The sequence below is a fragment of the Psittacula echo genome (assembly GCF_963264785.1).
Source record: "Psittacula echo genome assembly, chromosome: 11".
NCBI classification, from domain to species: domain Eukaryota; kingdom Metazoa; phylum Chordata; class Aves; order Psittaciformes; family Psittacidae; genus Psittacula; species Psittacula echo.
The window spans coordinates 13,616,004-13,903,554 of NC_137746.1; the positions used below are offsets into that span (position 1 = coordinate 13,616,004).

Below are 287,551 nucleotides of genomic sequence, written 5' to 3' on the forward strand. Positions count from 1 at the left end.
AAATTCAGATCCTTTCACCTAGCTTCATATGTTACAGAAGAAAGCCGAGGAGAGTCAAACTTTTAGGGAGAGAAGTGCATGTGCAAAAACTACAAAGGCCAGCACGAGATCTTAAAACTACGCCAGACTCCTCTTTGAGAGAGTCCAAACACCCACATGGACAGTGACCCTTCAGTTACACAAACCGAGCTGTAACAAAGAGCAGGCAGCCAGTGAAGAAGGATAGTAAGAAAATAAAAGAGAAGTTTGGGTAAGCCTGACAAAAAGCAAAGGGAAGAGGGGGGAAGAGAAAAACAAAAGAAGAAAAAAAGGTGCAAATCAGTATTTTAAATTTGTGACTGAAAATAAACCCATTCTTGACAGAGTCGATTTAGCAGAGAAACTGCAGTGGTTTAGGAAGAGCCCTGCCTCCCAGCAAGCAATCCCAGCCAGCAAGAAGCAGTAGGTTTCTGAATGAGCAAACTGCACACTTAGGGAAGAACTTGCTCTCTCTGCCTGCTTTCCAACACACCTATGAGAGACTCACTTCCTACCTGCTGGACCAGCAAAACCCAGGAAACTGGTTGGTCCTAGTTACACTTTGAGATTTCTTGTTTCACAAGAGCCCCCTCCAAATGTAAACCTGTTTTAGCATTCTTGTACATTAATGTCATGATTCTCCAGTTGTAGCTCCCACAACTTCTGCCACAGACAAGTCAATCAGATTTGGTATATGCCCTGGAAGGGGAAATGGGAGGTCTGGGTTTAAAGCAAACAAAAAAGAATCGTGCCAGTGCTCTGCAAGGTGTTGGATCCAACCTTGGTGGATCTGCTGAAGTCTTCAACCCAAAACACTTGGTGATTTAAATTAAGGTGAAAAAGAACAGTTTAACCTATTGAACTTAGAGAAAAGAAGGAAGTGGCAGACCTTTTAGGAAGAGGGATAACGTGTACAGGTGCAAAAATGTGACGTGCTGTAGTTCGCCACCTTAGGAGTAATCAAGAGTTTTGCTTGGTTTGGGTTTGGTTTTCTTAAGCACTTCCCAAAGGGTGGCTTGAGAGTTTATGGGTACCAAGGTGGAAGCATGAAGTGAAGACATGCCAAAAACATCAGGTTTTCATAACCCCTTCTTGAAACAGTGCACCGTGGTTCTGGTAAAAATGCATATCTACCAAATCTCCACTGACCGCGGGCCACTCGCCTACACAACATCAATTTACAGCCTCAAAGCTGATGTTTTTTGCCTTCTTCCACCCACCTCCCCAATTTTTTGTTCCTTGGGAGACATACAGCGCCACTGCATTAGAACGTACAAGAAATGAAAACAGTGAGTACGACTGATATAGATCCATTGACTTTTTATTACAAACGTAGTTGATCACTTGGCTTCAAAAAAGTTTAAATCAACCCCTGTTTTCTGTACGCCAGTACAAAGTAAAATCTATTTTACAAATTAAATACCTAAAAATTTGACAAAAATATTAAAGTTTGATGGAAAAAACAGTTATAAAAATCTTAAATCCCCCTTTAAGAAGGTAAGAGATAACATCCCCTCCCAACCCCCACAGTCCTGTTATACAATATTAATAATCATTTTTCTTTTTAGAATAGGTAGGTATGTTATATCTTGCTGTTAGCATACAAGTCACTCTAATAGCTTTATCTGTATATACTCCAGTTAGTGCATGAATGTCATCTGATTGAATATAATCAACTATCTTTAACTGATCCCTAATTTACATTTCATAGCTTGCATAGTTTGAAGGGACAAAGGTTATACTACAGCTAATCATAAAAAAAGGTGGTTACAGTGCTATTTGTAAAGGCAACAAAGTAATTGCTCCCCCCCAAACAAAAGAAGATACCAGTCGGCTCTGGGCAGGGGTTCAAGTCACCGGCCGCTCTCTCCCTGCTGCATGGGACCACCTCTGCCTTGTACCCTGCCCAAAAGGGCAGCCCCTCTGCACCTCACCACGGTCCCGTGGCAGGCTGCGAACCGCATTCCCACTGAGCACATTTCAACCCCTGCGAGGGATACGCAAGAAAGTGACACTGTCAAGTATTTATTTTGCTTTTTTTTTTTTTCTCTTTTTCTCATTTTCCTGTTTTTATCAATTAGAATTTTCCAAAGAAGCTCTCCTCTGCATTAGGGATACACCGTGCTGGAAGCTGAGCATCCTGCCTGTTACCCCACTGCTGAGCTGCTGACCATGGGCATGGGAACCCTGGCCCCAGCACCCGGATGGGTCTCAAGAGGGAGCATGATGAAAAAGCAGGAACCAACAGCAGCTCATTTTGGTTCTTTATTATTTCACTTCTCAGAGACAGAGCAATTTTCCTCTTTTTTTTTTTTTTTTTAATTTTTTTTTAACAACAACCACAAAAATACTTTAAATTCGGAGGACATTTCTCCATTAGCACAGAACCACTTAAAGGGTGGTTGTATTTCAACTGTAAATTACTTGACAGTGTCCTTTTAACTTAAAAAAAATAAAATAAAATAATGTCAGTATTGCAATGAATTTCAAGTTTTCTTGCACGTAGTCATTATAAAGTAGTTTTTATCATGCTCTTGGACCTATTCTACAAGACATTTAAAAGCATATCAGCAAGGAAAATATAAGGCATACTTCTCAGGAATTAGGTATCTTGGCACATTTGAGCATACTGTCTTATTTTAAAACAACACATATGGTCAAATATACCTTTCTTCTTCTAACATTAAACAGGGTTTTCTGTACTTTGTTTTAAATACTGATATATCAGAGCCTTGGTAAAGTACCGAGCACCTCTGGGAAAAACAAATAAAAATAAGCAAAAAAAAGGAGAAAAAAAAAAATCAAACCAAAAAGAAAACCAGGAGCGAAATCCCACGAACCTTTACAGTCATTTTGTCTTTCAATTAGCATCATTCATCAAGTCCTAGAACATACATAACGTGCATTGAAAGAAGTAACACAAAAACCCCTATGAAACACGCAGAAGAAACCCAAAACGAGACAAAAACTGACCACAAGTTCTCAGACACTGTTCACAGAACTGCCAGGGGGCTGTACTGGTGGGACTGGTTGGGCTGGAACCACGCGGCCCCTGCGCTGCTCGAGTCAGCCGGATCCCAGGCAGGATCCGGGCGGCGCGGGTCAGAAGACCCCTTGCTGGCCATAGGAAGCTATGGGAGGACACTTGCTGCGCTCTCATCGCCTCCCGCTACTCATTGCTGGGCACACACCACGGCAGCATGGAACTACGAGCACCGGCCCGTGTCCGTCAGCAGCGCGACAACTTTAGGGAGGGCAGTGAACAGCAGGACCGAGACAATCAATCAGTCAAGTAGCAAAACCGAAGCAATTCATGTCCTAACTACGTCTAGCAGCATGGAGAATGCAGTCCTGCACACATCACAGTTGAAGTACAATAACCGATGGAACTGCCCATCTAGAGCCTCCGATTCAAAAGCAGGTTATCAGACAAATGTTTACATGTAATTGAGAACCATGTCAAATGTCACATTACGCACTCTGAAAGCTTATTTTACTACTGGGAAAGAGGAAAGTGCACATTAAAGCAATTTTAAACATTTCCAGTGATTGTTTAAAAGAAACAGAAACACCTCGCTACCGGCAGCTTATAGTTAACTTTCTGTGAACACCAACAGCAAAACTTCTGTCAAGGGAAATAATGCAGGGTACAATGGAGACAGCTTGTTTGGACACTTACAGTACATCTCAAAAGGAAAAAGAGAAAGGGAATTATAAATTCAAATGGGAATAAAAAGACAGCAGGAAATAAAATTCCTTATAACAAACTTCTTTCTTTTTGTTTTTCTCCCCACCCTTCCAACACTCCATCCTTGACCATCAGTAAAGCAGCGCAGCCGCCAGGTCTACCAACTTCCAAAACCATTAACAAAAACGATTGCATCCCAAAAAAACTTTTGAGTGGACCAAGATCCTAGTTTCTCTGAAACGCTGTCTATTGCATTCCAGCCAAGAAAAGGAAAGAAAAGGAAAGGAAAAAGAAAGAAAGAAAAAAAAGTTTTGTTTTCACTGTTTAAGGCATCTTTTCATAACATTTTTTTCTTCACTCATAACGATGATAGTCATGCAGCACTTTAATGATAAAAATATATTACTATTTTACTTTACAGCAGCAAGTTAGTCAAAAGCACACCGACTTTTTTAAAAGAAAAAAAAAAAAGAAACAAAACCAACAAAAAAGAACAACCTGTAGAAGTCTATTATTATTATCATCATCATCATTATTATTACAAACAATTTCAATTTGGAGAACACACCTGGACAGCTCAGTGTTCTGACAAATCTGCCTTTCCCTACCCTAGGCTTCGAGCAGAGCCCGCAAGCGCGCATGTTGCTGCTGGGACAGGGAGGGGAGGGCACAGTCAAGGCTCGCCAGGTATGTAGCCAGTAATAACTAGCACCAGAGCTACATGGAAATCCGTTACAGACACACACCGGCTTGGCTCCCACTTTCAAAACCCCGTGGCTCAGTGGGGTTACTCTGCGATGGCACCGCTCTGATTTCTACCAGCCTGCAGAAGTTAACGGCACTGGCAGGGGGGTCCCAGCACGGGTTCGGACCTCACACCACATTAGGAGATAAGAGACAGTGCTCGTGCCAGTGGCGACACAGAAAGACTTGCTACCTGCTGCCCAAAGACAGGTCGACTGGAAACCGCTGCACATCAGATTAAGTACTTTTAAGTACACAGAATAAAAAAAATATATATTATGAACAATACAAGTACATCTCATATACACAGCAATGACAATAGGCCTACTCAGCTGTAAACCAAACAGGTGCAGAAAAAAATTATTACGGGAGGAAATCCTTTCCTTTTTTTTTCTCTCTCTCTCTTTTTTGCCTTTTTTTTTCTTTTCCTTTTTTTTTTTTTTTTTTTTTTACTATTTGAATAACTTTGGTTCAAACGTAAAAATCACAAGTTAGCAAATTTCATTTAAATGCCTTTTTTAATAATTTTTCTTCATGTTCACAGAAGTTTCACTGACCATTTTTATATGTTTAAGGTCCAGATGCAATGCATATTGTATAAAAGAGAGCACTTATTGTTTACCTTGCATGAATTAAACCTACGTACCTTTTAACTCTACAAACTTCTGCATAACATTTAGACAAAGCTCAGACACACAGCATGCCTAGCCCTCATATATATATACACATCTCTAATCACAGGTATATAGGGTGTCAAATATACTATAGTAACCTCCATGTAAGGTTCGAAATTTGGTAACAAAATGAGAAGAAAAAACTAAAAATATTATTTTACGTGTTCTAAAATATCTCTTTTTTTTTTTTTGTGCTAAAGTCAAATGTTAGCTCAACATGAAAAGGACTTTTTTTTTTTTATATAATTCAGCAATATTATAATCTTGACCATTTTTGCAAACACTTTTAATAATAATAGCTTAAACGTGTACAAAAGTTCTCGGTTAATTAGGGAAATAAACACTCAGTTCTTTATATTTTTAATCAAGTAGGAAACACAGTTCATATATAATGTTATTACTTTTTTTTTGACTCTTTTTTTTTGTGTGTGTTTTGTTTTGTAATTTTTTTTGTTTTTGTTTTGTTTTAGCAGCTGCTTACTGTTTGATACGGTGGGTAAAGTGGAGGAACATCCAGCGATGGGTGGCGGGTCGGAGGCGCTGCTGCCGGGCGGCGGGCGGGGGGCACCGGGCGGGCGGCGCTGCCGGGGGGGGCTCCGGGCCGAGGGGAGGGCTTCTCGCCGCCGCCCCCCCCCCGCCCTCCCGCCGCCCCCCGCCCGCCCTCCCGCCGGCGGCGGGGCCAGTCCTCGTCCCGGGGGGCGGGCGGTCAGTCCTCCTCGGGCTCCTCGGCCTGCAGCAGGGCGCCGGGCGGCCCGGCAGCGGCGGCGGCGGCCTCGGCCTCGGGGGGCGGCTCGGCCCCGGCGCCCGCGGGGGGGGCGGCGGCGGCGGCGGCTCGCTTGTCCCGCTGCTTCTCCTGGATCTTCTTCATCTCGTCCGAGTACTTGCAAAAGGTGTGGCCGAACTTGGCCCAGACCTTGTAGGGGACGGTGATGGAGTTGCGGTAGGTGGGCTTCACCTCGCTCACCCGCATGAAGACACCGTACTTGTTGGAACCCACGTCGAAGAAGAAGCGCTTGTTGTCCACAGTCAAGGAGGTGCCCTCGGGCAGCTCGGCCGGCTCCTCCTCCACCCCGTAGTCGTCGATGAGCTTGGCCAGGGCGTCGCGGAACTCGATGAGGCCCTGGGCCGGCAGGGCGATGGTCTGGCCCTGCGTGGAGCCCAGCCCCGGGCCGCGGTTGACGGTCTGACGGACGCGGAGGAAGCGCCCGCGCTGGTTCTCCTTCAGATCCATGTAGTACTTGCGGTTCTCCCGCACCAGGAACTCGCTCTTGAGCGCCCGCCGGGGCTCGTCGGCCGCCTGCGCCAGCTCGGGGGGCTGGCTGGGCCCCAGCTGGGCGTAGTGCTCGATGAAGTCGCCCAGGTAGTCGCGGAACTCGACGGCCACCGACATGGAGAGGGTCAGGCGGCTCTTGTTGCCACCCGCCCCCACCTCGGCGATCTTGAGGAAGCGGCCCTTGGCGTTCTGCTTCACGTCCAGGTAGAAGCGCTTGTTCTGGATGTCCACCCGCTTGGAGGCCAGCTCCTGCGTCTCATGCTGCAGGCCGCCGCCCGGGCCCCCGCCGCCGCCGCCGCCGCCCGAGCCCGGCCCCCCGGCGCCCGCCGCGCCCCCGCCGCCGCCGCCGCCCTGCTCGCTGCCGCTGTCTCTGTCCGCCATGATGCCGCCGCCCGCCGCCGCCGCCGCCGCCGCTCGGCCTCGGCCGCCGCCGCTTCTCTCCCGGCGCCCCCCCCGCGCCGCCGCCCGCGCCGCCGCCTCCGCCGCCGCCGCCTCCTCCTCCTCCTCCTCCTCCTCGGCCGCCCCCGGCCGCCGCCCGCCGCCGCCGCCGCTCCGCCCGCCGCCGCCGCCGCTGCTGCAACAGCCCCCGCGGCCACCAGCCGGCCGCTCTCGCGAGATCTGCGGGAGCGAGGAGAGGGCGCGGGAAGGCGGCAGAGAGCGGCCCCCGCCGCCGGCCGCCCCGCCGAGCCGGGCAGCAGCGCCGCGCTCCGCCACCGCCACTGACACCGCCGCTGTCACCGGCGCCCGTGCCAGCGGCGGCGGCTCGCCGCGCCTCCCGCCTCCCGAGCTCCTTCGGGAGGGATGCTCCCGGGAGGAAACCGCGCGGGAGACCGGGAGCAGCGGGGTCCGCCAGCCCGCCCCTCCCGGTGCAGCGATACCTGTGCCGGGGCAGCGTTCAGCATCGGGGTACCGGGCGGAAGGGCTTCCCGGGTGGGAGCGCGGAGTGGGATGTGTATTTATTGGGGGGCTGATAATTGAATACATCAGTACATCCACGGCGGGGGCCGAGAGCGCCGGACCTGCCGGAGCGGAGCGGGGATGGGGATCGGGGTTGAAGGGGCAGGTGCCGACGGGCAGTGTACCACCAGCGTCACCTCGCAGGGTCCCCCCAGTATTCCCTCGCAGCGACCAGTTGGCTTTTTATCCAAATGCTGCTCTCCGGGGCGGTTTGGAGAAGATCTCTGAGCTTCCAGTCCCTATTGCCAAACCCCAGATCCCAAAACCTGGATCCCAAGCCAGCTCCACCCCAAATGAGGATGCTTCCTCCCTGTGTTGCAGGCCACCGAGCAAACTGGGTTTGGCTGAAAGTCCGTTCCCCGGCCTGCTTTCCTGCCTGCTGCTCCCAGAACACCGGGTGCAGACTTGTGTGAAAGGCACTGATTTACCTCGAGCATCCCAAACCCCTGCAGGCGGTACACAAAGCAGTCCTGCTGCCGGGCAGGTTTAGTGGTGGCCCGTGGAGGGTTCTGCACATTCATCCAGGAGAAAGAGAGTCAGACACGTCTTAGTGCCTTAGGTGTTGCTTAGGTATCATAGGAGGGACCCCCAGTCTGCCCCATCATTATGATTAAACCCTTGGTTATTACTGACTCCATGGGTAATAAAAAAAGAAGGAAAGCAGCTTTCTTTCCACCCAGAAGCGATGTTTCGGAGCTCCAGTGGGTTGCAGCTTGCAAGCTGTCAGCAGCTGTATGTTGTCTGATAGAAATGCCCCAAACACCTGGGACACACTCTGCTCTTTTGCCTTTCATCCCACCCGGACACAAGACCTCTCCTGGTGGGTCCCTGGTGTGGGAAAGGTGCAGCCAGGCCAGGGCTGAGGGCTGGTGCTCTTGCAGTCCCTCACTCTTGATTTCATGCTAAAGACAAATGACAGCAGCCTCTTAATTGCAGCCTCTTGCTGACGCCAGCAGGTATCCTTATGGAGCCCAGACCACTGCCTTATTTATACAGTAGAGCTGGGAAATATGTAACTGCCAAGGAAGTGCATTTGAGAAAAACCTGGCACTTAGGAAGCACTGACTGGTCTGGCTCTGACTGCAGTGGGGTGAGAATTGCTGGTGGTGATGATGCTGGTCATGTGCAGCCAGCAGCAGAGGTTATTTCCCCCCTCAACAGCAATAACACAGGCCAGTGTTGCTGATTTCAGAAGGGGTGCACACCAGGTGGATGCTGGTGATTCCAAAAACAGACCTGCCAACGTATCTCCTTTGGTAGAATGGTGCTGGTGGGACCCTGCTTGTCCAGCATAATGCTGTGTTGCCAGTTCACAGCAGCTACCCAGTACTCTGGGTTTGAGTCTGACTTTGGCTTGAATACTTGCATTTACTTATTTAGGTAAACAGAATGAAGCAAAAAATTTATTTTTTTATCTTTTTTTTCTTCCCAATAGGTAATCTTCTTCAATAGGTGTATCCTGGATGTCTGGGCATGACTGTGCTGCAGCATTGGTCTCCTCAGTGCTAAAATTAGCTCATGTGGCCAAGGGAAGCCTGCTGTCTGGGATGACTGCTTCAATGAGGCAAGGGGCAAAACAGGACGGACGAAGGCAATGGACAAATGCAGGAGCCATAGGAATCTTTTCATACCTTGTACAGGTATAGCCAAAGGCTGGATGGGGATCTTGCAGGGACCTCCTGGCTCACACACTGCCCTCCCTTGCTTTTGCAGTCATGTCAATACATCCCATATGTTTAGCAGTCTTCATACTAGGCTTCTTCTGTGGGTTCTGCTGAAATCCAACCCAGACCTCTTTGCTCCAAAAATCAGGAAACTTTTCATCCCTAGCCTACATCTATCAATGTCTTCTTTATAGCTCCACAACTTTCAGCTTGGAGCTTTCACAAAGTTTTCTCATGCTTTCTCCCCTTCCACGTGTCTCTCAGTAGCAATTATGTCCCCTTCAGCCCTTGTTCTGGTAGTCTAAGTTTATCATAAGATAAATCCTCCTTTCTTTGACTGTTGTAGTCATCCTTTATCACACTGGTCTCAGTTCCTCTGAAAGACAAGAGAGAAGGTTTTCAGGGTAATGGCTGGGATTTCAGGCTTAGGATCAATGGGACTTTTGTTTGGGAATCCAGTTTGGAGGGCTTTTAAGAACATTTCTGATCGTCGCAGTGAGCATCTCAAAGTTTGGAGCCCAAGCCTGTTATTCAGCTACAAAACAACAACTGCTGACTCCAGGAACTTGTATGAACATTTATAATCACAGGAGGGAATCTAAGAGCCATTCAAACAACAGATACAATTAGTAACGAAAGTGACTGAGATGCAATTGTTATTGTGCAAGTCAAAGACAAGGCTGTCACACATGGAGGATGCTGCCAAGAAAGATGCATTGAAGTCGCAGAGCCATTCTTCTCCCATCTGCTGTCCGAATTCTCCTGCAGTCTCTCCGAATCTATTCAGGCTAGTTGGGTGATCTGAGTTTAGACTTGCCATGAGACACAGCTTTTTGCCAGGATGTGTTAGATCTTTGCCTTGGTCCAGTTCTTGTTCAGTGCTCCCACCATGGAAAAGGGATTATATTCTGGTTCAGGGTGTTTCCTGAGCCATGATGGAGGTTAGAGCGACAAAGCAAAGCAAAGTTGTCATTACCATCTCTTGGAGCCAGAGAAATTAGAAAGCAGTTACAGCAGTGTGGGGATGTCTGGAGCTGCACAAAGGCTTAGACCAGCCCCCAAACTGGAGCGTGTAATTGGATGGTGAAGTCTTCCTTTTCTTTCCATCTGGGTCCTCTTCAGAGCGTGCCGCTGGAGAGGGGAGTCCAGCATGGATTGTGCACTGTCTGTGGGGCACCGGTTGCCCTGTGAACAAGCTCCATCGTGTGCAGTGAACAAGAAACTAGCACATCACATCTGTAAGTCATTTACGAAGATGGGAACGATGAGCTGTGCACACAATAGAGTTGCTATTAGGCCTGTCGATCCTAATTAAAAAAATACTTCTCAATGAAAATTATTTATAAAAAGAAATCACAATGACCCTAAATCAAATTATTTGTGAATGGTTTTTAGTCTCCCAGATCAGTTAAAACTCCTCTGTTAGTCACTGGACGTCATCCAAACTACATGCTGAATGAACAACATGTCTGCCAAATTCCATTTTTTTTTCACCCTCGCCCAGTTTGGCACAGGACAGTTAAAGTCATTTTTCTGAATATCTTTCAGAACATCAAGCAACTGTGAAATAACAATGGAAGAGCTTGGCCGCGGTTAACTACAGCCCTCCAGTTGTAACTGCTTCTCTCCAAAGAAGTCCCTTCGGTTCCTTTGATGCTCCAGTTGAGCACTGAGGCTCCCTGCAGGGAGCCTGGCTTCCAGGTCTTCAGCAGTGGGGCACAGCTGGATCTAGGCTGACCTTGAGTACAGCCTAGATCCAAGGGTTTGTGTCTTTCTAGCCACCTGCTACAGACTGATATCCTGAGGATATACCAGCCATTCCTTGTCCACAACAGCAGTTCCCATGGTGAGCTGTACAGATGCCTCTTCTGCTTGCTCCTCAGCAAAAAAAAAAAAAGAGGAAAAAAGGGAATCAGTGACTGCACAATGGCAGAACAAGTTCTTGCTTCTTGTGTCTGCAAAGATAAAGTGCTAATTCTTGTAAGCAACCCATAAAATCTCGTCCAAGTGAAATAAGTTTGAGACTGTTTTCATGATGGCTTGTTCCAATTATGCAGTGTTTTCTCTTTTCCCTTGACTGCCCTGCAATTCTCCCTGCTACCCTTTTCTCAGCAAGCTGGCTTCCCCTTCATCAGTTCTTTCTCTTTTTGGCCATGGAAAACTCTGCAGTGTCATCACCTTCAGGGAGTGAGGATCCTGGCCAGTTCTTGGTTCTCCAGCTCCCCACATAATCCAGTAGTGCTGGCTGCTGTTTTGTTGAAAACTAGCAACAAATGGCCACCAAATTCTAATCTCGCTGGTGTTCAGTGACAAAGATTTACAAAACCAGGGCTCTCTGCTCCTTGCCTCCGAAGGAGGAGTAAGGAGTAGAGCAAAACATCATGTACAGTAGTTAGCAAAGGTTATGCAACCCCTAAAAGTTGCAGTGCCCTGGTCTAACACCAGCAGACCTATCCCCAGATGGACTGAGCTATGCTCACTCTGCTTTATAGCAGCTCACCTCCCAGATCCAGCTGGCTTGCTGTTCTCTAGTTGAAGCACTGAAATGCCTGTTGCTGCCCTTCCCTCTTCCCATGCCCAGGGCATTGGCTGGGAAGGTGCTCCTTCCCCAGGGGTGTCCAGGAGGATAGGCATAGCTGGCTTGGTGGGAGAGCTGGCTCTGGCTCCTGGTGCACTACTTGGCCTTTTATTAGGATGAGGACACTCCTGTATTTTTGCTGTACGATTCCCATTGTCCTCATGCTGCCTTTCTGGTTTCTCCAGAGCTGTGCCCAGATGGTCTTGGGATGCTGTTCCTACAGCCATGACTCCAGGTCCTTGACTTGTATAGCTGTGCAGCAAACCAGCTGAGAGTCTTGCTCTTCTTTCCAGGCTTATGGAGATGCTGGGGTCTGTGGGCTGTGAATCCATTCTCATCCATCCAGCTTCTTGCAGGCTGGTGATTCTTTCCCACTACTTTAAACCACATTTTCTTAAGAAGCATGGAAGGATGTTGGCAATTCCCAAATCATGGACTAGATATTTTACCATCCTTTGAAATGATTTTGTGTGTGTGGGGTCCAGATAGCCTTCTGCAGCATTCAGACACCCTGCTGAGAGACATGCAAACCCATCATCTCACCCATCATTTCTCACCACTTTAATCTCAGGATGGTACCCATGTGCCAGCCCAAAACTACTGATCACATAGGGTTTCTTTCCTCCAGTTTTTCTCTCTGCAGTGTTCTCTCAGTGGGAGCATTAACTTGTCACATGTGACAGAAGTTTCCTGTATCAGTTCATGTCCCCACATCCTTGCTCTGCTGTGTCCAGAGCAGGTAGGGACGCCAAGGTGGAACAATTTATTTTGTAAGAAGACTGGTGGTTGAGCTTGTTTTTCAGCTTTCTGCCTGTGTGAGTGGAATTAGACAGGTGGCTGCCCTGTGGAGACCTCTCCCTCCTGGACCATGGTCTGCTGCTGGTAAAGCTGTCTCTTCAGGCTCTTTATTGCTGAGCCTGTTGGATGCTTTGAGACAACTGGCACTAGAGGACTGGTGAAGCTCTGCCACAGCTCCTGGTCAAAGCTGCCATGATTCATCACGACCAGGGAGGTGTGTGGAAAGGACCTTTGTGCCCTGTGGCTTACAGCGGCCAAACTCCCCATGGGGCTACCTCATCCACCAGGAACATTGAAAAATAGATTTGTCCTGTTGGCGCTCTGTGACTCTAATGAATGTTCCAGGCACCATCCCTGCCAGTTCCTTGCTAGGCCTTTCCAGCCCTTATTACCTTGTCCCAAGCAGTGGGATGTTTCCAGTTTAGGAGTCAGTCTTTCTCATGAAGACTGCTGTCTCGACACACTGTTTCCTATTGCCCCAATGAGAAACTGCCTCTCCCAGCTCCTAGCGGCATGTTTCCAATGTGATGCTGCACTTGAGCAGGTGGAGAAGTAGAGGTTACAACCTTGGGGGTCCAAAGCTGAGGCAGGGCTGCCTCCCCACTTCCATCCCTCATTGCTTTTCAGCAGTGTGCTTGTACACACAAAAAATGCAGAAGCAAGCTGTCAATAAAGACCATCATCTGGGGTCTCAATGTTGGTGCCATTGTCCAGATCGTGCTGCTGTCCCACCAGCAGCCCATTTATCCCTCACCCAACGTCTTCTCAAAGTAGCAGCCAAAACACTCCCTTGGGGCAGCTGGGATTTATGAGAGTACAGCAGGAGCAGAGCAGGGCAGTCACTCTGTCTGCCCTGGCCTCCTCAAGTCCTTTACTGCATGCAGCCCTGTTCACAGGGAGCAAGGTTGCTCATGGGGCTGGAGCAAACAGTTTTGAACTGAGATTTATTTTTGCAGTTTTCAGGAAAAGAATGCTTTGAATTTTATTATTTTATTTTATTTTATTTTATTTTTTTGTATTCCAAACCAGCACTTTAGCAGTTCTTCCTCCACGTTCAACCAGAAGGAATGTTTCACAACTGTACACCAGCATTGGAATCCACAGCATCACAACCCTCCCTACAGAGGCCATGCAAAGGATGCTGTGAAACAGGATGCCAGACCCAAAGGCTTTCTTTTTCCTTTTAAAACTATGACTTTTAATACAACTTCTTCTTTCGTGTGTAGCTTAGGGGTGTGCCCCTTGTGACATGCTCCACCAAGGAGACTTTGGCTCTGTTGCCTCTGTACCTTCGCTCCGGGTAGTTTGTGGCCACCATTAATTCACCCTTAGCATCCTCTCAGCCAGAATAAACAAGACCACCTCCATTATCCCCCCTCTTAGCCCCTGTGTCCCCAGCCCAGCGAGCATGTCTTCCTTTATTCCCAGCATTCCATGACAGGACAGAGTAGGCAATGACAGCATCACCTGGCCAGGTAAGCGGTGCTGATGCTTGCACACCATCACTCCTGCAGCAAGCAGAGACTCCCATGGAAGCAACTCTCTTGGCAGAGCTGGCTGGGCAGCTTTCCCAGGTGATGAATTTTGAATGAGGAAACACAAATTGTTGTCCTTGACTTTGCAGGGTTAATCTCTGTGTGGTGCTGCTGCCTGTGTCCTCATCCTCGGCTCCAGCCAGGATGTGCACAGCAAAGGGCTGAGGAGGGAGCTACAGACCGGGAAAGAGCCCGTGGCCGTCGCTCCATGGATATGTTGGGGAATGTCGTGAAGTGCCTGTGGAGGGAGGCTCTGGCACATGCACGTGTGTGCCCACGGATCATAGCAGATGAGCTGCTCTATTTGTAACCTCCCACTGCTGTTGAACAGACTTTGCAGGGAGGAGAGGGAGCTGAAAACTGAAACTTGAGGCTCAGATGCTTGGAGGGGCTTAGGAGCCTGATTCAACCCATCACTCCCCAGCACACCAGCAGCTCATGTGCCTCTTGGGCCGTATTTTGCTTTCAAGCTCAGCACAGAGTGAGGCTTCCATGCTCCACCTTGGAGCCGAAATAATTTTCATTAACTCATTGAGAAAAGGAGACATAAGGACACAATTAAACTGCAGAGCTCAGGATTACACTGTGATATGAAGCAATGAAAGAGAGGTAGGAGAAGGAAAAGCAACTTGGTCTTTGTTTTTTAATTTGCATCCCTTTACCTCTGAGGACAGTGGCAGTGTCATAGTGTGCCCTGTGGGTAGGATCCAACTACCTGGGCATCACAGCAAGGAAGGTGCATTCAGGACCTTACTACCTAAAAGCCTGATGTCCTGGCTGGATAGTCCAAGGACTCCAGTGGACTCCAATGGCTCCAGCATGCCCTGGGAGGTGCGGGATGAGAGGCTGGTGTGCCAGGAACAATCCAATCTCGTCTCCAGGTTTTCCTGCCCCTTACATGCAGCAGCCTGGCACAACCCACCTCTTTCCCAGTCCCAGCTCTTCTTCCAAATGGCAAGATGGCAAGGTGAAGGATGAGTCTCCATCACCCCTTCAGTTCTTCTGGCTTCCTGCCCAAACTGCTAATAAAAAAGCCAGTTTCATCAAGTTTCCTAATGTGAAAACTTTTCCATAAGGAACTGGTCCTGAATCCACCAACTGGTGGTATACACTGGTGTAAATGTGGTAGTTATTTTATACACAGGGTGGGTGTAAGGAGGTTATGCAGACAGAAGGGAAAAGAGGGAGAAAAATCAGAGGCTGGCAGAAAAATCCAGTCCTGGGGGAGAGTCATTGGTGGCCTGGAGGCTGGGGACTGCAGTGCCCAGGAGCTGAAGATGCACCCTCATGCATCCCTGGTGGTGTTCAAGACCAGGTTGGACACAGGGGCTTGGAGCAAGCTGCTCTAGTGGAAGGTGTCCCTGCCTGTGGCAGGGGGTTGGAGCTGGATGAGCTTTAAGGTCCCTTCCAACCCAAACCAATCTGGGGTTCTTTGCAGGGAGCACAGACAAGAAGTGTTGTCTTCTGTCCGTCAGCTTTCTGCTGGTGTCTGTATCTGCCTGTCTCACAAGAGGAGTCCCCTGGCCTGGACCGGGTGGGCAGTGATGGCATGGCAATTGCTCTTCAGAGGCACGCTCCCCTCTGTCTCCTCCATCCTGAGTGGTGTGAAACCCTCCCAAAACCGGAGCTGCTGATAAATGTACTACGAGCAGATATATGTATCTAAGAAACATAGTGTGTGAGAGGCACAGTGAGCCCAGAGTGTATAGGCATGCCATCAGGATGATCAAGAGGCCAAATGAGGGTGCTAAGGTATGGACTGAAACATCTGATCGGAAGGTTGGGAGGAGAAAGACAAGGCTGAATTGTTTATATTTTGTTTTCATTCATCATTCCTGCTGGTGTGGGTGGACAAGGAGTGAATGAGTTTCTTGGGGAGGGCAGCAAATAAGAAACATGTAATTCCTCGACAGATAAGTGGGGTTTTAATTCCTTGCACCTAAGTTAATATGGCATAAAGAGGCTTCAGGGAACCCTAATAGCTTCTCTGCCATGGGAAACCATGTGATCTTGACTTTTCTTCCCCTGGATTGCCATGTGCCAAGGGAGAGCAGGTTTCTTGGGATAGGTTTCATCCCTCTAGTGAAGCACTGGGTTGTCTTCCAACAGCAAAGGTGCCCAACTTTTCTTTGGACTCCTGAGCATCTCACAGCAAGCCAGTAAGACAATATTCTCAGAGCTCAGGACAGGAGGGGTAACTTCAACGCGCCTCCATGCCATCACGGTCTCTTTCTGGGAGAGGCAACACTGGTGACTACAGCTACATCCCTTGGTCCTGCCTTCCCCAGCTGGCACTGATCCAGGAGGTGACATTTATAGGCAAGAGATATGGGAGCAGAGCAGGGAAGGGGTAAACTGAGGAAACCACTGAGACCATGGCAGCACTGCTGATGGAGGACTCCTGGAATAGGTCTTGGTTTCCTTTTCTGCTTGTTGGAGCCTTTGACAGGCCAGTGGAATAGATTTCAGAGGTCTCCGTCCTAGTCCTTATCTACCTGGAAGGACTGCCAGATATAGTTTATTTTGATCATGGTCCTGCTTAGTCAGTCTGCAGATGCCATTTTAGAAGAGCTTCAGGGTTCCCTGTGGTGGGGAGGGACACTGGGATCCTTAGTGGCATCTCCTGGGACACTGCCTTTTGTGACATCTGTCACCAGGCAGGGCTCTGTGCCAGGAACTCCTTTGGCAGGGAGAAAGAGACCTGAGAAGTGATTTGTCTTGCAAAGCAACCCTGTGAAATTGGAGGAGCAAAACTAAAGGAGGTGAATGAAAAACCAGCCCCTGCAGCAGTCGTCTGAGGGGTATAAACCTCTTGGGGTCCTCCAGGCAGGGTGGAATCTGGGCTGAGCTCAGATGCTCCATCTTCCTTTCATGGTCCAAATATGATGGGTTTTCACAGCAGGGAGGTAGGGGAGAAACAGGCTTTGGAGAAATTAAAGCAGCCAGGGGATGAAACAGTTGTTTTCTGTAATAATGGCTCTTCATGAAGGATCCCAGCTGGTGCCTGAATGCAGAATGAGCTGACTTTGCTGGTTGACAAAGGGAAAACGTGGAAGATGAAGAAATAAAATCCCAGAAGGGAAGGAGTATGGATGGGCCAAAGACACAAATATTCAAGAACTTCATTGAGATGGTTTGGTGCAGAAAGGTCTGTCTTCTGGTTGATGACAGACACAAAGCCTCTTTACTGAAAGGCGCAGTGGATTTTGCAGAATAGGGAAGAAGCTGGGAAGTGTTTAAATTTGCCACAGTTTTGACCATCCTTACACAGGGTGAAAATTTGAAAACATGTCAGCCTTGAGCCTAAGCAAGGATGATGTCAGATAACAATCATGGTGATGGGGCTGGAGAAGACTCTGAGACCAAATGCATAGCAGAAGAGGTACAAAGATGTGCGAGCTGGTGATGCAGTCACAGTGAAATAGGGATAAGGGTCTCTACTCTGATGAGCAGATATGAGAGCTGCAGGAAATGTATCTAGAAGCAAAGGGTGAGATTTAAGAAGTTCTATTTGGCAAACTGGTTGTGGAACCCAAAGGTTTTTGTTCATCTGCCCATGCAGATAGAATCAGTGCAACTCCCTGATCTGCAACAAGGCACAATGCTTGAGAGCCAACACTGTTGCTCATCTGAGATCTTTCTAGAAAGCTTTGAAAAGAGAGGCAGTGGATGTGCCGTCCCTGGAGACATTCCAGGCCAGGCTGGACATGGTCCTGAGCAACCTAATCTAGTTGAAGATGTTCCTGCTCATTGCAGGAGGGTTGGACTAGATGAGCTTTGAAGGTCTCTTCCAACCTGAACTATGATTCTTTGGTGATGCATGGTACAGCCCAGAGGCAAAGGAAGACCCTGTCCTCATCACTGCCTATGCCACCAGGCAATGCTAAGCCTTGGAGGGTGATGTTAAGGAAGGATGTGACTTAGTGTCACCTGCCCATGGGCATGCTAAATGTAAGCCATCACTCTTCCCTGTACACTTTCCTATCAACAAAACCACACCACCTCCTGCCTGGCTTTGCTGCCCTCACTGGATAATGGTCAGCCTTGTCCCTGCACACTTTGGGCTCTCTCCCTGTGCATCCCCAGCATCCCCCAGGAAACACAGCCTCCAGCCCTGGAGGATGAATTAGGACCTTCTCCCTCTAGCTGTCTCTTTGGGACTGGTAGAGAACTCAAGTATGACTTGTAGGTGAGCATAAACCACCTGAAAGCAGCACATTGAGGAAGTTCTCTGGCCCCTTGCTGGTCTTCACCCTAATAAAAAGAACATCTCCTAGAGCCCACAAAACCTGGTGTATGGCCAGGGCACGACAGGCAGTGTGAGGGGAGGGATCCCTATGTGGCATTTGGAAATTCCAGCTGGAGGTTGGGTTGAGTTGGGACTTTCCAGCTAGAAGGACATTGATGGACTAGAATGAGAACTGCAGAGGTCGGGATGGAGGTTAAGAGATCTGGGAAAAGCCTCATTGAGCTGGCTTTGTTCAGCTTGGAGAGGAGGAGGTCTTGGAGCTGCTGGTGGGCACCTCAGAGAGGTGATAGAGGGGCAGAGCCTCTCAGATGGAGGTGGGAAAGACATGACAGGCACAAGCTAGAGCACAGGGAATTTCCATTAGAGATAAGGAGAAACATTTTTCACCATGAAGGTGATCAAAACTGGACGAGGTTCACCAGGGAGGTTCAAGCCTGTGTTAGGCATGACCCTGAGTGACCTACCCCAGCTGGCCCTGATATGAGCAGGGGCTTGGACCACACACCTCCTGAGGTTCCTTGCCAACCTCAGCCCGTTACTCTGTGAACAGGGTCAAGACTTTGCAAGGCAATTGAAGAGTATGTTATTTAGGCTTCATTCTCTCAAACCAGTGTTCAGATTGGGCTGGTAACTGCACCCAGGGCTTTACCTTATTCATTTCATATGCCAAAATACCCAAGGACCTACAGAAAAGAATGATTTTCCATTTATATAGGAGAAGCAGCAGGGAATGGTAAAATAAATGCAAGCATCTCTGGTGATGAAGACTAGTTGTCTTCACAAGAGCTAGGCTGAACAGAAGGAAAAATACTGCTACAAGGAGATGTGGCCAGTGCCCTTTTATGAGGCCAAAGTGACTCCAAAATGACCCAGAGACAAAGAAATTCCTCACTTTTGAGAATTGCCCCATAGGCTTCACAGATGTCTTGTGCTGAATTTCTCTCAGTGATTGAACCACTGTGGTCCCACTGGGATTTCAACCTGCAAGCAGGGAGAGGCCAAGGACTGGCAACTCAAATGCCTGGGCATTAAACCATCTTTTCTGGTGAGGGGCAGGGTAGAGTAGGAAAGCTCCAGATCCAGTCATGCTGTCCAGTATCTCCTTCCCTCTAAGGCAGAACCTGTATTGCTGTCTGAGCAGTGTTAGGGATAGGGGAATTTCCACAAGGATTTGTGTCAAAAGCAGAGGGAGGTCAGGTGGTTTCCCTATTCCTTCAAGCAGCTTCCTGAATCCAAAAGACTGTCCTTCCATCTGCCACTGGAAACACTTCTGGTCCCTTCTGCCTCCACCTCTGTTCCTCTGCAGTTCTGCACTGTCACCAAATAGGGCAAGAGAGAAACCTTTCAAAAACATTTGAAAACAGCCACAGAGAATCACAGTCAGCAAGAGAAAAAGCACACAAGAAATGCTCCCCAAGCCTTGCCATTAACACACTGTGCTGCTTCTGAAGCATCATGGTGCTGCAATGGCAGAGCTGCTCAGAGAGCTGTTATCCCCCTTGGAGAGGAGGAAAAGCAGCTGGCTGGCAGTGCCTGTGCTGGGCACAGAGCTCTGCTCCCTTCCATTTTTTCCTGATGATTCTGACTGCACTATGTTAAATGGAGAGCAAACCCTGATCCTGCCTTCTGTGTTCCTCTGCTCTCCCTGGTGCACTCCAAGAGCTGGTGCTTTTGGGGTGTGCTGAGGGATTCTCTTGAGGCTGTAAAGCCACTGGGGCAGGAGCTGTGTCCCTGCTCCAGGCTGTGCCCCAGCCCTCTGCCTCAGGCCGAGCTCGGCCTTCTGCCTCCAGGTCACCTCCACCGCGGTGGGACTATGGCTGCTCCCTGCCAATGCAAATCCTATGCAACAACAACTGTGAAGTCCTCTGCTGCTAATTTAGCATCTCAGATCCTTTCCACACCGTAGCATCAGGGCGGCGAGGCTTTGTGAGTACAGATGCTTCAGGATCAGCTTGGAAAATAAATTGAAATAAGCCACTTTTCAGAGATTAAACTGACTCCTCCTGGAAACCACTGCAGGGGAAGAGCACTTGTTTATTAAAAAGAGACAGCAGGCATTAGGGCATGAAAGGAGGCTTTGTCTCCTCAGCTATTACCTTACTCCATTTGTCTCTGTGTTAATGTCTTCTCTTCAGGTGCACAGGGAATCTCAGGCACAAATCTCCCAGCTCCATAAAAACATCGGGAAAATAGGACCCCCCCGCCCGGCTCCTGGGCCCTGCAAATCACGCACCTGCAGCCTCCCCCAAAAGCGTGCATCTTTGATGGCATCTTGGGCAGGCAACTGGGGGCTTGGCAAGGGGCTGGCTCCGCGGCTGAGATCGAGACAGCACGATCCGCCTCCATCCCTGGGACCCCCAACCCTGCAGGAGGCGGGATGTAGGGATGCAGGGATCCCCTCTGCTGCAGCGGGCATCCCCGAGGCGTGGGGAGTCCCGGGCGGGGAATCACCGTTTTAGGGGGCGGGTGGGGGTCAGCATCCCGGAGGAAGGGGCGGCGGTGAGCGCATCCCACCTCCCTCGCTCGGAGGAGGATCCACGCCGCGCCGTGCCGTGCCGCTCCGCGTCGTGCCGCTCCGCTCCGCCCCGCCGCGCCCGCCGCGCCGCAGCCCCGCAGCCCGGCCGCCGCAGGGCCGGCGGGGAGCGAGCGGTAGCCGGCGGCATGAGGCGCGACCCGGGGCCCGGCTTCTCCATGCTGCTCTTCGGCGTTTCCCTCGCCTGCTACTCGCCCAGCCTCAAGTCGGTGCAGGACCAGGCGTACACGGCGGCGGTGGTGCTGGAGGGCAAGGTGCAGTCCGTGGGCCCCCCCGCCGGCGGCGGCAATGACAGCCGCGGAGCCGCCGGTCCTGCCGGGGGGGTTTTGGTCAAGGTGCTCGACCTGTGGCCCCTCAACAGCGGCGGGCTGCAGCGGGAGCAGCTCATCAGCGTGGGCTCCAAGGCGCCCTGCTTCAAAGTGAAGCGCAACCACCGCTACATCTTCTTCCTGGAGCCCACCGAGGAGCCGCTCGTTTTCCGCACCGCCTTCGCCCCGCTCGACACCAGCGGCAAGAACCTCAAGCGGGACGTGGCGCGGATCCTCTGCGCCGACTGCGGTACGGGCAGCGCCGCGGCAGCGGGGGGCGGCGGCCGGGGGACGCGCGGGAGCGGCGGCGGAGAGCGGCCTCGGGGCGACGGGTCCGTACCCCCGGGGCCGAAGGGGGGTGCCCGGTGATCACTCCCGCCTCACCGCTGGCAGGCACCGGGAGCCGAGCCTGCACCGGGGAGCGATGCGCTCCGCCGGGCACGGCTGCCACGGCCGCGCTCCTTCCCCTGGGCTCCCGGCTCAAGGTCCTGCCCCGGTCCCCCGGCGCCGTGCCAGTAGCGCAGCCCCGAGCCCCGAGGACGGGCCCGCAGCCTCGCTGCCTCTGAGCCCGGGGCCGCCAGCTGCCCTTCGGGCTGTAGCGCGCTGGAGCCCTCGTTCTCGGCGCTTTTCCAGCGCCCCCCGCTCCGGGTGCCGTTTTCCCCGGTTCGCCCGGATGAGGGCAGGCGGCTCCCGGTCGGGAGAGCCGGTACCGGCGTGCCCTGGTGGCTCCGTTCGCTCTGCGCGCGTCGGTCCTGCCTGATGCTCTCCCCGCTCAGGGGCATGTTTACTGATGAGGAGAGGGGCCGTTTTACGGGGTTGCAGGGCCTGGGGCTGATGCTGGCTCTCGAGGTGTGCCCTAACTGCCGGGAAGTTTTGCCTCCTTCAAAATAACGGCCTCGCGGTGTGAAGTTGGGTTTCTTTTGTTCGGTCAGGGCGTTTAGATGTCTCCTGACAACGCACTGGCGCTGCTCTCCTGTTGTGTGCATGCTATGTTCTGATCCTCCACCACCTCCGTGAACGCGGTTATGAAATGACTCCCACCGGGAAGCGTTACTCCTTTTGTGCCTGGATTTCCCGTGCTGTCCTCCGTCAGGGCGAATACCTGCGATGGGCTGGGCTGTGGGGGACCGGGCAAAGACAATGACTGCATTTTCCCAGGGTTAGGATCTGAGCTGACAGAAATGCCAGGCTGGCCCTTGGTCCAGCTTGAACGCTCAGATACTGTGTCACAGAATCCGGAGAAGGCCGGTGTTAACCCGGGGAGTTCCAAGTGCTGCGCCATGCCATCAGAAATGGATCTGAATTTCTCGGTTTTGGTGGATTATGAGGATATGCCCCATCCCTGGCAGTGTTCAAGGCCAGGTTGGACAGGGCTTGGAGCAACCTGCTCTAGTGGAAGGTGTCCCTGTCCGTTGCAGGGGATTATAACTAGATGAGTTCTAAGTCCTTTCCAACCCAAACCAGTCTGGAATTCTGTGATTCTATGATATACAGGGCATATCTCCAGGGAATCCAGGTCCCCCACTCAATGACAGCACGCTGTACTTCTTCATCAGGTTAATTGGCCTTTTGCCTCATTAAAAGCAAAGGGCCTCATCAAGTTATACTTAGCTCTGTAATGAACACACGTGTGTTGTGGTTGTTGTGTTAGTAACTAGGTGTTTCTGGGATGAATACTTTGCCATTGAGACTGCTGACCCCAGATTTTGAAAGCCAGACCTGTCTCTTCTTCTAGTTATCCAAAAGATAAATTTAGAAGATGTGTTTCCTGGGAGAAAGGTGGAACCTTGCATATGATAATATGTTGTTGAGGAAAATGGGCTCGGACTGCATAAGAGAAAACTAATTTGGGAGAAACTAATTTCATGTGCATCTGTATGTGGGCCATCGTGGACATAAGAGAATTTAGTGAAGTAGCTGTTGCAGAGTTACAAGAAGGGAAAATGGGGGAATTTCTTGGTTCTGTGGTCTCATCATCTGATGAAACCACAGCAAAAGGCACGTGGCTTTTATTGTTTGAGTTTTTTTAAGCAAGAAGGATTCCGAACTTGCACATCTCTGAGCAGCAGGGTACGACTTTAAGAGGAACAGAGGCTGCTCCATTGCTTCCTGGATCAGACCCAAGGTGCTAACATGTAGGCTGATGTAACAACAAGTTAAGGGATGTTGTTATGCCTGTGACACCCTCTTGGAGCTGATGCTTTTGTCTCTGTATTTTTGATGGTCTCAGGAGGGTTCTGGGCTGAGGAGCTCTTGCAGGTTGTTGGGAGTGTTGTCTCAGCAGGGCTCTGTGGCAGATTGCAGTAGGAAAATAAAAGCTGGTGGTTGGGAACTGTCATAACTGTGGTTTGGTTCAGGTGATGAAGATGAAACAGGAGCCTCAGCCTGCTGAACTTGTGGTTCCCCGAGCACTCCATGCCCTCGGTTCAGCTGGGAGGTTACTGCTGAAGGTGACATTCCTGGCAGGAAGTTCTGATTCATAGCACCCAAGCTGATGGAAAGGTAGATTGGGAAACCAGGCCATGGTTGCCCTCTTGCTCCCTTGTTTCTGCTGGGAGGGGAGATCTGGAGGGGTGCAGGTGACTGAGTACAACTCCAGAGTTGGGAGGGGGTGAAGTGTGCAGGCATGATGTGCACTCTGAGGCACAGGCAGGCTGCAGCCTTGTAAGGGATATTATGAAGCCAGGGGGCCAGATCCTGGGTGGACTTCTGGGTGGGTGGAGAGGGACCTCATAACTCTGATCAATCCGATCCCCCCACTCCCAAAGATGGAGGCCGCGCAGGACCATCTTCTCTCTACTCTGGCTCCGTGCCTGGGTCTGTTTTCAGTGATTCATCCCCTTCTCACAGGCTAAGATGCTGTGTGTCCTCTGCTCTCACTGCTTGTCGAGTCCTGGATGCGTTGCAGGATTAGGTCTGTGGTCAGAGCATCTCTGTGTCTGTCTTTCCAAGGAACAGTTTCTACTGCTTGCACAGCTTGTTTAGAGGAGAGAAAGAGGGTGGTGATGCTCTGCATGGGATCCAGACCCTCGCTGGGCAGAGTCTGGAAGGCTGGATGAGAGGGAAGGGCAGCATGGGAAGTGGGATGCAGAACAGGAAAACCGGTCTGTGCAGCTGGCCTATGCTGGTACCACCTGGGCCACTTTGTGTCTGCCCCCTGTGCTGAGATCCAGGCAGGAAGATCCCACTTTGGCCAGCCCCCTGCTGCTGCGGAGGCTCGGGAGCCTGGAACTTCCCTACCTGCCACCTCTCCAGGCACCTCTGCCCAGCCATGGCATCCTGCTGGCACACAGGGAGCATCTGGGCCCTGGGACTAGGATCCTGTGGGTCTCACCTCCCACTTGCCCATCTTAAAACCTCTTCTGCACTGGGAGTATTACTGTTTTTTTTTCTTGCTGTTATATAATGATGCCTGTTATTGCTTCTCCTCCTGTCTCTTTTCTTTACATCTTTTAGCTCCCTAATTTTGGATTGTCTTTTATCTCTTTTGTGCCTACATGCACAGATCAAGGTGGAAAAAACAAGTGCAAGACATGGTGCTGGCTCTCACTGGTGAGGTGGCTGTGTGATACCTGGTTTCCCTGCTGGGGCTTCTCCTGATTTGAGTCCAGAAAGGGAGTTATGGTCCTGACCCTCCTGGTCTTTAAAAGTGCTTGTGTCATCATCTGCTTTCCGTGCGTGCATGCTTCCTGTGTGGAACATACACTTGCACATGTTTTGTATACAGGAGGGGCTCTCACTGGTGTGGATTTAACCTCTTTGGGCTTTGATTTCTGCTTTCACAGAGGAGCAAATACCTTCTTGCCTCCATATGCAGGAAGTTGCAAAGTAGCTTTAATTAGAGCTTGTGCATCTCCTGGAGCACCTCACCGTAAATGCTGTGCAGTTCCAGGATGAAGCATACGACCTGCCTGTAGGATTAGCTAAGCTTAGTCTGGGCATGTAATCTGCTGGTGGCAGATCCCCGGGAGGATTTGCAGGCAGAGGACTTGTTGTTGCAGCAGGTACTTCTTGGGAGATGAGGCATTGGGGTTTGTTTCAGTCAGAAGGTGCCATGATCTTGGTGGGATCTAAGAACATGCTGAGGCTGTGGCATTGGACCCAGTGGCCATGAGATATTGGGGCTTGTTTATCTGTTGATTCTGGGAGGGAGGTTGCTTACAGCTGGCCTGTGAGGGGAGGAGAGAGGCCTGATTTGAAGTGCCCACTGGAAAACACAGCCCTCTGGAAGACAGTGTAGGTGTTGCTGCCTGAAATAGCGCTGGAAACTTTGGACCAGCAGCTCATGCAGAAATATCCCTCTCCATTGCCCTACACATCACTAGGCTTGCTCCAAGCCAGGCAGGCACAGGGGAAGGGTGTGTGTGGGCTCCAGCCACCCATGCTGGTGCTCTCCCTTCATCCCAGGACAGCTGTGGAGCAGGTAGCAGCAAAGCTGGGTTTTCTCACGTGCCACCCTGCTAATTGGAGATGTCTGAAGCTATTTCTCACCACCTTCAGAAAATCACACTTCCTTAGGTTCACAGAAGAGTGAAAACTGGCTTCCTTCTTGCCTTGAGTTTCTGCAGATGGGGAGCGAGCGGTCACTTTGCTGCAGAAAGCTTTTACCCCTTGCAGGGATGGCACACATCTGTACCTGAAACAACAGAGGTTGTCCACTCCCAGGCACGTCCTGTGCATGGAGCAAAGCCTGGCTAATTTCTCAGTTCCCCCTTTCAGCAATGTTTGACTAAATAAAGCATCTCCCCAAGGATCTCTATGAGTAAGAGGAGACGAAAAAGGCTTCTGTGTGATCCCAGCAGTGCTGATTTTTATATATAGGGCCTCCCCATGCACAGCCTCTGGACAGCAGCTGCCGCTCGGTTGCTGTCTTTGTGCTCTGCTAACTAACAACCCTTAGATATGGGGCCTGAAGCATAATGCGCTTTCCAAATTAGAGGCAATGCCTTGGCTTGGATTTAGATCTGGATCAGAAATTGGCACATGCTTGGGATCACAGAGGCACTAAACATCATCAGGCAAAAAGGGAGCCATGTTCTCCCACTGCTGAGCTCCCCACTTAGTTTGGGCTGTGTTAAGGCAGCATGCACAATGGTCACCAGGGCCTTAAACCTTAAAGCAGGCTCAGAGGAGACCTTATAACAGTCTTCCAATGCCTAAAGGGGACTGTCAAGAAATCCAGAAAGAGACTTTTTAGAAGGGCCTATAGGAACAGGACAATGGAGAATATCTTTACACTGACAGAGGGGAGATTGAGATGAGATATTAGGAAGAAGTTCTTTACTATAAGGGTATAGTGAGGCCCTGGCACAGGTCACCCAGAGAAGCTGTGGTTGCCCCCATCTACTGCAAAGTCCTGAAAGGGATCACCTGTAAGTTGGGCTGAGGATGCCTCTCCCAGCAGGATCTGATGGGTTTGCTGATTCCCATAGGCAGTGTGGCATTCCATGAGGAGCAGCTGCTGCTTTGGCAGGTTTCAGGCACTGGATGCTGGAGTTGCCCTGTCTCCGTTTCCCCTCCTGAGTTATGGTGTGACATTGCTGAGAGTCGATGAGAGCTGTACTGCTTGGGAGCAGCGTGTAGGCTTACCCGTGTGACAGCCTTTGGCAGGCAAGAGTGTGGATGCAAGGAGCAGGGCAGAGGTCAGTGGTGTGTGCTTGGCTAGGAGGAGCTGTAGGAGATTGGTCCTTGGTGGGCAGCATGTCTGCAAAGCTGAGAGCCTGTGGTCATCTGAGAAATCCTAACTGCAGAGGAGCCCGAGTGATGAAGTGCTGGGAAGCGATAAAGAGCCTCTGAGCCAGGAGGTGCTGGGGATGTCCGGTAGCTTCTGTTAGCCCTCCTGCGCCCGCTGGGTGCAGCAGCACGGTTAGTGCTGGTGGGAAGCTAGGCTGTGGGTAGCGAAGATGTCAGTAGATCCTGTCTGACCCAAGGAGGCTGCTGGCATGAGAGCACAACCCCTCTCAAACTGCTGCACCCCTCTTTGATGTCCATGACTGCAGAGGCCCTGCCCTGCTCCCGGGGGGGTTGCTCTCCGCTCTGTGCCGTGCTCTGTCCGGTGCAGATGGTGGAGGAGCTCGGGCGGGCGCATGCGGCGCGGGGAGCCCTGGAGGAAGCTCATCTCCCTGGCAACTTTGGCAGCCAGGCATCTGCTCGCCTACTGAACGGGGTGTGCAGCAGCCGAGCCCCTAAAGGGTGCCAGCACCTCTCAGCACTTGTCTTCTCAGGTCTGGGGGGGTGTGTGTGGACAGGTCTGCCAACTGCCAGAGGTTGTGGGGACAGAGCGTTGAGTCTGCAAGGGTAGGCTAAAAATCAAAAGGAAGATGAATCACTGCTGCTCCTTCTCTGCCGAATGACCATGCTCCCAGGGCTGACCTGCTGCAGCTCAGTGCTGGTTGTGTGCTGCAAAGCCAGACAAGTCAGTGAAAATGGCTTTCCTTTAATCCCTACAGTCCAGCTCCATCCTGGACAGGAGGGTGACGGGTGTGGAGGAGGAAAAGGTTCCACAGAGCATGAGGTACTAGAGGGGAGTAGATGATTTGCTGCTTAAATGAAAATGATTTGTGTAACTCCAGGCAGGGAAGCCTGGGATGTAGTCAGGTAGGGGGGATCACCTCTGTGCTCAGAGGACCTGGGGAGAAGTTTTGTATGGAAGCTGCAGCAGACAGCACTGAAGCTGTTCAGGGGAGGAGGAGAGTTCATGTTAGGGAATTAAAAGGAAATGAGAAAATAAGAGATCTGGTGTGTCAGAGAGGGACAGGAGATGCTGCCTTGGAGACCCAGGGCACTGGTGGTCAGCTGAGCAGAATTTTCTTGTCTCTGTTTGTGTTAGGGTCAGCCAGCTCTTGACATTGCTGGCTGATTGCCTGTGCCAGGGAATCCTCTATGATCTTCTTGTCTTGGGGTCTTTACCCCAAGCAATTGCTTCCTTAAGGTATCTCTGCAGTCCAAACCATGACCAAAGGGTGACCTCCTAGAAGGGATCCCCAGCATGAATCAAGGACTGGAACTGGTCTGGGCCTCATAGTGGTGGCATGGGCTGAGCATGGTGCTGGTGAGGCACCTTGAATGGGCTGATGGGAAGAAGTTGTGTGCAGAAAAGAGGCCAGAAGATGGCAATAGTCCTGTCAAAGAATAGCAAACCAGAGGTATCTGCCTTCTGCAAAGGATTTATCCCCTTGTCCCTTGTAGCCTGATCTGAAGCTGACTGAGAGCTATCAGTAGAGAGTGTTTTGACAGAGGTTGGGCAGACACCTATCAGGAGTGACCCTGGTATGAGTGACCTCCAGACATGCAGCAAGGTAGCCTGCTCAGAGGATCTGAGACTAGCAACTAGATAGGTACTCAAGTCTGTTCCCACTCTGTTGTCTGATATTGTAGCCCAGAGGCCAGGAGCTTCTGCTCACAGCATCTCTTCTGGTCAGGGCAGTGCTTCAAGGTCTCTGGGCTGTGGTTGGTGGCCGCAGTGGTTCTCACTGGTCCCTCCACCTGCCCCATGCCCCATCTGCAGCAGGAGAGTGCCATCCTTTCCTGTATTCCTGTCACTTACTGTTTGCTGGCCCATGGAGGGCAACTGAGTTCAACCTTCCAGGCTGGAGTGTGTGTCCTGGTTTTGCAGGAGCACTTCATAATTGGTGGCCTCCTGGAGGAGAGCTGGCTGCTCTTTCTGGGCACAACATCTCTGTGGGTTGGGACACACATGCTCAGTGAGTAGGGACGTGTCATGCTCTTGACAGTGCCCAGCTCCCGCCATGCTGACCCCCACTCTCACCCTGTCCTCGTGTGAGGGTATTGTCCTTTGTCCTCTTGAGGAAGTTGAGGATTCTGGGAAAGCCTTCCCAATGACATCAGGTGTTGGAAATGAGCCTGTGGGATCTATGGGTGGGAGCTAGGCCCTGGGGCTGACGGAGAGCGGATCTTGGATGTGATGGTTTTCTAGGGCAGGTCTGGATGGTCAGTGCAGTGTCTGGTGGCTTGAGAAAATGCTGGGACGGATGGGAAGGCTTTGCAGAGCCTGTGGAAGGACATGCTGTACTACTTAGTGGGAGAGCTAGTCAAGTCCTGCCAATTTGGGGTCAGAAGGCAGGTATTTGCATTCATTGTAATCAATCACTGCTCATCCACTTTTCATAATGACTCACTAGTGCTGAAGGGCTGTTCAGGATCCTCTCGGTGGTCTCAGGACAGGCAGATGGCTTGGCAGGAGGGTGGGCACTGGAATTAGGTCTTCGTTCTGGGCTGTCTCAAAGTTGGCAGCAATGCACCAGCCCTGGCTGCTGCGCTTGCTGGAGCCTGTCCCCATCAGACCCTGGCTTCCTGCTGCGGCACCGCTTTAGCTGTATAGGGTGGGCTGCACTGATGAGATCAGGATCAGGCATGGCCTCTGTTAATGTAATGTGGCCTTTCCCAGCATGCAGAGGTGTGTGTATGTGAACACATTCATTAGCCCTGGGAGTATGACATGAAGTATGAGAGGGCTGTCAGGACGCCTTGCTTGAGGGCTGGATCTTCCTGATGTGACATTACCTAGTATCTGCAATGATGGGAACTGGTGCCTCTGGCCCCTGTCTGGACCCGCTGCTCTGGGTGTTCCTATCTTCCCATTTCCACTCCTTTGGTCTTCCTCAGCTTCCCTTCTGCATGGCTTGGTACAGAAGAGAGGAGGAGCGGGGACTTCTAGGCTCCTCTAGGCTGCTGTCAGCCTCAAGCCAGGCTGCTGGTTGCTGCTGGTAGTCCAGTCATCAGCAAGTGGAGCCCAAGTCATCAGCCTCTCTGAGATGATCCACTGCCATGTGGGGCCTCATCCGCCTTCTCCCTGTATCCCTGCTGAGAGAAGGGGCTGTCTGCTCATCCTGGGTGCTGGGCTGTCTCTTGTACTGCTGGCCATGTGCTCAGATGGGAGCTGCCTGGTGAGGCTGGTACAATCTTGGGCAGTTGTACATGTATGTCCTGTGCTGGAATGAAGTGGATATTCCTGTCCTGGCAGGATCTGGTGTGGTGGGGTGTTACCTGCTGGCTTTAGAGAGACCTGGAAACCCTTTCTTAGAGTGCCGGAGAGCCTGAGTCCCACAGACACGTCCTCAAATCTGCAGAGCTGAGGCATCAAGAAGGAGCTGGAGGAGTTTCCCTGCCAGGTCCTTCCTGTGGCTCCTGGCTTGACTTGGCACACTCTATGTACATGGCAGGAGGAGGCAGTGCACATTCCAGTCCTGCTCCTTCAGCCTCTGGCAGTGCTTCTGGGCCCCAGGCAGATGGGGCAGACATCAAATGGGTGTCCCACCACCCCAGTGCTGCCCTGATCTTGAACACTCCCAGAGAGATGCCTTGATGCCAGGAAATGGGGATGCAGCTGGTGTAGAGGTCTGTGGTACCAAGGGGTCTCTCTTTTCTGTCACGCTTTCTTCCTAGGTTGGTGATTTAAGCTGGTCTTCCTGGCGTAGGGGACACAGAGGCTGTGTCTGTAGGGTCTATAGGATGACTGCTGTTTCTTGGATGCTTAGCCACAGCAGCAACTGCAGGCCATCGCAAAAGCTGTAGGAGCCCCAGACCTGATGATGCCCTAGAGCCCAAATGGCCTCACAGGCAAGGAAGGGAAAACCTAGAGGAGATGAGATGTTCTGGTGGGTTTGGGGGATCAGGTGCAGCTGAGATACTGGGAAAGACCTGAGGTTTTGGGGCACTGGGTAGCATATAGCAGTAGATATAGGATGATTTGGATGGAAACTAGGAATTCTTTTATACCTACAAGCACTAAGGTGATGTGAAGCAGCAGGAATGAGGTTACCCAAGGAGGTCCATTTTTACACAGTGCCTTACTGCAGGGTCTGATGGAGCCACAGAGAAGGATTCCAGAAGATCCCAGAGGCCATGCCTGTGTGTACAGTGTAGTTGAGGTGCACTTGCTGGTTCTACATTTCCCCAGATGCCTCATTGCCAGAAAGAGTGGGGAGAGGCACCGTATGAAGCTGAGGCAGTGCTGTGGTTATAGCCCCAAGAGGGTGTTGCTCTGCAGGGAGGCAATGACGTTTCCTTATCTATCGATCCTTAATTCCTCTGCGGAGCCTGATCTCCATCTCCTGGAACATGCTCCAGAGAAGGAGTTTTGGGGAGTATCTAAGCCCACTTCTATCATCCAGGCATCCAGCACACAAAGCCAGCTACATGGGTTGGTTTGAGCCCTGTCTCTGTGCTGCTGTGCTGAGTGCATGCACTGTAGAGAGGTGTGTGTGTGGCTTCGTGCTCTGGAGGGAACCGATGCAGGCAAGGGGGCTGTGCTTGGAGATTTGGTTCAGTTCCCATCTGTGCCACTGACTGTAGGAAAGCTGCTTAGCATCCCCACACTGTGATTCCCTGCCTGGCAAGCAGGAAGGATGCTGCTTTGCATGCTTTGCTGGGGAGCAGGTAGTGTGCTGGGTTCGTATCAGTGTATGAGTGTCTGTAATCAGCAGAAATGGTGACAAAACCCTTCTTCCCTCCAGCGCCTTCCACTGATGGACCTCAATGGCAAGGGACCTGCCTGGTACTGGGCAGCAGCATGTGGACTCTCCTTTGGTGGCCATCTAACTCTGAACATTTCCCAGCCAAGCTCCACTCACAACAAAGGTGTTAGATCCAGAGACATAAACCTGTGGGCCCCAAACCTGCCTCTGATCTGCAGCACCACGCTTCATCTGTGCTGGGGAGCTGTGACATGTGAAGAGATGATTTCTGTCAGTTCATTGACATGCAGGCTTGTGGCACCCAGGCTGTTTTTCTCATGCTCACAGCTAGCTGGCTGTGCTGGGGGCAAGCACAGATCCCCAAGGGCACTCGATGCTGCATGCTGGTGTGGAGAGAGGGTTTCCCAAGCTGTTAGAAGGCTGAGCAGCTTTGTGGTTCACGCTGTGATGGAGGGATGCTCGGGTAAGACTAAGCAGCTGGTCTGATGCTTACAAACTTCTTCAAATCTACAGCTGCTGCATGGAGCTGAGAGATCAGGGTTGTGTTTCATGGCTTGAAATGACCCTGAGAGTGGCCATCAGGGCCCATTCCCCAGCTCTTGGGGATGCTGCGTGTCAGTAAATGTGACTGGAGGTGATGCAAACCCAGGCAGGCAGGATCTGTATGCATGTTTACTTCTGCAGACTCTTCCTGGTGAGAGGAAAGACAACTGCACTCTCTGCCTGTGCTGAGACAGCTAATCTGGGAGCCCTCCCGCCTCGGGTTGCAGACGGTTGCAGGCCTCTCCTTCCTTCCCAAGCACTGCAGCCTGAATTGCCTTCTGCTCCGTGACATCAGAGCAAAAGCACAGAGACCAGAGCTGTCACATCAGGGCAGTGCAGGTGCAAGGAACCGGAGGAAGTCCTGTTGATACACCTATAGAAAAGCCAACTTAATTTGCCAAGAAAGCACATGCTGTCACTGTAATCAGACTGGGAACTGTGGATAAAGTTATGGCCATTGCAGGAAGGAGGCTCCGCATGGTTCTTTGAGCAATTAGAGAAAATACCTTTCCGTGGTGAACTTTGAAACTGGCTGATGGCTGATAGCTGACGGGATGAGCAAACCTAGCATTTAGATACTAAAGCATCCAGGAGAGGAGCTGGTAACTGCCAAATCATAAAGATGTGAAGAAGCTTGTTCAGCCTGGAGAAGAGAAGGCTCAGGAAAGACATTATAACAGTTTTCCAATACCTAAAAGGGTGTCGTGGTTTAGAAAGCTATAGAAGGGGGTTTTGACAAGTGCCTGTAGGGCCAGGACAAGAAGGAATGGCTTTCCCCCTTTCTGTGATTCTAAGGTTCTGACTTCAGAATGGCAGATAGGCATGGAAGGTGCCATTAGACCTTTTTAAACCTTCGTGCTGGGAGAATGGCTGTGGTTTTCCTGCAGTGGCTGGCGCCAAGGCAGCCCTGAGCGGCTGCAGGACTGCAGCTGCCTATTGCTGTTTTGGGTATTGTGGTTGGCTGCATGGGATGTGATTGTGAGATGCTGGTGCTGAGCGCTGGGCCGCCTTTGCCTGCAGGAGCTCCTGTGGCTGGAGGTGGCTCCTCAAGTTATGGTGCTGGGCAGCTCTGCAGCTTAAGAGAGGTCTTGTTCTGTCCTTTGCTCCTGACGCACAGGAACATGTATGGCTGTGTGTGCTGTCATGTGGGTCGGGGACTGAGAGAGGTCACTCAGCCCCTGTCCCTGCACAGATCTCTTCAGGGCTTGTGTCTGGGAGTAGGGATGCTGAGGCTTTGTGGATAGGGCTGATCTCCATCTGTGATGTTCCCTTATGTTGCACAAGATTTACCGACAGCTTCATGTGAACCTGCTGGGAAGGGATGCAGCATTTCCTTTCCCATCATCTCTTGTAATTCAGTGCCCTTTCCCATCACTCTGCCTTCAGGGAGTTTCCCACCCCTTGCACTTGCATGGGGATTGGGCTGTGTCCCAGAGCCAAGAGAATAGCACTAGCTCTTTCCTTCTCTGGGCAGGCAATAAAGTTCTTGGCACTTCCCTTCCCATGGGGTGCCAGGTTAAACCTGACCTGGAGCACAGCACAGATGAGCTCTGCCGAGCCTCTGATTCTGGCCCAAAGAAGCTGCAGAGCGCTTTAACTCAAGTATTTATTAAGCAGTCTGGTCCTGGGGCCTTTCTGGAGGTCTCAACAGAGCTGCTCTCTGTCTCCTTTGGGCTGAGGGTGTGAGGAGCAGGGTCAGTGATGCCCCATCAGGCAGCAGCTCCTGCAGCTCTGCTGCCTGTTGTTTCCAAAAGTTCAGGTCCCCGGACACTGCACCCTGGCAGCCAGATTTGAGGAGGGAAGAATGGTCCTGGTGATGGGCAGTGCGTGCATGGCAGAGCCAAGCCCTGGGCTCCTCCTATTAAAAACTAAGCTTAGCAACCTGCCAGGCAAATGGTGTTCCCAGGAGAGTTGTCAGATGGGTGGGAAGGGGGTGAGTGTGGAGCCTGTGGGAAACGCACCCATGTCCCTGCAGCAGAAACCTGCCCAGCAGTGGGGACTGGAGCTTCGGAGATCTTTGCTGTAACAGAAACACACGTTCCAGCAAGTGAGGCTAAGAACAGGATTATACATGGAGCAGCTTTATGCTGGGCTAAACTCATCTTTTGTTGGAGAGTAGGGGAATGACATACATGGGGGAAATCTCCTGGCTGCAGTATGTCAGGGAATCCCCCCTCCTTGGATTCCTACTTTCCTGGCAGATATTCTTCAAAATAATGGGATTTTTTCCCTCCTTCTCTGTGTAATGGATGACACGGGAAACCCTTCTGCAAGGAAATAATTCTGCCTGTCACAGTGGCTTTCACTTGGCAGTGTTGAATTTCCTTCCATGCTGCTGTTGTCTTTCTCTTTTCCCCTTCTCCTCTCCTTCCTCCCACATACACTCTTCTCTATTGTACATCCTCAGCTTTTAGAGCAATAATTGCAGCTGAGCTAAGAAAACGCGAACATGTTTTTAATGATGGCTTTGTCTCCTTTTTCTGCAGTGTTCTCTGAGACTGCACCCTGTTTAAAAACTTGAAGGTGTTTCAATGACCTTTTTTTTCCATTTAGACCAATTTTTAAAGGAAATTTCCTGAAATTCAGTATTCAGATGAGAAGTGGGAATATGCAATTGTCTGGTGACATGAAACATACAGCATGTGCAGGCTGGACCTACCTGCTGGGAAGGACTCACAGCATCCCTTCTGCTGCTGCAGAGGGGGATGTACTTACTGGAAAAAATAACTTGGGGACAACCCGGGGAACAGAGAAGCCACCACCAGTCACAACTCAACAGTGCTGCACAACTGCTATTCTGCTTCGCGCAGTCTTGCTCAGGGGGAAGTGGAGGACCCTTGTTCAGCCTGGAGAAGAGAAAGCTATGGGGAGACCTTAGAGCAGCTCCCAGTGCCTAAAGGGGCTACAGGAAACCTGGAGAGGGGCTTTGGACAAGGGCCTGTAGGGACAGGCCAAGGGGAATGGCTTTAACCTGCCAGAGGGGAGATTGAGATGAGCTCTTAGGCAGAAGCTCTTCCCTGTGAGGGTGCTGAGGCGCTGGCACAGGGTGCCCAGAGAAGCTGTGGCTGCCCCATCCCTGGCAGTGTTCAAGGCCAGGTTGCTCTAGTGGAAGGTGTCCCTGCCTGTGGCAGGGGGTTGGAACTGGATGAGCTTTAAGGTCCCTTCAACCCAAACCATTCTATAGGTCTGTGATTCTACATTGAGTACTGCACTGAGACACTCAGCAGCATGTGTGCTGTGTGCCAGAAGCTGCATGCTGCATGCACAGTTGTTTATGACAGACACAGGGCAGCTTTGCCACTACCTGTTCGTAAACCGTTTGTAGTTCTACCTGGCTGCTTACCCAGCCTGCAGTGAGGCAGGAACCGTGCCTCCTGCCTGTGGATGCTGGGATATTTCCCTCCCCTCCCCCTGCAATCAGATGCTTGCAAAGCAAAGCTTGCAGCAAGCCAAGCATCACTTGCACTCCATCAGACGTGGGTGTCTATAAAAAGCCTCTCTGGGGTTGCGATTGGGTGGGCTGGCTGAGCCACGTGGTCTCTCGTAAGGCCTGTGTTGCTGAGCAAGTGGCATCCCACTTATTTTTGGCACTAATAGTCTTTAGTTAATACATAAATTCAGCTTAAATTCTGGATGGAAGATAAATCCCAAGTGGAGGCTCTGCTAATAAGACGACAGACGCTTTGGGGAGCCTGGGACACCTGGCAGCGGAGCGGTCGTGGCTGCTGAGATGTGAGAGCAGCAACGTGCGCAGGCACAAGGTCCTTAAAACTTACCATGAGTTGTGCGACCAAATTACAGAGGCATTAGACAGATGGCAAGGTCAGCTCTAGCTGGAACTGCTGGAGCTGAAATCATTGCAGCCAATGCCACAGTGAAATCACCAGTCCCATGCTGGCATGGTGAGAAAAGGGAGTTGAAGCATCAGTTTAGGTCTAACCACTGCAAGCCACTCTCTCCTCTGACAGCCTGCCTAAAGGTAAGGCTGGTCTGAGGTCCTCTGTTCTGCTTCTTTCTTGCTGACTCACTGCCAGTCACCCCATAGTGCTTCCCCACATCCTGTTTCATTCCAGAGAACTCCAGATTTGGGTGTGCTGAGGGCTGCATCTGAATGCCTACACCTTTTCACTGCGTATGTGCCTGTGAGCCTGGCTGGGGAAACCCATCCATGGTGGCCAAGCCATGGAGAGTGCAAGATGCTGGAGCTCTGACCTCAGGCTTTGCTCCAAGGGTTGGTGCTGTTACCTGAAGGAGGGTCTGGCTGGGAGAGAAGATCGCAGCAGCCTCTCAGAAGGTTTTGTGGCACCATGCTCTCCAGTGCTGTGCCATGGGAAGGTGTTCTGGTGACCAGGCTACAAATCCTATGGCTAACGGATGGATGAGGTGCTGCTTGCCACCTCCTGGCAGGGTCTTCTTTGGGTTCCCAAGAATTTCAACTCTTCCCAGAGCTGGTAAGGGATTGGAGGTTAGCCAGGGTTTAGAAGAACACCAGTTCATCCCAGTCTGTCCTCTGGCCTGCCTCACCTTATGCACAAGGTTTGCCCCTGCATGCTCAACATATTAACCCTTGTCAGGCAGCAGGCAGAATTTTAAAGTCATTTAGGTTTTAGATCTTCCTGAGGAGGTTCAGGTCTCTCAGTCATAGTCAGAACCAGTGGTACAGCACCAGCCTCATAAAGCAGGGACAGTCTGAGGTAATTTCTTTCCCCAAGTTCCTTGCTGTGGATTTCCATTAGACCCTGCTTCTTTTCTCTGCAGTTCCCACCCAAAAGAATGTCAAGGAAAGGCTCAATTGTTTTGCTTTTGTGGGCAGTGTTTTGCAGTCATGTTGTTTTCCTGTGTTCTTGGTACAGGGAAGGGGGGACTCATTCTGGAGCCCCTTGGGGCTCTATTTGTTGCTGTAGCGAAAGCTCTGGCTAGCATTATCAGTGGGTATCCCTGACTCACAACACAAGGTAGCGAAGTCTCAGCTGCAGCCTGTGGGTAAGCTGTAACAACCCTGAGGCTCTGTCTCGGAGCTGTAGGTGGATGCAGCTACTCTTCTCCTCTCCGATCCCCCACGTCTGTGTATCTGTGTTCTCATCTGGGACCTGCCTTGGAGACACATCATGCTGCAGTGGAAGCTGCAGCACGAGATGAGGTGGGTGCGGCCATGCGATGCTGCTCTCTTGGAGCAGGGGCCTTGGGGCAGGAACTGTGTGTATGTCCGTGTGTTTGTGCCAGAGGCTTTCCTTTGGAGACAGCAATGATCAGTGCAGGAAATTGGTAGGGAGGAGAAATCCCAGCGCCTTCCTACCCAGTATCCCGCAAATAACCTCTTGGGATTGGTCGTTGCTAAGTGCGGGGCTGTCCAATGAGTGAAGAGCGGTCCAGGCATGGGCCGGGACATCCCGACTGGGACTTGCAGTCGGGCTGTGGCTGTGTCCAGAGTGGATAAGCCATGGCAAAAGACAGCAATACACTGGAATGAGCATTTCACATGCAGTGGTGAGTCCCAGCTGCCTGAGGCTGCAGAGATTCAGCCCTGCTCAGGGGCTGTGTCCCAGTCCTCTCCCTCAGCTGCTTCTTCCCCCAACCCTTAACTTCTCTGCTGTCCTTCTAGCCTCTTTGTACTTCAGGTACCTCCTGAAGGCCCCTGAACACAGGCCTCGTATGCCTTGATTCATTGTCCTGCATGATGCCTGTGCTCATCAGGAAAGCTCCCTGCCTCTGTTCTGCACCAGGCAGGGGGGGAGCTGAAAGTGAGTCAGTGCTCAACAGCACAAGCCCAACAACGATTGTCTCAACGAAACAGCAGTTTTAATAAGACAGAATAAGTAGTGTGTATATATATAGAGTATATATATACATATATATACTATATATATACACATATATATATGTATATGGTGGGTAAATCTTAAGTCCCTTCAGATGCTGGGTGCCCTGTGTTTGCGCAGCAGCATCGGACAGACCCTGGACAGATTTATCCCATGGCTCAGAGCAGATTGCATCCATGGAGAGAAGCTCTCCCCTTTGGTCATTAGAGACATTCTGTGATTTTCTTAAAGGAAAACAGCTGTATTCCTAGAGGACGTTCCCACGGGAAGTCCTTGCTGTGGTTGGGAAAGTCAGGGCTCCTTTGCTGCCATGAGCTGGTGGAGCTTTCTTTGTGGCCCAGGGATTTGTGCAACCTGGCCCAGCCTGAAGAACACTCTGCACCCAGCACAGTGCAGGTATGAGGGTACTTGGGTTGCAGATGGATCACCAGCTCCTCGATGCACAGCTGTCTCCTGGTCAGGGTCAATCCACTCCTGCTGCTGAAGCACTCCTGAAATGTGGGGTGCCTTCCTCCAAGTGCCCCTGGTCGCCCTGTTGGTGCAGCTGGGTGCTGCAGGCTCCAGCCCAGTGTGATCCTGTGTTTGCCCATCACCAAACTTGGGGCTTGCCACATAGCTTGGGCTTATCCTGGCCTCAGCCTCAGCACCACAGTTGTGTAATGCAGAGGCAGAAGCCATGGGGTCTGTGTTCCATGTCCCAGCTGCTGAGCTGTGGAGCACTGGCATCCTTCCCTCATGCACAATAAGTGACGGAGTGGGGAAGGCTAAAAACCTGCTGTTGGGTGGAAAACCTTTCCTTGCTGCTATCCCCAGGGGTGTTTGCCAGAGCTCTGCCTGGAGGTGGTCCTGTGCTCTGCTCTGAGCACTGAGAATGTCTCTGCTCTGCTTCCTGCTGCTTTTCAGGCAGGATCTTTGGGAGGAGATCACAAGACAGTAGGGGAGAGGACGGCACCTGTGAGGAAGTAGCAGAAAGAGAGGTGTAGGAGAGCTGGTGGAGACATTGGGGGGGGGAAAGACATGTGAACCCTTTGATTATCTATCTTATTTATGCAAATGATTCCCCCTGATCCTACAGAAAGGTCAGCCAGGCACTGCCTCCCCTCAAGGTCATGAAGCAAAGGCTCCCTTGGAGGAAGGGCTGAAGCCACTGCTGTCCTAGTGTGCTTCTGGGCATCTTTGGCCAAGCGCAGTGCAAAAGGTCCTTTGCTTCTCCATGCAGGCTCTGCTGAAGACTTGTGTCCAGCAGAGACTCTGACAAAGCTCCAAGGTGACAGAGCAATTTGTCAGTTGCCTTGTCAGATGCTGAGGCGTTGTTCCACTGAGTAAGGATTTTAGGCTGCGATGTACATTCAGATACACATTTAAGTGCCAGCTCCAGCTGGCTGTTGTTTTCCTGCTGTTGCAAGGGATGGGCTGACCTGCGTTTTAGTTGATCTACTGATTTTTTTAAAGCTTTATTTGCTGGAGATAAAACAGAGGCAAGAATTGGGCTGCCCAGTTCCTTGTTTCTCTTGTCTGCAGCGCATGTGGTTCACAGCACTGTGGGAAGATGGGGAAAACTTGGCTCTCCTTTCCCACTGGGTGCTGGACATCTCTTGCCATGGCTCATCTCTAAATCCCTTGGCTGCATTGCTGTGAAATTGTTCTGTGTCACAGATACCAACATGCAGCCTGTGTCCATGCTATTGAACACAACCACTGAAAAAAGGTTACTTATAGGGAAGCTCTTGAACTGTGACCAGGCATTGTTTTATCCCAGATAAAACAGTGTCAAGTAGTCTGCATCAGCACGAAATTGCAGATGCTCATGTTATCCTCATGCAGTTTAATATACTGATACTGCTATATTTTAGTGTCTGGTTTTCAAGAGATCACAGCTAATAGCAGCAGCAAGACTCCATGGTGCTCAGTGATGTAACACCTTAGTCTTAGGACTTGGGTAAACATTGTTTAATGGTCAACCTTTGCTGTCCTATTGTGCTTGTAATCCAGCAGAACTCCCAGGATCCAGACGTATTCTTTTGGGAAGGCAGGCGCAGCCCACAGTGGGATGGCTGTCTCAGAAGGAGCGTTTATCTAACTCTGCTCTTCTAGTCCTGTCATAGGACATGATGGGTGCTGGGAAGGAGCAACGGCCTCTACCACCACCACTCTTCTGAGCTTCCTGGGAGAGTTGGGGGGAGGCTGCAGAAACTTCAGACTGGGTCTGCTCACTGCTCTTCATGTCACAGGGCTGCAGGAGGTTGGGACACTGTGGCAGGTCAAGGTGCATGGAAAGATTTTCATAAGATGACTTCTTTATGGTGAAGGCCTTCAGAGTCCTTCCCTTCAGCAGAAGCATCCCTGGGAGGGACCAAGCTCTGCCAGTGGGCTCTGCAGAAGGAACGGTTTGCTGTGGCCAAGACAAAGCAGGAGCCTAAACTTGCATTTGGTGGTGCTACAAACTGCCCCCGGGCAGGAGCTGGTTCTCCATTGCTTTCAACAAGCTCTTTGGAGCTCACAACTGGAACATGCTGTCCTAGAAAACTGTGTGTGTTAGTCCCAGAGTCTCAAAGGCTCTCACTACCATACAGTGACATCCAGTCACAGGAAAGTGGGACAGGAGAGACCTGGTGACAGCTCTGACGTGGTGCCAGCTTGGCTTAGGAGGAAGTGACGAAGTCAGCCAAATCCCATGGAGTTGCTGGTCTGAGCCTGGTGTGGCTTTTCCCCATGGGCTTGGAAAAACATGGAGGGGAAACCAAGATACAGAGGATGTTAGGTATCTTCTAACAAAGTAACTCTAAACATAGTCCTTTCCTCTGCAGCAATCGGGTGTTGCATGAAATTTTTGTTGTGTAATGAGGTACTTAGAAACCTTTTACATTTAGATGAGCTCTTAGGCAGAAGCTCTTCCCTGGGAGGGTGCTGAGGCACTGGCACAGGGTGCCCAGAGAAGCTGTGGCTGCCCCATCCCTGGCAGTGTTCAAGGCCAGGTTGGACGGGACTCGGAGCAAGCTGCTCTAGTGGAAGGTGTCCCTGCCCGTGGCAGGGGTTGGAGCTGGATGAGCTTTAAGGTCCCTTCCAACATGAACCATTCTGTGATTCTATACCTAAAATTTTTACAGATCCTAATTAAGGACCTATTAAGTGAAAGCATCACCTGTGTCTTAATGAAGGTTAGTAGGCAGCAACCATTACTAGTAGTGGGCCATGATGGTCTTATGAAATGGTCCACATCAGCTCTAACCTCCTTAGGGTGCAGCCTGTTCTTGCCACAGCATTGTGGAGAAATCTCCCTGTGTTGAGATATTCAGCTGCAACACAGCTACCACTTTGCATTGAAAAGGACTCTTAGATTAAAATATAATTAGAAATAATAATGCGTTCCCTTGCGTTCGTTTCTAATGGCACAGCTGATGAGTTGAAGTCAGGCAATGTTTAGAAATCAAGTGCACTTGTCCTTGTTTTCATTCCAGCCTCTGGTACTCCCTCATCTTCCAGTTCGGAGGAGGTGAGAGAAGCTGTCAGCTTTGGTGCTGTCCTGTTAGTTCCCTGCTGGTTCCTGGCTTCTGCAGAGCTGGCTGGGCATGCTGATGTGGGATCTCCCGAGGCCCCAGTTGCATCTAAAGAAACCAGACTGGGATGTAGGAGCAGCCTGGGAACAAGTCTGGGGCCATCTACAAGTCCTGTTCTTACTCTGCATGCTGAAACAACCAGGATACATTTAGGTTGTTATGTACATCCCTAACTCCTCTGATTATTAAAGGATTATTTAAGTTTTACAAATAAAAGCAGCCCTTCAGCAATTTGGATGGTGTATTTATGCACAATGCTGTTCATTCCATCACTTTTAGCCCAGCTCTACTTTGGCAGAGCTGACACCAGGAAACCAAGGCTTTTTGGATCGCCGGAGAAAATGTCTGGACATGCAGATCTCTGTTTTGTGGTCATGCCTGGGTACACACTCATGTGCAGACCCCGGAAATATATATATTTTAATAATCATAAGCTATGTCTCCAGGAAAAGCTGCTGACACTTTCCTTCTAAAACTGTGGTTTTTGTTCCTTGTGTGATTCTAAAGAAATTCCCATGGGATTGTTTTCCAGGGTCAGCGAAGCCAATGACAGGCAGCTGTCACTGTGCAGCACCAGCAAGAGCTTGCTGCAACTTCCAGTTGATTTCTTGCATACCTGTCATACAAACTGGTCTTTTCTGTCTTCATCTCCAGGGTGCAGAGATATCCATGCAGTGTTGCTAATGAGTGGCTTGGTAAAATACAGTGCTCAGATAAGTTGTGACAGCAGTGTGTCTGGGCACTTCTGACAAGGCTGTAGTGACAGGGAATGGCTTTAACTTGCCAAAGGGGAGATTGAGACGAGCTCTTAGGCAGAAGCTCTTCCCTGTGAGGGTGCTGAGGCACTGGCACAGGGTGCCCAGAGAAGCTGTGGCTGCCCCATCCCTGGCAGTGTTCAAGGCCAGGTTGGACACAGGGACTCGGAGCAAGCTGCTCCAGTGGAAGGTGGCCCTGCCCATGGCAGGGGTTGGAACTGGATGAGCTTTAAGGTCCCTTCCAACACAAACTATTCTATGATTCTGTGATCTGCTGAATCTTTCACAGAGGCCTTGAAGGAGGGCCATCAAAAGGTCTCAGCTAACTGGAACTGTTTTGCCTGATCCTGGTGCTCTGTTCCAGACTCGTCCCAGGGAATGGGCTCCATCCTCTTTTCCCATCCCTGCTGGCAGTCCCTCTCAGTCAGAGTTCCCCTGCTCTGGCTGCTCAACATAGTCAGGAATTGCCTGGGTTTCAGGCAGCAGGACATGGCAGCCTTCCCTGCCCTTTTCCTGCCCGGAGTTGCCAGACATGGAGCAGATGGTTTTATCCACACCCAGACAAGGCTCTGTCTACTGGGCTAACATGGGACGCAGAAGAGATGTGTGAACAGTCACACATTCCCTCTGTCGTTGCCCCCTTTCCCACTGCTGTACTGTGGCTAGTTGAGACTTCTGAGGAATGAAGAGAGGGGTCAACCTGTGGGATGGCCGAGCACATGGAGCCCCTTGGTCCTAGTCCAGGTCTGTGGAGGCCAAGTGCCATCAGAGGAAGAAGAGGGCTCAGCTGTTGTATATGGGGACTCTTTATGCAGGGGTTGCCAGTTACACACTGACTGTGGTGTTCGCCAGCTTCCAAGGGAGGAAGCAATCTGTGTCATCTCACAGCGGGCTTCTTTAAATCTCGGCCTGATTAAGCGGTGGCAATATGGGCTGCCTGATATGAAAGAGCCTCCCCTGAAAAGGGCCGATTGTTAGTGCAGAAATAGCCTGTTTGTTTGCGTTGCCCTGCAGTTGGAGGCTGGTGGCACATGAAATCACCAGGTTCTGACTCCAGCTGAGTGGGAATCTGGAGATGAATAGTGTCCATCAGCTACTGGCATTGGTTTTGGTACAGATTGTCTGTTTGCCATACACCTGGGAAAGCTGTGTTTGGATACTCAGGATCCCTCAAGATGTCTGAGGGACTTTGGGAATAGCCACTGAGCTTTTGACCTCTTGTCTGTCCTTGAAAAAACAACATTTTTGCTTTCCATGGTGAGGCTATGGGCTAAAATACCCACGGAGTGCACGGAGAGATGCTGAGGCTTGCAGGGTGGCATTGCTATAGAAAGAGGAGGTGGTGTGGTAGGTCCTTGGAACAGTTTCTCCTGGATTCATGTGCTAGATTTTAGACACATTTGTGAATGCAGCCAGTGGTTTTCCATCAGCACAGTTGCCAAGAGCTGTATCAGGGTAGGTCTAGAAAGGGAGTTTGATACTCAGACATCTCATGAAAAATTGCTGTGTGTGGTTACGTCAGTTATTTATTCACTGCATAGAGATAAAAGCTTTTTTGATACAGTGCAGTCATCTTAGCTTGTGGCTGTTGTTTTTCTTAGTTTTTTGTGTATTTTGGGGATCTAATTAATTACAGGGAGTGACTGATGCTGAGAAAAAAAAAAACAGTTCAAGCTGAGCTGCAGTTTTCTTCATGTTTCTTTGCCTTCATGCCCAGGAAGCAGTGAGCTGGGGCATGCCAGGATAGCAGGTCCTCAGTATTTAACAGGCAAGAACAAAATATGGTGAAGTGCAAGCTGTCCAAGGCAGCGTGTTTGTGCTAATATACAGGCAAACATTGGTGCTTCTCTGATTCATGGAGCAGAGAGCTATTAAGGAGGTGTAAAGGCCAGATACCCTGCTGCCCATCTGGAGGTGGTCTACTCTTCATTTGAGGGTTCCCAGGACTGCGGAAAGGTGAGACAGGCTGGCACCCTGCTTGATGCTGGTTAAAAGTAATGTTAAACTTGGAGGTATTTCTATGCAACTTCTCTTCAAAAAGCTTTGGAGGAGGTACGGAGGGAGTGCTCACTCCCTGTTGAAAGGCAGGAGTCAGAATGTGTCCTCTTGAGCAGTGCTGTTGAACATCACAATCTTTCATCACAAGCTCAGGTGGGCTGAGGGGCAGTGTGCAGGCAGCTGGAAGGGCACTGTCAGGGGTAGGGTCACTCGATACTCACCTCATTTCTTGCAGCCTTTGCCACACTGCCTGTCACTGCTGGGGAAGAGCACTAGTCTTGGCAGGATGTTGCTCTGGCCCTGCACAGATGGGTCCCTGTGTATGGGGCAGGTACAGATGTGTTCTGGATTGGCTGGGATAGGGTTGCTGCTCTTTCTAGTAGCTGCTGCTGTGTTTTGAATTTAGTATGAGAATAGTACTGGTAACACACCGGTGTTTTAGTTGTGCTCAGTGGTGCTTACCCTGATCAAGGACTTTTCAGTCTCATTCTCTGCCAGTGAGGAGGGGCACAAGAAACCTGGAAGGAGCAGAGACAGGACACCTGACCCAAACTAGCCACAAGGGCATTCCATACCACAGCACGGCATGCTCAATATATATACCAGGGGGAGTCACCCAGAAGGGCAGGCTGCTGCTAGGTTGGGCTGGGCATCATTCAGCGAGTGGTGAGCGATCGTATTGTGCATCACTTGTGCTTCATGGGTTTTCTTATTCCCTCTCTTTTTCCTCATTGTTTTTATATTTTCTATTATCTCAGTTATTGAACTGTTCTTATCTCAACTCGTGCATTTTACCTTTTTCTGATTCTCCTCCCCATCACATGGGGTGGGCAGGGAGTGAGTGACCTGCTGCCTGGTACTTAGTTGTTGGTTGGGTTAAACCACAAGAAGGTGCCTGAGCTTCCTCCAGTGGTAGGAACACAGCTTCAGCATCTACTACCAAGGGATTTTGTTCTACAAACAACGCCTGACTCCCATTCCACATGATGAAGAGTGGCTAAGGTCCATAGTGCTTGCAGATAACCACTTCCTCTCTATCCCAGCTATTTGTCTTGCCTCCATGATAAGCATTGCCCTGGACTGCTAGGGCAAATCCGAGAAGACTGAGAAGACCTCAGTTTCCATGGAGGGGTCAAGTTTGAGACCCAGACTTATTCTGATGTAGGGTCTAGGGTCTAGGATCTAGAGCCACTGTTTGGCAGGTGAGAAGCTCCTTGTGCTCTCTAGTCACGTTGGGGTTACCTGCTTCATTCCTCAAGACCCTTAAAGCCTCTCTAGAGTCAGCTGGCAATGTTAATACCTTTCTTGGGATTTAGATAATGATGTATCTTGCTGAGGGACCCTTTCCTAATGCAGATGCCAACTGTCACATGCTGATGGAAGCAGGGCTTACCTGAGTGTTCAGAAGGTTTACCTGGCTTGGAGGTAGTGCAAAGCCACTCTGGCCTCATGTATTTATCGTCATTCTCTCTGACATGGGGACAGGCTCTGCCTCAGCAGGGGTTTGATTGTTATGATCATTTGGGCTGTGCAGAATCCAACAGGTCTGATTATCCCTGGGTTCTTCTAGGATCTGATAATCCCACCTGCAAACACACTTCTCCACAGTCTTCTCCTCTCTCCTGGTAACAGTGTTGGCCCTGCTAAGTTCATGTCTCTGTCTCCTCATTCCGTCCCCACACTGTGCTGACCATCCTCTGCTGTGCTGAGCGTGGCTGACCTTACTGCCTGCCCAGATCCCCGCAGCTTATCACCACGAGCATGTTCTGACAGGTTGGCAACATCTGCAAAACAGAAACATCCTCTACCATGTGTTTCAGTTTTGCCACCAAATTTTGACAGAGCCAAGAGCCTGGAACTGCTTCTGCTGTCCTGCAAGTGCTCAGTGACCCAGAGGGGACCAAGCCAAGTCTCCTTAGCAGTTCTTAAGCTATTCTGTCTCTCATGTAAGTGCTCTTTAAATAATGATCTGGTCCTAAGCAGCTAGAGCAGCTCAAACTGAGAGTGATGCTTGCCCCCATCTTTTTCCTTTCTTTCAGGCTGTGCTGCTCTGGGAGGAAAGGGCAGCTTTTGGAGGACACTAGTCATATGGAAGCCTTTTGGACCACCACAGCTCACTTGACTACTCTGATCCCAGATTCTGCTGGTTTTAAAATAGGCAACAGTCAGACGTGTGAGAGCAGAGGAGGTGAGTCCATGGGAAGAGGACAGCCTTCAGTTTATGTGCTTGGGGACCAGCAAAGGTTTCACTGGGATCCTTGCAGTGGTTTTGCTGTAGGTGCGAAGGGAACGTCCTGGGGAGCAGGGGCTCAGGAGGGTGGGACCTTTCTGGACATGCCTGAGCTGCTCAGCTGATGTCCTGACTTTGTATTGTGTTCATGTTTGGAGAGATGTGCCCAGCCCTTTATCTTGGCTAGGGCTTGGATTGTACCAATGGCCTTCTTAATGACAGGACTTTGTTAGTTCCTTCCCTCCTGTTGCCTTGTACAATGTGGCCATCTCTTTCTGAATGTATTTCCTCTCTTCCCATTTGTCTCATGGCAGAAGTGTTTGGGATCCAGCCTAGCTGAGATCCTCACCCTGATGGGCCTGATTTTCTAGTGTCAGCCTTTGCCTTGATTTCAGGGTGGATCATGAGGATAATACAGCATCTTGCAGCTGATTGAATTTTTTGCAGGGATTTGAGTTGCCTGGAAAACTCCCTGGAGAGATGCTCAGCTTAATCATGATTAAGGCCAACAAAAATCTGGTAGCTGATCCTCTGAGCGAAGAGGGGCTGTGTTTGATCCGTAGGTGAACCTGGGGCATCTACTGGAAACCAATAGGTTTTTTGGGCCTTACTTGGTCTGTTTTCACTGTTTGGGCTGTACTACACTGGGCAGACCTACTGGGTGACACATCAGTGTTTAAGAGGGTGCCTTTATCTGGGGAAGGCTCCATCTGTTCCACAAAGTGTCACGGTTTTCTCTTTAATGCCCTAGGGACTGTTTTCAGGCTGAGGATGTGTGAGGCAGGAAGAGGCTGAGGATGCAGATGGAATGGAGGAAAATGCCGAGTGATTAAACGGCTGTAGATGAGTGGAGATACGGCTTAAGAGATTGAAGGTCGCCTGCTGGGTGGAGAGATGGAAGGAGAGATTGTGTTCACGTGCACCAGGATTGCAAATCCACTCCCTCCCCCCCACGTTACATTGCACTTGTTACTCATTTTTAGCATTCTCATATGTGAATTTTCACATAGCTCTGTACTGCACCTTTATGGTCCTGTCTGCTCTTTCCATCCCTCAGAACCTTTGCTCTGTTTTTGGGGAGAAAGCCTATAAAGTAAAACCCTTGCAGTCACACAAGCTGTTTGCTGTGCCTGTGTTTTGTTTGGCTGAGGTGTGTGTGATGTGTTGTTGTACATGCATGACTGTGTCAGAGTTAATGTGCACAGATGAGGGATAATTCACAAGTAGCTGCGCAGATAAAAGGAAAGGCATCTAGCATCAGTGTGTACCTCAGAAGATGTAATACTTTTGGGGGGCTTTCTTGAAACAACTTCTTACAAGAGTGGCTCTGATGCTTTCTGGACGCTACAGCTCATGGGCAAAAGTTCTGGATCTCTGACCAGGTTTCTCTGTGCTCACCCCGTGCGGGATGGACACTGCAGTCAATTCCTCTGTCCCTCCCATGGCAGTGCTTTAAACAACCTCCAGGACCCAGGATGAGGAATGGTGGGAGCGGAGCTGGCAGGACATGATGCTGTGTGAGGTCCCAAGCATGAGACTGTGGTGGCTGCTGGAAGCAGGCAGGTCTGTCCTGGCTGGGAAAGGTCTGCTGCCACCCAGGTCCCGGGGATGGGTGGCCCCTGAGCCTTCCCTGTCCCCCACTAGGTGGCACTGGGAGCCCTGCTACGGTGTCCCTATCGCCCCAGCCACACAGCCGGGGCAGCCCCTGCACCCCTCCGGTGCCAGCGCAGCACCCATGGCTCTTCTGGACCTGGAGCAGTTGCACACCATCTCTTTTCCACGGGGAGCTGGCTTATCATTTAAGAGCTAGTGTCTCTCACACAGTGCCTGTTGTCCTAGGAGCTAGTGGTTTACACAGTAGACGACGAGTCTATGCCTCACACAGTGACCTGGCCACACTGGGAGTCGTTGAGTTGCATGCATCTCACCGGGAACTGGTGCACTGAGTGTCCTGCATCGTCAGGAGTCACTGCATCACAATGCCCTGCTGGGACCTGGTGCATCACCAGCAGGCTTCTCCCTGCTGGGAGTTAGTGCATTACATGTGTCCTGATGGGAGCCGGTGCAGCACACATACTCTGGTGAGACTGTCACAAATTGGCTCTGTCTTGCTGGGATTTGGTGTGTTTTGCATGTATTCTGCTGGTAGCTGGTACCTTGCACATTGGCACTGCACTGTGAGGGGTAGTTGTGTTGCCTGTGTCCTGCTGGGAGTTTGTGTGCCACTGAGAGTCTTGGGACTGCACATTCCCTGCTGGGAATCAGACTCACTTGTGCCCAGCTGGAGCTGGTGCATATTACGGGGCTAAGTCGCACTCAGTGCTGCTGGGGGTCAGTTCACATGCATCCCGCTGGCAGTCAGGGCATCAGTGGGGAGCTGGTGCATCTCACATTAGCCCTGGCTGGCTGGAGTCAGTGTGTCACGTGTGTCCTGCTGGGAGCTAATGGGTCCCACGTGTCCCTCCAGAAGTGTGTGCATGCCCTGCAGCCGTGTCCTGCTAGGAGCCAGAGCAGTGTATGCTGACCTTTCCTCATTAGAAGTCAGCAAGTCTCACATGTCCTGCTGAGAGCTCGTGCATCACTGGTGTTCGAGGACTCTGTTTCTTGCTCTCCCACTCTGCCTTGCTAGGACTCAGCATATCACATGCTGGCCCTGTCACTATAGCAGCCAGCACATGGCACACAGTGTCCCCTCCTCATTTGGCCTCCTCTCACCTAGTCCAGTAGATGTGATCTCCTGATCCCATGATGAATATCAAGTACACCTGGCTACACCTTGCTCTGCTCAAGACTTCCTATCTGCAGTGGGCACAGGGATGCTATAGCACTGTGATGGATTTAATTAATTCATTTTAAACATCTGTTGTAGTGAGAATTGAATGGCATTAAATAAGCCCACCTAGCATCCCACTATTCTTTGCTGCAGTTCCCAGGAGTGGTTGTGGGCAACGGGACTCTCTCCATTCCTGTCTCTGTGCTCATGTCTGCCTCTCTGGCCTGCCGTGCAAGCCTTGCTGCCCCAGCCTTTGAGGTCCTCTTCACCTCCACTGGTGGGCCCAGCACCTTGGCATGCAGAAGCTGTGGTGGGAATGGCTGTTGGTGGCACAGAGGTGCTGGTCTCTGCCTTGTCCACTCAGCATGCAAAGTGAGGTCCTGGCTATGCAGTAAGGAGGGATATGGTCAGTGGGACAGACTGCTCAATCCAGGGTTGCTCGCAGTGCTTGGTGGGGTTTTGTGGTGCTGTTACCCCCCTATGTGTGCAGTGTTCCAACTCAAAGCTTGCAGGTGTCCTGCCCTTCCCTTACAGCTTCCCAGGCTCCATGTCCTTCCCTCAGGGCTGTGGGACCTTCCCACAGATTCCTCCTCTTCAGCTATCTATTTGTTTCTTATTTATTGGAAAGCAGGTCTGAAGGACTTGTGCAGAGCTGTTCTGCTGCCTGCATCAGGGCCTATAGAAGTGAGAAGGTTGCAGTCTCTGTGTACATGCTTCTCCTGTTCAGCTGGAGCCTTAGGTCTTCATCTGTGCTAACTGATGGTCTAGAATTAGTAGAAAAGCAATGGTTATAACTATATCTTCCCTTCATTTGTTTCCTTTGCCCAGCTCAGTTTGCTTTATCCATGAAGGTGTCATATCTGGTTTTATTTCTAGTTCACTGTGACTGAACTTGGGTTTATCAACCTTCTCCTGTCCCTGGAACGAGTGCAGGGGCTGGAATCTGGCTTAAGCTGTGGCTGTTCTGTTGCGTAGCTGCTTCTAGTTCTAGAACTTGCCTTTATTTGATCAGTGGCTGCCAATGGCAGCATGCACATGGGATGACCCTGCCCGGGTGACTGCGGCACCCAGTGCTTTTACCTTGAGGTCACACTCAGTTCAGACTAGACTTTAACTGAGGACTGATGAAGCTCTGCAGATCCTGTTAGCAGCCTCTTGAGCTTGCAGAGACCTGTGCTGCAGAGCAGTGGCCTCGGAGAGAGCAACTAAGGTAGGTCCAGCTATGCCAAAGCCATGAGAGATACACTATAAGCGGCAGACAGTTGGTCCTGTGTGAAAATGTTGCCTGTTGTGCCCAAGCCCAAGTATTGAAGTAGTGCCCAGGCTGCTTAAATGTGCCCAGGTTGTCACTAGAGGGAGCAGAGCGTGGTTTTTTTCCTTAATCTTCTAAAAATGACACGATGCAGAGACGCAGCTGCTGGAGCGGTTTGGCAGGAGGGATGTAGGAAAGAAGCTGCAGTCTCTTTGGCTACATAAACATAGGTGTTTAACTGCAAGGGAATCTCTTGTCCCGTTCAGCCAGTGAGGTCTGGGGGGAAAGGGAGGAGCTGAATGCCTTAAAGAGATCAGTTTGCTAAGCAGGAATTATGTTCTTGACTCTCCTTTTGGCTCTTGGTAGTGCAAAGTTTTGAAGAGGGACAGGGCTCTGCCTTGTGCAGGCACTGTATGCTCTGCAGGGGAGAGGGAGATGGCTGGAATATGAGAGATATTGGACTTGGTTGGCTTTGCTGCTACTGAAATTAACTGGGCTTTCTCTGTCTATAATGGGCCTGGTTTGAGGCACGCAGCTGCTGGAGAGCTCATTCAAAAGCTCTGTTATCCAGACTCTGGTACCATTACCACTTGCATGGCTGGACTGAGTAGTGCTAAGTTGCATCTCTGTTCCATGCTGTGCTGCAGTGGACACGCTCAGAGGTACCCCTCCAGGCCTAGAATCTAAACACAAGATGAGGAGCAAGGGAATAGAGACAATGCAAGGAAACAAAGAGACCATAATGGTATCCTGCCTTGCCTTGAATTGGATAATTCCCCTATGACTAGTTGGTGGGCAGTGGATTACTCAGTGGGAGGAAAGGGGTCTGGAGTCAGTCCTGTGAACTTCGTTCCCTCATTTGTAAAATGATGTTGTGAACATCTGGCTCACACATGGAGTGTGACACTTGGCTCACAGAGGCATATAAATGTTTTCAGATCCTTGAATGGCTGTTGATGAAATGCGAAGGATCATCATTAATGAAGTCTGCAATAACACTGACGGAGCATTTGTGTTTGCTGCAATTTGTAACTATGTTCTAACACTTGTTAACGAATGCTATTGTGGGTTGCAATGTGACCAAGAACACTTGAGGATAAACATGACCAAGTGGTTGTTCCTGGTTTGTGCCATTTATCACTGCAGGTGTTGAAACATATCATGTTGTGCAGCAAGGCTTTAAATGGGTGAATAGGGTAAGAGGGGAGACTTAGCTACCACTACTTCCTTTGTGGTTTTTCCATCTGCTCCACTTACATAGCAAACATAGGCAAATGCCACAGTTGACTCGGATAAGAAGATATGTCATGATGCGGAGCTGAATATCCATGTGACATCAGAAAAAATTATCTGATGGGGTGGAGGTTGGTTTTAGACAACATGGCTTAGAGTAACAAAGCCATACCCCATTAAGAGACCTAGGTGAGGACTTGAAGTAGTAAATGTTCATACATAAACCAAAGATGGAGAGAGACGACTGAGAATAATTAAGCAAAGGCCCACACAGATGAGCAAGGAGCTCTTAACTGAACTCAGACATATAAAGGAGGTATACAAGAAGTGGAAGCAGAGGCAAGTGACCTAGGAGGTGTGTAGTATCGCTGTCTGTCTGGTCTTGCAGGGATAGAATGACCTGGAGTTGAATATGGTGAGGACTCTGAAGGGTGACAAGAAAGGATTTTGCAAATATACTAAACAGCAAAAAGAAAGCTAGGGGAAATATGGACCTGTCCTGAATGGTGCTGAGGACCTGGTAACAAAAGGTATGCAGAAGGTTGAGATACTTGGAGCCTTCTTTGCTTTGGTGTGAACAAAGCCCCCTTTTCTACTGTAAAAGCGATCAAACACTGGCACAAGTTGTCAAAAGGGGATGTGGAGTCATCTTTTATGGAGATATTTAAAACCCATGGGACCCATGCCCCCCACCCCCCCCACCATGCCTATCAGTGGGCATGGGCTCCTGTGCAGGCTGTGACCCACAATACCTTCTAGATCCTTCTCTGCCCCTTCTGTGCCTGTGGGGCTGACTGCCCTGCTGAGCTCTGGCATGGTGTATTCACACTGACTCAGTTGTTTATTTCTTTTCTGACAGCATCTCCCAAGTTCTCCAGATTGGTTTGAATCCAAAGCCTGTCCTGTGATATACTGGCAACCTTTTCTGTGCTGGCATCATCTGCATGATGGATAAACCTGTTTCTTTATTTGTTATCTGGCTCTAAGTAAAAAAGCTAATTAGGATTGACCCAAACGCCGTGTCTGTGAATCCTCACTAGATGCATCTTCCATCAGACAATAAGCCATTTATGACTACTCTTTGAATATGCTTTTTCTAGATGTTCTCCCAACATTGTGTCATTTGAAGCTCTCTTAACTTGCTTAGGAGGCTATTGGCAGGCAAATATCAAAAGTCTAACATCAAGAAGTGATCTCTCTTTTCCTGTATCTACTACATCTAGTGTCTTTTGCCTGGCTGTTTAGCAAAGCTGGGTTGGGCTGAAGAGGTTGTGTTAGTTTCTGCACCTTTCCTTGCTTGCCTCCAGTACGTAATGGTAATGAAAACTAAGCTACTGGGTCTGTAATTGCCTGTATTTTATTTTCCCCCATTTGTAAAACATCACTTCTTTTGCCCTCTCTACAGCGTTCTAAGGCTACTTGATTATATCTGGAGACCAGAACCCAGCAACCTACCTTGAGAGAAGGCTTAACAGGCACATCTCTTTGGAAACCCTTCATATAGAAAAGTACTCCTTAACTCTGCTCTTGTCTTACCTGAGGGTTAAATCTTGTCCTTTCGTAGTTGATAATAGCTGTGCTGCATCAGCTGCTGCTTTTCTCTCACATTGGCCTTTGTGACCTTCAGCATGTAGCCAAGACAGCTGATAGCTTTCAGTCTCTGAGTGGTGGACATGCCATGTCTCCCTCTTAGAACTGATGGCTTAGAACAGTTTCTTGTCCTTACTGTTCCTGCAAAAGCTACTGTCCTGGCTTTTCAGCTTTGTCCTTCTGTGCCTGTGAGATTGCTTTTACCTGCTGCCAGTGATAATCCAATCTAATCTCAGTTCCTCCTTCTGAACTCCACAAGGATATCATGATTCAGCTGTGCTGGTCCCTTGCAGTTCTTCCAGCCCTTTCCCTGGCAGCAAGAGGGATTGCTCAAAGCCAGCTTCAGGAAACTAGCAGATCTGTTGCTGCTCTTTGTTTCTGTAGTTCAGCCTTCCAAGATATTCTTCCCAAAGCTCAGACTTTATGGTGCTTTGCCTTTCTGAAATCAGCATTTCAACCTTTCTGAAGACTTCCCAACGCTTTTGGGGCAGTCACCCTCACTCATGTTGCCTTCCCTGTTCTCCCCAGTTGTTCACACTGAGTCACTCCTGAGAGTAAAACTATCACTTGCCTGCGCTGTTCTTGTCCTCAATATGTTATAGTTTGCCCTTTTGTCCCCAGAGTTGCTTCTCTGCACTGCTGGGACTTTCTGTAGCTCTGAGTTTTCCCTTCTCCTTGCACCCTGTGTCCTTGAAACACACATTGTTTGCCTTCTGGAACAGGCTGCTACTTTCCTGCATTCAGTTTCAGTTCTCCCAGACAATCTGTTGCACCTAGTAAATCAAAATTCTGGTGGTTTATGAAGCCTTCCTGTTTATTTTAAGCTAGCATCTCCAGGGCATTTGGCAAATGGATGCAAGGTTCTTTGTGCTCCTCATATGGCAACTGTGACTTAGCTCTATTAGCCTCTTCCTGGATACTGTTGCCTTGACCTGTTGTACTTCTGCTGTAGCCACCCCTGCAAAATTACCAGGCTCTTTTAGAAAGAAGGTTCTTAATTTCTTTTTTCTCCCATTTGAATGTGGGATGCTGAAAGCTTTCTCCTTCCTGGTTTACCCTCTGGCATGTAGTGGCTAGCTATATAGTTGGAACACATCGCAGAACAAAGATGACCTTGAAAGTGTTCATTCTTATAGTATTGCTAGATCTTCCAGAAGCATGGTCAAACTCAACAAAACTATGGTCCTTTCCCTGTGTTGATGAGACGACCTGCAGGGTACTTTGGGTTCTTTGTATGCATCTTTTTACCACCCAAGAGGCTGTTGACATCTAGTTTGTGTCAATGAAGGCTTCTCAAGGGCCTAACTGAGCTGGAGATTGCAGAGCGCTTGACATGGAGATGTCTGGATCATGTAGCACAAGTACCTATTACCCCTGGCTGGCATGGAAGGGCTGTAGTGAAACCCTTTAGTCAGGAAATCTTTCTAAAGCCTTTTTCCTGCACTGGTGATCTTGTTTTCCATTCAGAGTAATGGATATCATGCTGGAAGGAAATGATGTGCAGCTCTGTAGGATAAACAAAGACACTAGCTATTCTGCTGGTGTTAGTGGATCAGAAGGACTGCTTTATTATATGGGGAATGAGTAGAGACAATCTTCTGTTGAAGGGCTGGACAAAATCTTTCTCTTTTTCCTGCCTGTATAGTTTTCTTTGAACACCTGCTGGTGCTCAGCTGGGCCAGGCCAGGATACACTGTGAGAGGATATCCAGGCCAATATTCTAGATGCAGTAGTGATTATAGGGCACCTGGTAATTTGCATCGTGAATACAGTGGAGACTGAAATAGTGGTGGGGACCCTTGTGCTGCCAGGATGCTACTACATGCAGTTCTTGTGCGCCAGCAACTCATCTTGGAAGTCCAATATCCATTACCATAGGAAAAAACACACAGGAGCTGAGGCTGACTGTCCCAAGGATGTCCATCTTCCTGCTACTACCTTGCTTTTGCCAGAAGGCTTTCCTTCCCTTGAAGCTCTTCTGCAGACCTTGTCTACTTGCTGTTGAGTTTCCTCTTATTTCATGATCACTCAATACCATTCTTCCTTCTAGTATGCCAAGCAAGTTTCAAAGTATGCCCATTTTGCTTGCTATGATAACTCAATCCGGTATATTTTCTTATTCCGTTAGAGTATTTTCCCCTTTGACTTTTTCCTTCATTGAAAGCTTCTGCACTCCTCTTGCAGTTTTTAGTCCTCCACTTGCTTTGTCTCTGTGTTGCATCCTGCTCACTGTGAAGGTGCTAAGTGCTAGGAAATACAGTCCTTTAGATCCATACACCATGGGCTGGTGGGTCTGACCTTGATATAAACCTAGCATAAAGAGAATTTCTGCCATGTTATAGCCTGCTCTTCCTCTGGAGCAGCCAGTTGCTTCAAGTGCCACTTTGGCTGCATGCAGTCACTAGCTTCATGGGTATGAGATCATGTAATGATGACAAGGAATGTGTAAAAAAAGGACTAGTATTTTAGTGTTGGTGTAAGCAATGAGCAATTGTTTGGCTCTCAAGACTGTTAGGAGATGTAAAGTGCTGTTCTACAAGCAGTAGAAGTCTACATAGAAAAAAACTGCCCAAGGCCAGAGAGGAGACTATATCTGATGGAAAGAGACCACTGGCCTGTAATGCCCAGGCTGGAATACAATAGAACAGGCACTCCCCAGCGTGTCTGCTGCTCTTCACACTGTGTACTTGAGAGCAGATGTTCTTTGCGGCACATCTTGAGCCTGAGGGGTTAATGCGTTAATGTGAGCTACCTTAAAGCAGTATGCATGGCAATACAGTCAGCTCTGCTCCTGACGTACATAACCATAGACCTGAGATCAGGGCACCTTCCCTTCAGTCAGACACAGGGATTGCTGGTACCAGTTACAAGTTATAAACTAATCTTGGCAGTTGGCCATAAAACTGCTTCTTTCAGGGAGACACAGAGGCGTCTGGTGTCAGCCTGACACAAACCATTTGACCAGGGAAAGGCTTCTCTCCTGGTGGGATTGCAAAAGGGCTGATGCTGTTAGCGAAGGTAGAAGTACAGAGAGGGGCTCATAACCCTGCTCTAATAAATATTAAATGCCTGTTATCAGGCCTGGCATTTGCTTTGTGGCCCCAGCTTTTTAGCCTGCTTTGGTGGTTATCCACTGAAGGCAACAGGTTTATCAGCAAGTTCAAGCATGTTTGGACTGCAAGGTCTCTCCTGGTGTCTGGCGTGTGAAATTATCCTAATCTGCCTTTAATATCCCACTCTGTACTCAGGGTGCCATGACATGCAATCTCTGCCCTGCACCTCTGGTTTGGGTTATGAGCTGCTCACAAAGGGCTTTAATCCTCTTTCCATCTCTGTAAACACTGCAGCATTCTTATTTTACTCCATCGATGCAAAAGCTTGGCAGGGTGCCGGAGCCTGTGGCAGAAGAGAGTGGAGCAGCTTTCCTGGGAAGCAGGGCAGGCTATGCTTGTGTGGTGACCAGCGGTCCAGCAGCAAGCATGGTGGTTGTTCATCCCTGTGCTGCCCAGACTGCCATACAGTGCTGGTGGCAGATATATGTGGAGCTGTGTCCTTTCAGCCTGAAGGCTCTGTATGCCTTTGTCTTTTTCTGCAGGAGGGTGGGTCCCCAAGGATGTGGGGGATCTCCATCATCGGAGATACCTGAGTGATTGGTGCAGGAGGTGCAAAAAAACCATTGCAATGGTGAGGAATTAGAATTAAGTGAGCAGTTCATAGAATCACAGACTTATAGAATGGTTTGTACTGGTAGGAACTTTAAAGCTCATCCATTTCCAGCCCCCTGCAACGGGCAGGGACACCTTCCATAGAGCAGGTTGCTCCAAGCCCCATCCAACCTGGCCTTAAACACCGCCAGGAATGTTGTAACAATCTTCTCTCAAATGGGTGCTTCATCCTTGAATCACTATGTGTTTGTGGATGATAGCAGCTTTGCCAGGGGAGAAAATGGAGGATCAACCTTCTGATCTCTCAGCTTTCAAAAGATGAGCGCACACTCTGCTCAGGCGGTTAATTTAACTGTGTGCTCCCAGGGAGTTCAGTTTCACTTCCCATATCCGAACCAGGAATTAAGAACAGGGTGGTAACTGTTGCTGGTACACCTCATTTCAGCAGCCTTAGAAAAGGAAGCCAGGGAAAAACATCATCTGTTTGATAAGACCTTTTTTTTTCCCCTGGCTTGCTGGCACAGGAAGCCAAAACAAACCAGTCTCGAAAGAGGCAATGTGTCGTCTTAAAGAATCAAATCACAGAACCCCACCAAAGCTAACAGGTTGATAATAAAGCTTCCTGTCTGAACGTGATTGTTCTTGCCTGTAGTAGGACACCTGGAAAGTATTTTCATTGTTTTCCCTTTTAACCTCTCTTAAGTACATTTGTTTCTCTCCATCTCAGGGTGTGAAGCTCTAGGAATGCTTGGGAGAGCTCTCCCCCTGCTGTGAATGCAGTAGTGGCCATTTCCATCTTGGAGCTGCAGCTGGACTTGCTCTGTTGAGGGGATCAGTGGCTCCTAGGACACTTCATCAGAAGCAAATGCTTCCAGATAGGGTCAGTGGCCCACTAGGATCAGACTAAGCCAGTTTAAGAAATGATGCTGTTCAGTTTGGATAACTGCAGCAGGTCATTAGAGAACAATAGGAGTGAAAAGCACAGATTAAGCCACTGCTGTTTCTACTTTATATACCTGATGTAAGGGGGGAATATAACAGTGCCACAGGGACTTGGGTGGAAAAGACATTTGAGACTGGCTGTGGGCAGCAGAAAACTTGGGCATAACTTCTCAGATCCTGATTGGCCTGAGCCCAACAAAGGGTTATTTGGAGCTGGTAAGATTCTCTTCTCCCAAGACTGTCAGACTTTACCATTGCTGTTTATTCCAGGAGTCAAACTTGAGCTGTATGAAGGATTACAGATACAGTTATGTGGTTGTTTAGCTGTACATCCATTCCCAGTCTGGTAAAACAGTGTCATATGCCTACAAAGCTGGTTGTCACTGTGCTCTGAGTATTTGCTTTAGTCTCCTCTTGTGACCTTCTCTGATGCTCTGGATTGTCATTATGTGTTTGGGGATGAGAGAAGGGGCTTTGGGTCCTGTGACTCTCCCTGGGGTAAAACCTCTACTGTGTGGACTAAAGAAGGGTGTGGTTGTCTTGAACTGAAAACTGCAGGACCAGCATTAAGCACTTCATAGCCCTCCAGGAAGCCTTTTTTCAAGGAAGCTCAGATTTATCCCAAGCTAAAATATAGCTCAGCCATTAAATTATATATGAGAAACACAGCCAAGGGCCTGAGGAACATGTTTATATATGCTTTGATTGATGATATTGATGCTTAGGTAAAAAACTTGGGTATGTAGGCTGCCGTGTGCTTCAACCCTACCAGCTCACACTTATGCAAGACCCATGTACCTGCAGTGGTGTAAACCACTATGATGTCCTTAGTCCCTGTTTCCAAACCTGTCTTTCATTTCTGGCTCCTGGATCCAAGATCTTGGAGGACAGCACCTATCTGTTTGCCTGATGTGTTGATGTGCTGCTTCCAGGAGACCCAGAATCATAGGCAGAATCAGACATATGGAATGGTTTGTATTGGAAGGGACTTTAAGGCTTACCCAGTTCCAACCCCTTGCCACATGCAGGGGCACCTTCCACTAGAGCAGCTTGCTCCAAGCCCCTGTGTCCAACCTGACTTTGAACACTGCCAGGGATGGGGCAGCCACAGCTTCTCTGGGCACCCTGTGCCAGTGCCTCAGCACCCTCACAGGGAAGAGCTTCTGCCTAAGAGCTCATCTCAATCTCCCCTCTGGCAGGTTAAAGCCATTCCCCTTGGCCTGTCCCTACAGGCCCTTGTCCAAAGCCCTTCTCTAGATTTCTTGTTGGCCTCTTTAGGCACTGGCAGCTGCTTTAAGGTCTCCCTGGAGCCTTCTCTGAGTAGTAGGGTTTCTGCCTACTTGTTAGACCTTCTGTCTCTGAAGTTGTCAGTCCCAGTCATCATCATCTCAATGCCTGTTAAGCCTTGTTTGCTGTCTGGGACTTTCTGAGCTCGTGGTGACACCTCCTGAGGCCAGAGCTGGCAGCCCATAGTGTCCAAGTTGCTCTTCTATTGGACTTCCCGGGCAGTCTGCAGGGGAGCTGTGCAGAGAACGAGTGTCAGTGCATTGGCAGAAATGTAAGTAGAAAGAAAACCATGTGCATGTTCTTCTGAGCTGGGAGATGTCTTGGGGGTGGGTCTGTTGTCTCAGATGCTGCTGCTCAGTGAGATGTGTCAATTTACACAAGAATACACAGTTTGAAGGAGGACAGTGATAAAGCAGCACTATAAGATTTGTGCCTGTGGGCTAGCACAAAGGGCACAATTAGTTCCAGAAACTCCCAAGGCATTACAGTAAGGGGAATCTGTACTCCTCAGAGCTGGATAAATAAGTTCTACATTATCTCCTTTTGGGAATCTTTTGCTCAGACCAAAAGAAGGCATTGCTTCCCGTACAAGTAAAGACCTTGGTCAGTCTTTTATTCCAAAGCAAATCATAGGTTAGCTGAGAGGAGGCCATGTCTGTTGATTTGGAGTTTGGTACAAAAGGGTAAACTGAGGCTTGGTTTGCCAGAAGAGGAAGCACAGGGAGAACTTGCATTAGTTTTCTATGAGCAACTTCAATGCCAGTGAGAAGGTGACGAGAAAAAGGACAGAGACTCACTCCTACTGACTCCTTGGTCCATTTGGTCCTGAGATTGAGTTACTTTCAGTTGCCTAAGAGCATAAAAATGATGTCATGGAAAAGGAATTGCAAAGCCAGAACTGCTGCCTCATGTGAAATTATTTAAGTGTATCTCATGATATATTTTTATGTGTTGGTAATTATTATCTGAACTCAGATGCCACTACTTCTGCTTCCCTCTTGTGTTGTTACTTGTTCATGCAGGAGTGTTTTCCCTGGAGGGTGTCATCAAATACATGATAAAAGCAGGAGACACTGAAGAATGTCATATATAACCTTTTAGATTCTTCTTAATAACTGTCTTGTACGCAATTAGCATAAAATACTTTAGCATCAGAAGCTTCCTAGGGGAAGAGATCAAGTAGATTTGAACAGGCTCTGAGTCCCACTGTTCCAGGTAGAAGTTTCACCAGGGGAGCTCACAGCTGCAGTGCAAGCAAGGCTGAGCAAACAAATGGAGGAGGGCAAGCAAGGGAATGTTGTAGCTGCAGAGTGAATTAGACAGGTCCTTGCATATTGGTCAAGAGATCACAATCATAGAATGGTTTATGTTGGAAGGGACCTTAAATATTATCCAGTTCCAACCCCCTGCCACAGGCAGGGCCACCTTCCATTAGAGCAGGTTGCTCCAAGCCCCTGTGTCCAACTTGGCCTTGAACACCGCCAGGGATGGGGCTGCCACAGCTTCTCTGGGCACCCTGTGCCAGCACCTCAGCACCCTCACAGGGGAGAACTTCTTCCTTTATATCTAACCTAAGTCTTTCCTGTTTTGGTTTGAAGCCATGACCCCTTGTCTTATCACTGCAATCGCTGATGAAGAGTCCCTCTCTGGCATCCTTATAGGCCCTCTTCAGATACTGGAAGCTGCTCTGAGGTCTCCAAGCAGCTTCTCTTCTTCAGGCTGACCAGCCCCAAGTTTCTCAGCCTGTCTTTATATGGGAGACAGTAAGAGGCTGGTCAGTAGCCTTCTTTCTCAGCAGTGCTGTTGATTTCTTTCTGTTTTCTCAGAAATTGCCAGGTCCAAACAGTCCCCTTCTGCACAAGCCTGGCTGTCTAGCAAGTGTATGCACACAGGTGCCTGGCTCTAAAATGTTACCCAAGCTGGCTAGAAAATGCAGACATCAAAAGAGATGTTCCCATTGAGTCTAGAACCAGAAAGAAGCAGATGACTATCTCCTTTGGGGATAGCAGGTATTCCCAGGTCTTTTAAGATGGTGTAGATGCTGTTACCTGTTCTGCAGCCCCTGCGAAGGCTCTCAGAAAGCAGACATGAAGAGATGCTGTAATTGTGTAGGTTTCTACTGTCTGGATGCAGATCTGGCCACCAGTTCCCGAAGCGATCAGCTTATCTGGGAAGAGCAATGGAGCTTGTGCGGGCTCTGCAGAGGCCACATAGACACTGGGTTAGTACTGAAGCAGGCAGCACAGTTGTGAGCTGCTCTGTGGAGTGGCAGGGTGGACTGTCTCATTTTGTTGCAGCTTCGGGCTGATAGGTTTGCACTGACCATGCTAATTTCTTTGTCATTCCGGCTGTGAGCCCAAAACAACATCTAAATGACATCTCCCTTCCTTGCCTCAGCATCCCTCTCCCTGTGCCTGCAGATCTGTCTTGTTGGCGCGTTTTCCAGCTGGCTGCACAGGGTTGCAGTGGTTACACCAGCAGATGAGATTGCTCTGTAGGGCTGGGCACGAGTCCCTTCTCCTGTTGCTCTGACTTCGGTGTGTTGTGTAGCTGGTGGTGTGGGAAGAAAGTTACCCAGACATTTGTCCAAGAAAAAAACTGTTCATGAGTGTCCTGTGGGCTCTGTAGATGATGGATCACCTCTATAAGCTACTTCTGCAGCAGTGAATACCATGGTTTGGGTGTAGGGTGCTGGCTGAATTTGGGGTGAGGAAGCTAGGGATGAATAGAGGTAGGTGCATCATCTCCAGGGAAAGCTCATAATTAACAGCAGATCCTACTGGTTTGACAAAATACAGCCTTTGCCTTCAGACCCTCCAGTAGATACCATGCCATGGTATGATCTGCAAAAACTCTGATTTTTCTTTTCTTAGTCCCCTTAAGGTATTAAATAACATCATAATGACTCTATGCAAACTTCCAGAAATGGGAGGAATGTTTACTGCTGGCTTTCTTGTAATGGTACCTGATCCATGTTGTGAGTTCTCACCTGTAGGATGTACAGAGAAAACACCACTCCTTTGGCATCCTACACTATCTTAGAAGGTAAAAGATGGCAGGAAGGCTTTTGCCTGTGTTGCTGATTGCCTCCCAAGAGGTGAGCCTGGGTACCCCCCTTGTTTTGCTGTGTGAAGTGTCCCGAGTTATCACTCAAGTGGTCCTTGCCCAAGTGGGCTAGTGATGCTCCAGCTCACTTCCCAGGTTTGCTCCTCAGGATGTGGGCTTTGTGGAGAACATGTGGAAGAGCTGCAGTGGATGATGGAACCACAAGGTGGTTATCTGAATTTGGCCAGTGGAGCCATTTGTTAGAATTCCCTATGGGTGACCTCTGGGGGCTGTTAGAGGAAGACATAAGTAGGAAAAGATAGGAGGCATGTTGGAAAGTACTCTGAAGTAAGCTGGTGTGCAGGGAAAAAGACCTCAACTGAACAATGGAAAGCTCATGCTGTGTAGAAAGTGATGTGCCTGCAGTTTTCTCTGGTTTCTGGGCAGTAAATGGAGTGAACTGAAGGGGGCAAGCTTAGAGCTTGACTTCACAGTAGGAAGAGAAAGAGAAGTCCTGGGTAGAGAAGGGCCTGGGAAAGAGCCTTCTAGGAAGAAGGGGAAAACCTTGCTGTGGTGAGTTGTGCTATAGAAGACAGCCAAGGTTTTGAGAAGATCTTTTGGGAAGAGATGCTAAGCAGAACTCATTTCCCATTTGATAATTCCGAATGTCTATTTCTTTTTTCCAATTTTAATTTTAAGCTGTCCATATTTAAGTATCCAGGCTCTGGATAATCTCTTGCCTTAGTTTTGGCAGACACCAAGGTCTGTGCTGCTTTCATCAAATCTTCCTTTTATATCACTGTGGATACTTTGCTTCACAGATCTCTAGACTTGTCTAGAGTCTAGAACATATCCAGAGTTCTAGAGCATCTAGAGTCTTAGAATATCTTCATGCCATGTCCCTAGTGACCTGAAATCTGACACAGGTGCTGCATGGAAGACCTCTATTCACATCAGGGAGTCACTAGCACTCTTGGGGTAACACTGAGATGGATTTTACTGCCATGCCTAATAATTTCAGTGATAGTCATTAATAGAGATTTCTCTTTGGGATGACCCATTTTATACAGGGTTATGTTTTGCTGCTGTAGCTGACATGAGTTCCCTGCCTGGGCTGCAGAGGTTGTGGCTGTCATGCTTCTGATCACTGCCAACCCAGTGATGTGAAGTTCAGCAGTGCCAAGGTACCTTGTTCCATCAGAGCAAGTGGCTGAAGCACTCTTAGAAGTCTAACTGTGGGTTAGAACTGTGGTTCTCCCCAGGATGGACCCACAGCTGTGGAGGGTCTGGGACCTGAGCAGAGATGCTGAGCAGATTTTTGGGCCTACATCACAGGATGCTGGTGTACCAAGCAGAGCTGAGATCTGATGCAGAGCTGACTCATTATGTGCCCAGGGCATCACGTGAACCTTAATATTACAGTGCCACAAGATGTAAGGGGCTAATCCTGCCACCCTCACTGCAGGAGCAGGATCTTGTCAGTATGGCTGTTGACCTGAAGGAAAGAGTTTTGCTGGTACCTCTATCTACCCTCATTTAGCACTGACCAGGCTTTTCAAGGCAGCTGTTAGAGTCTCTAACTCCTTAGGAATTCCTTTTGTTCATAATCCTCTCCCAAAAGAGCCCATTAAAAAAAGGAAGAAGCTACAAACAAGTAATCAGTGCTGCTGAGCAGAGCTGTTAAAAAGGCTGAGTCTAAGCTAAAGGGCTCCCCTTGATACAGCAGAATTTTGTGCCGTCAACCTCTAAAAGTCTAGTACAAGATTCCCAAGCCTCTGCAGGAGTCTTAATGGCTGAGTAAAGCTGCTCATTTTCTGCACACAAATGCATTGATCTAAAACAAGCAAGAGCCAGTGTTTTCATTGGATTATTTGGAAAATCCAGTCCTAAGCCCTTTGAGGGCTAGGAATTGATTTCATTTCTGCTCTCTGTATGCAGGTAACTGGGATAGAAGCAGAGAGACAAAATACAGCGAGAACCTTGCAGAGGAAAGAGGCTTTGGTGTATGAATGACCAATGAGTGCATCATAGTGATAGTGATGAATGCTTGTGTCTAACATCTCTGCACACCTGGATCATGTTCAGCAGCATACTTCAGAGCAGTAAATGTATCTTGGCAACTTGCTTTATTTAGCTGCAGCATGCAAATGTGAGGCTGCTCCTGCCTGTCACTCCTCGTATGTCAGTGTGACTTTGAAGTGGCAGATTTCCCCAAGATATGAAAGTGTCAGCATGCCATGAGCAAACAGCCCGGAGCTCAGATAGAGCTGAAGGTGGTGATTTTTCTCTGCATGTATTTATCTTACTGCAGAGAAGCATGTTTTTACCCTGTTCAACACATGGCTTTGAAAGAGGTTGAACGGGATGCTTTGGGATATCCCCTCCTTAGACATGCCTCTCCTATGCAGGTAACAGTCTCTGCCCCTTTCATTTTAAATCTCCTGTGTCAAAGCCTTCTTTGTCTTTCAGTGTCTCCTAATGGTGTTGCTTGCAGTTGTAAGCCATCACCTTTGCCAAATTCTGTGATTTAGGGCCTGACAAACGGAAGCAAAGAGATTTTTAGCCTTGTTGCCCTGGCGGGAAGGGGAAAGGAGCCAGACCTCCCCCAGGTTTAATCTTTGGGTGGCTTCACTTTGGATGGGAGCTGGGGTTCACCCAGCAGCACTGACACTCGTGTTGCTAAGGTGGCTTGTATGGGAGCAGCAAGGTACATGTGCTCTGCAATGCTAGCAAGGCAGGCTGGATGGGACATGCGCTTCTAGGCACAAGCTCCTGCTTGCTTCAAGGCATGGGAATGTTTCTCTGTGTGGAAATGGCCCTTCTTTGATTTCCCAGCCCTCCCCTGCTGCCTGTCACAGAGGCTGCCAGCTCCTCCAGTCTGTGTTGCTCCAAGGAGCTCGCTGGAGGAGGCAGCCTGGGTAGCTTGGCACCAAGGCAGTGGGGTTAGCAGTCGCCTTGCCAAGTGCTTTGCTTTGTCTCCATGGCTCGGGGAGGTGGTGTGATTTGTGCTCTCGGTCACTGACAGGTCTCAGCTGACAGCTCCCTCCTCCTTTTGTAAAAATTACTTGCAGAGCAGCTAGTTGAGACATGACAAAGTTTTGAAAGAGGGAATTTCGTTTCCCATACGGTTTTATGGGAAAGGTCACTGTTCCACCCCTAGTGCCACTCTGGGTAAACTAAACACACACAGCTGTGCTTACTGCATGGGGTGAGATTGATGCTGGTTATGGATGCCAGGGAAGGGGTTGGTACCTGGGGCTGGGGAGAGCAATCTGGGGTTGGTGCTGCTGCTTTGCAGGGTGGCCTTGTGTAGCAGCTCTGGGGAGGACTGCAGCAAGACATCAGCTCTGCAGGGTGTTGTGTACCTCTGGAAAGGCTCCAGGCTGTAGACTGAATTGCACTAGGGCTGTGTGGTGCCCTGGCTGTGTGTAATGAAGACTTCACCTATTCAATACCTTAGTATCAGCAAAGAGTCTGCATGCTTCTCTCACCTGGTTGCTTCAGCATCACCCCTTGAGTTCTGTAAAAGCATACTCATTATGAATGCTTGCAACAAAAGAGAAGAAATGGGCTCTGATGGTGTTTGGCTCATTTAATGATTCTTTACATCAGCGGATGTCTGTCAGTGCAAATCAGAAAGTGCCTTCAGCTTATACATGCAAACAGTGCCAATTGTGGGGCTCTTAGAAGTCATATGGTTCTGCTCTGTGCCTCAGTGGCTCACAATAAGCAGATCCTTGCCTTGTGCATAGCTGAAGTGGCTCCCAGAGGTCAATTTGCCATCAGTAGTGGTTACTCAGAATGACTCAGTTTGTCATGGAGTGAGTGACGGCTGCAGCTCTGGGCTAAGCAGCCATGAGGGAGGATTCCCATTCGCTAGCAGAAGTGGTTCCAGCAGCATGTATGCATGACATCTCCTGGGATGCAACCAGGGCATCCATCCAGGGCAGCAGAGAGGCTTCGAATTGAGGTGCTCTCTGGCCATGAGGCCACTGCTACAGAGACCTCAGGGTTATGGCAGTGAAGTCTGATAACCTTGGGTCTGGGAAAGACCTGTTTTCCTTTGCTACCCTTTGAGGGAGGAGGGGATTTCTGTATCAAGTTGCTGCCTCCATTGCAAACCCCCAATGGCTGCAGTGCTCTGTGCTGGTTCTGGACTCATGCATGCTGATTTTCTTGGTGGTGGCACCAAGAACAGCTGCATTAACTCCAAAATGACTGCAATGTGCCTGCCTGCCAAGCCCCATCCTCTAATACTTTGCTTACAAGCCTGTGGTCTCTGTGATGGTGTGGTTTTGGGCCTGTGGTGCTTTTGTGTTCATTGTGCTCAGAAGCATTTAGATTCTGTTTGGCTGGAACATGAGGAATAACCTCACAGGCTCTGCTTGCGAATTTCGTTAAAATGATGGTTCTCAGATGCTCATCTGCTCACCGCTGCTGCCTTCCTCTTGCTTCCAGTTGCTTGGTTGCCTTAAAAGGCAGAAAAAAATTCTCTGTGCTTTCCCAGTGGCACATTTTCCAGGTAAAATGTGCCCAGAGGGCTGTGAGCTTCCTGTGAATGAAAGCAAAGGGACGCACTCCAACAGGAAGCAGATACTCTCTGGGAACTCCCATTGGTTCAAGAGAGGCCGACCCGAGAACCAGTCACTGAGCGTAAACGTGTGTCTGTGCCTTTTGCATGTTTCACTCTGTTGTTGAGGAGCAGGAGCTGAGATGAGCATCAAGGTTTTGATGCTTTGAGCATCAGTTGTGTTCCACAGCTGGATACTAAGATGCTGTGATGAGAAATGTCATGTGTGCTTTGATCCACAGTCAGTTGAATGAAGTTATGTCTTGGTGGCTGATCCCAATCCAGATTACCCAAGGTAGTTTCTGCCTCTCAGTCCATGCAGCAGCTCAGCTTCTCTTTTGGGAAAATTCTTGTGAGGAGAGGAAGGAGGTGAAATATGAACAAAATGTAGCTTGGCTCCTTAAGCAGGACTGGAGCTAAGGGATCACATTCAGTGACAGCAAATGGCATGCGTGTGAATCAGATTGCTCTGCCCGGGATGTCAGGATTAGAAGTATTTTTTTATGCGAAGAAGATGACTCAGGTGTATTTGAATGATGAGTTCAAAATTGTTTTTCTTCCTTATTGAGTACGGGTGTTAAAATGTGGCATGACTTTTATGCTGTCACCCACTTGTGAGCTGTACAAGCATGCAAACCCATATGACATTGTTGTCCTCACTGGAAAAGACTCTCTGGTTCTTAGAACCCCAAGGGTTCTTAGGATTCAGATGCAGGTCTGAGACTGATATTGGCTTCCTCCAGAAGAAAAGTCTAGGTTAAGACTTCTGAGCTGAAGCAGCACAACTATTGTGTCTCTGGGTTGGAAAGGCAGACATCTCCCCATTCAGAGGGGCTGCTGAGCTGCTCTGTACTTGTGAAGCTGCTGCCATGGTGGCTAGACCTGGACAAATGAGATCAAAACCTGAGAATCTGATTCTGTGTCCTCCCCCTTTCCCACTGAAGCAGCTCTGTAGAGTAAAGCCCTGGGAGGGTTCTCTGCTTTGAATGGTGGAAGAGAGATCTCATTGTTTAGGCTGTGCCAGAAGTACCAGCTCAGCTTGGCAGCAGAGGTCTGTGCCAGGGGGAGCTGATGCCTGCTGGAAAGAGCAGGGCTTGACGTTGCGGGCTGTGTCCCTTCCTCAAACACAACTAGTGGGCACACATGCCCACATGAACCTGGGTGCTGAGTCAAAGACCTGCTGACTGCTGCCAGCCAAGCAGAAGCAGGATGGGAGGTGGCTGGGCAGAGCTGTTGTCACCCAGGTGTGACGTTACAAGGATTGTGTGGGCATCTTCAGCTCCTGCTGGGCATGTTTAGGCAGAGGGCAAAGCCAGCTAAAGACAAATGGAATTCCACAAGAGTGTATAGATCACAGCACAATCCTCATAAAAATGAGCTCTGCAGCAGTGCCCCTGGACCTGCTGCTGCATGGCTGGTGATGCTGAGGTTTAGCACTGGAAGCCTAGTGGAAGACAGTGTCTTGGAGGAGTCAGTGATCTTGAACGTGCCATATACGCTCCATTGCGCCTCATACCTGGGGCTTGGGAAGCCTGTATGTTATTAACATAATCTGTAACTTATCATTCCTTTGGAAAGGAGAACTATGTGTGTCAAAGGGTGAATGCAGTGATCCTGATCAGGAGCCACTGAGCGTGGAGAAGTCAGTGATCCACATCAAAGTGACCCCGAGTACACCCAGGTCTGTGCTGTGCTGGGCTGCACTGAGTGTCCAGCATGGCCTCCAGGCTGTGCTACACAGATCCCATAGCTGCAGGACAAATTCTGACAGCTTCTGTTGGCAGCTCTCACTCGATACCATCAATGACACCACCTCCATGGCCTTGCCTTTATGCAGCGAGATGTTCTTACGTGAAATCCTTTCTGTTTGACAGTCCGCATGGTGAATAGAGTTGTTTTTTTGTAAGAATACAATAGCTCAGATGACCAAAAAGGAGATTTTCTCCAGGGAGAGGATCTGTGCAGCCTTGTAGGAAAACTCTTCTGGGGTCTGCCCGATGTTGTACAAATGCAGGGCTCTCAGCATCTGAGGGGATTTGCTTGCTATCAATATTTCTCTTCAATTCTGTCTTATTAATACAGCTGCTTAATTAAGGGATTTACTGTTGGGCTTCTCTTATTGATATTAAGGAAGAGCCCTGGACTAGCTCTCCCTCTCTCGCCTCATCTGGTGCAGAACTGGTTTTATAAAATCCCAAACAGGAACCCTACCTTTATATTTTCCTATGTGATCTGAAATCCGTTTGTCAGCAAGCTTAGAGGGTTAGCATGCACAAAGGGGTTGGGGATGGCTCAGCTCTGGCTCTGGAAACTATGTGTTAGGAGTCCTGGCTTTTCAGAGGATTTGGTCGGGCAAATGGTGGAAAGAGAAACTAGGTGAGTTTGGGTGAATTTGGGCCTGGCGTTGCCCTTTGCATAGGGCATGCATAAATGTCATCTAGCTGGAAGAGCCTGTTAGGGCCAAGTTGTGGTCCCTTGCAGGAGGGAGAGAAGATGTTTTGGCTGGCTGCTGAACTGAGTGGGAGCTTCAAAACCTGGTGGGAGGGCAGATGGGACCTTTGCTATCTCTAGGAAGCTCTAATTGGAACAAGAAAGTGTCTCAGTTTCATTTAGTGAAAGGGGATGGCCTCAAGGTCTTTTTTTCAGGCTGCAATCCATGTATCTGCATGGACCACCCAGCCTGCCCACGCTCCTGTCTGTACAAATCACTTGGGCCTCTTGTTGTGGCATCCAGAAATTCCACTCCCACTTACACAGCAAAAACTGTGTCCTGCCTCAGCTGACCAGGCTGGGGGGTTTCTCTCAGTCATTTGAACTGCAGAGTGGTCATAAACCTGCAGAGAGCTGTGATGGTGATTCTGGAGGAGGTCTGATCACCAAACTCTCTCTAGCTGCTCCCTGCCCTGTCATTTACAAACTCCCTCTGTGTGCCTGGGGAAATAAGGCTGCAAGTGACACAGGTCCAGAGAAGCAACCTCCCAGACACTACATGATGGTCATACCTCCAACTCACTACATGAATCAGAGTGTTTCAGAAAGGCACCCTACAGTCTTTTCAGGCTCTAGAGAAATCAGCCTGCAGGACCACCTGAGTCAGCATTGCCTACTCAGCCCCATCTGGAGCAAAGCTTTGGGCACAGCTGCCTAGATGATGTGCTGGGGATGGAAACTTCCTGGGGCTGCTGGTGTGAGGTCCAGTGCTGCTGTTGCTAGTTTGTTTGACTGGCTGGCTGCTCTGAGTGACTCTCCTGTTCATTAGCGGTTGCATCTCTGTGGTGGCCAGACTTCTTTGTGGAGTTTGTAGGCTGCCCTACAGAGGGAAGGTACTGGCAGCACTTTTAAGCCGAGCTTGATCTGATTTACACAAAGTTCCAGATTGGGTCTGTAGCTGGTGGGGACTGAAAACTGATTGTGCTTCCTTCATGTGCTAAACACAAATCCTCTCATCCAAACTTTCTAACTCCTCATTTGATTTCTCTTCTACATTCACTCAGCGCACTCATGCTCTCACTATCGGATGTGGATCCCAGCAGGTCTACAGCATGCTTTCATTGTCAGGGCAGAAGACTTGGTAGGACTCAAGCATCCACATTCCATGCTGAAATATCACTGATGACCTGGGAGTAGGCATACCCTACTGCCATTCCTCCTCTCCAAAGCACAGGCTGAGTCCATCTTTCTTCTGCCTTGTCTGTGCTGTAAGCACATTGAATCTAAACAGCCTCACCTGAAATCAGAGTTCCTTTGAAGCTAGATGTTCCCATGATAAACCCCAATAACAATATAGCTCTCCCCAGAAATTATTACTGTATCCCCAACCTCTTTCCAGCAGATGTATTTCCAGCCCCAGTGATCAACTCACTTTAAATCTGTTTCTTAAGTCCAGGTTTCTGAGTCGTCTTGTGTTGTAGTCAAATAGAGTTCCAGGAGAGGCACCTTCTCCCTGCAATGCTTAGACACATATGCTGCTCTGGGATCTGAGCAGGTGCTTAAACACTATGTGAATAGAGACTAAGGGCAGATAAAAAGGTGGTTCCTACTGTCTGTTCTCAGTGGGTGCAGCCCTCAAAATCTGACCCCACATGACAATATTTCAGCTTGTACTGGTTGCTGTTAGTTCTTTCTGTAGCAGAGAAATGCGATAGAAAAACCATCAGACTTCTTCATAGTTTCCTCTTCATAAAACTATTGTTGAAATTAAACCTGAGAAATTGTCAGGGGTAATTAAGGGGAGCTTTGCAATGGCTTGTTGCATCTGAAATTCATTAGAAGTTCTCATCTTTTTTGCACAATGAAATCACCTTGATCACAAGGTGCTCCAAAAGAGACAAAACCCTTAAGACTTATGAGGCACAGCACAGCCTTTAATTCCCAGTGTTTTCGGAGAGCTTCAAAAGATGTGAGGCTGAGGAAGAGAATAGCAAATTCCCTGTACCAGTTGAAAATCATCCATTCAAACATTCCTTCTGCCCTTTGTCTGCCAGATGGGGTGCTCCATAGGCTCTGCAGCCCTTGGCTTCATGCAGGGTGGTGAGACAGTGGCGGAAAGGCTCTGCCTTTTTAGCATAGGGACTTGTATAACATATTCAAGTTCTTACGTGCTTCCCACCCTTTTCCCAAGTAACTGTGCTAGAGAACAAGTGTACAAGTGCATAACCTCTAGGAAGATGCTCTGGAAGAGATCACTGTCTTTCAGGGTTGGTCTGCACTGGAGAGCAATTAGATGTGGTCTTTATTGGTCTTTATTTCATAACCTTTCCTGGGATCACTGTTCTTCAAGCTTATCCTTCTAGCATCCTGCAACTGGTGTTGCAGCAAGGAATTGTGGTATGATTTGCAATTATCACTTTTCCTCGTGTTTTTTCCCTGTTCCTGGGGTTGATGAGTTTGTGGAAGGATGGATCTTAGATCCTCATCCTGAGTGAATCTCAGCAACTCCCAAAGTGCTGGTTGAAAGGTGAAACCAAGTTGCATGACATTTCCTGGCAGAAAACTAGGTAGGGTTTTTTCTTAATCTTGGCTGGAGCTGAACTTTGGCTTTGTAGGCTTAAAGCAGAAACTCAGCTTTCCAAAAGTGTTTATAAAGCACTAAATGAGCCCCACTGGGGTTTGCCTTGCACTAGCCTTCCAGAATTACCCATGCCTCCTCATGGGGATTAATGGAGATGATTGAATGATGCAGTCAGTAATGGTTACAGTAGGACAATCTGACTTAGCACCATCTGTGAGGAGACAAAGATATAAGTCTCTGAATGCTTTTGCTAAAAGAGAAATAAATCAGCCTCTTGAATCCAGCATATGCATTTGCTGCTCTTCATTTTGTAATGCTTTGTGCTTCTTTCTGTCCTCTGTTCACTGATACCAAGAGCTGAACTCAGCTTTCCACTTAGGAACACTGTCTTGCTGTCATCCTAGATGATTAAACACATGAAGCATTTGAATGTTTATTGTCAATATCTTAATATTTAGCTAAATAAATTGAAGTGGTCTGGCTGTCAAATGCTGAAAATGCTGGTTACAGCTACCGCAGTTCAACACCTCTGAAAACTGGGTTGGGTTAATCTATGTTAAAGTGAAATTGACTTTAGATGCTTGGTCTGATGGAGACCAACACCCAAGATGCTTGACCACTTTCAAGTTCTTTGGGCAGGTCTGGCAGAACTGGGAGTTGAATGCAGGCACCATGGTCTTCCTCCTGTCTCTGACACTCCTGTGCAGTGCAGCTCTGGGGAAAGGAGGTAATGTTTACTCATGTTTAGATCTGCAGGATCTGTACACTTTTACGTAAGAATAAAATAAATACTGTTTGTTTGAACAAGGCAGAATGTCTGTTATTCCGGGAATTCAGCGGGGAGGGGGGGAGTGAAAAGTGCTGTGGTCAGTTTAAGTGGCTGGGGCCATGTCTGGTCTATTTGTCATTGGACCTTGTGACACATTTTGGGATTACTTGTTTACCTGAATTAATTCCTGTAATTTGACTGTACTTTCTGATATGGGCAGATTTGTAGATCTTCATCCTATCAGATCCCTTCCAGTGTTTTAGTGCTGGTGTGCTCATCTTAGCCTTATTTCAGATCCTGTCCAGATGAGAGCATTAAGAAAGCAGCTGATCAAGAAATCCTTTGAGATCCATTTGTCATTTCTTCACGTTGTGCAGGAATTTTGTGTAAGGGTGAATTTCCAGTGCATTTTCCCCATAAAAGCAAATGAAGGAGATCTTAAGCTGCAATAATCAAAACCTTTCCCATAGAGCGAAGCAGCAAGGAAAGCCAAATTGGCTGGGGGAAAATAATGAAGTAGCTGGGCTTTGCAAGAGTCAAGTGACCATGAGCAATTTTAACCATACTTCTTCATATGTCATTTTGTCTAGTCTAGGTTTCTTGGCTGAGACTCTCTGGAGATCCTCACAGTCCATTGAGAACTGATCTGGATTTGTTTGCATTACTCATTTTGCAAAGGTTCCTAAGGTAATATACCGTAACAAAGGAACTGAAAAATTACTAGTGATTTTTGGATTGTCCTTTCCTGGCTTCAAGGGGAATCTGATTTCCATAAGCTGGTGAGACTGGAGCAGAACTCCTTCCAAAGCAGAGCGGTAGGATGGTGAATCTTTTTGGAAAGCCCAGCTCAAACATATAATGTAGACAAGGCTGACATGTGGATGAACACCTCTGTTTCTTTTTGTGGAACTGGCCACAGTGCTTGGGATGCTGATAAAACATCCCTCACCCATATGGTAAATGATCTCTGCTAATGGATTGCCTGCAGTTGATCTCAGCCCATGGAAACAGCTGCTTAGCACAAGGGGTTGAAGGATGAACTGGAAAGGACAGATGAGATGACAGTTTCTTACAGCCAGTACCGTGGCACTCTGAGCGCTTCTGTAGATACTGAGAGAGGGAGTGAAGTGTGGGCAGAGAGGCAGAGAAAGGCGATTGCTCCAATCTTGTTCTGAGCTCACTGCATGGGAAGAAAACCAGCAGCGCTTTGATAGGCAAGTGTGTCTGTTCTCCTTGGAACCACCTGGGGAGCCCAGCAGGGTGCCAGGTTTATGTAGCATGTAGATCTGCTGAGGTCCTATTGTGTGGGCAGCTCTGAGGAGCAATGAGAAGATGGTATTCGGTCATCAACGTCGGTGTTTAGTTTCAGTGGGTTCCTCCTTTACTGATCACAGCTTATTGCCCCATGGGGTGGATGTGACATCTGTGGGCAAGTGCATAATTTCATGCAGTCCTAAGTGGCTCCCAAGGCCAAACTCTTCTCCTTGCTCTTCTGCCTGCTTGCAGCACCGTGGAAATGATAGCTATTTTCAGGCTTACAGAGATGAAGTTGGTGCCCAGGGCTGCACATGTGCACCTGTGCACCCTAGCATTCGTGGCCTCCCAGGATAGTGCTATTAAGGCTCATTCCCTATCAGAGCTGCAAATGAGGGCAGAGAAGGGCCAGCTGCATCCTTGGGGAGTGAAGCAAGAGTTAGGACTTCAGTGGAGAGACCAGATCCAGAGGAGGAGCTTTTATTGGCAGCCCTACCAGAAAGAGATGTGGGCTCAGGCTTTCAAGTTGGGCATGACCGGGTTGGAAATTCTGGTATATGTAAGAGCAGAAGAGCTATAAACCTAAGAGATTAGAGACATTGCAGAGATGCCAACACAGACTCAGGCCTTTTCTTGGTGTAAACTTGAGTGAATGCTAATTAGGCTAGACAGTAAAGTTGATTTAGAGGATGGGAGGGTGGGATGGAAAGGGGCCCGCTTGTCTCGGGAAAGACAGTTTTTATGAAGACACCAGATTCCTACTTAATTGCGCTCCCACACGTTTAAGGACTGGGTGTCCTGCAGAGTTTGGTGTAGCAGCAGGGTGGGAGGGGGTTGGCTAGGAGGGCAGTTGGGCACAGGAAATGCCCATTTTGCCTTAGGGATAGGCTGTTTACAAGCTGCCGGTGTCGGTGGATTGCTTCTTTAGGTCATAGCGTGCCAAGTATTGTTTAGTTTAATAGTCCTGTTAATAGGATTATATTTGCCTGGACTATTACGTGAAGGAAAATGATTCCTTCTTTGAAAGGAAAAGACACTTCAGTAGCGATGTTGCAAGACACACATCTGTCGTCAAATGCTGCTGCTAAGCTCAGATGTCTGTGGGCCAGTGCCAAGGTTTCTTCTCATGCTTTACCACTTGGACCAGGGAGGAACACACACGAGCATGCAGACTGTCGGTAGCTCTTCATGCAGGGCTGGTGCTAGGGGTGTTGAAGGTCTGCAACTCCATGGAGATGTCCTCAAGTAGGGGATATCAGATTGGCATAGCAAGGCTACAGTAAGCAGGTACTGGGGTCCATCCAAATGGCACTGGTTGCTCAGGTAAAGCTGAGCCACCCTGTACTGGTGAGCTTTGTGCATCAAGGCTTGATCACGATCTCTGTCAGAGCTCCTTCAGGGCATGAATTTACTAGTCCTTTTGAGAGAGTTCAAGGAGCACAGATGGGACCTTGGTGTAGTGCACAGCTCTTAGCTTGAAGCTGCCCGTCTTGCGTTCTTTCCCCATCTCTGCCAAGAACATCTCTGGTCCTTTAGACACTTGGCTCCACTTTTCCTCTGCTTTGCTCCTGCCACCACCCAAGCAGGGTCAGACAGCTGCTGGCGAGTGTGAATTGTGGCAACTTGACATATGGGGTAGAAAGTGCAGTTAGCAGAATTAGAGCCTGAGAGAAGTGGTTTTCAATTGTGGAACTCTCAAAACTTGTTCCCAGTAGGACTGTAGACTCCTGAGCAGTTTAGCTGGTCAGCCACGGCGTCTGGCTTTCTGGGCTATCTGCAACAGTTCAGAAATCAAAGATTGGTAATTCCCCAAGAAGCAGCTAGAAGAATAATGCATCCTGGGACTTTGACACTCATTTATGCCTAACCTTTAGAGTCAGAGAATGTGCGGAAGTCATTACCAGGTCTTCAGCAGAGGTGAGCCATTGGGAAATGCGAGTTCTCAGCATGAGGCTGACCTGTTACTGTCTCTGTTCAGGCAGAAAAAAAAAAAAACAGCTAGGAAGCAATAATAATAAAATCCCACTGTAGGTTGGACTGTCCAGCCTTATTCTATAGAAAGGGACTGATGTGAAGCACTGTAAGGGCTGGCAAGCAGCTGGTGTTTCTAGATGGGTGGGAGTTTGCCAGTTCCCAGAGAGGTATAGGGCATGCAAATAAAGAATGAAAGAAGACATCCATGCCCTTTTTTTTTTAACTGATGGCTTTTCCTTCCGAGAACTGGAGAAGGGCAACCAGGCACAGAGCGTTTTAAATCTAAGCCTGTTCATCCTTCACAACTACCGTGAAGAGTCTCAGATGGGATCACCATTGGGGTGAGTGTTCAAACACAGTGGTGGTGGAAGGAGACCAAATACCTGGTGTGGGTACCCCGGACTGGCTTCCACTCTTGAAAATACTGTAACTGGACTGCAGGCATAATCAGAAATACTTATGCCATGCATAAATTCTCCATCTAGGCTAACATGTTCATGGTTTCAATCTTCCCCGCTGTCCTCCAAAAACATTCTGAATTTTTCCCATTCCAGAAGTCCCTGCTACTCCTTTCATCACTTCCAGTCACTCTGCCTGAGCCAGTGAACATGATTGCTAGGTGACTTGTGTTCCTCATGCCTGTGAAGGCTCCTGGCCCTGGTGGCCCTTCACCTGCTGAACTTTGTGTGGGATAATGTCATATTTGGGGTTTTCTCCTAGTATCACCTTGGTTCCCTGGACTGTGAACTGGGCTGCTGTGATAGAGGTGTGGGCAAGCATTGCTTGCAAAAGGTGATGAGTGGAAAACCCTGCCCCTAACCCTACTTCTGTCACAGAGACCATGGTTAGGCACTACATTTTGACATGTCATCCAAGAAGGCTGTGTCCTAGGCCCTTCCTACCGATACAAGTATGTCCTGAGGATGATGTCTGAAGTGGGTTGGCTTGCCCTTTGGAGCGGCTAACATGGACTTTGTAATGCATGTCTCTAAGCTCATCTGACACAAGAATACTCATCATCCTTTAACTTCTCTACTGGTTTCCAGCTGCCATCCTGTGCGCCATATGGCTTTAGGTGGTAAAGGCTGCTGTGATTCAAGGTGAAAGTGCAAAGTACTCCTACACAAGATCTTCTCTGAGGAAAGTTCAATTGTGAAACACAGGTCCTGGATGTAGGGAGCATTGTGAGGGGCCTCTGAGGTCTGAGTGCTGTGGCTCAGCTACCCTGTCCCAGGAGAAGCAGAGGCAGATGCTGGGGCTGAGAAGGAAGATAGGCAGGAAGAGCTGGTGATGTCTCCAAGACCAGGGCCAGTGGGAGCTGGATTGTTTGAATGCAGGATGAATTCTGAATGCAGGAGTGCTGGGGAAAGGGAAAGCCAAAGGGCTGAGGGATGCAGGGGCTGGTCTGTATGGCTCCATCTATCTACCTTGATGCGTGGGACTGAAAGAGTCAAGAGGGACAGAGACTGCTATGAGCTGTGTCCTGTCACCTTGTGCCTCTGAACCATGGGAATCTCCTTCCTGGGTTGGGACACTGAGGGGAATGCATGGGACTCTGATGTCTTGGAGCACGGTGAGGCCTTGGGTTGCTTATGGACATTACTGACTCAGTCATCTGCACTGAATTTGCCTTTTAAATTAGCATCTTACCTTTGGGAAACCCAAAGTACAGGACTGAGTGGTGGGGTCACTCTAAGTTTTATGCCTTAACCAAAAAGAGAAGCAGAACATCTTGGCCATGCTTTAAACAGAGGCAGATGGGACAAGCATTTCCATTGCTTATGGATCAAATTATTCAGGGTCAAATAATTGCCAGAGAAGATCATTATCATTTCATTATGGCACAGAAGGCAGAAAAAACACTTCATTATGTTAGACCAAAGAATTGCAGACAGAGTCCTAAAGCAAAGACTCTGATTGGGAATGTTGGGAAGGGAAAGAATTTTCTCTCCACAAGTGGGGGGAATGTATGGGATAAAACCTTGTTATTTTGCCAGAAATTTTGCCATGTCTGCTTTATAGAGGAAGATACTAATTTCTGTGTAAACTTACCTGATTCACAGAACTCTCAGATGAAGACTCTTTCATCAGGATAGGGGGCATTTAACACCATAGAAGGGTGCAATCACTGCAGTGTACCCTCTGAATCTTCAGTGTGCCAGTTTAAGGTCCTCACTTGTCCTTATGCAGCACTTTTCCAGTGCCTGAGCACTTGATTCATGCCTGTGGTGCATCGTAGGCTTTCACTTGAGACCCTGGCCCTTTCCCTAGGGTTCCCTCCAGCTTGCTTCAATTTTAGCTCAGCTGGAGGAGGTATATTGCAAAGGGCCTCCATCATGAAACTTCCGTTGGGACTGAATGAGGCCATTGGAGATCAGTCAGACTTGTCAAGCGGCTCTTTTTCTCTGCATTGCTACCAAAGGCTTGGTCTAAGGCAGCTTGCTGGCAAACGCCAGACAAGGTTGGCTGGACTCTAGAGTGCCTCCTCCGATTTCTTGAGCATTGCATTTGCCAGCTGTAGGTTATCTTTAATGGGGCTGTGCTTGGTGGTTAGGGGAACTGCTGGGACTCGTGACCTCACTTTGCCTAGCACACAGGCATCTTGAGCAGGAGAGATGCCAAATCACTACATCATATAATGCAAGTTTATATACATGAAAATGATAGCTGCAGGGGAGTCGGTGCAAGCCTGGGTAGCACAAAAGCAGATATGTATTGTGTACTTTGGCTTCTGGCTTGTCCTGAGCTCTCTCTTCACTGATACACTTACCTGTGCTGGTTAGATAAAAGCCCACAGGCTCATGTGCGTGATTGCAACAACTGTATCTTTGATTGCTGTGTGGACATAATGCAGATCATAACGCATGACCTGCGTCAGCCTGACATTTCTTCCTGTAAACTATTCAGCAGATGTTTATAAATGTATTTGTAATCTCTAGCTGGTAAGATCATCTAAGAAACGTTTTACAAACAGGAAGGGATATCTAGTTCTTCAGTGGATTTATTTGCAGTCTGTAATTCATCCAGGTGTATCTGTGAATTGTCTCCTAGCTTGAGAAGCCTAAGATACAGCCTTCAGACTTAGTTCTAAGAAGTTCATCCTGTTAATTAACACAGCATTCCAGAAAAAATCTCTTTTCTTGTGGTTTGCTATGAGATGGATTTTTCTCAGCTTTAATATCTTCAGGGGGTAGTTACAAAAGCAGTTGGTTTGTCATTAAAACAGGATGGAGGAGTCTTGTCTGACTGAGCAGCATGTTCATGCTCCTCCATTAACTCTCTGCTGAGATCTACAACCGAGCTGACCAAATGGTGTCAAAGTATTTTTTTTTTCATGTATTCTCCTCTTCTCTTTTTGTGAAGTCTTATCAACTTTGGCTTACAGTGAGGAAGCCAGAACAGTAAAAGGAGAGACCGCTTTATGAAATGTCTAGACTTAATGAAAGCAGAGAGCACCAGGCCTCTCATGGGAGACCCCCTTTCAGCAATATCTAGGAGAAAGATGGTTAGAATTAAATTTTATAGGAAAATTTAAATTCTCCTGTGGATTACTATGACAGAGATAACCCTGTGTGAAGCTTAGTAACACACTTGGTCTATTATCATGATCTACAGTTGTAGCAGTTCTTTTCCTGTTGTGCTGTGGCTGTGGCACAAGTCAAATAAACCAAAACCTGTATTGGAAATTCAAAATGGAAATTAAGCCTGACATAATCTTCCTCTGAATATCACTGATAGTCAGATTGCCCAGAGCATCCAGCTCTGCAGTAAACTTCAATTTACCCTTGTAGAAACATCCCTTAGGTCTCTTCTGAGCCCTTTCTTTGGGTGGTTGCAGAGAAGGGCAAGACCTGGGACTATTGCCATGAGCTCTGACCTGTGTGATCTGCTGCCTAACTCTGGGGTGAAAAGTACAGGATACATAAGCACTGTGTCTGGCAGAGAGGAAGAGATCAAAGATGTATTATGTATGTGCCTAATGACCACCTAGGCTCATTAGAGCCTGTTTGTTGCATGACCATCCCGGTCTTGCTGTGCTCTGCTAATCCACTTGTGTCATGCACAAGACACAACAACTTTGCCTGTAGGTTTGCTCCCAGGACCCTCCAAGGAAGGGAGGTCGTGTGGTGCAGAAGAAATGGATGCATCTAGGGCATGATGGGTGAGGGATGTGAAATGAAGGAGTGGAACAGCTGCAGGTTCACCTGATTTCATCTCTATGTGTCTGGGTGTCATTTGACATCTGGCTGTGGCTTGCCAAGGATCTGTGACAGGACCACAAGTGCCTAGAAGTAACTTAGGCATTGCTGCAGCAACTTCTGCACTGTGAGCCCTTCTGGTAGACAAGGTGCATGGTGTAGATGTGCTCCTGGCAGGAGTGTGTTGGCCCTGCCTTGCCCAGCCCTCCCAAGCTGTCCCAGAAGGGTGCATCAGTTCCTAACTGCATGTATGAGTCAGTCTCATCAGAGCTGTTCTGTACTTCAGCCTCAGTGTGTGCTCAGGATATGGGTGTCACAGGACCAAGCTGGCTGTTTGGAGCTGGGAAGGAAAATGCAAGGGAAAAGCACCAGCAAGTTGAACACAAACTGAGAATCTGATGCTGGGAAAGGGCAGAGAGGATAGTCAGGGGTTGGGATAAGCCAGGAGAGGAAGCTGAGCAAATGGACCAAAATTAAAGACCAACCCAACCGTTACCACCAAACTTTTGCCCATCCTAAATGTTCCTTGAACTCCCAGTTGACCTATGGCCATTAGCCTTCCTCGAGCTCAGCAAGCCCAGGCTGAAGAGGTCTGGTGCCGAGCTTGTCCAGGCATGCTGGTAGCCACATCAGGCATATGAAAGCAGAGGATGGTGGTTGCATCCTAACGTGTGTGGGTTCCTTCTCTCTGAAGTGGGGGTGTTCTAATCTCAGACCTACTGCATGCTTATGGCAGGAAGCAGAGTCTGAAGAACAAGCCTTAGTTGGTGCTTAATTTTACTGACAGATGAGTTTGGGACCAGGCAGAAATCCTGTATGATGTGAAGAGCCTGCTTATCTCCTCCTTGCAGGATGGACTGAATAGCAAGGAGACAGCAGTACATACCCATCATAGGGAGCAAGGTATGTAGACCCTGCAGGTAGTCAGCATGGGACAGCACAGTTCCCTTTGCACACTGAGGTCCTGCATGGCCAAGCCTCATGGATCTGAGCACATTGTATGGGAGAGAGGGTCAAGAGCAAAGGCACCTTTGCTGAACTGAGGCAGCAGGGGAGCCTGAGCCAGCCCCAAGAGAATGATAGATCTGCTCCTGACCAGAAAGGAGGGAGCAGTTGAGAAAATGAATACAATGTTTGCAAGGACTTCAGGAATTGTTCCCTTGTTAATAGAACTGCAATTTGTGGAAATATGATGGAGGGTGAAGGCCTGCAAATACTTAGAGGAATAATGAGCATTGTAAGCAACAAGCACCACAGGGGAGTATGAGAAATAGATTGTACCAGACAGGCCATTTCTGCATAATTACACAATTAGTGGACTGAGGAAGACAGTGGATAACCCTTCGCAGTGTGCTGTGGTGTGGCATAGACCTTGGTGGAGACTGGAGTGCCAATTAGCTGAATAGCTTGCAACATGGAGAAAGGATTGATGGAGGGAGGACTGGCTACAGTGAGCACTGGTGAGACAAGGGTGAAGGGAAGATGCTGCTCAGGCATATAGTCACTCTGTGTGCCATGTAACATGCTGGTGGTGACACGGGGGATCCAGTGTGGAAAACCCCCACATTGGATTCTCGAAAGGGAGAATGCAAATGGGAGGAAGGACCAGAGAATAAAAGGCGAGACGGAGGGGTTTGACAATGAGCAGAAAAGGGTAATCATGGTTATGATCTGTGAGAAACACAGCTAATACCTTTGGGCAAGAACAATCATAGGCAGAATTATGTAATGAGGAGGAGCTGTTTGGGAAGAAGCAGTTCTGAGAGAGCCCTGGCTGCGTGAGCAGATAACAACTTTGACATAGGCTGTAATTCAAAGTGGTGCTGAGCTCTCCACTCTCGGGCACCTGCAGGAACAGATGGCTGTAGGTGGTATCTCCTTGGTACCAAGAGCTACTGAGCTGTGGCCTTGACTGTACGTTAGTGAACAAGGCAGAGGTGAAGTGGCAGTGACCCCCCGAAGAGCATGGGCTGGAGGGTGAATGGCAGGAAGCTTTCCTTGGGCCTGGAGAAGCCAAATAGAGTGGCTGTGAGAAGTGGGAGTGAATTGGTGTCTGGAGATGGCTGCTTTTGTGGTTTGTGCCCTCACACCTGCACAAGTGGCAGCCTGTTTGTGAGGACAAAAATAATAACATGGTTTTGCTGCTGCTTCTTTCCTGCTGCGAAGGCACAAGCCATTCCCCCAGGCTCTTCTGTCTCTGGATTAAAGAAGTTATGCAAAGAAAATGCTCATTGCATAGCCTTGATCCTAAGGCAACATAGAGCAAGACACAGATTAGCTCCCCCATGACCCTGTGGGGCAGAGGGCAGCCTAAAATCCATGCAGGCTGATCTTACCTGGTTGAGTACCCAGTGTTGTCAATTCAGGTCTTTTCATGCTGAGTTATTTCTGGGAATCACCAGGGACACCCCCCCCTCCACCTTCTTTCCCACACATCCTGGAGGAATCCCCTCTGCAGCCTGTTTTCTGTTCTGAGCATCACCTGTCTGCTTGCGTCCCTGTGCAGGGAGAGTATGGAACTATTCTCAGGGCTTCCTGAGCTCCCTATTTATTTCTTCCATGTGCCAAGACAACAGCGGATGCTTCAATGGCCCATCTTCTCCCTGCAGCAGAGCAGCAGAGCTGACAGCTGTGGCCTGACTCCGTTGCTATCCCTAAAGCCTGTAACAGTGCAGACGGCTGTGGTGTCAGTGCCAGCAGACCCTGCCCAGGGGGATCATGATCCCTAGAGTTGCACAGGCATGGGGAGGTGACATGAAAACCAGCACCCTCACTGAACAGGCTCTTTGATTCTTTCCTGGCTAGGAAAGAGTTGATTTTCTTTGTAGCAGCTCATATGATGTTGCGTTTTAGTGTTTTGACCAAAACAATACTGATAACACACTAACATTCTAACTCTTGCTAATCAGTGTTTGCAGAGCATCAAAGCCACCTCTGTTTCTCACTCTGCCCCTCCAGCGAACAGACTGGGGGTGTGTGCAATAGGCTGGGAGGAGACACAACCAGGCAGATGACCTGAACAAGTTGATAATCCATACCACATAACATCATGCTCAGCAATGAAAGGGTTAGCCATCTTTTGCTTAGGAGTTGGGTGGGCATCAGTCCATTCATGGGAAATGATGATTGATTGCCTTTGCATCAGTATTTTGTTTTGTTGTTTCTTCTTGTACTCATCCTTCACTTAGAAAGCAGTCAATATTTTCTAATTCTCACCCTGACCCCCAGATTTTCTTGCTTTCATTCTTCCTTTCCTGTTTCCCCATCCCACTGGGGGTGGGATGGAATGAGCAAGTGGCTGTGTAGTACTTTGCTGACCACCTGGGTTAACCCACAGCATCTGCCCCATTGAATCAAATGCAGCAGATCCAATTACTCTGTTGTTTCAGGCATATTTTAACCAAGCAAATACAACACAGAACATCATCTGCCCTGCATAATGTACTTGTCCACCTGATCACATTCTCCACCCACAGCATTGCAATCAGTGATGCTGTATCTGCTGTTCTTGGTCTTTTAAGGTTCCAGAAGAGGTTTCTGGGGAAGAACCCTTTCATTTAGGTAGAGATATAATCTCTAATTGCTTTTTTAATCATTTCTGTAAGGGAGAGTTTAGGTGTTCCAGTTGATATCCTTGTAGAGCCTTTCCAAGTAGTGAGATCCAATGGGTATATCACTGATAGGACCTTTCACCTGCACTCATTGGTGCTTGCACAGAACCAGAGGTAAGCTGGACCCATGGTGAGATGAGTCTTGGAATCCTCTTACTCCAGGGAGCCTTGTGAGCTCTTGCACATCCGAGATGCCCCACATGCAGCCTCTCACTCAGGATCAGATCTCTAGAAACTACGAGAGCAGCTTCTGAGTATTCTTGCTCCAGGTGGTCTCAGTTTCTCCTGTCCAACCTTTCCTCTGTCCAAGTTCTCTTCTGAATGAGGGAACTAACATACCAAATGTGCCTTTTTAGTCCTTGGTCACGTGTCTGTGGCTTTGAATGCGTTTCATCTTAGTAAAACAGCACCTGTGTCTGGGCAGCAGCCTTTAGGCTATAGATCTGAGGAACTAATGGATATATGGGTCTTGTGAGAGGGAGGGGTAATGATGGATCAGGGGATGCACAAGTTAGAGTGATCACATGTAAGCAGTACCTCCTATAGAATTCCCTAGGCTGTGCATGGGTCTGGCACAGTGCTTAGCTGAGGATCAGTCTTAGATCCACTCAGATAAACAACTGAGGTGTTAGAGTGCCTCTCATTACAGGGTCCAGCTAGGCACAGGCTCTGCCTCCACTTCCACTCCTCCAGCACAGACTGACCCTGTGTGCAGGTGAAGGACCCAGGGGGAGAGGCTTCATGCTATCACTTCAATATAAACATTCCTAAAAGCAACCGTCTGATTTCTTTGTAGGAGGCTCTAACCTGCTGGGGCCTTCAGCATTTCAACAGAGTTGCATCTAGAGAAAAGAAACCATAAGAATTCATGGAATTTTCCACAAATCTTCCTGGCCTTTTCTGGCCAGACGTACTTGAAAGGCTTAGGATGTGAATGGAGGATGCTCTGTTCCTTGGTTTCACGTGAAAAATGCTGTTGATTGCAGGAGGAGGGAATGGAAATAAAGAGGAAGTTTTGAAGGAAATGGCAGATGTCTCTAGCTGGTATGAAAAGTGTCCAGGAGGGTTTCAGAGACTCTGAGGGCAGCTGGCTAAGCACGGAGCTGATTCTGCTTTTAAAGTATCGGGGCATCTGTAGACATGGACACGACAATTAACTGGAGCTGTCTGAGCCCGGTTACTGAGTCTGGGCTGGTTCACAGCAGGGTTGCTCTGGCCAGCCTCAGAGGCTCAATTTGCAAGAAGCAAAGGATAAGTCTGTGATGTAAAGCCAATCACTGAAGCCCATCAGCTGAGGCCTGTCACACAAAAGCCCTCAGTGCTGCTGCTTCCAAAGCAAGGAGGAAACGTGTGTGCAAGCTCAGCACTGTCATGGCTGTGGTAGGCCAGGAGCACCCATGGTCACGAGGTGGCTGATGTGCCTGCTGTGTGAGGGCACCCAAACAACAAAGGGCACCAATGTGAGGCACCCACAGAGACACCCCATAGCACCCCTCATCTCAGCAGTGGAGCCTTGTCTAGCCCCACTTTGGACCCCCATGGCGCAGTTGCAAACAAGGGCTGTGGTTTATCAAAGCTGGCAGTGCCTCTGCTATCATCAGAGTCCAAGAGATGTGCTTGGGGAATGTGTCAGGAGTGCAGAGACCATCTTCAGGAGGCAAATCAGTGGTGGCTTCCCTGTCTTCCTGCCTGCTTTCAGAAGCTAATCTAGCTGGGTTTCAATGACAGTCAATAACATGCACTCACTTCTGTAAGCAAAAATTTATATGGTTATTAGATGTAACAGCTATGTGATGAATCATGCCAAAGTGAGGATTTCATTCCATAAGGATGAAAAGGAAAAGAAGTTGCAATGTAAAATATTACACTGGGGCTGGTGAGGTCAGGTGTCTATCAATCATCCACAAAACCTGTCCCATTTCGGAGCTGTGTCTGAAGTGCAGAGGGAGATAAGGCTGGACTTGGAAGAGTGCAGATGTGAAACAGGAGCATGGCAACATGTCATGTGTGCAACAGAACAACATCAGGTGATGGTCGGATGGAGCTTATCCAGGCCCTTACTGGACAAATAAATAGCTGTACTTGCGTGGTTTTTCTGTTTTCCAACAGAAGGTATAGCAAAGGTGCAAAAGAAGGATGATGTTTTCAGTTTAAAAATACCTTTCCTAGCTTGCCAGTTCCAGCAGACAAACCTGCTGTTGAGCTGATGATCCAGCAAGTGCCAACATCATTTCTTCTGGCACAAGATGCTTGTTGTGAGGAGATAACACCAAGGACCTGTTTTTCACCCTGGCTCTGAAGGTGCTGTCTGAACATCAGTGACAGGAAGGCTGCTTTACAATAGTTTTGCTTCAGAGAACCTGCTAGTAGGATTCTGTGTATCTCCAACTTATGGTGGGTCAGGAGCCTGAGCTTTGCTGCTTTCACAATGCTGTAGTCTTCCTGTCAAATCTGCAGTGTTTTGTAGGAGCAGGGTCATGGAGAAATGGTGCCTAGTGGATTGCCTTGATAAGCCAAAGGGATGCTGACAGGTACAGTCCTGCTGTGTTGTCTTTTATTCTACCTCTCCAGAAATAACGTGCAAGTATTTCTTGCTGTCACCAATTTTGGGTCGACTCCACTGTTAAAGAGGAGCTTGACAGTTCTAGGACAGACCATGTAACGTAGCACAGAGGTTCCCCAGAAGCCGATGGCCACCTCCTGGCGATGGCAGTGAGAGCAGAGTTAAGCCAGTATCAAGAGCTTTTGAAAACGCCACGATTTAAAATGGGCCATTGTGCTCCCAAGATTGCTGCCATAAATACAGCCTCAGAAGCTCGCGGAGCATGCGCGCCTGCCTCTGCTTCTGAAATTTGGAGGCTGGAGGAGCTGGAGTGGGCTCGCCGTCTGGGTTTCAGCGGATATCAAGTAGCACTCATAGGTCAGCGCTGGTTTTTAATCTCCATCAGGCCGGGGGATGCTGTATTAATAATTCTTTTCCAGATGCAGACCTTGCTGTTGCAAGCTACCCTACTTTCCCCTGGCGAGTGCACTGCTCTTCTGCATGGGAGCAGTGCCTTATATCCTTCCAGACAAGAAGCCAGGATGCACTGCAGCAGTGTGACTCTTAGCTGCAGACTCTGTTCTCTACCAAGCCGACCTGGGATTTTTGTTCGAAGAAGTAATTTTACAGCCGCTGACTGCAATGGATACTGTGTGGGGGAAGAGGTAGGGAGATTCTCCTTCACCTGATCTTGGTTCTGACCTCCTTGGCATTGATTATTAAGGAGCCCAACTTGTTAGGTGGGCATATAGGCAAATCCTAACAACGGGTAAGGACACTGCCTGGTAAACTTGCCCTGCTGCTCTCAGGGTGTTGTAAAATCAGTGTGCTGGGTTTCATGCAAGAATTAGCTGTGCTTATGGTATGGCTCAGTCTCTTAAATAATTACATGCCTCCTTTCTTTTAAGCTTAAAGCTGCACAGGTATTGTAAGCCTAGAAAAAAACACAGGTTGGTAGTGTTTTAGGCTATAACTCTCCATAAGACTGTTTAAAGCAATGAGCATTAAAAACTATTTCAGAATGAAGTATGAAGTGACTTGTGAGAGCATAGCCTTTAAAATACATGTCCCACCAGATGAGGCACCTGGGACACCAAACTGGAATATCCTTCCCATTGGTAGGTTTTATTATATCAGTATTATTAGCTCCTGTGTTTGTGTGTTGGGATTGTTCAGGAAAGAGCATATTCCACACATCTGTGATGCTAAAGCTGGATCTAGAGAGGCGGATCCCTGCCCTGGACAGGGGCCAGCCAGTTGGAAAAGATATCAAGATGTATGAGATGTACACCTGCCAAGGCAAAAAATAATTTGCATATAATGTTCCTCATCTGCCACAGGTGAGACTGTGATTGCTGCCAAGGTATGGAAATACACACATCCTGTGTTGCTGGTGCTGTTTCTTCCCATCACATGTTCCAGGCTGGTTAGGACAGCGTGGCTGAGTCAGACACTGCACTTTTGCTTCTTTGACTTGGTAATTTTCATTTTGTGATGCTGAAGCTGAGCTGTGCTTTGCCGTGCAGAGTTTCACCCTCTGAGCACTGTTCCGTGGAAGAGAATCTTGGTTATTCGTTAGTGGGGAAAAAAGGTAGGGCACCATCTGTGGTGCACTTGCTAACTCTAACAAATCTTCACTAAAGTCAAGCACTTTAGAAAGATGATTCCAAGAAAACACAGACTCTGTGTCTTTAACAGGAACAAAGGCACTGATTTGCTGGAGTGGAGGAAGAGCTATAGTTCAGAAATGGGGTGGGGGGGAGCAAAATACTGCAGCATTCATATGAAGATACCCATGATAAATATATTTCAAGATGAAAATAAAATTGCAAAAGAAAAGACAGGAGGGAGAGAAATGTGTTTTTCATGACACATCCATTTGGGAGGCATGTGCTGGCAAGGGAGCTATGGCTGGCAGTAAAACATCAAAGGCCTTCAAAACTCTGTAGATTTAACATTAAGTTATCATACTCCATTCAAGCCTCATTATTGATTTGGATGGCTGAATTAATCACTGGTGGTTGACATGGGGCTGGTGACCATGATGAGTTTTCATTCATATGGGCTAGCAGATGAAAGTCTTAATCATAAATAAGACACTCCTGAGAATTCAAAGGAACTGATTTCCCAAGGCTGAGGAAAACTCAATGAAGTTGATTGGGTGTTAAAGTATTCACAGGAAAACATGAGTAAGAACCGGGAGCTCTTTGAGCAGAGGCCAAGAAAGTTGAGATTTCATTCAAGAAAGAGGACAAGGTTTAGCTAATATTCATCCTAGCTTGGTAGTAATGAAAGCAACAACTGGAAGCAATAGTAAGGTTAACAGATTTAGAAAAGAGAAAAGTAGGTAGCAATCCATGTGCGTTTGGAGTTATGGTGTGTAGACAACAAGCTGAAGACATCTGGAGGGAAATTGCCTATCAAGTACAGCTCAAGTACAGAATTAAGAGACCCTAGAAAGATATTAGCAAAGAGAACTACGGTTATGAGCCAAGTAGTGAAATAATCATATGGAAATTGTCATTCATAATGACTTAGAAGGCACTAACTGATCAGTAATTGCTATTATCGTGCATTTGGAAAAGAAACAGAATGATGGACTAGTACTGTCCACAGAGGGTATTAAAGCAATGTATATTAGGCTCAAACATCAAATCAGCAGGCTTGGTAACTTTTATCTAATAATTGAATGCAAGTTTGCTTAGGTGCTCTCCAGTGCGTGCCTCCTAGCCTTTTGTAAGGCTATATACAAGTTATGCAGTGTGCTAATGTCCTCTGGAAACTGCCCTTAAACTGGAAAATAAGTGTTGTAAGCTCTCCAATGTACCTCATACAGGCAAAGAAGTGAGTGAGTAGCACATACCAAAAAGTCATTGCTGGCAGGCAGGCAGTAGTCTCTAGCGAGATTGTTCTCACCAGAAACCTGGAGGTGAATGAACATGCTCATAAAATTAACAAGGTGACACAGAGACTGATGGAGCTTTAAGCATCAATGGGAAGAAAGAAGCTGGAGAGGGTAATCTGAGTGGCTTGGCGCCATGGCTCTTTTAAAACAAAACGAAGCTTCACCACAGAGTGGTACTGCGAAGGAGCAAGAAATTCCTGCTAGTTAGAGAGCAGGGGACTATGTCTGGCAAAGCCGGGACTTGATAGAAGCTGCAGTAGCAACACAAAAGAATGGATTTTCCTCATGAAGCCAAGTGTCCGAATGTCACTTTTGGGGGTTAAAAGGCTGGGAATGGGTGGCAGTAGGGATTTTGCTTCTGTATTTGCCTCTGTATGCAAAAGACAATGGAGTACTGCCTGGGTTTTGTATTCTTAGCTTAAGTAGCATATTGCAAAATGGGATAGCTGCAGATAGGATCCTTGAGCCAGAGAAAATGCTATACAGCAAGAAGTGTAAAAAAGCTTCATCTGTTTAGCTTATCAAAAAAGAAGAATGTTGAGGGATAACTTGATTACAGTGTGTAAGTACTTCCATGGCAGAAAATACCAGTTGCTGAAGGGCTTTTTCATCTAGGGGAGAAAACAAGAGTAAGAAACAATGGCTGGACAGTGAAGCCAGAGATTCTACTTCAGAGCAGGCAGGCATTTTTAACAATGAGGGTGATTAACCACTGGGAGAAGATCCCAAGGGGGCTGATAGCTCGTTCATTTCTGGATGTCCATACAGCAGGCGGGAGTGCTGCTCTGGAGGACGTGCTTTACTCCCGGCCGTGGACTTGGATTTGATTCATGGATAAGTGGATCGAATGCGCTAGCCAGTGCCTTATGGCTTATGGCCCCTTTGGGCCTCTGAAGCCCTTAGCCACATCTGGGAATGATTTGGCAGTACTTTGGGTCTTTCCAGCTGGGGATCCTGACGGACTTTGGGTATGGCTTGCCCTACAGAAAGAGATTGGGCTGAGTTCATCACATGTTGGACCTGTGGAAAAGGGCCTTGTTAACCCCCAAGCAGATGAGACATGGGCTTAATCAACCACCTAGAGCTCCTAGAGATGGAGGACAGATACGAGAATTGCAGGTAAGGGCTTTCCAGCTATTCCTAGCTTTTGTAAAGACCTCCTGAGAGGGCAAAGAGCTGGGTGCAAGGCAGGTGAATTCACTCTTATTTGTGGTAGGAATAACAGCATGAGGAGAAAGGCCAACTTAATCCCTCTGCAGGGTCAAAGCAGAGTAAGAATGGGTTGCAAGCCTCTAGCTTTTTCTTTAGACTCCACTGCTTCCCACATATCACTGAGATCTGAGCCTCAGCAGTTCCCCAAAACATGTATTTCTGTGATGCTCCAGAAGTTCAGAGCTTACATGCAGCCTGAGACAGAATCAGCAAGTGGAAAACCATCTCTAGACTTCATGTGTCCAAGACACTCTTGGAAGAGCTACTCCCACCCTGTAGCACTGCTCACCTTGTCCTCCCACTGTAACCCAGTGCATCTTTTCAGACAACTGGGAACAGGGAGCAAATGGTTAAAGTTTTGCTTCTCCACCCAGTGGTGGGTGTTGTCTGTGTCAGAAACAATATAAGAACAGTCGGAAGTTGCAGCTGGCAAGTAACATTTGGAGTAGCAGTCGTGGGGCATATAGATCTGGTGTGGACTGTCTTTTCCTGAGACTGTAAACACTTGTGCAGAATGTCCGAGAGCAAGAAAAAAGGGAAAGGAAAGAGCAAAAAGAACAAAGAAGGGAAAAAAGGGGAAAGAGAACCTGAACCAGGAAAAGGTACTTCCCATTTTTTAACAAATTTTACTTAAAGGAAGAAGAGAGAATCCAGAAAGCCATCAGGAAAGTACTTGTGGGTTGCATGAGGGTGCAAATGATAGGGAGCGTTTGCTAGGCAAGTGTGCAAATCTCTGCATCTCATTCATATTTCATGCTGCTATAGGTCTGCTTGCCTTTTGATCTTCTCTATTTTATTTTTTTTTTCCTTTCTAAATACCCAAAGCCTCAAGAATTCAGGGCAATGTACTGTCAAAAACCAGCAGCACTTGGTTCCTGTCATGGTGATATGGTAATTGTAGGGGGTTTGTGCTAATTCTCGGGGGGTTCTGGTGTGTTGTGTTTTGATGTTTGATTGGTTGTTTTCTTACTTCTTCCTGAGATAAATATCAAAAGCCACTATTTTGGAGGATCACAGGGACTGTTCCTTGGGAAAGCCCATCTCTCAGAGATTAGATATAAGTTACAGTCTCTCCTGAGGTAACTGCATTGAGTTGTAGTTAAAAGACACGAGGACTGTAAACCTTCACTCTCTGCTGATACACTTATTAGTGAAATCAGGCTGTTCCTTAGAGGAGATCTGACTGTTCCTTGCAAAATGAGCAAGGCAATATTTCAGATGTTGCCAGGATAAAATGTTTACATTGCCTTTAACTGATGAAGGTTGATTGCTGAGTAAACGGGGAGTATGAGTTGGGGCAATATGAGAACTGCCTTGGAAAGTTACAGAAGGATTGGTAATGCAGCACAGTGGTATTTCTTTCTCTGTCATGGTATCAGAGAGGGATTATCCCTGGCTGTTTCTTATCTGTGGTTTATCTGGCAATGCATTTGGAGAGAGCGGCAACTCTCTCAGACTTTGTGTTTTATCAGTGCTAAGAGAGGCTACAGGATGAACCAGGTCCTGGAGGACTCTATCAGTTTACCTCTTGTGTATCAGTTTACCTCTTTATCCATCCACTTGCCTGGATGCAGTTCTGCTCTTGGTCCTGATACCATGACAGCAGTGATTGCTCTCGACCTGAACAGCTTTGTTTTGTCTTCATACGGTATCACTGGTGGCAGGATTTGCCTCTATCCTTTTCCATGCCTTTACTCTGAATAGAGACCCACTACCCTCCAGTGCCTGGAGCTGCCGGGGTGGCAGTGGGTGCTGATGCCTTGGCAGGCTCACCTCACGCATGGTCTCCTGCTTATGACATCAGACCATAGCTGTTGCTGTGGGATCTGGGAGGAGACTTTTGGGATAGCTTCAGGACAGGGATCTTGAAACCATCAAGCAGAAACAGCAGCTGCTTGAAGATGACCAGATCTGTCCAAGGGGCTCTGGAGCGTGCTGGAGCTGGGGGCTGTCTCATTGCATTCACCCTGTATATATCTCAGCCAAAGAAAAGAAAGGTTCTGGGTTTGGCTTACACAGCATGAGCATGGTCCTTTTACTGCATTAATTACTAACTAGATTACTTAGATCCAGGTCACTTGTTTGCCTTGTATTGCTGCAGAGGTTGCCCATCGTTAGCTCTGTGGGTCGATCAGAGGAAGACACTTGGTTGTCTGCGGTGCCTCTGAACAAAGTCCCACTTTGTGTTGGGTTGTTTGGGATCAGTGGAATCTGTGAATATCTTTTCCCATCACAGGTCAGCTTTTCTGTGTGCTAGCAATGCTTCCCCAAAGGGACTTTTAGAAGAGAAGAGTTCTTCCTCCATTCACTTATGAGCAGATGCCCCAGTGCTGGTACACAGACCCTCACTTCAGGAAGTGGACTCTTCAGCTTGTGGCTGGACCTCAGACTGCCTCTCTGGCATGATCTGGCTGATGCAAAATGGAGCCCTGGCATAAATCAGACAACCTGCAGGGCACTGCAAGGGGAATTTGTGTTGTTTCTTCCAGGCTGTAGTATTTCCATGCAAGTGGGATGTGCTGACCCCTTTGAAACCAGGAGGCAGAAGAGGAACCTACAGAAATCTTACACAGACTCCAAGGAGGTCTAGACAGGAACATTTGCTTGATTGGCAGCACAAGGGAGACTCAGGGGATGATAATAGAGTGGAAAGCCTGCCTTCTTCACACTGCATCCCTGAGCACTCTCTGGCTGCTGAGGGTCAAACTTTGTTACCTATGACACTCTGATAGTCTTGACCTACCCTTGTGCTCATAGGTGTCTATATGAGAAATTACCCTTAAACACCCATTCCTGGTGTACTCTGTGGAGGGCCCTGTACAGCTCTGTCATGGAATAACACTCCCTGACTTCCAGAGGTGATCTCCCAGCCCTATCCACTGGTCTGGGGAATTGCCCTGTGTAGTAAAGCTATTGACTGCCAGTGAATCAGAGCAGCAGAAAAACCTCTTAGAGGAGGAATGAGCTGAAACAGTAGTTTCAGGAAAGAGCATTGATGTGCTGTGGGGACTGCTAGATTTCCCCTGAGGTCTCTCAGAGGATGAGAGGGTTCTTCCACTGTGGCTTTTAACACAATTGTTTTGGCTTCTGTGAATATGAAAAAGAAGATTGCTGATCTCAAGTGAAGTGCTAGCTTTGTTCTGAGGACAAGGGCTATCTTCAATCTAAACTTACATGTTTATGCCATGGCTATGTGAGTGCCTTGGCTACAGATCTAGGCAGTGGAACAGCCTGTGAAGGCCTCCAGAGGGAGATGGTGTCCACCTATGAAGAAACACCATCAGGATCCCTCTTTTAGACGTTTGTAATATGCATTGGAAGGTAGACTGTCCCCCACCCAACACACATAGAAGGCACACCCTGTAGGGACTACGTGAGCTGCAGAATGTAGCAACAAGCCAGCAAATACATGTATAAGGCTCCCACAATGCTGGCAAAGGTCAGGTCTGGAAGAGAACTTCCTCACGGCAAGGGGAGATGGTACTTTATCAGACAGCGGATGGCCTGGGGCAGGCAAAGACTTGACGCTCAGGCAAGACCATGGGTATAAAGTAAGTTGCCCTTTCACATAGAAAGATTTGGGGTAGACTTGGAGAAGTGGAACAAATGGATTGAGAGCAGAGCAGGATGAGCACTTGCCAGAGCTGTGGCAGTGGATTAGGAAGCCAGTGCACCAGCCTCATGAGGAGACAGGCAGGAGAAGAAGCAAAAGGGCTGGAGGAAACCTTGATAGTGAGGTAGGCAAGGAGTGAGTTGGAAAGGGAAGGGCAATGGGACTGGGACAGGCTGCGTTTCCTATGTACTTCCATGAGGTCACTTGGGGAGAGAAGACCAGGGATATGTGAAGCATTTGCTTGATTAAATTCCCCAGCAATTCCAAGTATTCTCTCTTATTTTGACTTGGAGGTAAGGACAACATTGCATGTGCTTAAGGGTTATGTTGTCAGTGCTAATAACGCTGGCAACACAGGTATGGTACCTTTCTCTTGAACTGCCTGTGGCAAATGCTAATGCTGGAGCACTCCTTGGAGAGCATGTGAGGAGTCTCTATAGAGGGGATCATGCTTTGGTAGGAACCAGCTTGACTTCAGCTCACAGATAAGTCAGGCTTTGGTGGAAGGGTTGTGCAGAAAGGTATTACAATTGAAACTTGAGGTCTTTCAGAAGGAAGGTGCCTCTGGGCACGAGCCAGTGGTGGGATTGCAGCAGCACGTTAGCCAATATCTACCAGCCTGGGATGCTTTAGAGTGCTGCCACATTAACACAGAGATGGTGAGAGATGTGGAAGTCCCTTGCAGATGCTAGGTGCAGGCTTTGTGATGGAAGCTCATGCTAGAGGAAACACTCAACAGGAATGCAATCAAAACAGTTCACTGCTGGCTAAGGTACCGCTGTGTGAGCTCTGTCCACACTGCAGAGTGAACGTGCTTTTGTTTTTTTCTTAGTCTTCTGTTCATAGGAAAAACTCCAGTTCTAAGGAGCTCATAGAAGCATTAGCCAAAAGGTTTGTTTACCACAGGGATAACCCACAGCGGATCTCCTACAGTAGCAGTTTTGTTCTCTATAAACACCCAGACACACAAGGTACCAGATGTCAGCTGTGCTCCAGGATCTGTCCACATGCATGGTTTCACTAGATCATGTCCTCTGGCTAAACTAATAGCCTGCTGCTGCCATTGCCATGTGGCTGAGAGCACACATGTAGCCAGTTACTACGGATCAGCCAACGTGCAGTAACTTGCTCAGCATGGGAATGGGGGGGTCTGACTCACAAGCTCCAGTGATTCATGCTGGGGTAAAGGAAAAGGTTATATGTCCCAGCTGCTTTCTGGTGTTTTTGCTGGAGTTCACTAGCTGTGCAGAAGGAAGGATGGATAAATGAGCATGCAGCTCTGTTCCTCCACTTTACGTGGCTCATATCTCAGGTGTTAATACAAACAGAAGGTTGTGGGAGAGAGACCCATCAGGGTTGAGGAATAGCCCATCTCTCAATTCAGGAAGACTAGGGGGCTGGGAATTGCCAGAGGGGCAGAATGGATCAGAATGGTACATTAGTAAGTAATCCTACTATGGAGCTGGTGATTCAGAACCCCTGGCACCCCATTTTCAATCCCTTTCTGGAGGTGGTTGTACCCTGGGAAAAGTCTGTGGTGAGACGACGAATGTCTAGAGGGGCTGAGCACAGCCTGGCTGCTGATCTTTGCAGTCATGCCTTTGGCTCACTCTCTTGCCTTGGTTAATGTTATGGGCTCTAGCTGCAAAGCCATGTTGCCATGAACAGCATGGCTCTGTCATCTTCCAGTATCTGCACTGCCAGCCTCCTGCTCTGAGTGCCACTGATCTCCTGTCTTGGTTCAGCACTGAGCTCTAGTGGGACTGCAGCAGTGCTTGAACTCAGACTGACTGGAGAAGATGGGATAGAGACTGGTGTGTGGATCTGCATCTTGCTTCCAGAGGCAGTGAGAGGAGGGGAAAGGAGGATCTTGCTCTTCTGATCTCTCCATTCTTTTTCTCTTTGATTCCAGTGAACACTTTCAGGTGCATGAGATGGGTTCAGCATGGAGGTGGTATGACCCTGTGCCTTTCTTAGTGCCTGGGAACTTTGTCACAGTGAAGTCATGCTCTTGCAATAATCAATGAGTGGAGCCATGTGTGGGTCATGCATGGCTCTTGGTTGGATGTGCTTGTTTTCTTCTGGGAGCAAAGCTCCATAAAAACAAAGTGTCTCTTGAAGAGAACTTGAAGGATGTAAGTTCAAGCGCAGCTGAGCTTGCAGCTCATGACTATCAATTCAGGCCATTTTCTTTGGCTGAGAAGTTGCAGGACTGCGATGTCCCAGCAAAGGCTGGCCATCCACTGTGGTCAAGCTGTGGTTGGGGCTTCTGTGCTGTGCTCCAGACAGAAAGCTGTGTTTTGAACTGATGTGACCTTGAGCTGTCTCGTCTCTGACAAGAGCAGTGTTATGTTGCTGCATTTTTGAGATGTTCCAAATTGCAATAACAAATACAAGTAATAGTGGTAAAAATTAAACATTTAGGTAATTAATAACTCTGGTAATTAGGCTTGGCAGACTCAGTCATAATGGATTTTAGTTAGGCATGTCTGGAAGGTAAGAGCTCCTGAGTATGAGGGAGAGCTGCTTTGTGGAGAGTAGCACTGAGGCACAGAAGGCTGTCTCCACGCAGTAGGGGTGATGATCATACTTTTGAGCAGTCCAATGTCCTGGAACTTTTCTACAGCTTATTTCATCCTTACTAACCCCGTAAACTTCTGACTACACATACAAGTCAAAGCCCAGTTTTTCTTGCTGAATTTTCATGCCTGGTGAGGATGAGGAGGTGAAAGGAACCACATTTGCTCTCCAAGTTTGAGACTCAGTGCATGCCAGCTCAGAAAGACTGCTATGGATGTGTGAGATGGGCAGAAAAGTGTTTTTTAGGGAAGCAGCAAAACTTTAATTTACTTCAAAACTACACAAAACTCAGGTGGTTTAGTGGTTTGGGTTGGTTTTTTTCCCTGTTGTTTATTTATTTATTTTAAGCCCAAAAATTTGAAGCAGATTTCCTATGTCATTGACTCATGTTTGGAACCCCTTCAGAGAAACATCTTTTTTGGTGTCAGAATTTGCACATTTGCTTAATTTGAGGGTAAAACCAGGTTAAAATCCATCAACCAGGTTCTCAGCAGATGTTTCTCTGACCTACCTCTTCTGGCTTTGTTGAGGGGTGTGTATGTGATCTCTCCCAGCTGAGCACCCAACCCTCTTGCTTTCAGCAGCTTTTTGATTTGAAGGCTGGGTCTTTATTCCCACTCCCAAAGCTGTGTATGTGTGCATGGGTACATATGTTTGTGCTCATGTGAACTTCTTTTTCCACTTTGAAGTCCATGGCACTTTGCAGGAGTTCCCTGGTTCCTGATGCATTCCAGCCCTCCGGGGGGTGTGAGTATACAGTTTTGGCCAGCACACTACTCTGGCAAAGCCTGTACTGATCCTGTTGCTCCTTGTATGCCTCTTGCACGTCTCTTCCTCTAGTCAAACCATTAACAAAACACCCATGCTCAGTAGCTGTCTCTGCTTCAAAGCACCCGAGTGCTCCTGGAGAGAAGCTTCTTTGCTCTGGGGGCAAACTGGTCATGCTCCAGGAGTGGTGCATGAGCAATGTGGGCTTGTGAAGGCACTCACAGAGCACCTAGTGTTGGCCAGATTATTGATAGCACTCCCAGATTCATGATGTGACAAGTCAGATCAGCAAGTGAGCTCAGGTCCCAGCATGGAACGGGCTATTGATGCTCTTGGGAGAAGACTGGCCAGGGAGCTGAGGTAAAGGCACTGCCCTGAGGCTGGCCATGTCCTTTGCCTGTACTGCATGGATGTTCAGATGCCTGTCTCCTGTGCCATTTTCCAAGCTCTAGCGAGTGGGACAGGACTGGCAGAAAGCAATGCTTAGTTTGGAGCAGACAAAGGGAGGATGTTTCAGCTGGTGGCACAGTTGTTCTGCACAGCAGGGAAACCAGCTTCAGCTGTGCCCATGCTAACTTGCTGCTCCCTGCAGGGGAAAAGCCTCAGCTGCACTACGAAGAGAAAAAGGGAAATGACCTGCCTGACTTCCATTGCAGGATTTGTAAGCAAGAGGAATGCTGATGGGGTTAAGAGTGGGAGACACTCCAGTGGTTACTGCTGCTGGTAGCTTGCTGCTGTCTGGGTAGACAATGCAAAGCAAGGCTTTCTCAGACAGCAGGTCTCCAGAACCAGCCTATGCTGCTGCTATGCCTGCTCCACGGTGCAATCACTTGATGGGCACAGCAGCTTGTGCAGCAGCATCAGTTCTCCATCACGCGGTATCCCAGTGCTAGGCTGTGTGACTTCTGCAATGAGCAGAGCAAATTGCAGATCTTGTGCTATGAATCTTGGTTGCCTGAAAATGACTGAGGTGTTAAAGTGACTCAGGTCCAGAAAGTCCTGCTAACAGGTCCTGGATCCATAGGTTGAGCTGCTGGAGCTGGGCAAGCTGGCTTTCCAAAAGGGCAGAGGTATGCCTGATTGCTGCTACCCAAGCAGCAGTTTGTTTCTCTTGCAGAGATCATGCATGTTTCATCAGCTCATTCAGGCTTTTGCCTGAAGGGCGAGGACAAGGAATGTGATGAACTTCTCTTTGGCATGGCAGTGTATTTTGCTTCACATTTGTCAATAAATGAGATTAGGTTTCTGTATTTGTGCTGAGAGTCTGCGTGAGAGGCACGTTTAATGAATGCTAAAATAAACTCTCTGGCTAGCTGTTGGGTAACAAACACAGCTAAGATTTGCATTGTAGAAGAGGTACGAACATTGCAGAGATGCCAGTTATATGACCAAGAAAAAGGGATTCAGCCCGAAATAGAAATTATCCTGGATCTTACCTGAAATGATGACTCAGTACGAAAAGCAGCATGTGTATAATAATATGTATGCTTCTCCTCTACTTGGAAAAACATTTCCTACTCAGTCCTTGCTTACCTCTCCCGGTCCTTCCAGGTATGTATACCCTTCTTCCAGAATCTGAAACTTTTCCCCTAAAAAGGTCATCTCAGAATTATAGGAGGCAGCATGAATTACCTACTTGTGGATGTCCTTTCCATTGGCCCCCCAGTGAGCCCTTGGTACCAGCTTTTTGTCCAGCAGGGCTAGTGAGACTGTTTAGGAATAAGGAAACCTTTCTGCTGTCTGAAATGGACACATTTACATCAAGGGAGAGATGTGATGAACTCCTGGGTAACTTGGTTCGGGACCCCCAGAAGACATGTTAGTGGGTGGATTTCAGGAGGGACATCTTGGCAAATAATGCTGGTACCTGGGGGAGAAAATGGTAAAAATCTGGAGGAATGGTTGTGGATGATGGCTAAATGAGCACTTGAGTTTCCTGCGGGGGGGACACAGTGCCCACCCCATGCTGTGACAGTGGCTTGTAGGTATCCATGCTGCGCTGCAGCAGCCCGTTCCTTGACAACAAGGCTGAGGATCTGACTCAGCTTTCCTGATTCACAGTTGTGCACTTTCAAACATGAGATTGAAGAGATTTGTTGATAACCAAAGAAGAGCTGTCAAGGCAAAAGGTTGCCATGGGCAAACGGTCCATGCCCAGCCAGCACAATGTCTGCAGTGCAGTCAGGAAAGAACATTGTTATGTGAAGACATTCTGAGCAACCTTTTCTGTTGCTTGCTTGGGTACCAGTATTGGTAAGGCAGCAGTAAAGGCATGATGCAACTTTGGGCTGTGTAGGCTTAGCACTTAGCCCGTATGTACCGGTTATAGTGCATGCTTCTGCCTCTTCAGCGCTCCTCTATCTCAGCTGATTTGTGAAGGCAGGGTCATGGGTCCTGCTGCTGATGGTGTAGGTGCTGCAGACCCTTCCCAGGGCAGGTGATCCCAGCTTCCACAGACCTCTCAGGCTTTAATTTCTTTCAGTAATACTTCTAGCTCTTCTACTGTCACACTTCTAGGTGTAGGACTCCTGATTCTGCAGAAAGCAGCTGCAATGCTGCTGTTATTCCTTACGGCTTTTCCTAAGCTGAATTTCAGGGAATTGCTCCTTTCTGTGGTTGAGCTTATCCATTCTACCTGCTGCTGATGGGGCTGAAGAGTAAGCAGGAGTGGCAAAGAAACGTTGTGCAATGAAAATATGTTGATAACAGCTTTCTAAACCACCTCTGTCCACATAGCATGTCTTGGGTTGGTTGTTTGAATTATTAGTGCTTCTGGAGAGGTTTCCTCGTCTATCCTATATTTAGAAAATGTGGGCAGGCCATGAATTTTAAGAACAACCCTTGTGTTAACAGGGCCATTGCTCATTTCATGTGTTGTAACATTTTGTGTTGGTAATGTTTTGAGGTGGTGATTGAGAGAGATGGCATGAGTCACAGCTCTGGTTTTCTTACAGGGTTAGGTAGATGTCTTGTTCATTTTTAGGGGGTTAGAAAGGAGAAAAAGCAGCAGTAGTAATCTGAAGCACTGCCAACAGCTTTGGTTTTAGTGCCAGAACTGTGATAATCTGGTATTTCCCGTGAAGCCCCAGGTGTTGTGCTTGCTCTATTTTCTGGGTCTCTCTGATTTCTCTTGTCCTTTGTCATCGCAGGGCAAAGCTTAAACATTCACAATATGAGACAATAACAAGCGTCCAACACATCTCTAGATGGATAGCTCATTACATTTAATACAATATCACAATTTTGAGAAGGAGAAGCAGCCCAATTCGTGATTTCCAGGTGAGCTGAGCTGAGTGTGAGCATCCCTCTGTCCACTCCTCCATTCTCCTTCTTCTCTTTGTGAACACCAAATGCCTGTTGTTCGTATTTGCTGTCTGCTCACGCTCATGGAGAACCACACGTCTCTGAGGCTGCCCCATCTCTTCTGCCACGTGCAGGCTCAGCAGCAGCCTCATTGTAATAGTCGGGGCCCTGGCCTCGAAATGTCTTGGGTGCTTCCCCAGGAGGAGTTTTCTGCACTGAAGCCTCAGGGCTTGTCTGCACAGGGAGGCTCTTGCAAAACATGCTTGGCCTAGGGTGTGAATTTAAAGGGAAAGAACTATTCTGCACCAGATTCCTCCCTTAAACCCTCTTATTCTGCAGAAAAAGGCTGTTATTTTTACCATGCTGCTGGCTGGAATTGGTTGATCCACTGCACCTGACCTGAGCAACCAAAGGCTCTTGTGGGGCAGCTCTGATTTGAGCTTGGGTTCTCGGTGCTGGCTCCAGTTAGCACTGTGGAGGAGGCACGGAGGTGGCAGGGAGGAGGATGGTGCCCTCAGGCTCTCTGTGTACCCAGAAAAGTGGGACCACATCAGAGCAGAGCCTACTTGAGAGGTTCTTGCTACCCTCTGGAGAAGCCACCCTGAAATAGGGAGGCTGCACGGACCAACCTGAGTTGACAGTCCCCCTTCCTTGGGATTGGGCTTGGATTATCTGCTCGAGTCCAAACCTGTCAGAGCAGCCTGGGACTCAAATTGATGAATTACCCTGAGTCAGCAGCCCTTCGTGCTGCACTCTCAGTCCACGTGAGCTGGCTGAGTTGCTGGGGCAGTGTGCTGCAGGAGTTCTGTGTAGGTATGGTATTTTGCTGTGTAGACTGAAAATATGGTCCTCACCAAGAGCTATCAGACTGGCCATCCTAGCTGCCATCTGTGGCCTTCATGTGCCACAGCATGAAGCTTCCTGAAGCCTTCTAAAATCAACCCCTCCAGTGCTGCCTCAGCTCCACCATGCCAGACCTGGGATGCTAGGGGAATGGTTCTGTGGGGAGCTGGCTGTGGTCCATGGGTGGACTATACCTGCTAAGCAAGGGTCAGAGGCATGGTGGTGGTCCCCAGCCTGGCTCCTGGAGGTCGATGGAGGTCCCATGCCCCAGTCACACTGGTGCAAGGCTGCTAGATCTTTCTGTGTGAATCATTACAGTGGCTTTTGCAAGGTTGGTATGAGTAGGGAAGAACCTTGGCATTTAGGAATGAGAGAAGAGACCCTGGAAACAGCTTTCACCCCAGACGACTGAAGGGACACTGTGGCAGTGCAGAAGGTCACATAAATGGACTCTTTCTTCATGTCTCCACTGAGGCCAAAGGTGGAAGCCCAGACATTCCAAGCTGCTCCCGGCCAGTTTTCCCTTGTTACATCAGTACTCCCTGGAAGTTGTCACTGCAGTCACTGAAGACAAGAGCATAGCAGGACTTGCAGAAAGGGAGAGACATTGATGTGAAGCATAAGCATGCTGTCAGCTGGATTAATGAGGGTAAAAATGCATGCGGGAGTTATAAGCCTCTGGGCACCAGGGTAGAAAAACAGCTCTGTCCTTGAGAGAACGCAGAAGACTTCCCTACTGGGAAGTTATTCAAAAGGAGTAAGTGATACTTGCTGCCATGAAGTGGAGGTCCCTGTCTAGCAAAGAGCATGGTCTAACCCAACATGGTACCTCTCTGCAGCATGGTGGTCTTTTCTGGCTGCTCTCTGTGCCTGTCACGAGTCCCCATGCATCACCAAAGCCTTCCCCTGTTCTTCGCTGCTGGAGCTGCCCTGCTAACTGAGTTGGCTGCTTGAGGACTCATCAGAGCTGAAATGATTTATTCCTCAGCAGTTTATTGCAAATGAGCCATTGGAAGTCTTTCAAAAGCCATCTTATCTTGACCTAAGCTCAGCTAAATGTTTTAGCAGCATCAGCTTTACATAACAAGTTAGAGGTAGGGGGGAATTCTGGAAGGATAAAGTTTATGTTGATAAATGGTCCTTGCTGACCAGGATCTCCCCCTCAGAGTTACCTGGTTATCAGAGCATCACTAAAACAGGAATTACAAGCCAGCTGCCCCAGAAAAATATGATGGCTTGCTTGTTTAGTCTGCGTGTCTGATAAAAGGCCAAGCTTTCTGTATGAAATCAGGTAATGCTTTGCCAGCGTATAGATTGCAGAAAAGCCTCTTGATAGAGCCCTAGCACCCCAAATTAATTCCAGTTGGTAGGGACAGGGGAATATCACATGGGCTGAAAGCTGGGTGGGGAGGACCATGAACAATGGATAAGGATAAACAGCAGTGTGTCAAATTGTCAGGGGAGTGAAGGGGAGTGCAGTGTTGGGAGCTAAAGTCTTGCCAACTGCTGCCCTTCGTAGTGAGCTGTGCATAGTTAACCTCTGCTGTGGTTCCTGGGGGCTCCTGCAGCAGTGAAGAGGAGTGCGTGAGGGTCGTTAGGAAGTTGGATCTGTTTGTCTTTAGTTACCTGGGGAGGTGTTTGAGAGGATCCTTCAGATGGCAGAGCTGATGTGTGATTGTCTGAGGTGTCAGTTCAGCTTTTGTTCATGTTTGCAAAGACTCTCCCAGTTAATTATCTGATATTTTGACCAGACATTTATTTACTACTTAATTACAAAGGGAGGGGTGCAAGCTGAGAAATGGCATGAAAAACATAATAGGGTAGGCTGCGCTTGACTGTGATGTTTAGTCTTCATGATCCCTTGGCTTTGGGTGAGACCCAGGTGTCCTTGCTCATTAAAAAAAGCAGATTTGGGATGGATCCTTCCTCTGTACACGTTCGGGGATCCTGTAGCTACAAACAGAAGCACTTAGTTGGGCAGGAAGGCTTTCTTCTCTTGGTGTTTCAAGCTTGACCATTGCATAGAGGAACTGTCACTGCAGGGACAGACAGGGCATGAGGGTGAAGAGCCTTGCACAGTGTGAGTACAAGTGGAAGCTCAACTTCTACATCCTGCAGCCAGGGGGAGAATGTGACCAAAGAGCGACACAGCCTTGAAGCAGCACTGAAGTATTTCTGAGCTGTTTATGACAGTGGAGCTCCTTATGCACCATCCCAAACTGGCAGAAAACCAGTATTCAGGTGCCTGTCTGAAAGGATGATTCAGGCCCTCTCGATTTCACGATGAGAAGGCTGCCTGGAGCTCTTCAGTGAGATGTGGGAGGTAGGCAGCATCTCCAGAAATGAAAGGAAGATGAGGCTGGGGCTTAAGAGCGATGTTCAAGGTTTTCAAGATCATTGGTTTTTGCAAAGGAAGGAAAAAACATGCATCTCACAGCCAAGGTGAATTGAGAGAAGGACAAAGATGGGTGATTTTGTTTGTTTGTGACTGGTGGCAGCTGGTATGGGCAAGGAGAAGAAAACAGAAGGGGCAGTGTAAAGAACTGAAATACAGAAGGAGAGATGAGCTTCATCTTTGGGAATAGGTGGAACATCTCTTTTGCACCTGGGGTCCAAAAGAGCCTCACAGGTCTCAATAGTTGATAATGTGGCTAGGTTCCCCATCACCTGCTAACTCTTGTGCCCTTGTGCTGGTGGCCTTCCTTGCAGGGACCCAGGCATTTACCCAGAGGGGATTTAGTGCTGCCTGTTGGAGAGGATGGGATCAGGTACATCCTTAAAGTCAGCCAGGTCCTGTGGCACTCTGTGGGATGCAGAGTAGATGTGTAGGTTGTTTGTGGGTCTGGATCCTGGTGAATTGGATGGATGTTGCAGGGCTAATCCCATTTTATGGTAGGGATATGGTCCGCTCAGCTTCTGAAAGGTTATTCCAAGCTTACTCTTGTAATCCTGTGATGTGTTTTCCCCCGAACCCTCTCTTTGGGCCTTTCCAGGTTGATTTTGTAGAGGCTGAAGATGGTAAAGGTCTAGCCAGACCTTTCCAGGGCTGCTGCTCAGCACCACTGCACCTTCTACATGTTGATCAGAAAGTAAGTCAGACACACAGGGCACTTAGACTGAATGTTTCCTTCAGAAATTATCCCCAGCAGAGGAGTCCCTACTCTTTCCATCAGGTTTTCCATACTGTGTCTCAGACCCCTGAGCATCCCTTCCTTGGGTTTTTAGATGGTTGGTGGAATTTTCCTTAAGCTGGAGTGTCTGGACAGAGAGGCGCCTTCTTTCTTGTCTAGCTCAACTGCCTTCTTGCTTTTCCCTGTCACTCTTGCATAGAGATGAGAACCATCCATGCTTATAATAGAATATGAATCCCACATTGTGCCCTGTCTTTTCTCAGGTCTTCCTTGGATCCCAAACTCCTTCCGCTTGTTGTCACTGCAGCTTAAAATTGGCATTTGTGGTGGCATCCAGAGGTCCTGGCGGCGGCATTGTTCCCCTTGTGCTATTCACAGCACAGAATCATAACAAGAGACAGTCCCTGCCCCAAGTATATTAAGTGGGATCTTTGAGAGAGGAAATGGAAGCGCAGAGAAGGGCTGTGAATTGTCCCACTTTGCGCAACATTTCTGGGATAAAACCCAGCACTATTAATAGCTTTTTGCTCAATAACCATCCTTTGTTCAGAACTCCGGTTTTCACCTTAAGTTGTTTGTGTTGTGCAGGATCTGTTGGCCAGTTTGGCTGAAGTTCCTACCTTGTGATCTACAGCTAGACATAAAGCAGGTCTAATAACCCCCCATTAATGTTGAACTCAGAATAGTCTTTCTACTCATGCCACCACTATGATGCCCATTGTCTTTTCTTCACCCACATTTTGCTGCCGCATCATTGGTCTTTGTTTCTGGTTACTTGCATTCTGCAATGTCACCTACAATATTACTCATGTCACACCTTCATTTGTTGCTCTTCTTCAAGTCGTTTGGTGGAGTAGCTGGACAACCAGCAAGTTTGCTCACATTAAAACCTCAATTTTGCTTTACCTTCATTCTTACTTGTTGCCCATGAATGTTCTATAAGGTGAACTTTGTGCCAAAAATGTTTGTGGAAGCAGAAACTGATGATTAAATTTAAACAAAGAGTCACAGGAAGCAAATCTTAAAATTGGAACTGTATGTTTGTGATAATAAGAGCTCTGTCACTGCTGTCAGGGACTAGAATTGATGGAGGCCACAAAATCTCTTTATCCAGCCAAAATGAGCCAGAGTTGCTTGATTTTTTTTCTTTTAAACACAAGCCACAAACTGCTCATGAGCAATTTACAAGCCAAAAATTAGCCAGGATGGCTTTCCAGAGAATAGTTCTGGAGAATACTGCAATAAGCAATACTCAAGTATAAAATGGGGGAAAATAAGGATAAAAAAATTAATCAGGAAGAGCTGACATCCTTGAGACTCCTGGCAGCCATAAAGCAGCCTTGTTGGGGGACATTTCAGCGTGAGCCACCCATCGCTGCACTTCAGTGGGGGTCCGGAGCTATTCAGAACAATGCTGGGAAGCCGCACTCTGGACAAGGCAGGAGACACGCTGTGTTAGTGTCTCCACTGGGCAGTGCCCGGAGTCCCAAATGGAATTTACAGCTAGCTGCTTCCCTGCAGCCCATGGAGGAGGGTGGCCCCTTCTCTGCAGGGCTCAGGCGCTCCGTGGGCTCGGCCATTGCTATTGGCCCCCTCTCTGCAGGCAGTGTTCTGTCATTTGCAAAGGCTTCTGCTGGTTTTAATGGAGAGGTCAATGTGTGGGAAGAGAGTGGGACTTGGCCTGATGTGGGTCATCACTCCAGCAGCAGCAGAGACTCAGAGCATCCTGTGCATTGGAAGCTCATTATAATATAGAGTGGTAATTCTGTCCTCACTCAGTGGGATTTGGGCACGTATGTATCTTGCTCTCTTGGAAAAGCTGTCTCAGGGATGAGCTTTATTTTCTTTCCTTTTTCCTGTGTTAGGATGAAAACCAGACCTGCGGTCACTGTCTGAGGTTCTTTTGGTACCAATGCTTTAAAGCATTTCTTGAGTTAACAGAAAAAAAACCCCAAAACTTTTAATCTTTCTAGTATAACATTACAGAGAACAAACAAGTCTTAATGCAAGCCCCAGGGTCTCTTGTGGGGAGATCCTGATAAAAACACTGCTTTCTGTTTTGGAAATACCCTCTGGTGGATTTGTCAAAACCCTACCAGAGACAATGGTGAACTTTCAAAGTTAAGCAGAGACATGGCAAAAAAAATCTGTAATTAAGACTGCAAGTGGTTGGCTTTTGTCACGGAATGCTGGAGAACATGATTTTATAGGTTAAAAATCCTCCCACCTCAGTGTTAGAGACTACCAATCGAATTTAATTGTCCAGCTATTAAAGTGTCTTCTTCTTTGGATGGATGCCTGCTTTGTGCAGTGTTTCCACCTGATTGTGTATGAAACACTGGGATGTGTCTGGTCCAGGACTTTATGGGAGGTCAGAATGGTTGCAAGCTGGACTGTCGCATCTGGCATCCGCTTGACCTCTGCCTGCCCCAAATTAACATCTTCCTAACTGATCCCAGTGTTTGCTGACTGTTCCGTACCTGCCGATGTTTAGGCATGTTTAAAAACGCTTGTTAAAAGTGACTTTATGTTGCTGAGGCAGGGAAGGGAGGCAGATCCTGCACTGGGATTCTGCTGATATGGGCTGGGTTTGAATGGTGCTGCAGATGGTGCTCTGTGTTTATGGTCTTTCTGACCTTAGACCTCACCTCTGGGGTCCTCATTCTATTTAAATACAATATATTGAGAAAGGAGGACAGGAATGTCCAGAAGTGTTGTGCTGTCTAAAGCTAAGAGTGAATCCCTGGTCCTTTGCTTTCGCAACTAACTTAGATGGGCACAAGACAGATGAGCTAGGCAGAGAGAAAAAGGTCTGCTTGCTCATGTGCCTCACACAGACTTGGTTGCATTTATGTCTGTAACTCTTGGTTTTGCAAGTGTGTCTTCGGTCCTCTTGTCGCTGGGAGAGCCCAGACAGTGCATGCAGTCTCTGTTAAATGAATTTCAGCTCCCCTTTAACTGAGTAGGGGTTATTTACCCATGTTTTTAGAAACACTCCTGTGGTTGATAGAGCTGTAAAACATCAAATAGTTTTTTCAGCCCTTTCTGGAACTGATGATGTTCCACTGATGGCCATTGTATATCAGCAAATCCTTCCCCATATCCTGAAAATTGCGTTTAGCTTTGCCATGGCCTTAAGGCATCTGTATATGGTTTCATGTACAGATTTCATTAGAAAGTTGTAATGAAACAAGGGGTTTGCTATCTTAGCTTGTTTTGTTTCGTGGGATGAGGGTTACACTTTCCTTTGGTGATTGAAAGATAATGGATGCCACCCTGGTCTTTACCAGGATACTAGGGCAAGTAATTTGTGCTTAGTGTTCAGTGGCTAAACCAAAGAATAGATGTATTTTGAAGTTTTGGATAATCTGGGTAATCTGTTTGCTGGCTGGGTCTTGACTGGCCATCCACAGAGTATGGGTGGGCCATTTTTCTAGCTGATTGTGAAGATAGAGATAAAGCTATATTTTATGAATTGCTGTTTTCAAGGTCAAGTGGAAATTGAGCAGTTCATAAAATATATCTTTGAACAAAGATATATTTGATTATAGAAAATATGGTCCCAGAATCAATTTGGAATAAACAAGATGTTGCCTTTAGGGTTGAAAACACATTGTTAGAGGCATGAAGAGCAGAAATTGTCGCTGCTGTCTTTGTGTGGCTATTGTTTTTGGTTTTAATAGGAACAGAATGAATGACATTTTTCCACCAGACCACTTATGCTCAACTATACCTCCAGGACAACTTCCTGGCCAAAAATATTCAAAACAAACAAACACAATAGCAATTCTACTCCAATTACATTGTTTGCAAACCAGCTAGTGTTCATAGAGTACTAGGTTTGGCAAATCCAAGCACTTCAGTCCTGGATTTTAATATTAGGTATTTGTGTGTGAATTACTTGTAGCTGTTCTGCTGTTCAGGTAACTGTTGGAGTGGTCACATGGATGGGCACCTCTAGCATCTCTTCCGAATCTGTGATAAAAGCATGCCCTAGCTGTCTTAGCAATTTGGCTGAAAAGCCTGGGTATTGGGAAGACATCCTTGCCCAGTGGCCAGATGCTCATTGATTTCATTGGAGATGAGATTTCAACTAGGGCTCTGGACCAAATCATACACCAATTTAAAAACTTTCCCTTGAAAGAAGAATAACTAAATATTAAGTGTGGGAAAGAGAAAGACAGAGGAGGAGGAATTTATCAATTGCTCTTTTATGTAAGTGGAGTCAGTATTTATAAGAGGAGAGTGAACTCGCTGGCTTTGTGGAACTTTTTCCTGTACTTTGAGCTGCCAGAGGGATCCTATAGAGAGCAAGCCTAAATCAGCAAACCTGCTTGTGACTTTTGAGTCGGTTTTCTTTGCCTGATGGGAATTATCATGGAAATAGTGATTGGTATAAACTCACAGTTTTAAATATACACAATGCTGTGGACTGTAGATACTCCTCCCTGACTTAGAAGGCTACAGGATCTTAGCTAAGGAGAAAGAACTTGTATGGTAGGGATGCTATGGGACATGAAAGGAAGAATAATGTGGTCATTTTGGCTCCAGCAAGGTTTCCAAGCTTCATTACAACCCCAAGTCTGCTGATCTCAGTCTTTTCAGAATCTTCAGACTTCCAGTCATTTCGGTCCTCTCCACATCTCTGTCTGTGAGTCAGCTGGGTGGGTGTCCTCAGCAGACCCTCTAGGACCTGGGAGAGTGGTTCCTTCTTCGTCATACCTCATGTCTCCAGCTGTCAAGCTAAGGCATCTCCAGGAACACAAAGTTATGCCTCTGACTCCTGCTGGTGTACCTCTGCAGGAAGGGCACAGCAGCATGGTGCATGCTAGGCACAGAGCACATCTCCTGCGTCCTTGGAGAGCTTTGGGTTATTAAGCGTACGCCCTTGCTGAAGTCTATGCCCTTGCAGTTACTGCACAGATAGACCCATGGACATTGGAGCCAAGGTGTATATGCCCCAAAGTGAGCCACGTCATCTAGTGCTTGCTCCCACTGTGGTGTCCCTACCATCACAGATGTAGTAAGGGAAACATGGCTGTGTGTTAATTAAAAGGTCTAGCAGTGGCCATAACAGAATGCTGCCCCTTGGAAATTTAAGCTTGACATTGTGACTTTCTTGCCTAGGATGAAGAGATCTGATTGAGATGCTGCAGTGTGCACAGTCAGCACTGTGAGAAAGTCTGACCATCCTTTTTTGAATTAACTGGAAATGCAAGTTGCCTAAAGCATAAAGCATATTACAGATAATCTGTTGTATTTTATATTCTTAATTTGAAGCCTGTAGTTAATCACTGGTGAGTTGTGGCAGAGGTTGATATACTGTGATATGTCAGTGTGACATAAAGGTTCTCTTTGATAGGCTCTGGACTGTCTATGGTTTGTGGAAGTTGTGTCTATCCATTGACTAAAGCTGGGGTCTGTCATATTTCAGGTATGGCTTTAGTTAAGTACAGCCCTGTTGCCTTCAGGAGCATTGGAGGTCTCAGAGGAGCTCTTGTGACCCTGCCACCAAAAAACTGAACTCCATTCAGAGTCCCAGCTGCAGAAAGCATTTTTCAGCCTCTCTTTTCTGTGGCCATGGGAATTGAAGCTAAGTTGCCGTGTTCCTCAGTGGCTCAGAAAGATCCTATTCTCACACAGGATCTTATTCTCTCACTTCTCCAGATTCACCTACCTAATTTGCCACCTGCTTTGTGCCAGGCAGTGTGGAGCAGCCTCCAGTGGTTGGCATTGCATCCTCTGGAGCAGGCAAGGGAGATAAGTCACATCTACTCATGACATCCGTTGCCCAGGGGTCCTGGATGTGTCTGTAGATTGTCCGCTCTGGAGGATCTCCCACAGCGAGCAAGACACTGCAGTGTTTGTGGCTATTAAGGAGTTCACTGAGCACCTTTTCCAAGATGACTTGCTTCTGTTTCATGCTGCCAAGGGGTTGTTTATGTATGATGCTGTGTGGGTGGGATGTGGTTTTGTTACTGCTCCATTGTTGGACTCTGTTCAGGCACTTTGCCTGTTCATGATTAATAGTGTTTTGAGTTGAGGCTTTAAGGTGCTTTCAGGCATACTTCAGATACCAGAAGTAAAAGAGGTGTTGTTATCATCAAGGTACTTTAATGTAATATCAAATGTAATCAGAAGTGAATTAGTTAAAGCAGTGTGTACATGTAAGTCCTCTTATGGTGGATGTTCAGGCAACTTGTATGGTGTAATTTAGAGCTCAATTTTTTAGACTTTTGTAAGCCTCTTCTCTCCATGAGATGGTGGTAACTTGGCAGTAGATGCCAGGACTGCTGTCAGAGGGCAAACCTCTCCTGCAAAGGCCTCTTAGTGAAACATAACTCTTGAAACAGGTGAGGGAATTGTGAGCATTTGTTGATCCTGGCTTTAGGGTTAATTCTTACGGCTAGCAGAACTGGTGTAGGCTGGGATCTAGTGGTTTCTTGCATTTCATCTGACTTTGGAGTGAGCAAAAACCTGTAGAAAATCTGTATTTCTTGTTGGTCTTGGCTCTACCAGGCTGTGCTGCTCTTTCCTTTCTGCAGCACAGCATACCCTTGGCATGGTTGTCTGCTAGAAGAATTGCCTGAGCAGCAGCCTCTTTTCTCCATCACCTCAGGCTTTGTGAGGCTGGTGGTTCTTCAACCCCATGGAGAGGAGGCTCAAATTCAGATAGAGGAGTGGTTGACAGGTGACTTGGGTGGCCTTGGTTAGGTGTTTTGACTAGACATAAGATGTATTGGCCACATCCAAGCAGCAGTAACTCATATGGAAGAGGCTGGGAAGCTGAGAACTGGTGGAAGCATGGGGAAATGGGACCTGGCCTCCAGTTGGTATACAACTGAGTCTATTTGCTACGGATAGTGTGTTATCTTGGTATGTGTGCAGCTAGCGACTTTGTTTCCCTAACTTGTTTGAAAAAGTACTAAACAGGCAGGAGATTAAAATGACCAAAAATGTTCAGAGCATTAAAGAAAGGGGACACTTTTAAAATCCTCATGTCTGAGCTACGCTCGCGACTTTCTGAGCTGCAGCTCTGTGATTTAGACAGGGCAGAGATAGGAAATGGGACGATGTTGAACCTGAAAATGAACCAAAATATAAAACTTTCTTTGACATACTCCATTAGCACTCCATGCGCTGCTTTGGTCTCTCAAGCTACTTTAGTTTACTGCTGGAGGAGGTTGAAAGGTGATTCATTCATAGTTTACAAGTACCTAAAAAGGGAAGAGGTTTCTGGCTGCTAGATGGGATTCAAATCTATCAGAGAAAAGCAGAGTTCTCTTGGCTAGAAGCCAAAGCCACAGAAATTCAGGCTGGGAAGAAGGGCTGCAGTTTAAACGATACAAATACAAACCAGTGGAAGCTCTTGGGCTGGCATTAAGCAGGTTCATCAGCAGCTTGAATGAGTGTTCTGTGTCTAAAAGATGCAGGAATTAGGAAGAGACACTTTCCAGCCCAGAGCAGCTGTTGTGGGAGACCAAGGCTGGGGGTTTCTTTCAACTGGAGCAGACTGTGCATGGCTCTGGATGCTGCATCCCAGGCTTGGGGCTCTGCCTGTTCTTCCCATGCTGCCGTCCAAGCACAAGCCACTCTTGCAGGGCAGCAGTAAGGCACACAGATGTGCTGGTGTCAGGCAGCACAGCTCGCTCTTTGTGCTCAAAGCTTTTCGCAGAGTCCAAAATATTTCTGGATTGGATTCCCCTTTCACTGGCCTGATTCAAGCAGGGAATTACAGTCCATGAAGTGCGGCTTGTGAGCTGAGTGCACAGTCCCTTTCCCTCCTGTTGTAAGACAGACAAAGACATGCAGGGAAGCATTTCTCCTTCCTTTTCTGGGCAGGCTCAGATGGAGCAGTGAGATGCAGGCAGAGCCCCTGCTCTGGGTAAGTGTCCACTCCACCCCTGGCATGTGTCTCTTTGGGCCTGCCTATTGAGGAGCGTGATGTAATTTATCACAGAAGCACTAGGCATGAGAGGTAAATAGGTATGGGTGAGATGTGACTCATGTTGGTAGGGAGAAACAGGGGAATAGAGATCTTGGAAGGTTTCTTGCTTGTCCTTGGCCCTCTGCCTTCAATCTTCTCCAGGTTTCTGGGCTTTGCTGTGCTCTTACCAGCATTTTCTGGGCAGAGGGGCAAGACTGACACATCTTTCTCCTAGGCCATGCTGCCTGCTTCATAATTCTGCAGACTGCAAACCTGGAAATAATACGAAGCAGATGCACCAGTGCCAAGGTTAGGACCTTCCTAAGGCACATGTATAATGCTGGCATGGTACAGGGTGACCTCAGTACACAATAGGAACCAACCGACACACACATTCAGACAGAATAAATATTTGACAGAGTCTATTTCTCTATTCCCCAAAATGACCCCTATAAAAGCAAGGTCCTGTTTACCTTCCTGGCTCTCTGGGCACAGTGTTCTGAGAACAGGCAAGCCCTCTTCTCCATTCATTGCCCTGCTGCTCTTCTTGGTGACCCATTTCCAGGCAAGGATCAGGGATATTGGCTTCACAAAACCCAGGACGCTTGGATCTTCACAGAAGTAATGAAATTTGGGGAAAACTGAGATAATTTTGTTCAGAAGTGCCAAAGCACAGAGACCTGGGCAGCAGTGCAAGACGCCAGTGTGAGCCTGAAGCAATCATCTGCATTTGTCCAAGCTGTTTTTTGTGCTGTTCCTACCCCATTAGCACATCTGAAGCCCTCCCCGTCTTGACTGTGGCATAGATTTCTAGGGAGCCTGCAGCAGGTTTCAGTGTGCAAAAATAAGTCAGGAAAAATATTTGATGGGGTTTATTCTTTTTTCCTTGGTGTGCTAAACATCTTTCCTTTGCACTCCTGGGTCTTGTTTGCTTCTGTGCCTTGATGCCAATGTAGCTGTGTCAGTGGAAGACCTGGTGTGCTTGGAGCCAGAGCTGCTGTGTAACCCACCCGTGTGCTGCCAGGCACCTGTCTTCTCATGGTCTGGGTTTGCCTTTCAGTCACTGGGAGCTTTGCCCGGCCAACCCGTTTTACCCCAAACTGTACATTTCTGTCCATATCTGTTGAATTGAGGACAGTTTAGATTTGCACGCCCTTGTGCATAAACCAAACCAATATGAGAGTCCTCAGAGCCTCCTGACGCAGTAGCATACACATGATGACTGCTGTGCTTCTTAGTTTGTATAAGATCACTTGCCGTGAAAAATTTTTGAATACAACCTATGATGACTTAGCTTGGCTTGAAGAATGAGTGGAGACATGCAAAGGTCTATAAAATAGCGATTGCTCTAATGAAACCCATCCAGTTCCTCCTCCTTTGATTGCTCTTCCATATCGCAAGATCAGAATGCAGTAGGCAATTAAAAGATGGCTTGTGCATATTAGAGAGAGGAAATACTTTATCTGTAACACATCTTAGACAAGTGGAAATCATTGTTACAAATATTCTTAAGCCAAACCCAGCAATTTGCTATTTTTTTTTAAAGGTTAATGCTGAAAAGGAAAAGGGGAACTGCCAGTTGAATGAAAAATTTTCTTTTCTTTTCTGCTAATGCTTCTTGTCAGGTTTAATTCAAAGCCTGGTAGATATTGATAAGAAGTGTTTCCCTCTCTGCATGATGTTTCACCTCTCTGAAACACCCAGGCAAGCTCATGTGCAGAACCAGACTTCAGATTGGAAAGCCTGACATTGCAGGTCCTAAGACCATTTTAAATAGAATCACAGAATCACAGAATGGTTTGGGTTGGAAGGGGCCTTACAGCTCATCCAGTTCCCACCCTTCTCATCCTTTATTTGTGCAGGTTTCCACTGCAGCCCCTCTCAATGGCTATTGCTCTGATGCTGTCAAGCTGAATGACCATCCTCTTTAGCAGCAGGCATAGAGCATCTGTGTCACACACTACTGGGGGACTGGGGACAGCACCCCATGACCTGCCTCTGCTCCATCTGCAGTGAAACCCTCCAGCTGTGGCTGGTGCGGTGTGGGATTAGCAACACTGCCTGCTGGCAGTGGCAGGGATCATGTAGGTGTTGGTAATCATCAGCAGCAATGGCAGGATGCAGGGAAAATAGTCTCTGAAGAGCTTGAGCCTCCTGCATTCTGGCTCTGGGCTTATGGGAGAGCCTGGAGAGCAGAGCAAACCCTTGTGCTAGCAGGAGACACATGGGTCCTACCTGTGTAAGGACAGCTATGGAGCAGTGGAGTCTGGAGCAAGCCAGAACTGGGGAGCTCCCCCTATTCTCCACATGGACATTTCTGACTCCATCCCTATGTGCTGGTAAAGCCTGGGGAGCCGAGCTGGCGTGCAGCCCCTCTCCAGCCATCCCACGTCAGTGGGCAGCAGTGCTTTTGCCAAGGAGGGGGCTCGGTGGGCTCACACTGCTGTGTGCAGCCTCTGAAAGAGGCAAGTTTCACATTGTCTGGTTTCTGTTTTTGTAGCTGTCCCTCCCAAGCTGAAGAAACTGAAAAGCCCAAACGTTCACGTTGGTGAGAAGATTTCACTGAAATGCGAGGCGACTGCTGGAAACCCTCAGCCATCCTACAAGTGGTTTAAAGATGGCAAAGAGCTGAAGAAGAGCAAAGACATCCGGATCAAGTATGGGAATGGGAAGTAAGTACGCCATGGGGCTGCTCTGCCTCTGCTCACTAACTCTGAGTGTCTGTGTCTGTGGGACCATCTGGGTAGAAGTGATGCTGTCCTCTCCATGTCACGTCTGAGGGATACTGTGGCACTTCCTTGGAGTTGTAGGACCATGCCCAACCCATTTACCATGCCTGGGAGAGTGAGCATGATTCCCAGTTTCCTCAGAAAGTAGCAGAGAGGGACGAGCAAGGCACACACAGGATAGCTGTTGGGTTTGTAGATGGAGTTGTCCTTGGGTGACTGTGTCATTGGTTATCTGAGATGGGAGACAACTCTTTGCCTGCTAGCTGTAGACTGGTTGCAGGCAGCTCAGGTTACCTGGTGTGAATCCTGCTTTGTGGCTATGGGTTTAAATGCAAAAGCTGTGCAAGCCCAGCAGTCACCCCACCAGCCCAGAGCAGGCCTGCCTAAATGTGCAAGGAATCACAGTTATCCTGATCTTAGGCGGACTCAAAGCCATCTAAGACAACTGCAAGGATGCAAGAGCACTTAATGATACTGTCTGGTTAGGACTTTCAGTCACCCTATCTCACACAAGACCTTGTGTTGCTGCACCCAGGGCAAGCTCCATCGTGGCTGCCCCAAACCCCCCCTGAAGTGAAGCCCTCAGGTAGCTGCTCTCAGTGAGTGTCATCATGACCACCTCATTGAGGCAGTGCAAAAACACCAGGAGAAATAGGTCCCAGTGACTAGCTAAGGGGTTCTCACTTGGAATTGATTTAAGTGAATCCATGTTGATATTCTTCAAGGCCAACTACTTACATCTGATATAGCTTAAAATTAGTCTATCATTGTGACTATGCTTACATTCATACATCCTGACCTAGCCAGCAACAGTCAGCTTGCAACTACCGAAGCCCTTGGAAAACTTGCTAATTCTTTGTTAACATATGAGTGTGTGAAAAATAGCTCATCTCTTCTCATTACAGACTTCAAAGAGTATTAACTTTAAAATTAGAAGCCATTAAATAATCACTTAGATCAGTTAGTGCTGGAATGAGTCATTATCAATTGCTCTAGTTTAACATCGGTCCTGTTGGCTCTGATTTCAAAGTCACATGCAGAATGGTTGACCTCCATTATAGTAGCTGTAGGGTTTGTGGCTGTTCTGGGAAAAGGCAGAGAAGTGGTCAGTACAAGGTTTAGGCTAGAAACACCAGGGAATCCAGAATAACTGTCTTGTTATTGATGCTGTCTGCTCAGGAAGGGCTGTCTGGGCTTGCAGGCAGCAGAGGAAGGGCAGAACTGTGCCCATCTCTTTGCTCTGTTGTCCTCAGTATTTCTGTGGGCCTTGTTAGCCCCATGGCCTCAGTTGTTTACTGGTGGGTGCTGGGGCTGGGATGCCCTGAAGGGATGTCTGCGCCACCCACTGCAGCCATGCGTGGGAATCCTGCTGGTCCACCCATGTGAACACTGCATCCTGGGGGCAGGCAGCTTGTGGGACCCTGAGCTCAGTGGTGCTACGTCTCATGGGGATGTTGGGGTGCTATTTCCCTCAGAGCTATCAATCAGCTCCAGACTAAACACCCATCAAATCTCTCTGGTAACAACAAGCGCCTCTTGCAGCATTTCCCTGCTGTGCTCCCAGACATCATAGTCCCTCTTGCCTCCTGGCACCCCGTGTCCAGCACAGAGCTGTGACAGGGTGGCATCCCACCCACAGTGGTGCAGGAGTTCATGCACTCCCTGTGTCAGGGACATAAACATGTGGAAGAAGGTTGATCCTCTTTCCTCAGGACACTGCTCTCAAGTCATAATTTTGTATTTACCAGTTTCCATGGCAATGCGTTGGCTGACAGCCTGCCAGTGACAGGCCAGAGACACGCTGTGCATGCTAGAAGTGCTTCTTGCTGGCAAAATAAGCCCAAGGATAAACATTTTAAAGAAAGCTGAGCACCTGCCTCCTCCAGTGCCTGAGGCTCCCTCAGCAGCAAAGGTGTAAGCCCAAAGCCCTCAGTATTCTCCCCCCAGAATCACAGAATCCCAGACTGGTTTGGGTTGGAAGGGACCTTAAAGCTCCTCCAGTTCCAACCCCTGCCACAGGCAGGGACACCTTCAACTAGAGCAGCTTGCTCCAAGCCCCATCCAACCTGGCCTTGAACACTGCCAGGGATGGGGCAGCCACAGCTTCTCTGGGCACCCTGTGCCAGCGCCTCAGCACCCTTATAGTAAGGAATTTCTTCCTAATGTCTAATCTCAATCTCCCCTCTGTCAGTTTAGAGCCATTCCGCCTTGTCCTGCACTACATGCCCTTGTAAAAATCCCTCTCCAGGTCTCTTGTAGACCCCCTTCAGGTACTGGAAGAGTTTCCCATCACTGCCTTTTCTCCCTGCTGTCATTAAAACATGCCCTTAAGTGGAGAGCTTGCCTATGTGGGGCTGGAGCCTGGCTGCAGAGATTAGACTCAAGCAGTTGTTGATCTGGGACAGCTCTGATGTCAGAATGGCGAAAAAGGTCAACCCCTTGTTGACCATTTGCCCCTTGTTGAGCAGTCAGCAGTAAAGGAACACTCTAAGCAGATCTGGATGGGTCTGTGCACACCCAGTCTGGCATCCTCAGCTTTCAGGCTCTTCTCTCCATGGAATTTGCTAGGTCTCAGTGCTTGAAAACACCTAGAGGCAAAGTCCTTACTGGCATTGGACTTGTCTCTTTCTGGTCTTGATAGCATGCAGTGAACACTAAAAATTGCTCTGTGCAAGGAGCGTGAGGATCCAGGGAGCCCTCATGGTTTTGCGTATCTCCATTATGTATTTGAGTTTAGCAGTGGGACCCAAAACTGGATATGGGATATGGGTGTACATAATTATTTCCAGCATGTTGTTAGCAGGAGGCTCCAGGGAAGGTTAAGTATCCTAAACTGTAAAACTCAGAAGGGAAGTTCTACTCTATGGTGATTAATTCAAGAATAATGGGGTTTATACATCTGGCTCCACTTAGAGATAACACTGGTCTCCAGATAATCCCTGCTCTTTCTTTCAGTTCAGAGTAGAGTGGGGCTTCCAGAGGGCTGGAAATAGAGCACTGGGGAGGGACTTCCACAGAGAAAGTACACAAAAAGCTGCACAGCATCTGGCCAGGTGTGCAGGATCACTAGTTGCCTGCTGGAGCCAGGCAAATGAGCCCTGCCAGGATGGGGAGGTGTTTTCCATGCTGTTTCTTTTGGTCCAGTGAATCCCAAGCAGAGCGTTAGACCATTTGTCTGCAACTCTGAGGTCCTTCAACAACATGCAGAGGGTTAGGATGGAAGGCAAGAACAGGGTTGCCCTCTGTGACTCATTCCTGCTCTGTGCCTGTCTTTCCTCCCTGTGTGTTTAAAGAGCCTTGAGATTTCTAACTAGCAACTGTGACTGAAGACTGTTCTTTGTGATCAAGTTTTCATCTGATCCCACTAGAGTAGATCTCTTTTAAAATAAGGGGAGTATATGTTTGTAAGGAGGAGAGGAGCGGTTAACTGCATTTCAGGTCTTCAGCTTCTCCATCAATCCTCTTCCCTCCTGTGTTTTAAACTTACTGGCAAAAAGTCTGGTACCATCAGCCAAAGGAGTCAGGTTGGTTTTTTTTCAATGGGTATTTGCTGAAGGGAGGAGAACAATCCTGATTCCTCCTTTCTGAACTGCATGTTCCATCTGTAATTAGTAACAGGCAGGGGCAAGCCTGGCTTGCACAAAATGGAAACTTCTCTTTAAGGTAGAAGAAAATATTGGCTGGAATTTTATCTCTGGCTCCATTTAAATAAAACACAGTTGATGGGGAACCTAGAGGAATTACCCAGAAAGAATTGTCTGCAGTAGTGGAAGTACAGCACAGTGAGTGGCTCTCCCTCTGAGCTGCCAAAGCGATGCCATTCTCTGCTGAGTGCATCTGAGATGGGACTGAGGCTGGGTTCTGACTCTCTGGATGTATGGCAAATGGTCAAATGCCAACTGTGGAGAAAGCCAGGAGAGTTTCTGCTTGTGGAGGTGTAGAGAACCTGCCTCGGTTCAGGCTGTGCTCAGGGCTCAGCCCTGAGACATGTATATTCCCAGCTGGAGTCAGAGGGGGTTCAGGAGCCTGGTAGTCTCCTCGCTGTGGCTGTCCTTACAGCCTCTTCTCTTTGTGTGCTCTTTTACCAAGGGAGATTGCTGTGGTGATGAAGTAGGCGCATCATTAGATTGGAGAGGGTTGTGGCAGTTCAGTTTGGGACAGGCTGACCATATGACATCCCTTGGGAGTAGTGTCCTACTTTCAGTATCACCAGGAATCCCTATTGTTAGCCTGTAAGTGGAGCCAAGGGATACCCTCCTCTCCTGTTTCTGTACAGTAGTTCCTCAGGCGTTCCTAGCTGGGGCAGATTCATTGCTGGGGTCTTCCTTGTAATGCTCCCTGCTGTAGATTATTCCCCACCCACAATGAATGGGGCTGTGGTCTTCCCTGTACAGCTCACTGCTCTGGAATGAAGGGAAAAAAAAGAGATCATAATGCCAAAGCAGCAGGGGAAAGAGAGTGCCAATAGAGATAAATGATTTCCTAATTAAGCCTGGAGACAAGGAGGGGCAAAGAGAGTTGCTGAAGCCTTGTGGGAGCCAGAGTGAACCCAAGCAGGCTATACCACCACTCTGGCAGGGGTCTTCAGGCTGACATTTTTAAACAAAGGAAAAAGCTCATTTGACAATGGATCTTGCAAGAGCAATTCCAGATGCCTCGAAGCTAAGACTCTTCTCAAGCACCGGTGTTGTTATAATCACCAGGGGAGCTTCTGCCTTGCTAACTCTCACGATGTCATTATAAGTCTCCGATACTTGGGATTTGGTTTTAGCTGCTGAAGGCACTTTGTTGGAGGGGGGTGCGAAGGAGAGCATCTCCTTTGTTTGCCTGTCTGTTGTTTTAAAGGAGATGATGGACGTCATCTTGGCCAATGCACCTGGGACTGAACCAGGGAATTTGAGAACTGAAAGGAGAAGCAGTTGGGTCTTGAGCTAGAACAATCCACAAGCCTTGCAAGTTGGAGCTCCTAGGAGATTCAGGGAATGGGTATTTAATGAAACTTGTCTGAGTTACAGTGGCTAACAAGTTATGGTCAGATGCTGGGTTGCTTCAACTGATGGTATGTGCAGAGTTAGAGGTGGAAGGAGCTTTATGTGCCTGCAGTGTTGTGTGGTTTTCCAGTGATGTTGGCTGCTAAAAGAAAACAACGGGGAAGGATAAAATTTCTCCCTACAGACCTTAGCCCACTGTGGCTGCCGAATATCACAAATAGGTTGAAGCACTCATTGAGACATGAGCTGAAATCCCATTCAGCCAGTGTGAGTTAAAATGCTTTGCCACGGGGAAGGAGGGCTGGGGTGAGAGCTGAGGCTGCAGGCAGCTCGTCTGGGACACAGCACATTATTTATCTATAAGCATGAATTTTCCAGGTTCCCCTAGAATCCTAGGTTTGGAAGCATATCACAGATGAAGACTGATAAGCAACCTGCTCTAGTGAAAGGTGCCCGTGGCAGTGGGTTGGAACTGAATGAGCTTTAAGGTCCCTTTCAACCCAAACCGTGCTGTGATTCTATGGTTCTATGAAAAGTAACACAAGGGACCCTGCGCTGACATCTGCCTTAACCCAAAACTCAGCTTTTACGTAGGTATTGATTTTACACCCTGGCAGCTGCTGCAGACTGGCCTGGCACAAAGAGCAGCAGCACACACGGGTTTGCCTCTCAACAGAGTGGTCACAAAGTCCACTCCAGAGATTTGTGTGTGGTTGCATTACGCTGCCTCTCTTGCCCTACACCTCTTCCCATTGCAGGGACATCTGTGGCAACTCAGCAATGTGGCCTCAGGTTGAATTTCGGGATGTAGAGGGGTTGCACAAGTGTCCCTGCTCTTTGGAGTGTACTTATTGATCTTGTTCCCTTCTGTTGACATTGCATGACCCAGAAGGGACTCCAGCTCTCACTCTGAGACCAGTGTCAGTGTCAGCTCTACAGAGTGAGGACTGGTCGAGTCTTCCATTTAAAATCAGCCTGTGCCAAGCCTGGGCACAGAGAGACAACAGCACTGCTGAGCAGAGAAGGGGCAAATCTGCTTTTCAGGTTAGAACAGCGCTTTAATGTTGGGGGACAAGGGTAGGAGACAGAAGGCAGAGGGGGTCCGGGGATGGAATCCCGGTCCGGATGGACCGGGGATGGTCCTGTCCTGGGCACCTGCAAGGACTTTAACTGTGTCCTAAGCCTGCTTCTCCCACAGTTCCTGCAGCTCAAACACTGAGCGGGGCAGATGATGGTGTGAGGGGAGGAAGAAGGAGAACTTCTCCCCTAGCAGAAGGGATGGTGGCAGAGCTGCAAAGTCTGAACCTTCCTGTCCTTACCCCTCTTATGTGATTGCTTTGCTTGAGGCAATTTCTCTTCCCCTTTCCCATTTGCTGTTTCTGTAGCTAATCCTGAGCTAGCCAGATCATGCCCTAGAGTGCCTAGCAGCCAGCACAGAGACACTTGTTTTCCTCAAGCACTCCGAGGCAATGTTGGCTTGCCTGGCTCTGTTATGCTGCCAGCTCTGTGTAACTGCCTCTGAAGGGCAGGAAAGACATTGGGGTGGTTTCCATCTGTCTGTGCAGGGGAGAGGATGCTTCTGGCTGCCACTTCTGTCCTGTCAGACAGAGGTACTTTGCCACAGCCATTCCCACTCTGTTTTGCATTGCAGTGATCCCTTCTACCTGATTTTATCCCCCGGCATGCTGAGGAAGATGAATGTTTTCTCAGAGGCCAGGGCTCTGATAGCCCTGCTCCAGCCAGTGGGGCTGCCTCAGATTTGATGGTTGCTGGACACCACTTCTTACTTTAAGCTGAAGAATTGGATATTCTGAATCTTCTTGCCAATCGTTAATCTGCTCTCTCAGGGCAAATGCACCACTGTGAAAAGTGCCAGGACAGCACATAGGCTCCAATTAAATCTTTGTCAGGAGTGTGAGCAGTAGACATTACAGCAATTACTGGCCTTTCTGTTCTCTGCAATATTGGTGTGCTTCCTGCTACCGGCTCTGTGCAAACAGAGAGGAATGGAGTTAATAGATAACCACAGCAGTGTATTCAGTGTGTCCTTTGCAAGGGTCATGTTTGGGAATTTCCTTTTCTTAGGATCTTGTGTGTGTTTACTATGTGCAGTGTTCTTCATTGACAATTTAGGGGCTACATATAGTGTAGTCTTCAAATTCTCTTCATCAGCCAATTCCTCAACTTTACTACTTACATGTTAGCGACCCTATTTTTAGAAGACTAATAAAATACTATAACAGTAGTAATCCTAGAGCTATTTGTGTCCTGAATGATGCAGAAGAGGCTGAACTCACACAGGGAGTGCCGAGTTCACAGCAAAGTGTAGGTGTCGTGGTAGCAGCTTTTGGCAACTGCATTCTTTCTCAGAGATGAATGGCTTTGCGAGGAGATGACCTGGGAAGACAGTCGCATTTTCACTTGGCAGTAGGTAAGGGGATGAAAATGATTCAAGCTTGACCAAAGTGGAGGTGAGAACATGACTTCTGTCATGAACAGTTTCTCCTTGGCTGAGATGAAGTGCCCGTTTTCTTTTCCTCTGACTATAGCAGAGGCCCAGCCTCACATTTCGATGTCTAACTCTGAGATGTCTAAATTACAGCAGATGAGGCCACCCTTCCCGGCCAGAATTTACCAGGGTCTCTGTGTAGGTCCCAACCAAGGGCTAATCTCCCTGCTTCCCATTATGATCTGGTATTGATGCTGCAGAGGGTGATTTACTCATCCCTCCAAACTGCCCTCTGGGGGACTCTTTTCTCATGGCCAGAAAGGTGTTTTGGGGGATCTTTTTCTGGCCAGGCTGAAGATCTCCTCATGAGTCCTATCCCCCAGAGCTTGCGGACAACATATTCCTCATGGCTTATTCCTCCACTGGCACTACAGAAGATAATTAGTGCATGGCTAAGTCCTATGTGCTGAGGGTCAGAAAAGACAATGAGGCAGATTTTCCCCTGGAGTAAAGAAATGTCAACAGAGTTGCACTGCAGTGAAATGATGGGATCTGTCAGTGACCCTGGCCCTTTCACTGAACAAACAGCCTGGGGTAGAGCCTTCCTCCAGAAGAATGGCATCTTCTGGCAGCAAAGCACTCTTGTGAACCAACAGTTTAGGGCTTTCCCAGGGGCTGGTGTCCCCAAGAGACATGCTGCCCACAAGGGCAGCAGGAGACTTGATGCAAAACTCCTGTGCACAGCTTAATTCCTTGTATGCTGCTACTTGGTATTGCTGTAAAACCACTCCTCAGCCTTCAAGTGAACAAAGTACCTGCCTGAGGGCAGTAGGAGGAAGGATGCAGACTTGAAAAATTACCATTTCCTAGCCAGTTTTGAGGTATTTCAGTAGCCCTTGGAGATAGCAGACTTGAACAGAAACAAAGTGGTCATCTTTGCCACACACACAGACCAAGGTCTAGTCTCTTTTACATCCTTCGGTTCAGTTCTTCAATGCACAGGCATTATCCATGTGAATTAAAAGGCACATGACTAATGCAGTGAAACAAGTTATCTCTGGCTATTTCAGTGCTGCCTGGATAGGGAAATTGTCTTTACTGTGGCCATGCTCAATATTAAAAATAATCTTCATCTGCACCCTTCATCTCTCTCCTCCAAGTCTGTTACATTACGTTATATAGCATTATATTATATAGTGAAGGCCAAGAGTAGCTACTCCATTGGTCTGGAGTATGAAAAGCAAGAAAAAGATCTCAATTTTTTCAAGGGGATCTTGCAATCCAGGAGAACTTCAAACTGTGCTGAAAAATAAAAATAAGCACTTTTGATAGTACAACAGTCTTGTGCATTAAACCGAATTAATCCTCTTTGGTTTCACCTTGAATCTGATATGCCATAAATGCCAACGTTGCTTTTTATTCTGCTCACATTCCTCTCCAGTTCCAGGTAAAAGGCCAAATGCCTCTCATCTTGTTCTTGGAGAGAAATCTGTCAAGTGTGCCCCCTTTCATTACCCTTTTGTGTTACTAATAACTTACTGATTTCTATCTTTGGGGCTTAAACCCCTTTATCTGTAGAAGATCATGTACGCAGGTGATATTCTAATGCTGTAGTGGATTTTTCCAGTTCCTACACCTGGTGAAACATTCTGTGCAACTGAGATTGCAACACAGCCAGCTGTCATTAGGATATCTGTCCTCCGGCAGCTGAAGGCAGCGTGTTGGTTAATGCTTTCAGCTCTGCTCCGGCAGATAGCCTCAGCATGGTGTGTGAGGGTGGTGTGTTCTACAGGACTTGGAGTTAGAGCTCTTCCAAGCTGCTTTCAACACGTGCTGCCTGCTTTCTGCTCTGCATTGCAGCAATAGCTACCAGCCTGTCGTAGGGGTAGTTTATGAAACAGATGGCATAGTCTGTCAGGGAGGGTTGAGACAGCTAATGGCTGGGTGTGCTGGGGACAATGTTGTCAGAGTTGCACTACAGCCCAGCATCGGGCACCCGTTGTACCTTCCCAGCAAGATGCATGGGAAAGCTTTAGCTCTGAGGCAGATGAATTTGAGTTACTTTGCCTGGGAAGTTTAGATGAGGGCCTTAAATACTGTTAAGTTTTTCTGATGTAGTTTGTTTTTAAGGGGGCACAGGTTGCCCAATAAGCGGCAAATGCTTCATCCCTGGCAGTGTTCAAGGTCAGGTTGGACAAAGCCTTGGGCAGCATGGCCTAGTGTGAGGTATCCCTGCCCATGGCAGGGTGTTGGAACTAGATGATCGTAAGGTCCTTTCTAACCCAAACCATTCTATGATTCTATGCACAACCCCGCTGCCACCAGGCAGCAACAGACACTGGAGGCCTATAAATGCTTCACTGTCTCTTGTTGCTTGACTCTGAAGGCATCACAGCAGTGAGGACCACGGTGCCCAGGACTGTCACAGGTTGCTCTAAGAGACTTGAGAAAATACAGAGGAGCTCACAATACAGAGTCAAGGCAGCTTTGAACCACTCTGCTTCTTCAGGCTGCTATGCTGGAACATGTTGATCCGCATAACTGGCTTGGCACAGTGGCTTAGGGGAGACCTAGGGATTTAGAGATCTTTGCATACTGTCAACATTCATTTAAAAATTGCACCACATGGGGCCTAAACTTGTGCAACTGAACACTTGACCGCATCCTGTAAAACAGAGCAAAGCCCATATCCTGGGAGCTCTACCAAGCTGTCTCCAAGTGCATTTAATTTACTAATATAACTAGGGAGATGTTCATGCTGAGTCCTTGCATTGTGCCTCCCATGAGAACAGGATGTCAGGGTGTTAAAAAGATGACTGTGTTTCTGTGAAGAACTTCCTATGGATGATGATTTGCACAGCCCAAAGAAAAATCCTTCTCAGATGACACGTTAACATTGTAAATAATGTCCAAAGCTAATGATTATTTTCCACATGTCAGAGCCAAAGGCCACTGGGACCTCTCTCTATACCTGGCAGTGTTTCCAAGTCTCTAAGTAAAGTGACCGTATAACAGACCTGAGATAAAAGCTTGGGGTAGAAAATAGAGAGAGATTCTCATGAGAAGAGACCACAGGGTGTTTTTTGATAAGCTGGCTAACATGAAAGGAGATGTAGTAAAACAGACAGCCTAATGTGGGAGTCTCACTGTTGGCTCATGAGTGTTATTCAGTGTGTGTTGAAGACTCCTGTAGATCTTTTTTAAAGTAGGCAACAAAAGGTTTTGCCTATTAGTCAGAGGGGCATCCCAGAGAATGAGACATCTGCCATAGGTGGGTGATGCTCATCTTCTCCGTAGCACCTAAGAGCTCTGTTGCTGAGCTGCTCCCTGTCCCATGTAGCACGCAGCACAGGTTGTTAGCTGACACAAGCAATCATTCCATACATCATCTTCTGCTCTTTCTAGGGGCTTCTGACTGGTTTACTGATCGTGTGCAGTTCAGCCCCACATGTCTGTAGTACATTGGAGTGTGTGTAATTGGGGGATACAAAGTGCTTCCCCTATTATCTGAGCTGGATGAAGCTACATGCTAGCTGTCTGAGCCAAACCACAGGGTTTGACTTGCAGGCTGGAAAGAAATGAGTCCCCCCAGACACTGTGGGTGTTTGTGTTTGAGTGTGTGGCACTCAATGCAGCCAGTGAAGCACTGGACTGCTCAGCCTCCTGGCTGAGGAAGGTGCAGGACACACATCTCCGCATCTCCATCTCACGGGCAAATCCTGCTGTCCATCAGTAAAATGGCTTTTCTGCAGCATAGAAAGTCTGTGTGCTGGGATGCTGGGCTGTTGGGCTCAACCCCTAGCAAGAAGGGAAGCAGGTCTCAGACCAAACCATGGCAACATGCTAAGAGCAGTGGGTTCAAAGAGAGATATTAATTTAGGAAATAAGGGTGGTTGTGATTTCTGGGAAGGGTCTCATCTGAATTCTGACCAGGCTTGGGTGCCTATTCAGCTCATGAGGTCAGGCAGGCCATCATCTCAAGAAGGGGTGATGTCCCAGGCAGTGTACCAGGGCCAGGAATGGTTATCAGTTCATGAGGGTGGTTAGCAATCTAGTAAGAAATATCTGCTGTACTTTTCAACAGAAAGATTTCCAGACTGCAGTTCAACAAGGTGAAGCTGGAAGATGCTGGGGAGTACAGCTGCGAAGCGGAGAACGTTTTAGGGAAAGACACCGCAAAAGGCAGCCTGAATGTGAAAAGTGGTAAGTGAAGAAGCCAGCGAATGTCTTGTCTGCCATTCACGCAGAAAGTGGGAGGTTCTGCACATGATCTGTCTTTTATTGTGTTTCATGCTTTTAGGATATTGAGTAAAACAGTCTTGGGAGATAAGAAAAATGCAGCTTAGCATAAATGTTTATCTTTGTTATCTGTCAGTGACAATGTGGTTAATTTACATTTTAAATAAACTTACAGTCTATGTATTTTTTTAAAGGGGGTAAAGAGTAAAGAAAGCTGGTGGGCTCGATGTTTTCTTTTTCTAAAAGAATTTCTGAGCAGCAAAACTCACCAGAAGACAAGTAATTAAACCATAGCATTGTGATGAGTGAAGTTGCTTCTGGTTTTCATCCTGGAATGTGTGCTCCATCTCTTAGAGCTCAGCGGATGGAGTCTGAGGTTAGGTGGTTTTATTATTATCTTGGTTATAATAATTATATTGCTTAACATGATGGTTTGGTTGCACCCTCCAGCTCAGAAAGTCTCTACAGTGGTTGCCAGAAGCCAGGAGGGTGCAACTAGGGGAAGGGATGACTGTGTTCCTAAGCTCTTCCTTCTGCCATTCACAATGGGCCACTGCGGGAGCCTGGGCTCTGTGTTCTGCAGCCCTTCTCAGTGTGATCCAGTTTCTCTGTTGTGGTCTTATTAGCATCAGTCAAATGTGAAGGAAGGTAGCTTTTTCCTGCTGCTTTCTGGCATTATTTTCTCTATTAACCTCTGCCTCAGCAGTGTTTGAAATCCTGAATCTTCTATTCTGTGAAGCTGCAATATCATATAGCCTCCCCCTCGGTTACTGTGCCTGTAAAAACCCAGTGCTTGCAAAGCCTGCAGAAAGGCCATCTGTGCTCAGACCTCTATGCCTTCATGCTTCATGTCTATGAAGTCAGCACAGCTGCTCTGCTGTGTTTCTATCCAGTCATGGTAGGAAAGGTGTTCAGAATAAGCCAGCTGAGGCAGTGGAACTTCCTTCTTTTCTGACTTGCACTCTGACTGTTCCACCACGATGTAAACTGCTTCTGTTTCAACTGGGGGCTACATGTGCAAATCTAATTTCCATGTGCAACATGCTCAGGCAGCATGTGCCAGCTATTAGACCCACATCTGCCTCCTCCATGCCTCCTCTTCCCAGGCACTAGCAACCTCCTTTCAAGAGAGGAGGAGTGTGATTGAGCAGTGTCTGCTGCAAGACTCCCATCCTGCACGCTATTTATGGCAGCAGGGATGGCACTTCAGGCCACTACAGCTTCAAACAGCCCCTTCCCACATAGAATCGTAGACTGGTTTGGGTTGGAAAGGACCTTAAGATTGTCTTTTTCCAGCACCCTGCTATGGGCAGGGACACCTTCCACTAGAGCAGGTTGCTCCAAGCCCTGTGCAGCCTGGCCTTGAACACTGCCAGGGATGGTAATGGCAGTATTTGACAGGATTGAACTCATCCTCTGCAGGAAGGCATGCTATCTGACAAGGTCAAATTCTCTTTGAGGTCCCTTCAAACCTGGTATTGTATGATTCTATGATAGGCAGCTGCTTTCACTCAGGTCACAGGGAGTATGAGGACATGCCTGAGTTACCCAGAAATGTGTTGACCTGAAAAGCCAACAAAGACACACAAAGATCTGTCCTGTTCCTTTTCCTATTGGGAGCTGCAGGCTGCAAGGTGCTGCAGATTCAGTCAATGGCTGGCTGTGTCCTGCTGAGGCAGTGCCTTGATTAATCCATTTTCTAAGCTCCTTGCAAATCTGCCTTTGGCTTGCCGCTCTCAACTGCATGCTCCCCTTGCTGCTGCTATTTGCAGGTCTCCTGGCAGGACAGCAGCTAACTGCTAGTTATAGTCCCTTGTAAACAAGGTGATGCTGTTCACTGTAGGCTTTTGCAGCTCTGTCACCCTCTTTGCACTCTTTTTTCTCTTCCTCCTTGAGCTACCCAGAGCCAAGGAGCCTTTACCTGTGCCCAGCACTTGGTGTTCTGGAGTCTCCCTCTTTTCTTTCTGCAGGACCTTCCTGGAACTTTGATAGCTTTCCTCACTTCTGCAAGCTCCCTTCTTCTGTGGTATCTTTCAGTAGAAAACTCCTCAGAGCATCTGCTTGTCCCTGAATCCACATGTGTCTTGTCTTCTGTCCCTGCCTGCATTCTTCTCCAGGCCCCTTAGCACTGATCCTGTTGTGGCTAAGTTTCAGCAGAGTGCTCTGTGAAGTTCTAGCAGTTTATAACAATTGATCAGGACAGATGTGTGAGCTGGCCTGCCCTTGGAGCCCTTCCCAGAAGCTCACTCCAGCTATTGCTGGTTTTTATGTTCTGCTGCTTAATATTCTGCTTCTTCAGTGCTGGCCTTTCCTTTGCAAATTGGTGCATTCGCCTGTCCCGGGCAGGCTGGCTGGTACCGATGCTTTGGGACCATCTGCGGGAAGCACACCTTCTTACCTGACATTTAGCAGTACTGTTGGAGGACCTGTAATGTTGCTGTGATACAGGCATGTGAATCTAGGACTGGGAAGAGGTCCTGAGCTAATACTGCATCTTGTGATACAGAGAAATGAGGTCTGTGGACATCTCTGGGTGGCCCCGTAGAGAGGTGCCATTGCAAGAGGTGGTCTGTGACTTGAAATGAGCATCATGGAGGAGTGAGGAGTCCTCAAACCAACATGCTATTGCCCTCCAGGGGTGCAGAGGCCAGAGACAGAGGCTCCTAAGCCCACTTGAGTCCTGGCTGGCAGAGAGGGGGCTCACACATGATACCTTCAGGCACATGGGTACGAAAATCTGAGATGCAGTCTCTGCTGGCAAAAGTTTCTCAGCCCGATGAGGCAGCGTTGCTGTTGGAAAGTTCCCTTTGCTCTATTCCACTGCCGCTTTCCAGTTTACACCAGCTTCTAAAGAGCACTGTTTCAGCCATGCAGATCTGTTGTGAATCACCAAAACCCCCACGCTGAAGAGAGATTTTCTGTGGAAAGAGAGTGGCTGTAGTGCAGTGACCCCTTGTCACTTAGAAAATGTCCATCAGCCAAACCCATCACCTCATGTCTGCGCTGCAATTCTGGTATTTCCACAAAATGCCTTGCTCAGAGATAAATGCTTTTGCCCTGAAAAGCTTTGGGAGGGTGTCAATTTCTGAGGAAATGCTTCTGGGCTTAGCCAAAACATACTGTGCTTTGGTGCTATTTTCAGATTTTTATTACTTTGAGGTAAATTAGATGCTTTCTTAGAAAAATGTCCCATTTCACAGCTCTCTTCATTGAGTATTCTGACATTAGTATCACGTGGGCATGAGGGCACAGCTGAAATGTGCCTGCTTCAGACTGTTTTTTCCTCAGAAAACTTCCAGATGCCTCCTGAGCTGACATCTCCCCCCTCCCCTTTTTGTTTAACACTGCAGGAAAAATCAAACTTGTCTGAAAAGTTCTTTCTGCTTTTACCTTTCCATGGTGGTCTCAGCACCTATCTCTGACAGGGAGCTGCCCGCACAGCATAGGCTCCTGGTGCTTTCTCCTTGGTGAATCTAGAGGTGGTGAGGGACTTTGATCCAGCAGGAGCTGTTGCTGCCAGCAGGCTTTAGTAGAGTTTGTGACTGTGGACATTGAACTTCCCCAGTATCCTGGTTTATAAAAAGGAAATTGCTGGATGTGCTTGGCTCCCATATTGCCTCAGGCCATGGCCTTCATCTGTTTCATGTACCTCCATCTCTTGCACGAGCGTTACTTTGTGCTGTAGAACTACACCTACATGTGGGATGGAGGCTCTTCAGATGGTCTCACCTTCTCTTTAACTCCACATTTTTCTCACTGTCATGTTCTGTGATCCCATCTTTACACTCTCATAGCCACCAGGGCTAAGAAAACCTCCCACAGTATTGCTCATCACCTGCCGGGTGAATCCTGAGCCCTTTTATCATGACAGAGATCCTAATGGCATGAAGCCCTCTACAGCAAGGGGACCAGCGTGCCTGTGCCATTCCCTGCAGGGGCACTCCTTTACCTGCCTCTGATATCCAGTCACCCATCTGAGCGTCCTCTAACCAGTACTAACACATTGACAGCCATGCCAGCCTGCGCCACCCAGCAGCACCTCCTCTTGTCCTCCCCCCTGCAGTAGCTAAGCCCACCCTTCTCTGCTCAAAACAGATATTTTGTTCACTACTTTCTTACCTTAATTTCCCCAGGAACAACGAAAGCACCACAAGTCTTACCAGCCTCAGAAACTAAAATAGTTGTTATGGAAGAAGAGTGTAAGTACCTCTCCCCCCACTCCCCCCATATAGCTCCTTTCCCCTTACTTGTTTTGTTTTTATGACACATTTTGCATAATGCTTTATTGCTTCCTGGAATCTTCCTTAATCACCACTTCCCTTTGATTTCTCCCAAAGCCACTGATCTTTCCCTGGATCTTTGAAAGGATATGATTTATATTGCTGGTGTCTATACTAGAGAGGGAGAGGTTGATAACTATTGCAATGGGAACTTGAAGAACATGCTACTTAAAATTACAGCAGGTTTTTAAATGCTCACAGCTCTTGCAATGTAGTCCCTGCTCATGGGAGGGGGTTGAAACTAGGTGATGTTAAGGTCCTTTCCAACCCTAACTATTCTATAATTCTATGATTTATTGGTACCTGTAAGGTGTGCTTTGATTTAGCAGGGATTTTTGTTGTTTTGTTTTTAGGGTTGGGTTTGTTGTTTGCTTTTGGTTTGTTTTTTTTTTTTTTTGAGGTTAGGTGAGAAAATCAAAAGAGGCTATAGGAAATACAAGAAAAAGTATGTGAGTGTTCTAAGCATAAGTCATAAGAAAACTGCAGAAACACAGCTGTGTTCTGCCATCACATTTTCCCTAGAGTGTCCAGAAAGTAAGAACAGATTACCCCAAACATTTAATTTGATTTAATGTGGTGGAAGTGCTTTTTAGCATTCCCTCCTATTCAGTTGTCATGAATGCAGTAGAAAATGGGCACACGAAAATACAAATCAAAGCATGCCTACAAGGGCAGGTCTAGAAGGCAGCAGCCTGGCCACTGGTTTGGCTTTTCCTAGGGGAGGCACTATTCCTGTGTGTGACAGTGTCTCTGTGCTGGGGAACACCGAGGAGCCCAGCTGGGTGCCCTCCAAATGAGCAGGCACCCAGAGGGCTGAGGACCAGGCAGTTACTTGAGGTCTGTGCTGTGTTAACATTCCAGCTGCTCACAACCTGACCTGGCAGCACAGCTGGCTCTGCCTCTCTGTTGATTCCGCTTTGCAGAGTTCACGGGGATGTTTCCTCCTTGGAAAGCTCGATCGTTGATGATTTTAAAGGAAATGTGATTGCAGCCACAGCAGGGCCTGGCCAAGTATCCTTTAAAAGGTTTTCTGATTAGAAAACTGTACTTTTGTTGTGCTCTTGTGTTGTGTTCAGCCTTCCACTACACTGGGGACATCAAGCTGAGGCACAACACCTTTAATACAATGACCATACTGTCCTTTCGCAGGATTTTTCCATTGTGTTCACCAGCATAGATCCATGCTGCTGACTTGCATCACATTAGATATATGTTATTTTTAATAGAAGCCAAATTTCAGCAATAGAAAGAAAACTGGCAAAATACCGCGTGGCTTGCACAGAAGTTTCTCCTTCTGAAACACTTCTTTCCTCTGGAGGAAAATCATCCTTGACTGTGGGTTTTTTTCCCTTAATGATGTGAAGAGATGGTAAAGTCTCCAGAGTTAAAGCTGTAATTGACTTTTTCCCTCACATTCCTTTTTCATGATCTCTTTCAATTGTTACCTAAATAACACATAGTCCTTCTGATTTTTATGGTTACTGATGATCTATCATAGAATTGCACATCTGTATAACATATGGGAAGGTAACGAAGATATTGTGAGGTATGATGCTTTGGAAAGCTGACAAATACCTCATTCTTGTCAAATTCTTGCGTCTTTTAAATATCTGTATCCAAAAGCTTGTCTGGCACCTGTAGGTTGGCCAACCCCTCATTGTTTCACTGAAAGCCTTTAAATGATCTGCTGGATTTTAAACACCACGTTGAGAAAGCGCCATGCAAACTTGGTGGTAGCTGCAGTTCCCTGGTAAAGGAGAGACTGCCTGGCACAGGCAGCTTGGTCATGGCATTGGTCACTTCTGTTTGGCCTGTGGTCTGAGGCAGCCATCTTAGCAGATAGGCTTGGCAAGGGTGTTAGACTCAAGAAGCTCACTGTGTTCTCCCCGTGGGCCAAACAGCCCCTGTGGGCAAGTGGATAGAAGCCCATCACTCCATGTAGCCCCACTTGCCTCCCCCCCGTAGCCGTATTGCTTCTGGCATATACGCTTTTAACTAGTCTTTTTCCCGAACGTCCCAGTTACTTCCTCAGTGGTTTGAGCTTCCTTTCTACCCTTGCCTTGGGAAAAAGAGTGTGATATCAAGTATTTCCCCTTTGGAGCATTGTTAAAGCCTTTCTTACCACCTCTGAGCGTAGCTACTAGCAAATCCTGCTACGTTCTGAGTCACCCCTGCCTTCCTCAATCTGAGGGCCAGATTCAGAAAGGAACTCTGGTGTCTGGGAAAGTCTTTCCATGGTGCTGTGTACCACAGTCTTACACCTTCCTCTGAGTATATATTGTTTTGAGCATTGTCAGACTAGACCAGCCCTAGAAATGTTTTCTTCAGAAAGCACTGGGGCCCAAAAGAGAAGAAATTACTATTAGTCTAATCAAATCTTCCTGTTGAGCCCCGTAAGCATGACATAGTTGCAGTAACATCATCCATAGTGAAACACTGTTAAATGAGGCATGCTGTCTTGTGTTTGTCACAGGCTAAGATTGCGCAGTTGGGTGGTCACAGTGGCTCAGCTCACACGCAGGGACTTGCAGGAATGGGGTAACTTGATCATGTGTCCTAATGCAGAAAGAAACATCCTTTATGCTCATTTCAACATCCAGAGAGCTCAAAATGGTAAAGTGATCCTGTCAGTGTGCAGCTTGGAGCAGCTAAACAAGGTTTGGGGGTCTGTGGCTACAGACCTGCTTGGTAAATGGAATAGGAATTAGTGTCAAAGTTTAGAAACATTTTGATGGAGGCAAAAATGGAAGAAGGTTAAGAGCAACCTGAGATAGCAGGTATATGCAGGACAAAGGTACTAAAATCTTATCAAAGTTTCCTTTTTAAATGGTATTTAAGGGTAATGTTTGAAATCTCTTAAAAGGTCAGGTAATCTCTTTTGCTTGTTTTCTGCTGTTGAGTTCCCCTCTAGTTTATTTCCTTGATTTTAACAAACAGCTAAAGACTTGAGGGTAAAAAGTTATTGCAGGCTGGGTGGAGAAAGCATGGTTTGGATACTGTCAGGATAGAAGAGGATCCACCAGTGATGAGCAGATACTCTAAACCAACATGTGGATCATTGCAGCTGCTTACCCTGCTCATGGCCTTTGGCTGGGTAACTATCTAGCCAATCTGGTTGAGTGCCTTTACCAATGTCACCTAAGATGACATTGCTGGCCAGGCTACTGGTGCTCTGCAATAGAGAGAGGTTTTGGATCAGATGAGAGATGAAAAAGGGAGAAAGAGGAGAAGAGGCAGCGCTGAGCTTTGCTAGGAACATGAGGATTGGGAGATGATGTGAGGATGAATGAAAGCTGGTCTCTCCAGATTGATTTTGAGGGGCTTTATTTCCACTGCTGGGGATCACAAGCCCTCTCTGAAGTCCCTTTATAGGTCTTCGTGGGAAGATAGGTGAAACAGCACTTCTTTCTCCAGTTATGTCTAACTCGCCACACAGCGGTTTGGGTCCACAGGTTTCATAGCTGTCATCTTGGCGATAAAATTGGTGGACTTGGTGAACTATATTTGTAGACTTATAAGTTTAGACTTATTCAGGTTCTCTCCCGTTTAATACCTTCCCCAATTCTTAGCATGGTTAGGTTGGAAATGTTTTCCTTACTTTCTTTCTCCCAGGTGAGATAGGCTTGGTGGACTCACATGAACGTAATGGCTCAATGATGTCTTTACTGTGATGTGGTTTGTAAGTCACATCTAGTTGAAGCTTCAGCATATAGCACAGTAAGATGTTCAGGTTCGGCCAGTTCCTCCAAACCATGTCTCAGGTGTAGTCTGCTATCGCCATTACTGGGTAACCATGGCAGACCTGCATGTCATTCTCTGGTCTCTCGTAGTCAGAAGCCACTGTGCTGGAGCCAGCAATGCTACAAACATGAGCATGGTGCTGTTTTGGAGTTGAAGGGTGTCCAGCTGCCTCCAAGTACAGAAGTCAGTCCACCAAGGGCCATGTGGACAGACCAGTTTTCAATATTAGACTAAAAATAAGTCCTGGTGTGGTCTATGCTCAGATGATTCAAACCCCATGGCTGGAGGTGTGGTTGATAATGGAGTGGCGCCTGCATGCATGCAGGCATGGGACGCAGAGGTGTACATGCTGGACATCTCACTGTCAGGCTGCAGGGATAGCTGTGTTTTGCCTGTCTGCTGTCAGGTCCCACACTGTGTATTTTTTAAGTAGCCATCAGATCCAGTACTCTAAAGACAAGGAGTTGTGACTCTAAAGGCAAAGATGGGCAGTATGGAATGAAGTGTAGGATGGAAGTGGATGTCCCCTGGAAGAACTGAGGCTGTAAACCGAGCATTCAGAGTAGGAGGCTGTGTATCAGATCTGCTCTGTATGAATCCATCTTGTGATCCTGGCATGTTGCTTCACTTTCTTGGCTTCAACTGTCCCACCTGCAAAAGGCTTTTTAGTTCAGCTGGCACTGACCCTGCAAAAGGCTTTTTAGGTTGTTGAACAGAATCCTTCTTTGAAGTATCATGTTGCTGCTATTACATTTGGTGATGGGGATTTGGGAAAATAAGATGTTGCAGTGCTAACACATGCATTCTGGGACCTTTGTGGTAGAGAAAAGCATAGGAAGTGCTGGAGAGATCAGCCTGGAAGAGCAACTAGAAGCTTTGTAACAACACAGGACTTTGTCCCTGCAGTAACTTCCTGTCCTATGGAAACAAGCAGTCCTTTGGCACTTGGAAACCTTTAAACTCTCTTCTCAGTGGAACACCTGAACAGTGCAGATGGGAGATGTGGGCAGTGCTGCCTGTGTTGTTTTGATCAGCACTATCTGATGGTCTTGAACTGAGTGTCCTGCAGTCTGGCATTTGTATTTTGGGATGAACTTCAAATCTGCAGCTATTGATCCTCATGGTCCCCACGGGAACTGGGAACATAATTCCAGCAGGATCTATTTCAGTAAAATGCAGGGGTAAATATTGGATTGTTTCCAAATGAATAAACACACAGGAGCAGAATTTTTATGAGCTCCAAGGTCCCCAGACTGTTGCCAGGCGAGCCCCAGTCTGCACAGACCCTTCTGATTCTGTGTGCAGAGAGCAGTGAGCATTTAGCCTCTGTTCAGGTTTATTAAGAGAAGAGGGTGTCATGCCAGACGTACAGAAACCTGCCACAGGGAGAATGGTTAGGATCAACAGCTCCTCCATGCATTAATCAGTGTAAATCATGGATTTAGTGTGGCTCACGCCAGGCTTACAGTGTTACAATTAAGGAATAGCTTGGCCAGACACCTTCTCATCCATGTTCTTCTGACAAGCTGTTGGATGAACTTGGTGGAGAGGAACCTCAGCAATTCTGTGTTTTATCAGTAAGTACATGAGGCATATACAGAGCAGGCAATCTGTATACACTCTCCAACCAGCTGAGTTCATCTGTCTAACTGAATGTCTAAATATTGAGAGAATGAAGTGTCTGTACGCTATGAACCCCCCAGTCAAAGTTAGTTATAACACAAAGGAGCAGCGAACCTATCATGGTCTCCCTGCTCTCCTTGACAGTAGCTGTAGTTTGTGAAAAACCAACTGTAATTTATAGTCCAAGCTGCATTAAGTAACTCTTTGCAGAGTATTTCACCAGATGCCTGACAGCAGGTTGGTGAGCTGCCTGTAAAAGTTAAACGATGTGCATGGTTGGAATTGTGTAAGGATCCATGCACAATCATTAATGGCCTTTCTGTGCAGATGAATTGTGTGGAGGGAAGTCCGCACGGCGATGTCAGTGTCTGTGGCTCTGTGGCTCTCCTCTCTTGCCGTGTCATTGATATTAATCCCAAATAACCTTGGTTGGGATGGAAAATAGATGCTCTGAATGACTACAGTGCTTTGAATCTTTTGTGTTTACTCTGCACTATGCTCACTGTCTGGAACAGCAGCAACAAAACGTGGCTTCAGGTTGTTCTCAATCACATCCATCAAGAGGCAGCCCTCTTCTCCCCATCCTCATCTCCTTACTCCCTTCTGCTTTGCTCTCAGTCCTGGGACTTTCCAGATAGAGAATGAGGTGCTGGCTGTGCCTGTAAAGCCACAGACAGCTCAGGGGAAATGAGAGGGGATGATGATTATTTTTTTCTAATAGAAGATCCAGGAAGAGGCAGGTTTAAAATCAATAGCTGGAGATGTGTCTTTGCACACTGTGTGCGTAACACTAGAGCTCTTGTCACAAATAGTGTGGATGTTACAAGATTTGTTCAAACAGCAACTACACATGGTCACGGGAGAGAAACCCATCAAAGGCTATTAAATGTAAAGACACTGTGGCTGACTTCAATTGTCTCTGAGCAGCTCATCCTAGATGTCTGGAAGAAAATGATCATTGCGTGCTTGTGCTTATCTTCTTCCTTAAGCATTGCCTATCGGCCGCTGTCGGAGTCAAGACAGGGCTTTGGTTTGACCAGTACTGCACAGCTTATAGTCTTATGAAGGCCTGTATTTCATGACACTCTCTTCTCAGGAGGGAGCTGGGCTGACTGCCTCTTTTTGTAGCCTTTGCTACATCTCTGCTGCTAACAAATGGACCATGATAATACGAATCTGTGATTCAGTTTTAAAACACTTTGTGCTTCTTTGGGAGAAAAGGCACAGTACTTGCAGAAAACAGGATTTAAAAGATGACAACAAGATGCTGCTAGGAGAAATGATGAACCATGTATTTTGATGACAGGCATAACTCTGTTGACAGCTCTCTTTCTAGCAGTACACAACATGCATGTCCTAAGCCTCATTCATGTTAGAATCTTTTGTATTTGTTTAAAAGGAACAGAATTGTTCATGTGAGATGAAAATCCCATGCAATCTCTAGCTGGTCAGCACTGTAAGCCACTCTGGTATCACAACATCACACAGCACTGCATCTTACTGTCCACCTTTTCTGGTGGAAACGGTACCTTTTTATCTGAGGTGCTTTTCATGGGCAGATTTCTGGCCTCTGTTTTTATTTCTCCTTCTCTGCTTCCCCCTTACTGTGGGAAGGCTTGCTCCAGAATCCTTTCCTGTAGGATTTATGATGTGAGACTTTGCCAGATGGATTGTTTTGCTTGCTAGCAACTGGTACATTTGATGGTTGCAGGGGTGATGGCTTCCTGCAGGCTGTGCGTGTCCTTCATCTGTGTGCCTTTCAGTTTGCACCAGTGCTTCTGTTCATGCAGCTTCAGTGCTCCCTGATCTGATGGCACACTTGCAGCTGTAACAGAGACCTGTTCATTGTGCAGTTATAGAATCATACAATCATAGAATAGTTAGGGTTGGAAAGGACCTTAAGATCATCCAGTTCCAACCCCCCTGCCATGGGCAGGAACACCCCACACTAAACCATGTCACCCAAGGCTTCATCCAACCTGGCCTTGAACACTGGCAAGGATGGAGCATTCACAACCTGCCTGGGCAACCCATTCCAGTGCCTCACCACCCTAACAGTAAAGAATTTCTTCCTTATATCCAATCTAAACTTCCCCTGTATGAGTTTTAACCTGTTGCCCCTTTTCCTGCCACTACAGTCCCTGATGAAGAGTCCATCCCCAGCATCCTTGTAGGCCCCCTTCAGATACTGGAAGGCTGCTCTGAGGTCTCCACGCAGCCTTCTCTTCTCCAGGGTGAACAGCCCCAACTTTCTCAGCCTGTCTCCATACGGGAGATGCTCCAGTCCCCTGATCATCCTCGTGGCCTCCTCTGGACTTGTTCCAACAGCTCCATGTCCTTTTTATGTTGAGGACACCAGAACTGCACACAATACTCCAAGTGAGGTCTCACGGGAGCAGAGTAGAGGGGCAGGATCACCTCCTTCGACCTGCTGGTCACGCTCCTCTTGATGCAGCCCAGGATACGGTTGCTTTCTGGGCTGCGAGCACACACTGCAGCTGGCTCATGTTCATTTTCTCATCGACCAACACCCCCAAGTCCTTCTCTGCAGGGCTGCTCTGAATCTCTTCTCTGCCCAACCTGTAGCTGTGCCTGGGATTGCTCCAACCCAGGTGTAGGACCTTGCACTTGACATGGTTAAACTTCGTAAGGTTGGCATCAGCCCACCTCACAAGTGTGTTGAGGTCCCTCTGGATGGCATCCCTTCCCTCCGGCGTATCAACCGAACCACACAGCTTGGTGTCATCAGCAAACTTGCTGAAGGCGCACACAGCAAAAGCTGTGTGCTGAGGTAGATCAGCAAAAGCATGCACTCCAAACCAAAGCTTTCACAGCTCCCATGCTGAGTGCTGGCCCAGCAGTACTCAGGGACCCATCGAAGGGACAGTGTCTGTCTCCTGTGTCCCTGTTCCCCTGCAAGTTTCACACTTCCCTGGCAAGCTCCTGCTTGCTCTGTCACTGCTTTAAGCCCAGCCAGCTCCAAGAGGGATGCAGGGCAAGGCAGGAAGCTCCTACTGGTGCAGCAGCACAACCTGTAGCTTACCATGCGTATGCACAGTGAAGCCTGTGCACAGCCTGTCTCTGATGGCCTTTTGGAATACAGCCGCGTGCTACCAGGCTCGGTTTTATCTTCATGCTCATTTTTAAAATGACCTTTGGTGTTAAGGCGTCGTTTAAGTGGCTGGATCAAGTAATAGCTAAAGGAGAGGCCTTGCAAAGAAAATCCAGCTGCTAGCACACCCCATCAGAGCTCCTCTGTCCTGAACCCACAGTTCCCTACTGGCCTTAGAGGAAATGTGCTACAATCTCATACAGGTATAAATTACACAGACTTGTTACAAAGCCATTACAATGGCTTTGGCTTCTAGTTCCCATTAATCTTATCTGGAACTGAGCACTGAATTTCCTTACTAAAGTTTGAAAGTTTTCATACTTGGGGAGTTTTTGCAAGGCCTTCTTTGGTGGCTTGGCCAAACCAGGATCCGTTCTAAAACCCAGATACACTCCAGTATGTGTAGCCTGCTCTGCACATTCGGCTCCCAGCTGACTGGCATGCCCTAGGAGGGAAGCGGCTATTTGCTGTCCCAGGGCCATGTGCATTTTCAGTCTTTACTGAAGTATTTGCCATGTCTTCTTTGCAGAGCACTTTGGGACAACTTGCTCTGCCCTGGATAGCTGTGAAAAGACAACCCCAGAGGCAATGGTTATTCAAGGCAAAGCATAGAAATAGCTCTGTTTGGTGCACAACTCTGTCTCTGTCAGACAGTGGAAGGCGTTGACTTCCCTGTGGGGACAGAAGACAATGGGGTTGGGCAATGCATTGGTTCAAGCAAAATGAACAGTAAGCTTGGCTCTGCCTTGAGCTGTGTGCAGGTAGCAGCGTGGGCTACCCCTGCAGTGCACAGCCTGCTGAGCAAACTCCTCATTCAGAGAGGAATGGGCCCATGGATTCTCACTAAGAGAGACAGAACACCCTTGTTTGGTTGCTATGTGCCAAGCATCACCCAAATGTGAGAGGCTTCACTGGGTGCTGGGAGCCCACTTTTACCAGTGAGTGCAGATGCTGGGATGGAGCTTGAAGTGTGAGAACAGAGACTGTGGCCCTGGTGATGTGGGCTCCAGCCTTCTTCCTGAGACAATGAGGTGTTCAGTCTGCAGTGACTGGTCTGAAGGCACCAGCCTCTCCATGAGGTTTGTTCATGCTTTGGAAAAGAGGGTGCAGGAGGGTATCTCCTCAGAAACCTTGAGTGCAGCATAAAAGGCACTGGAAAGCGGGTAGCAGTGACACTGCTGGAGATGTAACTGTGTTAGGATGTAAGCAAGGTGGGTAGTCCAGGAAGAAGTACTATCTTTAATGAGATTAAGTATTCAGTTGGAAAAAGCAGATGCTTTTGAATGCCCAGCCCTTCTTTCAGTTTTGTGAAGATGGTTCTGCATTCCCCAAAGCTGGTCTGCTTTTGTAGCCTTTATCAGTTGCTTTAACAAAAGGTTTTGCCTGTCTAGAAGCCTTTGTTTTCCCATGCAGACTCTATGTTCTGGGCTGTAAATTTGTCTGAATCGTTCAGACAGGAATTGCAGTGAAATTCTGCAGAGTCCTGTCAGCTTTGTTTGTAGCTTACATGGCTGGAAAGCTTTTCTCCAGAAAGCAAGCTGGATTTGGAAAAGCCTCTGTATCCCCAGGAAACCTGTTGGCTGCCTCCCTCTTAGCACAGACTGGGGCTGACTGACTTCTACTGCTGAACTTCTGCTTGATCTGTTGAGGCAGCCCCACTGGGGCATGATAAAGAAATGCTCAGGTGCGGGGGGGAGAGATGGAGCTGTTCTTGCTTGAGCTGGACCTGTTTCGGTGACAATGGAGGCACTTGCTTCTGGCTCTGAAAACTTATTTCCTCCCAGAGATGTGGAGCAATGAAATGTTCCCTGCCATATCTCTGGATCTTGGTCCAGTATCATGGCACAAATCAGGCCTCAGCAGCATGCCACCGTGATTCTGTGAGCCTGCAGCACATGTTCTTCCTAACCTCCTGCCTGCTGGTGCAGGGTTGCATGTATGGGTAAGGGGAGGGCAAGGAGAGATGGGAAAGGGGAGCTTGTAACTACAGCTTGCCAAAAGAATGATTTTGTCCTGACATGCTGGCTGCTTAGAGGAAGGCATGTCCTCAATTCCTCACTCAGTTGGCCACTGCAGTGGGAAAGGAAAGGTCAAGTTGCAGCTCCAGGACCTGGAGAGGTGAAGGTTGGTCTAAAAGCGTAGGCTAAGGTTTGTATCTCTGGGGTTTTCACTTTGGCAAATAAATTAATTGAACATTGTCTAAGAAAACAGAATTGCCCAACAAAGGAAATAACAATATATACTTCTTGTGTGTGTTTATTTTTGTCCCTGCAGTAACCACAACTCTCTCCTCCTGGTCCGGGCATGCTAGAAAATGCAACGAAACAGCGAAGTCCTATTGTGTCAATGGTGGGGTATGCTACTACATCGAGGGGATTAATCAGCTGTCTTGCAAGTAAGTGAGTGTAGTTCTTGTGTCAATATGGAAATTACTTCACTGGGGGAGAGGAGACTGCAACTGCTCGGGAATTCCTTTGGCAATGGCAGTTTGAGCTGTACAGGTTCAGAAAGGAAGAAAAGAAGTGGGGAGGAGGGGTCATAGTTCCTTTTGTGTGTGTGCTACTGTTCACTTTTCCTGACTTTTTCTCCAAGAATGTGTTTGTCCCAGCTGTTTCCTTTCCCTTTCTCCTCTGCAGCTTCAGGGAAGGTCAGGTCCCTTTTGCTTTCCCTTAGCTAGGTCAAAGCTGACACATCCTCCCATCCAAGTGGGTGGGCTTTTCCCAGGGCATGGCCACCTCCATCCTCCATGGCTGGAGGGGTTCCTTGCTGAGACCTGCCTCTGACCTCTCCTGTCTGTGCTTTGTGGGGCCAGAAGTGGGTTTAGCACATAGCTGTTCACCACACTGTGCCACTGTGGGTTGTTTATTTCTCCCTTTCAAATGTTAAAACCTGAAAAACAAACAAACAAACCCAAAACCCAACCAGGGAGACATACCAAGTTATCCCTAAAATGGAATTTCTTGTGGAGTTTGAAGTGGGGCTGCATAGTCTGAGAGATGTGGAATGGGATGTGAGACATTTTCACCTCTGGTTCAAACCTATCACAGCCAGCAAGCCTAATAGCATCTCACAGCTCACCCTGCAAGCCTAACGGGGACTGTGAATGACAAGTGCAGTCTGATTGTCCATGCTGGAGATATAGGTACCTAAAGCATATCTGTACCTGCTGCTGGGCTCCTGTGGAGTGAGCATGAGGTGGTGCCCTGTGTGTGCTGAGCAGATGCAGTCAGCTCCTGAGCTCACCTGGGGATCCAGGATCACTGTGCCAGCTTGGAGAAGCCCAGAGGTGACTGTTTTCTCCCTGCATGGCCCAAAGACCTCTCCATGGTGATGCACAGCCAAAGGTATTTACATCTGTGTATGTATGTCAAGCTAGTACCACTGGTGCTGCGTGGTCTGATGCTCACCAGACACCTCAGCTCCTCAGGCATTGAAGGACACATCTGAAGAGAACCACCACCCCTTTTGGAAGGGTTGTGAGCTGGGTTATGCTTAGCACAACTCCTCCCTTCTCCCAGCTCTTGTTTTGGCAGGGAGCGGAAGGAAAGGCCATGTGGAAGTGCATTCTGCTGAGCTCCTGTGCTCTTACTTTCCAATGCAGGATCAGCTGTGGTGGGAAGGACATAGGATGAGCAGCATCTTCCAGTTCTGCCAGGCTTGCCCCTTCACACATGAAAAGAGCCAGGTAGGACAGAAATCACATGCTGTGGTCCTCCACATTTCCCATGTGTATGAAGCAAAAGCAGCCTTTGCACACCACAGACTTGTGTTTCAGGGTAGCTGTCTCTGCCATTGGCTTCTTGATGGTACTGTAAGTTCATCTTGCCAGGGTTCCCCATAAGAAACATGGGGAAGCTCCATATGGTGAATCAGTCACATTCATTATTCTGGTGTATCTGTAGCCTCAGGAATCCCCAGCAGCTCCAGTCCTTCCACGCTGGGGAGGGCCAACCCTTGAAGACCAGAGGAATGTATGAATCAGTATCTCTATCTCTTAAGCCATGCGGTGATGCCAAAAGCATATATCTCAAGACTATTTCTTTTGAGAAGAACTTGAATCCAAATCAAGACTTTTCAAATTGGACCAATTTCTAATTACAGAAAAAGTTACCTGAGCTCCTCAGCTATGATGGTAAAGCTCCATTTTTCTTAACAAAGAATACATGTGGTAATTATCAAGTGTCTTCAGCAGACAGGCTGTTTTAACCAATGTAATTCCAGCCTTGCAACGAAACAGTCTACCTTCAAACCAGGCTGCTACGATAGCTGATGAACAGAGGGGAAGATCAGTGATGGATTCCGTTAAGATTTTATGTGCCCTACAATCCAGACCTAATTATGTCATATAATTTGAATGCCTTAATTCCTTACTTGCAGATGGTGAAATTATTTCATTTCTGATAAGTCCCAAGGTACCAATTGCTAAAATCTGATGATAATTGAATGGGTGTGTATGGAAGGGCAGCAAAGTGTTAACCAAAACGAGGTGCTTTGAAGATCTGCACTGTCACTACTCGTCTGCCAGAAAAGACAGTTCTGTCTTAACAGGAACTCAGGGGACCCAAATGCCTTTCACACAGTACAGAAACTTCTGATCTTACTGCTTGAGGAGATATCTGGATGCTCAGTCTCCTTGAGTGTTTTTATCATCAAATCATAGACTGAAGATAAGAAATCCTGGCTTTTGAAGTGGTGAATTTTAGAGTTTCTGGACTCTAGAAGAAAATAGTTGTTAAGGAATGTAGAAGCATTTGAACTGGACATAGTATTTGTCATAAAATGGCTTTTCCAGTAACAGAGATGATTCCTAGGGAAGGCTGACAATGAATAAACAGACTTTGCATTTGTCTGCCTGCAAACTAGCAGAATGCTGGAATGTTTAACAGCTGCTTTGTTGCAGCAAGACAGGAGATCTGCTGTTGTCGTTTGTGAAATGTACAATGGTACAGATTCGGAGGAGAAACTAGAGGAGGCAAAGAGGCAGGCTTTGACCTGCATTTCTGACCTCTGTAATGTGGGAGCTAGCCTTGGTGCTCCAGCTACACCATGCCTCTGAGGCATGAGCATGGAGATCAATAGGTCCTTCTGCACACAAGCTCTTCAAATGTCTCAGAGATCAAACAAGAGCCACATGAGCATCTAGATCCAGGAACAACACGTATGTCCATGCAGTGTTCCCACTTTGCTATTCTGATTAAGGCAGTAGGGCCTGGAGGAGGGTGTCTTCTGGCACCAAGTACCAGCTTGTAGTCGTCCATCACTGGGTGCTTAGTTTATTCTAGCACCTGGGCACCCATTCATGTTACCAGCCTTTCAAATAGTAGCTATCAGAAACTTTTAGAGTGTTCTTTCCTACCTGTCACCATCCTGTATCACCTTCCTGGGCTGGCTTTTGTGGTTTGCAGCTGCCCACAAACATAGGAGATCCTTCCTGTAGATTTTAACTTGGCACTCTGGAGCAAAATGAGCAGCTAGGTTCTCCAGTGATTTCTTCTCCTGAAGTGGCTCATGGTTGATTTGTTACAGATACCACCTGAACTGGCATGTGGCCTTTTTTTTTTTAACAGGCTTCCCAGAAACGTGTTCTTCCTGGTCTTTCAGATTCTGGGGAACAAACTGTTTCCTGTAAAGCCACTTTCTCCATCCTCTTTCAATACTTTTCAGCTGGACTTTGGACACTTTCTTCACAGGGGAAAGCCCAAACAGACTTGCAGCTCTTCCAGAAATTGTCTTTTTTGGATTGTGTGCTTCCATAATTTTGTCCTTAATTTGAAGTAAATTCTACACATGGTAGTGTCAAAGAAAACCTGAACATGATACAGTCTGTGCTGTTATCCTGACTCTGCAAACAGACCAGCTGGAAGTTAGATGGGAGAAGTGTGATTTGCCTCAGATATCCTGCAAATTGTCAGCATAAACCCAGGAAAAGACTGAGCTACACACATACAGAATTGACTCAACAGTAAATTGAAAAGCCCCAGGCTCTTGTTGACAGGAAGAATTTCTCGATCCTTCTCCACACCATTTTGCTCAGAGAGACCTTATGAGCTGGCCTGGTTTCTCACCATAACTGTAGGGAAGTGGTGAGTCTTGAGCAGAGCAAATTCCAGTGTCTGCGGAAGGAATGCACACAAGCATGTCTCGAGGTCTTCAGCTGCTCTGGGACAGAGGAGAACAGTGGCTGGTTTGTTGTGTCTACCTCAACATAGTGCTTCGGATGGCAAGCAGCCTCTGATCTTGGGTCTGCCTTGGTCCTGCAGCCCATTGGGTTTTTGGCACAACCTAGAGCAGTTTGAGGCCACTCTAATCTTTTATTCCCGGGTGCCATACAAAATTACTCCTTTTTCCAGTTAGGTTTTGGCACGTTATCTACAGTTTGGTCTTCTCAACCAACCAAAGAAGCAAAGCCAAGCCTCATCACTGTGCAGTCCTTTCTGCCCACTTAAATGCGCTTCATGATTCATTTGTGTGGTGGATGTAATCAAAGTGGCTGGTACCGTGGGCCAGGATCTTCCTAAATTGCATGAAATCAGAAGACTTAGAACTCTATAGAACAGCATCCCCCCTTTGTGTTGAACTAGTTGTGCTTGCAAGAGTCAGGTTGAAGGATTTACAAATGCTGACAGATAGACACTGTCTGGGTTTGAGCTGACAGCATTGCATTACATCAGAGAGTGAGGTCAGGGTCCTGGAGGACCTCAGACAAAAAATAAAAGTCAAGGAGAGAATAAAAAGCAAAACAAAGTGAAGGAGAAAAGATCAAATAATTTTTAAATCAGTTGATGTATGCAAATCACCAGTTTACAAAACTACACATTCACCTCCTAGAGGGCTCCTCCATGTATATTGTTTCCTGCAGGTTTTCCCAGGAGATAAGAAAGATCATTCGGAAGGGTTAGCCACATTGCCAGGCTGCCTGTGCTGTTCAGAGCACCATTCAAAGGGGTAAACAGGCTGATCCTGTCCTCCCTGCAGCACAGCTTGCTCAGCTCCCCTGTAATGCCAGGAGCTACGCCACCCCTCTTGATGACTCTACTGATAGGTCAGCACAAGCTGCACATTGCACAGACACAAGGATATCTCTTTGTCATGGATATATAAGCAGTTCTGTGGGGAGGTGTTGCGATGTCCTTGGAAATGAAGAGCCCACAGTGTTGAGCTAGGGGTGAAAATCTCCACATCCTGTTCCAAACCTCCTGAACCAGCCAGGACTCATTCACTGGGTCCTGCATGATGTTTATCATGGGTGATGAGATCAGGTACCTTTTCAGGTTCAAGTAGCCCACCTATGAATCCCGTTCAATGTGTTTTTTTTAGTGCACATGTAACTATAGCAGACCCTTGAGCATCATCAGTGTGAAAACTGATCCTGCCACAGTGAGGCTCAGAGAAGACAACAGCACAGATCCTGCTGAGTTCCCACAGCTCGGTTGGAGCTGCACTGTTGTCTTCGCTGAACTCATAGGTGAGTGTCCCTGCAGTTTGGACTCTACTGTACAGCAAACATGCCTTGATTAGCTGCTCTGGATAAGGCCTCTGAATTTATTCTGGTTGCCTTCTTTTCTTCCCATCAGTGATTTTGTGGAGTTCAGCCTTTTGTGGCTCTCCAGAACCTGATCATCTGGGACTGGTCAGGGGACAATGACAGAACTGTCTTCTTTTTCAGCCCTTCACACAACTAAGCAACATGCATGAAACATTTCTCCACTTGCTATATCAGTGCATTGTGTCCTTTTTGCTGCAGCTTCTCCTTAGCCTGTTATTTTGAAGCACCTGCTCCTTCATATTCTTCTGTAACATGGATTGCATTATGAGAGCTACCAAATTTGGCACACTTTAATTAAGATCTTGGGGAGCAAAACGAAATGTGCCAACCCTTGCAAGATTTAGATCAACTGCTGGGCAGAAAGAGTGTTGCTTCCAGCAGGAAACATTATGATAATGGTGTTATTAATTAATAGTAGCAAATAATAATTAACAATGATTCTTGCTCTGCCCAAATATGAGACAAAAGGTCAAAGCTTCTCAATTTTCATAAAAAAGTGCTCTGCAAATAACACAGAAATGGGTCATTCAAACCATTTTGGTTTGTACTTTTCAAGGTGCTTTATTTGGCTGATCATCTTACTGCAGTTTTCTTTACCATGTAAATAAATTCATCCTGAACGCAAGAACAGAACTTTGTGGATGTTTTCGATATGGAGTTAAAAAAAAGAAAAAATCTTAAGGAATTGATCAAAACTGAAAGATCTGGACATTTTCCAGCAACAACAGAATCTGGACATAAAAATCTTGGCAGTCTTGGGGTTGTCCACACAGACTAGAGAGGGGACAAGGTGCTGTTTGCAAGAGGTTGGTGCAGCCTTGTACTTCTCCAAGAGGGGTCTTACAGGCCCAGCTTTGTCCGCTTCCCTTGACCTTTGAGGAAAGACATGTTTGGCCTCCAACACGCCACTGAGCTCACCAGGAAAAGGTCTTCCTTTGGAATAGTCCGCCATCTGTGTAGTCTCTGCAAGAGCTTTCAAAAGTAGGAGGGACTCTGTTTTGCTGGGATAGCCATCCAAAACCTCTTGACTAGGGTCAAATGTGCAGGAAGAAGGATGCCATGATCAAAGACCATCTCATGCCTCTCGAACTTGGTGAGCCTTAACTTTCAGATATATCCCTGAGGGCATGTGCTTGGTCACTGAAGAAGAGCTGCCCAGAAGCCCTTCCCACAGGTTGCAGATCCTGCATGCAGAAGGGGTCTTTTCCATTGTTCTTCCTGTCCTGACAGGAGGACTCATGTGCCATGTACACTGGAAATTTCATGTCTAGAGCCATAGTAATGAATAACAAACCGTCTTCACCAGCTTACAACTATGAGACAGCTAAAAAAAAAGGAACCATGAGCATTGCAGGCTTTCAAAGGTCTCCTGGTCACTGTTGATGCCAGCACCTTGTTTATGAGGAATCAGGGCCCAGGGATGCCAGAGTGTTTTGACAGCTTGTATACTAGCTTGGGAGGTGACAGAAGGTGCTCGTGTTCATGAGGGTTTATTTTCTGTCACTTTTCCCACTGCTGATTCACTAGTAACTAAAGATGAAAAGCCTGAGTTGTCCTAGACACAGACAAGACTGTTGTCTATGCCTTCTGTCTAGCAAGATCTTCTTCCCACCCACACTAGGCTGACTGCAGCGATATGATAAAGGGCTATATGGTAGCTGTCACGGCATCAAAGCTTCTTTGACACTCTTCTGTTTTGCTTTTACACTTCTCACCAATTTCTTTCTCTGGGTTTTTATTTCCTTCCACCATTTTGCACATAATTTTCAGTCTTTCCTTAATGGCATGCAGCTTCAGTCACAGTGAAGTTCCAGCCTTGGCTGACCTCTTGCAGATGTGCACCTGAGATAGTTTTAACTCTTTCTAGTCAAAGTGCCCTTTTTGAGGTGGGTAGGACATTTGCTTCATGCAGCAGCACCGGAGACCCTTCAACGCTCTCACAACGTACGTGAAATCTCAGATCCCAGACAAATGGACAGCACATTGCAAGCTAAACTGTGTACCTTTGAAGATCCTGTGGATAAGTTCATGACTTTCCCAGTTGTGATGAATAAACTTCAAAAAAGATTGGGAAGACGCCTTCTATTTTGGATGCCTTATTCAAACCCCAATGGAATCTCTTAAAGGTTGCTCCAGAGTTGTGCTTCTCTAGGGATGTCCTTGTGAGTCTGCATCACCCAGCTGCCTCAGGTTTGTGCTCTTTGATTGCCAGCACGGCATCCTCTTCAATCCACTCCCCAGCACCAGCGTTCTCTGTTTCATCATGGGGAAGGTCAACAGGTCTCATTCATGTCTGTTGGTAACCCCTTGGGCTGGGCTTTCCCTGGGAGCTGTCTGGGCTCCCTGGTACTGAAACAATGTTGCTGGTACGTCTCCCTTCCCTGTGCTCCAAGATGAATGTCCAGGAATGAGAAAAGAGGGTGAATTTTTCAAGGATGTCTGCCTGACCAGGGAGTGAGATTTCCAGTTTCAAAAGTTACTTGGACACCAAAAACCTGAAGCGGATGACTGGGGAGTTTGGTGAAGCTTCATGCCGAGCCATGCCTTTAAGTTGTCCCCAAGCAGTTCAGGGTGCACAAATAGTCCAGCACACTCCCAAATGGAGGTGTTAGCACAGGTCCCAAAAAACAAATGCTATGTAGCATAGAAAACAGGTTTAGTCATGGGCAGTGAGGATGCACCGGCTTTTTTGCTCAGTGCAGACCTACCAAAACTGCAGTGAAAACCAGCAAGAAACCAAATTCCAAAGTCATGTCAGTCATGGAGTGTCTAGCAAAGCTTTCTTCTGTGAGAGGGACAGCAGGTGATATGTCCCCCTGGACCCTGCCTTGAAGAACTGGAAAATGCATTCTTTGGGGGAAAGATGGACAGATTTGGAGCTGTGGAGGTGATGAGGTGGAGAAGGACAATAGATGGGATGAAGAGATTATGCAGCTTTTTCTTGGCTGTATCTTCTTCTTGGATCATGCTGGATTCAGAGCTGTGTCTTAAGCTCAGAGGAGGGAGAGTTCAGTTGGGAAGGGAGGCAGTTATGAGACAAGCACGTAAGAGCTGCGACTTCAAGAAACCTAGGGATAACTTTGAGTGACTGTCCAAGTCGGTCAGAAGATGTGAAGGGAGGAAGAGAGATAAGTTCCTGATGGAGAAGTGTTTGACCACTCCTGGCTGAGCTCCCATTGCCTCCCAGGTTCACCCTTGGTTGCTGGTTTGTCACAGCGCAGAAGGTGCAAGTGCTGCTGCACTGAGTGTGGTCCAGCAGCTGCTGCTGCACCACTGCCTTGACCCCTGCTCCTCACACCTGGCTCAGCCTTCAGGCTGCTCTGAAGAGCACATGGCTGGGAGCCTTCATCCATAGGGCACCGTCTCCACCACTACAGCATGATGCCGAGGTACAACTGGCGCCCCATGAGCTGTCCCATCTTCGTCCATCACATAACTTCAGGAATACCCTGAGACAGCCTCTCAACTGGGCAGCAAATAAGACCTGTTGGGTTCAGCTTTCTTCTCTGTCCCTTTCTCTCTGTTAACACAGAGACTTTGCACATGCTTCCTCTCTAATGGCAACCTTTTTCCCTGGAGCATCCTGTGGGTACTTCTGGGGTAATGATGGGAAGATGCTTGCCACACACAATGCTCGCTGTCGCCTGAGCAGCTGCTCACCGCTCTGTGGTGCCTCTTGCCAGTCTTGTCTAGGTAGCAGCTCCAAGGAGAGCCTCTGAAAGTAGCATCCAGCCCATCTCGATCTTCCTGCCAGTGGGTGCTTCTAGCAGGTGAGAAGGAAGGAGGCAGGCAGAGGAGGAAAGAAGGGGTTTGGCTGACTGCTTGAAGACCCAGGCCAAAGAATAGAGCTGGAATGCTGATGTTGAAGGTGCCTGGTTAAAGCAAAGCAAAAAATAAATGTGCTCATAAAGCCTTTATTTTTTCCATTCATCACAATGCACTTTTTATTTCTGACCTTAGCCTTGAGAATGGTGCCAGACATGTTCTGTGATTTCTCCCCTTTTCCCCTCCAGATGTCCAAACGGATTCTTCGGACAGAGATGTTTGGAGAAACTGCCTTTGCGATTGTACATGCCAGATCCTAAGCAAAGTATGTTTGAAGACAAAAAATGCACCACACTACTTAAAACCTTCCGGGCACAGCGGTGGATGTAGAGTGGTCTAGTCAGGGATGGCTCTTGATGTCAGCTTTGGGTTAGGGCTTAGGGATGCAGGTAAGGGTGAAGGCTGAGAGCAGATGGATAGGAGTCATGGCAAGGATCAGAAGGGGCCTCAGTGTGGTCTGTTTGGGTGTCATTTTGCTATCTTGTTTCTCTCTTCCTGGTTTTCTTTCTTCCGGTAGGTGTCCGATCGAATTCACAGGAGACCGGTGTCAGCATTTCGCAATGGTCAGCTTCTCCAGTATGTCTCTTTCTACTTCTTTCTCTCCCTGGTTGTTGTAGCTCCGTGTCGTGTCCTTAAAGCAGGTTCTTCTGTTCTCCAAGAGCCCTCTTCCTGTCTTGTGCACTCACAGCCCTGCTTGGCCATAAGAGGAGCTGTGATCATGTCCAAGAGGAGAATCAGGGCTCGTTGTTACCTCCTATTTGTTAGAATGGGTTCTGCTTTCATTTCTGATTGAACTGAATGCTGCTTGCTCTTTTCACGCAAAATGCAGATAAGGCACAAGTTCATGTGGTGTGCTGTGTGAGAACAATCTGTGTGATAAGCTGTATCTGGTAGCATTACTGCCTCAAGATGGACTGTATTGTGCAGTGGAAGAGAAGAACATTTTCCCATGCCTTAAAAGGGGTTGTGTGAGTCTAATTTGTACCAACTGTGGAAATCACAGCGAGGGCTGTAATGAAATTTCCCCTGAGGTGAGATTGCGTTTCTGTTTGCAGAAGCTAAACCAAGCATCAGTTGCTGTTCAGGTGAGATGGTTGGAGGCTGGATCCTGGAGCACACCCAAAGGTCTGGACAGAGCACATATGCACACCTGGAGCCCCATAGGTCACGTTGGTGGCTGCCACTGTCTCAGGGCTTCCCACACCTCAGTGACACGCAGGGTATGGGCTTAATCTGCTGACTGGGCATCTCAGATTACATCCTTCCCAGACACAGAGATGTTCCTTTCTCTCCTAGGGGCCTGGACAGCCTTGCATATGAGTTATGTCTGTCTATAGTGATTGATCCTTTAACCTCATATTCAGTGGGTGTAAATATTCTAAAGCCCTTGCTTTATGTTCTAGCCCTTTAGAATCTTTCCCAGTTTCTACTTTTCAGTTCCTATAGGCTCTAGGTGTCCAGAAATGCCTCACCTGTAGACATTCGTTTTGTTCAATACAGATAATTTTCCTGGGTCCATGTTCATGCAGTGTCCCAGCATCAGTGGGACCCTGGTCTGGATAAAGACTGACCTGAAAGAAGGTGCAGCTAACGGGCAGGAAATCAGCCGCAGTGACCCTTTGTTTGCCCTATCCTGACTCCATGCTGGCTGTTTGGACCACCACAGATGGTGGTTTTGAAGAGGCTTTTTTAAAAGAGCCACAAATGAGGCTTTAATTAATGAGAACCAGACAAAAAATGCCTTTCCATGATGACTCCTTGATTGCCAGTACCCCCTCTCCCATGCTATGTAAGAAAACCTGCAGTTCTCATCCTGAACTGGCAATAGCAGGCGTCTCAGTAGCACGTGCTAATAGCTGGTACATGCTGGCATTAGTCTTTCTTCTACTAGACAGTATACAGACAAGATGCAAATGGCCTTCGCGAGGCCCTTGGGACAGCTTGATGGTTTTGCATTGCCTTTTGTTCCAAATTGGCTTCCAAAGTTGAAACCTCCATTGATGTATTCTTTCAGACTGAAACATCCAAGTAAGCTCTTTTTAAAATGACAAAACAAGATGTTTCCTTTTCATATTTAACCTGATGCAGAAAGATCTCTTTCCAGACAGCGGTGGGATGCTTGCCCAATGAAGCTGATGGGTTTCATGAGATGGTGTCCAACAAGCTTAAACATTATTGCTACCATGCTGCAAAACCACAATGGGTGAAAATGAGTTTTATGTCAGGAAAATCACTTTTCAGAACATTAATGGCAAGAGTAATCAGCTGGTGTTTCTTCCCCAGCCTGCAGGATCCAGCTTTTTATAGGAATGAGATTTGTTTAAATTTTATTTGTGTGTTAGAGGAGCAATGCCAGCTTTGAAACAGACACATGTACTTTTCCTTACCTAAATTCTGCTTTAACCACAGGGTAGTAAGGTAAAAGCAGCTTAACAATCCAGGGTACCTGTCTGAACTTGGATAAAAATCATCTAAGAAGATGATTCATATGTTTTTATAGCTGTTTTCACTTTCAGGTCACGATTGGGTAACATACATAGCAGCAGCACCACAGAAAAGCATGCACTGAACTTGCTGTTCTTCTGAATAGGGGAGGCATTTCACTTGAGTCTGGACTGTGAAAATCTTACTTTCTACTTTAATCAATAATTAGGGCACAGTAGAAGTTGCTGTTGCTCTATAATTCACTCAGTGCTTCATTCTAAATGCGTTCTGACAGGTCAAAAGCTGAAATAGATTAAATGAGGTTCAGGCATTTCCACTGAAAATAAAAAGGCTCTGTCCTGATTCATGTTTTGAGATCATTGCCAGCACTTAACAGATACTTAAATAGTAAATATTGACACCTTGTTTTAAATGCATTTTGGGTATTTTAGGTTTTAAAACCTAGATTTGAGCCTTTTGATTCTTTAACATAAATATTACAATATGACTTTCAGTAGGTACATCCCATGGCTGAGCGAGAGTCTCTGCAGAGTGAACTAAATTTAAGATGTTGTTCTGAAAAGATACGGCAGATGCTTTGCTGAATTTGGGCCACAGATGGAGATGGTGCAGCATTCCAGCATCATGCCAGATGTTGTGCATCTTCATTCTGGGAACAGCTTCCTATCTCACTTATTTAAACCCTTATTCAGGCTTCGCTGAGGTAGAGCTCCCAGTGTTCCCTAGGAGTTCAGGCAGTCTTTGTCTGGTTAATAGGTAGAGCTGGATGTTTAATTTAATCTGATTTTCCGAAATACCTGCTACACCACTGCAGTTATGAATATGAAAATCAGATGTATTTAAATAGGTTTTCTTGCATATAATGTTTCTCTATGTTGTTGTTACAACCATATGACCAACCAGCAACCAGTTACTGGTTGTTCCTGCCAGACATTCTGGATATATAGAGAGGAACTCACAAGGAATTGTATCATAGGGCTTATTTATTATCAGAAACCTCCCAGCCTGTCCCAGCTCAGCCCTTATTAGGTGGTCGGTTCCTGTCTGCTTATAAAGAGTTTACATTTTATTTTGCTTACACTGTAATACAAATGTGGTGGGAAATGTGTTGAGATACTGCAGAAAACAAAAACGAAGCATGCTAAAACTTACATAAGAGAATACATACAGATAAGATTGCTCTGGCCTAGCAAGGTGCCACTTCTGAGCAGAGCTCTGGTACCTGTGTCAGCTCTCTAAGCTTGCCTTTACACTAAGCCTGCATTAGTCTAAGCCACCCTGGTGCTCTGTTTTCTAGCAAGACTCGTACCACAAGGAGATCTAAGGCAGCACATTTCTTCTGCTCAGCAGTGACTAGATATGTGTAGACAGTTGGCTACCATCAGTCAGCAGATGGACAATAACCTGGTAAGTAGCAGCAGCACAGATGAGGGGGTTGTCAACACTGGTGCATAGTAATCCCCATCCCGAAAGTATGGGCAAAGTCTCAGGGAAACTTAAAACTCTGTCCTGTTTATCGTAGGTAAGTTTTAGGACACAGTATGACAAATGGCTTTCCCACATCCATGAAACCTTAAAACTGCTATTCCAGAGGTACTAAAGGTGATGAGTACAAACTTGTAAGTCTAGCTGTTAGATGTCACTCCCAGAGCCTTGGTGCAGGTACCTGCAGTCACAGATTACCTGTGTCTGGCTGTCCATGCACTAGTGAGAACAGAAGTTGAAAACATCAAACTGTTGATCTGCAGCCTGATTAATCCTTAGCATTAGTACCTTGGGACCATTTTGCCTTTGCAATCAGATCTTCGTGTCTGCTGGCACACGTGGGTGAAAAGTTCAGCAACATCAGAAGAGCCAGGAACGAGAATATGAGACCCTCTAGTGGGCACTACAGGCTCAGTTGACAGTTGTCTCCCGAGTTCTGCTTCAGAGGCAGATCTATGGCTTGCAGTACTTTCCAGAAGAGAGAAGCATGTCCAAAATCATCCTTCCTTGTCAGAAACCTTGTTTTTAAACCTGTGCTGGCACCTGTATTTCATAGCTGCCTGTTCTACCACTAGCTCTATCTTCTCTCTTCTACAAGAAAGTTTTCAGGTCTTTGTAAAACCCTGCTGGAAGTTTACCAATAAACCACCCAGCTTTGGGCTGGTTGTGAAGGTTTTGTAAATGACGTTAGCAGTTCTTTCACTCTTGGTGGTGCTGAAATACTGCAAGTTAAACATTGTGAGTGAGAACATTTCTTCCTTGCCTAAGTCTGCACATTTGGATTCTTTCCACTTGCAGTTTATGGAACAATTTAGAAATTTGGGATAAATTTTTATGTTCATGCTTGCCTCTTGTCTGTGGAATCTGAAATTTCATCTTAACTTTGCTATTTATTCACCTCCCAACATAATTGTCACTGATCTGGAGGACAAATGTCATAACCATTCATCTCCTTGTTTAGTGAAAGGTTTTAATTTTCTACTGTGTGACCTCATTACAGTTGAAGTCTGCAGCCTGCCTCTAAACGTCCTGGAATAGAGCTGACATTCTTATACAATGATTTCTAGCATATTCTGCATTTTTCCCCATGTTTAATTCTTGCTTTCTTTACCAATTGAATTTTAATTTAGAGTTGGAGTCTTTCTACTGGCCTGTTTTGGAAGCACAGAGCAGCATTTTCTGCTATGTATTGGGACAGCAGGCTTTGTCTTCAACTTTGAGATCTCCTAAGAGTCTGCTATTTAGGCATCAAATCACCTTCTCAAAGGGGACATAAAAAGCCAATTTTGTTGCAAGGTACTCAGTGTAGTCATCTGGAACACAGAAGAGAAGAGCTTGAGCTGAGAAATCAGTCTTGTAGTTGCAGACTATCTGGTCAGTTCTGCTTGCAGCAGACACTAATACGAAAGCAGATCCCAAGTTCCCAGATTGATATGTCTCCCAGGACTGAAGCCATCAAAAGTTGAGTGTAATGGGTCTGGCTCCTGATCTGTTTGCGGTGTGGCACGACGTTTGCCTTGCATAGGCATTACAGGTTCTTTCCAACAACAGATAATGAGCACAGGTATTTCTGAGATGAGAACCACCATCTGGTTTTGAGCATCCACCACACCGTCACTGGCATGATCTGTGTAATGATCTCAGCAGCATGATTCCTGCCCTACCATAGCACATTTTGTGTCGATTGGACATCTGAGTCTTCACACCAGTCATTCTTTCCAAGGAAATTGCTCTCATGGAGCCTATCTTGCCAGAAAAACATGAACTTTTTCTACTTGCAGTGTCTGTATCAGGCTCACTGGGCTGGAAACAGAATTGCATGTTCCCACAGTGGCTCACAAATGGGCTCCAGCACTGCTGACTAAACCACTGTGGAAGCAGAGCAGTGGAGGTTTATTGGGTGAGAGGCTTCTTATTTTTCTGAAGGATGGTCCCATTCACTCTGAAATCACCAGCATGCAGCAGAGGAGTGTTGGTCTGTTGGTCATCACCCTGATATGTAAAAGTGACCTTATTGACAGGTAGGGTTTGGACATTTGCTTCTCACACTGAGGTGAAGATCCCTGTGGGATCATTTATCCCAGAGGCATAAACGTATCGCTTCAAGCTGTACTGGAAAGGTCTAGATCTCAATTTCAGCTTCTCTGTTCACTTCATTTCAATTCATTTATTCAGCAGCAGTTTCCTACCTGTTGTGATATGAAAACAAGTGGAAGAATACTTCTTTTTTTACCTACTTTCTGTTTCCTCCTCCACCTTTTGCTCCTCTGAGCCCTAAAACAATATTTAGCAGCTTTTTAAATTCCACAAACATTCTGTAGCTTCTTTTCAATGACACGGTAACCACTGAGCATTTAATTACAGGGCAATGACTATGCTGTGGTGTGGCTGGGTAATTACAGGGCTTTTGTGGTTTATCATAACAGGGTTATTCCTCTCCCCTCGATGGCAGGACAGGTTACCCTTTAGGATCTTCTGAAGTTAATTGCATGCTAATCCACATCAGGTTACTAACACTCTACTGTTATGTGTCTGGACCCTTGAGGCCTACAGATTTCTCTATTTGTTTATTTTTATTCTACAGTACTGGACAAGCTAAATGGCTGTGCAGTTTATGGAAAGTTTGCTAGCTTTCTGTACTTGGAGATCCCATGTATTGCCCAGCCCTTAACATGGGCATAATATCCTCTGTCCCCAGCATCACAGGACTGTCTTGCATTGCTTCCTGTACCCCCTGGAGGAAGCCTGAAGCAGGGTACTGCAAGTATTACTCTTGTCAGTACAATTTATTATCCAATAGTCTGCCTTGATGGTCTTCAGATGTTAATTCTCCACTTTGCTTCATGCCTTGGAACTTGCTCTGTGACCCAGAGAGCTCTCTGGGGTACTCAGGTGTGCTTGCGGGGAATAATGCATGCAGTAACTAAATATCTTAACGACTTCTTGAGCAACCTCAATTCCGTGTGAGCACAGGGCCAGTTTTCACAACTCTCTGCTAAGGCTTTTATCCTTCTTAATCATCCCTTAAATCTACAGTCCAGTGCGAGCCATTTTGTCTTGAAGTGTTACTCATAGAGTATTATTTTAGCTTAAATGTTTTTGTTCATCTTTTGAAACAGGTTATATAGAAAAACATAGATAGGGATCAAGTAAATGTAGGACTTCATCTTCTGTCTGATGATGAGAAAAAGAATCCACCACAAGGTTTATGACAGTGGGTCCACAGAGAACCCACCCTACTGGAGCTCCTAAATCCAACTGAGTTTTCTCTTTCAGTCCACTTCATTTGACTGTCTACCTCTGGGGGACTTGAGTGAAGGTCCATGCATCACTTGACTCTTCAGCAAGCCCTGCTCTGAGCAGCCGGCTGGTACCAATCTGGGTGATGGTGTCTGGCCTGAATCCCACACAGATGTGCTGCAGCTGAGAATAAGAGTGTGAAAATGAATAATTTTTGTCATCTCTTTCATCTTTTTCCTTTTTTCCCTTCCTCACCTCTGCCATGCATGCTGCCTTTCTCTCTTGAACAGCCTTCTGTCATACATGCAGTATTTAGATGTTTGAACAGTTCCAAACTAGGGTCCAGTCTCCTGTAAGATCAGCACAGAAAAGACTATCTTACCTTTTAGGTACAAGAAATAATGTAAACACTGCAAAATATTGCATTAAAGAAGCCAGTAGATACTGATTCCTTAACACTGATGGCTACATTAGGAAGAATGGGTTCTATTTAAGTCCAACTTTTTCAGAAAGGTTCAGCAGGCACATTTGGAATGGAATTTTCCAGAAAGCATCCTCATTACAAATACTTTGGGGATTCTGACAGCAGTTCAGGGTGCTCAGCCCTCGCTCCTTGCCATGACTGGGGAGCATGTGTGGAGTTCAGGCAGAGGCTGATGATGTGAGAAGAATAATACACCCATATCCTCAGCCTAGTGCTGCCTCGCTGTAGTTTAATTGTGCGGTAGCCTCTGAATTTATTGCTTCCAATGGAGCTTGTCCGTGAAAGTTGGAGAGTACCCTGCACTCTGCCAGCGCTCCTGGCATGTGTCAGTTTGTCTCTATAGATGGGATTAATCCATTTAATTTCAGTTATCCCAACGGTTCCTTCTGCCATGAGACTGAGTTACAATACACCTCCATATTGCAACCACCTCTGTCAGTGTGCAGTGAATTACTGCCTGGAGGAGCTGGAGGACTTACCCAGATCTTATGGTTCCTTCTGTATCGTTAAAGGTCACAGCATGGACTGTTGCTCAAAGGTTTCTGGGCATCCCCAGCAGCCAAACAGACTGACAGTCTTACTGGGAGGGTGAGTAAAATGCAGGTTGACCGAACCTGCGCCAGGACATAATGCAGGTGCTACACATTGTGCTGAGCATCTTCTCCATGTAGGAGCAAATATAACCCAAAGCTTTTAAGGATGTATTACTTTTCCTGATCAACCTCTTAAAAAGCAAAGAAGACTTCTTTCAAACCTGGTAGTCAGAAATATCTCCAGACCAAAATAAAACTGTTGTCTCTAGGAGAACTTTTGATTTCTCAAACATGTTTGCTACCAAGCAGTATACTGCTGATATAAAATAGGCACACTCTATGTGTAAGCCATCTTTGTGAAGGTGATACCCTTCTGCTGGTTGCAGAATGATTACCCTTTGAAGCAATGTTTTACCAGAGCTGGGATCATCTCATTAGCCTCTTGACTGTAAATTGTTGACTAATTTTGAACATACTCTTCTATAGAGAAGAGACAAAGCCTCCAGATGCCAGCGTGCTCTTGAAGTGTCTCCTCCTTCACTGTCCCAGCACAGAAGGCAATACCTGCTCAGGCTGGGAGGAACTCCTGAGAAGGGGAAGGGGAGAGTGGCTCTCTATTCAATGTGTTCAGTTATCAGTAATAGAGAAGCAATGTCCATAGCCTGAAATGATGATAGCCAGGGACATCAGACGCAGAAGCGTAGGCTGGGGTAAGAATTCCTCTATCTGTAAAGCTACTGTTTTCTCCCCTACTCAGGGAACTGTAGCTAAGATCCAATGAGCCAGCTGCCTGTATCTGCTCCATGGGGTTGGGGAGCCAAAAGGAACTGCAGCTCTAATGTGAGAGTGACAGTGGGAAAGGTGGAAGTTCCTCAGGTTCTTCCCACCACCTCTGTTTGCATCAGAATTTCTGAGTTTGCAAAGAAAACCATGGAAGTGTTTTGAATTGCATCCATTTGTATCTGCAGAAGTTGCAGTAAATCCTGGAACAGGGAGGAAATGTGGCAGTATAAGCAGTGTGCAGCTCAAGTTGGATCAATAGTGTAGCCGTACTGATGAAATTTAACGTTATCTTTACATGCATATGTCATAGTGTCAGGTGAAACTGTGTGTGTGTAATGGCAGCATGCCTTGGGAATAGGTCAAGGCTAGATGTGACAATCAAGAGGTTTAGGCTGCATGTATTCTGTCCAGGTCTCTGCTGCCCACCACATTGTGTCCATGTCACTGCAGCTTGTACAAAGTGACTGTGAAACGCGTGGTAGAGTTTGCCATTCCTTTTGCAGAATTGTGAGATGTGAAGCAGAGAGCAGACGGGTTTTGTGGCCTTGAAATTACACAAAATTTTAACAAAACCTAACCCCAACAAACTTCCAACCCCTCAGAACCGCCCCCCAAGTATCAGCATTGATCTGAAGAGAAGAACCTGCTTTAGAAAATGTGTTTATGTGTTCCATAACAATTAGTGCTGATTTCCACCTGCCTAAATTTTGAACAGCATTACAAAAGAAAGCCAGTATTTCTGTGCAGCAAAAAAAGCAGTTCCTATGGAAAATACAGTAAATAAATCTGGACATCTCCAAGCTGCAAATAATCTTGTGTGTATGGTTTGGAAACAGCAATGGTAAGTATGGAGAACTTTGATGTTTACATAAGAAAAACTGTCTTTAGTTGAGGCCTGTACCAGGACAATTAGTAAAATTTAGGATACCTGTTTTGGATGACTGTATGTTGATTCATTATGTAAACTACTTTGCTTAGCACTGTCTCTGCAAGACAAACTGCAATCTTGTAATGAATGTTAATCCGAAAGCAGATGCTCCTGTTTGTGCTTTTTTCAGCATGTTTGTTGTTTCCAAAACAATGCAGAACCACAGCAGAAATGAAATGTGTAAGATCACAGACTTGAGGGAAACTTCCAGTGCAATTTGCACTTTCAGATCTGCAAGGGATTTGTTGCCTGTGCCAGGCGATGAGTCACTTGCAGCATCAGTGGTTCAGCTGCAGAACTGTACCATCAAGAACAGTGCTCACACAACTGACAGGCCATCAGGTGATTCACAGGCACTGCTGCCAGATGATGCTGTGCATCTGAGACCAGACTTGAAGTGATGGGCAGCAGAAATGTGCTGACAGGTCTCAGGGCTGTACAAGTGCCCACACATCTGTCTGCCCAGCACCCTGCTTTGATGCACAGGTCCTAGGCAGAGATGGGCATGTGAAACCACGCAGGGTTTATTTTGCCTGTGGAAAGTGAGTGAATGATTTGTACCAGGTTCATGCAGTCGCTATGTGTTTTGACCTGTCAGGAGTTGTTTCAGAACAAGCGTACCTTTTTTTTTTATTTCTTTTTTTTTTTTTCCCCTGCCTAAACTGTGAATTCCATATCAGGTACTAACAAACATGGCTCATCTCAGAAGAATTCATAATTAACTACAAGAATTCATAATTAACTTCCACTGCAATTTGTTTGGGTCTTCCTTTACATTAGATATAAGCTTTGGTGGGAATTTGAAATGCTCTGAAGCATACACTGTCTCTTGTGTAACTGCTGCTGAGCCTACAGAAAAGCTAACCTGCTGTAACTGCACAGTGTGTGTGTTTGTATATTAGAGTTCTCTGACAGACCTGTTTTTCTTTTTCTCTTTCTCTTCCTTGTCTTCTTTCTGCATTGGCAGAGCATCTTGGATTTGAATTAAAGGGTATGGACCAACCATTCATTTATTAATCAGAAGCCATTAAAAGCTGCCCACATTATATTTATGGCTTTAATGGGATGATTAAAAAATCAGCTGTTCTGTTCTCTTCCCTGGCACCAAGAGAGAGGTTTGGCTTGAAAAAAAAACAACAAACCAACCCAAACCAAACACAAAATCTTAATGTAAACCTATAAAAATACACGTGTATCTTTAGCAGCACTCTTTTCTTTGTTTCAAGCAGCAGGCTGGTGTGTGTGCCATGACTGGGGTGTTATAATGGCCATACATCTCCCCATTCAACATGCTTTTGTGTATTTAACTGAAGAGCTGGAGTTTGTGACTATCCCAGAGGTTCCCAGCAGGCACCACTTGGGAATGGGCAGGCATTCCAGGAAGGTGGGTTTTAGAAAGATCAAGGTTTTTATAGAAATTACCGCCCTGGATGCACTAACCTCCACTGGATCCTGTGAGGGTCAGAATGAGCTTTGCTGTTCCTTCTCCCAGAGGTTAGTGGCTTATTTTGGTTCTTGGCCAGGAGAAAATTATTCCAAGAAAGATGACATGAGATGGGTTAGTATGGAGAACAGTGAGCTCAGGGACGTCCGTAGTCTCCCAGGAGAGTGGAGAGTGTCATTCTGAGCATTATGGTGGCAAGCTGAAGTTTGGAAGTGTTTTAAAGGCTTTTAAAAATATCCCCTTTGGGCAATTACCTGCTCCTGCCCAAGTGCTCATAATCGTATTATTTTTCTTCCATTCTCCTCAGTCTGTTTTTAGAAATACATCAAGAATCTCTTGACTAAGCACCCCGGAAATCAGATTATTGAGGGTAGGTTTCCCTTGAGTGTACAAGCCAACCATGGGAAGGCTAGTCAGATGAGAGCAGAGAGATTTATCTTTATCATTTAACTTAAAAACTCTGACCTGGCAGTGTCAGCCAAAGCAGATCTTCATGTGAAGATGCTACAGTTCCATTTACCAGAGGTAAGAGGATGCCAGTCTTTCACTGCTGGATCCTAAACTGTCTTCTTGGATCCCCAGGGTGGAGGGACATGCACTAGCTGAATGAAGCTGGAGAAACTTGTCTCCTCTGGTTCTTGCATGCCTGATCCACCAGGATGAGTTTCTATCCCCCAGCAGCTCTTCCTTGCTGCAGAAAACATTCATTTTGTAGTCAAGTGTTTCAGAGAAAGTGGTGCTGCTAATGCCAATACACTGAAATTAGCTTAAAAATTGAGGATTTTTGACATCCCTTTTTTGTTGACCTCTTGTCCTTTTCCTCATCCATTCTCAATGTCATCACAGAACCGCACACATCCTGTTCCCAGCCTGCAGTTGTCTCTTCTCTGTCATTTGTCTGTCACTCTCATGCGTTGCTGTGACACCCATGGCTGGACTGTGATTCTGTCGGCATTATGTGGCACCACATGGTTTGTTCATAGTGTTTGCTGCTTAGAGTGACGATGCTGCTGATGAAGTTGTGGTGTTTATAGAGCACAGAGGCACAAATGGACAAGTTCTGCTCCAGGACCTTCTCAAATACAGAATTGTAGTGTGCGTTCTCTTATTTTCTTTCTGTCATTATTGAGAAGGTTTTGTGCAACAGGAAGATACTGTGTTATGGAGCTTTATCAGCTTTAATGAGATGTGAGGAACCAAGCTAAATTACTGTCAGCAGGTCATTTAACTGGTAGCTTTGCAGCACAGCCTCACACATCACTGCTTCACATAGCAGAGCTGTCAGCTTAAGACAGAGAGGCTAAATCTGCAGTTCTGATGAACTGAAACATTCCCCGTGCAATTGAGGTGAAGGTTTGGAACAGCCAGACATGCCAGAGCCAGATGACATGATCATCACAACAGCGGCTGGGATTTGAGCCTCGGGCAAAGGATTGTGTTATTTAGCTAATAGCTTTGCTTTTTGCTTTTTCTCCCTCCTCCATGATTCAAAGGGAACGATTTATGCTTGGAACAGAAGTCTTTGTAGCAAAAAACATAGCTGGTGAAGGACACTGCATTTGGAAAAACTGGCTTGATGGATGAGTCCATGGTGGAAACTGATCTGCTCAGGCTTTAGTTTTTTGTAAAAGTAGTTTTTGCTGGGTAGTACCAAAATTCTCACCCGGTGCATCTGTAACCAGGATATGAACCTGGCTGGTTTTCCTGACTCTGATAAAATCTCTGAAACTCCTGGCTAAAGAAAAGAGCTGGAATCCAGGTCCCAGAGGTGTGCAAGAGCAAGAAAACTTGTCTGCCATGATTGCAGATGCCTGGAACAGGGCATCCGTGCAATGGGAACATGTCACTGAAGGAGGTGTCCCACCTCAGAGCTCTTTCACCATGGCAGCTCCAAGTGGGTCCTTGTAGTAAAGCACAAGGAGTATGTCAGCCAGCACTCAACTGCTCCTCTATGAGCAGGTCCTAGGCCATACAGGCTTTGGCTCTGAAGAGATGCAGCTAGCTGGTGAAGCTGACAAAGCAGTAATTTTCAGCCCAAAGGAGACCCATTATCTGTTGTTCCTGGTCCACACCCTCATGAGTCTGGGAGAGTCTCAGCTGCCTGTAGTAAATGGTGGCACGTTGCCTTCCTGGAGACCCACCAGCATCCTGAGTGCCTCATGAAGCCAGAGGCCAGTGCTCAAACAAAATGGATGGAAATGTGTTGCTGAGATTTTGCGGCACAGGCATGAAGAAAGCTCTGCTGATTGTTTTACGTCTCCATGCCAGGGCTGTCATTCTCAGCCCTTGTTTAGCAAACCTTTCTTTATTCTCTTTTTAAAAGTTAGAAAGAGATAAACTTCTTTCCTAGCACTTTTCTTTGGTTTTTTTTTTTTTTAATTTCCCAAAATTGCCTTTTCCTTCCCAAAACAGCAAGGTGAAATTGGTATAAATATCCAGTTATCTGTAATGCTTCCTTGCTTGCCCCGTGCTTTTTTGCTGAAGTCCAGGGTTTCTGACACCAGACCTGTTTCTCTTCTGGTTTTGTATTTCATTATCGGGGGCTATCATATAGTCCATTCAAGGTTATTTAGTGTGGCATGGTGAGCGCAGCAACCATGGCATGAGTTTTATTGCCTGATCTATATGAAAAAATATTTCAATGAATATTAAAGAAGGCACAAATCCCATTAACGTTAACACATGACTATGCAGGCATCAGGACATCTCTCATAGATGTTGAGCTAAAATGCTCATGGCAAGTGTGCGCTGAATCCTTCTCTCAGTCCTCCAGCTGCAGAGCCAAATTGCTTCTGCTGATCTCAGTGGAGATTGCTGGGTGTTGCCGAGAAGAGCATCTGCTCTGGTGTAGCCACAGAGGAGGAGGTGCCCTTGCCATGTGATTGCTGCCTGGGTGTAGTTACCCAGCAAGCGGCATCCGAGTGTTCCCTTGGAGCCTTGATTAATGTGAACAATTACTTCACTTCAGCATGGTTTGGATTTTGATGCAAGTGACTGACTTTCCTGGTTTGAAAGGCAGTCCATGACAAATGGTGGTATTTGAGAGAAGCGGCAGCATGCTGCTTGAATTCTGTGCGTGCATCTCAGTTATCTGGTGCAATTAAATTAATAATTTCCTAGAGTTTCATTAAAGATCCATAACTGTAACCAGTTACTGTATTTTAACTGCTTCACTCCCTTTTCTTTATCTTACACACTATCACTTTTTCAGCTCATTCTGCTTTTTGGACTGTTTTAGGATGTCCTCTTCAGCACCTACATGCTTTGGAACCTGTTTCTTGGTGGTTTCTAGCCACACCGCAGAGCTCCAGGGCATGCAGCTGCTGCAAGGAAAAGGCATTCTAAGTCAGAGCAGAGAGCCTGTGATGGGAGAGAGCATCACAGGGCATGGGTGTACGTGGTGAGTGAGGGTTCCTTGGAGACTTCTTTGTAGGCTACTGAGTTACTGAGAAGGGGGATCTGCTGGAAGGGAGAGGAGAGTCGTGGGGCTGTTTGAGACTAGTCACTGAGTGGTGCTGTGGGCAAGGAAAGCAAGCAGTGTGTTTGAGCACAGAAGGGGTGAGTGAAAGAGGGCAAAGGTACAGAGAGGCAAAAGCAGTGAAGGTCTCCTGCGGGGTGAGCAAGGTTGGGCCAGCTGGTCTCAGGTTTGGGGCAGCTATTGGAGACAGGCAGTGGATTGGCAGGAGGTCTGACCGAGCCCTGTTCTCCATCTCACCCACACGCAGTGCTGGTTCCTGTGCAGCCAGGCGCATCCCTGGTGCTGGAGCCCATTTGTCATTGTGGTTTCTTCTCTCCATTTGCAGAAGCAGAAGAGCTCTACCAGAAGAGAGTTTTAACCATCACGGGAATCTGCGTTGCCTTGCTTGTGGTGGGCATCGTCTGTGTGGTAGCTTACTGTAAAACCAAGTGAGTATGGGTGGTTAGCAGACAGCACTGGCCAGAGGTTTACGGAGTGGCTGTGATCATGCTTTGTGCTTTCGTGCTCTTCACCCAAATGCTACTTTAAGGAGATGCTGTGCTGTGGCGTTCCCAGGAAGGTCTCATGAAGGAGAGCAGTGAAGCCACTTAGCAGGCTGTGCCTGAGCAGGATGTCTTCCTGGGACCATTTGCTTATGCCCTGAATCAGCATCATTTCCTCCAGCCAGGTGATGCTCTGTTACTGGGAAAAGCTGGTCCTCAAGGCAGCAGCTCATCTCCTGACAACAGAAGCACACTGGGCTGTTGTGCAGGAGCTGTGGGCTCAGCTAGGTACGTTTCAGGGACTTTCAGAGTTATCTTGATGGAACAAGATGCTTGAGGACCTCTTTTATGGCCAGCTTTCCCTGCCCGGGCAGCACATTTTTCCCTACTTCACTTGTGCCTCACCTCAGTTCAGGGTGCCCCTGGGACATGAGGGGTCTTGCAGAGCGGATGCCCTGCAACAGTAGGCTTTACCACTTTGTGTTTAATGAAGGACAGGTCGAGTGCTTTGCCACCAAGGCCAAGCCAGGACCTGTATCCCATTTTCCACCTCTCTGCTTTTCTCCTCTGCTCGCAGCACCATGGTACCCCTGGCTCCACTACATTGTGCTGAGCCTTGTCTTGCAAGAGGAGACCTTGGACCCAGCTTCTCAAATTGCCCAGGATAAGAAATGTTCATCTTTTATAGCAGAAGCAGCAGAAGGTGGCAAGTGTTGAATGCATTGTTTCCTCTTGTTTGCAGCTTTCAGAAACACCATTAAAACAAGCATGTCTGATACTTGCCTTCTCTATCATCTGCATCTCCCAGGTGTCTCTAGGGCAGAGAGCCCCATAAGTCTTCCTTATGGATTTTTTCCTTTCTGTTTTAAAGGAAACAAAGAAAACAAATGCATAATCATTTACGTCAGAACATGTGCGCTGCCCATCAGAACAGGAGCCTTGCGAACGGGCCAAGCCATCCACGTTTGGATCCCGAGGAAATCCAAATGGCCGATGTAAGACCTTTTGTCTCCATCTCGCTGCATGTTACTGAGTTCCTGTTTTCTACCAGGGATTTGACGTGGATGTATGTGCTTACACACCTGTGGGCATGTGTGTGAGGAGTGAAACACTAACAAACTTGAATAAAAAGATGAGATTCTGCATAGAAACATTTCCAAAAATGATATCTGAAGTGAAAAGTGATTTTACTTTGAAGCACAGGATGAAAATAGGGCACTTGGAACAGATTTATTTTGATGAATAAAATGTGATCCTGTTTTTTTGAGAGAGGTGTTCCTGATGGTGCCTGTTTATTGAGCTATCATGGCTGCACCCCCAGAGCAGCACCTTGAGGGGAGTGGATTCTGCCCCTCTGCTGCTCTCTGGGGAGATCCCCCCTGCAGTCCTGATCCAGCTCTGGGGCAGCAGCACAAGAGGGACCGGGAGCTGTTGGAGTGAGTCCAGAGGAGGCCATGGAGGTGCTGCGAGGGCTGGAGCAGCTCTGCTCTGGAGCCAGGCTGAGAGAGCTGGGCTGGTTCAGCCTGGAGAAGAGAAGGCTCCTGAAGGGGAGACCTGAGAGCAGCTCCAGTGCCTAAAGAGGCTACAGGAAACCTGGAGAGGGGCTTTGGACAAGGGCCTGTAGGGACAGGCCAAGGGGAATGGCTTTAACCTGCCCGAGGGGAGACTGAGATGAGCTCTTAGGCAGAAGCTCTTCCCTGTGAGGGTGCTGAGGCACTGGCACAGGGTGCCCAGAGAAGCTGTGGCTGCCCCATCCCTGGCAGTGTTCAAGGCCAGGTTGGACACAGGGGCTTGGAGCAAGCTGCTCTAGTGGAAGGTGTCCCTGCCCGTGGCAGGGGTTGGAACTGGATGAGCTTTAAGGTCCTTTCCAACCCAAACCAGTCTGCGATTCTGTGATTCAATGATCAAATGACTACAGTGACTTAGTTACAAGCTTTGCTGGGTCACCCTTTGGATGTTAAAATTTAGCTTGGTTGAATCCCAGCCATGAAGGAAGAGGGAAAGGGAATTTCTAAGAACCACATCCCTCTGCCCCCGAAGTGCTGACTCCCACAGAGATCTCAGTGTACCTGTGAAAAGCAGTGCTTGTTGGTGGATGGAGCAATATCTCAGCATAAATATTTGACTGACACCTGGCATTTCTGTGGGACTCGAATGTCTCACTGATCTCATGTGGCTGTCTTTTTGTCAGTACTCTGTCAGGTGCATAACCTCTGTGAGCAGGGATGTTTTTCTGCTCAATAGCTACATGTGGTACCACTGTCCTCTGGGGAGCCCCTTGGCTCTTCTTACCTTTCTGCAGTCCCCATGACGCTGTACAAAGTTCAGGGGCAGAGCTCCAGCCTCCTTGTCTCTTTCCATGGTGTGTGAAGCTATTGGGTTCACTCAGTCCTCATCTGATCTTACCATAAATAATTAAGCCAGCCAAATCTGGCTGTGGCAGCATAGCCTAGCTGATCTGTGCGATTCTTCGTGTTTTACAGTATATCTCTAAGAATGTTTCTGCCACTGAGCATGTGATCCGAAGGGAAACAGAGACAACCTTTTCAGGAAGTCACTCCTGCTCTCCATCTCATCACTGCTCCACAGCCACTCCAACGTCCAGCCAGAGGTGATGTGTACTGTTTTCCCCTGAACCTTCTCCCCCTCTTTGCCTTAGGATGCTATGAGATTCAAAGCCACCAGCAGCTTTTTCTTTCACCTCCCTTTCTTGTTTTCACTTGCTGTTTGGCACTATGCTGGCATGCAGGCCATGGTGACACTGCTGGTCTTCACTGGCACAGCTAGTTAGTGAGAGATGTGGAAAGGTGTGATCCTCAACCTGCAGCGAGGTGCCAGCAGGAGCTTGCAGCACTGACATAACTGTGAACCAGGAGGAAATGAAGTTGTGCTTTCGTGCTTTGGGAGGCTGCATCTAGGAAAGGTTTTGCAAGCTGGGTTTGCAGCCACACTGATACCTGTAATAATTCATTAAGCACACACATGCTGTTTCATGCTTGATGAACTTGGAATGTATGTGCCTTGTGGAAGGCAAAGTACACAAAACATCACGAAATGTTTTGGGCATTTTCTCCAAGTTAGGGTCTGAGTTGGGAACCACAGTTTTTCACCAGAAAAAAAACCCACTCCTGTGCAATTTGTCACAGTCCAGAAAGTTACATCAGAATCACAACCTAGAGATCACCCTAGAGAAAGTCCTGTGCTGGTTTGAATTTGGATGTTCAGGTTCTTCCTCTTACACAGCTCTTGTGCTTCTTCCAGTAAGTGACAGTGTTTCCCTAGGAGAGCGCTTGCCTTTGACAAGTGAGCGGGGGTGCAGGGGGGTCAGTGATGTATAGATCACATTGCATTGACCTTCTATAAAGCAAAACGTGTCCTGGCTTGTTTATTTCTTTAGCCTGATGTGTTTGTCTCTGTTTTCCAGGAAGCAATGAATCCTTTCAGCTAAATCTCAAAGATAGCTCCCAGCAGGTTTCTTCAGGGTTCAGTCATTCATCAGGGATGAGCAAGTACCCTCAGGGTGCAACGTGTCAGATCAATTTCAGATATTGAACTTAGGTTTTCAGGTGAATTCCTCTGCAGAATCCTTTGGCTAGACCTTCAGCAAGCAGAGAGGGAGCCAAGAATGACTTGGTGGGCTGGAAATGGCTGCCTTTGTCCACAGAAATCCTATTCCTGGTGTGTTTTCCAGGGTTTTTACAATTCGTATGCTGCAGCCCAACCCTGGCTAGGTGTGTGCAAGCTTGAGCTGGTTGCACAGAGGCCCCTGTGCCTGCAGAGCTGCACCTTGCTGGCTTCCCATGCTCACTTCAAAGCCCTGGGACCCTGGGGCCACCTCTGGGAACCTCCTGAAGATGCAAAGGTGTGTCTGGAGGGCAGCATTAACCCATCACAGCTATGGGGAGGCACCTACCTCGCATAGCCTCTGGTCCTGGCTACCTGCCACCCAATCTTCCTGAGTCAAGTGCAGCGAGCAGGTGTTTCTTGAAGTCATGCCAGAGGCAAAATACTGGCATAATCAGGCTCTGGTTTACTCAATGCGTGCCTCTAATGAGGACGCTGTTTGAAGTTATAAATGATGTGGTGGTTGCAGCCAAGCATGTGCCTGGAGCCATCAATAATTAACAAGTTCTTGAGAAGTCTTAATGAGGGCTGCTGTCCTCTGCAACCCCCCACCCCAAATCCTCTGCCGGCACAGCTCCATCTGATGCAGTTTGGGAGTTCAGAGTTTCTGCTGTAACAGACAACATATTTCTGCTATGGAGCAGGGTCAGCCTGTGGCCGTAGTGCAGATGGACCTCCAGTGTGCACGTGGCCCCTTGCATCCCCAGAGAACCCTTGTGGGATGTCTTCTTTGCACCAGGACTAAGGGCAGGTGGAGCTCCAAGTGCTCAGGAAGGTCTGTCCACCGTATCATAGTTTTTGTTTAGCACCTTGTCTTTTGCTGCCAAAATCTTTTATAAACCAGTGAAAACTGTACATCCAGACCTACCTTTGGGATGCTTTTCTCTGCTGATGGAGAAGCAGAGTGGGGTTTTTGTTTTTTATTGGCTTCTTTCTGGTAGCATTTCTGAAGGGGCTGTTACTTGGTAATGCAGATGGCACATCTGAAGATCCTTTGCAGTCTTGCCTTGGCACAGCCAATGCATTGCTCCACACTCGGAACACTTCACAAGAGCAAAGCAGAATTGCCCTGGCCTCCCTCCAGAGGCTGCCCCATCCTATCACCAGCTGTCAGGAGGTGGTGTGATAAATACCTGGAATGCACTGATTTGCCTTTAAGCTCTGATCATATCTTCAAGAAATATCAAAAGCAACTCAAAGGCAGGGTTGGGAAGTTGGGCATCCCAGGCCAGATGTATCCTAGTGAGAGAGAGAAAGGGGATGCCAGTGCAGAGCGGAGTGTGAGCTATGCCTGCATGCCGCTCTTTGGAGAAGACACTGTGGGGGGATTCCTTGCTCACTGCCCATTTGGGGTTTGGTCCACAGACATGAAAGCCACACCTGGAGCTTGGAGCGGACGGAGAGTCTGACTTCAGATTCCCAGTCTGGGATAATGCTGTCCTCAGTGGGAACCAGTAAATGTAACAGCCCTGCATGTGTGGAGGCACGGGCTCGCCGTGGGGCCACCTTCTGCATCGAGGACTCACGGAGGCCCATGACACAGTATCGTGACTCGGTGGATTCTCTGCGGGACTCACCACACAGCGAGAGGTCAGACCCTACTGCTTGGTGCTGCTCTGGCACAGCAGAGGAGAGCCATCCCTCTGTGCCAGACACAAAAATGACTGCCCAACAGTCCTGGGGTAGCACTGGAGAAACTCCAGCTCTGGTCCTACCAAAGAAAGCGGCTACCCCAGGATGCCACTCTGGTAGTGCAGCAAGCACTGAACCCTGCCCACATGGTGACAATGTAGGTTTGGAACACAGGGGTGCAGTCAGCAACTGGTGAAGAAAACCTGGCTGAGAATACACCCTGGGCAGCTGGGTAGGCTGGCAGCTCAAGCAGGATCTGGCCCTCAGGTATATGAGGGAGAGGTGCGCATCCTCAGTGTAGTCCTGGATCACCTGGTGAGCAGGAGTGCTGAATAAGCAGACACCCCCATCGGCACTACAGAGAGGAAATGGAACGTGCTCCTTAGAAAGAGGTGATGCCGAAGGAAGGGCTGTTTGGTGAGGGGCTGGAGCAGACCTGAGTTGCCACCCTGATGTTCTCACTAGAGTAGATGAAAGCAGTAGATGCCTTTTAGAGACACAAGGTCTTTGCTAAGCTAGAGGAAGCAATGCCCACGCTTTCCCCACCTGTGGCCTGAGCAGGGGGAGGGCATTTTGGGCAGCTTCCTCAGATGCAAGCCTTGCAGCTCCAGGGGGAAGAGAAAGCAGCTGTGAGGCAGATGAGAAGCAGGGAAGTCTGCTGGGAGATGGTACAGGGTTTCCAGGAATGCAGGTGGGAATTGCACACCAAGTCTCTTGGGAGAGGCAGTCCTGGGATGCACAGTGCATGGTGCTCAAGCATCCATTGAAGCCAGCAGCTCATCCTCCCTCAGCACAGCAGTGCAAGGTCTCTCTGTCTGGTTCCGCAGGAGATGCTGAGCTCCAGGACCATGTGCTTTGGAGCCCACATGGGTGTTCAGCAGAGGAGAGGCTCAGCTGAAGGTTTTGGAGTTGTTTGGTGTCTAAACAGATGTGTTACTTCTCTCAGGTACGTGTCGGCACTGACCACACCAGCACGCCTGTCGCCTGTCGACTTCCACTACTCAATGGCTGCGCAGGTGCCCACCTTCGAGATCACGTCCCCCAACTCAGCGCACGCTGTCTCCCTGCCGCCGGCGGCCCCCATCAGCTTCCGCGTGGAGGAGCAGCAGCCCCTGCTGCGGCGGCACCAGCTCCCCTTCCAGGACACGCAGCGGTACGACAGCTACTACCAAAGGAAGACCTACCTAAACGACAGCATGGGGAGCCTGCCCTCCAGCCCCTTCCGCATCACGGAGGACGACGAGTACGAGACAACGCAGGAGTACGTCACAGCGCTAGAGCAGCCAAAGAAAACAGCCAGCAGCAACAGGCGGTGGAAAAAATCCAAACTGAATGGGCACATCCCTCACAGAGCCAGAGCCGTCCGGGACTCCTTCTCCTTGAGCAGCGCCTCTTACAGTGAGTCTGATGAGGAGCTGGTGGCCGAGAGCACGCCGTTCCTAAGCACTCAGGACAATGAGGTGGTGCACACAGGGTCGCCGCCGCTGCACCGGCCGGGTGACAGCCGGACTCACTACTCCTGCAGCAGGCACAGCGCGCCTGGGGAGAGCGGGCGCAGCAGCCTGGCGCACACGACGCCCAAACCCGACCCGGATCCTCTCTAGGCACCTCGCAGACTTGTGCGCCCACAGACATGAGCTGCACGGAGGAGGCCGAGGAGGGGAGATGAGACAAAACAAAGATAAATATTTTTATTTTATATAAAAGAAGGGGGGGAAAAATTATAACAAATAAAATGTTTTATTTTCATTTTAGCAAAGTTGTCTTATAATAGCTAACGACAATGACTTTTTTATAAGGAATCTCTATTTATATGTAATGTCTTGATTTACAGCTTCCGAGAAAAAAAAAAAAAAGTAAAAAAAAAAAAAGAAAACAAACAATAAAGTTAAAAAAAAAGTGGGCCAATTTTTGACTACTTAAAAAATAGAAAAACAAAACTATCGTGGTGCCTTTTGCTGTACGCTAGTGCTGGGATTCATGCCGAGGAGTCTGTTTCAGTAGCATTTTTTAAGATCATAGATTTTTGTTTGGGAGACAACCTGTCACAAGGGCGCTTCTCCGATGGAAGAAAACAGCCTTGCCACTTTGTCCCATACCCTGCTATTAATGATCTTATTCTTTAAGGTATTGTTTAAACACACATCAAGGACATGAGTGGGAGCATTACCATTATCATGTCTAATGGGGATCTGTCTTGCCCTGTAAGATACTTGTATTTTTGCTTAAATCAGAAGAAAAAGGAAACCCAACAGCACCATACTGGAATGGAGAAGTGATGCTTCTTTTGCCACACAGGTAGGAAGAGAAAACGCAGTCGCAGCAGCAGCAGCCCTTACAGGATAGCTCTCAACCTTTGGCCATTTCACCTGTGGGTCTCAAGTTGGGTTGGCACAGGTTTGTCAGACAAGGCAGATGCCCATATGAACATGATGAGATAATGCCCCATCACGTAGGGTTGAGCCCAGCGCGCTGCCCTGGCAGGCAGATGGCACGGTGTGGTGGTCCCAACAGAGCTGCGGTGCTGTACCAGTGCCATGCCAACTGCAGCATTCCCTTCACAGAGCAGCGTAGCTGCAGCGTGGTGTTGCCATAGGGCTGCCGGGGCTGTGGTGTCCCACACACCATGGTTCAGGTAGTTCTGGGAGGACACATAGAGGCGGCCCCATTGTGCAGCATGGCCAAGGCTTGCCCTGGTCGCTGTGCCAGCCGTCTGCCGGCCATGCTGCCTGGGGTTTGGCAGGAGCCAAAGCTCTGCTTGTCACTCCTGTGCTGTCCGGACAGGCCCCACGTGGGGCAGCCCCAGCGAGCGGATTCCTCTGTGCCATGTGTTGTAAAACAGTTGTTACCATCACATCTTGCCATCGGTGATGGACGTCGTGTTTCCAAGCTTGGAGCAGCTCTGGCCATCGGCTCTGTGGTGCAAAGAGACAGTCCTGCGTGTCCAGGCAGCAGAGCACCCCTGTGGAAGTGCCCCTCTCTCCTCAGTTCTCTGCAGCAAACCTGTTTACATTGTAGCCTGACTTTTTTCTTTTTATATTTTTACTTCTGCATGTCCTTTGCATTTCAGATACTGTAGATTGGATGCATGGTGAAGCTGTGACTGAGAAGATAATACAACAATTGACAGTGTATTATTTCATTTAACTTTTAGCAATAAAGTAACTAAACCCTCTATTCCTCACCCATGATGGGGTCAGATAGAAAACTCTGCTAATTTGTCATAAGATGATAGTCAAAGTTTGCTCTGGATTGTCTGAATGTCAGAACTCTCGACTGTTTAACACTTGAACATTTTTTATATTATAAATAAAATAAGAAATAACAAGCTGTGGGCTGCATTAATCTCAGGCAATCTGGGGAGCAAAAGGGGAGCTGGTACCACACACAGCATCACAGGCTGGTTGAGGCTGGAAGGGACTTCTGGAGGTCGTCTGCTCTAACTCACCTTCTCAACCAGCTCACTCAGATAGTTGCCCAGGACTGTGCCCCATCAGGTTTTGAGTATCTCCAGTGATGGTGACACCACAGCTTCTTTGGGAAACCTCTGCCAGTGCTTGATAACCCTCAAAGCAAAAAAGTGTGTTCTTGTGTTCAGGCTGAATTTCCTGGTTTTGAATTGTGTGCCCATTGCCTCTGGTCTTGTTACTGGGTACTACTGAGAAGAGCCCAGCTCCTTCTTCTTCACTGCCTCCCATCAGGTACACAGGGATAGCACGCCCCTCCTCGAGCCTCCTCCAGGCTGAACAGTCCCAGCTTTCTCAGCCTCTCCTCACATAAACATCTGTAAAGACACTGAGGTGGGTGTTTTTCTACCTGGTGTGGACATTTGACTTGTGTCTGCTCTGGAGACAGGTTGAGAGAGCCAGGCATGTTCAGCCTGGAGAAGAGGAGGCTCTGGGGAGACCTTAGTGTGGCCTTTCAGTACTTTAAGGGGGCTTATAAGAAAGCAGGGACAGACCTTTTGGTACTGCCTGTAGCAATAGGACATGAGGCAATGGTCTTAAACTAGATTGAGACTAGATATATGCGGAAGAAATATTTTTTTACGGTAAGGGTGTAGAAACACTGGCACAGGGTGCCTAGAGAGGTGAGAGGTGCGCCATCCCTGGCAGCATTCAAAGCCAGATTAGATGGGGCTCAGAGCAGCCTGATCTAGCTGAAGATGTCCCCACGGGGGGGTTGGACTAGATGAGCTTTAAAGGTTCCTTCCAACCCACACCATTCTCTAAGTTTACATGGGGCTCGCACAGCAGCATCTGCATTACAAGAAGTCTGCAGCTCCTGCTGGGGTGCAGCCCTGTGGGGTGTGCTCAGTGCTCAGTGCAGCTGATCCACACCAGGCATCACCATCACGATCTGCTCTCTGACGCCTTTGAAAAGGAGCTGGGGGTTTGCTCAGTGCTGTCCCATGCAGAAGGATGTTTTACTGCTCACTGGGGTTTGTGATGCTTTGCATCTGCTGAGACACAGCGAGCTTTGAGCCATGGCAGCCTCGTGATTTCTTGTAGTGATTTCTTGTTCAACACGCCCCTTGATTTCCATAATGGTGTTCTATATTTGGAGGGACTTACACTACTTCAATTTTCTCTCCAATTGCCTCTAAAGGAAGCTTGTATCTCTCTCCTTTTTCCCTGACTGGTTTATTTTTAGACCCCTCATTTCCATCCATGTGTATTCCTAGGTTTTGGCTGTAAACATTTTACAGCAATTTTCACAGGTGGGGGCAGCCTCCTGCCAGCTCTATTCCACATGTAAGATGCCTTTGCCACCCTTCTCAGAGGGGAAGGAATTGCTTTGCTGGCACAGAGGGGGTGATGCAAGGAGGAGAGGAGCATCAGATCCTGGCTTTGGGACTGAAGAGCCTACAAAATGTACCTGTAAAGCGTATTTGTTGTCAGGTTGTGTCTCAGAGAAGAGGCCTGGCAGGAAGGTCAGGCTGCACCAGCACTGCCAGGGCATGCTGTCCAAGTGCCAGCACTGCCTGCTGGAGGGGCTGGCACAGGTGGGGCCAGGTGTTAGAAAGTGCATTTGGGTACCTCAGTGAGAAAAAGATGTGGCTGCTTAATTCCTCTGAGATGCTGCTCTTCTCTCTTGGTGAATGGCTGAATCCCTCACCTCCAGGGAGGGAAAGAGGGAGAACGGAAGCATTTTCTTCCTGGTCACAATCTGAGGCTTCAGGTTGGTCGAACAAGGCAATTTGGCTGCTCAGCACATCTCCACATGCATGTGCATCCAGATCAGCACTTGCACATCAGGGCAAACTGCCAAAAAGTGCCAGTTTAACCCTCCTAGCTGCCTTGCCAAGGGCTGTTTAACACCATCTGCCACCCCTTTCCACATCCATTAGCTGGTGAGTCTCATGGCTCTGAGACCCTCTCCTGGTGCCCGCAGGAGGGTTCACAAGATCCTGCTTCTCCCTGCAGCTTACTCTCAGCTGAGAATGGCAGCCTGGCACCTTCAGCATGAAGAACTGAGCTGCCCTTGGTGGTTTCTTCAAACACACTGGAGATATCACTGCCTGGGGGGGGGTCAGAAAGGACAGGCTGAGGTACAAACATATTACCTGGGATTTTGGTGAGGATTTGCCCTTCCCCCAGGTTTTCACAGTGTGAGTCTGGCACCAGATGCTTCGTGTGAGTAGCAGCATCTTGGAGGTCTTCTGTGAAAGGGATGCTGGTACAGTACCTGACACAGCAAAGCAAACGATGCCTCAGAGAAACAGCCATGACACTCAGTTTAGTCACGGGCTTCTCTGGGAACAGTTCCAAGGACATCTCCAACCACCAACACAGATGTTGGTATTTTTCTCCTCCCATAAACTTCTGGGCTGCATGTGGACAGACAGATGTGGGGTGCATCAGGTGGAGGGAAGAGCTACCTGAATGTGTTCCCAAAGCAGCCCATCTGTCCACACTTGCTCCATGGGTGAGCTATCCATCAAGAGCACAGGCAGGTCAGTGCTTTCAGCAGCCAGGAGAATGGACAGGCTGGTTCTCACTCATGGAAAGGCACTGTGATTTTGATTTTCCAGCATTGTCTGTCCATAGGAACCTGATTGCCATGTGGCACTGGTGAAGGTCTGTGTCAGCCCAGCCATTCAGTGCTGTGAAGCCTGGGACCAATCCAGTGCATGGTGGAACTGTACTTCAGACCAGTTCTCTTTATCAACAGATTCAGCTTTATTGTTATTCTTTTTTACATGATTATTAGTGCATCATTTCAAATAAACTATCAAACTGTACAAAGAAACAGAGATAAAAGAAGAGGTGACAAAGCTGGGCAGAGGTTTTTAGTGTCATGAACCATCATGGAAAACAGTAGTCCATAGGCTCTCAAACATTGAAGGTCCAAATTCTGTTTGTTTAAAAAAAAGCTGCAAAATATAAACCATAAATGACTGTAATTAGCAGCTACAAGATCCTTCAAACCTGGAACCTGATTACTGTGAATGCACCTAGGGGAAAGAAAAGCAATCTGAGATAAAGGACCAAAGCAAACAGTGAAATAAATAAATAAAGTGTGGGAGGACAGTCGTGGTGTGGAAATGCAGAGAAATCACTTCTAGCACAACAGTAAATCATTAGACCACAGACAGCAGAAAGGAACAGAAACACAATTCCCCGCTTAAAAGAGTATAGCATGTGCATCGCAAATGTAGGCAGTACGACAGTGACAGGCAGGTGGAATCACTCCTGCACATGAAGGTTCGGCTGGATTCAAAGCACGGCTCCAATTGTGCCTCGAGCCCCAAGTGGCAGATGCCATGGATGCTAAATAAGCAGCCACTTGGGCAGTCTGTCTGAAGGAGCAGGAACAGGAGAGCGATGTTTCACAGCAAAGCCAGGTGGGATTTCCATTCCAGTAAAAAAAGGAGGGGAAAAAAAGGAAAAAGGATACATAGGCTACTGCATTTCTTAAAACATTTTGGTGGGCTGGTCAGACCCTCCACGGTCTCTTGTGTCTTTCCCAGGCAGCTAGCCTTCACTGGCACACTGAGGTTAAAAACCCACATTAAAGTTTCCTTATATATATATATATTTATTTATATATATTCATATGTATATATATTTATATATATATATATATATAAAAAAAGGATAAGGTGACAGAGGGCACTTCAGGCCTCTCCTACCGTGAGCAGATGATGTGCCCACACGCTGTGCTGAAGACACCTCTCGCTTGGTCGGTGAGTGGCTCATGACACCCGTGCTGTCACCCTGCTGACCGGTGCTCCTCTCATGGGAGGGACCTGCTCCCTGCCACGCTGTGCCCTTCTCTGGGAGCGCTGCTGGTGCCACAGACCAACATCTCGGCTCAGTTTCCTGCACTGCCAAGCGCTGTGGACATGAACTGGAGGGGACTCCAAGGAGAGAAGGAGGAGGAGAGAGGGGGCTGGTGGAGAAAAGAGCAACCTGGCCCTTAGAGAACCAGCATATCCATTTGTTGTACAGGCTGTGGTAGGAGGGAAACAAAAGCCACTGGTGCTGTTGGAAATGATGGTGTGTCTATGATGCTGAAATGCCGGAGCATTGCCAGAGTGTGTCAACTAAAGCTTCTTTGATTTCTTTCACTAGAGCGATCACCGTGTCATACACGTCTACGGTTTTGCTCACGTTATTTCCTAGGTAAAATTGTGCTCATCAATCTGTTCCAGGAGCAAAGCATTGCCGGTTCATCCCGCTGTGCACGTGTTCCTTGTTAAGTGTTCTGCTCTAAAATGTCCTTTTCCACCTTACAGCTGATGGACATGTGCCCTTGGCTCAAGGAAGGGCTGGAATGTGTCTTCCGCAAAGCAATGTCATCAGCTTCCACCTTAAAGAAACTGGTTTCAATTCTCTCCAGGTCATCTGTCCCAACTTTTATCTTCATGCACAGCAGGTTGATGTATGTCTCATAGCGGCTCTTCTGCAGGGAAAGAGGGTACAGAAAGCCTGGGAACAGGGACAAGCTATGACATATGTGGAAAGCAGATGCAGTGCATGTGCTGCAGTAGGAAACCCCATCCTATATCATCAGGATCCTGTTATTCACACACAAGAACTGTTTAACCACAGCACAATGCCTGGTCTATGAAAAGCCTGCAAAGAGGGATCAACACATCATTGAAAGGGTTGAGGAGAAAGGGGAAGATTATGCAAGCCTCTCCAGTTGCTTTTAGGGGTCTTGACTGCCACTCTGATTGTATAAGGTAGATACTGGTGCCAAAATGAAATCAACAGATCTGCTCCTTCCTTATTTAGGAGTTCCCCTCAATTGATTCAAATACTTCTGCTTGCCATTGTTCCCATCTAGTGATCCACTTATTACTGATGAGTTGTGTCCCCATTGCTCTTCATAGAGCACACACAAAGGGAGGCATCTCATCTTTATTCCAAGGCAAGATGGGACCTCTTTTCATAGACTTGTATAACACTCCTCCTTCCCCTAACCTCTCTGAGGCAGTCTATACCCAGTTCTTTGTCTGCACAGAGAAACAAGCATTTCTAGAGCACATCTCATAAGAGCGATGAGATGAATTATGCTTTGGAAGTGCCAGCTTCTCCTTGCAGACTGAAAAGGCAGCTCAGATGGAGACTGCTCTGCAGGCTTCCAAAACAAGATGTCTGTAAAACATGAGACAGCAACAAGCAACTATTTGAAAGACTGCTACTAAGACAAGGGAACCAGCAGCCAGAAACTGGCTTTGGAGAGTTAGGCTGGGTGCTATACAAAACAGTGGTACAACCCTGGTATGAGGGATGTGGAACGCTCAGCCTGGGCTAATAGTGGGAATAATCTAAGCTGCTGCTGGAAGTAGGATTAGAGGCTTCCAGAAGTCCCTTCCCACTGATATCTCTGTAGCAGGAATCATACCTTCTGCTCAGCTCTCACTGGAACAAAATATCCCATTTCTCACCCATTTAAATGCTTCTTAAACATCTCAGAGAGTCTCAACTTAGCTACATGCATCCTCAAAGGGAGGGCAATCAGCTGTAATGCTGGGTTTGGCTTTATTTACAGAAATGACTGCAGCAAACCAAGATTAATTCTCCCAGGGATTCCCTGAGCTTTTCATTAACGTTGCTGAAAAAGACTGATTCACACTGAGAACTGAACCACTTTCTTACTTGGGACCTGAGGAAATGTCAAGTTTCGCACAGTAAAGGAAGATTTTCTTTCTCTCATCAGTTTCCCTTTCCTCTGGTTAGAGATGACAGAGGGTAGAAAATGTTATTTCTTTTTTTAGCTTCAGTGCAAAACAGTGAGGCTTGCTGCTGCCCCAAGACACCCATCCAGCTTGTGAGCCCTCATCCTTCTCCCTCCTTTCACAGCATCCGCTCCAGAGTTCTTAGTTTTCCTCAATCAGTCAAGATATCATTTATCACAGAAAAGATGAAAGTTCCTTTACCTCGAATATTAGGTAATGTTCTTTGAGTCGGTATTCCTCAGCCTCCTTTGACTTAAGGCTCTTCTCTACAGGATGTAATTTATGCTCTGCTAATTCATCTGCAATCTGCTTCATTTTATTTTCATGAGATCTCAGCTGTTCCTCCTGCCGAGAGAAGCGTGTCAGGTATTAAAACACAGGAGAGCAACACCCAAGTGCACCGTCTGCCTATTGATGTGGGATCTGTTTCTGCAAGGACAGAAGCTCAGCTACCGTGCTGGAGCCAAAGGTGTGCAGTACATTTGCAGATTTATCTGATAAGGAGCAGCTGAAACACAGGTATTTGAGTGAGATCAAACCTCAGGTATTGCAAGTGCCAAGAGTGGATTTCTCTGGAACCTGGGCTTCTTCAGCATCATAAACACGAAATGCTCTACATCCTTTAGCAGGCAGGCAGAACCAGCAGTGTCGCAAGAGCAGCTCATTCTGCTCTTTTTGCAGATAAAAGTGGACTGGGCTCTGAGAGAGGCAGCATCTGGCCACATCTGGTTTATCAAACAGGAGCAGTGCCTCTGCCCTGACATTTCAGGCTATCCTCCCTTTTTCTGGGGACCAGTGACAGTGTGTCCCTACTTTTTGGAGATGCTAAGGCATGTTGGGCTTTCCTTGGACAGTGCAAACAAAAGCTACTCTTTGCATGGCAGATGCCATCCAAAATAAACCAGGGCTATAACCAGCTGTTGGCCTGAGCAGCACCAGCTGCATCAACTCCAGCAACAGAAAGGTGCTGGGATATGATGGGCAAAGAGTAATAAACAAGCAGGAATCAACAGCCATACAGGCATGTGTGTATGCATAGGGCTGTTCTATAGCCATTGCATAGGAAGCATTGGCCAGACACCAGGATTTGTCATGGTCTGTTCAAATTGCCCACTCCACTTCCCTGTTCCTGCCCTGAGCACCTGAATTGGGCAGGAGTTGGGGATGCTGCAGAGAGGCACAGACTGAGCTGTGTGCTGAAGGGCTGGCTGAGCTCTGGGCACCCTTCCATCACTCCTTCTCTCACACCTTACCTGGCACAGCTTGGTCATGGATGAAGGCAGGAGAGGGCGGCAGAACTTCTTCATGGAGCAGATTGCAGCTGGGAAGGCTGGGGCAGAGAAAATGGCAGCAACAAGGTTGATTCGCAGGATCCAGGAGAGCATTTCTTCCTTACTTCTGTTTATGGAGGAGGGGAGAAGAGAGGGGGTTTTTGTAAATGTTCCTGACCCAGGATCAGCCAGCTCAGAACAGCCCTGAAGCTTCACCTGCTTTCAGGAGTGCCATTGGTGGCCTTGCTTTGAAGGCATTCCTGTGCCACCCTGGGTTGTGAACAGAGGAAAACACTGGCTAATTGGCTCCTCTACAGTGGCCGAATGATTTCAGGGCTGCTGCAGGCTTCTTGAAGCCCTGGGAGGCCTCCCTTCCTCCTCAACTGATTGCATTTCCTGAGGAGCTGGGGAGAGGTAGCGTGGTGTCCATGACCAAGGATATTCTGCTCTTTGGAGAGTTAGAGCCACATAGCAGAGTTCCCACTGAGCAGTGTGGACCCCTCATTTGTGTCATTTGTGGGACACTGCCCAGGATCCCTCATCAGATGTGTTCAGACACTGCTCCAGCCCTCCAGTGGGCTTTCACTGCACAAATCCAGATGTCAAGCTTTAGCTTGACATTAGTACCTCAGCCCAACTTACAGGCAATGTCACCTATCTCAGTATGAGACAAAAAAAGCCCATCAGGCAGAAGATAATTCAATTACACTTGACACTTCCTAGCAGAGCAACTTTCCTCTGCAATGGACTAAAGAAGAAAAAGATATAGCCTGGCTGGGGAGATTCCTTTAACGAGCTTTAGACAGTTTCCCCATCAAAAGCTGACAAGGGGAATCATCAGCTCCTTAGTTCAGTGCACCATATAGATTTTCTCCCTTCCACAGACTGACAATAGAGGTTAGGTAAGGGGAGTCCTTCACTCGGCCCTTTACATCCCTGCCCATCCTGCTCAGCACAGCTTGGTAACACATGAGAAAGGACCTCCATGACTGACAAACAAGCTGTCAAGAGCAACAGGTAGAAACTATGACCAAGTCCTTTGCACAACCCTACAGACCTCACCTTCATCTCTCCTGCTCAGCACCTTCCCCCCCACAGGTGTGTTCCCTACTGTGTGTGTTGATCTGGCCAGGTCGGAGGGAGTCTGGTGGTGGCTGGAGGTCAGGCTGCCCATCCAGGCTCTGTGGGAAGAGCTGGTACTTACGGTGCCTGGAAGAGGAAGACTCTCCAGTCAGCTGTCTTCAGCTTGAGCACATTGGACTTCTTGCTGTAGTCAGAGGCTTTGGTGGCTAAGGCGTGGTGCACACGGATGGCATTTTTCAGATCCACTTCAGAGAGGTCTTTGTCAGGTTTGTATTCATCCTGCGGAGAGGAACGTTAATTGGATAATGACAACACTACCATTTGTGGGCTACTTTAATGAACTTGCCTTTCTCTGTGTGTTATAATCACAGAGTGCCAAGAGCAGGAAAAGCACTGCTTTGTACCGTAACTGCGAGGAGCTGATAATGATAATAATTAACATCTGGCAAATTCTTCTGTCATTAAGTTCACTGGGAAGATGTGAAGAAGGAGATGAAACTTTTAAATGTAATTATCAATAGTTCTCTCTAACACGGCACACGCCTGAGGCTTTGGGGGAAGGTTTCTGCAGAGCTTCCCACAGTGCAGAGCCCGTATCAGCGACCTGCCCCGGTGCTGCAGCTGTGTGGTAGAGCATCTGGCTTTGGGTTCTGCATCGTCTCAGGCAGGTCTGAAGCCAGTGCACCTCAGTGCCGGTCGGGGGATGAGGCTGGCTTGCCCTGCTGATTACAGTGCAAACCTACAAGACTAATTTGCACTTATGTTTTGCTTCCCTTGACTGTCCTTGGCTGTCAGCACAGCGATGGCTCTGCCCGATGTGTCCCAGCCCTTCCTTAGCTTTCAAGCTAGGCCTTGGTCTGTTCTGCAGATCTGTGAAAAGATGTTTTTTTCCCTGTGTCCTGCTGGTACAAATCCAGGGAAAAGTCGTGCTACAGTCTCCTGATGGCCAGCCCTGGTCAGTAAGGCTGTTCTCTGGCCAGAAAGGTCTCCTCTCTGCTGCTTTTCAGAGCACCATGAACCAGCACTCCCTAGCCCATGGATGTGGTTCACCCAGATCCTTGCTTCTGATGAGAAATAAGTTTCTGAAGCCTTTCCTTCCTTCCTTTTTAGAAGCAATCATCCCAGATGATTGGTGTGGTTGCCATACTACGTTCACTGGCACATGATACTTGCCCACGTGCAAAGAAATGTCATGGGACCCAGAGCACAGAGATGTCTGGTATGGACTCCTGCCTCATGCAACTGCCTTCATAAGGGTGAACCCCAAAGAAAAGCCCTGGATTTCCTGCAGAGGAAGGGGTGGCTGCTATAGGCACCCTGCGTTCAGGGTGACATCCAGAAGGGCTGCACTGCATGGCAGTAGAGATGACCTTTCCACAGTGGGGATTTCAGGAGCCAGAAGAAAGGGCTATTAACTTTTTAACAATAAAAAACAAATGCTTTGCCCTATGACTACCTAATATGCTACCCCACTTGGAGAGAAATAGTTGCTGCTCAGGCCTCATGTCTTGTAAAGAGATTTCCAATTCTGGATGTTTTTACAAGGCTGAAGCTCTTTGGATCTGAATAAATCTGGCTGTGATACCCATGATCTCTCATTTCAAGATAAGCTTTCCGAAAATACAAGTGCAAATTGCTAGGCTTAATGGCATGCGACAAGGAGAAACTGCCACCACTGCCAACTGGTTTGACTAATGCAGATCTTCATCTCGAATGGTATCATCATGTATTGCCTTTACTGATTACAGGCTCAGAGACATCAATGTAGATGTAAGTAAAAGCCAAATCTTCTTTTTTCTAACACTTGGCCTAGTAAACCAGCATAAAGCTGAATCAAGCAGGTTTTTCTGACTTCTGCCTCCCTGCTGGTGGAAACAGGCTGTGTTTGCAGGAGGACATGATGCTGGAGGCTCACTTATGCACTTAATGCCTGTGCTGCAATAGCTGTAATTCTATGTATGGCTGTTGCTGCTGGGAGACCTCTCTGTGCTCTTAAACAGGTACCCTCCACGCACAGCTCCAACGCTGCACAGTGCCTCACACACACAGCTAGAGCCCACCACCGTACTCAGCACTGACACCATAGTGTAGGCTCCACGATGTAGCCTTTCCCTGGAGAATAATCCCATGGCCTCCAGCAAAGCATGTCAGCTCTGCTCCAAAGCCTCGAGCAGCTTCTCTACATTTTGCTCACTCCCTTTCTGGGCTTTGATGTCAGTTTAAGTGCATGCACAAACTGCTGCTGAGGAAGAGACATGTCCAAAACCATAACAGTAACTCAGACGCTTTCAGTGAAGGGATTAAATCTCAAATAAACCAATTCACACTAAAACACAGGCAGTATCACATTTGGAGTAACTTCAGGCAATGTCTTGTCCACGCTATAGTACCGCTAACCTCACTCTCACCTTTTTCTTGGTGTTATTATCCTGCCATAGAATTCCTGGCAAAGAAGTTAACTTGGTATCACAGGGATGTTGAATTTCTCTCTTACATGTCCTGCACTGTTCACACAGATACTTCTCACTAGGAAATGGGCAAGGTATGCTGTGCCACACCATTCCAGTTACCTTTAGCCCCCAGCCCTTGAATGGTGACATGTTTATTTCCCCATAGATGCAACAATTTTCAGGGTCTGTTTTGGTGATATCTTATGCAGGAATTGAGCCCAGATGTGGAAGCTTTGTTTCGGAATCCCTCTAAATTAATCTCATTCTCTTTCAGTTTTTAATGTTGATGCTGTAGACAGACTGCATTCATGTGCCTCTCCTGCCTTCACAAAGGCTCTGCTTAAACATGCATAACCACCCCCTTGCCTGGGATTACTTTCTGCCATGGCAGTCCTCCATGGTGTCTTCAGTTCACTTTTCTTATGCCAGCTCTCCCCTGTTGCCCACTCCCGCGAGTGAGTAGTACGAGATTCATAACTAATATGAATTCCCCAGCTTAAAACTTGTTTGGTCAAGAAAATGTGCCTATCTTTCGTGCCTGCCTCCATAGGGAACCTGGATGGGGCGAGAGAGCCCAGTGTCTTGGTCCTGCTGCCCTCTCCTCTGTACTCAGCACTACTCAACACTAGCCCTGGGCAGTGATTGGAATATACACATGGAATTACAGAGATTTCTCATGCTCTGGCTTGTGAGTGGGTTTTCCTCATTTTCCTTTTCTTCAGCTCACATCTACCACCTTAAACCATGTAATGAGGAAAACCAACCACTGTGCCCTTTTCAGTCTGGTCATGAAATTGGCTCTCGAAGTAGCACTACCATGTCAAGGGCCTGCCTGCATGAGACAGCATCTGTGGCTCGGGGCGGCAGTGGGAACTCCTTCATGGTCTGGGGCTGGAAGACCTGCACCCTTTCCAGTACTTCCATATAAAAGCACTTCATGCTTTATAGCTCTCCATCATGCCTCTCAATACCCCTCTATGTGTGGTGATTAAGGGTTATTATCCCCATTTCACAAAGGTGAAGTAAGTTGCCAAAGGCCATGGAGTGAGTCAGTGCCCAGAGCAGATTAGAGCACAGGAGAGGTGTGCCCTGCTCCCTGCATTTCTTCCCCCAGATTGTGCTGCATCCCTTTAGGGGATCAAGTAATTGCTTCAACAGACTATGCTAGAACATGCTAATCCAGCAATTAACACTGTCAGTGACATGTGACATTGCTCCATCAGCAGGTTTATGGCTGCTGCCCGAATTGCTTCAAACAAACTTAGACCTGTCCACCCACCCACTCTTCTGCCTATTTGGTGTCCACCTCTCTTTGCATCTGCCTATTCCTTCCTTCTATACATCTATCACCCCAGGCCCTTCTTCCTCTCTCTCTTACTCTTATTTCTACTCAGCTTGCTCCCCAAAACCAAACTGAGAAGAGCTTCCTACTAAACTTTTGGGAATTTCCTGTTAAAGCCTAGATCCTTAGTTTGGTCAGAGCGAAAAACTGGAATCAGGCTGAACCTGTGCTCCATGGCATCAGGTGGGTCTGGAAGCAGGTACTTTCTCCTCTATCTTCACATCAGGAAAGCTTTTCCCAGTGATTTGTGATAAAGCCGTCTTCTACTCATATTTATTTGCAAGCATCTTCCACTGAGAGCTTGGGAGGCTGGCACACTTCTCCTTCCCACATTGTGTAACTCTTTTGTTCTGCAAACCACCCCATAGGCAAGAAATAGCAATAAAAATCCACAGGGCAGGTGGATGTTTAACATCCTCTTGTGGTGCTGGGAATGCTTGGAAGTGGCAGCGCAAGGACTTTGTCTTCATGGTCTCATGCTTCTTCCCTGTCTCTGCAAGCCTGATAGACAGTGTCTACAGCCCAGCCCAAGGAACCCTTTGAAGGGGGCCATATAGTCTGGCAGCATCTCAAGACTAAGAAATCCCTCTTTGCCCAAATCTTTTTTCAAACATTCATCAGGTTAATTTTTGTTGTTCCAAATTGTACTTCCTTGGGGCACCCTTGACAATTCTGGTGTCTCCCGCTGATTACATATCAGTCACGGCTGTTATTTGTCAGACAGTTTCATAATCCAGCCATATCTCATGTGTTCTGCTTCTTGAGTCCTTGCCCTCAATCAAGAAAGCCCTCAATCTCTTAACCCGAAGGTCATCTAGATAAGAACAATGGTCTTCTAACTGACATGTCAGTCTCATCCTCACTCTCTTTTTAAATTTTAAACCTAGCACTAACATAAGGAACTGTGTTAATACAACAGTCTGGATGGTCACGCCCCTAGCCTTGCACAGCAAAGAAAACCCAACCCCTCTGCCCCCTCAGCAACAATGACACTCAGTGTTGGCTTCATGGCTCCTTCTCCTGCTGTCCAAGCAGTCAAGAAAACCTTCAGTAAACTGAAGTAAACAGCATGGGAAGAAAATCCTGTCCTGAAAGTGTATTTCATTCTGAATATACCCCCTCAACAGACTCATCCCAAGAGACATGGGCCTTGGTGAAAAATTCATTTAGGTCTAAATGGTTCCTCTGATTTTGATGAAATTGCATTAACTCCCCCTGTTCCCTCCCTCCCCGAAAAACTGCCGTAAAATGTTGTTGATGGTAAATCCTCATGGTCAGAATGAGGACCTCTTTGGTGGACTCCATGTGGAAGCTTGTAACAAGACAAGAGACTGAGATGTAAGAAGAGTGTTACTGACTTGAAGAATGCCATGCTTTAAGAGATGGAGAAAATCTGGGCTCTCCTGTATGCTGCAGCTTCCCCCAGCTGCAGGAGACAGTGGCAAGGCTGTAAAAACACCACTTGGCTAAGAGCAACCCATACTGTAAATTACAACTGGCTGCTGCCAGACGTCTGTTGGCTTTGTGACATGTGCCATAGGATCTGGCAAAACATGAGAACCACTGGGGTGTGCTACAAGCTCTGAGTCATAATTCCATGCTGCCCTGAGGATCTTTCTGCCTTCCTTATATAATCCAATGTTTGTTTACTCTTATTGCTCTGGAGATAATGCTGCAATGCCTAGGAACATCTACCCACAGGGAGTGCTGTTCCAGCAAGGTGAGTTCAATGGGTTACTGCATAGCATGAGCTACCTACTAAGGTAGTTCAGTCTTAGTTCAGTGGGTTATGCCATGCATGATGAACAGACATTTGGCATCCCTGGCTGGCTCACACTGACATTCAAGTGAGCCCCTATCCAAGCTTCTTGGATTTTCCCACAGAAAAGAAGACTACCCATGTAAATCCTCCTAGCATCCAAGTGTCTCAAAAGGTGGAGATAGGAATGCTATAGCACACAAGGAAGCTCTTCCATGGTGATTTTGACTCCAGTGAGGACCTAAGATTTATACTTGCATTGACTAGAGGCTGCTACAGAATGAACAGAGATGAAGAGAGGGAGAAAGTGTCACTTGGCAACCCATGGATGGACCCAGTTCAGCAAGGTCTTGATGGAAAAGATAAACTTTTAGCATGGTCTATACCAGACTCAGCGAAGCTGCTCATAATCAGATCTGTGCCAGCAAATAAAACAATAGGCAGGATAAGACTGGTCTGATGCTTCGCCTCTTCAGCTTCCTATTGCGTGTCTCACCTTATTTCACCAACTCCCTATACCATCTGTTCATTCATCCTCCCCAACAACTCCTACTTGCTTGGACATTTCTGCAGAAATCTTGCTTCAGTGTTCCCTCTTGCACACTTATTCCTGTATTGTCCTCTTCTGAGGCTGTGAATAACCACGTGAATACCACCACCAAAGGCGACAGGACCCTCCAGTTCAGTATACTGGTCTCTGCAGTAACTCTGTAGATGCCCATGCATGCATTAGGACATGGATTCACCTCTACCTGCATCTGTGGGTCTCCTTTTTAGGACAGTATGACTGCTTTGGAGACAGCATGAAATATCAAATGGGATAGTCCACCACAGTTACCTTTTGTAAATAAAGGACGGTCCCTTTAAGCACAGCATAAAATTTCTTCCAGCCTCTTCTTCCTCTGGGAGCTAAAATAGGAAGAACATTGAATTATACATGCCTGCCTCTGCCAGTGCTGTTTGACCTCCACATTTCTGGCAAAACAAACCTTTCTCCTGACCCACCACCGGCACGCATTGATGCCCACACATTATGTACCTCCAAGCTATTGATTATGAGTTGCTTGTCTCCAGGGACAGATGGTTGAGAGACATGGGCTGGGATATGCAGCCTTCCAGCAGGAACACAAGCAGATCAAAAACTGAGATGAGCACAGTGGACATGTGCAGGAAGCCTCTGCTCCTCCAAACCCAGGTTCATGTTCCTTGGATTAAGTGCTTGAGGAGCAGAGACATTCCTTGAGCTCTCCTGCTTCAGGTAAGTTAGGCAGATATAGCCTGGACAAGGCAGCTTCTCTTCTACTGACAAGGAGCATTACCACCAGTTGTCTTGATGGACTTAGGGACAAAAAGTTGGAAGCTGGAGAGGGACAGGAGGGGAGGGGAACCATCTACACCACCACAAGACAGCTGACCCCCCAAGCATGGGCTATTAAGAAAGTGGTGGAAGCAAGGGAGGTCTTTGGTGGTAATCTCTACTCAAGACTGCAGTGACTGGGCCAATCATATCGTCAGCTAAAGGGGTTATTTAAGGTTTTATTAATCTCTGCTCAGTTCCCAAATATATTTTCCTTTACCTTTCCTGTCATTCCATATGCTGTCAGCAGAGCTGTGATGCATCCCGCTGCCCAGGCAGCACACAGCAGCTGTTCCCAGCACATGGCAGGATATGGACAGAAGCAAAGCTTCAAAAACCAGACCAACAGCTGGGGTTGAGATGGGCAACTGCTGTGGAACCAGCTTAGAATGTGAGATTCAGGGTTATGCCCATGAGCAGGATGGAAGACTAGGTCTACCTGTGTGGGACAGGCACAGTTAGGTACTTTGGAAGACTGAGGTCTCCTGAAAACATGTCTACAAATGCCTCAGGAGACCCTCCTGTCCCTCTGCCTTGGCACTCATGGATGTGGGGATCTCTCATGTGTTCCCGGGAAGTGGTGAGGAGATGCAGGAGAGCCAGGGAAGAAGCTAGGGCAAGGCTTTGCTACTGCCTGGGGCACATCTCCTCCTGTCCCATTAACACGTACTTCTCTTCCCATCCATGTCTGCATGGGTTTTCCGCGTGAGGACACCATGCTTGTAGGTGACTGCGTTCAGCGCTTGGGGGATGTCCAGGAAGGGGTTGCTGCTGTCAACAATCCTGGTCACTTTCTTGGCGCTGGCTCCGAATTTGTCATCTACCAGCTCCGACAGCGACTTCCTCAACTCGTCCTCATCGCTTGGAAACAAAGTCAGAGAACAGATTGAGTGAAGGACACGCTGGTCAGGTCACAGTCTGTCCCATCTGATTTGGTTTTAAAGAGAACTCTTTATTACAAGTCTGGTCAGAGAAATAAGATAGAGATAGAGGGACTGTAGCACTCAGTGTGCCAATGGTGGTGATCAGGACATGAGAACAGGTGGCAGGTACCTGTCCTAGTGAGGCTACTCAAAGCAGGTGAGGGAACGGGTGCTTGTCCAAACACCAGGAAACTGCAGACACACCATTGCTGAGGACTGCAAGCATCCCACAGGGACAGTCTCATAAAATGAGAGGTCTTTTGCTGAAGATTAGCTGTCACTGGGTTTTCTCAGCCCTGAGAGGCAGCCCCTGGGGCATCCTAGATATTGAAGGAGCTTGAGGGATGTCCTCTGCATCTCTGAGGAACAAAATGCCTGCAGACATTAGGGAGATGGATCACTAGACCAAAAACCCACAAACCCTGGAACGGATTATACATCAGCTCCCCATTTGTGTCCTCAGCGTGAGCCAGCAGAGAGCATGAAATACTGGTCATTGCCATAAAACCTGCTTCTCCTCACGGATATCCTGGTCCTGGACCCTGGATAGCATGGGCCGAGCAGCTTAGGGAAGTGTCCAGTGACTCCACCACGCCTGTTTGAAGTAAAATCTACTCTGGTGCTTAGAAACTAGAATTTGTATGGGAAGTGATATTTTCCAGTGTCACTGGGACACTAAGGAGGGAGAGCAAGCAGGGAATTTCTGTTCTGTGTGATACATGTCAGTGTCTAAATGGTATCTGCAAACTTGGGTTGCAGATTAGATTGGGACCAAACCTCAGCTGAGGGAATGAATCCACTATCTGGGATGAAGAGAAGGATGATTTCTCAGCCCTCAGCACCCACAGGAGCCCTGCCGCTTAGGCAGAATCCAGGCACCCTGCCTGGGTAGGGATTTAGTGGGGCTCAGCTCTCTGAGCTGCACCAGAGGGACCCCTCTGAGCTCAGGCTTTCTGCTGGGATGATGGCCATATACCTGCCTGTCTGATTGGGTTTTGCAAGCAAGGGCATTTCATTCCCTGTGATGACAAGGACAGAAGACAGAGGGAAACAGGGAGATGAGGGTATTGCCCGTGCAAAGTTACAACTCAGTGCCACGTCTCTGAAAGAAAACCAGGTACCCACTTCCAGGAGCATCTGTCCCACAGCAAAGGAGCTGAGTGGTCTCTCATGTTGCATCCTGTCCATCTGCAACCAAGCAGGACACCCTGCAGCAAGGCAGGTCCCAGGCTGGTGTGGGGTAAATGATGGGGTGGAAGGATAAAAGCAGGGTGGGTAGAGGAGGGCAGGAGTGGGGCAGATGCTGCTGAGTGGAGCTGCAGCGCTGCAGTGGGATCCCGCGATGCTGACACCCCTCGGACATGCCCAGCCATGCAGCGTGTGCTGGCAGGTGTTGTGTAACCACTGCCTGCATCCAGCGAGCAGATGCACTTCTGCTGAACTCCCCTTACATAAACCATCCCACCAGCATCTTCTGTGGAGCTGCAGAGCTCCCTCTCGTGACCACGTCCACCAGCCGACCCTGCCGCTGCTGCAGCGCTGGCACCGCTGCTTTCCTCTCGCACAGATGCCACGCAAGATGACCTTTCTGAACTGAAACTGGTGCTATGTCACCTGCTAAGAAACCACTGCCCCTCCGGGGACGCTGCTGGCTGTGCCCCTCCCAAAGGAGACACCAGCCCACAGCGATCACTGCTGCCATCAGGGCATGGGTGGCAGTGGAGGCTCCTGCTCTGCAAAGCAGAGGTATGCTGGGGAGGGAGGCAGCATCAAACCACTTTTCTGGCCAGAACAGTGAGAAGAGCAGGTGATGGAGCTAATGGCCTAGAAGGTCCTCCTCAGTCCCATGACCCTCTGTACACAGAGTGGTCTGAGGCTAGGGAGGAGAGGAGAGGGAAGATGTTCACAGTGTTAGCTTGAAGCCCCAGGTCTGTCATGGGCTTCCCCATGGCAGTGGTGGGGAGGCATCTGGGCTGGGAGCACAGTGCACTCCTTTCTGGGGGTCCTGCCCTTTGCTCTAGCAGGGGATGTGTAGCAGAGCAGGGGAAGCAAGGCAGAGAAAGATGCTGTGTGAACCTCTCATAGAGGCCATCGTGCTAGCTGTTCCTAAACTTGTTTCAGGGTAACAAATGATGATATGGAGGAGCAGACAGCGCATCTCATTGAGTGTGTGGACAACATAAAAGTAAGAGGTATGGAGCCACCACCCAGAGGGACAAGAGCCTCACTACATGCAGCACGCCAGTACGGCACAGGGGTGGAGAGGTCCTGCAGAAGGATCAGATGGGGCTGGCTGACTGCAGAAACAGCCCTCAGGCTCCGGGTGAACAGCGGGACGAACAGGAGCAGTCAGTCAGCTGTGTAACAGCGGCACTGTGAGGAGGCGAAGAGAAGTGATCCTCCTCTACCATGCACTCATCGCATCTTGACACAGCAAACAGTATTGGGCGCACAGTACAGGAAAGGGCACCAACAAGGTGGAGAGAGTTCAGTTGAGGTTCTCTATCCTTGGGCGTTTTCAGGATCAAACTGAACAAAGCCCCTAGCATCCTGGTCTTAATTCAATGTTGACCATATTTTGAAGAGGAAGCTGGACTGGAGATCTCACAAGGTCTCTTCCTGCCTGAGTGATTCGCTGATACTATTTCCAAAAGAACATAAATGGAAGAGATGGAAAGTCTCAGTGACCAAAAGAACACCAGATCTCAAGCTCCTTGTGTAAAGACCTCTAAAGCACCTGAAGGGGGGACCTGCATTCATAGGTGTAATAGTAAACAAAGAGGGCATTCCCTTCATTTAGATCATGCCTGTGGACTCTGTGTCCACAGACTGCCACCAGCCTCCTCGTCTGCTTTGTGTCTAAGCCATAAATAAACCTAGCTTACCTACAGGAGGGACATCAGTGTTTATAGGCTTGGAAATGTTCCGGGAGCTTCTGGGGCTAAAACCATGACTCAAAACCTGTCAGCTACTTTGAAAGACACACTATCTCTCAAATGCTTAACATATACTTACATGGCCCACTCCAGCTTCTCATTCTTGATGGAGTTATATAGTGTCTGAAACAAAAACATGGTGTTAGCTGTGTCTCTCATAGAAAACATGTCTGGGTTGTGGAGACCATCTCCTCCACACCCTGTTTGTGTTCTTGGAGAGATATTTTCCTTGCTGAACTGTCCTGGAGAAGTATTCACCAGTGAGCAGCACAACTGCTGTCCTGCTAGACCCATTTTTGTCTGTGTGCCATGCTAGGTATTGGGCTGCACACATCAGCAGCAGAGGGGTCTGACAGCCAGCCCAGCTTAGAGGCTTGTACATGATATTTTGGACTAATTCTGGGTGCTGCATCTATTCCTTAGTGAATCCTGGCCTACACAAGCATGGTAGAAGACTCCGGGGTGTGCCCAGACACCTCCAATGTCTTAGTTAGGGGAAAGGGACAGAGAAAAGTATCAGTGCCAGATGGTCATATTGGGGGGGGGGGGGTACCTAGTACTGTGCATGGTCTGGTGCATCACAGAGCTACCATGGGGAAGAGGGACCCTGGCACGTTCTAAGGGCAGATATGCCACAAATCTGGATAAAAGACCACCAGGGAACAGAGGTCTGATGGCTCACTGCTTGGCAAAGCTATCCACGTGGGTTACATTCTTTTAATGGAGCAGGTGTGCACTGGAAAATGCTGATTCAAGGGCTCAGTGTCCCAGTGTCCCAGCAGGACTAGGTGGCACTACAGTAACAATGACAACATCCCACTGTCTATTTATATCACGTTACCTTCAGCAAATCCTTTGCAAAGTCTTTCCCATCATTCAGCCCATCCAGGTTTGCTATGAACTGTTGACACGACATCTTCTTGCCAATATTCTGTAAGACAAAGAAGCAGCTCATTAAACTTCTGCAGAGGTATGACTTTAACGAGACTGCCTGTCAAGGAGCAGTTATGTATGTAGTGGTGATGTCTGGGTTTGCCCCAGGAGCTCAAAGCTGAAAGGTCTGCTACTCTGATTTTCTATTGGGCTCTTTGTTTTATTTGTTAATGCCAACACCAGACATTTCAAATGACCTCTTTGTCAATGGTGAAGATGAAAAAGATGAAAATAACCTCTCCAGCTTTCGCTTCAAACTTCCTAAGCGATCTCAGCTTGGTCTCCAGATTAGTCCTGACACAGTCTGTGTGTCTCAAAACTCAAACCAAACACTCAGACTGCCTTGAAACTGCAATGCCTGATGGGCGTCCAAGCCTGCCACGTGAGGAATTGCATGAGCCTGCAGTGTGAGCATCTGAAGACACGCAGCATTGGGCAATGACTTGTCTTTCATAGAAACTACTGATAGTCACTACGAAAATAGATGATCCAGCTACTGGTACTGTGTGAATCTGAGTGCTGTGGCATGTGAGGGCAATACACATACACTGGGAGAAACTCACAACCTGGAACCCACCCATCACTAACTAATCCCATGACTATTTGGTTGCTGATGCTGCCAGGTCATCTGGCACCCCTGCTATCAGTCTGTGTCATCTGTCTTCCCAAACCCCTGAGCATAGCCAGGGGAGTCACTTTGTCAGCCTGCAAGGGCCAAGGGCTGGAGACAGCCTTTTTCCAAGCCTCCTCCTGAACTCATACCTCTCCAAAGGACTTTAGCAGAGGTGTGGAGGAGTCAGTGGGAATTGTAAGGGAGTCTGATACCACAAAGGAAAGATAGGTGTATCCTTATCATATTGCAGCCTTCACACCCTGAGGTCCCCAAGGACAGACCCTGTGGTGACAGCACATGAAGTGGACATTGGAGTTAGTGAGAAGACAGCATGAGCAGTCCTAAGAGGATCCTGACACTGAGTGGGCTTTGCACCAAGGTATTGACAGGATGCCCATCCAGGAGGACCTGGGAGGATGGCCAAGAACAACAGAGCCAGGACCCTGCTCAGGGATTCAGTGAGGAAGAAGGACCTCACTGAGTCACTAGAAGGGGATGAAGCTGCAGCAGATCATTTAGGACATGCCAAGATGTGTCCTATGTGCAAGGAAATGACCTCTTGAAAGAGACTGACACCAGAAGCCCCTGCCCACAAACATGCACAACAGCTCACCTGGAGGCTTCTCCCCAAGAGAAAGCATCAGCAAAGAGTGAGGCCTTGGGATTAGCCCACAATATGTGTGCCCCCACCTCCCCCTGCCAATCTGTGCGTGCAGACACACTCTGGCTACACAGGGAGCCAGCGCTGCATCTGAGCACCTCTGTCTCATAATTATGCCTCCTGTCAGTGCTAGCTCTGGATGAGCTGGCACCCTTGAGAGAGAAGGGAAAAGAGGAATAATGCACTGCTACAGACCTGCAGTGCCTGGGGACATGGTGCAGCAGAAATCAAGACACAGCTGTCCCTGTTTTCTCACAGGGGAGCCCCATGGCTGATGCCCATAACTGCACCCCATAGCTAGAGACTACTGCCAGCTCAGAGAGCTGCAGGGAAACCTGCAGACATGCTGTGTTTTCAGCAGAAGGAAGATAGATTTGTGTACGTGATGGCCAGTAAATAACAGAAAGAAAGCCAGCAGCACAATGCACATGGAGGAAGGAAGGAGGGTGAGAGAGCAGGCACAAAATGCAGTAATGAGCTTTCCACGAGGGCAGGAGTTTGGAGGTCAGGTAGGTACGGGATATGGGTATGGGACCTTGAGGCACCACATTACTTTGCACAGAGAGAAGGTGACTACTTCTACCCCTGCCTGGAGGCAGGAGAGCAGAGCACACAGCACAGGTCTTCCTGCCTGCAGAGATCCTTCTGCAGTGAGCCAACAATGAATGCAGAGGCCAACGCATTTTAGGAATGAGTGGATACAGCAAGATAGAGTGGCACAAGTTACCAGCCATGAGGCCCGTTCTTGCATTTCTCACACATTGCATCCAGGGTATATATTAATCCTAAGGGATGGCTTCTTTTTTATCCTGTGATCTGTCTCCTTCTCTTGCCCAAGAAGATATCCAAGCTCAAACTGAGACAGCAGCCACACTGTGGAGAAGTGGCTAATTGGTGAGCAATTGAGAAGGACAAAAACACGCCCCTTGTCTGACAACCAGAAGAGGTGATGAGAAAGCTCCAGCAAGGATGCTAATACTGTGTATCAGCTTGTTGGACAAGGTTGTCAAACACCGCAGAGTCAGAGGCAGGATTCAGGCTGGCTGTCAATAGGATTGATAACAGGATGCTGGGGTGGCTCAGATGAAGTGCAACTTCAAATCAACAATATTTTAATACTTCAGCTTTCTGCTTTGAGGAATGGGCTGCAGCCAGCCACGCAAATACAAAGCCCTGCAAATGCCTCCAAATCAACACCATCTGAACACAGAAAACAAAGAAGCACTGCAGAACACACCGCAGCTTCACTTGACCAACACTTGCAATGAAATAGTTCTGGGATCATGAGTGACTCAGGAACCAGGCACTGCCTGAGCTTTCACTCAGTGTTTAGCAAGTACAGGGAAACCCATGAACAACTCTGGAAAGGGGCACTCTGAGGGCGCAGGAGGGTGCCTTGTTAGACCGTTGGTCATCTTGCTGATTCAGCAAGATCATCACATGTGGACATAACCTTCAGGGGAATGTATCTGCACACCTCAAAGCTCAGAGTTCAGATGTTCTCTGTTCCCTGCTGAACTGGGGCCTCTGGGTAGGGAGATGCACCTTCATTTATGGCCAGCCACACAGATAGAGATACTTTGCTTAATTTCTGGTGCATCAGTCACTTACCAGCAATAGAAAAAGCCAGTGAGGCTGCTTCACAGCCACACAGAGCTGCTATTCCTGATATGTCCCCCCTGGCAGAAAAGAACTTCATCCCATCTTGCTCCAGGCCATACAGCAAAGCATGAGAAATCACTATCAGACAATCAGCTGGCACCATGGTGTGCCTGGATGGAAAGCAAGTGAGTGAACAGTGGATTAAATAGATGAGAAGGAATGGATAGTTAGATAAATGGGTAGGCAGAGCACGGGAATGGATGGACAGAGGTGAATGAACACAGAGAGTGTATGAGAATGAAGAGATGCAGAGATAAGGTGTATGACAGCCGTTACAGTGCATTAGAATAAATTAGGAAGGACGAGATTGATCTGATGGCGGATAGAGAGGGCTGATCCTGCCATCCCTATTTCTACCCAGTGTAACTCCCCTGTTTACATTTCCTGGGGTTTTTGCCTCCTCTGAGCCTCAGCAGCTGCACTGACTCACCCAAGATGATTGCAGAGCATCTCCTGAAGTGTGCAGGATGGCTCTGTCCACCTCCAGAAGACTCTGGGCAGTAGCCTGGCATTCCTTGGCTGTTGCCAAGTCCCAGCATTAGGAGGCTGGGCATGTGAGCATGGAGCTGGGTGCTCAATGGGAAAAGCAGGTACCATGTGAAAGCCCGAGGAGGAGCTCTCCTGGGGCCCAGAGCATGTGAAGGGTGGCTATCTGGGGTGCTCTCCCCAGCATCCCCTCTGTGAGGTGTTGAACCACTTGAGCTTCTTGACTGGAGGCCCCAGGCATCAAACAGCTCAGCTGCAAAGCGCACATCTCCTCTGAGCTCCCCAGCACGAACATCTTGCCCCTAGGAAGCCCTGCTTTTACCCGGGTTCTTCTGATCTCTCCCAAATACTAATCTTCAGGAGAAAATAGCCTACAACTACATTTATGCACCAGCATGAAGTGATAGTCATTGGCATGACTGGACCAACGGATCTGGTAGTAGATGTGATCTAGGCTGCAGGAAAGGAACTACCCAGCTGTAGGGAACAAACCTGCAAACTTGAGGTACCAATGGCCCCTCAGCCAGGCAAAGCTGCTGTGGGCAGACTGCTGTCACTCTGAAGAATATGCAAGCCATTGCTTGCTTCTCAAGGCTCTTCAGCTGTCCAAATGCTATTTACACAGCAGTGCTAACACCAAACCATATGCTTGGCTTAAGGACAATATGAGAGGGTTTGTAAGATTAATAGGAATGGACATGTAGAGTTAGGAGCTGTCAGGGATCCCAGCTCAGGCTTTGTTTACTGGCTATGAGAGCTGCTGGCCTGCTTTGGAACAGATGCTAAAGCTCGTCACATTACAAAGTGACTCCACAAGCTGGGCTTTCTTGAAGTACCAAAACACAACCACAAGTGCTGGTGATGCCTTGGTGTTGATCTGTCACAGTCCTTCCATGGCCAGCAGTTCTGAACAAGGAGGAATAACACTGACAGCTGAAAAAGAAACACCCCAAAGCTTTGTCTCCAAGGGGCAGAGATGGAGCAGAGGAGCACCTACTTTGCCATAACATCTCCTGGAGCTCAAAGAGCACCAGCAGAACAAGGTAGAGAGTTGCAACAACATGAATTATACCACAAGGCTTGTAATGTTTGGCGGTAACTGCTGGCTTTTAAACACCAACTCTGGGTGGCTGTATGAAAATGAAAATGTCATTTAAAGGCAGTAAGTTTTCTGGACAGTTTGGACACAGTGTTTGAGTCTACCTGCTGTAGAAAATCAACAGCTCTAAGGTAATATTCTAGTGTGGCTGGTATCATGTTTGAAATATCGTGTTTTAAAGCCAGTCTTACCACTTTTAAGTCTGGACTCAGTATATACTGAATGTTGCTAGAATGGTGAACTAGCCCATTCTAAAGACACTGCTGTAGGGAACTGCCCCTTTACAGAAACACCTCAACCATCCTTTCCTAACCAAAGGAATTTCCCACTTCATGGCAATGCACACTAAAACAGAGACACACACACAATATCAAATTAGGAAATCAAATAAATAGTGATGTACAATATCATGACAGCATCTTTAACAAAAAGGTGTGAGAGATCAAGTGACACAATCCCAGGTACACTGCAGTTTATGGAGGTTTCTTTACAAAAGTTCATGTGATGCATATCAGCTGCTAATGGATTGCTAAGTAGTGAAGGACACTGCACAACCACTGAGGGATCCAGACAAACAGAAGTCTTTCTTTAACACAAAAAAATAAGTCAAATGCCAGTGCTTTAAAGCAAAACACTAGAATGACTGCACTTACCACCTGGTAAAGGGTTAAAGAGCAGAAAGAGAGGTTCCAGGAGCAGAAGGAAGAAAACAAAAAAGGAGGAGAAGGAGAAGAAGAAATTAACATTATACATGAGGAAAAAATAAAGAGAAGGCTTTTCACAGAAACACTCAGGCATTTCTACACCTGCCCAAAAGAAAGCTGCTTTTCCTTTGCCTAAGCATGAGATCATTTCTTCTTACCAGGCTCTGAGCCAGCTTGTCTATGAAAAATAGAAACGGTGAGGTTTTAGAAGTTGAGGGTTAGGGGTGCTTTTGGACTTTTCAATGATTTCTATCTTCCCAGAGACATATTTGGGATTTTTCAATTAAAAATCTAGACAAAATAAGATTATTTTGGAATCAAGTTGCATGCTTTGCCTCCTGCCACAAGGCTGCAGGAAGTGCTTTGCTGAAAATATCTTCTCAGCTCCAACCATTCCTGATGAAGGATGATTGCTTTGTGAGACCTTCCCAGGATCCAGCCCCACAGATGTCCCACCGCATACAGAGGCAGTTTGCCTAGACACATCACTGGCAGCTATGTGGGTGGGAATGCACCCAGAGGCCAGTGTACCACTGGTCACAGGGTGTCAGCTCCCCAAAGGATGAGATCACAGCAGTTGTAGCCAGCTTGGTGCAGGCCACAGTGCACATCTGGAAAAAGATGCTCTTGCACGGACCAGTAATACCCTTCACTGACTGCTGCGTCAAAGCCCTGCCACTGCCATGAAGGCTGTGTCTGTGCTCTAATGATGGGGAGGGTCCCTCCAGGTAAACTGTAAGTATGGAACTGGTGGCCTTTGCATCATCACCATTATAGGCAAAGAGCACTTCTGTAGCGTTTTCTTCTCACCCCCCACAGAAGGCTCCTGTCAAAGGTGATTGTAAACCAGTATACAAAAAAGGATCTGGGCTATGACCTACTGTCCCCTCCTTATCTGGCAAAATCAGGGCAAGCCTCTGCAGACGCACAACCAATTGTTACCAGCTGGAGGCAGAAGAGGACACTGACAGTACAGCCTGGAAATCATGGGCTTGTGGGGCAGAAAGACGGTGCGCGGGTTTCACATGCACAAGGCGCAATAAAAAGACACGTGCACTCCACCCCATCCACTGCCATTCCTCCTCCAACTTCACGTAACTTCGGGGAGTCTGTGGCTCCAGGTCAGAGCTCCCAGAGGGGCTATGAAAGAAGGTACTTCGCAGTGACCTGAGACTTGATGAGCCCCTCTACCCGTGGGAAGGAGCCCCCTGAGGCTCACAGTCTCCCTCCTGCAGTTAGCTTCCTGAATTTTCACTCCTCATTTTCTGCTGTTCCCCATTATTATTATCAGTATTGTTATTGTTGGCATTATTTCTATTATCACTATATTTCAGTTATTAAACTGCTCTTATCTCAACCTGAGGGGTTTACATTCTTCTAAGGGTACACAGTGTCCCAGTGCTGTCCCCTTTGCCCAGGCACATCTTCCCCCTGCAGTTCTCTTCCTGCTTTGCTCTATTCCCTACACCCTGCTTGACCTTTTAGGAAAGAAACAACCTGTGCCCCTGAAAGAGCCTCTAAAAGGTGGTGAGAGATCTTCTGACAGGCTCTGCTGTCCTCTAACCATACCTGTGGGCACTGAGCTCTGCTCATCCTGCCCTTTGTTCAGAGGCCTCTCTGACACGAAACTCTCCAGTGGCTGGCTGTTATGTCTTAAGGAAAATGAACAGTTGAGACTTACTTCATGTTTTGGGAAGAAAAGATCAAATCCAGACCTGTAAGAAGCCATTTTCTCCCTTGAAGTAGTTTCTGGGATGAAGGGGGGCTTTGGTGTTTGCACTGCAAGAAACTGCGGCACGACTGGTGCTGCTGTTTGCCAGCCTCACAGGGACTGGTGGTGAAGAGCTCTCCCTAAGAGCTCTCCTAAGAGCTCCTACATGCTGATGCATGCAACAGGTCCTGGGAAGAAAGGTGCATTGCCTGTGCCTGTATAAGATAGTTTATGTCAGCAGGAGATGTGCCTTTGGCTTAAGTGTGGAGTGACTGTCCCCATGTCTGGACCTGGCATCCAAAACTCCCCATGTGGAGCTTGTCAGAGTATTGACAATATCTCGGTTTGCACAGCCTGCATAAGGGGACACACCTCTACACCAGGAAGGAAAATGGAGAGGAGGAATCTTCAAGCGCTACTTACATGGCCATGAAGGTCTGTGTTTAGCAGCATCAGGGCACAAGTGAGCGTATGAATCCCATCTGAAACACACAACAGTCAGATAACAAGGATTACCCCCCTTTCAGTGCGATTTTGGTGTTTGCTGTCTTGACAGCCCACCCGTGGCTAAACCAAGGGTAACTGTTACATCTGGGGACCTTAAAGAATACCTGTGTCCTTCAACTGCATAAGATAGTTGTTGGTGTGCTCACACATACGGGCTGCTCAACTGAACCAAGCCAGACACAACATGATGCTCCTGGCTTATTTCCCTTGTGCATGCTGCTCTGTGAATTGCTGCCCAAGGGTCAGGCTGTGACTTCCCCCCAGGTCCGGATGGGAAAGTAGCACTGATTGCTTCTTGTGGAGGTAGACGTGCATCCACAGAGAGCCAGCCATGGCCTGTTCCTCTCCAGTTCAGCCACCAAGCTCTAAACACTGCCAGCTAAAGGCAACAAAGCACACAAGCCCAGGATGAAGATAACTGAGCACATGAGCTTCTCCCTTTCTTGGAAGAACCATGGTCTGAGGAAGGGTTTCTTATGGGAATATCATGTATTTCTCTATGAGGGCTTACTGTCCTGGGGAGATGGTGTGATGGACATTGCCCTTCAAGAGAATCACTTCCTAAGAAAGATTCTTCCTTCACTTTCACAAAGAGCAGCTTTACGCTTAAGACAAAATCCCAGTGTGTATATTTTAGTCTCTGTGTGAGGTTCTGGGCTGACTGACATCTTCACTTGGCTTTACTGTATCAATTTGGTCAGGTACATCATGTCCCACATGGCCCCAAGGTGGAGTTGGTGTCCCAAAACCTGCTATTCTTTCACTCCTGCTTGGCTCAGTTTCATTCACTTTTTCTCTCTGCTCAGTGCCACAACACAACCACATAGTTCTTCCATGTCTGGGATTCACTAGTACAGCAAAGCATTAATATTGTGCTCGAGACATCACTTTCTGGAAATGAAACCAGTCACCCCACTCAGCTTTTGCCACTTTTGTTTGCAGCATCTCAACATGCAAGGCTGAAGAGACCCTTGGTGCTCCAACAGCCACATCTCCATCAGCGGAAGAGTTACTGAATAACCATGTAGCAACACCCCGAAATATCTTAGAGGGCTGTAGAACCTTTTCAGCTGCCTGACCATCTCCAGACAAAACTGTCCTGACTCTTCCGTGTCTCTGTGCCAATAGACCATCACAGCCAGAGGTGATTCTTTAGAAACCTGGATGATACACAGTGGCTCAAACTTCTTGTTGCTAGAACATCCTTTGCAAGTTTAGGCTGGAGGCAACAAGGAACTGCTTCCTGAAGGAAGAACCTGCAATAGCTTTGTCAGGTTACCATGCATCTAGTGCCTGCTTTTGCAGTATCCGGTTAATGACATGCAGCAAAGGTTAATGGTCATAACAGCAGCAGCAGTGATGTGTTTCAGATCCACTTTTCCTTATTCTTAGTAGTTTTGTGCTATTTGGAAGTGTAATATTTTCAAAACAGACCCCACCAGTAGCAGTGACATCTTCACTGAGGGCCATGCAATATGAGAGTTTAACTCAGTTCTGAACCACTGCCATAGTGCGGCTTCATCCCCAGCTTTGTAACTTATGTTAACCCACATGGCAAAGCTTGCATTTTGCTTGACCAGTCACTGCCCTCCAAACACCCTGAAGGATCAGATCCTGATCTGGCTCCCTTGGGGGGTCTGTAGAGCACCCATTGTCCCCAGTCCCTACCAGTGCAAAGAGCATCAGCAGGGAGGGATCAGCCTCGCCTGACCAATGGGTGCTACTCAGGCCTGGCACGGTTTCACACTCCAGCTGTGACAAACATGCACTGTGAGTGCAATGGGCACTAGAGCCAAGGAAAGAAAAGGGCTACCTTCGGACGTGCTCTCCTCTGGGTTGCACTGGCAGTACCGCCGGGAGAAATGGATGAGCACCCGCTCCCGCTCCTGTGTCTCTCCCATCAGTGGGAATGCTTTCAAGAACGTCCTGCAAAGAGAAAGGGATACTTAAAAATGTGACGGATCAATCTGCTGGGTGGCATCCATGCTAAGGCAGATGGAAAGGGGGTCCTCAGAGCAGCTAGGAAGGCTTTTGTATGCCCCCCAATCCTTTGCACCCCTGGACCCTTGCAGGTACAATACAAAGGGTTTCTATGGAGCCAGCTCTGGGCTGTGTAGGGAAACATGCTGCCAGCTGAGATCTGACCCGCCTCTGGCTTGATGGCACCAGGATGGGTTGTCCCTTCCCAGGGAAGAAGTTGCTCTGATTTTGTATGGAATGGGTTTCCTGGGAAAGCTGCTGTCCACCATGGGGAAGCAGGCTGTGGGCCCTCCTGTCGAAGCCCACTTTTGGTGGCAATACCTTGTGCCAAATGTGACACCGAAGCAAAGATTAAATGACAACCTGGAGCTCCCCCAGTCCCTGCTCCTATCACACGGACAGCCTCCATTGCATCAGGAAGCCTGGAGGAGAAACCCACCATGCTGCTCTGTCCACCCCAGCACCAGAGACCAGCTCACCTGAGTGCTTTGTCAAGGGTCAGGCCAGTGAAGTCAAAGAAGCTGAGATACTCCTCTGCCACCAACTTGCTAAACTCGTTACTGTAATTAAAGAGGGAGCAGTCAGCCCTTTCATCAGGGAAGAAGACACTGTTTACAAGAGGAACAGCAGATTGCTGCCTGCTGGCCAGCCAAGTTCCCAGTGAGACGCTGCAGATGCAATCCCAGACCCAGGGAGACTTTCTCCTAGCTTGAAATGCTGCTGAAGATCTCCAAAAAGGCCCTGACATGCCCACAGCCTAGCATCACAGCTGCCAGCCCCAGACAGCTCACAGTGAGAGATGCCTGTACCCACAGCATCCCTTTGCCATGCTGCTGGCCAGGCACAGCCTCCCCCCAAACCAGCCAGGAGAAGGAGGCCGTAAGGATGTGCTGTGCTAGGCAGGCACCTTCTCTCCTAACTAGCCCTGTCCCACTGCTGGACATGTCCCCTCCTCCTACTGCAGTATTCCTGCTCTGCACCCCACATCAGCCCCTATCTCACCCTCTCAACCCAGCACGCTGCTCACATGTCAGTTGGATGCTGCTGGGAATGGAGCAGGAGAGCTCAGCTGAGATCCTGCTCATCGCTGAATGCTTCTCCAGAAACCATTCCCCTGCCATGTTTTTGGGGGATGCTTGGAGACATGCTGGCTTTAAAGCCAATTCAGGTAGTGGAAGTGCAATAATAATCAATGAATTCTGGCAAGAAATGGAAGATTATCTCACTATGGTCAGGCTTTGCCATATACAATTTCTTTTCCTTCTCACCAAAAAATGAAAAGCATATTGCTAAGCATATTCTATAACATGTAATATTGAAAATATTATATGATATATGACAGTAAGCTGTGATGTCAAATTTGAAAGGAGAAGGTTAGACCTGAGGCAGCAGCAACCAGCAATGCACCTGCTACAGAAACACAGCAAAAGAGAACAAGGATGCTGCCAGTGATGCAAAGAGCCTCTAGAAGATCATTCATGGACTTTTTTTCCCCAGGACTAAGCTGGGAGTCACAGGTGATCTTTGGTACTGAAAGCTTGGGTATTTGCTGAGGGACACTTGTGTTCTGCTAATGTGGACAGGACTGAGGCATTTCAAAGACATAAAGAACCACCCCCAGCAACACAGATTATATGTGATCCAGGAGAAGGATGATGGGGATTGGTGTCTTCACACCCACTGGCATCCTAAAATAATCTGTTACTGCTACACTCCTTACTGCTACTCTGTCTTTTAGAAATCTCTGTAACTCTCCCACTTGCCCAGGCAAATCTACCAGCTTGGACCCCAGTGTGTACCTGGCTTTCCATCAAACCCTTCAGGCCATCTTTAGACTGGATCAGATGACGTTGGAGTATAGACATGAAAAACTTAGTGACTGGTAGGAAGCCCAGTGCAATCCAGGTCTGGATCCCAAACCCTTCAGCCTGGGGATTGCTTTAGGGGCAGTCTTGCTGGGCCCTTTCCCAATGCAGGAAGCCCTTGGTTCTGGTGGACAGCAGCTTGTGGCATTTGATGCCCAATACACACAGGCAACTTGTAGGATTTAGACTGCCAGGGCATTGTGTTTGGACCAGTTTCAACTGGAAGGATCTCCAACAGCCCCACCTCCATCCAACAAGCCCTCGTAACAACAGTTGCAAGTCCCTTCCTGCTTTGTTCCATCCTCCCAGCATGACCAATGCCCCCCAGACCTTCCCCACCACATCCCCACTTACTTCTTCCCGAGCTGGCGTGCCACATCGCAGCGCTTGAACCCTTCAAGGTTGTAAAGGCGTTTGGCCAGCCTCTTGGCAGCCTCGCTATCTGCCCTGCAGCCGTTGGCCAAGGTGTCCGTGCTGCCCTGGTCAAGCTGCTCCGTGCTGCCCAAGTCAGAGTCGGAGTCTGACAGTGCATCTTTCAAGCTGGCGTCGCTACACAGAAACAAGAAACAATTCAAGGAGCAGCAAAGTGACTTGAAGAAACCCACAGAAAAGAACACATTTTGATTCTTCTTGTCCTAACCAAAAAATAGGAAAGAACATGAATACATCTGTGAATTTGGCATTGGACAAACCCCTTCATTGCAGGTCAAAGGAAACAGTACAATTTAATTTCAAATTTGTAGAAAATAATTGAAGGGAAGGTGACTTCTCCCTGAGAAATAAGGATGTAACCATTCAGAACAAGCAGCCCCAACACCTTTTTAAGCTTCCTCTCTCTCCACTGGTATGGAAAGGGATACCAAGCTCTTTCAGAGCTCTGGACTTTCAGGTAACCTTAGGGATAGATGATATGCTTTCCAGGTCAGATTATTTGCTGAGGATGAGAAACTGCCCTCATACAAATCATGCCATAGGTCTGGGACTGGCACCAGAGCTGCTGTCAGTGGTGGACTGCTCCTCTTCAAGCTGCTTGTTGGTGTTGTGGCCAGATGTTCCCACAGACAAAATACTGAGCAGCCCCACTGGCACCATGTAGATGGGGATGCATCCACTTATTTTCTTGCCCAAGGCCAGTTCTGGCACCTATTCACACATTTTTGGGCAGTGTGACTCACTGAAGGCTGATAAGGTAGCTGGACATCCAGCTCCTGTTCTCTCATAACCTGCCTACTCATCACCTACCTTCCTCATGCAAGGAAGTGCCCTGCAGATAAGCTGCTGCCTCCCAGGGATGAATGTTTGGGTCTGAGCTGGTCCAGAGGATGAAGTATCTGCTGATATCACTGCCTGCAGAAGAACCTTTAGGAAGGCCTCTACAGGGGCACCCAGTCCTATGTGAAACCTTGAAGTGTCCCTGCCCTTCAGTGCACATTTGCAAGTGTGCCTGACTGCCTCCAACATGCCAAGGGCTCTTACAGATGTCAGGTAGACCAGGCAGTGGTGTACCCAGAGGAGCCCCAGCCTTGCCTGCTGCAAGAACAGACAGAATTTGCGAGCAACCAGATGAATGGTGGTGAGTTCCAGAGCAAGCATCAACACCAAGTGCAGAGCCTTGGCTTTTCCTGGGCTTGCAGGGCTCCTACAGGACCCTTCAGCTCACTGCAGTTTGGGGTCCTGGATTCGAGAACAGTCAGGAATCAGACACAGGTCTGCTGGTGACTGCCTGGTTTAATGCCATGAGACCTTGGTCCCCAGCTGCAGTCCTAACTTATGGGTAGGAAAGGTTTTCCCACTGGTGTTTGGCCTCTCTGTCATGACAGCACATGAAAGGAAGCACAAGGGGGAAAAAAGGCAGCTCCGTCTCTATCATGCCCTCTGCGTCTTGCTCCTAGACTGAGACCCATAAGACAAAGCACCCTTGCCCAAGGAATTTCCAGCCTGTCTTACCTGATGGAGTTGATGATCTTGGTGGCGTCTTCCTCTGACTCTTCCACGTGGAACCCATTTGGGATACTCCTCAAGGACAACCGGCTTAGCACATTCTCTGACCTGCTGCTGGTGATTGAGTGCCTGAGAGGGCTCCCAAAATCCCCCTCCACTGGCTTTGCTGCTGCCTGCTCTTGCTTATCAGCAGCCGTGTGGTGAAGAGCTTCTCTCTGCTGGGCTACCAGTTTCTGTTCCAGGAGCTCTGGGCTGTCCTTGACTCTTTGCTGGATCAATGGGGTGAGTGGGGCCTCAAAACTGACACAGCTGTCTGTCTCGTCTGTGAGAGAGAGGACATCCAAAGAGTCCAAGCTGCTGTAGTATGTACCCTTCATAAGGTCAGACTCAACGATCTTCTCAAAGGTTGAGCTGAACCCATCCCTGATGTCTTTGAATTGAAAATGTTCCTTGTCATCCTCACTGCAGCTCAGCTTGGCATCTCCAGAAGCAAACCTGGACCAAAAGGGGAAAAGTAGAAAATACTGTCAAGGCAATTGCTCACATTGTTCCACTTCAAAAGCATGAGGACCTTTAAGATCAAGGCCGTTTCATCTAACTTCGAATGTGGGCAGCAAATGTCCTTGATCCCTGTTATAGCAAAGAAAAAGCAGAAGCTTTTATGGAGCAATTCATATGCTGTAACTTAAGCCTTTTTTCTTGGATAAGGCACTCTAGAAGTGCAAGGCACCCTACAAATACTTTTCTCTCCACTAGGAGAGATGTAAAAGGTGATGAACACACACCGAGGCAAGGGAGGCTCCATGTTGCTTCACAGCTAGCCTGTGGGATTCAGGCACAGCATTACAGCTATGAACCTACAAGCAGGCTGGGGGTATGCAAGAGACTAGGAGGGGACCCAGCTGGTACAGCTGACCTGAACTGACCAAAGACGTATTTCATGCTATGTAATGTCATCCTCAGAAAAAAGAGGGGAAAAAACAGAAGGTGTGATGGGTGATCTTTCAAAGGAGCCATTGCCCAGAGTCTGGATGGGCATTGGTCTGCTGGTGGGAGATGTTGAGTGTTTGCTTTTGCATCGCTTCCCTTTTATCTCAACCCACAAGTCTGCTTACTTTCCTTTTCTGATCCTTTCCCCAATCCACAATGAGGAGTGATGAGCAAGTGGCTGGATAGGTGCTTAGTTGCTGGTTGGAGTCAACACACTGCACCTCCTCAGTGGCTGTCTCAGTTTGGAAACCCTGTGTCAGCACCATGGCTGTGCCCAGTGTCCCTCTCACACTCCCCTGAGCATGGTGTCACGTTGCAGTAGAATGTGCTGCCCTGATGAATTCTGGAGGTGGATCAGGGATGAGCAGTTTTCCTGTGCCAGTGAACAAGATGCTGAACCTGTTCATGCCCAAACCATCTCCTTGCATGCCATTTTCAAACCTAGCTCTACACCCACATGGGTAAAAACTTACATGAATCTGTAGACTCACGTAATTCCTTGATTCCAGGAGCTCAGGGCTTAAGAAAACTGTCACCCGGTTCATCAGATCCAGCCATGCAGCAAACCAGACATAAGCAGAAATGAGACAGCAGCTCCAGCCCAAAGAGCCCTCATCCTCAGGACTGCTTGTCTTTACAAATACATCCATCCCTGCAGGGTGAACTGCAGTTCCTGGCCATGATGTTGTGTACAGAAAAGATTGGCTTTCACAAAGCAGGTGGAACTTTACAAGTTTCATCCCCTTGTGACAGGAAGGACTTTGCAGCCCCCATTACACCCAGCAGTGGGAATTACAGACCTGCCTTGGCAGCTCATCGCAGTGCCAAACTTCTTGCAACAGCCTCCATCTCCAGTGAACTTCCACCTCTCCTCCCTACAGAGGGTCTACATCCTCCCCACTCCAAGGGAAAACCCCCTTTTTAGCGTCCCCAAGTCCTCCAAGACAGCCATCACACCACCATTAACTGTCCATATCACAGCGCTTGTACTCTCCAGACCTTTCATTATCTCTTGAACCCAAATTCATACAGCAGGCAAAAATGTGGGAAAGGCTGCATAGGGCAGACTGCAGAGACCAGGGCAGGAGCCATGGCCCTGAATGGGTCAGTGAGCCAGATAAGTCAGGCACATCACATCTCTCCTTGTGTGGTTCCAGAGAAGACAAAGACTTTCTACAGCTTTCACTAGTTCAGAAGTACTGTCTGCATCTAATCCAAGCAAAGCAAGGCTAAGGTGGAAGACAGTGAAAGACCTCACTTGTGTGAATGAACTTGACATAGCCTCCCCACAGAAAAGTGTGCCTACTTATTACACAGCAGGGAAGGCAATTGCTTTCCTTAAATAAGGAGCTGTATATTTATTTGCATTGTAATCACAACCTTTTGTCAGTGTATTGAAGTAATGCTGTATCTAATTGCCTGTGCTGCCTTTCCCAGTCAGCTCTGAAGCACTGTTTTATTGCTCATGGCAAGGCATGCAGAGCAATGCACTGCGTTCCTATTGCAGCCAGACTGTACTGGGGTTTTATGCACTGAGCTGTTTACATGCCATTTCTCACTGGTTAATTAGCTGCAATAAAGTACAACCTACCTCCCTGTGCTGGTGGAGTGGGGAGCCCTGTCAGAGCAGGACATGATGGAATCAGCACTTTCCCAGCCACGTGCTGCAGGCTTTCTGCAAAGCTTTTCTGAAACTTAACGGAACTTGACTTGCTTGATGCTATAGGACACCGTGGGAGGAAACGTGTGGGCAAGGGCAGCAGTCCCAAACCTGCAGGTACTAAATGCATCTACAAGCCAAAGGTGAGGATTCCTCTGTTAAAAAGTTTTACCTTTGTATGAGTTCATGGGGCTGAAAGCACAGAATATCATTCCCTGGTGAAGCTCAGTTTGGCTGCAGAGCTGAGACCTGCCTGATCAACAAGACCAATGCTAGAGGCTTCTAGGAAGGTGTAAGACCTCTAGGCAGCAAAGCCACAATAATAGGAAAATAGGGCTTTAACAACTGATATATTGGCATGCTAATGGATGCCATGGGATAAACTAGAAAGCGGTACAAGGGATCCAGTTAATGCAAACTGCAGCACAAGCAGTTTAGTTTTAGCACTAAACTTTTGCTTTATTTCCTTGACTTTTTAGCAACCATTTCCTGCATAGCTCCACTAACCTACCTTCACAGGGACAATCATGGTTTCTTTCTCCAGCTCCACCATGGAGTCAGTGACCCTGGATGACTTTTCTCCCCTTTAATCCTCAATCGGTTCAGTGGGAAAAGCAAGACTCAACCTCATCTTGTAAAGTACTTCAGGATTCAGGGAAAAAACACATCATAGGAGCACCAACAGATGGGTGCTTGCAGAATCTCTCCTGTGCCAGGGTAGGTACACAGGCAGGGCCAAGAGATTCACAGCAGCATTTACCTCAGGCGGCTACAATACAGACCCCTGGATGATTTCTGTTGGCAAAGGGAAGCATCCATACTCCTCCCAGGATTTTATGATAAGTTATTTCAGGTAACTGCTGTAAGGGCTGCAGCTGAATCTCCAAATTGCATGTAGGACATCCCAAAGTGAGCACAACCAGCACCCTTGAGACTCTTAAAGCTTATCCTTCACTTTAGTGATTCTGCGGGCAGACACTGGCTCTAACCACAGCTTCTCTGCATTTGTAACAGGGAAAAGCAGTGCAAGAGGCCCAGAGAGAAAAAGAGTGAAAAGCCAGATTCAGCCATGAGAGCAGCTGCAGCTTTTAAAGCTGATGAGTTACACATGGAGCAGAGTAACCCAAACCAGGGAGGCTTGAGAACCAGCACACGTAAACCAGCCCTGAGCCAGCATTAGGATCGCTTCACACTCACCCGAGCTCCTCCTCCGGTTCATCAATGCTCAGAGCTCCTGAGGACCCCAGGATGCTGTGCCACCGCTCCTTGCTGAGGGTCTCACCAGGGTCCTCCTGCCTAGGGGAGCCCCTGTGCTCCAGACCTGTGCTGCTGGGGCTGCCCGTGCCGCCGTCCTGCTCCGCACCGTTCGCCAGGCTCTGCCCCCCATCTGGCTCCGGTGGTGGCTCATCCCCATTGCTGCAGGCTGGGGAATGCTGCTCACAGCCATCTGCAGCCGGCCATGGGACGTGGCTGTTCTCACTCATATTCCGCTCGTCCCAGCACTTACGGGCTCCCTCCCCGCGCTCAGCTCAGGCTCGGCACCACCTACAGCAGAGAAGGAACACGTCATGAAAGGCACGGGCTTGCTGATCACAGCTCAGAGGGCTGGCAGTTTGAAGCAGAGCACAGGAAAATGTCCCCCACTACTCTTGACTCCTCAAGAGCAAAAGCAAAAACCCCAAACTGGGGTTTGCCACTTTGGCAAAGACCGATGCTCATTGCTCAGCACAGTGAGAGCCAGAGAGGAAAACCTGCCACCATGGTCCTGAGCCATTGGGGCCCAGGCACCTTCTCCTGCTGCTCCCATAACCCCCAGACAGTCCCAACATCAAGCACAGGTGACCTGCACCACACAGGCTGTTAATACCCCAGCTACGGCAGGGCTGGGGACAGGAATGTGGCACCTCTGATTTTCCCAGACTGGCTACCATGGTGCTATTCCCAACTATTCCCTGCCCACCAGAAACAGGAGAGATAGGGGAAGTAGGAGATAGGTGTGATTTATTCTTTTTTAACACATCCAAGCAGCTGGGATGTGATTCAGTCTGTGTGATTCTCCTTGCTGACTCTGCATTCCTGCAGAGCTTCTTGCCTGCCAGAGTAACACTTCTCTTTTCCCAACACAAAAGTACTGCTGAAGGGTGTCATGAGCTGCCAGCTAAGACTGGCAAAAGGAGAGAGGTGGGATTCAACCCTAAATACCCCTCAACAGCCTGGGTACAGGCAGACCCACACAGGTAGGTGCTGAGTTCCTGGTTGAGCAGGATCCCAAGGGTAACCCAAATCCCTGGCTGACTTTGCTGCAGTCCCACAACCCAGGCAAAACTGGACCCAGGATCTGGCCTGCCCTTCATGTTCTGCTCCCCACAGTTAGAGGCAGGGTGGGCTGGGGAGCTCAGAGCACCACACAGGGTGGGTTTGGGGAGAAGAATTCCTCAAGGGTAGCACACGCCGCAGTCATGAGATGGGGCAGGTCCCTCCTTGAGGTGACACTGGCAGCTTTACCTTTTCTCCAGGTGCATCCGTGTACATCCCCTGCTGTCACAGCATCACTGCTCCTATCACACTAGGCACAGCCAGGAGCTTCCAATCCCTGCAGGATCACTGCCTGCAACAAGGGATCAGAAAGTGAGACCCAGGCCAGAGAAGAGAATCCCACTGACCTCCTGCACCCTGCCACTACTCCATAGCCTGTTCTTTGCAAAGCACTGCAAGTATTCTTCCTGCTGCGCACCCTGGCCCTGAAAGCTTTTCCACAACAGCCAAGTGCACACACAATCCTCAGGAAGAGACACTCTCTTCTTTCTTTATAAAGTCTCCCTGACCAATCAAAGCAGAGCAAATTAAAGCAGAGCAGAGCAACCTGTGCTTGCAGGTTGCAGGAAGAAACTTGATGAGTCCACAGAATATCTGATTTCACCCACCAGATCCATAGAGGGAAATACCCTCCCTAGCCCCTCCAACAAACCAGGACCCAGGTTAGAGGTCTTTGAGCTAATGGTTAACAAATCTGACCTATCAACTTCACAGATGTAGTGACATTTCTCTTGCAGAGCATATTGTAACATGCAGACTGGCAGGGACAGTGATGCCATTCCATGAGATGACCCCAGGCTGGAGGAGCAGGTCTGGTCACCACCGACGGTGTGTCATCTATAGACAATTGCCTGAGCTATCAGGCCAGGCTTGCTAGAGTTGATAGAGACAGACAGACAGACAAGGGTACCATGGCCTGTGAGCTGTTATGGGTCGAGGCTGGGTAGATCAGGCCCTAAAAATGACACCTGCTTTCCAATGGCTGGAAAGAGCCCATGGAGGAGCTTGGCGCCAGATATCTGTGTCAAGTCCCTGTGGAGGGATCTGCTTTCACCCTCTGTTGAGCTTGTACTCGCTGGCCTTCAGCCTCTCTCTCAGCCAGCCCACTTCTCCCTGACAAGAGAAAGGCCAACCTAGACATCCTGGGACACCAGCACATCGGCCTTTTGCGGCCCAGAATCTCACCTACAGGACCTGTAGGTCCTCCAAAGGAGGTCAACCTGGGACAGTCCTCAGGTTTCACACATGTGGGCCAGGTCTCCTCTACCTTGCTCTTCTGCCATCCCAAATGAAGATGAAAGATCTGCAAAACTCTGTCCCACCAAATCCAGGACAGAAAATCAGTCCCAGGCACTTGGTCTTCCCATGCACCGACAGCAGGGCTGAGCCAATGCAGCATCTTCAAGGAATTCATCTGCCAAACCTCCAAGACTTTCTTGAGCATGACCACGCTGACTTCTCCAGTGGTACTGAAAACCTAACATGGGACAGATTTTGACTTTCCCATAGTGAAAGCATAATACAGACATCCAACACAGAGCCAGTGCTCAAATCTTTGGAGGAACCTTCCCAGCAAAGCTTTGCCGGCCTTTTTCTTAACATGAGACGAATAATGCGGCTTTTTTGAGTCCAGTGTTTTAAAACCAGCCAAAGGGTTTGGGCTGAAATTCCCTACCTCCCCGCCATCCAGACACTGCTGAAGCTAAATTCCATTCGAATAGCTAAAGCTTGGCACAGGAAAACAGGAAGCTAAATGTGGTTAGGAGACGGGCCTGAGTAAGAAATGTTGGCAAACCTTAGTGAGTGTGATGGCCCATCCAGCCTTCCTAACTTTAACCAACTTATATGATTAATATATAAAAAAATAATGTTTCTGTTGTTGTGTATAAACTACTGCATTGTGCCTACTCTGGTTCAGCCTCTGTGAAGTCCAACTGGGGTGTTCATGATCAGGAAGAAGGGCCTAGGAGTCAATAGTTAACCCTTAGGCATGCTTTTCCTTGGCCTGGCTTCCTGCTGGAGAAGAGGCACCAAGAAAGCCCTGGGAGGATGCAAGCACAGACTATTGCTGAGCCAGGAAGACCAACAGCTCCCAGCCTCCAGCTGCTCTGAGTAGAGTCTGAGCAGAGTCTTCTGACCCCTTTGAGATTTGTATGTCTCTTGTTGGATCCACATTCCATTGCACACACGTGGATGGAGGCTGTGATGTGCACCTGAAGCCTGCAGGTAAACTGAGTGATTATCAGCCCATGACAGATTACCCAGCAGGTCACTAGCTACTTGATTTCTGCTTGCGGTGACAGTCACTTGAAGCACACCCAGCTAGGGGTGGCTGAGGCTTCCCAGAAGCTCCAGAGAAACTGGGAGGTTGGGGGTACATGGACAAAGGGAAGAGGACATAGGCTGTGATGGCACAAATTGGATTCAAAGGAAGACATCCAAGGGTGGAACAGCTGGTTGCAACTGTCCACATCTGCCTCCAGCAAATATCTGGAAGGTTACCAAGGCTGGACAGAGCCCAAAGAGGGATTTTCAGTGCCCTTATGTTAGCTCTGAGTAAGCACGAAAGGGCAGCTCCAGCAGCCACAGCTGCTACCAGGTCACTGGGAGAGGACACACTGCAGCACTGAGGGAAGGGACAAGGGGGGAGCTGGTGTTCAGAGGTCTCCCTCTGGGGCTCCTTTGCATTGCCCCAAAGCAGTACAACCTGACAGACAGGAGGCTGAGCTGGACTGCAGGCTGATATTCCCCATGTCCCTGCTGGTTTCTTTTTGTTTCTCCTTTGCAAAGTGCTCTCCAGCACCCCCACTTCAGGGATGGGGGGTGGTATCTGAGCTCCTACCAAGGCATTTTCACACAGTCACAGAGTCTTGCCCTTTCTGCAGGCTCAAGTCACTGCTGTTCCCCTAGGTCGTGTGGGCAGGGTGGACATCCCTTGCATGTCCACTGCTCCCAGCCTCCTGCAAATGTAACATGGGTTAGCATATGAAAAAGGGTCTGGCAAGAAAAAGGACAGACCTGGTGCATGTCCTGGCCAGGACTGTTCATACTGATGGCTACTGTGGCCCTGCTGAGTTGTAGACAGTTGTGAAGCTGTAGTTATGTCAGTTTGAGCCAGATCAGCTCTGTAAGGCCCACATGAACAGAAGAACACGGATTCGTGCTGGCAAGAAGCTATTGGTGCTGTAGGAAAGACTAAGTGAAGCCAAGGTATCCATGATCCAGTGCTAACCAAAGCCTTTCCATGTCCTCCTTAGTTCTGGGACTTGGTGCTTCCACTGCAAGGTGGGAGAGAGGCAGAAGGGACTGAGGATCCCATTCCTTGTGGACCTCTGATGCTGCCATTTCTTGAAGGCCAGATCCAAGAAAGCCAACTGCTATTAACTTCATTTATCAGAATCCCAGCTACACCAGCCCACCACTGTTATGTGCCCAGTGCCACAGAATAGCAACACAGGACAGCCAAAAACTCCTGCTCCAGCCCTGCTCTGCCCCTATGGTCATATTCTGCCCCTGGACCAAGAGAAAGAGGGGCAGGGACAGTTAGAGGGGAAGAAGAGCAGAAATGCTCATCACTTACTTTGGGATGATGGCTGGATTTGCAGTGGAGACAGCAAAGCAGGGCTGGCATCCACTGCAGGAAAGCTCCAGTCCCAAAGAGGCTGGGCAAAGGCGCAGCAAAGTTTGCCTTGATTGTGTGAGGGGTTGGAAACCACACAGCAGCTCTTTCAGGGCCTGGCTCTGGAAGAATCCCAGCTTTTGTTGAAGCTGAATGGCTGGTGGGAAATGATTTATTTTTAATTTTCTTCCCTGTGTTAGGAACTGGAAAGGCTCCCACTTCAGTTTTGTGTAACCACTTGGCTGCTGCAACAGAGGAAAGCGAAGGATCCTGCTGCTTAGTCGAGCATGAGCTTTTCCTCAAGCTCATGCTGAGCTGGGCTGCTTCATGCTGCAGCCTTACTTTGCCTTGCTGCTCCACGTCCTGTTTCCTCAGGCTTGAGATGGGGCAGCAGCTCCTTCATGAGGGCTCTGTCCTCACCCTGGCACTGCAAGGGTGTCCAGGGGTGAGCAGGAGGTACAAGCATGACACGGAGGAGAAAGGTGCATTGGGATGTGGATCCCATGGAGATGAAGAAGAAAGCAAGCAGATCCTGTGCTCATCCCACAACCTCAGAGTCAAGCTCAGGAAGCGGGGAGGTGGGGGGATGCCTGCAAGGGGAAGGGGTGCAAGGCAGGCTGCCCGGCTCTGGGGTGTGCTGGGTGCAGACCCCAGGGGAAGGAGGGTGCTGGGACCTTCCACCCCTTGTGTGCAGCTGGGCCGTGTCCCCATCTGCTTTACAGCCAGCCTGCTCTGCCTGCCTTCTGCTTTACTTGGAGCGGGAAGCACTAATGTGCCAAACCTGGCTTTCTGGGCATCTGGCTGGGGTTTTGTAACAGCTTAAAAATTCCCTTGGTCACTCCTGTTGGAGAGAGCCCTTGAACTCCTTGGGCTAAAACGCCTGCAGTAACATCCTCTGCTGTGCAAACCATGTGCTCTCAGCTCCCATCCCCTTGGAGCAGGAATGAAACATGCCGTATGTCTATTTGATCTACACGCTGTTGATCCCACCCATGATGTGGCTGGTGAGCAGGAAGAGATGTGCTTTTATGACCCAGCTCACCAATGAATTTACACAATACAGGTGCAACACATCACCCTGGGCAGAAGCTGTGTGCATGGGCACAACGAGGTTCCTTTGAGGAGGCAAACCCATAGAGAGATGGAAAGATCATAGCCACGGTGCTTCCTTTTGAAGTACGTCTTCTTCTTATGTCTTTGCTTTGACCTCTGCCCTCTCAACACAGCTGAAACTAAAAACCTTTTACCATTCTTATTGTGAAAAACCTGGTTTATTTCTTCCATGGGCTGGAGGCCTGGTTTTATCTGACTTTTAAGACCTCAATCATATCACCTCTCACCTCTTCTCTCCAGATTGAAGTCCCTGCCTTCTTAGCCTGTTCTCATATGACAGCTGCTCCACCCCCTTGAGCATTTTACTACCTTTCTTTGGGTTTTCTCTAAGTTTATTACTCCTGTTGCTCTATTACAGTCTTTAGATGGGGAAAGCATACTGCCCAGTGAACTCAAGATGTGGACACAGCAAAGATTTGTACTAGCACCAGTTTTGGTTACTTGTGACTCGAAAAACCCATCCCATCCTTCAGTTCCCTGCTTTGCAACAGCCGTTCTGGAACAAGGCAAACCACTCAACCTCTTGCTCCTAGAAACCTGTTAGAAGAGCACTGCTCCGTGCCCTGGAGGGCTGTAAGGAGTGAGAGATGCTCTCCAGATGGGGAGGGATTGGACACCCACCAGGGGGTCAGGTCTGTGTACTCACCACCCCTAACCCACCTTAGCTTGGGACTTAGGGTGAACAAGGGCCAGTGCAGTGCTGGGGGAGCCCCAAACTGAGTTTCTGGGACCCAGCAGGATGAGAGTCACCAGAGCCAGCCTGGGTACCGCTGCATGCCAGCACTCACCTGGGCTGAAAGGAAACGTGGTTCAACAAAGAAATATGAGCACTCACTGATGCTACCTTCATGCTTTCCAGAGCCCCTGGGGTACTGCGGGTCATTGCTCATGGGCAATATACTGTCCCATGAGTATAAACTACCCATCACTGACAGTTTAAACTGCAGGTCCTACATCCTTTGCTTGCAGTGCAGAAAAGAGGCCATGGATAAAACATATCCCACAGACTAAAATAAACCAGCTACATGCTAAAAAAAGGAGCCTTTGGGTAATCAGAAATCACTGTGCATGGAACATACTTTTTCTTGAAGCCAAATCCTACAGCTCCTTAGTTTGAATTTTTATTAAGAGCCCCCAGAGCAATTAGTTCAATTCCAGAGCCAAACCACTCCTGCAAAACTTCAGCTTGGGGAAAAAATGGCAGGTTTTTGCTTACAGAAAACAATTAAACTGAGTCTTAAAATCCTTAACAGCTTTCCTGTTTGCACTCTTCCGCAGTTACTCAAAGGGGGCACATAAAAGATTACACTGAGTACTTTTCACATGTCCTTTTCTTTGCGCTAACACCTTGGCTACACAGCACTTTGTGCACTGAGCCTTCCTCCAGCCCCGTGCATGCATCATTCAAACCTGACTGTTCTTTGCAGAGGGGAAACACAGATACAGTTTCCAGCCTATGGAGAAAGCATGGAGTGCAGCATCACTTTACATCCTGGTGAGGTGGTAGGAGTTGCTTAAGCTGCAAAAAAAAATGGGCTAAAGCATAAGGACAGTGAACTTATGTGTCCCCCAGGAGAAGCTGAACTTGAGATGGAAGGCTCAGGTGGCTGATGAACATGGACCTGAATTGTCCCTCTATTCTAGAGAGCGTGTTTGGTCAGTTATCTTCCTGGAATAGGCTCCTCTACAACCCCATCCAGGACTTCCAGGTTTGACTATGGGAGGACAAAGGTCCTATCAGTGGTAGAGCAGCTAGTGGGGTCTGTCTGACCCTTAGATCCCCATTCCTGCAGAAGCAATCCTTGACCCCTTTGAAGACCTTGGAGGGTTCCCCATGAGCAGAAAGCTGCTGTGATTCACACGAATTCCCCTGTGGCAGGAATCCAGAGAGGGAGCAGCAAAGGAGGGCAAACTTCTGCTGCACCCTGGAGGGAGGAGAAGAGCAGCTCCCTATATAGATAGGGAGCTGTTCTTATAGCAGCTCCCTATCTATATAGCAGCAGCTATTGCTCCTGCCTTCTCAAGACCATGCTCCCCTCTAAGTGGATCTGGCCAAGGCAGCTGGTTGCTGCAGGAGCTCAAGGCCATTAGCCTGCAGTGCAGGTATAAAGCCTTTAGCTGTAAAGGAAGGTCACAGGGACACCAAAAGACTCCCAATGTGCAAGGATCCCTACCACCCCTTCCTTGGTGTGGAGGCAAAGGCAGGGGGAAAGTGGCAGAGGCTTTCTGTGCCTTGGCACCCAATCTTCAGGCAGCTTCCAAGCTAAGAAAAGAGCTTGAGAGCAGGGTGCCTGTCTGGGCAGCAGGTGGGTCCCAGTGACTTAAATCCTGTGCTGGTGCAAACAGCTCATAATCAGCCCATGCTGTTCAAGATAGGAGTTTTCAAAGGGGACTTCCAGAATAACCTTATCCCTCTTTAGCTGTGAGTAGCAGGGTTCCTTAGCTCAGCTCAGAGCTGGTTCTATCCTCACCTTTGTCTATTTGCTCTAATGCTCACCTTCTCTTGATGTGGAGCTTTACAGTTCAGGTGGCTGTAAACTGGGCTTCTGTCCCGGTTGTCAGTATGTTTTATTATGGAAACAGGCTGTTTATGGGACCTTTCCATCCAGTTCCGTGCAGCACTGTAATTGAATTCATTAAACCCAGCTTTCCCCACAGGCAGGGTTACCTTCCATAGAAGTCCACAAGAGCTCTAACTGCTTCTCATAATCTTACACGGAAACAGCCTTCTTCCCCCTTTTTATCCTCCTTTTGCTTTGATCCTCCCTCCCCACATTCTCCCTGTACCCAAATTCATAAAACAGGGCTGGCAGCTGACTCAGATCCCGAAAATGAAAATCCTGCCATGCCATCGACACTAAACCTATGCAATGTCCCGCTGCAAGACCTTAGCAAGGTTGCAGGAGGCAGCCCATCCTTCTTGCCCACTAGAAGAAACATCCAGCATGATGGAGACCAGTAATGCAGAATGAAATGAAAGGCAACTTCCCTTCATAATCCAACACATCAATAAACCTCTCATTTGTGGATGAGGAGAAACCCTTTCCTCATAGAGGCCTAGTAAGACATCAGATCTTTACAGAGATGCTCTATTGGTAGACAAGCTGTTTGAAGACAAATGGACCCCAGCCCAAGGGACATGTAGTCCAGCAGCACAGAAACCTGCAGAGATGGCTGGGTGCTGGCTTTGGGCTGCTTGGGAGCTCAGAGTGATCTGGAGAGCACTGCAGGAACAAGGTCTTCCTGAGCACCTCCCAAACCTGCCAGGAAAGTGGGAAGAGAGCAATCAGGCTTTTGTGGGTGCTAACATCAGAGACAGCTACTTTGAACCCAGCTGCTGCTGACCAAAGCTCATGTGCAGGACACTGGAAGACCAGATAGCTCCTCACTTATTTATGAGAGCATGAAATCTCCCTTATCTCCACACAGAACTCATCTGTGAAGGGCAAGGTCTATATTCGTTTGAGCAGACTGTCAAGTCCTTCATCCATAGGGAACCAACAGGAACAACCTGATGACATTAGTGTGAATGGGACAGCTAGAGGAGCAGGGAGAGAATCCTCCTTTGAGGAAGAGAACAGCAAGTATTGGAGATTATATACATCTACAGACACCTTGAAAGGTCTGCCTTTCCGTCCTGCACCATCTTCAGTGAAAAAGGAATAACTTTCAGTCTTTTCTATATGAGGAGGGGAACTAGGGCTCCTTCAGGAGAGAAGAACAGCCCTTGTTCCACTCAGCAGAGAAGAACAGCCCTTGTTCCACTCAGCAGAGAAGAACAGTCCTTGTTCCACTCAGCAGAGACTCAGCCCTGCTCTATCCATCAGGTGTGTTTTCATCTTTCCCTCTCCAGGCCACAGCAGCACACCACTTTGGTCCTCATGTCCTTGGGATTCCCATGTAGACAAACAACTGGCTCAAAACTCTTGGATGTTACTGAGTGACACCTTGTCAACCTGGCCAACTTGTATTTCCAGCTGGCCTCCAGACCAAGAGCATTGATGCCAAGGCATCCATGACCAGGTAACACATACCTTGTCTGCTGAAGATGTTCAGACCTAGAAATCATTGAGTCTAGAAACCACTGCTGGAGAAGGCCAAGAGATTGTCCAGATAGCACTAAGCCCTCCAGCAAGCAAAACCTAAGGTGGGATCTATTACTGTTCACTTTGGATGTAAGGTGAGACACCTAAGCCCAAATGTGAGGGAAACAGTTGGGTACCTCTTCCACAAGTGGGGATTTTCTAGTTGCATCCCTGTGAAGGAAAGGCAGAACAGCTTCCCTTGCCCAAATCAGACTGAGACGCACTTCATTTGGCCTAAGAACACAGACTCGTCCAGGATTTGCTGACAGGGAATACAGCTAAAATTTCACTGCCCAACATTGCAGAGTGTCAGGGCATGAAACATGGCATTTCCTCTGAAATCAGGAGCTCTGCTTGGGCATAAAGCTGTTTGCCCAGAGGACCTCAGGAGCAGCCTGAGAAAATACAACCTAATATGAAGGGATTTTATACATCATCAAGACCAAATCAAGACATCTGGGAAGCAAACTGAAGAGAGCAAGCCTCTACAGAGGAACAGATAGGACAGTGGTCTAGGAAAATCACCTACATTTTTGCTTGGTCCATCACACCTGTGTAGTAATGGGAGCTCAGGCTCCCAGACTGCAGCCTGCAGGGTGCACAGCGTCAACGAAATGACCAAAAAGGTAATTGCGTATTTATTTACAGAGCTTACAGACTGGGATGGAGCCACGGAAAGTAAAGCAGGATTTCACTGTTCCATCAGGATACGGTACGTTATCATTGTCTTTAACATGGCGACAGGAACTTGACTATACCAGAACTTGCTTTAACACATGGGAAAGCACTTTGACTAGGACTCATCTCCCTCCAATGCAGACACCTCCAGCCGAGCTCAGCCCCCATGCTCTCTTAGGAGCCAGCAGAAAGACTGCATCTGGGATGTATCATGAGTCTGAGTTACAATCAGAAAAACACACTCTGTTTTCTGGTTCAGTGTTCACCGTGAAGTGGGGAGACCTCCACAGCCTGGGATTGCTGAGGTTTATGATGCAGACTCTTAGACAACAGGCCTCCTGCCCAGCACTGCGGGCCACATTCAAGCTGCGAATGCTTCCTCTACACAGCTCTCCGCAGACAGGCTCCTGCTTTCACCGCACAGCTAATGAGTACAGAACAGCCCTTTCTGAGACCTGCAAGTCTTTTTTCTTCCCCCAGACAGATGAAAGAGGCTCCAGCTTGCCTTGCTGTGTGCTCAGTTTGAGAAAACAGATGCTTCACAAAGAACCAGGGAGGTTTTCTGAGTAGGTTTCTCCGTTCTGGAAGGGCTGCTGTCACGAGGACCCTGTGAACAACACCCCCCAGAACATCACTTTCTGACAAGACCAAAACTCCCTTCTCTAAGCATGGATCTCTTTGAGCAGCATCAACTGTTGAAGCTGACTTGTTCTGAAATCCAAGCAAGTTGCCCAGAATGTACTGCAAACCTGATGGAGCCATTTTGCAGCTCCTGTGCAGAGGCTTGGTCTGCCCTTAATGGATGTGCTGGATAACCACGCCGATAGGAGTGTGATTTTCCTGATAAAGGAATATAGCTCTAACAGGCATGCTCCTACACTGATGTAAAGGCTCTTTATAGAGACAGGGCCATTTCTTTTCCTCAAGGGAATTATAAGAGCAAAAAGCATCATCAGGTTGACATAACTGCATCAGGGCAGTGCACTGCTTTAAATACACCTGCTTTGGGACCCTGAAACTCTCCCAGTCTCCCAACATGAGAAATGCCTTGCACCAGATTTTGTGACAAGGCTACAGAGGAGTTGCTATCCCAAACTGCAGTACTTCATTTTGCTCCTTAGCAAGCTTTCTTTGAAGCACAGAGCTCTCAGAGCTTTTCTCCTGCTCCTTAGATTCATTACATTTGGGCATCGGACAACAACTTTAGGAACCGATGTATTACATCCTGGACTGAGTCTTCACTGATGCAGAGAGGCCAGAGGGGTCTGCCAGAAATAAGTGTGTTGTAAAGATGAAATAAAGGTTCAGGAGATGAACGCCGCTCAGCCTCGTTCATTGGGTGACCCAATGACACAGTGGCACAGGAGGAGTGGCACCTGGGCTTGCTGTGAGAGCACGCAGCCTGAGACAATGGTGCAAGCTGTGCATCCTACAGCTGACACTGGGAATCTGACTTTTATAGAGTGCAAAATTAAAGGTACAGGGCCACCAAGGTGCACTCCTTACAGTCTGCTGTTACCTAGAGAGCAATGGGTTCCCTATCATTCTGCTTGTGCTTGCAGAAAGCATCAAGGTTAAAGCATGAGTTTCTGCTACAGGATCATTCCCTACATCTACCAGGAAGTGATATAATTTGTGGCCACTTCTCTCTCGGTAATAGTAACACATATGCATTTTAGGTGTTGCTATCACACTGTGATTGTGCTGTGATGCTGCACATCCAGGTCTCCTGTGTTTCACCTGGAGCTGCTACTCTGCTGCTGGTCCCCAGGCAGCTCTGGTCCAACACTCCCAGCAGGCACTCAACTCTCTCCCTTCTCCAATGCAAAAATGAAAGAACTGCAGAGGAATCGTGGAGAATACCAGAGCTCCAAGTGGCAAAAGCAGGCAGCTCCAAAAGCTTGGGATAAAAATCTCTTGCTCTTTTATGACAGTGTTATGATTTGGGGGTGAGGGATAATGACCATCCTAGTGTCCCATGCCTCACACTGCCAGGTGCCATGCCAGAGGCAGGTCCTAGCATCAAACACCCTTGCACAGTGCATGGTGTGGACACTGGGAAGCAGCTGCAGGAGCAGGCACCATCCCAGACAGAAATGGTACAAGACAGGCTCCATGGCTGCAGTGGTCATGGATGCTGCACCAGGGGATAGCAGCTGCCTGTGAGGAACAGTCCACAGCAAGGACCACACAAGGAAGGGTAGGGAGAGGGTGCAAGTAAGAAGGTCATGCTTTATTATAAAGCATAAAAGTATATAGTTTATAAAGGGTTAATAAATGATGAGCAGAGGCTTTTGTCTCCTTGCAGACAGGTGCTTCTGAGCACCTCAGAAATACTGCCTGTAACACAGGGTGAGCTGCAAACGCTCATTACCTGCCTTAATCCTTTCAAAACAACTCCTAATTAGATGGAGCCTAAAACCAAGAGCTGGCCTGACAGACAGGAAGGATGCTTTTCTGTTCTGAAAGACAGTTGCCAGCTCTCCTCTTCTGCACTGCTGGGATCAAGACACCCCAGGTGAGAGCATTCGTGTGCCCCAGCTCCTGACAGGCTTCTTGGCTGGGATAAGCCTGCTGGTTAAATGACAAATAGGGACAGCATGGCCGGGAGGGGAAAGGCTTCAATTCTCAGGGTCAGAAGGAGCAGAGACCAGGTCACGCAGCAATCCAAAGTCAAGGCAAGGGGGTGGCTGAGAGTTTCTCAGCCCAACATCCCATCTCGGTTGAGGGAATCAGGCCAGACCGGGGCCAGGAACACTCCATTTCTACTGCCATGTGTGTGACAGGCTCTGGGTGGCTGTCTGGGATGAAGACAGCCAGGCAGATCTAGGCAGTGGTCAAGGCAGCACGGGGCAGGTCACACTGTCCCTCTGCACATCCATCCAGCAAATGCCACAGCGATGCCATGGTCCAACAGTGCCATGCACCCACCATACCTAGAAAGGAGCTATCAAAGGGAACTGCATCAGCTGCTGCAGCAAATTAATTCTCTCTATTTCTGGGAGGAAAACAAACCCTGTGGTTATCTGCTGCCTCAGTTTCCACACCTAAGCAATAGAGAAAGCTGCCTCCTGGGACCTGGGGAAGAAAGTGAGCTTTAGTGGTAAAAGAATACCAAGGGTCCTGGATGAAGACCCTCGAGAAGACACAGGATGCCCTTTCCACTCCCAGCTGCAGGCACCCAGCTCCTGCTGCAGCAAGCTGAGGGCTCTGGTGAGGGGTGGCTCGAATAGCTGCCCCTTGCCCAGTGTTGCTAACTTACGAGATGAAACCTAAATACTCATTAAAACAGCACTTGGCAAAAACTCCATCCTCAATTACAAAAATAATTTCACTTTTTATGAGTCTGAAGCCTTTGGGGCCTCGTAATCTAATTAAATAAAGCTTCCTCATTTTCCTTTTGCCTACTCCCCTCGCTTCTGTGGTACCAGCAAAGACAAATATGTGGGTTTAATTTAGCAGAATCCCCCTGCATTGTGTATCCCCTTCTGGCCAGAAACCACCTCTGCTCCCCACCATGCCTGTGTGCTGCTTGGGCAGGCTGTGTGCACAGCTTGGTTGCTTCTGTTGCTAGAGCATGTCTGAAATACAGGGGTCTCAGTCTGTCTCCATCCACTTCCACTGCCTGGGTACCCAGTGCCGTTTTGAAGAGCAAACATGCAGAGCTTGGCAGGAGCAGAGCCCCACCTCAGGGGAGCTCTGCCTTGGGAGCCTCATGCGTCTCATCCAGCTCTGAAGGATTCATCTGATGGGAAGCACAGTGGGAAAAAAGTTGCTGCTTCAGGACATGCAATAGGTGAAGGCTGCGGTGAGCTGGAGAAGGTGCAGCCTCCTGTATGTGACCAACTTCAAGTGGCCATGCATATAGCAGACAGAGGCCTCTGCACAGGGCTTGCCGTGGAGGATGCTACTGTCAGCCCTCCTTTGCACAGAGCAGCACATGGATGTTCCTCTGAGCTGGCCTCTACCCATCCCGCTCCAGGGAGGTGGGGGAGGTACCACAGGGAGCTCCCTCTCCATTTCCATGAGGCTTTCCCAGAACCATGTGTAATTTTTTGGAAAAATTGTTAAGTGCCTGAAAATTGCAATTTTAGCTCAGCTGAATCGCACCTACATTTGTGTGCTCTTGTGCTGAGGGCACGGAAGAGCTGGATTTAAATAAGAATCCCCAAAGTGTTAAGAAGAAAAAAGGTCACAAGAACTGACCTCTGTGCTTTGAGCATGTAAGCAAATACAGATCACCAAAACTGGAAACCAAAATAGAACCCCCTCCCTTTAGTTTGTTATTACAGCACTTCCCTACGAACTTCCCAGTTTTTAAGCATTTAAAAGAAAAAATATTTGGGTCAAATTTGGGATTTTTTCATATCAAGAAAATAACAGAGAGACAGAGAGGACACATCATTTGCTCTGGGGGTATCACTGTGGTTGGTGAACCATAAGTGTATCAGTCACCTGGGTCTCATGTAAGTTTTCCTCCTTGATGCAGATTGGAAGAGCTCAGAGGAACATGTTCCAGCCCCCAAAAAGGGAGCAGCACTGAGATTTACTCTCCTAATGCAGACCTTCAGGTTTTGTCTGTTGAGGGAGCATTCAGTTGCCTGTCACAGAGCCACAGAAAGGCCACAGAGGGATGAGGAGCTCAGCTGCACTGCCTGGAAGGGAGATGCAGGATGGGAAGTGACTGCACAAGGCACCAAATCCAGCTGTAAGCCTTCTCTCAGTTGAGAAAACACTTCATGCAGAAGATCCTGGTCCTGTCCCAAACATGCTCCCTGCCACCCTCACAACATACTTAAAGCTCCAGCAGGAGATACAAAACCAGTGGACTACAGCTCTGCCATAGTAGGGCCTTGGGAGATGATCCTAGGAATCAAGCCATGTCCCATGCTGTATAGGAAGGCAGAAAACTCTGGGATGAATCCCTTGCCCATCATGCTTGAAAGGAAACATTGCCCCTTTCCTGAGCCCTCAAGGCTTTCTCTCAAGGCAAAGAGCAACAACAGGGCATTCCACCAACACTACCTTTATTGAGAGCTCCTTAGGATGCCTCAGAGAAGACTAGGACCTAGGAGGAGATGAAGCAAGGCCTTTCAAGAATGGTTCACGTACCACAGAGCAAAAAAACCATGAGGCAAGGGTGTGGGGAGATGAGAAGGAAGAAGAGGAAGGAATGGAGGACATGTAAGTAGCGGTGGTGAAGAGGCAGGTGACAAATCATGCGCCCAGAACCAGGCTGAAGCCCAGAGCGCAGAAAAAGCATGGAAAGCACAAGAAAGGGCTTGGGTTCAGCTGCACCGTCTCTGTTCAGGCTGCCTGCAGCTCCTTATGTTCTCTGGCTCTGCCTGGTGCAAGTGAGGGAACACTGGGGCTGCTCTAGTGACAGGAGCAGTGTTTGCTCTACATAAGGAATCACTAGTGTCCCTACCTGGGACTTGAGCAGAGCTAGGTGCTGCCCAGGGTCAGGAAAGCCAGGTTATGGACTGCAGAGAACGACTTCCCTGAGCATCTCAGCCACCCATCTCCTGGAGCTCCTGCAGGAAGACAAAGGGACAGCAGTGAGGATGGAGGGTGAGGTGGTTACTGTCCAGATGGGACAAGTGCCTCTCCACCAGTGAGCCTGTCAGCCACCTCCCGAAGAACAGTGGAGGGAGCCGGAACTGAACCTGTCCCTCTTGCCTATGATTCTTGCACAATAAATGCCACAGAGAAGCACCATGACCCTCATGGTACGACTCCTTTGGACCCATCTGACCACTGAGGGCCTGGATGCACTGAGCCTCACATGGATCCTGTCCCAGCACACCCCTGGGAAAGGCCTCTCTCTGCGGAAAGGGCAAGGAGGACGTTTTCACCCTCAGCAAATCTGGCAAGATGTCTCCACAACAAAGACTGTTGTCAAGCAGCAGAGCAAGCAGCAGCCCCAAGAGATGTGGCCATTTGGAGCAGCAGATCACCCACTCCAGGGACTCCAGTGTTCAAGCAGACTTTTCCCTCAGCAGGAATCACTCAGCCCATAGCCAGCACTTTGGTGGCAGTAGCAACAGCTCCCTCCCAGGCCTGAGAGCATCCTTCTGGCAACACCATCAACCTGTGCAAGTGAGCACACAGGTGTCTGAGCTGAGCAGGCCTTGCCATTTCCTTCTAGCAGCCAGCACCAACTTCAGCTCTGGGCAGAACCACCAACACCACATGGGGCAACTCCACGGATGGAGAAGACACTCCAGACTTGAGAGGAGACTTTCCACTTCAGTCCCTTCAGTCCCACTTCGCTGTGAACTGACATTCTCAGCACTGTGTACCTTGTGATGGGCACAGCACATAAAAATCACAGCATGGGCTGAAACTTGTGGCAACACTGGATGGAGGGATCTTCATCAGTGGAAAAACTCATGGAGGAAGGTGACAAAAAGGTGTTGGATGATAGGACAAAGGAAGAGAAGGAATAGGGCTATAGGTTAAAGTCAAGAAGAGCAATACAGGGCATTACAGCATGCGAGCAGCACTAGTGGGGAGAGCAGAAAGCCAAGACATCTGTAGAGGCTTCACACTCAGAGCTGGATGCAACCATAAAGAGAAATAAATATCTCCTGCTGAGCATGAAACATTCACCTCCATGTGAAGAGCCATGTAAAGGGTCATGTAATGAGGACACCAAAGGGGGCTTTGTTTCAGTTACCCTGTAGATGGGGTCTGAAAGCATGTCCTCATCTTGGACACCACAGAAGCTGGTGGAAAGCTGCTCAGCTCCCTCTTGCCATGCAGCTCTAATGAGTGGCCTCAGCAAAAAGCACCCTTACTCCATCCACCCAGTCTCCACGGACACGGACTGCTTCCCACTGCACCTACAAACAAGACCAAACCATCTGGATGCTGAACTGGCCTGGTGGCCAGAGAAGGGGGTTGGCTGTCAGAGCTCCTGTATCCTCTGCCCAATGCTGCTGCCGTCACTTTGGCAAAGTTACTTGACCAACCAAAGCCTCAGTTTCCCCGGAGGATAATACAGCCATGTCCTAGGGTGAACTGGAGGATGACAGCTCACAGAGACAGGAGGAAACTCAGTATTAATTCAGACCTATTTGGCTTCCAGACTCATGGATCCAAGGGGATCTCCAGGGAAAACCACCCACCCCAACTACACTTGTGCCTAACTTTTAGGGGGAAAGAAGAGACAAAATGAGAACCATCCATTTTGTGAATCAGCCATCTCCAGGACTTCCCCTCTGGGCTCGGCCGCCCACTTTCAGACTTTATCCATTGTTAGCTTGGACTTAGACTGGAAAAATCATGTTAAAGAAAATCCTAGCTGAATCCCACCCTTCGGAGCAGTTGCAATGGACAATTTTGATGACAGCGTGGGGATTTAGCATATTTTTAATACAAAAATACCTAATGATAATACACTACGCTCCTGGCTAAAAACATTATCTACTGGCACGAGGGGAATTTAAGCCATAATACCAGCTACTGTAGTGCAGGCCTGGAACTCCATGCAAATATTACCCTGATCCAACAGCTACAAAGCTCTGTTTATCCTAGTAATTAATTCTCTCTTATGCTTAGTGACACAATTAGAGAAACCCTGCCATTCTGATGGGCTTGTTTCCACCAGTGCTTTCTCCTATATTTACATCCTCACAATAGGCTTGGTCTTATAGAAAAAGGGTGAAATTGCATTTATGGAGACAATGCCACACACACTTCCCAAAGCATTTTATAGGTGTAAAGTTAGGCTCCAAATTGCACATTTATTGTGTGAGCACACAATGAGCTCAGATTAAATATTGACTAAAGCCAGCCTAACACCCCAAAATAATGAAGATGAGCACAATAGTCTGATTTACTCCCAGCCGCTACAGAAATCCACATCTGTAACATATAACATGCCCTTCCCACAGATATACTCTTTGTATTCTAGCTAGCCTTAAGCAGGAAAATTTTATTCTCATAAATTATGGATTTTCTTTCCCAACTGCCAACACATTCATATTTGTTTCCTTCGCAACTGGTCATATAATAACAAAAAAATACATGCTATTCCCTTGATACAGGGATGAGCAGATGAACAGCTTCTTGTATGCTCGAAGTTAAGGCAGGAAAATGGAAGAAAAACATGGCTAAAATCACAGAACCCTTTCCCTTTTGTCCCCCAAGATGCTGGAGCCAGCAGGGAGGTGTGGGCATGGCAGGTATCCTTTGGAAAGTACTCCCAGCCCTGGCTGTGTTCAGGAAACTCTGTCCTCACGCCTTCCTCCTCCCCAGACTTGTAGAAGAAATTCAGGGAGACACAGATGCTAATATAACAATTACTGTAATAACACAGTGCTGAACGGGGGCAACGCACACCCTTCACAGCAGCTCGACCTCTAAATCCTCTAATATGGTACTGCTTCCTTGAAGATTAAAAGAAATTGTAACCTAGCACAGACAAAAAGACACAGGAGGCAAGGCAGGATCTCAGTCGGTGGTGAAGCCCCACTCCAGTCCAGATGCAGTCATATCACTTCAGCTTCTCTGTACCATCTCCATGACAACCATGTAATTTGGATGCAATAACCACTGCCGAATTGATCTTTAAATGTAGCTTTGTTATAAAACATAATACTGAACATGTCAGGCTCAGGATAAAGGCGACAAGCCCCCTACCAGTGAGCACTGGGATTTAAGAGCCCCCCCCCCCCCCCCCCCCCCTTAATTTTCAGCTGCCGAAACCAGTTTTGCTGTTTCAGTCACTGCGTGGACGAGCAGATTTTAAAAGCAGTAACAGCAACACCATCAGTGTGTGTGTGTGTGTGTGTGTGTGTGTGTGCAGCAGGCTGTAGTGTAACAGCTCTGACGAGACACCACACTGAGAGCTGGAAAAATGTGTCAGTGTACATTCAGAGAGCGGGCATCTTTTCCCATGCACGCACACACACACACACACACACACGTATCAGGGAGATTCAATCTCTAGCAACTGAAGCATACAGCTGATGCATCGAATAATCCTGATAAGAACCAAACCCACTATAACTGAGCAAAAGCGGATGGGGGGGACCAAGGCACCGCATGACAACGAGCGCAGGGGAGCTCACATCTGCACTTACCCGAGCAATGAGCTGTGTGGATTTTTAGGTCCTTTCGCAAACGCAGCTCCTTTTTCTCTTCAACAATCCATGCAAAATAATCTGCAGTCCCACCGATGGAGGAGTGGCCCCGTCCCTCCCCCCCCGCCGCCTTCCTGGACCTCCCTGCTACTGGCTTCCTTCTCCCTTCCCTCCCTCTCTCCCGCTGGCGATGGTTACACCTCCCAGCCTTCCCCCAAGGTGTCAAGGGACTGCCGGGGATCCAGCAGGCAGGGTGGGAGGGGACAGGGAGAAGGGGAGGAGGCAGGGAGTGATGGTGAATGGACCCAGTGAAAGGATGGAATAAAGCCCTTGCTGGAGAAGCCCCGGGAGGGTACACGGCAGGAGCAGCCCTGCTGCTTGGCTGGGAGGCTCCACTTGAGGCTCAGGCTGTGCAGGAGCTGCCAACAGTTTTCCCAGGGGTGCTGGGGTTTGTCACCCCACATGCACCTGCAAAGCACTGGGAACAGGTCTGCATCCTTCTAGGAAACCACTGCCCTTCAAGCTGAGGCTGAAGTTTTGGGCTGAAATCCTGCCATGTACTCACGCTGCCTTTAACAACTGATGCACTTCCATCCACAGATGTACAGCACTGGAAATGCTTCAAGGACCCACCTTGGTGCAGACCCCAGCACTGCAGGTTGGCTTGCTCTGTGCCTCTCGGCACTCCCACCTGCTGCAGCCCCATCCCATCGCATCATATCCTATAACATCCCATCCCATAGCTTCCCATCCCATCCCATCCTCCCTTCTAACAGCTTGCAGGGACCCAAGGGCTTACTCAGGGTAATGCAGAAAGAGCAGTCCCAGGCCAGACCTTTAAACTGAGGAAGAAGGGTTTGGCGTCTGCCCCAGACACATGTTCCAAGACAGTCAATGGATTCCTGATTCCCTGGAGAAAAGCTCTCCCTAGATCTCTGTGCCTCTTGGAAAGCTTGTTCCAGAGGATGCACACTGCTGACTGAGCAGACAAATCCCCAGCATCCCAAATGAAAAATATTACACTGTATAGCCATTAGATGAAATAATGTCCTGGAGCAGCTCAGCAGAACACGGCCGTATATTCTTCCAGAAGGGATACCCCACAGCACAGCACACAGGGTTGTTTGCCAGGGATAGTATCGGTAATGAACCATGTAATGAGCCACCCTGCAGCTATACTCAGGAGTTATCCAACAAATGCAAGTGTGAATGAAGGTTACTGTGCTGAAGAGACACATGAAATGGATCTCGTGGCCATGGATAAGGGCAGTGAGAAGCTGGACAAATCCAGGTGTGGGACTGGATTAACCTTCCTTGGGATTCCGTTCTCTGAGAGGTAGGATTCACCTTACACCATCACAAAAGTCTGCCCTGCTCCTCTCTCTGATCAATTCTAATGTATTTGTAATCAACCAGCTATCAGGTTAGGGTGCTTTAACAACAACAACAACAAAAATAAAAAGCATGATCAATATTCATCAGTCCATTGTGCTGTTCGGGTCTGAAGGCAAGTAACAAAATCCAATTTCTGCACAGCCAGTCCCAGGAAATGACATTTTGCAGCATGAGAAAATGAGGTTCTCGTTTCTAAGAATACCTCCACTAGTGGGTTCCAAACAACTGGGTTATCAATCATTCTGCTCCTGGGAATGAGTGTATCAACAGCTGGATTCAGGGAGAAACCTCCTGGCTGCATCATGAGGAGCATGACCAGCAGGTCGAAGGAGATGATCCTGCCCCTCTACTCTGCTCTCGTGAGACCTCACTTGGAGTACTGTGTGCAGTTCTGGTGTCCTCAACATAAAAAGGACATGGAACTGTTGGAACAAGTCCACAGGAGGGCCGCGAGGATGATCAGGGGCTGGAGCACCTCCCGTATGGAGACAGGCTGAGAAAGTTGGGGCTGTTCAGCCTGGAGAAGAGAAGGCTGCGTGGAGACCTCAGAGCAGCCTTCCAGTATCTGAAGGGGGCTGTCGTGGTTTAAGCCCAGACCGTAAATTAGAACCATGCAGTCTACTTCCCCCCCTCAACCTTTCTTCCCCCCACTCCTGGAGGGACAGGGAGGAGAATTGAAAGAATGCAACTCCCACGGGTTGAGATAAGAACAGTCCAGTAACTAAGGTATAACACAAATCACTACAGCTACCACCAATAATAATAATGATAAAGGAAATAACAAGGCAAGAGAATACAACACCTCACCGACTGGTACCTTGCCCCCACCCCACAGTGATCCAGCCCTTCCGGGAACTCTCAGTTCTACATCCCAGGCATGACGTGCTGTGGTATGGAATACCTCTTTGGCTAGTTTGGGTCAGGTGTCCTGTCTCTGCTTCCTCCTGGCTTCTCCTCCTCCCTAGCAGAGCATGAGGCTCACAAAGTCCTTGGTCAGGGTAAACATTCTGACCAGCAACTGAAAACATCGGCTTTATCAGTATTATTCCCAGGCTGAAAGTCAAAACCACAGCACTGCACCAGCTACCAAGAAGGAGAAAAACTGACTGCTGCTGCTGAGCCCAGGACAGGGGCCTACAAGGATCCTGGGGACAGACTATTTATCAGGGACTGTAGTGACAGGACAAGGGGTAACAGGTTCAAACTTAAACACGGGAAGTTTAGATTGGATATAAGGAAGAAATTCTTTATTGTGAGGGTGGTGAGGCACTGGAATGGGTTGCCCAGGGAGGTTGTGAATGCTCCATCCCTGGCGGTGTTCAAGGTCAGGTTGGATGATGCCTTGGGTGCCATGGTTTAGTGTGGGGTGTCCCTGCCCATGGCAGGGGGGTTGGAACTAGATGATCTTAAGGTCCTTTCCAACCCCAACCATTCTATAATTCTATGATTCTCACCGCTGGAGCAGGGTGGTGGCGTTGTCCTTACCATTTATGAGACACTCCTGACAGTAGTACTGAGATTGTTGCTGTGTTGCTGTAGATCTGTGTTAGGTGCCCTGTGTACATGATAACATTTTGCTTTGTTTTAATTAAGAAAGCTCTTAAACTATAGCAAGTTTGGACAAGCATTTTAACTGCCTGGATGCACATGTGAATGCCACCTGCGACACGAGTGCTCTGGGGAAAAAACCGGAGGAAAGGCCTCCCTTCCTCCATACCAATACCAGGGGAGCCACCCCTCAAGCCCCTAGCAAATGAAAGCACGAATCTGGAAGCCTTCAGGCAGCAGGGAACTGCAGACACCAGAACCAACACTGCAACAGGCATGAAAGTTCATCAGCTACACTATACAGACCACAGAAAGGCTCCATGGGAGCATTTCCCATGGCTGATGGGAGACACCTGGAAAAAGATGGGAGCTTGTGGTCCTGTTCATGGTCATGTACTCCCATGTGATGCACTGACAACCTAAGCTGCAAGGCTGCTCCAACCCTGGCTCTGCTCCCGCTTTATTCTGAGTGGAGAAGCCAGAACCACTTATCCTACAACCCCACAGGGTTTATTGACTTCACCTTACAATTTTACAAGTGCTTTAACTGCAGCTTAGTGCCTGTTTGAAATGCTGCAGCCCTGTTACAAGCAGTTTTCCAGCCATGCCCTGCTCACAGTACTTAGTGTGGCACAAGGACACTCCTGGGTGCTGCTCAGCCTTCTCCTCATTTTCCCTATGAAAACATCACAAGTGTTTTCATGCATCCAGGAATGATTTTGCTTCTTAGGAAATCCCTTGGAATTCCCAGCTGGGACCCACTAACTTCCAGCACAAGTCACTTTGATGGAACCCAGAATGAGGAGAAAGCTCTACAAGGACTTTGCTGCATGCTCTTTGCAGGTAGTGAGGAAAGGGGCACCTTGAGGGGAATAACAGCCCTCTGAAGAAGAAGGGACAATCATTCTAAGCCTTTGCCTGCATTTCTCTTGACACTTAACACTTAAATTGTCTCTTCGTTCTGGATAATGGCTGTCCTGAAAAGTGTACCCTAGAGCTGTTTGAGCTGACTCTAAGATGTGAAAACGGTGGGCACATCAGGGGCACCAGGGCTGCTGGGGAGATGGCTCCTCATGGCTATTCTGGGGGCTGGGAGAGCTGAGATTTGTTCCTCTCACCCTCGGTGTCTGAATGACAGAAATGATGCTTTAAAAAAAACAATGAGGAAAAGGGTGCATGCAAAGAGCTCCTTTAGAGCCCTGAGGTGGGAGGGCAGCCAGCAGGTTTGTAAGTCTGGGAAGATGGAAAGGGGAGAGGAACAGTAGAGTCTCTCAGGAGAGGGTCCAAGGAAAGCACACACCTTTGTGTCTGTGTGCATCAGTGCACGTGAGTTTGTGCACTTGGAGAGGCCCCACAGAGTGCAATGCTTTGCTGGACTGGGGCTGAAGCTTCAGACACTGAACATGAGACCCAAAGTTGGCTCCTCTTCTCCATTCACACTGGTTCCTGCTCCACAATGGCTTGTTCTGGGGTGGCTCATCATTGGTGTGAGGTCACAGAGCCACGGGGGGACCACGGTACCATGATGGTTCAGGAGGTGGTGGGAGAGAGATGTTATGAAGGGGGAATTGCCCAAAGCCTCTGCTTTAACAGCCAACTGGAAACTCTTTGGCCTGGAAGGTTTGGAAAGCCCAGATGCAATGTGTGCTCCAGGAAAGAAGCTGCCATTTATGTACAGAAAAAAGCCTCCCAGTCTGAAGGTGGTATTGCTTATGGCAGGTACTGCCAGATCCAGAGGGGCCATGGCCCACAATGGCAGCTGCTCCTGCAGGAGGATGAGGAGGGGAACAAAGTGTCCTTGGAGACAAGACATGGTCAGAAAGCCCACACCAAGCATTTCTGCACCAGAGCAGGCTGCTATCACAGTTGCAGGCACAAGGGGAAGACAGCCAAGCACTGAGTTACATCAAACACCTCACCCTGAGACAGACTCCCCATCAGTTCATTAGCTCACAGGGAAAATGACTCTAATCCCAATCCCAGGATTTGCATCTAAACACACTGCCTGGTGTCACCCTGAAACCAGTGGCTCTTCTGAGATAGCAAAGCCCAACTAACTGCAAGCATTTTTCCCCTAGGAGTTTTTGTACTGCATAGATTGTGACCAATTCCCCGTATAACCTCCTCCTGGATATACATTCAAGAGGAATGTGGCTCCATAGGAGCCCGGTTTTCTACACCATGGTTCAGTCTTTGAGTTCCTTGATCACTTTCTGGGTGCTGGGCCACAACTCAAACTTGACTACCAGCCTGGCCAGTGCCCAGCACAGCCACCATGATCTCCAGTGCCCTCTGGCAGCCCTGAGACAACACCGTGCACAGCACGAATCTCCTGTGCAAGCACTGCTGTGCACCCCATGCAAAAGGAATCTTGACGTGCTCTGGAGATTTTTGATCCTCTGCCCAGTGCAGGCATTTCTGCCTGGGAACCCCAGCCTGGAATACGGGAGACATCATTCCTGGCATTTCAGGTTTTGGCAGAAAGCAAGATTGATGCTGCTGGATGATCACGCTCTATCTTCTTGCATGTCAACTTCCAGTTGAGTCACTGTCCTCCAAAACACCATCTTCTCTCTGCTCAGTCCTGAGTGTATGAATTTGCATTTCTCCTCCTGAGAGCCCACCGTTAACATAAATCAGCTCCCCAGGCAGACCTGACCACTCACAGCTTGCGACTTGTCCTAATTCTTCTAAGTTTTAGTGTATGAAAACTGTACCCTTGGCAAACTCTGGGAGGTCCAGCAGGGACTCTGCTGTTCTTCTGGCTACAAGGGGTCTGCAGCATCTCTCCCATCTTTTGTTACATCCCAGAACAATGAGTCTCCCCTCTCTACTACTCATCATCTCACCTAAACAAACATCGCCCTATTTTGTCTGACTAACTTGAGGTGCAAATATACCTTCCCCAGTGCCCCAGGTACAAACACACATGAAGTATCAACACCCTAAAAGGATTTCTCTTCCATGTCTCATGAAACAGTTCAATGCAGTTTTATCCTAGTCCCAGATATGTACAAACATTTCAGTTCACCAGCTGCTGTTTAACATGCTGCCTGGTTAATACTGGAGCAAGCAGCTTTCCATCATCTCTGTAAGATATGAACCCACCAGGCTGCTTTTCTCCAGAGCTATGTATCTTTGGCTGGACACTTTTTTGCAGTATCAGAGCAGACTCTTTTACCACCTTCATCTAAAACCAGCACACAGCATTAATTTTCTTCCTGAAATACATGCATATAAATGCACACACGGACTGTAAGCAGTTCTTAACACTAGTAAACATCATTTTCATTGACTGCTCTCTCACACGAGCCCTCCGGGTCTCTGCAGAACATAACAGTTAATTCATAGCTTTTGTTGCCAAATCCCTTCTTTTTCTATTTTTTTTTTTTTTTTTTATTACCATTCTTATTCCTGCTTTCTCTTCCTTAGCAATGATAGATCTGTATCTAAGAATACCTTTGATGACTGCAAAGCTGTGTGCATGCTGTGGAGGAGACAGCATCTATCAAGGTTTTCTTAAACAACCCTCACTCATAATGCACATTATTTTATCTCTGTTTTTCCTCCATTTCTTACTTGTAATTGTTCCCAACTTAGGAAGATTGACCACTTCAAAGTGCCTTGCATATGTATTATCAATTGAGGGTTACATTCCGCTTGTAACAAATGCAATTAGGTCATTTAAGTAGCCATTAATTCTGAGTTCAGGAATCAATTCACCTTTATCTATTGGATTGAGCTCTGATAAAGAATTATACCAAATTCACTGCAATGCTTTTGGTAATAGAAAATTATCGTCTGTCATTTTTAGAAACTCTGGGGCTGTGTTACTGGCAGCAGCACGAATCCTTCAGCATCTATCCCTGAGGCTGAAAAGCTGTTCTGGGAACATGGATTTTCTTTCACTTTGTTATGAAGCTGTTTAGGGAAGCTATTATTTGTCCAGCCCCCTAGTTCAATCTGGTAGTCTGCAGGGATACATCTGTGCTGGGGCAGATCAACTTGAACCTAAATGGAAGAGCAGCCCTTGGCTGTGCATTAGGACAAGCATGTGGTCACTGTCACAGGAAAGGCCGATGATTTGGAGGCTAAAAGGCTCTGTTAGCAAATCCATTCACTACACTCAAGGGAAAGCCAGAGACATCCACAGCCCCACTGCTGCTGTCTCCGGTTATCCCTAAGGCACTGTCTGCCCCATTGCCATCCCAGGAAGGCAAAGTTCTGCTGCATCTCCAGTGGAACAGTGGAACCTCCACAGCTCACCAAGATCTTCAGCACTTTCTCCATCAGTGGATGTGACAGGCAGAGCTTGGCTTTCTCTCAACACTGCTCAGCTCTTAGATTCCTATGAAGATCCCATCTCCAGCTCTCTGCCCTGCCAGCCCAGGGTGACTAGGGTGTCCTGTGATTCAGGCTTGTGTCACTGTGTCTCAGTACCACTAGGATGTCCTATTTACTTTTGTAAATGAGATTTGTGATGTCTGTTTATTGCCCAGGCAAAGAGCATTGATGTGTGGGACAACTGCACAATCTCCTTTCTACCCACTTCCCTGTATTTCGACCTCAGATGTCTGTAAGGTGCTTACCAATAACTTTGTTCATACAAATCTACATAGCTCATTGTTTGCTGTGACAGCCAAATCTGATTGATGGTTCAGAGGAGTCACCTTCCTCCTTTAACCACAGGTATTTGCCAGGTCATCGAATCATAAAGGTCTACCTCTGCTAAGGGCTCCTGCCAGACCCAGCACTCCACTGAGACAGGGGAAGGGGGATTAAAGACAAACCTGATTTACTTTATATTGTCTGTAAATACTGAAATACACATCTGAATGATCTGATGTTTCATTTAAGCTCAAGAGTTAGGGCCTGGCTGGGACATATGTGGAACAGACACACAGAGAGCATGGGGCTTCCACATCTGGGAAGGTGTTAGGTTGCAGTGGGACAATTAGCAGTGATGAGGCTTGATCCCCTGAGAGGAGGATCCCGGCATCTTCTCTGCTTTCAGCGTCCCTGGGTTGCTAAAGTGGATTCAATAAAAGGACATTTTGGGATGCTGATGGAGAGATGACACAGATACCAATGAATTACCATTAGCTATGGGTGCACTTAGGACTACTGTAGCTGTAGCATTTAATCTTGTTGAACTGACCACTGGAACTGGGAGAGGAAGCACGAAACTGCATGGCTGAAGCCATTACACACACCAAATATCACTGCAGCTAACGGCAGTGGAAGGGGCAAAGAACAAATTATTCCGTGGCTGGACTGAGAGATTAAACCAATACATTTTCTGATAAAGCAATTAGTTGTAGCCCGATGTTCCATCTCTTTTGAGCTAGAAGTCAGAGGCAGATAGTGATCTTCTGCAAGTAGGGAGATGAGGAGCAGTTAAACAATTTAGGAAAAAATCAATTTCAGTAAACTCTCAGAATAAGAGCATTTGCGATGAAGAGCTACAACTGTGACCTTTCTGACGTGATTTTTTCCCTGTGTGAAACTCCCGCAGGGAGCTGTGAACTGGCTGAGCTGACAAAATGTGTTGCATCTGCAAAGAAACTTTCTTTTAATTGCATTTCTCCCCACTCCTTTCACTTCCAGATATTTAGCTTACATTCTAGCGGAGCTGGAGTCCTGCAAAGCATAGGGAAGGGACAATTCACTATAAGGGGACTAGGAAGGAAGCTGAGATAGGTCTGGAAAGGCTATGACTGTCCGTCATGCATTAACACATCTGCTGTTGCCATCACAGACAGCATCAAAGGCACAGCCATAATCAATCTTCCTTTCTCCATCCTTCCAACCATTTATAGATAATCTCACTGGGGTTCATGTTCCTCAGAAATCTCCATCATAGGACACATTCCCATGGAGCTGGCATCCCTGGGGCTCCTTCACACCATGAGCAGAGGATGGGAACTGTGCTTTCAACAGGAGAGTTTATCATTCCTCAGCCACGGGTCGGTATGGGACTGGGATGCAGTTAAGTAGTTCCTCACCCTGCACTACCTTTTAACTCAACTTCCATTTCCTAAACCACTGCTGATGCCTGTCTAAATAATCATTATCCCTACAAGCACGCTGGCTGTCAGCTTTTGCTGAGTCTCATGCAGCAGATTTGGAGCTTTTGAAAGGATTCTGAGCTTAAGAAGCGGTTCTGGGTGTTCATCACATTTTACTGGCTGGTTTTCCCCATGCACCCACAAACACACCCCCTACATGCACATGTGCTCTCTTCCATGCGAGTTGCCTATGTGAACACTTGCCATCAGGTCTTCCGAGCCACAGCACATCTTTAATCAGTCAGATAATTCAATCACCCATCTCAGACCTGCTCCACACAGCCGTCATTTACAAGCATCAAAGCTTCTCTGTCACAAACCACACAGGCTGGGGGTTCATTCAGGCATCACGGTTTCAGGGGGTGCACAGCAAAAGAACTAATGGGACGGATTAAATGAACTTCTTGTAAACAGTTCTGAAGCTACCAGCGAAGCATCCTCAGCAACGAATGATGGCACAAGGGCAACTCAGGCATCTGCAGGATTTGTAAGGTATTTGCAAAATCTCACTCTTAAATTGCAGAGTGAGGAGAATTAAGGAGGGAAGTGCCAGATGAAGCTTCTTCCCTGAGATGCTCAGAGCCACCGAATGGGATTTAGATGCCTGGTTCTCATTAAAATTAATGGAAATTGGGTGCCCAGACCTACAGGCAGCTTTCAAAAGCTTCATCTCCATTTATAATTAATGTTCCCAGCAGAGTGACTAAATATTTACACTATAGGTTATGTTATATGCAAAACTGAAGAGGTGCCTATTGGTGGTCAGGGACCAAGAGAAGGAGAGTCTGATGGGGTGTCAGGTTCAGCCCACACTGTCCCTTGTTTAAAGCTCCTCTACTTGCGAATCTCCAGAAGCTCCCATTAGATGAGCAGCTGGAGTGGCAGCTCCAGCGATGATGATGTTCTCAGGGCACAATAGAGCAAACTGAAATGGCAGCTTTACAGCTTTCCTGGGTTTTTTCCTCTCCCTCTCCACAGCTCTGACTTCCTTCACTTCTGCAAATCTCCATTTCCAGTAGGAAAATACACATTGTCACTGCGGGAGGAGTGCAGTGGAGCTTAATCCATAAACACTCCTCTGCCTTGGTCAAAGATGCTGCAGGTGGCAGATGCCAAGTAAAAGACTGACACTAATCTGCCTCCAGGCCTTAGCAAAGCGGTAGCTGGCTCTGTACCACTGCATTTGCTCTGTAGCAATGGAGTGATCCAGTGAACAACGCTGGTGGGTTGAACCCTGACAGCATCTATGATCTGGGGTCTACAATCTGAGATGAAAGCTTTGCAGTCCTGCAGAGGAAGTCCAAAGTCCTGTCCTGGTTTGTCTGTTCCCAGAGGAAATTCTTCCTCAGCTAGGCCATGCCTTAAGCCTTGCCCCAGCTGATCCATTGGGCAGTACCAAGGGGAAAGAAGGCATCATTCTGCTTTGACACCATGGCCAGTCTGCTTGACATGGGACATTCACTGTTCCATGGCTCTGTTCCCAATTAAAACAATCAGCTTGGTAAAACAAGAATTAAAATTGAAGGCTTAGAGCTGTTGTCCCCAGACACGACGTCAGAAAAGCATCGAGGACACATAAAGAATGAAACAGCTGCATTTTCCTTCTGACTACCTGTTAAATTAAACAACAGCTGGGTGAAGGCTTGTGAGACAACAGAAGGATCCCAAGGCAGAGGAGATCAGGCGATCCACATGATGTAAACCCTTCCCACCACTGCCAGCATGGCAGCGGACACCAGCAGAAATCTGCTCCATCACTGAACTCATCACTGCAAAGGGTCTCTTATATTTCGAGCATTTAATCCCAGAATCAACTATGCACCCCAATTCACAGTCAATTCACTCCCCATCTTGCACAAGAGATAGGGGTCACAGGCAGGGATTTTAGGAGCAGGTTGGAAAGGCTCTGTTGGCAGCAAACTATATAACAACTGGTCCTGTCTTGGGCTAGGCCACCTCTCAAAGCTCCTCCCAGCCCAGCAGATCTGTCACTTGTTGATACACACGTAGGAGAGAGTCAGCAGGTCTGTGTTTTCCTATCACATAGTCCCAGGGACAAGGTAAGCTTTCCCATCTGGAGATCCCTCTGGGCTTGGCCATGGAAGAAGGGCTGCGAGCTCTGGCAGAACATCTTTGCCTTGATGCCAAGGAGCCAAGCCTGAACCCCCTGACGTGTGTGCGTTTATGAAGACAACACTGGGACCAAGGGCTCACACAGCTCAACCCCAGCAATGCCTCTTCTCAGACCCTGAGCCTGACCCAACCATCACCCCTAGCCACAGATGTGACCCCCCTTGCCTCTGAGAAGCACCCATGCTGGGAACGCAACCCTGCTCCCAGTGAGAGCTGTGCAGGCTGCTGCACTGTCAAACTGCCCTAGATTGGAGCAAAGAAGCTCCTTTCTGAAGGAAGATAATTGCTCTATTTTAAAACTAGGTGGTTCAAGGAGAAAAACACAGGCAAGCGGGCCTGATGCTCTGAGCTTGGGGTGGGAAACAGGAGGTGTATAGAGCAGAGCTGCACAGCTGCTTTGCTGGATGGTCAAAGTGCTGGATGAAGAGCATGAGTCGGGCTGCTACTGTGTCCCCAGCCGAGCCAAATCTCCTTCCCAGGCAGGAGAAGTGGGTGCCCCTTCTCAGGATACTGAGCTGGAGACTGGACACCCTTAAAAGCCAGAGGGAAAAAGCTCCTGGTGGAACCGAGCCACTGCCTCTTCTCACCTATGCCCCCTCTACCCACAAGTTCTGGTTTTGTGGCCATAAAGGAGGTCCCCAGAGCATCCTGTTAGTCCAGCAGCACTCTGCAAGCTGGTCCAAGAGTTGGTGCTGTGAACCAGCCACAAAGGGGAACAGCTCCTGCCACAGGGACAGCTCGCAAGGGAGCTTCTCTAGAGAAAACAGTTGCTGCTTTGGCAAAGCAAAGACCAACAAACTAGAGCAGACAACAACAGAGTCATTAATAAGGCCAAGCCTGGCATCTTTCTGGGCTCCCCGCACCACTGTGATCAGTGGTTTCACCGAGCAAGCACAGAAGAGAGCTCTTCAGCAGAGTTTTGTCTTTGCTGCTTAAAATTCAATAGCTCCACTTTCCAAGCAGGCAGGAAAGAAACAGTTTTTGTACGTTAGCAGCCCGCCCCCCTCGTCCCCATTTGTATGGGGGAAGCTCTCTGGTTTGAACTTGGCAGGGAAGGACACCGAGGCCTCAAGGATGTGTCAGCTGCTTCCTAGCCCTGCTGTACCCACACTGGCCCTGGCAGAGACAGGTTCTGTTTCAACATCCCCTGGCTGGAGGGCAGAGAGAGGTTTTGACTGCTTGAGTGAGCCCAGAGGAGGCCATGGAGATGCTGCGAGGGCTGGAGCAGCTCTGCTCTGGAGCCAGGCTGAGAGAGCTGGGCTGGGGCAGCCTGGAGAAGAGAAGGCTCCTGAAGGGGAGACCTTAGAGCAGCTCCAGTGCCTAAAGGGGCTGCAGGAAACCTGGAGAGAGGCTTTGGACAAGGGCCTGTAGGGACTTTAACCTGCTTTAACAAGGGCTTTAACCTGCCAGAGGGGAGATGGAGATGAGATCTTAGGATCTTGGACCAGAGAGGATGGGGCCTGGAGCAACCCGCTGTAGCGGCAGGTGTCCCTGCCCATGGCAGGGGTTGGAACTGGATGAGCTTTAAGGTCCCTTCCAACCCAAACCAGTCCGGGATCCTATGATTCAGTGCTCTGGGAACCTGGGTCCCACCATGGATGCCTCTGAGCAGCTCCCAGCTTCCCCCAAGGAGGGCACTCCTGCTGCAGAGCCATGGCACTGGCAGGGTCTGTTGCAGGACAAGCCTCATACGTCCACACAAGGAGAAAACACGCATGTGGTGAGCAAAGCCACGCTTGCTTCAGGCAGCATCTCAAGACAATGATGTAAACCTCCTTGCTGGGGGACCCTGTGACCTGTAAACACTGGTGGGAGCCCTCAGCTGAGCCTTTGTACAGGAGCTCAATATTATTTATGTAAAATTTTGCTTTAAAACCAAGCCTGGCTGCCCTGCCTCATCCGAGAGCTGCTCACTGTCATTTTAGGTCAGAGTTAAGGTTACTAAGAACACACATGACACATTTTCTCTCGCAGACAGCTGAGACTCCTCTTTTGCACAATGAGCACCCAGAATCAGTAGGAGGATGCCATAAGTGCCCTGCAAAGCTTTTTTCACCTTAAAATAGTGATGCAGTTGAGAATCCACAGCTGTAACTTAGCACGTATGTCTGGGAGAAAAGAAGGCTGTGGTCCTTGCTTGTGTAACCCCACCTCAGCTGCCAACCCACAACAACACTGTTGGGTTGGCCAAGCTTAGAGACCTGGCTTGTGTCCCAGAGAGCTGGGGGCATTGCCCCAGGACAGTCACCTCCATCAGTCTGACGTGCTGCAGAGCCAACTGGATCATTGATGGGCCACACACAGAAGAGCAGCAAGAAGGGTTTGGGGCTGACTCACTGGGGCCGGAGGAGAACATGCCATTCACACAGGTAAGGTGTCCTTCTGGAGAGCTGGCAACAGCAAGGGCTGCAAAGAACAGGCAGAGCAAGGGGAGTGTTTGCTGTTCCTGAGCCCTGAGCACCCTCCTGGCAGCACAGCTTCAAAGGGAGGAATGAAACATGGGAACAAGTGACCTGGTCTGGGCATTGATATTGCACTCAGTGAGGGACGTGACTGCCTTGCACAGATATAAGGGACCTTCTGCTTTCAAGTTTTTAATTCCAGCCATCCCGCTCCCTCCCTGTGGTCTGCACCATCCCCATCCAGCTCTCTCATTGCAGCAATTCATCCCGTGCACCTTATCTTGGCCACACAAAATCTCAGTCCTATGTTTCTCTGGACAGGGCTTAGAGAACTCTCCAAAGTTAAGGAAGCAGGTCCAGCCCCTCATTAACTCACAGGGCCTGTCCCCTTTGATTAGGTTGTGCTGACTCTGCTCACACATCACACTGCTGCTCTAGATGCAGGGACACTGGGGCATTTCCAGCTGGGACACAGACAAAAGGAGGAGATAGCACAGCCTTGGTTACCACCAGAGCAATTCAGGACAAATAATTAGAGGCTTTCATGGCTAATTGGATCGGTACTGTCAATCCAGGACAGGAGATGCCTTAACCCACACTGCCTGCCTGAGATTGCTAAGCAGGCCATAAATAAACTGCAGCACTGGTCCAAAGCTCATTGGCCTTCAGTTCCCACCCTTTGTGTTCTCTTCCCAGCACAGCACAGTGTACCTGGCAGGGAGGTTCAGCTCCCTTGCCTTTTTCCATGACCACAGCCTTGCAGCCATGCCAGGACACTTGGAGTCCACCTCGGGCAGCTCTCAGACACTTCACACGTGCAGACCTCAGTATGTCACAGCTACCTTAAACAAGAAGCTGCTGTCTTCAAACTAAAGTCAAAGGGTAAACAAACTAGTGGTTAAGAAGAGAGAATGCCAGAGATCAGGATCAGCAGGGGCTGGCAAGCCAAAGACAAGGCATTTGCAGAGGAAGGCTTGTGAGTTGGAAGTCGGTTCCCTGCAGTACCGAGGCTTCAACCTGCCTCTTGTTTTCAGCTGCAGGACAAGGCTTCAATTCCATCCCCAGCTCACTCTCAGCTCTGAAAGTCCTTCTTCCCTTCTCTGTTCAGACATCTCTCCCACATCCTGGGAGTGCTGGCACTTGAAGATAAGACATGCAAACAAGGGCAACCACCTTCTCATGACTGCCAGCCAGCGCAAGGATATCCAGACCCTTACAGCAAGCTGGAAGCCCGACCCTTTCCTCTGAGGTCCTTCAGCATCTCATCATCTTTAAGGAGGCAGGCTCAGACCCATGCACTGGGCCACAGCGCCAACACCTTGTCTGTAAGACTGATCGCTATCCAGTACCAAGTGCTTCCCCCAGGAGTCACAGCAAAGGGAAGCAGCTTATACTGCTTGGGACCACAACCTGCAGATCTCCTACCTCTGCCAGGGGAAAGCCAGGCACAGGACGTGTAGGAAGGCAAAGTCACAAGAAAGGACAGTCCAACTCTCTGGGCCAGGCAAAAATAGATTAACCTACTTGAAAGTAGGACAACATCACTAAAGAGTGGGATATCTGGTCACCACAGCAGGAGCAGCAAACACAGAGGAGGCAGGTTGTCCACGCGCATGTCTAACCTGACAGCAGACAGCTCAGCACAGACATGTACCATGTTCAGGTGAGCAGCTGGGATGAGTGATCCCCAGTCAAAGCTGAGCAGCTCTCCATCACTCTGAGATGACTTCTAGACTTGCTGCTGACAGGCAGTGTACCTGCCTACCAGAAGCAATATCCTGCCTCCAGGAGCCTGTGGGATGTGTGTGCCCAAACCTAACAGATTTACCTGATCTGCTAAACCCAAGGGGAAAAAAATAAGAAGATTCCCGATGTGTCTGACTGCTCGAATGCCAGACCAAGCCTAATGCTTGTAAACTGCTTCTGAAGCTCCCTGCTGCTGAGGCCACCTCCTCCACTGGCTCAAGCCCACCTGCCTCCGCTCAGCTCCTTGCACCTCAGCATCTTTCCCCCAGTCAGGTGTTCAGCCCATTGGCAGAGCACTGTTCAGAGAGGACATAATAAAGAAGTGAAAGAGGATCATCACTGAGCATCTTCAAAAGCTCCACAGCCCAACAGCCAGCCAGCAGGCTGCAGCTAAGCCAGGCATGAGGGGTCTTTCAACAAGAAGCAAGGAAGTAAATGCCACAGATAGCATGCTCCTCAGAGGAACCTCACTCTGTCTGCAGAGAGGAGTTAATGCCTTGTCACTGACCAGCTGCTCCAGGGCCCAGTTCCTTACCCAGCCTTGGCAGGACAGGCAGTTTTCTTGGCTTAGAACCCTGTGTTGGAACGGAAACCCGGAGCACCAGGTCTCAGGACACCATTCAAAACCCTATTCCTTGTTGTTGCTGCTCTCAAAGGAGGGAGCAGGAAATCATCCAGGTTCCTTTGCAGAATGCTTCCAGCCCCTCCAGAGAACAGTCTCTCTGCTGGGTATGGTTTCTCTTAGACTCAGACTTGCAAAAAGCAGCCTTGGGGCAGCCATGAACTCAGGTATGCGCCCTGGCAGCCCCCTCACAGACCCTGAACTGAGGGCTCCTGGTCTAACCCGACAGCTAAGCCCACCCTGAGAAAAGCCATCAAGATCATTCCACAAGTATCCCCACATCTCGTTCTTTTCAACCTCAGTTATCATCACCCACAATGTCCCTTTAACTGCCTGGCATTGAATTCAGCTGCCCAGCCACTCGCTCTGGGCTAAGGGAACTTGAACACCTACACAAGACAAAGCTGAGAGGTGGGGAAAAGTTTCTCTGGTCTTTGCTAGAGCTGCTACAGCGGCTGCTCACTATCATTTGTCTTCAGGAAAGGACCAGGCATTTGGGGCAGAAGGAGTCACTACATTGCGCATCAGGAAGGACAGATTCAGGCAGCAGTCCAGGCGAGTGATCGACGCTGCTGGATGCGGAAAGCCCATCACCGTGGGGTGACAGGGAGCACTGGATAGAAGTGACCACCATCTCCATCCCAGAGCTGCCCGAGTCCTGTTCCCGGTGCCAGCAGTGCCGATGGGACGATCGCTGCCTTTGGCCTCACAGCAGTGAAATTCACTTTGCCGACAGCAGGGTGCAGGCTGACGCCGCCTCTGAGCTGCGCAAGCTGAGCGCAGGTGCACAAGCTGCCTGCTCGAAGGCCACCCCGTCACACACCGGCTCTGCCAGCCCAGGCAGCTGCCCCAGCGCTGCCGCCTCCCTCACGCTGAACCCAGAAACCCCTTCTGCCCTTTTCATGCCACACTGACGCCGACTTTGGCTGGGCAGAAAGAACCAGAGGTCCTGGCTTTGGGACAGTGACTTTTTACTCCGGTCTCTCTTTCATTCTCCCCAAAGGAATCATCTCAAACACACAAACAGGAATTTATTTCTGGACATGTGAGAAACATTTTCCTTTACTTAAAAATAAAGTTATTTCAGAAAAGCAACCTTATTTAGCAAATACTCTGCTAGCTTTAAACCTGGCCTCTATCTCCCCCAGAGAGTGTGGAGAAAGGTGAAAGCTGATGCACTCCAATCAACGAGCAAGGTCTGCTTTCCTCCTACGAGCACTGCTCAGAGGGACTGACAGTGAACTTGAAGCTGAATACATTTAACAGCACTTAGAAGGCTGGTGCTCGTAGCAAGAGCTCCCTGTCCCACCCAGACAACTTTGCCAAAAGGTTACAAACTTTGCTTGCCAAGAAAAGTCTGAAACCGTCACTGTGCAATTCTTGTCCATCAGACCAAGGTGACCTGCAAGTGAGCTCGAATGCGGCTGTCCATGTCACACCTTTTTAATTCTGCTTCTCAGCATTCCCTCTATGTTGGGAATTACAGCATGCCCAGCGCCTCTGCCCACGTCCGAGCAAAGGAGAACTGCTTACAGCCTGGCCAGGATGCTGCTTCCCTGGTTCATGTCTTACACACCACCAGGTTGTGGTTGAAAGGATGTTTCTGCCACTCATTTGAGCCTGCTCCATTACACAGAAGAAAGCCGGAGAGGCACTGGACAAGGAAGCAGCTGGCCAGGAACCAGGCAGCAGAAAAACCCTTGCAGCAAACCCTCTGCCAGGCCTGAGATCCTCCAAAATCCACACATCAGCTCCTCCCCTGAACAGACTGAGAAGCATCACAGCCCTCTGAGACAGCACAACACCGCTTAATCTCCCAGTGCTCCTTCCAGGAGGCTCTCCAGGGAAAAGACAGCCTTCTTTAAACTCAGCAGAAGGAATCATCTTCAAGTTGTTTGAAGCAACAGGGTTTGTAAGAGGAATGGTGTTGCTCGGGGTGGTCACACCAGCTTGGGGCACTGCTTGGCTTGCACAGAGGTATGCGTGCATCACCCCAAGCACATCCTACAGCTGATACACATAGAGACACCCCATTTCTGCAGCACAGGGGATAAAACACCTCTGGAGGGGATAACACACCTCTGGAGGGGATTTTGGGAATGAATCACCCTTCCTGACCCCACTGTTCCCACACCTAGAGATGCTTTTCCTGGTGTGGGGGGATCATGCTCGCACTCACCTCTGTCCTCCTTGCCCTGCCCACCTCCGCTTCCACGTCCCTGCCGCTCCGGGACGCGCGTGTTGCCATAGGGCCGCCGCTTCCGCTTTGTGCGCCCACCGGGATACCGCGAACCGGCCTCGGTTACCGGGCGCAGTGTTAGGCTTTGGTCGGCAGAGGGCGGCAAAGGGGCGCCGAGACGGCCGCCGTGCCCCTTTGCCGCCCTCTGCCGGCCAAAGCTCAATACTGCGACCTGCACCGCTGTAGGGGGGACCCACCTCCATCCCGCATCATCCTTTGGGATACAGTGTTGCTAAGGGACAGGATCCCACCCATCTCGGGAGGTTGTGGGGCCACCAAGCACTGAACCCGGCATAGGAGGGGATGCAGCCGCCAGGGAACCTTTGGATAAGGGAAGGGTGATGTGGAAGATAACACAGAAGGCACCATGAATGCCATCCCCACACCTCACAAGGAAACCTCTAAAGTGGGAAGAAAGAGGTCATAGAATCATAGAATCAGAACCAATTAGTTTGGAAAAGAACTTTGAAATGGTCAAGCCCAACCTTTACCCCGGGACTGCCATGTCCACCACTAAACCATGTCACTAAGGTCAAGACAAGGAGAAAGAGCTCAGCATCAGCAAGATAATGTCAACGTGGACTGAGGTCTCTGGAGGGTTTCAGGTCAGGGAGATCATGCTGAAGAGAGGCATTTCAGTTATTAGCCCATTCCCCCTCCTGGGGACATGGGGGGGGGTGTCTTACTTGGCTCACTGGGGACAAGCAATTGGTGTGGTGCTTCCCTAGTTCACTGACCTTGACCCCAAATTCTGCTAGTTTTGATGTGGTCATTAATGGTAATGTAAAACTATGGACTCCTTTTAACATCAGACTGCCCCAGAGAGGTGCCCAGATAAGTGGAAAAGCCTTACTCTGCTTGTAATTCTTCCCAGATGACAGCTCCTCCCCTCCTCATTACCCTTCTTCTGTGCCCCCACCCATATGGGCCATGTTTTCCTTTCTCTGGTGCCCCGCTCACCCACCCTATGGCAATGGGAAGTAACCCTGGAAACACAGGACTCCTTGTCCCAGCCATCTTGAACTGAGGCTCGGACAGGTTAACAATGAGGTTCAAAAGTTTCTTCCAACTGGAGGGACCTGAGAGCCAAAAGGCTCCTGTTGGCAGATCAGCACAGGAGCAGCACTTGTTTCCCCTAGTTTGATGGGAAGCAGTAAACAGCAGCTGTCTGTCTCAGTGACTTTGGGAACCTTTTGCCACCCAGAGCTGGCTTTTCTGGGCTGAAAACTCAGGGAATGTGACCTGGCTTTCCCAGGGCACAAAGCCAGGTACCCCAGGGGATGCGCTAGAGGTCAGAGGTGCTGTTCATAGGTAATTCTTCCCTTCTGTAAATTCATGGCAGATCTCAGCCTGACCCTGAGGTGAGCAGACTCATCCCACCTGCTGGGCACAGCACTGGTCCCTGGTTTCTGCCCATATTGCCCAGCTCTGACCCATGTTTTCAGTGCAACCTTCTCCCATCCCCTCCTTTCTGGTGTGTGAGAACCCAAATGGGAAGAGGCACAGCCCTGCTGAAGGGCACTGAGCAGAGCCAGCACCACCACAGCCCTGCCTTACCTGACTGGAGAGAGTCTCTGGGACATCCACGATGCTGACTTTCTTTGGAGAAGTAGCACTGAACACATCAAGCCTGAGGGACCAAAGAGGAACCATCCTGCCTGGACACGGGGGATGCTTCATCTCCCAAACTCTGCTGTATGAGAAACATACCCAGCCGTCCCCATTGCCCCCAGCCGCATGTGAAGAAGCTGTTCCACCCATTTGGAAAAGGATGTTTCAAATCTCCCAAGAAGGTGACTTCCCCCTTCCCAGAAGAGTTCACTGAGCAGTCACTGCCAGAGACAGCCCTGTTCTTGGGTTCCCTTGCTCTCTGCCGTGACTCTAAGTATATGGCAAACGGGGCCATTTGCCAATGTTTGTGTCTCGACAAACAGTCTGTCAGCATTTTAGTGTATGGCTTCTGCTGGGATCAGCTCTGCCTTCTCTCCCCATTAAATGGCAGAGCTGTGTGCAAACACCCTGGCATTAAACCATCTGGGGCACGCTCGGGGCCAAGTGCTGCTCTCCCAGTAGCATGTGTCAGGCACCCTCTTGCACCAAGGTGGGGGACGACTGCAGGGTTGGTAACTCCTGTGCCACTGTCTGCACAGCAGCCAGCCCCATCCTGCCCATGCCACCAGTCACCGCTCCCACTGTGACTGCCTGCCTGGGTCCCCTTTGCTCCAGCCTGGCTCACAGAAGACCTGGCACAAACATGCTGCAGTGAACACCAGACCTGAATCATGGAATAGTTGGAGGAGACCTTCAAAGTTCATCTAGCCCAACCCCCCTGCAGTATGCAGGGACATCTTCAACTAGATCAGGACTATTAATGCCAGTGGAAATAACTGGTTGCTGATAACACAGAAGCCCCCCACTCCCACTAGCGTGGTAGCAAGCTTCCATGGCCCTCATTCACGGAACTACTGAGCACTCACCTCCCTCTCCGGGTCACTGGGGAACTGTGGCCTGGGAGGCTGGGAAAAGAGCAGAGTTTCTCCTAAGACTGCACCCTGACAAGGTGTCTCACTTACACAGACACTGTTGAAGCTCAGTAACAAAACACCTAGGACATAAAGGCTAGGTTCTGTCCAGAGTCAAAGGCTCTGCAAATAGTTTCTGTCCCAGAGAGCTGGGATTCAGGTACCTTTAACTTCAGCCTGACCTCTGTCATGTCTTCCAGCCTCAGCAGCCTGCACCAAAAGCACAATCTGGCTTTTTGGCCAAGGTTAGAGAATCACAGAATCACTTTGGTTTGGCAAAGACCTTTAAGATCATGCAGTTCCAACCCTCCCAGGTTGGAAGTTCACAGACTGCAGTGGGATCTATCTCTATAGTGTTTTATGCTGTGGATTTGTAGGTACTGCTGTTTGAAAGCTGGTGTGACCAAGACCAGGTCTGCAGTGGGTCTCAGTTGCTGGGCTGAGCTGCAGATGTGCTGATCACACAGGCTCCAACGAAAACAAGGCACCCACCTCCTTGCTAGGCAGATCCCAGGCTCATGGTTGGTCCTGTGGGGCACGGTCTCAATCTAGAGGCCAGCCTAGGCTTCATTCTGGTGGTACTGCTGGTGATGTGTCCACATACAAGTTCTATTCCTTTCCAGGGCTGCTCTGACAAAGCAATCAGCATCACTGCAGAGGCTATCAAGAACTGCAGATGACAAACTCAAAACTGATCAAAGCTCAGGGTTACAACAGTCATTGCATGTATCTGCCACAGAAGACAATGCAAGTTGCACCTCTGGTTATTATTAAATTACAGCAAGAATAAAGATCAAAACACTGAGCCAGAGCAAACACTGCACAGCCGTGGCTAGCACCCAACATAGAAGCTTTATCTGCTTGCCATACCTCCTCCAGCCCCAAGCCAGATGCTTAACAGGGAAGTCAGAGCCTGACTTCACAATGCAGCCTATGCCAGAACAGCAGCCACGGCATGCCTGTGTACCTGCTGCTCTTCAGAGGGCCACAACCATCCCTGAAAATCCATTTCCTGGGGTTCACCAGGAACAGCAGCCAGTGACTGAATCATGCCCAGCGCACAATGGATCCTATGGAGGAAGGCAGTGGCAAAAGGATGCACAGAGGCCACACGTAGCATTGGGCTGCACAGGGCAGGAGCTGCCTGTCCCCAGCATGGGCTGGTTGAGAACCACAGCACGTGGTACCCTGGTCCACCGCTATGGCCCTGCTCTGCTCCATGGGCTGGCACCGGTCACCCTGGGTCCCGCAGCATGCACAGAGCCTGCGTGTTCATGCTCCGTGTTCATCAACATGACAGTGTGGTCACAGCTGTGCTCCGGAAGCGAGGGAGCACAGAGATGGGATGTGTCCATGGGGGGTGCGTGTAGCCAGGGCGGTTCCTACCCCTGCACAAGGAAAGAGGGGAAGGAATAGGGTTGGGGACACACACGCACATGGACTGGGGGGGGGCAGGAAGAGCAGCATGAGGATAAATCAGTTTGGGATTAGAAGGTGGCACTGGCAACCTGCCATGTGACAGCCCTGCTCCGCAGCCAGAACCCCAGCTGTCAGCCTGGTGGCTGCAATTAAATGAGGTATCGATTGAGGAATTGTTGTCTGCAGGGTTTAAAGATAAGATCGATGGGGACCAAAAGGTTTAGGCTCCGTTTACTAATTAGTCGAGCACGCCTGGGAGAGAAACCTTTGGAGACATGGAGAGCTGAGCTGTGCGCTGCCAATATTGCGGGGTTACCCCTCCCCAGCATCCAGCCTTCACGGCTCCAGACTCGCTGGTGCCAAAGGGTGGCCAGGCACCGGGGTGCCCGTGCCAGGGATTTAAATCAGGAAGGAGGCAATCAGCCCCGAGAGCCGGTGGGGGCCGCGGGATGGAGTGTTCTGTCTGCGCTGGGGCCATAAGCTGCTTTGCTCCCAAGGCAGGGATGTGGGAAAGAGGGGCTGTGCATGTGTCTCTGCGTGGGGAGTAAACCAAGAGGAGAGCTGCTCCCTTTGCATTGCAAATTGGGGGTGAATTGATCCATTTCTTAGGCTCTGGCATTAGTTACAGCCTGAACACATTTCTCTTCCCCCTGCTCCTTGTGCAGCAAGCCCAGCAACACAAAGGAGACAAATGTAGCACAGACTTTTTGTGGCTTACGTGATGATTCTGCCTACACTCCATGGAGCTAAATCAGGGGAGGGCAAGGCGATGGCTTTATGCCCTTTCTGCTTTGTTCCCCGACTTCCAGACATTGTCCAGGACATGGTCAAGTGGGGACAAACAGGCAATGGCCTTGCCTGGATGTGGTTTAGGCAGCCTTTGAGACTGTCTCCTCGCTTGCTGTTGGGGGGGGGGGGTCTGTGGCTTCAAAGCACACTCACTTTTAAAGCAGCCAGGGAGCTGGGCTAGGTCATGCCTCCCTGGGGGACATTTCAGCATCAGCTCTGCGTTGGGAAGAGGCGTCAATGTGGCTCACCCTTCCCAGAGCTGCTCTGTTCATCTCCGCTTACAGGGGAAATCCAAGCCCAGCAAACAAAGAAGGGTCAGGAGCTGTCGCATGGGTCCTGTGACCCACAGCCAGCCTGGAGCAGCTCTCCATGCCCACCGCAGCCTTGGGTCACGCATGGCCGCAGACCTGCTCCCGCCATATGATGGGATGTGCTGTCAGCCGCTTGACCCAACATGAGCCCCAGGGGTGGAAACAGCCACAGTTTGCATTCCCTGCACAGGTCAGGGCTCCTGATGCCTCCCAGATGGGACACAAAGAGCAGGGGCCGGATGCCAGCACTCTCCTGCTGCAGTGGGGCTTCAGTCCCCCTTGTCCTTCATGGGGCTGCTCTCCCTCTGCGCCAGGCTTGGCGAGTGCTGTTAGCAACTGCAACCTGACCCAGCCTGCTATAAAACACAGCAGGACGGGAGAGAGCAGTGTTGGAGCAGGCTGAGAAACCCGTAGTCACCGGGAGACTGAACATGCCTCCGGGGGTGGCGGGGATGAAAGGAAGGGGATGGAAGAGAAAATAGAGATCAAGGACACTGTGACGCCATGTGGCTGTTCCAGGGTGTCTCATGCTTTCGCAGCAGGGCTAGGCAGATTTATGGCTTTGTGTTGACGGGCTGGAGCCAGCCTCCAGTTATTTCACATTTAGGAGGCAGATTCCTTTGCCTTTCCTCTTTTCTCTGGCTTGTAAAGCTGCAAGTCCCATGCTGGACCAGACCCATGTCCTTGTTCTCTGCACACAGCATCAGGGCCTGAGACAGACACTGCATCTTTACCCATGCAGGACAGAACTGACTTGGGTCTAAGGGACCATTGTTTCCCTTCTGCTGTTCTAGAGATCCATGCCACTGTCCTGAAACAGTGAATTTAACTGTTCTTCTCCATGGGAGACACAAGGACCAGGCAGCTGGCCCAGGGATGGCAAGGCCATGTTCTTCCCATGTGGATTTTGCTTTCCTTATTCTCTCCAGCAGTCAGGCTGACCACCCTGCCCATGGCCACCTGTGTGGTAAGAGGGAACAGGAGATCCTGTGGTTGCAGAGCCAGCAAGCATCCTCTAGACTCTCTGCTTCAAAAGCCATTCCAACCCATGCCATCTTCTATGCAAGGCTGCTATGGACAAGCAATGCAAGAGACTTCTCCCTGCCTCTGGGGACCAGCATGGCTCAGACAGCACATGCAGGACCCTGGCTCATGATGTGACTCTGTATGTTAGGTGCTTGTTCCCTGAAGAGGTTACAAGAACTATCTGAGCTGATCCACTTGTCTTCTGGTCACTTGTCTTCCAGCATCTGCCTCTGCCAGGAGTGGCTACCCCAGTGCTATCCATAAACAATTCTGGGGGACCCATAGCTATCTCTTGGACCTGCTGGCCATAATAAGACACATGAAGTGTCCCCACGAGGGACTTGCCCAGGTTGGTGGCTGTCACACACACGAATCTGATCTCCACCCATTCCCACCTGTGTGGGGACAGGCAGACACGGTTCACTGTCGTAGGCAAGGGGAGCTGTTTGTCTGCTCAGCTGCAGGCTCCATGTATTGGACAGAGCCATCAGATGCAGGAAACTTCTTCTACTCCCTCCATGCCAGGAGGGACACGCAGGCTGGGAGCTCCCACACAGCCCACGAGTTGGCCTCAGCACTGGTACTGACGTGGGCCTCGCCAAGGATGCGTTAGAGATGGACTCTGCTCAGAGCACAGGCTGCCCTGGGAGCACATCCCATGCCAGGCTGCTCCTGCTGCCCAGGCTTCCTCCCACCCGGACTTCCCTTCCTTAGATCCAGATCACTGCCTCCTGCCCTCCCACCATCAGAGATGGTGAATAATTCACTCCATTTATGTCATTACCTTGAAGGTATTTATAGTGCGTGAGTAGGGCCTCCAGAGAATTCCCTCTCCTGAACTCCATAAATTGCATTGTCTTGGTGTCTCCTCCCCACTCGCCTGTGCTAATTGCTGCACTGTGTTTTCTGACCTCTTGCATTCTCTTTGGTTCCTTCCACTCCTAGACTTCTGGGGGCAAATGCTCTCTTCATTTCTCCCCAGGCTCTGCACTGGGGTTCCGCATTTCTGTGGGCAACTGGCAGTAGGGACACAGCACGTATTGTGAGACTGCAGGGTTGTCTCTCTGCTTGCTGGGCACTGAATATGTTCTCGCTCATGGGCACATCCCACATGGAGGAGAGGCTCAGCTGGAACAGGAGGATGAGTTTCTCTGCAGATCAAGGGCAGCTGAAGAACTGGTAATACACGGCAATCCCCAGCACAGACACGAGCTGGGTGAGGACTGGATAGAGCAGCCCTAAGGAGAAGGACTTGCGGATGTTGGATGAGGAGAAGCTCCCCATGACCCAGCTTCAGTGTGAGCTTGAGCCCAGAACCCCCCCATGTGCTGGGCTGCACCCCCAGAGTGTGAGCAGCAGCTCAGGGAGGGGATCCTGCCCCTCTGCTGTGCTCTGGGGAGACCTTAGAGCAGCTCCAGTGCCTAAAGGGGCTCCAGGAAAGCTGGAGAGGGGCTTTGGACAAGGGCCTGTAGGGACAGGCCAAGGGGAATGGCTTTAACCTGCCAGAGGGGAGACTGAGATGAGCTCTTAGGCAGAAGCTCTTCCCTGTGAGGGTGCTGAGGCGCTGGCACAGGGTGCCCAGAGAAGCTGTGGCTGCCCCATCCCTGGCAGTGTTCAAGGCCAGGTTGGACACAGGGGCTTGGAGCAAGCTGCTCTAGTGGAAGGTGTCCCTGCCCGTGGCAGGGGTTGGAAATGGATGAGCTCCAGCTCTGCCCCTACAGGTTTTATAGACAGGAAAGACCTACGCTGATCTACGGTTTAGGGTGAGGACTGATTTCTCCCAGCAGTTTCTGGTTTGGGCTATACTACTATACAGGGACATGGACTTCAGAGCTGCCTCACTTTCCACTATGAACCATCCACCCCTCGTGCTCATGGCAGGACTCAGAAACAGGCCAAGTAACACATAGTGTTCCAAACTGTCAAGGTTTGCTGCCAGCGTTGTTCCAGAGGAACACGTGGTTTTGAGCCATCCCCTATGGAACACCATGGCAGTGCAGAACTGCCACTTCCAGGGAGCCTGTACTCAGTGATGCCTCACTGCTGCACAGATTCCAAGATTCAGCTGGACAGGGTGCTGAAACACCTAGCCTGGGTCATGCTTTGCCAGGAAAGGTTGATCCAGATGATCCTTGAGGTCCCTTCCAACCCTTCCTATGACTCTATGACAAGCATTGCAGTCTAAGCTTGGGGCATTTCCCTGCTCAATGCTAGACAGCTCATAGGGCACTGCATGATGAGAAACAGGAGACAAAGGTATCAGGCACATAGTAGCACATTGCTTGTTTTTCTCAGTGATGCAGTTAGATCAGTTGTATTAAGTCTTTATTCCTGTATCCTTGGCTCTTACCACTGCTTGTTCCTCACAGCAGGGAGTCCCATGGATTAGACTTTCGGGAAACAGCCTCCACAGCTCAATGTTAATGTGGTTACTTTCAGAGCTGCTCAGGGTCACTTCATCCCTCCCATCAGAGGGAGGATTATGAGCAGAGCTGTGCTGAGACTGACTGGTCTGAGCACTGCTGGTGGGGTAGGATCCAAAGCTGGCCTCAACTGGACTCCCATGGGGCAGCTGCCTGTCCCCACAGGGTCCCTGGGCAGTTGTGGGGTCCCAAGGGGAAGCTCCATTATCCTCAGGGATGCTGAAACTGGAGAGAAGCATTCACAGGGTGGGCTTTGGCACAGCACTGCACAGTGGACAAAGAGCAGATCAGGGCAGTTCGAGGCTGGAGCAGGTCAGGGAGGACACCCCTGCCCAGAGCCACAGCTCAGGCTGAGCTCCACCTCCCTCTGCCCACACCAGCTCAACGGGCATCCCGGGAACCTGCTCTCTGAGGGTCGCACACACAGGTGACACTGGTCCAGCACTGCCATGCTCCCTTCTCGGGGGTGTCCCCACTGCAGGGAGTGGGGAGCATCTCCACCCATCCACAGCTCCGCACAGACCCAGACCAGATGGCCTGCCCTGCTCTGCATTGCTTTGCAGGGACCAGGGGCTCAATGAGGCAGGCTGTACTGCCGTGTAGATGCTAAACTAGGCCAGCATACGGTGCTGTAGGTCCATGGTATAGCTTGCAAGACATCATCCTGACCTGGGCTCCGGGAATTACTAGAAGTTAGCCCAGCAGCACTGGGGAAGCTTGTGGGGGCTGTCTCTGATTCTGCTTGTTTTTTGGGAGGGCGGATGTTTAAATCCCCAGAAGTCCTGCCCCCAAACCCGACATAGCAACAGATGAAATGTGGCCAGTGTGTTTCTGCGGTAATGCTGCTGCACTTGAGAGCCCATCCTGGGTGCAGCACTGGGCTGTACATCCCCAGGCTGCACATCCCGTGGGGGCTGGTGGTGAGGAGCCGATGCACCCAGCCTGTGCCTGCAAGCCTGAACTGCGGGAGATGCTGTGGGCACAGGCCAGTGGGAGAGGAGATGGGTACAGTGAGAAATCTCACTTCCCATGAGGTGCTGTGCAGCATTTCCTGGCTGTTTCCAGTTTTAGAGGATTTCTTCCCAAGGAGAAAAAGGAGGAGTCCCATTTTCCCAGGGACAGCAGGCACTGTTTGCCTCATCCCACGAATCTCCTGAAAAAGAGTTTTGCGGAGCAGTTTTCAGCGAGTCATACCCGAGGACCACTGTACCCTTGCTGTCATGGGGAAAACCAAACACTGCCTTCACTCCAGCCACAGCAACAGACGAATTCTCACACTGCTGGCATTTATACTTATACTCCACAGACACAGGTTTTGGCAAAAAGCTCATCTAACCCCTGTCAACACCCCCTCTGCTTTTACAGGTGTGCAAGGACACATCACCAATCCCATCAGTGCCTCAGGAGCATCAGAGGAGCCTGCCTCCCTTGGGGACCGTGATGGCTCCAAGGTGGCTGAACAGAAGGACCAGCTGATGGAGGCAGTAATGAGACCCAGCTCCACACCCTGCACTTCCATGGCCAGCATGAAAGGAGATGCCGAGAAGTGGAGTCCTCACCCATGCTGGGTCCTTGGAGTACAGCCAAGCATCCAGGCATCGCTCTCACTCCAGGCATTGCGCTCACTCCAGGCATCGTGCTCACTCTGGCATCACTGAGAGCTCCTTCTCAGGCCAGGGGCTGTGGGTGCCTGGAGAGCATCCCCTCACAGTGCTGGGTGAGGGTCTAACCCCATGCTGGGACCCCTCACATCCCCAGGCCAGCACAATGCATCCGCACAGAGCAAGGCCACCCAAGCCACCCCTCCCTCCCTTCCTTCCTCCCTCCTTCCTCCCTCCCACAGTCTGCTGGCTTCCCAGCCCATGGCCCTTCCTCCTAAAGTCCAAGGGGCACTGATGTGAGATTAACCCCGTGCTGTCCACATCCTCACTGTTATCACAGTCCTCCAAGTGGGAAGAGTCCAGGGACAGATGCTGCTTCCAGCCTCTTCAGCCATGGTCAGCACTGGGTTGATACCCCAGGCTGCTGGGACAGCTCTAGACCCCCTCAGCTCTCTGCTATCTCCTCTCCAGCGGCCCTCACCCTGATGCTTTGGTCCCAGGACTGCTCCCTGTGCTCAGCCCATGGCTGGAAGTGGTGTCTCCTCTCCAGGAAATCCTGCTCCCTCCTCCCTGGGTGGAGGCTGGCCCAAGCCCTGGCAGTTTGGCTCCTTTGGGTACTCTGCACTGCATGGAGTGATATAGGGCTGTGATTGGAGCCTTCAGCGTTTCGCCCTTCGACAGTTGCAAACACCACATTTAATGTCGTCATCCTTTGTGTTTCTCAGGCAGGAAGAGCTGTGTGTACAAATAATTAAAGGGAAGAATCAGAGTGATTAGGGCAGATGATTATTGTCAAATTATGATTTATTTCAGAGGGAAATTAGTACCCCCCCTCCCCCAAGGGGCTTAGCCTAGCACGGTGAATGGGCACTGTTTTTTTGATTAATAGATGTCTTTAGAAGGTCACCTACATCCATTGCAGATTAACTCAGTGGGAAAAGTTCTTTCAGTAATTCAAGCTGTTGTTCTCACAAGCTGTCAGCTAGCTGCGAATCGGGAAGGTCCATCCGTTACTGGGCTGCTGGGTTGGAGGGGATCTTTCTTTCCTCCGGACACACAGGCATGATATATGATGCTCAGAGCCATGGATGACCGAGAAAACGAGCTGTGGAAAGAAAACAAAAACAGCAGTAAAGGGTAGAGAAGAAGCTGAGTGGGCAGAGAGCTGAGCCAGGCAGTGTGAGGCCTTGGGATGGAAGAGCAGAGCTTGAGGCTGATGCTGGAGCAGTGGTCCTAGAGCTGGGCTGCTCAGCATGGTAGAGAAAGAGTCCAGATGCCCTCCATTTGCAACTGCCATGAGCTCCTCCTGCTGTGGAGACTGGAACTCATCTTGTGTTTGCTTCATCCATGCCTGTATCTGGACATCTCCATGGAGGTGTGGGGCAGGATGAAGCCAGCATATCCCACAGGATCTTACAGTGCATTTCTGGCAAAGATGCCTCAGTGTCATGGCTCTTCCACACTGTGAACACTTCCAGGTAGGCTGCTGAGAAGGAACGACCACTCCAGGTCTAACTGCCACTCAGGCATCTTCGTGGGGAAGGCAGGAGGTAGTGATGGCAAAGTGGAAACCGGACCAGCAGGGCTGGAATGAGGTGAGGTTGCAACTTGCACCACTGCAAAGAGAACCATACAACAGCATCAGTCCACAAACTTTCGAGTAGTGTCAGAGATGTTCATGCCAGTACAAGCTGCTCTTCATATTGACCTTGTGTCGATGCTCCATTTCTTTTGAGCTCTATAATCACTCTGCTGAACAAAGGCTACAGATGGGATGCTCCTCTTCTCTCCTCTTGTCCATCCCTGCATGGAGACATGCACTGGGGGTTGGACTAGATGATCTTTTGAGGTCTCTTCCAACCCTTGGGATTCTGTGATTCTGTGATTTGATCTCATTGAGGTGACATTCTACACGGTGACTTTCTGGCATTAGGTTCTGAATGTAGGCTAAGGTCCAACAGCTCTAATCATGTTGGGAATAACATGAGGATGACAAAACTCCTGCCACAACGCTAGGTGTACAGACGCCCATTTTTAACTTGCATGCATTCAAGGCAAAAGGAGAGACAGGCGAGCCCAGGTATCCTGCATGTTAAGGTGGACAACAAAGAGATGAAGATGATTCTGTTCCCTGATAAATAAGCGTGATGATTCCATTTAGCTTTCTTTTCCCAAATTAATGATATTTCAGCACAGTCATCAAAACTTCCCACTAACAACCATTTCTTTTGCATTCATCTAGCCTTCACCATAAATCTATATGCCAAGCATTAATACTATTTTCAGCCACAGATTGATTGACTAGAACATAGCTTGGTTGTCTCTAAACACTAAGGGGTCCTCAACTGATTTATTGCTTACAGAAGTCTGCACATATTTATATATGTACCATATTCCTTGTTATATATGTGCCACTCCTTTACCGAAGCTTTCTCCAGCCCATCTGGCATGGTGGTGTCAATGGCTACTGTAAATTTGGACATCTTGTTGCCAGATCTATAATAGAGGCTTTGCTGGCACAGTACAGAGTCGGTGTATTCTTGATAAATGAGTTTTAAGTCCAGAAGAAACAGTTAGGTCATTTTGACTGGCAGAGTCCAGATGCTCTTATCCAGTTGTCCCTGCACAATGTCCAGTAACGCGAAGAGATCCAAGGCTTCTCTTCCAGAAAAGCCTTCTGTTTGAGGCATTGAGAGGTTGCTGGTTTGACTGACTTTTATGAAAGGTTTTGAATTAGATGCGCTCTTAGGCAGAAGCTCTTCCCTGTGAGGGTGCTGAGGCGCTGGCCCAGGGTGCCCAGAGAAGCTGTGGCTGCCCCATCCCTGGCAGTGTTCAAGGCCAGGTTGGACACAGGGGCTTGGAGCAAGCTGCTGTAGTGGAAGGTGTCCCTGCCCGTGGCAGGGGCCTGGAACTAAATTAACTTAAGGTCTCTTCCAACCAAACCGTTCTGGGATTCAATGATTCTATGACATTTTGGAGGCTTGGGGTATGTGAGAATTTTGCTCTAGTATATTTATATTTTAGTTAATTTGAGACTTGCTGGAAAGAGCTTAAGTCTATGGGCAACACTCTTCAGAAGGCTTCTGGCTGGAGGAGAAATAAAACCATCTCCTGATGTGGAGATGGCTTAGTGGTTTTCTAAAGCAGTCTGCATCTAGATTTTGAGGTATTTGCTGCAGAGTACATCTTCTCTGGAACCAAGAGGTAACTGTGGAGCTGGTCCCTGTATCCATCCCACTCTAGGGACAGGACGTAACAAAATAGAAGAGGAAAGAGAAACAGGAGAGTGTTGTACCAAAGCAAAGGCCAGTTTGCCCTGGATAGCCACACTCCCTCTGTTGGATCTCCATGACAGCATCAGTCATCACAGGGCTTCAGAAGGCCTATGGCAGGGACACAGACAGACTCCTGCCTTTAGCACATCCTGCAGGCAGATTTTGGCTTTGTATGGAAAGGGTACTGGTGGGCTGAATAGAGATGAGGCTTCAGATAGGGGCTGAGCACCAGCTGGAAAGGACACTCCTGCCATGGGCATCCTCAAGTTGCTGTGTTGTTACCAGCAGGAAGGAGAGGCAGCCAGAAGAGAGATCAGGTTGAGTATTTTATTTTTACCCCTTTGGTATCCTTTGATCCCTCGGTAGGTACAGAGGGGGAACTCCTGGTCCACTGCTGTGCCCAGCTCTGGTGGAGAAGCATCCGCTGGTGTATGTACCATTATAGTGATCACTGATGTGATTGACTGGCTGTCTAATGGGTTGTTACAGCACTGCAGAGTCTGTCTTGCTCTACAGGTTAACTGTGAGGAGCTGGGGAGACGAAGCAACACTCCTCTAAATTGGGCTGTGCATTGGGAGCAGCAAGAAGAATCTCAAAAAAACCCCTATCCTTTGCAAAAATTTCTTTTATGGTCTCTCACAAGGGAGGCCACAAGGAAACGGACGAGATGCCAGGAGTCAAAAGACACTTTTCAGGTGTTTGGCTTGGGGTTTTTAGCATTTCTTGAAATGGCCTGAGATGTTCAAGGCAGGTTTACTGTTCCTGGAGGTCACATAAGTGCAGATAGGCCCAGCTTTCGCCTTGTTGTCGTATGTGTGCTGGAAGGAAGCCAACAACTTGGGGCTTTTGCACCCATACACACGATGTTAGGGACTAGGTGCTCTCTTCTGCACAGCTTTGCACAAGCACCATGCTGGTTACACCCCTGCAGATCTGCTCCAGCTATTTAATACTACAGACATTCCTCACCAGGTACATAAATCTGCTACCCTGCATGTTTGACATGAATCACTAGTGCTTGCTTTCTGTGCTTGCTGTTCTCATGTGCACACATGTCCTGCACAGATTCATGGATGCTGCCAGCACAAGAGCTCCTGGGCCGGGTGTCTGTGCCCTTGGCTACAAAATCAACAGATGTATTGTCACAGTGTGCTTGGCTCATGGTATCAGTTGCTGTGCTAACCCACAGCACGATGCCCCAGCAGATCAAGGGACAGGAGGACCTTTTCTTCCCTTCCCAAGTCTTCACACGAGTCCCACATCACAGAGCCAATCTGGGAGCCACAAGCTGGTGCAGCCCTTGCCCCTGGTGACCAAGCCCACGAACCATGCTGGGCGAGGGACGAATGATCTCCCTCCCTCGTGATGAGAAGGACTTGAATGCTGGGGGATGGAGTTTTGGCTGCAGGAAGGCTTTGGAAGAGCAGCCCCCTGACCTCCCTCCAGCAGTGTGTGGCCGAGGGCAGCCCTCGGCAGGTAGGAGGGATGGTGAAGGATCCTGCACTGAGCCTGGAAGCAGGCAGCCTCCGGGTGGCTCCTGGAGGGACATGGAGCACCACGCAGCTCCCGCTGTCAGTGCCATGTGTGGCAGGAGCACACTTGCCGTTTGTTCTGGCTTTCGAAAACAGCAGGGTTTTGATTCCCTTGGTAGAGCTCATCTGCGCTTCTTTCTGGCCTCCTCCTTTCTCTGTGCCAACCACGTGCCCCCAGCCCGTGGGCTCTGCTGTCATTGTTGGCTGCTGGTTCCACTGGCCTCAGCTTATTGCATCTGTTTTGATTTGCTAGGGCTCGCATTCAGCCATCCGTTCGCTTTTATTGTACGTTTCTAAGCGTCAGCTCCGGGTGGTCATCGCCGGCTCCTTTCACTCCAGCCCGTGCACCAGCTGCATATTAATTGCTCTCCTTTCTCCTCCCGCTTGCTCCCTCCCCGTCTCGCCGCATGACATTTGCGGTTTGCAAACTTTGTGTGAACACATTGCGATCCAAGCCCGGCTCTTCGCTGGGTGAAGGTGTGAGGAGGGCTTGGCACACCACCTCTCGCAAAGAGGCTGGCGAGCTGAGGATTACACCGGAGGCAAATCTGGCCCCTCTCCTGCAAATCTGCACTGGGAAAGCCTTCCTCCGAGCACTCTGTGTCTGCGGATTACTCACCATTGTCTACTGGTTGATGCTTTGTTCCGGTCTAACTTCAGTGTCCTGACTCTTTCTTTGGGTGATCATCACCACACCAAGTCAATTCCAGCTTCTAGACAGTCTCCCTCATGCTAAGCCTGAGGTTTACTTTCCCTGGTGCCCCTGTGGCACTGCCCAGTGACAAGCAGAATTTCACTTCTTAATATGAGATGGTGTATTGAGGGGGATAAGAATATGTTCATGAGTGAAAGGGCTTCTGTTGCCTGGCCTTGCACTGCTCCTGTGGGCTGTAGCACTTTGGAGGCTGGGCTGTCCTGAATCATGAGCCTGCCGTAGCTCTGAAGTATTGTCACTTAATGACTGATGATAATATCTCCATATACAGACTTGTAGCCTGGCTATGCATCTTTAAATTTCTAAATCTTTCCTCCCCAGCCATTACCTCCACCCTTGTAATCATTCCTGCTGCTCTTCTCTGAATTCCACCTCATTTGTCCCTGTTGGAAGGCAGAGCACAATCGAAGCAGCCAGTCTGGGAGCCTGGATGGGGGCTGAGGTCCGAGAAGGGTCCAATTCCACCCCTTGGTCCTGATCTGTCCAGAAGGCTCATTGACCTGGATGGATTTGGGCTGCTGTCCAAAGCCCACCCAGCAGTGGTAACCTCAGCTGACCTGGGAAGAACAGTGCTTCTCCAAAGCTTTGTGAGGACAGAGGCTGTTGGCTAAGAAATGTTTCCAGCATCTAACCTGCCTTTGTCTGTATGTGTTCACCTTTCCCAAACAAATCATTGCACATCAATGGCTCAGTGTTTTCCCAAGGTCTGGCTGCTCACAAGAGCCCTTTGCAGGGGCTGCTACACCTGAGCTCAGTGAAACAGATAATGGCACAGTCTGCCAGACTGAGACATGAAATAAAGCCTGCAAGAGAGCCTGTCTCTTGGGACGTCTCTAGTCCAGCCCCCTACTTGGAGCAGGACTGCTGTCAGTCAGATGGGGCTTTGTTTGCCCAGGACTCGAAAAATCCCACATCTGTGACCTGACCCAGGGCTGCATCACCCATCTGGGGAAGAAATGATCTGTGATGTCCGATATGAAGATTCAGCCAATACCCATTGCCTCTTGTTATCTCCTCCACTGTTGAGACCTTGCGGGTTAATCACACTGGCCTATGCTCTAGGGAAATAACTTTCTGTCTTAAGGTGAAATAGAGCTGGACTGACTCCCCAGCATGTAAAAAGTGCCTCCTCCTGCCCGTCCCTAACTTGCTGTTATGTGTCTGAGCCAATACCTGCTGCTGCAACCGTGACTGCTATAGACCATGGCATTGCTCCTGTGGCAAGATGGGGCCTGGCAGCTCTGCTAAGCCCCAAGTTTTTCTTTGCCTGGAGTAAGACTGGCACTTTTTCCTCCAAGCAGGAGAACCGTGGTATCCAAATTAAGCACAAGCTGTAGTGTTTAAAGTCTGAGCAATGAGCTTTCCTCGGCAGTGGGTGGGTTTTTATGATGGGGGTAGGGAATTCCTCATCTGTCCTTGATATCATTTGCAAGCGATTTTTGGGCTGTGCCCTCACCTCTCTCATTTGATGGACACCAGTACGTTAAATAGATCACAATTAAAGCCACTCTCAGGGGAGCCAGTCAAAATATTTGATGGGACCTTATTTAAAGGGAAAGTCTGACACTTGTTAATAAATAAGTGGAAGTTGACATGAATTCAATTTGACGTTTGCCACTTGCTGCAGAATTACGATTACTCACCTTTTTTAAAAAAAAAAAAAACAACCATATTTAAACAGAATGCTTTTGGCCCATGGCAGATTTTTTCTCTGGGAGACCTTTGCAACTTCACTGTGCTCATGGGCAACCATTCAAAGCATTTTTCAACTCAGGGAAGTTGATTTGAAGAAGCTGCTGAACTCCTTGTGGACATCACTGAGAGAGCCCCCAGTTCAACCCAGCACCTCTGGACAGAGATGGCGTTGTGCCTGCCAATAGGTAAGAAAGAATGGGCGTTTTCTCAGTCTCCGCAGCTCCAAATAATGGCTACTAGCACATGGCTTCAATTAACCAGCACAAAGCAGCTTCTTGCCAGCTTTTGCCATGGGCAAGGAAGCCCAGCGGGAGGGGGCATTTTGGTGTGTGGTGCTATAGGCAAAGGGGACATGTCTGGAGGCACTCCTTCTGTCTCTACACGTGTGCCCAGCCCCAGACATTAGGTTCCTCTCCTGCACCCCACTCTTCCCTCCTCTGTGTTCTGAATGAAGGACTTCAGTCATTTAAGTGGGGTACCTTTATCTCTCACCTTTCAAAACCTATTAGTTGTATGCATCAACACTCCTTGAAATGGTTGGAGTAATGCCATTTGCGGAACCTCCTGTCTTTGGTCCAAGAAGCATCAAAACTCTTCCAGCTGCAGGTAACTGGGAGATCTTGCTTAGCACTTGCACTTGATTTTGACAATTTCTTCCCACATACAGGCAAACTGGACCGGACTCAAGTGGCCCTGCCATACTGTCAGGTCCTGCCAGGAACAATCTGTTTAACACTGCCTCTTGGATCCTCTCCCGTTCAATGTTTGAGCATATCTTATTTCCACAGCAGGGGCAGGACTCCTGGCTGCCTGCTTGGTGAGGCTGTCAGCGCGGGGTTTTTCTGATAGCTTCTCAATGCACATAGAAAGACCCCATTGAAACCTTCCTTCTGTGCACACACTGACAGGGACACACACAGACTGATACCTTTGCCAACTTCTTCCTTTCCATCACTGTGTGGTACAGTGATGTGGTGATAGGAAGCTAGTCAATCAATGATGACTAAAATGAAGGACAATGGACACAAGTTTGCTTGAGATGTTCTGGTTGGAAAATGTCTTCTCCATGTGGGTGCTTCTACCCCAGGACAGGTCACAGAGAAATAGTGCTTTTAACAGGCAATTAGAACAAACTACAGGTGACATGGTGTAGCATTGGCCATAGTCCAGCTTTGAGAAGAAATCTTCTGAGGTCCCTTCCCATCAACATTTCTTTGTGTCTGTGATGGATGTGAGTGGAGAAGGCATTGGTTTCCCTTTTGTTCAATAACAAAGCTCGGATGCATCCTTTTCCTTTATTGTCTGCTCTCCTTGGTCCACTCATAGATTTCAGCTCTTGTAGAAACCTCATGTGTGTAAAATGCAAAATGTGAAGATTATATACACAGATTACAGAGAATTGATGTACGTTGATTTAGGCAGGTCCTCAGTCAGTGTGAGGATCTTTCAACACTGGGCCCCAAAAATGGGCTGGTCCCCACTGTGACCAAGCTTGACCAGGAAGGGGCATTGGAGTGTTTCTGGATGTTTAGGGTAGAAACCCTTCAAGAAGCTTTAAGCTACTACATTTGCTCAACAGATACATTTTGTCCTTTCCTTCTTGAGTAAAGTATGCCCAGACAGCTAGGTCAGGGACAGAAAGAGCATGGAGCAACGCACAGAAGCAAAGGGAGATTAGTCTTTCCCACACCCCACAAAGCCATGAATTATCCCAGGTAGCTTCTCACACCCAATAGCTCCTTACCTAAATCAGAGCTCGATGTCTGAGCTCCCTTTACAGCCAGAGAAACAGCAGCTAGTGTTTTCCTCTGCCTGGGACAAAATGGTCTCTGAGGTGAGAGGTCTCTCTTCCTTATAGGAGATCAGATGAGTCCCTTAGGGAAGAACTACTTAGTTTTCTAAAGTCAGGAGAGGGATCCACATGATCAAGGCAGGAGACCAAGACCCGGCTCTTCGGAAAGATCAAGGTGTGATCCTGCTTTGACCATAACATTGCCCATTGGATTACGGGTAGATTTGGATGAGCAGATGGTGAATATCTACTTCTCCTAACTTCCCTGGGAACTCTGGTTGTGTCTTATCAAAGGCCAGTGGTTATGCACAACTTTCCTTATTCACCTTCCATCCAACAGTCCCTTTGTGGTGTCCCATCTCCTCTACTGACAGTTCCAGTAGTCCTACTGCTGACTTGTGTGTCCCTCTGGAGACCTCAATAGCAAGCCATGTCAGTGTTGAGGTGCAGGCAGGGGATAGCAGGAGAGGAGAGAACGCAGCGACTGTTTTATGCAGTGTGTCCTGACCTTCTGTGCTCGGTTTTATTTGCCAAGATGTTGTAAAAAAAACCTTGAGAAAAGTCCAACTCCTGCCTGGAAGATGCACATAAAAATGGCACCTCCTTACCCAGCCCACCAGCTCCCTGGTGCATCAGGCTGAACTGATGTGGTAGTGACAGGAATGAAATCTTGCTGCTCTGCATGACTCACAGCTCTGCAGAGCTGGGCTGGCTACAGGGGATGTTGCTGGGATGATGCGTTTTGTGGTGAATCATCAAAAAGAGCAACCTGCCCTTAGCACATGTGCAGACCCTGGTAAAAGCCAGGGAGCAGCCACACGCTTATGAGTACAGAAAAGTAACTGGTACTTTCTCTTTTTACATCCGTCCTTTCCTTCTTGAATATGGAGGTGCAGGGGTGGGAAGTGAGGATGTGAGCTTGGACACCCAAGGAAGGACTGGCCCTGTTTGGCTAACTGATGCTCATAGGCCATGAAGGCAAGTTTTCCTCCCAAGCATGTTCAATACTGTTGTAAAGGAAGGTCTTCTTGCCCTGGCACTGAACAAAGCCTTGTCCTTCCTTTATATAGCTGTGCAGTTAAGAAAGACTCACAGCTCCCCTCTGCTAAAATTACAACGGTTCTTCATGGGTGTGACTGTTCTTTTCAGCTGTCTGAGCTCAAGTATAAAAAGGAACATTACCTCTTCAGTAAACTTTGGTGATGCAAGCAATATCCAGTTTGAGTTAAAAATCTGTCCAATAGACCTGGAGAATTGTAGAAATATCACAGAATCCCAGACTGGTTTGGGTTGGAAGGGACCTTAAAGCTCATCCAGTTCCAACCCTTGCCACGGGCAGGGACACCTTCCACTGGAGCAGCTTGCTCCAAGCCCCTGTGTCCAACCTGGCCTTGAACACTGCCAGGGATGGGGCAGCCACAGCTTCTCTGGGCACCCTGTGCCAGCGCCTCAGCACCCTCACAGGGAAGAGCTTCTGCCTAAGAGCTCATCTCAGTCTCCCCTCTGGCAGGTTAAAGCCATTCCCCTTGTCCTGTCCCTACAGGCCCTTGTCCCAAGCCCCTCTCCAGGTTCCCTGCAGCCCCTTTAGGCACTGGAGCTGCTCTCAGGTCTCCCCTTCAGGAGCCTTCTCTTCTCCAGGCTGACCCAGCCCAGCTCTCTCAGCCTGGCTCCAGAGCAGAGCTGCTCCAGCCCTCGCAGCACCTCCATGGCCTCCTCTGGCCTCGCTCCAACAGCTCCAGGTCCCTCTTGTGCTGCTGCCCCAGAGCTGGATCAGGACTGCAGGGGGGGTCTCCCCAGAGCACAGCAGAGGGGCAGGATCCCCTCCCTGAGCTGCTGCTCACGCTCTGGGGGTGCAGCCCAGCACACAGGGGGATTCCAGGCTGCAGAAACTATAGAGTCCTATAATCAGCCAAATATGTGATATCTAGGACTGTTGAGGTTACTTATTTTCACCTTGGCATCCTAAGAGAGTATCTGCAGGAAAACATCATGACGAGACCTCCACAGAAGGACTACAGCAAGAAGGGCTGAGCAGTTGCTCACTGAAGCCAGCTTTTATCCCAGGAAACCTTTCATACAGTGGAGCAAGTGTGGTAAAAATCTGAATCTCAGTTTCCTACTGAGCTGATGGGCTGGAAGAGTATCTGTTAGCTTTAGGCTGCATGCATTTGATGTGGAATCCTTGCAAACAGAAAGTGGGAGGCACCTTGGGTGACAACAGCTGTGAGAGTTCACAGCTCTGAGTGGCAGGAAAGTGGCAAGAGAAAGACAATGGGCTTGAGAGACATCTCCTACAGCCTCTGAGAGCCAGGAGGTGAGCTCCCAGGGGGTCAAGAGGGACAGAGACCACGGCTGCTGGCAGTTCCTTAGAGAAATGATCTTAAGGATACAGGTACAAAGTAAGGAAACACAGCAAACAACCAAAGCAGCTGAATCCTGAACTCTTCACTGGTCTGAAACTCAAGAAGGAAAAAAAACCCTGAATAACTACATCTGAGTAGGGGATAAAAGAAGAGTAAAAAAGCCTGGGTCAAATGCAGAAAGGGTAAGGCTCAAAAAGAGTTACAGCAGCCAGAGGGTAAACGACAGCAAAGTCCCGTTTGCCTGCCTGGGCACATGCACTTTACCCACACTGAGAAGCCCTTATGGGCAAGTTTATGATCGAAAGCTGTGTTCCATGATGCTGGCCAGACACAGAGAGAGGATTTGACAGCCCCCCTCGCCCACACAAGGTCAACAGTGCCACTGGTTGCTCACTTCAGAGCCCATTCAGGACCCCAAAGCTGAGAAATACCCTGCGTCATGCAGACCTGCATGCCAGTATAACCCAGCACAGGAGCTGCAGCGCAAGTCAAGGTTTGCCTAAGGCTACTGGGTACACCTCCTGGAAGTGGTTCAGTTAAAACCTGACTCAGTCCCCATCTGGATGCTTGGAAATGAGTTTCGGTGGGTGAGACTGGCTGATTGCTGAACGCTTGTGCAGAGATGTGTGTAAGTCAATGTCGACCCAGAAAACTGGCAGGAGAGTGGCAGTGATGCTCCCTTCTGGCTCTGCTTGTATCTCTTTCTGTTTAGTTCAGGATTTATGGAGATAAGTCCCATTTTACATGAAATAAGGAGATCTGAACCATATGTTGTGCAGGTTCACATCACATCTTGTGGCACAGATCTGCAGGGAAACTTCCGCAAGTCTTAAACCAAATAGTTTGGAGGTGGAGGTTACGTCTTATGGAAGAGGCAGCTCAAAGACAAACAAGGACAGAGGGTAGATGACACAATATCTATGCAACAAAGCCAGTACCAAGTGATTTTACATCTCCCTCCCCAACATCCCTGTATCACCACCAACCCCTGGGACACAAGCTCTGTAACTTCTGTTCTGGGCACTGTGAAATGAGGCACAGGGAAGGGAGATGACTCAACCCTTCTTCAGGACATCAAAGTGAGATGAAGGCCTCCTGGTTTCCTAAATTGAACTTTAACCAGCAGATCTTTTCTCTGGCCTCTCTGTCCCTTTGGATCAATAGAAGATTTGCAGGGGAAAACGGTCTTGATGGACCTATTTCTGTATATGGCATCTTCAGAGCCCTGTACAGCTTTTGTTGATGGCAGACAGAAATTGATGTCCCAGGCACAGCACTTTGTGGGTGTACTGAGTCTGGTGGGATGAAGTTAATTGTCCTCACAGCAGCCTGTATAGTGCTGTGTTTTGGATTTGTGACTAAACCAGTGTTGATATCACACCGGTGCTCTGGCTGTTTCTGAGCAGCATTTATGTTGCATTGAAGATTTCCCTGATTCCCGTCCTGGCCCCGGGCATGGGGTGGGAAAGAGGCTGAGAGGGGTCAGAGCCAGGACTGACCAAAGGGATGCTGTATACTTTGTGATATCAGCAATAAAAGCTGAGGGGAAGGAGGATGAAGCAGGGGTGTCCATGGATATGTTGTTTGTCTCTCCAAGTAACTGTCACATGTAGCGAGCCCTGCTCTCCAGGAAGCAGCTGGACATCCAGCTTGAATCCATGGATCATGAATCATGGACATCCATGAATGAATGCTTACCTTCCGTTCACTACCTCACAGCTTTGTTTCACTTCTAAACTGCCTTTACTTTGACCCATGAGTTTTCTCGCTTTTGCTCTTCCTATTCTCTCCCCCATCCTGCTGTGGGGAGGGAGCAAGCAAACAGCTGTCTGGGTGCTTAGCTGATGGCCAGGGTCAACCCACCACAGTGGGCCTAAAATATACAGCCTTCAGGCTGAAAAAGCATCCTTACATGCTGAGACCACAGTGAGTGATGTCATCCCTCTTTGAAAGATGGGGAGCTGTGGAGTAATGATCTGATGCAGAGCAGGCAGGGCAAGCTCCTTGGGTGTCTGCTGGACTGTTGAGCCACCAGGTACACACCAACTTCCAGCTGTCCATGAAGCATCATCTGCATCAATACCACGTGTTTAGATAATTGGTCTCAGTTCCTAAAAGCCTGGGAGTCATTGAGATAGAAACATAGAATGGTTTGGGTTAGAAAAGACCTTAAAATTCATCCAGTTCCAACCCCCTGCCACAGGCAGGGACACCTTCCACTGGAGCAGCTTGCTCCAAGCCCCTGTGTCCAACCTGGCCTTCAACACTACCAGGGATGGGGCAGCCACAGCTTCTCTGGGCACCCTGTGCCAGAGCCTCAGCACCCTCACAGGGAAGAGCTTCTGCCTAAGAGCTCATCTCAGTCTCCCCTCTGGCAGGTTAAAGCCATTCCCCTTGGCCTGTCCCTGCAGGCCCTTGTCCAAAGCCCCTCTCCAGGTTTCCTGCAGCCCCTTTAGGCACTGGAGCTGCTCTCAGGTCTCCCCTTCAGGAGCCTTCTCTTCTCCAGGCTGACCCAGCCCAGCTCTCTCAGCCTGGCTCCAGAGCAGAGCTGCTCCAGCCCTCACAGCATCTCCATGGCCTCCTCTGGACTCGCTCCAACAGCTCCCGGTCCCTCTTGTGCTGCTGCCCCAGAGCTGGATCAGGGCTGCAGGGGGGGGTCTCCCAGAGCACAGCAGAGGGGCAGGATCCCCTCCCTGAGCTGCTGCTCACGCCCTGGGGGTGCAGCCCAGCACACGGGGAGATTCTGGGCTCAAGCGCACGCTGAAGCTGGGTCATGTTCAGTTTTTGCAGCTCCCAGGAGCACCAGGGATGGGTGACACGTAGTTGGTCTGCATCTCACCAGGATGGGCCTGGGAGCTTCTTTGACATGAGAACACAGACTGGGTCTGTTGTCCCTACTTTAAAAATCACCCTGGGCATTCTTTAACCTCCTCCCTATAGAAGAACAATACTAATGAAAAACAAAATTGGTGTGTTACCTGAGAACATGACTTGCTCAAAGTCATCAATGCACGTGCTTTTGGGTTATGGATTTTCACATGCAAAGTCCCATCGATTTCCTATGGATCAATGGGAAGAAGCCAAGCAAAGAGGAGAAAATCCAGAGAATGATTTATCAGCCTTTGTCACTCAAACAATATCTCCTCATACGAACATCTCTTTTGTGAAGTATTTGTTCAGCTTTAATACAGTGACAGTGTCTGCTTTTACGTGTACCTGGAGAGCGCAGGTCCCTCATAGGGGGCAGGAAGGTGTCCAAGACCTTGTAGAACTCCTCTGGGAATAGGGAAAGGTTTTGTTTTCCAGCTCTTGTGATGTGTTGCAGCTGCCCACCGGCTTTTTTGTTTCCATCCTTGGCACGCAGAAGAATTTCATCACCACACTCTTTATCATGGAAACATGTCATTCAGTGGCATTCGTACATACTGTTCACATCAAATCAGAAGGTTGGCTCGAAACCCCTGCAGAGATGGGACCCTTCCAATTGAACCTGCCTCCATAGGTTTGGTGCCGGGCTGAATGCAAAGCCAGAAGGAGACCAGTTTTTTTCAGACAGGTTTTCAGAGCCGACAGAAGATGCATGGAAGCCTCCCAAGAACCGCCTACCCCATGAGATGCTCACCATTCAGGATGTTGGCAAACTTGTCAGATCAGAAGGTTTTGCAAGATGCCAGCCGCTCAGGGCCAGAAGTGTTCGTGAAGTTTTGGGGACTGTCAGCTTTGCACTGAAGAGCTACCTGAGGCAGCCGTATGGCCGAACACCAAGCGCTGAATTGAATCTAGGTCTTCCTCAGGCTCTGACGCCCGCTGCTCTCTTTCCCTGCTTGGGATTTGGAAAGCCAGACCTGGAACAGGATGTGATTTGCTCATGTTGGTCTGCATGATGCCAGCTGAGGCTACTGGCAAATTCTGCTCACTGAAAAATCATCTCATGTAGATGAGGGTCAGATGATTAACTTTGATGAATCTTGCCACAGCTGAAATTACTGCCAGTGCTAGGTATGAGAAGGAAACATTGGCAGAGCTGTCTCCCTGCCATGGGAAGGATCTCTTCTCCTCCTGGAAAGTAAAACAGGGGTGCTATAGCAGCTTTAGCTGGACTCCTCAGCAGTGATGAGAGAGCAGGGTTTAGTTTCAGTGCTGCTTGCCTTTCCTTCTGAAGTATTTATACAAATGAAGTATTCTGCCTGGGGAAAGGAGCCCTAGAGAGGAGACTTTCACCTGGAATAAACAGGGCAGCGCATGGCATTTTACAATGAGCTAGGGCAGTGAAGATGGTTGCATTTGATCACAGTTCTTTCCATCTGGTTAGCCACCCAGAAAGTGCCCTGGCAGAGGAACAACCTCTGGGGCTGATATCAGCAGTGAGGGATGGATAAGGCTAGGAGATGTGCCTCATCTGCCAGACCCCAAAGCCCCTGCCTGTCACCAGCTCTATGGAGGCATGGGAGGTCGTTTGGGAGGCCAGAACAAGGGTGGATGCATGTGATAGTTTGGTTAAGGTAGAAATCTTATGCAGATGTCCCAGGTGAGGTTGAGGAGGGTGAAGGAAGCTCCCTGGCTGTTAATCAAGTAGTGTCTGCAAGGTGCAAACAGAAGAGATGAAGAAAAAGATGTGCAAGATGACCAGTACAGTGCAGTCACCACAGTGTATTAGCCAGGCAGGTTTACACTAGCCTGTGTAAACCTGTGGAAGCCTATGAAGGATGCCTGAACCACAGCCACACAAATGCTGCTGGTTGTGCTGCAACAGCAAGCATTGGCTCGTTGTGACTCTTAGCAGCACTACCCCAAAGGGCTTCAGCTGACAACAAGTTTCTGGAGGGCAGTCACATGCACTGATACCAGCAGTAGGTGCCACAAGGCCCTGCAGGAAGTCCTAATGCATTGGATGCTTGAAAAACCAGCACAGATGGGCAGGCCTGCTTGTGGGATGCTGAGAAGAGCAGGGACCCTGGTCTAGAGGAGCACAGCAAGGCAGCATGTACCCACTGCAGCCAAGCACAGCTGGGCTTTAACAGCTTTTTGTGGAATATCAACCACCTTTTGTGATGACACCAATCACATCTCCAGCCCATTGTCTCACTGGGGGACCCAGAGCAGAGACGCAGATGAATCAACTCTAGATTTGCTTGCTGTAGCATGCCTCTTGCCAGTAGATTTCCATGGTTCCAAGAGCAAGCTAAAAGCTTTGTTTACTGAATAGAGGGATGCTCTACCAGATCGTCTGCGGCTGGAAAATAGACTCATCCAAAACTTCTAGGCTGGGCAGTTATCAAGAAGCCAAGTTTTAGCTCAACTGCAAGTTTACTGGGCACCAGGTATGAGATTAGGGGTGAGATTTTGTGCCCTGTTATGCAAGAAGACTGATGAGACAAGGAGAACAATCTTCCCAAGACTGTGATAGCCTCTCTAACAGAAACTGTGGCTTTACAATTGCAGAATGAGGTTTTGTGAAAGCAAAATGAAAATATAATCTACAAGTGTGTTTACTTCTAATGGATCCATACTTTGTGAAAACAATATCCCATCTACAGCCTGTGCTGTAGCTGTTACAACCAAACCATCTAGATGAGGAAAGAAATTCATGAGCAGCCACTCTTTCCCTAGTTCATGCACCAGAAACTTACTGATATTGAAAGGGATAGGGACACTGCTGCAAATATCCCCTTTAAAACCGATCTGCTGGGGAACAAAGAGCAACCTGCTGAAATCGAATCAGAGATAGACAGAGACAAGGCACTGATGGTGTCACCAGTGGTGATAGGAAACAGTCGTCCAGAAAGAACAGCTCACTTAGCTTGGGAGAATAGCACACAAAAGTCTTGGAGAAAGCTGAAGAGAAAGAGGTGAATAGTCCACAACCTGTAATTCCAGAAATCATATAGAAAAAGAGAGTGTGTTACAGAAAGGACAGGGAAGCATAAATACTGTGAGTTTCCTGGTGCTGCTCTGTCCTTAAGATAACTGATAAAAGTGCATTTACATCAGCCACAGCTTCTCTGGGCACCCTGTGCCAGCACGTCAGCACCCTCACAAGGAAGAACTTCTGCCTAAGAGCTCATGTCAATCTCCCTTTTGGCAGGTTAAAGCCATTCCCCCTTGTCCTGTCCCTACATCCCACTCTGCAGAGGGGATATGACAAGAGAAACATTCAGGCAAGATCTTGCATCGTTTGGACACCCACTATGGAGACAACACAGCTAATGACCAGACACATCATCTTGACTCAGCCATTCATCAGGGTGGAACTGTGAGATCATTTCCTTGCTAGGTTTCATCTCTCACCCTGCCTTTAGTCCCTCCTCTGTTTACGGTGTCCATTTCCCAAGGTAAGGGAGCTGAGCCACTCAGCCCACACCACCTCCTGTGCTGTTGCTGTCAGCACTGAGGTTCTCCTGGGGCTCCCCATATCACATGTGCCAACTGCACTGGCAACAAGCCTGCTCTTTCATTACTTATAGGTATTGTGCTGTCAGAGTGCAGCCTAGATCTCAGCCACTGCCTTTATGTGATACTAAAAATAATAATGGAACAAACCTTGGAAGAGAAAATAATGCAGCATGTAAGGAAACGCTGTGGAAAGTGAGACCTGGTGGAAACAATCTTGAAGAACCTTCTTCTAGAAGGAACTGTGACCCAGTGTCACTGGGGAGGCAGAATCTCTCACAGCTTTCTGGAGCAGGGGATGCATCTGTCCCAGCCTGCTATTGGCTTTATGGAAATGCACAATCATTAATAACAACCGGTAAGGAGGAATCTGGAGAGCCTCCTCCTGCACAGCTGCGTCTGCAGCACACACACGTCAGCACTCGCCTCAGACGGGAGGGAAAGCAGCGTCTGACGGATGGGTGAGAGCAAGTCCAGGCTGGAGTATTGGCAACTATTTAATCACTCAGGTGGTAAATGGGAAGTGGATGCTGTGGAGCATCCAGACAAACAAAGACCATCCACTCACTTCTATAGTGGTGAAGATGAGCCCCTGTCTGGGCAGCAGACGCGTCCCCATGGAGTTGCAGCAAGATGGGAGAGAGAAGTGAGCTGCGCACCATGCACAGCAGCAAGGACGAGAGAGGATGAGGAAACTACAGCTGTGATCACAGAAAGGCCTGGCACAAAGTCCCAGCATCTGGGAGGGGAAATGCTGCTGGACCTTGTGCTTCAGCACTCTCCCATTTTGGCAGCATCACGGTGAGCCAATATGGTGTTGCCAAAGGATGGAGACACATTGAGAAGAGAGACTGTGACCCACAGGAAAGGCAAAACCAGTGCCTTTGGGATGAATTAATATTTCTTCACCACTTTGCCCAGTGGAAGGTGGTCCTGCTGCTATGGCAGAAGAGACCAGTAGCTATGTGGATGTGCAGTGCTCTAGTACAGTCCTGGAAGGAGCCCAGTGGCTCCTGGATCACAGTGATCCACACTCACCCCACAAGGGTGCAGTGCCCTGCAGTGCTGATAGGATCACAAGCACTGTGCTGGTGGGATCATGGAAACACAAGCTTGCATGACCACATTGGAGACACTGCCCAGTCACCCACCTGGGCTGGCCGCATCCATGGCCACAAGGTTGCCTACTCCAGACTGCAGCTTTGTCACTCTCCATTATTTAATTGATCATTTATCACGCCATTCCAGACAGAGAAGAGTTCCTCTTCACGCCATTGTTTGTTCCCTGTCACATAGTCAATTCCCCAATCCAATACACCAGTTGTACTCTTATTTTATGAACCATACCTTAGGGCCTAATTAATGCAATTAATCAAACTTTTACTTAGGCAGCATATCTTCATTTCTCCGCTGACTGTCTGCTTGGACAGCTGGGTGTGTTGTCTGCACAGTATTCATCATCTTAAGCCATTACAATGCTCTGGAGTGCACTGAAGAATATGGGGAGGGGACTGTTTGTGACTGAGCTTTTGTGATCAGGTTTCAAATAGAGACACTGAGGGCAGATTCTGTTCTGTCTGAAGCCCGTCACCACCAGGAGAAAATCCAGCAACTCAGCACCCGGGAGCTGGGGAAATGGAGAAGTGAGAATGGAGAACCAGGCTCTCAAAACCAGGTTCCTGTTCCACCTGGAGCATGCCTGCAGTCCCCACGGAAGGTGCTCATCCATCAGCGCAGCCTCCATCTGCCCAGGGAGTCACTGGCCAGCAGCGTGCCTGCAGCCAGATTGCATGCAGGGCATATCATAGAACTGGGGATCCTGATGGGGCCATGCAAGCTGGGCAGGAAGATGATGTTTGCTCTAGTGGAGGGTGTCCCTGCCCATAGCAGGGGGTTGGAACTGGATGAGCTTTAAGGTCTCTTCCAACCCAAATCAGTCTGGGATTCTATGATACTTCAAGACCCCCTACTCCTCCACCATCAGTATTCCATACAGGAGACCTCTACACCCATGGGCTGTAGAAGGAGGTGAAGGTAACTAGCTTACAGCAAAGACGGACCCCCACAGGGTCTGTGTGCTGACTTCCTGGTATGTCTTTCTGGAACCTAGGATCTACTACTGGCCACAGCTTTGAAGTGGTGTTTCAAAGGAACTTTTGACGTATCGCCCATAGTAAACTTGAACAAGTCTTCACTTATCAGGAAAAGCTCCTTGGAAATCTTTCTTCATTAATATTATTGAAGAACATAGAGATTTGCAGGTCACTCTCCACAGCAGATGAAAATCTAATGATACATAACAGTGATTTTGTGACTAAAAGACCCATGAAATGGAGTAAACTGTCAATTGGGACAATTCTCTATGAAGCCATTTCACATCTGATATCCCCAAAGATCGCTTGCAAAAGACCCAAGTAACCTTTCCAAAAAACCAAATGGCTTTATTCTCTTTAATTATCTATCAGAATCTAGAAAGTGACTTATAAAGGGGGTTTGCCACCAAACCCATGTATTATCCTCCATCCCTTCCTAAAAATAATGAATAGACGAATGAAGAAGATAATCTGAAGCATCTTGGAAATGAAGTGAACACTTGGTTGAGTTGTGACTCACTGATAGGGTGGACCTTGATGCAGTCATGGTTATCAATAAACTGTATGTCCAGCCCTCAACCTGACATTCAAAGATGACAAGGTTATCTCCCACATCTGTGAATACTTAAAAATGTGCCAGGACTCTCTATTACATTGAGTGTATCAATCAGACACTCCTGAAAGCACTGATAAAATATTAACACCAGGGATCACAGAAAGTACTCAAAGATATTTATAGTGTTTCCCCAAAACTGGCATCCATTCCACTGTCAAAACAAGAGTAAAAAGAGCTCTTTCCATATCTGGCAGGTTTTATAAGGAAGAACTTTAAAGAGCCAAGCAAAATAGAGTCATAGCTAAAACCAGTCAAAATGTGTTGCGTCACCACCTCACGGCGTTTCAGGGATTGAGCTCTGTACTGTGGCAAACCAGACAGGAGGACACTTCAGACAAGAAACAACAGCTACAGGCCCAGGATGTCTGCTGTGTGTCTGGACCCAGGCTAGCAGTGTAGCACTTCTCGACACTTCAGGAGTTATAAACCAGAAAACATAGGACCCCTTATCACACTTGGCATGGAAGAGGCCAAGCTGATGTTCATTGATCATGATAAAGCCACTGGTCCATTAACTGGTTGTGACATAGTTGTGTTCTTTGTAAAACAGGGTGGGCATGCAGGGTGTGTTTGACAGCATCCTGGCTGTCTCAATAAATCTGGTGAGCCATTCATGGAAACCTTTCAGTAACTAAACGTACACCTCTAGGATTTTTCCTCTAATACCAAAATCACAGAATCCCAGACTGGTTTGTGTTGGAAGGGACCTTAAAGCTCATACAGTTCCAACTCCCTGCCACGGGCAGGGACCCCTTCCACTAGAGCAGCTTGCTCCAAGCCCTGTCCAGCCTGGCCTTGAACACTGCCAGGGATGGGGCAGCCACAGCTTCTCTGGGCACCCTGTGCCAGTGCCTCAGCACCCTCACAGGGAAGAACTTCTTCCAGTGGTCACAGAGTTTTTCACACTATCCCCTGTGGCTAGGTGAGGCCTGCTGCTCATGGACAGGAACATCCACCTGCAACAAAATGTGTGCTCACCAAGCAACCCTACCTGTTACCATTTGCTAGCATCAGACAACTAGAACTGGAAGGATAAGGGGAGATGGAAGAACTATGACAGTCCATGGACTACGAAGAGGCAGTTCTTCAGGCATCACTTGCCAGAGCTTTAAGAAGCTGTTCCAGTTTTAAAAGGTAACTTTACAACTGTCAGTCCATTGTGGCAAAATGTCACTACATATCCAGCATAAGAATCACCTACAAACTTCCAAAGCCATGGTATGTGTGACACCGTGAATTTCTGGGATATACTGCAAATACGTGGTTATCCCTGAGAGGTGGCTGCTATGTATTGTGGGATACAGTTGAAAAACTAGCCTGAGCTGGTAGGTGAAGCCACACATGCACATTATTTTACAAAGTTCATAAGAAGCCAGAGCAATTACTGCTTGTATTCAGCATTAATAAACTTACTATGACAAGTGTTTAGCTAAGCCTAGTTTTAAAAGATATACTACTGCCTGGAAACTCAGCCTCTGCTCGGACCAAAACCAACCGATGTGACAGCAGCATGATATAATAGTGATGTCATTGCGCATTGTTTTAAAGGAGCTTAAATCGGTCACTGCAGGGCTTGGCCCATCACTGTGCTTGGCCCACCATATTATCAGCAGCCAGACCCCCCTAATGTTGGAGAACTCTGACTGAAGCAACAGAATGGAGAAAGATTCTGGGGTGTTTCAGCACTACATTGTGAAGGAAAAAGGATGTAGTTCCCACCAGTAATGGGGTAGATGTTGAGACTAGTCATGGATTAGGGAAATTTATCCATTTCCTAGAATATAACATGGAGGAACAGCCATAATCAGACATAGGCTTTGGTGAACCCACTGCTTGGCATCTTAATGAAAACAGGAGCTGGGAGACAAACATTTGATGTGGCCAAGTACAGCCTAATGCAGATGTCCTACAGGAAGAGAGCAGAAGAACACACACCATGCTGCTCTGTTGTTGTATTTGAGGCTATCCTATTTCTGCCTCTTCCTGTTCTTGCCCTTCACCTCTTGCCTTCAGTTGGACCTGAAACCTGATGGAAATCAGTTGGTTTTCCCTAGAGATGATGGCTGTGATAGTCAAGGTCAAATTCCAGTTCTGGAGTGCAAAACTAAAGGATCTTCCTCTCACACCATCTTTTTTTCCAGAGGTATAAATCACCCTACCTGGGGCAGTGGTAGAAATGAAAATGATGGATGTGGAAGGTAAGAAGGTCACAATGCCACTGAGGACACGGCCTAAAAGACTGTTTGAGTCTGGGGGATATCTGTCAGCCTCTCTGTGGAGCCACAACCATTTAGACAAACGCCATCTAATGATGACATGTCTTCTGTAGACTTCAGAGTATGTTCTTCCATGGGAGGACTAAGAGCAAGAACAGTCAGGCTACCAGGAATGCTTTGGGGAAGCTGTCCTTAGATCTTGGTACCATTAACACAGGATCTTTGCAGAGCACAGTGTAACCCTGTAAACATCATGTCTCCCAGCAGATATGCACTTCAGTAGTTTATACTCAGCAAGCAGCCAGTGCTGAATCTGTGTCCCATCATGGTGACAACGACCATTTGCCACCCAACACCTTTCAGGCAAGGCCCTGAGCACTAACATCACAGAACCTATTTGCCTCATTTGCATTATCCCAGGCCAAATACCGATTTGGGTACCTTTGTCTAGGTTCCTTGTATGGAATCAGAAACCAAAGCACTGATGTGCTGTAAGGCAGAGGCTGGAACCTCCCCATAGTGCTTTCACTGATGGGCAAGGTGGAGTTTTGTGGGAAGTTCCCATCTGGCAAGTGTTTCCTTGCAGTCAGACCCCCACTACAATCCAAGCTCCAGGACTCTCAGGCAGCAGATGCTGCCTGCAGTGGTGGGGCAAAGGATATACCAGGGTACATGGGAGTCTCCAGAATAACCAGCACCACCGAACCATGAGACTGGGGCAGGGGGAAATCGCCAGAAGGGGAGCTCTACAGAAAGAGCTTTGCCTTTTCCTCGTTACTGCCAGTAAATGACCTGTCTTTTCAGCTGCTTATTACCAGGCACCCGGACAATATCTGCATAGCGTGAGTAATTACATGCTAGCAAGAGCCCAGCCCCACCTTGGGAAGCCTTGCCATGGCTGCCAGTTACAAAGGGTGGGCAGAGATTTCCAGCTCGTGTCTTCAGATGCTCTGGAGGAAATGAGCTGTCCTTACTGGAAACCACCTTGCGGCAGTCTCGAGGCTCCTCAGAGCCACACGGCCTCAGATCCACAGCATCCCCTCCTCAGGGGCTGATAAGTCACCATCTGGCAAGAGTGGGAATGCCAAGGACGGCGCACCCCAAAGATCACCACCACAGTGCCAGAGGAGCCGAGCTCCTCATCAAGGATGCATCATCATCAGTGCTGGCAGCTCAGGAATGCAGGAGAGGCAGAGCTGCTATGGCAGCACCCCCCTGAGCTGACCCCAGCCCTGCTTCTGCCCCCCACTGTGAAGGATGCAGCCTTCCCCCTGCAACACCCGAGCTCCGGCTGCTCCCAAAGGCTTTGGTGGTCTTTCCATCGGCTCAGCCAGTTCTGCCTGAGCCCCGGAGGGACCAGGTTTCCGATGACTCACAGCGCTGGCCAGGGTGAGATCATAGGAAAAGCGGCCAGTGTACTCCTTTCCATGAAGGAACGCACCAGGCAGGCGCCTGGCAGGACCTGGGTACAGGCGAGGGATGCACAGGCGTCTCCAGGCTGGACACGTGAAGCAAGCCAGGTCCTTGGCTTTGCTGTGTGCAGCTCCCCTGCAGTGTGGAATTGGCTCCCTTGAATTGTGAAAAGCTGCCTGGTGACTCACAGGGTGGCTGCCCTTGGGAAAAGTGGTACGAGATCCAAGGGATCATAGAATCATAGAATAGAATCATAGAATAGTTAGGGTTAGAAAGGACCTTAAGATCATCCAGTTCCAACCCCCCTGCCATGGGCAGGGACACCTCACACTAAACCAGGTCACCCAAGGCCTCATCCAACCTGGCCTTGAACACTGCCAGGGATGGAGCATTCACAACTTCCCTGGGCAACCCATTCCAGTGCCTCACCACCCTCTCACTAAAGAATTTCTTCCTTATATCCAATCTAAACTTCCCCTGTTTAAGTTTGAACCCGTTACCCCTTGTCCTGTCACTACAGTCCCTGATGAAGAGTCCCTCCACAAATCCCACACCCCTGCCACAGACCCCTCATTTCTTGTGGTCTCCCTGGGCCTGAAGGGGTCAAGTCTCTTCTAGGGTGAGAGAGGGAGGCTCCTGCTGCTGCCTGTGTGGCTGGGGGTGGCTGTGGGAAGGATGGCACATCCCTACCACAGCATCTGAAGTGACAGCAGCATGTGCCAGCAGTGCCTGGGCTAACCCTGGCTGCCCCTTGCTCCCGAGGCACTGACAACAGTGTCACCACGTCAGGCTGGGATGAAGGACCCCTCTGGGATGCAGGGCATGTTTTCAGCCTGTTTTTCCAGGAGTTTGAAGCCTGACTGCCTCAGAGGGCTTTGGCCAAGCAGTCTCTTGCTCCCTGAAGAGCAGTGCTGCATGGCCAAGGAGAGGTCGTGTGTGGGAGCACACATGATTTATGGACGAGCCTCACCAGCCTCCTCCCTACAGGACACCTCCCTGGTATTGCTGCTCTTTTGAAAACTATGTGGTTATTTTCTCTCCCTTCACCTCTGACACCATTTTGTCCCTAATATTCCAGTCCAGAGAGGTGCTCCCAGATGGCCAGAGAGCCTTAAGTACACACAAAGCACAGTGTTCAGGGGAGGGAGCTGCAGGAACCATGATCTCACCACTGCCTAGGGGATGCTGAGAGCCCCAACACCACCAGCATGGCCTCCCCACTGGCTCTGGCAAGGCTAGGATGCAGAGGCATCCGTGCCGCATGGCCATAGGCATAAAGAAGAACTCAGACAGTCTGGCTAGGGAGGAATTGCTATTTCAGCACTGCCCCATGGAGCTGGGTGGGTACCGGGGCAGGAATGGTGCTGGCAGGGGGCTCGGGCAGCGATGCAGGATGGCGCTCACACTCACCCCGCAGAGCCAGCATAAGCCAGTGGGGTCAGGGGCCTGTCCCTGCGGAAATTGCCTGGCAAGGACTGCGGAGGGCAGCCGTCACTCGCTCTCCATTAGCATTCAGCGGCACTGCCACGGCGCGAAGGAGAAAGCCACCCTCGTAAACATGAGGAGAGGAGATAAAAGCACTTAGCGCAGGCTGGGGAGCGGGATACAGCGGCGCTCGGGCTGGGGTGGCCGGCTCTTTGTCGGGCTTCTGCCGTCCCGCTGCAGCCCTCCGCGCAGCACCGCTGCCGGGTTGCGCCCCAGCGCCGGCGCCAGCAGAGCCGCGGCTACGCCTCAGCGGCACTGGCAGAAGTTCCCCAAAGGTTAATTGATGCTGCAGTGCTGCAGCCACCCCGCCGACAGCCGCCTGTCAGCAGCTTCGCCTGTCAGCTCCTGCGCCGGAGCCTCGCCTCCCTCCGCAGCATCCTCCCCATGGGGACGCACAGAGGAAGCTGCATCTCTGCCCCTGGGCATCGGGCTGAGAGATGGGGCTTCTTGTGCTCCAGCACTGGGATGTCTCCTGGGAGGGATCATCATCCCCATACTCCCTCCTGCTCCCATCCCCAGAGTCTGGCAGGCTCTGAGCCCTGCATCCCTCTGACAGGAGAAAGGACAAGCAGCCCCAAAGCCTGCAACAATGCTCATGCTGTACTGTGATGGTCTGCATGCCCCAGAGCCTTCCATCCCCATATTCCCTGCTTCAGCAGCAATGGCAGCCACTGATGATAAAAACCTGATGCTAAAACCCACAGTGCATCTCTAGATACTTTCAGTGGCTGCAGAGCAGGTCAGCAATGGTGTTTAACCCAAGTGAAGACAGAGGGTGAGATTCAGCACATAGTCCATGCCAGTTATACCCCCTTACTCAAGACCCCTTGCATCCCCTTGATACCCAGTGATGAGGTGGTGCAGAGATCTTGAGAATCTGAGGGAAACAGACTGTGCATTTCTACTTGAGCATCTTGCTGGGGGGCACACGACAAGCCTCTGGTGGGAAAGCCTGCAGTCCTGAGTGGACATGAACCCAGCCTGGGTGGCTCTTTCTTGGTTTTTACTGGGATCACCATGGCTGGTTTCATGTCAGCTGGTTTCCCTGTCTGCAGACTTTACAATAAAGAAGGACCCATCTCAGAGATGGCATCCAAGTTCAGTCAATATTTTAATTGTCCTGGACTCTGCCCCCCCCATTTGCTTCCTCAGAGCTGTAAAATAAATAGCAGTGGCCTTTCTCCCTCTCATCAGAAAGATCTTCCTTTGTTCTTCCCTTAGGGACCGACAGTTTGCCCATCAGAGACAGATCGTTACGCTACAAAGTCCAGCAGGCTCCTCCCCACAGCAAACAAGGTTAAAATTCAGACCCCACTGGGGTCTATGTGATACTGATCATTTATATGAGCACACTGCCCTGAGCAAGGCACTGCACCTACTGGAGATGTCTCCATCTCTGGGAGCTCACAGCCTTGCCTGGAGACAAAGGCCAGACCGAGGATGAGCTACGATCTGCAGCAGCCCAAAGCAAAACACGGTTTCATAAAAGCTCTCTGGAAATTGAGTGGGAAACCATGTTTTGCATCGCTTAACTCGGTGACCAGAGCCAGAATCGAGGAATAAAGACACTCATGCATCAGCAGGCTCAGGTGTGCATGCTAGCTGCAGGCTTGTGCTGCACAGCAGCACCCAGCGCTCCCCATCACCCAGCTGCGTCTCTCCTCTGGAGAGCTGCTGGGTGCACTGGTGTGTGCAGCAGTCACTGTGACCATGCCAGAGGATGCTGTGGCCTGCAGGGGTACAGCCTGTGGTCCCAGGCACAGGCACTTGAATGGGAGGCTCCCTCACCTTTTACATCCATGGCAACTACAGAAGACAGCAAATTCCCTCTGCTAGCACACAGAGCCTTCCAGCATGGGCCAGCAAAGCTGCATCCCTGGCTACGCAGTGAGTTTCCAGCACAGAAACAACTTGACATGGGTGCTGCAGTGTCCCCATTCAGTGCCAGCACCTTCACAGAGACACCCACCTCACCCTCCCTCTGGCTCCACTCTCCCCTGGGCTTGGCAGCAGAGCAGTGCTGGGACAGCCTGGCAACACTGGCCATTGGGATAGGAACTGCTAAAGAAGCTTTGTAAACTAAACAAATGCCAGTCAAGTAGCCAGCTTCTTCCCTCTCCTTTGTACTCACAGTGCAGTCTGGCAGGGACCGGTATATGCACGGGCTGAGGGATGCAGCTGGCACTGGGAGGAACTCAGTTTCCTGCTGGAACGCGCTCAGCTCTGGGGCAGGACGATGCAGCTCTTTA

General features: G+C 48.5%; 3 protein-coding genes across 3 annotated transcripts; 1 reads left to right on the forward strand and 2 right to left on the reverse strand.

Moving 5' to 3' along the window:
• Positions 1-5,699: 5,699 nt before the first annotated feature.
• Positions 5,700-6,778, reverse strand: PURA (purine rich element binding protein A; the record flags this gene model as incomplete). The annotated part of the gene is made up of 1 exon (XM_080627064.1): positions 5,700-6,778. One exon carries the CDS (start codon positions 6,776-6,778, stop codon positions 5,831-5,833), a length of 948 nt encoding a protein of 315 aa, XP_080483190.1. The 3' UTR covers positions 5,700-5,830.
• Positions 6,779-20,839: 14,061 nt separating this feature from the next.
• On the forward strand, positions 20,840-173,581 carry NRG2 (neuregulin 2; the record flags this gene model as incomplete). The annotated part of the gene is made up of 12 exons (XM_080627164.1): positions 20,840-21,269; positions 114,857-115,028; positions 126,610-126,728; positions 130,898-130,963; positions 141,795-141,915; positions 151,409-151,467; positions 161,757-161,780; positions 166,037-166,139; positions 167,065-167,188; positions 168,677-168,804; positions 171,183-171,407; positions 172,396-173,581. The coding sequence occupies 12 exons, from the start codon at positions 20,840-20,842 to the stop codon at positions 173,051-173,053; spliced, it is 2,229 nt and encodes a 742-aa protein (XP_080483290.1). The 3' UTR covers positions 173,054-173,581.
• A 5,569-nt stretch (positions 173,582-179,150) lies between these two features.
• On the reverse strand, positions 179,151-212,056 carry PSD2 (pleckstrin and Sec7 domain containing 2; the record flags this gene model as incomplete). Its single annotated transcript, XM_080626927.1, has 14 exons — positions 179,151-179,357; positions 180,841-180,984; positions 181,893-182,037; positions 183,115-183,272; positions 189,383-189,453; positions 190,572-190,762; positions 193,840-193,883; positions 194,602-194,691; positions 202,053-202,111; positions 203,950-204,062; positions 204,596-204,676; positions 206,336-206,530; positions 207,929-208,417; positions 211,770-212,056. The coding sequence occupies 14 exons, from the start codon at positions 212,054-212,056 to the stop codon at positions 179,151-179,153; spliced, it is 2,274 nt and encodes a 757-aa protein (XP_080483053.1).
• Positions 212,057-287,551: the final 75,495 nt, after the last annotated feature.